At 36.4% G+C, this 288,358-nt stretch overlaps 7 protein-coding genes across 25 annotated transcripts; 4 read left to right on the forward strand and 3 right to left on the reverse strand.

Moving 5' to 3' along the window:
* The first annotated feature begins 20,184 nt into the window (after positions 1–20,184).
* On the forward strand, positions 20,185–27,423 carry nudt12 (nudix (nucleoside diphosphate linked moiety X)-type motif 12). Of its 3 annotated transcripts, none has more exons than XM_066711246.1 (7): positions 20,185–20,257; positions 23,227–23,452; positions 23,747–24,318; positions 24,878–25,045; positions 25,329–25,442; positions 25,607–25,806; positions 26,088–27,423. In XM_066711246.1, the coding sequence occupies exons 2-7, from the start codon at positions 23,247–23,249 to the stop codon at positions 26,196–26,198; spliced, it is 1,371 nt and encodes a 456-aa protein (XP_066567343.1). In that variant the 5' UTR covers positions 20,185–20,257; positions 23,227–23,246; the 3' UTR covers positions 26,199–27,423. The 3 variants fall into 3 exon arrangements, with proteins under 3 accessions (XP_066567343.1, XP_066567342.1, XP_066567344.1); XM_066711245.1 differs by lacking the exon at positions 20,185–20,257 and adding an exon at positions 22,451–22,493; XM_066711247.1 differs by lacking the exon at positions 20,185–20,257 and adding an exon at positions 22,451–22,493 and having other exon boundaries at positions 25,362–25,442.
* Positions 27,424–32,091: 4,668 nt separating this feature from the next.
* pdzph1 (PDZ and pleckstrin homology domains 1) lies at positions 32,092–45,055 on the forward strand. The gene is made up of 11 exons (XM_066711244.1): positions 32,092–34,037; positions 34,272–34,469; positions 35,205–35,369; positions 36,142–36,243; positions 37,053–37,163; positions 37,858–38,036; positions 39,786–39,943; positions 40,232–40,274; positions 43,117–43,303; positions 43,822–43,957; positions 44,271–45,055. The coding sequence occupies exons 1-11, from the start codon at positions 32,201–32,203 to the stop codon at positions 44,368–44,370; spliced, it is 3,216 nt and encodes a 1,071-aa protein (XP_066567341.1). The 5' UTR covers positions 32,092–32,200; the 3' UTR covers positions 44,371–45,055.
* A 5,707-nt stretch (positions 45,056–50,762) lies between these two features.
* macir (macrophage immunometabolism regulator) lies at positions 50,763–58,779 on the reverse strand. 2 transcript variants are annotated; one of them, XM_066711248.1, is made up of 2 exons: positions 58,692–58,779; positions 50,763–54,282 (listed from the first exon to the last, which is right to left on the reverse strand). In XM_066711248.1, the coding sequence occupies exon 2, from the start codon at positions 54,261–54,263 to the stop codon at positions 53,640–53,642; it is 624 nt and encodes a 207-aa protein (XP_066567345.1). In that variant the 5' UTR covers positions 54,264–54,282; positions 58,692–58,779; the 3' UTR covers positions 50,763–53,639. The 2 variants fall into 2 exon arrangements, with proteins under 2 accessions (XP_066567345.1, XP_066567346.1); XM_066711249.1 differs by having other exon boundaries at positions 50,763–54,278; positions 58,692–58,775.
* A 1,589-nt stretch (positions 58,780–60,368) lies between these two features.
* Positions 60,369–103,739, reverse strand: ppip5k2 (diphosphoinositol pentakisphosphate kinase 2). Of its 8 annotated transcripts, XM_066711250.1 has the most exons (31): positions 103,432–103,739; positions 95,177–95,643; positions 94,187–94,382; positions 93,000–93,090; positions 90,889–90,974; positions 89,180–89,334; positions 88,805–88,906; positions 88,303–88,464; positions 87,594–87,715; positions 84,922–85,023; positions 84,138–84,224; positions 83,467–83,542; positions 83,266–83,375; positions 83,101–83,186; positions 82,770–82,895; positions 82,129–82,250; positions 81,630–81,812; positions 81,253–81,394; positions 80,810–81,033; positions 80,254–80,381; positions 79,935–80,049; positions 79,466–79,573; positions 79,264–79,380; positions 78,691–78,861; positions 76,094–76,267; positions 72,152–72,221; positions 69,046–69,165; positions 67,877–67,939; positions 62,059–62,205; positions 61,677–61,805; positions 60,369–61,240 (listed from the first exon to the last, which is right to left on the reverse strand). In XM_066711250.1, the coding sequence occupies exons 2-31, from the start codon at positions 95,339–95,341 to the stop codon at positions 61,098–61,100; spliced, it is 3,822 nt and encodes a 1,273-aa protein (XP_066567347.1). In that variant the 5' UTR covers positions 95,342–95,643; positions 103,432–103,739; the 3' UTR covers positions 60,369–61,097. The 8 variants fall into 8 exon arrangements, with proteins under 8 accessions (XP_066567347.1, XP_066567351.1, XP_066567350.1 ...); XM_066711254.1 differs by lacking the exon at positions 76,094–76,267; XM_066711253.1 differs by lacking the exon at positions 69,046–69,165.
* Positions 103,740–110,831: 7,092 nt separating this feature from the next.
* On the reverse strand, positions 110,832–191,953 carry pam (peptidylglycine alpha-amidating monooxygenase). Of its 9 annotated transcripts, none has more exons than XM_066711263.1 (26): positions 191,819–191,953; positions 165,424–165,688; positions 162,626–162,746; positions 159,067–159,124; positions 156,182–156,269; positions 148,872–148,957; positions 148,554–148,637; positions 146,051–146,099; positions 145,225–145,292; positions 142,433–142,513; positions 142,097–142,173; positions 136,183–136,286; positions 134,473–134,666; positions 134,002–134,064; positions 125,348–125,653; positions 123,563–123,692; positions 120,279–120,395; positions 120,124–120,196; positions 119,730–119,940; positions 119,296–119,499; positions 118,829–118,947; positions 116,988–117,087; positions 115,058–115,111; positions 114,191–114,430; positions 112,868–112,924; positions 110,832–111,707 (listed from the first exon to the last, which is right to left on the reverse strand). In XM_066711263.1, the coding sequence occupies exons 2-26, from the start codon at positions 165,513–165,515 to the stop codon at positions 111,511–111,513; spliced, it is 2,973 nt and encodes a 990-aa protein (XP_066567360.1). In that variant the 5' UTR covers positions 165,516–165,688; positions 191,819–191,953; the 3' UTR covers positions 110,832–111,510. The 9 variants fall into 9 exon arrangements, with proteins under 9 accessions (XP_066567360.1, XP_066567356.1, XP_066567359.1 ...); XM_066711259.1 differs by having other exon boundaries at positions 112,868–112,927; XM_066711262.1 differs by lacking the exon at positions 191,819–191,953 and adding an exon at positions 186,184–186,255 and having other exon boundaries at positions 112,868–112,927.
* Positions 191,954–217,531: 25,578 nt separating this feature from the next.
* Positions 217,532–233,981, forward strand: LOC136754959 (solute carrier organic anion transporter family member 4C1). The gene is made up of 13 exons (XM_066711269.1): positions 217,532–218,009; positions 221,999–222,262; positions 222,421–222,615; positions 223,338–223,434; positions 223,653–223,774; positions 224,629–224,744; positions 225,227–225,371; positions 228,358–228,553; positions 228,875–229,028; positions 229,907–230,085; positions 230,679–230,743; positions 231,961–232,098; positions 232,723–233,981. The coding sequence occupies exons 1-13, from the start codon at positions 217,808–217,810 to the stop codon at positions 232,857–232,859; spliced, it is 2,010 nt and encodes a 669-aa protein (XP_066567366.1). The 5' UTR covers positions 217,532–217,807; the 3' UTR covers positions 232,860–233,981.
* A 41,932-nt stretch (positions 233,982–275,913) lies between these two features.
* LOC136755284 (solute carrier organic anion transporter family member 3A1-like) lies at positions 275,914–281,281 on the forward strand. Its single transcript, XM_066711753.1, has 3 exons — positions 275,914–276,142; positions 277,432–277,630; positions 281,125–281,281. The coding sequence occupies exons 1-3, from the start codon at positions 275,914–275,916 to the stop codon at positions 281,279–281,281; spliced, it is 585 nt and encodes a 194-aa protein (XP_066567850.1).
* The last annotated feature ends 7,077 nt before the right edge of the window (positions 281,282–288,358 follow it).

Here is a 288,358-nt window from a genome sequence, read left to right on the forward strand (position 1 = left end):
CCAGGCACACATTTTCAGTCTCAGATGTGGGCATTATTTAAATAGTGGACCTGTCAAGAGCAGTATCTTTAGTTTGATTAGAATGGTGGTGTTAGTAACTGCTCTTGCCCTAATGTCGTTGGTAATACATATTATATTAAATCTTCTAACAATAGACTGTAACAGTGGCAGTGTAATCTTATTACACACTTACTTGCTAACAACATTTCTATAGCACAGTTTTTTTCCTCATATATACACTACCGGTCAAAAGTTTTAGAACACCTCCATTTTTCCAGTTTTTTTTTTATGTATGCAGTTTAATGTCTCAATGTACTCTGAAATTAAAGCATAGAACAAATAAACAATTGGTGATAAAAAGCAATCATGCAATTGTTTTGTTTAATAAAATTTAACCCCTTAACCCTCAAAAGGGCACCAAATCTGTGCGCTTCTCTTTAACCCCATGTGTACTCTTCACTGTTGTGTTGTTTGCCAAGTGTTTGGTATCCCATTTGGTTTTGACACTAGAATTAAGATTCTACTTCCCATGTGAGACAATAATAAATAGAAATTCCTGAAAAGGTGTATTCAAATGGAGAATGGGCAGTGATTGATTCAAGTTCAGGTTTTGCTAATAGACTGATAAATCACCATGTGAATATAAGGAATGTGTCATCCTATTGTCTAATCAGTCAGCAAATTAGCTATCCCATCTCTATCCATTTTCAAGAAGCCTTTGGCAGAGAAACATATGTAGGTTATTAGCAGCTGACACAAGATGGCTGTAGTGTGTTTTTTGGTTTGTTTGTTTATTTGTTTGTTTTTTGCACAAGATAATCTTTCAAAAGAATGTGCTTGTTTTGTTCCTTGTGTAAGCATGTTGTTGTTAATTGTTCGTTTGTTTGTTGTTGTTGTTTTAATGTTTTTTTGCTGTATTACCAATAGGCTCGAACTTCCTATCAAAGGCTTATACACTGCATCCTTACTTTGTCAAAGGCATGTACAATAAAATACAATACAACATTATCTGCTATATGAACACTAATTTATTTGTCAAATTAAGGTTTTGTTGTTGCTTTCCTTAAAATCAGTAAATTACTTCATGCACTTAAATAGTCAGCATCAGCTTTGTATTTTCTTTTTTTATACTTTAAGAACATGAATGAAGGAGAAAAGCAAGTGACATTTAATACAGATTAACAATCTGTGAAAGACATCTGGTGTTAAACAAGAGAGCCAATTATCATTGTGAGGGACAGAAAGGTCTTGCATGAAACAAATAGCTTTAAGGAATAATTAGAAAAGTGATGTTATCTCCTTTAAATGAATAATGATTGCCAAGTTAGTGTCTATAAGACCAACAGGTCAATAAAGGTATTAGCAAAACACATCATCTTCCAAAGAAAAAAAATGTTGAAGCCCAATTGATAATCTGTTAGCTTATGTATTTGTTTTTGCTGCAGTTTATTTATTTTATACCTAAACAGTTTGCCTTAATATAGATATTTTGGTAACACTTTACAATAATGGGCATCCATTCCTCATGAATTCTGACAATACAACACAGGGTGCTTTTGTTCATATAACCAGTCCCAATGTGTACCATTTGTTGCAATGGAATTTTGTATGAATTCATGAGGTACATACTGGAGAAAAAAGATCTGTAATAACCATGAATCATAATGAAGTCATACCCTCTTACTTGCTCACCAGGGGGTTGTGGAAAATATGTGAAAACATGATTTATACATATGATTAACTTAATGTATTAAAAAGGAATTCCATATGAATAAAAAACATTCAATCATTATGAATTCACATGCTTGAATTACAAATTAATTTAATTGAGTTCACTAGAATTACATAATGTATACATATGCTTTTCCTGTGTTGTACTGTCAGACTTCATGAGGAATTAATGCCCATTATGAAGTGTTACCGATATGTTATATTTCAGCTGCAAAGTTGCTGTTGCCTTATATTAAATTGGCTTTAGATGTAAATGGTTTGTTTCCCAGTGAGGTAACATATTAAGTAACATTGAGTGTAAATGTTTAACAGAAAAAGGTGCTGTTGATATGGAATGTAAAGGATAAACCACCAAAAAGAAGAGTCTTGCAGAAATAATGCTGATCTTCAGAAGTACACAAATCAATTCAGCCATTAGCTTTTACATCTTCCTCTTCTTTGACAGTTAGATAATTGTTAAGGCATTTTTTATTTTTCTACTTTTTTCAAAGTCTGCTATAGCTGAGCTTATTCAAAAGGCACCTGGTGATCTATAGTATTGAACACCTTGAGCAGGTCAATAGTAATAGCACTGTTAAAGAGCCCTCTATCTAAGAAGCTTGTCAAGCCGCACAGCCCCTTTATGGCAGCTCCCGAGGATCCGTGAAAAGGGTGAATACCAGTTGCTTAGGCAACATTAACTGTCAGTCAGCTAAGAATTTTGTCAACTGATTTTACCGTTTCCTCCATGCTGTTTGACATGTGTTCTGTCACTGTCACTGTGCTTTAAAATCCATATATCAAGGTATCTGAATAGATTGCCCTTAACAAAACAGCAGGCAATGTGCAGTGATAGATAGATAGATAGATAGATATACAAAAACATATATTTCTTCATTTACATTATTATGTAAATTGAAAAAACAGCATCTTCACTTGTTTTGTCTTAAACAAATGTGACATTAAACTTATGTCAGGAGTTGACATTCAGACTGGGTAACCCTCAGATATGAAAAGGAGTCTGAGATATAATATGAGTGAAAGGATATAGGTACACTACTAAACCCACATGGAGCTCAGCATTCATTGCTCCTCTTAATACCCATCTCTATCAACTATCTGCTGTCACTCCCTATACTTTGATGGCACCTCTTTAAAAAGAAGAAAAGTGTTCTGTGTGACCTTGAACACATTGCAATCCTTTAGTTTACCAAAATGCATCTTTTTTTCTCCAGTGAATTTAGCTTTATTTTTTTTTATTTTTTTTACGATTTAATTATTTGCCTATAGTCATCTGGAAATCACAATACAATGGCGTACATTTTGTACCCAAGTCACATAATTTACTGTTAAACAGTATTAGATACCTCAGGATATATGTTAAACTAAGGAAGGAATACATAATTATGGCTAGTTTAATGTAGATTTAGATTAATTCAGTTACTTTAGTAATTACTGAACAGAGGACAGTTGTGTGAGATAAACAAACATGAAAAGCAGACATTTGTTTTAATATTGTTAATGCAGATTTGTTTAACACTTTGTAAGTAATTGATATGAAATTTAAAAAAATAAGTTATACAGAGTAACATACGTTTGTGACGAGACTTGTCAGAGTAGTTCTTGTATTGTGATCAAGGACATGAAGTTCAGAGCTCTAGCTCTCAGTTCTCCGCTGAAAGAGATTCAGGCCACACTCATAGCCCAACTTGAGGTGATTTATCCAAGTTGTGTTTTGACAGTGAAAGAGCATCTATACAATGCAGGAGTATTCTGTATTAAACATTACACTAAGTGGACTTACACATATTTTTCTAACCTTCATGTTATCTTGATGAGATATATTGTTCAGCTGCTGATTACTGAAGGATTCTGTTGCTACAAGCTTAAATAAAATATAAAAAAAACTTTGATGAAGTCTCATAACTGTAGCATTCCTTCTCACATTTGCTGAGAAAAGGCAGACTAAACCGAATTCACAAAACTACACCCTGTGTTACTGTAGTTGAAGGATTTTAAAACCATGCCTTTGCTTGTAGTATATTAGGTCCTATCAGTAAAGTTCCCTGAGCACTCAGTCAATTGTTCAGAAACAAGTTACCTCAGGGTGCTGAAGATATTATATTGTAAAGGGATTGTTTACAGGTGTTTAGAAAAATCTGTTTTACAGAGAGTATTAGACTTCTCTGCAAAAGCTGTGCAATGAAAATGTTAGAGATATCATGTGAAGCATTAAGTGGAATTATAGTTGATGATTATGCGACTTATGGATATCTCAGCACAATCACTGAAGTGGGTACTTCATGGTACAGGCTTATTGTTTAATTGCTTTCTGTAGTCAGAATCCTCTTACAAGAAGTTGGATACATATATTAAGTTCACTGTGACAGATTTATTTATATTCCCATTATTTATTGCAATTTTTAATGAACTTTGCACTAATGAATGTCTTTGCACGTTTAAAGATTGGAAAAAAATAATACTAAAAAACATAATAATAATGCAATATCTTAATGTATGCACTGAACCAAAAACCCTAACATGATTTTCTAATAGTGCCTTTTCAGATTTTATAACCAGGGTCATTCTTCAGAAAGTCAGTTACAATTTGTATTTCCCTACATGCATGTAAAATTAATAAAGCAGTTTAGTAGTGTAGCAGAAAACTATGGTAATTCATACTAGTTACAAAATACACTCCCCCAGATTAATAGACCAGGGAAAACCAAGCATTAATGTCAAGGAACAACAAAGTGTGTAATAATTTAATCTGTAATGATACAACTAAACAAAGAAATAAGTTTACCACCAATCATGTTTATAAATGAGTTACCCATGACTTTACCCATTTTGCGAAGTAAAGTATTTCACTGCTGAGACTTAAACACTTAATGTTAAGGACATATTGTATACAGTGAGGGAAAAAAGTATTTGATCCCCTGCTGATTTTGTGCGTTTGCCCACTGACAAAGAAATGATCAGTCTATAATTTTAATGGTAGGTGTATTTTAACAGTGAGACACAGAATAACAACACAAAAATCCAGAAAAACGCATTTCAAAAAAGTTATACATTGATTTGCATGTTAATGAGGGAAATAAGTATTTGATCCCTTCGACTTAGTACTTGGTGGCAAAACCCTTGTTGGCAATCACAGAGGTCAGACGTTTCTTGTAGTTGGCCACCAGGTTTGCACACATCTCAGGAGGGATTTTGTCCCACCCCTCTTTGCAGATCCTCTCCAAGTCATTAAGGTTTCTAGGCTGACGTTTGGCAACTCGAACCTTCAGCTCCCTCCACAGATTTTCTATGGGATTAAGGTCTGGAGACTGGTTAGGCCACTCCAGGAGCTTAATGTGCTTCTTCTTGAGCCACTCCTTTGTTGCCTTGGCTGTGTGTTTTGGGTCATTGTCATCCTGGAATACCCATCCACGACCCATTTTCAATGCCCTGGTTGAGGGAAGGAGGTTCTCACCCAAGATTTGATGGTACATGGCCCCGTCCATCGTCCCTTTGATGCGGTGCAGTTGTCCTGTCCCCTTAGCAGAAAAACACCCCCAAAGCATAATGTTTCCACCTCCATGTTTGACGGTGGGGATGGTGTTCTTGGGGTGATTCCTCCTCCTCCAAACACGGCGAGGTGAGTTGATGCCAAAGAGCTCGATTTTGGTCTCATCTGACCACAACACTTTCACCCAGTTCTCCTCTGAATCATTCAGATGTTCATTGGCAAACTTCAGACGGGCCTGTACATGTGCTTTCTTGAGCAGGGGACCTTGCGGGCGCTGCAGGATTTCAGTCCTTCACGGCGTAGTGTGTTACCAATTGTTTTCTTGGTGACTATGGTCCCAGCTGCCTTGAGATCATTAGCAAGATCCTCCCGTGTAGTTCTGGGCTGATTCCTCACCGTTCTCATGATCACTGAAACTCCACGAGGTGAGATCTTGCATGGAGCCCCAGACCAAGGGAGACTGACAGTTATTTTGTGTTTCTTCCATTTGCGAATAATCACACCAACTGTTGTCACCTTCTCACCAAGCTGCTTGGCGATGGTCTTGTAGCCCATTCCAGCCTTGTGTAGGTCTACAATCTTGTCCCTGACATCCTTGGACAGCTCTTTGGTCTTGGCCATGGTGGAGAGTTTGGAATCTGATTGATTGATTGCTTCTGTGGACAGGTGTCTTTATACAGGTAACGAGCTGAGATTAGGAGCACTCCCTTTAAGAGAGTGCTCCTAATCTCAGCTCGTTACCTGTATAAAAGACACCTGGGAGCCAGAAATCTTGCTGATTGATAGGGGATCAAATACTTATTTCCCTCATTAACATGCAAATCAAATTATAACTTTTTTGAAATGCGTTTTTCTGGATTCTTTTGTTGTTATTCTGTCTCTCACTGTTAAAATACACCTACCATTAAAATTATAGACTGATCATTTCTTTGTCAGTGGGCAAACGTACAAAATCAGCAGGGGATCAAATACTTTTTTCCCTCACTGTAGATGGGTATTTACCTTTAATGTTATACAGTGGGGGCATTTTCCTGGCATGGTTTGGGTCCACTTGTCCCCTTAGTGAAGGGTAACTGCAAATCAAAGTTATTCTGAGTGATCACCTTTATCCTATGGTGACACATTTCTCTCCTGATGGGAGTGGTCTCTTCCAGGATGACAATGCCCCCATCCACTGGGCACAAGGGGTCACTGAATGAAATTATGTGAATCATATGCTATGTCCTTCGCAGTCACCAGATCTCAACCCAATTGAACACCTATGGGAGATTGTGGACCGACGTGTTAGATATAGCTCTCCACCACCATCATCAAAACACCAAATGAGGGAAGATCTTTTGGAAGAATGGTGCTCCATCCCTTTCAGTAGAGTTCCAGAGACTTCTGTGCCAAGAGCGTTGAAGCTGTTCTGGCGGATCGTGGTGGCCAACACCTTATTGAGACACTTTATGTTGTTTTTATGTTGTCATCTGTCTGTATGTATATGTGTTCTATGACTCTACAATAATTACTGCACTCATGGTTACAAATGGAGAACGTATGTTGGGGGGCGAATTGTGACATGGACCAACTGATATGCTCTCTTTGGGGATATGGTAGCAAGGCTGTGGCTGCTTGTTATTATTATTTTATTATTTTTGTGATTTAGCTGACGCTCTTATCCAGGGCGACTTACATTTGTACCCATTTATACAGCTGGACATTTTACTGGAGCAATCTAAGTGAAGTATCTTGCTCAAGGGTACAACAGCACTGCCCCACCAAGGATTTGAACCCACAACCTTCCAGTCATGAGTCCAGACTTTCTGTTATGTTAATTCTGTAATATGTGAACAGAGGACACTCAGATCACCATTCATTGGACCTGTATTGTGAAGGAGTGATTTACTGAAAGCAATTTTCCCTTGCCCTCCCAATTCCATTTAGTATTTGAGGTATGTCTTGCCAAAAGGTGTCTGAAGACATCATCTCTCTCCTGAGTAACCAAGCTTCAGCAGAATATTTTGGAATCACAACAGGTGGAAGATTCATTCCATTCTTTTTTTTTGGCCAGGCAGTTTATATTTTGAAGCATTCATTTTCAATTAAATGAATAGCCTAAACTTTGTCTTGTAGTGTCCCCCTCTGTAATAAAATAAATAAAATACCAACATATTTGATGCCTCATGCTTTTTAATAAATTGTTTCAGAGGTGATGATAATATATTCTCAGTCTGCTCCTTTCTGATTTACACTGGCAGTGCTTGTGGATGTGTATTTGAGCACAAAGGACCGAAAATATGCGATTGCAAAGCCAGGAGTAATTGTGGTGCAACACCATGTAAACAGAAGATAGAAACATCTGGGAAAAGAAGATAAAAGAAAAATAACTATTACCCATCTCGTGGCTATGACACTCTAGGAACAATTCCACCATTCATCGCACAACTGAATTATTAACCCGTCTCAATAATAAGAAACATATAAGGATTACATTTGGATTTATTCTCATATGAAATATGTATTACCGGAGGAACTGATGTATGCATAAGTATGCAATCAAAATGGAAAAGGATTGCCAACACAACTAATGATTAACAGAGACATTCTAAGGGTATGTGAAGAGAATTTCTAAAATCATGGCTGCTTCAAGGTTAACTGTAGGCTAAGATAACAACTACCTGCATGTTTAGACTGTTGACTCCCTATTGCAAGAGCTCTCCATCACTGTATAGGAGGCATTTAGTACTGCTGGGTTTTTAAACATCACAGGTTTATCATTGACAGAATATCTAGGGCGCAACATCTACTGAACAAAAGGCAGTGAGTTTGGGCTACTGTTTAAATTCTGCTGGTTGGTTGGAAAGTCCAGACTCATTGTGGTCAAATAAGTTTAGCTAAACTGGACTTGCAATTTGGAACAGTTTATGAAACCATTGTTAAACGAGCCCTTTGTTGTCAGATGAAGTCAAGTCCATGCCCAAAGCTCATCGGAAAATGTCAATGTCTCCTAGTACACAACTCAATGTAATTTGTATGGCCGGGCTACAATGGACACATGACCGGAAGGAAGCCAACGTAAAGATGATCATGGCCTATGATCTTTACTTCATCCATGGAACAATGTGTCCTAGCCCTTTAATTCTTGCCCTTTTGACCTCATCTTAGCATTCTCTCCACGGTTCCTGTCGCTTGCCCACGATCCCCTGCCTGTTTGACCATTCTACTGCTCTCCGTACCTGGGTCCTCTTGTCCTGTAAACTCCTCGATGTTGCAGCAATATTCCTAATATTGTATATGAATGCTATGTTTATGTAAAAATCCTGTATATTCTAAATTTGTTCTGTGTGAGAAACGGAAAGTTCTAATGAAGTCTAGATTATGTTTTCTTTCTTTCTTTTAGGATTGATTTAGAAATGTTTTCTCTGTCTACATTAAGTGTTAGGGTAAAACTAAGGCACGTGCATGATTTCTGACATATTTATTTATTTTTGATTAATGAATATGGGCAGAAATAATCCTATTGTGTATTGGTCAAATCATCTGTTTTCAATGTGTACTGCAATAGCTCCATTAAACACAAAATGCACACAACATTGTTTAAAAAATATTTGTATTGATCTAACCTTAGACCTTGGCAAACATTCTGCACTGTATTTTGCTGAAAATACACATTGATCCCACTGTAGATCCTTTTATTTGACATAAAAACTGTCTATATGGAAATTATTCCAATGAATGGATGGATTTGGCCTTTTTGTGTTAAGAATGTTGATACCCCTACATTATGTTGCCATTTGATCTTTTGATCATTTATATATATTCCTAAATCACTATGTTATCAGTGTTATTATACTTTTTTATATTTATTTATATTTATTTATATATATATATATATATATATATACACTCACCTAAAGGATTATTAGGAACACCTGTTCAATTTCTCATTAATGCAATTATCTAACCAACCAATCACATGGCAGTTGCTTCAATGCATTTAGGGGTGTGGTCCTGGTCAAGACAATCTCCTGAACTCCAAACTGAATGTCTGAATGGGAAAGAAAGGTGATTTAAGCAATTTTGAGCGTGGCATGGTTGTTGGTGCCAGACGGGCCAGTCTGAGTATTTCACAATCTGCTCAGTTACTGGGATTTTCATGCACAACCATTTCTAGGGTTTACAAAGAATGGTGTGAAAAGGGAAACACATCCAGTATGCGGCAGTCCTGTGGGCGAAAATGCCTTGTTGATGCTAGAGGTCAGAGGAGAATGGGCCGACTGATTCAAGCTGATAGAAGAGCAACTTTGACTGAAATAACCACTCGTTACAACCGAGGTATGCAGCAAAGCATTTGTGAAGCCACAACACGTACAACCTTGAGGCGGATGGGCTACAACAGCAGAAGACCCCACCGGGTACCACTCATCTCAACTACAAATAGGAAAAAGAGGCTACAATTTGCACAAGCTCACCAAAATTGGACAGTTGAAGACTGGAAAAATGTTGCCTGGTCTGATGAGTCTCGATTTTTGTTGAGACATTCAGATGGTAGAGTCAGAATTTGGAGTAAACAGAATGAGAACATGGATCCATCATGCCTTGTTACCACTGCGCAGGCTGGTGGTGGTGGTGTAATGGTGTGGGGGATGTTTTCTTGGCACACTTTAGGCCCCTTAGTGCCAATTGGGCATCGTTTAAATGCCACGGCCTACCTGAGCATTGTTTCTGACCATGTCCATCCCTTTATGACCACCATGTACCCATCCTCTGATGGCTACTTCCAGCAGGATAATGCACCATGTCACAAAGGTCGAATCATTTCAAATTGGTTTCTTGAACATGACAATGAGTTCACTGTACTAAACTGGCCCCCACAGTCACCAGATCTCAACCCAATAGAGCATCTTTGGGATGTGGTGGAACGGGAGCATCGTGCCCTGGATGTGCATCTCACAAATCTCCATCAACTGCAAGATGCTATCCTATCAATATGGGCCAATATTTCTAAAGAATGCTTTCAGCACCTTGTTGAATCAATGCCACGTAGAATTAAGGCAGTTCTGAAGGCGAAAGGGGGTCAAACACAGTATTAGTATGGTGTTCCTAATAATCCTTTAGGTGAGTGTATATATATATATATATATAGCAGTGATGCCATTAATTAATTCCATTATAAAAGTTTGACCTAAAGGTTTTAAATAGATTTGACAGCAGGAAGTCCTAGCTTCAAAAAGCAGCTCAGCCAATTCTGCCAGAAAGATGCATATCTGCCTGTGGGCATCAGCCATATGAGTTCTAAAGGTTAAACCTGTTATAAAGTCTGTCTCTTGTAAGAGTCTATAGCTGTGACTCTAACTGATTTTTTTTCATTGACGCTATTAGCTTTTTGCCCTTTTTCATTTGTTTTCAACGTCAATCACAAGTTTCATCCTGGACTCTCTGAGGTCCTTTATTCTCTTAACTTGTCTTCAGTTTTCTTTTGTGTGAAAGAAAATGACCACACAGTCAGTGATAACTTTAAGTAATTGGTACTAAATTGTATTATGACCTTTGTTTGTAAGGTTAACACTGCAAATAATGTAACTCATTGATCAGGTTAGAAAAAGAAAACAAAATGTGCTCCATATGATGGAACTCAAATATATATCAGTTTCATAAATCCTTGCAGGAGTCCATCCCTTATGAAAGTAGGTGTATCATGTACAATCCTGCATTACATTGTGTCCCTTGTGTCCCATAATTGATCCTGTAGAACGCCTTAGTATAATGTATCCTATAAAATCCTGTTAGTGAGGTGTAGAAAACAAATCCCCAAGCTAATATTTCTCAACTATGATCTAGACAGAGGCCTGGTCAATCTGGCACCCTGGGCTCATGCTATACATTTTGAATAGGTAACAAAGGCCAATACCATGGCATAGGGTCAAGCCTATTATCATATGAGCCCCTCAAGTGAACCCAGTGTATGGCTTTATGTAGAGTTGTATGTAGGTATTTTTATTAATATACATTTTTTACGGAGGAAAAAAAATGCACAATGGAATTGCACCAAGAACACAGCATTTAAAGCTAATCTGTCATGACAATTATCAAAACCAAAACACCTAGATAAAAGCTAATATTGAACTCTGGTTTCACTCCTGCTTCAGGCATTTGTGATCAACTCACTTTTTTGCCCTTGTCACCTAGGTCAACAACTAACATCATTCTTGTTATAATTACTGCAATTAAGTAGACTTCAATGAGATGTTTTATGTAAAAGAGAAAATCCTCATTACCAAGGTAAAATCATAATTTGAACGGTGAGTTCTTGTGAACATACAGTTGCTTCATGCACCTAATATGTAAATGTGATCTTTTCATCTAGTGAATATACAGAATCACTTGGTAGATACATTATTTTACATTTGATTATACATTTAAGGACAGAGATATAATCAAGTGCTAAGAAATGCATTGTAATTCCTTGTGACAACTTGATTTCCATTATTGAAGAAAATTTAAATAATCATTAAGACAACACCAGGCCATTTTGAGAGCTGAGTGCTTTCATGTAGGCTATGATTAACAGTAAAAAAAAAAAAAAAAAAGTATTTCTAAGAAGCAAATTTGTATTCAGAGCAGCCAATGAGTACGTATTCATTTGAGAATCTCTTTCAAGAAGAAATGTCTTTTGGAATAATATTTCAACCCAGGTTAGCAATCCACTGGTTGGCCACTGAAAAGCTTTTCCCACTTTTTCATTGTAAAAACTATATATTTATAAGTGATACTGAAAATATCACCTATTAATATACTATAAATCTGTATTTAAATAAGTCTTTTCATTCTGGTAACATGAAAGAGTCCTGCATTCAAAAACAATTATTTACCATTATTTTAACCATCCAACCCTAACCCTAACCCTAAAACTGCAGACATGGTCACGGTACAAATCATTGTGTCTACTTTAATTTCTAAGAACTGTATATGTGTCTATTTTTTACCTAGCTCTAAATGCACTAACACATACAAGTGTTTAGAGTGTTTTGTGTCTACAACACTAACAAATTGTGTATTTTTATCAAACCAGAATTTTAACCAGATCATGCCTAACATACCTCAGCCTTTAAAATCATGTTGTGTGAAGAGAGTTTAAAACTACACTTCTGATGGAATGCCATTTGAAACAAGACAGATTGCTTTTCTGTCTATATTGGGATTTTAAAAGCATAATTGAGATGGTGGAAGTTATTTTATGTCTAAGTGCAAATAAAAAATAAAGGCTTAAGTAAAACAAGAAAAACATAATCATGTAAGTTTCCATTGCCTACTTTTACTATACAAAAGAGAATAAATAACATTGAGAAGCTTGTGATAACAAAATAAATCATACTTATTAGAGTTAATATCTCCAAGTGTGATTTTTGCTAACTGTATACATTTTCTGAGGAAAGGGACTACAGAGAAGTTTAACCTTTGGGAGAAATTATTTTTAATTTGTTCTTCCCTTGAAGAAAAACTGGATTTCAAATTTAATTGAGAGGCTCAAGTTTGTTTTATTACGTGTTCATTTTATGACCTTTACTTTGCAGCCAGAATGGAAAGCATTGCCTCATGCTTTCACTAAAATATTTGTGCTGCCATGCTTAACTTTCATGTTTTGAATCTTGCCTTCAGGGAAGTGGTTGCCAGAGATCACAGACTAAAAACAATGTTCTCAGGTTTGCTGAAAAAGTGTGTTTAGAAATATGGTTAAATAAGAAAGCAGGCAAGTGTGAAAGCTCTCTCTTCTAAGTTTCTTCTACAGAGAACACTTAAAATATTCTGCTGAGCTCAAGTTGCCAGTGATTCAAAAACATCTACAGACAAAAGAGATGTACAAACGTTTCTGTGTCTCAAGAACAAGAAGGTGGAATTCAAGGATAATAAGACCAAAGTGTCAGAAACTGAAAAAAAATGTGTTGTGTGCACATATCACAATGTATGCATGTTAAAATGCCAGTATAGTAAAGTACCTAAGAATGTGTTTTTTGTTGTTGTTGCTTGGTTGTTTTTTTTGGTTTTGTTTTGTTTTTTCTATGCTTATCATTGAGAATATAATAATCCCCAAAACCTAACTAATCAGTTATAAAATAGCATAACCTAGAACACATATAAAAATATAAGCAATTTTAAAGAAAACATTCTGGGGGGAAAAGGTTATTTTAATCTTTGTTGGGGTACATTCTATTCTATCCATCAATTGAAAAATATAACATATTAAATATTCATTTGTTTCTAAAAAAAATATTTCTATTTTACTGCAATCTTATATGGTATGGAACAGGGCCATTAGTACAATAAAGTCATAGGGATTTATCTATTAATCAGTGAAATTGGTTGAAATGTTTGCATTCTTCATCGCAGCTCATAAAAGACTGCAATTGAGCAAAGTGAGTTTCCTTTCTTCATTCCCTTAAGGACGGTTAGGCTGACTTGCTTGGTAGATTGACTGCTTTTCACTATGCAGTGAAAATGTTCTGTAATATTCAGCAGGGATGAACTGCTTCACTCAGTATTGGAAAGGTCAATGTTATAGCCTTCAATACTGTAACCCAGTGTACTTAAAACTACATTGAATCTGCTCTTTTAATATTTTCTTATCTAAGAAGGGTATTTAGAGAGGAGTCTGATATTATATTAGTAGCCCTCAGACTACTGAAATGATTAGATAACTGACCCTCTTTTTGGCCTTTATACTAAGTCTGAGCCTTTTAGGAAATTGTGATGGTGTGTCCTAAAACTCTGTCTACAGAAATGTGTTTTGAAATAATATTTAACATAGCGTATTGAGGCATTCAAAATGAGTCAGACGTTTCAGTTTTACAGTGCTTTGACGTATCTGCAACACATTAAGGTAGTGTTTTATTCAACTGCATTAAACATATATATCCAAGTTAAAGTTGGTTTCATATCAGTATCCACACACTACATATTTATATTGGTATATGTATTCAAATTAAAACAGGTCTTCAAATATAGTTTACAGGGAGGATAAAAGGAAACAAGAAAAAATTGGAAATGTAGACATTTTATTTCCATGAAAATTAAAGGTATTCAACCTTTAATGGATGAAGAATATAATTGAATGAAGCATATCATTGAAATCGTAGTGGTTTGTTGAATTAATTATATCTTTAAGCCTTTTCTAGTAGCATTTTCCTGAAGAAAACTCCCCTGTATTTCCCAAAATGTCTTTGTGATTGGTTATTTACTATATCTTTGTTGTTGATTTGAAAGACATGTGTATGTATGTGTTTTTTGGTTCAGAGCATGTGTCTACTGGCAACAGACCATTTTTGCACTGTTTAAAAATATATAGTGGACTAAAAACATCAGGATTCTTTAAGTATTGAATCTTTCAGATTTTAAAACATTTTACTTTAAATGGCCAAAGATTATAGTGTGGGTGACAGATGCTGTGGAAAAGTAATTGCCTCTATATGGTATTTTTATATAATTTAAAGGTACTGCAGCCTTTAGGTTTTTGGCATTTAGTTGACAATTACTATGTTATAAGTAAAAATGATTACATTCTTAAGAGCATTAGAGAAAAACACTCCTCGCAACTGGCCTATATTTATCAATAAAACGTCTATTCTGATTTAATTTGGCGCCTTTTTCTGAACTGAACATCTGAATCCCTTGTGAAAGTGAAATTGAAATGGATGGCCATAGTGCTGCTTCACAACTGTCAAGATGGTGTGGCCTAGGGGATTGCAGGAGCCCCGCGGGACACTTTAATTAGATTGCTGTAACAGGGGTGGGAGCTGCCTGGATTGTTTTCACTATTGACCTGATGATGTATTACAATGTCTTTAGCCTTACGTTTGTTTTCACTATGTTATTGTCCAGTCAAATGGCATGAATCACAATGAACACAAGCATGCTGTTTTCAAAATGGGACACTAATGCATGCCCCTTGTTCTACAAAAAATATTGTAATTGAATGAAAAATATTATCATTTGAAATGGTGTACAAAGTAATAATAATAAAAATAAAAATAAAAATAAAAATAATAATAATAATAATAATAATAATAATAATAATAATAATAATAATAATCACCTTCAGCTTCAAATTGAGTTACCTCCCCATGTATGAATGGAGAGGTCAAGCAAATCATATCCTATTAATTAAGCTGGGGGTTAAATCCTCTGATGCCTCTATTGCACATTGCATTATTTCTAAACCTTGTTCAGATAATTAAATTGTATAGGTAGAAGGGAAACATACTTAAAGATAGGGAGACACATCCGTGTTATAAGGGAAGGGGACATGGGGCAGATTTTGTCTTGTAAATGTACACACTGGAGGGCAAACTAACTCCAGTTACATGTCTCTGAATACATTATTTAGCCCTGTATAATTTGCTGCAAATCTGATCATCTTTGAGTTGGCCGTTACTACAGATAATGCAGGTTAGAAAATAAGAGGAGCGGTGTGTAACTACAGGAGACGTATAGTACGGACAAAGGGAAGCATGAATGATGCCTGAAAGTGGCTGTTTAGAAACCTGAGCACAGAACAAAACAGTACCCAGGCTTAAAACTTACTGAGGGTTCAGGCTTGCTTTCCAGAAATGAAGCTTATAATGAGTTGATTGTTAGCCATTTGGTTTACAAACAAAACAAAAATAATGTAAAGAAAATACTGCATAACAATGTAGTTCTCGAACAATCATGGTTTCACATATATGTCAGTGAGAATTCTTCAAATCTCTTCTGCCACAAAATCTTTAATACACAGAGTTCATCATACATAAGTAATTAATTAAATATAATAAGCCCAATGCTTTACAAGTTATATGATTTTAGGGGACAAATGTAATCCTTTCCATTGGATATTAAGTGCTAAAATAGTTCTAGTCAGTATCTGTTCTCTTTTGTAAATTAAGCTAATTAGATTCCTTAATTAGGCAAATTAATTGCATCACTTATAATCAATCTATCTGCTTGTAATAGCCTGACACAGTTTTAATCAACAAATGATCCACTGGCAGAAGTCAATGTGTAATCAGCAGTCATTATGTTAGCCCAGGTATGTTCATTCACTAAGCACTTGCCTCCAGAGTTAGTTCCATTATTCTAATGTAGCCCCATATCAACTTGAGGACAATAAGAATTTTTCACAAGACCACTTTCACAAACCGAAAATGTCAACATTTGCTTAATTTATAATCATTTGAAGTGGCCTTGAAAAAGTTAAATGTTAAGTTATTCATATGAAACTCGATATTATGCTTTCCATGCTCTTTCATATTTTTTTAATTTGTTATCACACACCTTGATGCACAATTACTCTTTGTTCATTCTGTCAGTAAAAATAGAATGAGAATCAAATAGAATTAAAAAAATAAAAATTGTTGTCATAAATGTGAATAAACATGAAGAAAATCTATTCTGTTAAAATGAAGTGCTTTTTCGATTTTGTTCATTTGGAAGTTGACTGATTATTTTTAAAATAAAAAATAAAAACTATTCACAATTGGAATAGTAGATTATAGTTGTATATATTATTTGCTTTCCACCCAATTAGAAAATACATTTGAATATCATAATAAACATTAATATCAAGTGTATCTAACAACTTTCCTTCAAGACTTTGATGATTAAAACACACATCCACACACATAAGAAATGTCCATTACTAAGTAACAATTCAAGGTACATTTTTGTGTAAAAACTTAATGGAACGGTTTGACTAGTTCAGTCCAAGGAATGCTATTGATTGGGTGTTGACTGAAGTTCTCAGACATACTGTATTGAAAAACATCTACCTAACACCTAGGTTTTTTGTCTTTTTTTCCCTCAGAACAAGTGTTCTATTGAAGCATTTCTTCACTACTTTCAAAAAGGGCAGATCTGAATTTACCTTGATATTTTGCATATCAACTTCGAAATCTATACTGTCAGTGCAAATGTTCAGAATTATCAAATTTCTTCAGTTTTACCTTCCAAACAGAAGACTTGGGGTTGACTACAAAAGTATGTAAACATGATCCTTTGCCAAAATCCCCCAAGGTGGATTTGCTCATGTTTCAAAAGTGTTAATGTAGAATTGCATTTAAGAAGCCTCAAAGCTATATTTTAAACATGTCTCAATCTGTGGGAGTTTAGAGTCAAACTCTTTAAGACAGAATTAATCGAATGTTTCTTTTTTAACCAGCACTATTCAAGCAGTTCGGTCTCAAGTAGCTCTGATTAGCTGTGAGTGTAATGTCCTTGCCAATGACATGAGAGTCATCTGGCAACATACATTCTAGCTTGTAAGACTGAAAAGAAGTGTCATTATGAAGACACCTGACCTTTGAAGACTGTGAACTGATCAAACGGGGTGCACGGATCTGTCAGTCATTTTGAGTTTGCTACAAGGAAGTACTAAATTAAGAGCCGTCTACTTCCTCAAAATGTCATGCATTTTCTGTTTACTTACGCACATCACAGATCTGACATCACTGAGTGCTACATGTGGGTACTAGTGCAAAACAAGCTACAGGAAAGGCATGAAAGTCAGGAACAAAGTTTTCCCAAATTTTCTCAGACCATAAGCTTTGCAAATAAAATATTCGAATAGCAGTGCAATATGGGCAATTGTAGTGTCAATAGTCCTAAGGTCGGATTAATTTAAAAATGTTTACATTAAATTAAAACAAGTGAATGTCCCAGTTCTGAATGTTTTATTGTATTAAATGGAACACCAGGTAGATACATGTTTTGTCAACAAGGCTTACAAAAAAATAAGATTTTGTATTTTGAATCAATTGCAGACATTATTTTAAAAATTAATACAAGGCCTGGAGTCTGAAAGAAGACTCTTATTAGAGGGGGAAGGTATATCTATTTATATACATCATTATATATATGGTAATTTAGTATTCTAAATTGTTATTTTAAGTCTTAATTATTGGAAGAGTAAATTAATCTAGCCACAAGAGGGTGCTAAAATACTGGGTTCTCTCTCTCATTTAGAAATCTGAAATAGTAAACAAAAGCTACCATTATCATTATTAAACTGCTTTTTAAAATAGTGATCAGAGTAATCAAGATATTTGGGTTATAATCCTCACTCCCTGTACCTCTGAAAACCATTTATGGCTTTCAATCTACTTATCTTTATGTGGACAAAGGATGGTGACCTTTAAAAGATGAGACCAATTGGGGTTATAAAGGCTGGATTGTTATTTGGGGTGGAGGGTTAATATATAACAAATGAATTGCTATATATTCTTTTAATTCTGTGAATTGTATTTATATGTTATAATTACAATATACAATTCTTCTTTGTCAGAATTAATACATGTTATCTGCAAGTATGTACAGAATATGTATGATACATTTGCATGTACTCAAATACATTAAATTCTTTTTTTTTAATTACAACCAGTATTGACCATTATAATTCAATATAAACAGCTACAGGAAAACTTCACCATGGACCTAAGTTAAGTGCAATGGGAAAAATCCACAGCAGCTGAAAATTGGATTAGAGATGGATAATTCTGACTTACTGGCGTAGCTTCTGGGGAAAACACTAAACCACTGAATGGTAAGGGTGACATTAACGGCTAGTGAAATGCCAGCTTTGGAAGGCCGGTTTCATCAGGTTTATTTTAAGAGTCAGCAAAAATGTCATTATTATTTTTATTTAGAATATTGTTTCGCCATATCTCTTAATGGAAACATATATGTTTTGGGGTACTTTGGAAAGGAGATCTCTGGAGTGGAGTTGGAAAAATAAAAGTTAGATTTATTATCTTTGAATAATATTATAATTTAAAAAAATGGCAAAGCAGTGGTGTTTTCATTGGTGTGGAAAATGTTATGAGTTTGGTTACAGCTATGTGTAGGTCATTGCATAAGCATGCATGTGCATGTTTTTGCATGTGAGAGGGCATTCAGTTTGCTAAGTGTGTTTTAAAATCTACAGTTGTTGATTTGAAAGAGAGTTATGAAGTGCCAGGATTCAAACAAGAGGAATGAAGAAGAGCTACAGGAATGCTGAATATTGGACTGTCAGGACATGATTAAAACCCAACTGTATGCCTGTTACGGTGCTTTATAATAACTGTGAGGACAAATACAGCACCAGGGACGTCTCTGCTGTGTGTCAGCCTCGTATTCCCATCCATTGACAAAACTGCAGTAACCCTCTGGTTGACTTTCCATTGATTCTCTAGACCTCATTTTCAGATTAAGCTCTTCTTCATTGGACTTCAATACTGTACAAAACAGGCCTTCTTTAGCAGAAAATCAGTATTTTTCTCGGACAGTGTCAGAGCATCCATAACTAATTACTTAATTTTTTTCTTGCCAGATATTAGTGAGAAAAGCGAATGCATTGGTGGCACCATTCTGAGTCAGCCATCCACCACATTATGTCCTAAAGATCCTTCCTGCACTCAAATTATCATGCAGACTCACACAATAATGTGTGTTGACATAACCACAAGGAAATAGACAGGTCACAAGCTTAGTCTTCACTTTGGGTTACAGTACTAAGAAATATTTAATGTATTACTTTTTAAATTCCCAGTAAGTGTTTGATATAATATAGATTGCATGTTTAACGTACAGACATTTTAATAATTGAAAAAAACATTCATAGCTGCATTCGTACAAATTATTAACATTAAGGCTATCCTGTTGGCTTAAATGTGAAACCCAAAAAGCAAGGACTGCTGACAGAACATGCCTTTCGTTTGACAGTATCATTTTGCCCCCTTGTGGAGGTTTCTATCTGAAATATAAAAGCTGTCTAAGAAGAAACATAATATCATACAAATGTCACAAAAATAATCAACAAAACCATGTTTTATGTTACAACATACAATTTAGTTTCATAGGATTCACATCAGAATGTTTAGTAGAATTTCATCTGAAGATACTGACATTTATGACAAATCGATAATCAATTCCTCTTCTACAACTTTTTAACTTTTCAGCAACCACTACGGAACAATTGCTGAAAGACTACATGATTTTCAGACAAAAACTGACTCGCATGCCACTTCTCTGCTGACTTCCCACCAGGTACTTTTTCTTTTTGCACAACAGTTGTAATAACAGTAGGTACAAATAACCAAAAGCAGACCTAGTGTGAATGGAATGGAGTAAGGAGAATCACAGATTATTATCGTACTTTTTAAGTCTTGAGAAATATATTTGAAACAAGTAAGAAATGGCTGTTATTTTTGTAGAAATGTCAATATATATAATTAACTCAAATTAACATAAAAAGGCATATCTTCAAAATTCCCTTGTGTATTATGCCACAATGCACTCAGTATGTGATTATATTCTACCATTTTAAAGAGAACAACCAGGGACAGTTTCTGCATTCTCCTGTACACATTCTGTAGACATCTTCTGTAAGATATTTGAATTTAAATTATTCCATGTTACACAAAACCTTTGTAGATGTGCATAATGACTGTTTTGATTGTTCAGTACCAGGGAAAATCTTGGGGTTAGTGTTTTCTTTTCCCTATTAATTTGCCCTTCCCTCAGATCTTAAGATGAAAATCATTCTTCTTTTTAGTTCAAATGCACATTTATACACTGGCACCACATATCTAAAACTCTGTATTACTAAATAATGGAAACTGATATGACTGTGAAAGGAAAGTTGCTCAAAACAAGCTGTTTATGTTTTTTATTATCATTATGAATATTTAAACTGACATGAAACATATGGGAACCGTCATGTTAAGTACATTTTGCATAGCCTGAGACTTAAATTCAGAGGACATCTCAAGGACTCATGTGACAGTTCACACGCTACATGCTCTACTAAAATATTCTGACGAACACATTACAAGGCTGTAGCGAACAATTAATCAATAATAAAGTAAGTAAATAAACAATGCTACCAGTTTAAAGTCTGTTTTTGTCTGTTTTTGTCGGTATTGCTACATTGCACTGATACAAAGTTCGGAAGTAAACCAAAGTTCAGTATACAGTTGTGTACACTCATCTGTAAACACAATATATGGGAAGGCATTGCTTGTCCTTTTTAAATCACTGTGCTGTCTGGTTACCCTATAGCCCAACCTCATTCCTTTGCCCCTTTACAGAATTCTGTTTGAGTATATGGTTGTGACCTACGGTGCACTCTGTTTCTGAAGTTTTTTTGTTTTGTTTTGTTTTGTTTTTTTCCTAATGAAGTCGTCACCTTTCCTTTCAAAAAGACAGACACTAAAGCACACTCATAACAGATTTGGACATTTTCAGAAATGCCAAAATGAAATATATACACTGATGAGCATCAATCAATTTTTGACATGGTGCACGTCGATATTTAATTTACACCTTTAATGCACTTCAAAAGACAGAGGAGAAAACACCTAGCTAAATTAGATCTGGGGGTCAATCTGGTCTAGTGTGACATCATTTGATCCGGAACTTGCCTGCGCTCTGTAAATTAGGTGCACAACCCTTGGTGCTGGAGTCATTCTCTACTGTCTTTCTTCAAATTCATGTAATTTCTCTTACATTTGGGATAACAGATTCTAAGCTACATTCTAAGCTCTCTCTTTGTCCTTTCCAACAATGTTTGTTGCTCAAATTAATACCAATGCATGGACAAAAGTATTCACATACTTCAACCGAATAAAATAAATATGCTGTTAAGTTGTAGTTTATTATTATTATTATTATTATTATTATTATTATTATTATTATTATTATTATTCTTTTTTATTATTATTCTTTTTTTTTTCACACAAATACTGACTACATGGCAGCAAGGTCTTGATTCCCTATTCCAGAAAAGCCATAATATGTTATATTGACCATAAACAGGCTTGTAACTTGGTATTATAACATTTAACATCTTTGTTTCTGTTGTTTGCTTATATAATTATTATTGGGTTAATGTAATTATATAATTATAATTGGGTATATAAGCTTAGTGTATTATGTGTGTGTATATATATATATATATATATGGATGAAACAGAACATTAATGCAAGTATTCTTGAAAAAAATATTATTTTCAAGTATAATTGCATTAATGTTCTGTTTCATCAATATATATTTGTACTAACATAAAGTACATTTAGAGCACGGATAAACTCAGTCAGGGAATTATTTAGTTACATGTAATTAATTACATCTATTAAGTATTTAAAAGATAACAAAAGTAGGTATTCCGCGTTGTTTTGTTGAGCTTTTTTATATCTATGCTGGTGTGTTTGTTTTAATGTGTGAAAACTACAATTCCCATCGTTCCCAGTTTTACAGCACAACAGTCTAAAGGACAGTCGGGTAAGTCCGGATACCGCTTTGCCTTTGTTAACTGAACACAATATTACAATATTGTTCCCTGAAACTAGATTACCAGTTTGCGATTATATTACCCCCCATCATAATTAGAAGAAAGACACTGAGGCATGTGGTTTGTTTCTTGTTTTGGGAGTTATGCATGCATTATCGAACTTAAATGTATTTCTACAACTCATTTAATATATATTACAGAAACGATTCATATACAATGTAAGTTCATAAAGTGTGATGTTAGCACGGTTGCAATATGACAATACAGAGGACTTACGTTTTACGTAACTGTTTACACTTATGAAATGATTTCTAATTTGGCTAAATGCATTTAACCCTGCGTTTATTAATTTATTTTTGCTGTTGTCGTTGCCGTTTTTCAAGTTTTCTTCAGCTGAATGAAGCTCTTACTTATTTCGTATGTATGTGGGGAAAGTATGCGTGTCTTAATCCTGAACATCTGTGTTAAAACTGCTACCCGATACGTCACAAAAAAGCGACAAATAATATTCTAAAGGAAAAAAGAAAAAAAACTTTATTGACAATAGTTCCTTTCTAATAGATTTGGGTCATCAATTGTAAATAATGACTAGCCCTATTAATGTTATTGCTCCTTTTGTGTGTGTGAGTGTGTGTGCAATTTTATTTTAAATAATACATTTCTTATGTTATTTAACAAAACATTATGGTGTGTTTTATGAAAGGTCCTCTTTTACAATTACAGATCTGACAATACATTGAACAATGGCTGGTGTTCAAGTGAGCCCAAAGGAGGAAATGGTTGCACAGCTGCTTGATTCAGCTGCAAGGGGAGATGTGACCAGGGTTTCTAAGATGATTTCTTACTCTAATGCCCTCATAAATGAAACTGGAGAGAGGGGCTGGACTGCATTAATGCAGGGTGCTCGGAATGGACATTTTGACGTGGTGAAGACACTGCTTCAAATTGGGTAAATTTGTCAACTTGCATAATTTATGTTAGATATTATTATATCTAAAAAAATGAAAGCTAAATGCATTGGAGGGTTTTACTACTGTGATCAGTTAAACAACTACAAATCTGTAGTAAATCTGTACTACAGCTCTGTACATCTGTAATAAAACAAATAAACAAATCCTGTGTTGGTAGGCAACTCTGGGGGAATTTAAACACTGGAATACCTAGCCAGCTAGTCTGTGATTGCCTTGGATTAGAATCAAATATCATAAACCAAGCTTTTTTTTTCTTGTTTTCCCTCCTTCAGGTGTGACAAGTCATTAGTGAATAAATCTGGCCAAACCGCACTTGACATTGCCAAATTCTGGGGACATAAGCATATCGCCAATTTACTCACTAACACTAAAAGTGGTGACAGACATCGGTTTCTTTCCAGCACTGCTGGGGAACATGAAAACTTCTTCAGCAGAGAATTCCTGAATAGAATGAGTGAGAAGAGGACAGATTTGAAGTGGCTAAAAGCCAAGCAGTCATGTCCACACACGGTGTACATCCTCTTCTCCAATTTAAGCCCACTGGTCACATCAGATGGAGAAGACATAGACTCTAGTGAGGCAAATGTTAAACTGTGTAGATTGGGAATAGAGACAATAGATGGACTAATGACTAAGCCAGGAGCAACGCTGATTTTTCTGGGAGTTGAGAAGCAAAAACAAAAACCTTCATTTTCTGCATTAAAAGACGAGGATGACCTGGTCGCTTGGTTTGCCCTAAACATAGACGACAATCCCATTGAACAAGTCAAGCTTCAGCATACCAACTGTTACTTTATTAGACCTCCTATGCCTGGAATGTTTAAGCTACGTGAAGATGAAGCTGGTGGGTATAATAGCTTTCATAGGTGACAAATCATTGATACATATCTTTCATGACGTGGGGTTTGTATACTTTTCTTAGCCTATATTTTTTAACTGCCTAGGATTTTTTGTATGATTGTATTGGATTTCAAACTTTCAATATGCTTAGTGCTTCATATTTTTGTTTCCAAGTATTAGACTTTTAAGGGGAAAACAATTATACATATATATTAAAATATACATAATACAATAGGAAACTGCCATTTTCAAAAAGGTTATTGCAACAGGCATTTTAATAGCTAGATAGATATCAAACAGAAAATGGATTGATAGACGGCCTCCAGACGGTTTTATTCTTATCTTTTAAAACGCAACGGCTTAAGACCTGAGAAAGGGGTCAAAATAAGTCCAGCTGGACAAATAATTCAATTGATTCAATTAAACCTCATGTGGAATTAAACAGTATGGCTAGGTTTATAAGGATCAGATTAAGGCTTAAGCAACTTTGTGCCAATTGTTTTGCATGTAAATAAAGGAATATTTAATGGTGCTATTTATATCTGCTTTCCCTGTTTTTTAAGGGGTCGTTGCACAGGCAAGGTCAGTCCTTGCTTGGCACAGCCGTTATGGCTTCTGCCCGACGTGTGGAAGTGAAACAGTGGTAGAGGAAGGAGGCTACAAGAGGACTTGTATAACAGAAGATTGCAAGAGTGTCAATGGCATCCACAATACATCTTATCCTCGAGTTGGTAAGAGGAAATCAGCTCCCTGATATGCACAGCATTCAAACCTGCTTTTCACGTTTCCCTAAAGATAGACCTTAGGCATACAATCATCAGGTTATTATTTTCTGGGAAGTTTATGAAGCCATCTCTCACCCTTGAGGAGGAAAAGTTCACCAGTTTGTTTTGTGAAAAGCACATTATTAGTAGTATTAGTATTTACATTAATCATGTTACTGAATTTTGTATAAGGAATTTGCCGGATAGTGTAAGATGAAGAATATGTTGATGATTCTCCCCTTGAATGTAGATCCTGTCGTAATCATGCTGGTCATTCATCCAGATGGAAACCAGTGTCTCTTGGGCAGAAAAAAAACATTTCCCCGAGGAATGTTCTCTTGTCTCGCAGGATTCGTTGAGCCAGGTATTTCTGCCTCTCGCCATTTTTAATTGCAGTTTTGTACCCTGTATGTTTGTTGTTTACAAAATATAAGAATCAGCTGCAGTCCCTTATAATGAAAAAGTAAATTTAATCGCCTATACATTATGATTTTGAATAGCTATTTTGAATTTCTGTATTGGCTACAGGGGAGACTATCGAAGATGCGGTGAGGAGAGAGGTAGAGGAGGAGAGCGGAGTCAAAGTGGGTCCAGTGCAGTATGTTTCTTGCCAGCCGTGGCCCATGCCATCTTCTCTGATGATTGGCTGCCTGTCTGTTGCTGTATCAACTGAAATTAAAGTAGATGAAAATGAAATAGAAGAGGCCCGCTGGTTCACAAGGCAACAGGTAAATAAAATGAATGAAGGCATTGCAAATATGGACAGTGCATGTGTGTGTTTCTAATTATCTACGTTACTGTCTTCTTTATGTTTCTTGAGTACAGTCCAGTTGAATATTTACAGGACATTTGATGTAGCACAGTTTTCTAGCACACTGCTGAACAGTTATTTTCATGTCTAACATTTATTGTCTCTTTAAAATAACTGCTTTGGTAATTTATTTATATATATATATATATATATATATATATATATATGAATGTGTTCTTGTTCTGTGTTCTTTTGCAGGTTGTAGATGTTCTTGTGAAAGGTAGCCAGCCGTCTTTCTCTGTGCCGCCAAGACAAGCTATTGCACATCAGCTGATAAAGCACTGGATCGGTGTGAATGCTAACCTCTAAACTCTACGAGGATTACCGCTTCTGGCTACAGATATGAGTGACAATAATTTCTCTCTTGGTGGGGGACTTGGTTCTGGGGAACCTTTATTTCCAGAAAAACAAAATTGAATATATATGTATGGATAGATACATAGATCGATGTTCTAAAGTGAACAGAGTATGCCAAATAAAAATAATCTGTTATGTCAATGTAAAAACAAAATTATTTACTTCATAAAGGTATTTCTGAGGCTGGTAGCCAAATTATAATATATAGTACATATATACATATATAATAAATGTTACAATACAAACTTAATTTTAATATATTTAAAATTTTAACAAAATCTTTAATTTATTTGTAACATGAAATTTGTTTTTAAAGCACTCTACAAATTGTACATCATTTAAAGTCTTTCAGATCTGAAATCACTTCATGGTGCCATTACAACATGTATTTACATTACTTTCAAAAGATGGAGGTGGGTCCAGTCTAAAGTCTCGTGTTTGAACATCCTCAACAATTGCCCCATTATTTAGCCTAGCATCTACTAGGTTTCATTCCTGAAAATAAATATTATAAGCCTGGTGAAAAGTCTTCCATAACTCTTGTTTTCTCCAGCTGTCGTGTTTGCTTTTGGTGTTCTTCTCTATTGATTTAATTGTGGTTAAAGTGCACATACATTAAGCTGTTTTAATCCCCCAATAATAATAACTGTATAAATATAAAGGCACCCATGCAATATATCTGCTGCATTCCTATAAATGAAGACGATATACTGTATTGAGTCAAAAAAAGTAGGCTACTTCCCATCAACTCATTTTGTTAATTTCCTACTATAAAATGTACTAAATGCATTATTTGTTTTGGAGGGGTTACAATTAGGAACATACGTAATTTCCTGTATACATCATCTACAAAATTACCTATATACTTAACTGTGACAGTATGTAGAGCACAGCTTTATCTTCATACAATAAATAGATGCTATTGGCTTTGTCTGATTTCATTTACTTTCTCGGATTACGTCTGGAATATCAGAATGGTTGGAATTGGAGAACTATAATATGTGCTGTTGAATGAATGATTTCTACAACATTATTTGTCATATTTTGTTTCAAATGCAGTGTATTTTTCCAATTTTAAACCCGTTGTGTATTTGTTGTAAGAGGTCAGAAGTGGGCAGCGTCTGGTCAACTGAGCCACAGAACAGATTCTGGTCTGAATAAAGCGAGAAGGAAAGACTTTCAAGGTTGCTTCACTTAATTGAACCAAATGTAACTACTAAGTTGGGAACTGTGGAGGCCAGGTGAAGATGGTTTGGATTGAGCAGTTTTCTCAAGGTCTGAATTGAGAACTGCTGCTAATGAGCTTTATCAGATGTAAAGGGCATTGCGACAGCAGCAGGTTGTGGTTAGAAAGCAAGGGATGCTAGATATGGATCATTTTTTAAATGTTCTTACTGCAAAATACTTCAAAAACTAATCTTAGAATAAAGCATAATAAGACTTTCACATCTGTCTTTGAACCATCAATTTGAAAAGAGCACTATAAAGCGTCTTAATTTACATTTTCTTATATACAATAAGGATGTCACAAAGGCAGGGTTATTGTCAAGATACTGATCTTCTAGACTAGAGTTCACATTTCTGGCCCTGTAATAATCTATACATGTATATCTTATCAATTTTTTATTTTACTTGTCTTAAACAATTATTTAAAAAAATTGAATTCAATATCAAGACAAGGAGATGGCCCGATATCGGTGTAACTAATTTGTTTCTTAATGACAGGTAGGACATCACGAGTGGTTCATAGGATTACATCTAATAATCAGCTTCAGGGCTTATGAATAAAAATAGCAACACTAAGAAGTAGAGCAGACCCAGAGCGATAAACAATGCTGTTTCTCCTTTGTAACAGATACTTCTGTGCAACTTATTTTCAATGTAGCGGTGAGGTTGTAGGTAACAAGCTCTGTACTAAAGGATTTTGATGGTAAGTTGGGATTTTTGTTACTTTTTATTAATGTTTGTTTTCTTCATGTTCATATAATGCAAATCTGACATGGCTTTTCCAAACTGCAGAACTATGTTTCATCTGTTTTCTGCACATAACTATATATATATATATATATATATATATATATATATATATATATATATACAGAATGCTTTGTAGTTTATCTTCAGTATATTTAAACATCAAATTTAATATGCTTCTGTTTGACACTGCACTTTGTAATGGTTAATCTAACAAAAGTTGAAAACATGTTATGCATTGCATCTCCCCAAGGTTGTGTCTGGCTGGTTGATTGGTTTTATACATAATTTTTAGAAATGGGTGAAAAGAACTTGAGGATACATTAATATTTTAACCTAATAGTAAATGTCACTTTAACCAGGAGAATACTTCTGATCACTATGCAGTTTTATGAATGTAAAAAATGTAAAGCATGCACAGCACTTTGTTCAGATATGTCAATTTTACAGACTATTTATATCAATTAATTTTTGTTTTTAATAAAACTTGTCTGTAATGATTTGATTTGATTTTTTTTCAATTTTACTTCATGTCAACTGAACATATATCCTAGACATTATGCATATGTGCTCTTCAATTACAAATATTTAGGTACTGTGTAATACAACACCATTTTTTTCACTTTTGAATGGCCTAAGCTGTTTCTGTTTCAGCATATTTTATATGAAAGTCTTTTTTTTCTTCTCTACAAGAAATCATGTGATCTTAGACACATCTTAGAATCGCATGCCTGTGGGATAAAGAGACAATATCTTGTTTCTGCCTTGACAGAAACACAAGAGTTTAGACAGATTTGTAATAATCAATGCTTCATTAATGCATTTTTCTGTGTATTTATTTGTTGCATTATTTTGTCCCAATTTAGCTGACTTCGGAATGCATCACAATGGACATATCTTACTAAACAGCAGCAATATTCTATTTGAAAAATCTGTATAAAAATATATTCTTATAGGATAATGAATATCTTTAATCTTGGACAGATGCAAGAAGTTTTGATTCAAGTATTTAAAATCCTCAAAGGTTATGGTAAAGTGAACCCCACAGTACAATGTATTAGAATGAAAAGAAAACCCAAGGTATTAAATTGAAATAAGAAAGAAGTGCATTTAGGGATGGCACTTGTATACATGCAGATTGGTAGGTGCATTCAGAGAGAATAGCCTCTGACCACCTAGTTAGATGTGCTACATATATTCCTCCATCATTTGAAACACTTTGACAACTAAACTGTTGTGATATTTTATATGCTATCATAAAACCTAGCTTTTAAATTATATTCTTAAAGTTCAAAATGTTTTGCTTGTTATAAAAGAGACTGTGGCAATCTTATGGAGTTATAAGTAAATGGAAAAGATAATTCAGAGTTATCACATCTAAGGTAATGTGGAAAAAGTATAAAATATCCTGCTAATGATTTCTTACAACAACATCATTAAATTAAACTGGCATCCAGAATAGAACTAGATTGTCAATTCAAATAATCCACTGTAGAACATTTTCTTTTGAACAAACACCTTGAGGGGTACTACCGTCCACATTGCTAGGTGTGTACAATCTGTTTGACATCTCACAAAGCACTGAATCCTGAGATTCTTTAACTATTACAATGGGTCAAAGGTTCCAGACAGTTGACGTTGAGTGTTATGGCATTAGCAGTGCAATATGGTCACCATTGATTCCTTCCTTTCGGATTAAAACAGCACTAAAAGTCCAATTGTGTTCTGTTGAGATTTAGTAATTCGTTTAGTGGCGTTGCTGGTAAGACATTGAAGTGATGTGCTCAGTTAAAGGCACAATGGATAAAAAAGGCCAGTACATTCAGAACAAATGCTTACAATACATCAATACATTTAAAACATTCTGCCCATTAATGGCATTTAATTGCTTCACAGTGTATCACATGAATGCCCAGGGTTTTTTCTGTGGCATTAAGGAGAATGTTTCACATCTTAAAGACTTTACTAAAGAACTATAGCCAAATGAGGTGAAAAGCATCGTTGCCAACAGCGTGTGCCAACAGAGCTGATTAATGCACAGAGTGGAATGCTACTTTCAAAACCACTTTTTATGCTTTGTGATTATTATTTTAAATATGGAAGCATTTAACTGAAACCAATTTCTTCCTTGAACAAAAATTCATAGTGTGAATTATTATTTATGTTTTTTTTTTCCCCAAAATTATCCAAGGGCCTGCGTCAATGCAATGGGTGCAGCCAGAAAATAATGCATGAGAGAGAGGCAGAAGCACTTTCCTAAACGTTAAGCAGGTTGGGAGGATACACAAAAGACAATTGGGGGGCAGTGGGGTCTGTTGCCCTTACCAGCTATACCTCACCATTGTGAAGTCCTGATTAGATATTGATTAATACATTTTCTTTACAACACCACTTCCTGAAACAAGGATTTAAAACTTTGCACCAGCTTTGGTGTCAATATGTCTGCTGCTCTTATTGCAGTGGTTCCTTTTCAAATCTGGAAAAAACACCTAATCTATCAGTGATACCAGCCTTCAGGAATGTTACTGAGCAAGGTGTTGGTAGGCATAGCTCACTCTTGCCATGTGTGTTGGACTCCCAAAAATGTATCACCAAAATGCCATTGTTTCATGAAACTGAATTTTGCACCCAATCATTATGAAACTTATTAGTTGAAAAGTAAAAAGGTATATGCAGGCATTTGCCCTTGTCGTTACAGTGTGCTAATCCCTGGGCTCTGAAGCATTAGCAAGAATGAGCAAGAGACGTAGGAGACACAGCAAGAGAAGGAAGAGCTCCAGCAGCACAAAATGTGAGTGCTCTCCATAAGAAGGCTCTTAGTAGCACACGAGGTTAAGCCCCCAGTGACTGTCTGAATCAGCATCCGGTTAATGGAAGGGCAGTGATCCGTGCACATGATGCCCACAGCAGCCAGTATTAAGCACAGAACAACATGTCTCGTGTTAAAACGAATCCTTTCAAAGTCAATTTACTTGGGATTGTGTAGGAGTGGTGTGGAGCACGTTTAGTTGTATATTTAGTTACAGTTTTAGTGGAAAGTGTTCCCAGTCTTCATAGGAAACAATGTTATGTAGTGGGTAATTTAGACAAATATTTTTTATTTAAACCATACTTATATGTCTATTCACAATTTGTTGAAGACTGATTTGGCCTACAAAATGTAATAAAATCAGAAACTACGTATACAGTTGTTGATCTTGCACATCTTCCATCATCAATTTGTGTAAATTAAAAAATCTTTGAATGTATTCATTTTTGCTAATAGCTACTACTAATATAGTATTTATTATTTTTCAGACAGCCATTCTCCTTTTCAATTTCAATGTCCAAGTAATGACCATATAAATACAACCCCTGCATATGGAAATGACACATCCGCAGAAAAAGGGGAAACGGATTCATCACATCGAGAAAACATTGTACAGGATTCTGATGCAGAGGAAGAAACTGAGCATCACTCCAGGTCTAAAAATAAAACACTTAGTCAAGATACCCTTGAAGACATTCTCCAAAATGAAAAGAATGACGAAGAACATGGAATTCCACCACCTGATGACAGGAACAAGAAAGGAGTCACAATAACAACATCGGTGACAATAGATGACCGAGAAGTTCTGAATTTAGGGAGAATCATCTTTAGGCAATCCCAGGCGCCCCCTGACAAAGCTAGAACTAGCAGGTCGATGACGGTCACCACCACCAAAGTAAAATGCACCGTTTCAAACATGGAGGTGGAAATAAAAGAGGTGCTACATTCTGATGACCCAGGTATAAAGGCAACATTAGTTGTTGAAAACAATGAAGGGAAGGAGACAAAAACATATGTACATAGTCACTGGGGTAAATGTCCATCTCCAAACAATGATGTCCACGCAGATCCAACTATATATAGCCAAGACAACAGAATAAAGGAGACGTGTAACTTTCAAACCGATGTGAAAAAAATTAACACAAACTTCATAGATGTTGCAAGTAATTCCATGCAGTGCAAAGAGGGCAGTGAGTGTTACAAAAGCTGCTGTGAAGATCAAAAGAATAACAAGAACACATTTTGCAACTACCCACTATGTAGCGGCTACAATGACACTGAGTACCCAGCCACAGATGGCTCTTGCAGTCTTTATACATTATCTGACTGCAGTCTTCAGTGGACAGAGCACTCATCAGCTGACACGATAGACACTGATCTAGTTTCGGATATTCCTCCGCCTTATGAGTTTGCAGACAGAGAATACTTGCTGGAGGACCTGACGGAAAACATTGCTGGATTCCAGATTAACCAGACAGCGGTTAATGGATCCAACTCTTCCCATGACATGAAGTACCTGTTTGACTCCCGATGCCAAAATTCCTTCGATGGCGAGCAGAGTCCAAATGCAGGAGGGACTTCAGAACATTTATCGGAGTCTGACAGTTATGACCCCTTCTTCATGGGTCCGAAAATGCCAATGAGTAGGTCCAGCTTTACAAAAAATTTCATCCACAATCATGAAGGGAAGACGTGGCTGAGAAATAACAGCATTGCCATTTTAGAATCCAAACCAATCCCATCTTGTTACCTGGAACAACAATCTAAGAGGAGAAAGACATTCCCAGAAATTGCATCCTATTCTAACAAAATGCAGGAAAGCTTGCCATCTTACAGAGAATCTATTTCCTCTGGCACAATGTCTTCCTTTTTCATGAAAACATGCAGTCCTCTGCAGTCAGGAAGATCAGGGAGATTTTGTTTGGAAGATGAAGGACCTTATCAGTTCTGTGCAGAGCGTCGGAAGTCTTCAAATTTCACCACCTGTCAGAAACCAAGCACAAGTGCATTTGGTAGCCATACATCATTTAACTTAGACCCACCTAGGTCATGTAAAAACAACAACCCCTTTTATCCATCCAAGTCTGAGGAGAGCACAGAAGAGGTTTTCACAAAATATGGCAAATATTTCCAAGATGAAAATCAAACAGACGAGGAGACTGTTATTTTAGGATTCAGTTCTGAGAATGATGAAGACTGTTGCCATATTGGACTCATGGAACAGGGTGAATTTGTAGAGAGCGGCTTTGAAGAAGAGCTGGTGGACATCGAGGAGCAGAATCTTGAGCTTTCTGGGGAAACTCCTAATACAATGAAAGATTTACTTATTCAAGTCACACCACCTTCACGAAGTTCCTCCTATGAACATATTAATTACGATGGGCTCACTTCCAATCCATTAAATGACTTTGATGATGTCACAGAAATACCTGAAACTGATCTGCTTGATAGAGGCAATCCTGGCCTTTGGACCAAGAAAAGAAGAGGTTCAGTAATGACAGTCATTATTGGGGACTCTGAGCAGAGATGTATTCAGTATGACAACAGACCTTTAGAAATATCAGTTCCAGAGAGACATCACAGAGATTTTTTCAGCAGTGTTTATGACATTCCATCTGTATCACCCATTTTAGATGTGGATGAGTTGGAGGCAGACAGCATCAATGATTCACATATTGAATTGAGCATGTCTCACCAAAACTCTCTTTCACTTGAAACAAGTATATCAATCCAGGCAAAGATCCTTGACAGGCCGGGCTCTACAGGACAGATTGAAGACAGCCAGATAGTAACTAAGAATGAGAACCCATCACAACAGAGCATTCGGGAGCTCAACGTGATTCTTACTGAGACAGAGAAAAAAGAAAATCAGAGTATCGAAAAAGACGAGACAACAGCCATGCCAGAGACAAGTGGTTCTGCCTGTGATTTGCAGAGAAAAATGAGTGAAGACAAAGCGTCCCTGCTACAGAAAACAGACTCAGCAGAGAAGCAAAGTCTTCCCAAATGTAAGTGATATATAAGCCTGTTGCATTAGAAAAACTCCCAAAATGTATTTATGTAATCACTTTCACTTACAGTGCATTTTACTGTTAAACATGTAGTCATTGTGCCATTAAAAATAGACTAATCTGTCTTGTTGTTTGCCTGTAATTCCACGTTTAATGAGGATTTTCATTTTTTTTAACTGTGTAATTTATTCGATCTGACTAATTACGCAACTGAATTCTGGTACATTGCAGCTCCCCAGGATAAAAAAATGGAGGTCAGAAAGCACCTGAAGCCACCAGCAGACCCAATTCTGAAAGACACGCAAGAGGCAGAGAGCGTCCAGGAAGATGAATCTGATCACTGGGCGAAGAGGCGCAAGCTGTTCAAGGAAACCAAGCAGTGGAGTTCTGCCGGAGGGAGCTCCATCACCAGCAACACCGAGGACTCAGGTTTGTACAGCAGCCAGACAGCCTGACAGGGGCTCCGCTGAGCAGACCACCCACGTCCTCCATTCAGTCGATTTAAGAGGGGCCAATCTAACTGTGAAGACATCTCTCTAAACACATAGCACCTATAGAGGAGGCTCAGGGGACAGGCAGGGATTCAGATCGACTGTTAAGACCAACAGCAAGAGAATCAATCACTACGACACTGAGGAAAGTTTTCTAATGTAGCTTTACAGCTTGATAACCACATGACTAAATAATTTGTTATTTCTCCAAGGCAGGGTGTACTTCCTCTGTTAAAAAAAAGGCATTTGTAGTCTGAAGCTCCTTGCGTCAGTACGGTATTTTGCATGCCTTGAGAAAGAACTGCGGAAAGGACACAGCTGTGAAGATACTCAAGGAAATACCTATCTCTTTAAGGGTCATGACACCAGTATCATTGAGTCCCAAGAGAATCCTTTAGGATGTTTTTTGTTTTGTTCTGGTATTTAAAAGCAAAGGAATTTGCCTGCAATTCAGAGGAAGTCTGAAAGAGGTTTCAAACTTGGGGAGTCTCTCTTTTAGAAACAGTGATACACAAAGTAACCGAAAGGCTGTTTTTTCATATGAGAACACATCTTAATCATAAATGAGAATTGTACTGATATAATACTTTTAATGACAAAACATCCCTGGTACACATATGAGCATGGCAGGTGTTCTTATTTGAATTGAAATCGAAGCTGTTCTTGGTTTCAGTGAACTCCGAGGACACTCGCTCGGTTGATCTGGGAGTGCGGGAGAATGAAGACAAGGGCTTTTACACCGAGACCTTCCACTCGGCCTCTTGGATCTACAGAGGAGATGACGTGAGCCCGAATGACAGCCCCAGATGCCTGAGCAAGAGGCCTCGGCCTGTAGCGAGTATGGACACATTTGACTTCTCCTGTAGAGACAGCACTGATAGTAAATTGTAGCCCTGCTCGCACTGATAAACTTCTTTAGTAACATATTCTGTAATATTTGCACTCTCGAATGGTTTTAATTATAACATTTATCTTATAGAATACATAAAATAAAGAAATGTTCCCCTATATAATAGTAAAATATGGAATACCTATAAAAGCACAGAGCACTCTTTCACTTATTTAATTGCTAACAATGTAATAGAATAGAAAGAATGATAAATTCGGCTCACATTCAATACAGTGGAAAGGTACTTTATGTAATGAAGCTCACAGGTCTTTTGTATTGCTACTATTTATGACCAATATTTTTGTATTTTATTTCTATCGATTCTGTACCATAATGGTCATAACTCATGGTATTCTAAATCTCCAGAATGATGCATAGACTGCAATAACCTTCAATTTTTATTTTTCAGTGGCACTTATGTTGAGAATTCAATACTCCATCCGTCTGTGTTCTTTGTGTGAAATACTGATACACATACTAACATCAGTCTTATTTATCATGTCATCCGTGGGTTAAATATCTTCTTCTTCTCTTTTTTTTTTTTTAACTTATCTCTTAAAATTCAAGAAATATGATTACTCATGTAACCTTCAATCAATCTTCTCCACGGCACAGTCCCACAATCCTATTAGCAATTCATTTTACACATCGTTATATCAGCGTAGCATCTCCACACTAAATCCCTGTGCCTAACAGATGTAATTTTACGTTCCACCTGCAGTTCGAGAGAGGACAGTAAAAATCACCAAAGGAATGGGGGACTATCCGTGGGGATTCAGAATCCAGTTCTCTAAGCCTATCTTGGTCACAGAAGTTGACACAAGTAAGTGGCACTACAATACATGAAATCAGTTTCAGCTTTGTAAGCAGAAAAGCACAAATGAAATACTGATGAATGATCACAGGCAAGGAATATTGATGGTGGCATATTCATTTAAGTAATTATTTATAGGATCACGAGAATTCTTGGATCCTCGTTAATTTTTTTCTTTCCTCTGTCTAACTTTCAGAACATTATGAGTTATTTCATTGCAAAGGAATTATGGATGGATTTTAAAAAGCATCCAAGCACAAAACCCCATTGATTTTCTATGGATTTCCTCCTGTATATAGCATTGAAAATGAAGTCCTCAATACTGCTGCCTTCATAATTGATGTTACAGAATATAGATACTGGTAGCATTCTTTTAAAACCTTCAATCAAAATTCTTCATGTAAAGAAAGAGCTTTTCAATAAATATGAAAAATTGCTTCAGAAGATGATTAGTTTAGTTTAGTTTTATATTCAAAATGGTATTACACCATATAGCAAAATGCTGGAGAACATGTCTCTGTGGATGTCATCATAAATGGTGCCACAGGGCAGAGTCCAGTATCCATTGTTTTAATCGTGTCAGAAATGCATTGCGTGTTTGTTTTGTCTGTTTAAACAGCGTATGGAAGGTTTCTACTTTCCACAGATCCATTCTGCGAACAATATATAGATACAGGATTTTGAGTCCTTTGACCCCCTCCAAGTCGGCTTAAAGGCCAAACCTCAAAGACTCCACACTTTTGGTTTGAAATCCAACCTGTCCAATTGAAATCCAATTCCTCTGCCAGTGTGATTGAGTGTGCCTGTGTTGTTTTCAGATGGAGCAGCAGAGGAGGCAGGCCTACTGGTGGGTGACATTGTGATGACAGTGAATGGCACAGATGTCACCAGCGTGCCACACTCCGAGGCAGCGGCACTGGCCCGGCAAGGTAACAGTCAGCTCAGAGCTTCAGGGATTTTTAACAGGGCTTCCTGTCTTCCTCTCCAGAGTGTCTGGACCTTTTGACAAAGCAGCAGTGTGCGTGGTTCAGGGTGTGGGAGATCAGGGTTCAATTCCCAGGGCTGATTGCAATCACCTCCAACAATTCAATGTATTTACATGTAGACACATATCTCCCAGAATGCCCTCAGACAGATTTTATGATACAATGTGTAAACTGAATGCAGCACCACAATGTATTAAGCTCAGGTGTATTATGCAGGAGTCAAATGTGGTTGCAGAAGAAGTAGATGTTATTTAAAACAAATCCAGTGTACATTTTCTTATCTCCAGCCATTAACGTCCTTGTGTTTATCAGTAACTCCAAGAATCTTTTAAAACAGTAAAAGCATTAAATGTGATTTAATATTAATTTCCATTTAAACATTGAGTTATAAAAATGTACCATTGTAAAATTCCATTAAATTGCATTATTCTTTTGTAGTGCTTTATACTCCCCTGACTTGGTTGTTTTGTTATTGCCCAGCAATCCTGGGAAATGTAGACCAGTTAACCTCACGTTTAATATTAAGGTAAAACTTCCTTGATTTTTGTAATTTATTTTTACTTATGCTTGTGCTTGAAACCCCTTTTCATTCAGTCTTTATCCTATGTGAAGTATTTCTGTCCAACACTCTTTGCAGGGCCAGACACTCTCACCTTAGTGATTGGCTCTGACATCAGTCGGTGCCCCAACACCCCCAGGCCGGCGTGTAGGGGGTACCTGCACAAGCGCACCCAGTCCGGCTTCCTGAAGGGCTGGAGAAAGAGGTGGTTTGTCTTAAAGCATGATGGATGTCTTTACTACTACAAAAACAAAAAGGTAACCAAGGCAACGTAGAAAGTAATAACTTGACATCTATAATCTGTCTATCAGATTGATGGTATAAAGAGTGACTACTGCTGTTAAAGTCTGAATTATTTGAAAATGACTAAAATATTAACCTAAAAGACAACTTTTGCAAATTTGGCATAATAACAGTACAATATACAGTACTGCAGGTGTGAAAAAATGTTGTAAAGTAAGATGCTGTCAAAAATATATTTATCAATTAACTAAATGCAAAATGAGTGAACAGAAGAAAAATCTAAATCAAATCCATATTTGGTGTGACCACCCTTTGCCTTCAAAACAGCATCAATTCTTCTAGGTACACTTGCACACAGTTTTTGAAGGAACTCGGCAGGTAGGTTGGCCCAAATATCTAAATATCTAATAGCACTAACCACAGTTCTTCTGTGGATTTAGGCAGCCTCAATTGCTTCTCTCTCCATGTAATCCCAGACAGACTCAATGATGTTGAGATTTCTGTTGAGGGCATACCATCACTTCCAGGACTCCTTGTTCTTCTTTACACTGAAGATAGTTCTTAATGATGTTCGCTGTATGTTTGGGGTTGTTGTCATGCTGCAGAATACATTTGGGGCCAATCAGATGCCTCCCTGATAAGTATCTGCCTGTACTTCTGAGCATTGAGGAGACCATTAATTCTGACCAAATCCCCAACTCCATTTACAGAAATGCAGCCCCAAACTTGCAAGGAACCTCCACCATGCTTCACTGTTGCCTGCAGAAACTCATTTGTGTACCGCTCTCCAGCCCTTCGGCGAACAAACTGCCTTCTGCTACAGCCAAATATTTAAAATTTTGACTCATCAGTCCAGAGCACCTGCTGCCATTTTTCTGCACCCCAGTTCCTGTGTTTCCCTGCATAGTTGAGTCGCTTGGCCTTGTTGCCATGTCGGAGGTATGGCTTTTTGGCCGCAAGTCTTCCATGAAGGCCACTTCTGACCAGTTTTCTCTGGACAGTAGAGGGGTATACCAGGGTCCCACTATTTTCTGCCAATTCTGAGCTGATGGCACTGCAGGACATCTTTGATTGCGAAGGGAAGTAAGCATGATGTGTCTTTCATCTGCTGCAGTAAGTTTCCTTGGCCGACCACTGCATCTACGGTCCTCAACGTTGCCCGTTTCTTTGTGCTTCTTCAAAAGAGCTTGGACAGCACATCTGGAAACCCCTGTCTGCCTTGAAATGTCTGCTGGGAGAGACCTTGCTGATGCAGTATAACTACCTTGTGTCTTGTTGCTGTGCTCAGTCTTGCCATGGTGTTTGACTTTTGACAGTAAACTGGCTTCAGCAACCTCACATTGTTAGCTGGGTTTGGCTGTTCCTCACCCAGTTTTATTCCTCCTACACAGCTGTTTCTGTTTCTGTTAATGATTGTGATTCAACCTACATATTGAATTGATGATCATTAGCACCTGTTTGGTATAATTGTTTAATCAGACACCTGACTATATGCCTACAAAATCCCTGACTTTGTGCAAGTGTACCTAGAAGAATTGATGCTCTTTTGAAGGCAAAGGGTGGATATGGATTTGATTTAGATTTTTCTTCTGTTCATTCACTCTGCATTCAGTTAATTGATAAATATAATCTAGTAACATGTCTATGTTCAAAAGTATTCTTACTTTACAGAATTTTTTCACACCTGCCTAAAACTTTTGCACAGTACTGTACCTTCAAGTGGTTTTAAAATAAAACTCAGTGAATGTGTTGCTCTTGCCCAGGATGAGGGGAAATGCCGACCTCTGGAGGCAATGAAGTTGGAAGGAGCAGATGTGGGGCCTGACACAAGCCTTGGCAAACCATTTGTTTTCAAATGCTGCCCTCTTTCCGGGTCCCGGATTTATTACTACTGTGCAACATCAAACCAGGAAATGAAAAGGTACTTTGAACAATGAATAAGTTAACATAGCAACCGGACACATGTGCGTGGCAATTTCAGTTTCTACTGTGGTGCATCAGTGATTTCATGTCTGCCATATAGCTGTTCAAGGAAATAGAAAATGAAATGGAGAGTGATCCATTTTGCAGATGCAATTTGAAAAAAAGGTGAAAGGCGGGATTGCAAAGTGTGGCTCAAGTTGCTGTTTCTGAATTGCTGAGGCTGAGGATGTTTGTGATTAAAAAAAAAAAAATCCCATCTTCATGTGTCTTTGTATTTATGTCACAGGTGGTTGGAGGCAATGGAGAGAGCAGTCCATCCTGTCACTCAGGTACATTGTATTCACAACAGTGCTATCACTGTTCATGTGTTTCCCATGTATAACATAGAGCACATGCCCACTACGTGCCCACACAATGAAGAAGAAAAACAAACAAGAAAGCAAGCATGCATGTTCTTTTTTTAAATATACATATGTTGTTCTAAATCCACGTGATAAATAATTCAGTTCAAATGCTATGTATGGAGCTCCTAGTCCCTCTAGTGTTCAGACAGTCAGACAGCATGCAGTACAGGGAATTGCAAATGCTTGTTTGTTTCATCTGAAAGAGGTGCTGCTCCTTTTTTATATAGGTTCTCTTTAAATTGTTTCCTAAATTAATGTTATTTTTCCTCTCTTTTATGTAATTTACAAACCATAATCCATAGACCGCATGATGAACCTGAGATAAGATGGGTAGAGAAATAAGAAGGGTGGAATATAGTATGATTTTTTTGTTTGTTTGTTTGTTTTTGTTAGTTTTTAATGTTGGACTATATTTGCTGTTAAGACCAGCACACCATCTTTATCTATACACAGTATTTTCTTAGATGCATTCTGCAGTTTTTAATCCAGACTGCAATGGACATCATCCTAAATTATGTCTGGAATTCAGTTCTGCTATACGTTTCTGTTTGTTTGTTTGTTTGTTGTCAGTAAAGGATATGTTGTTGTGGAGGACAAGGGAGTTCATGGAACAGCTGGTCTCGCAGTTTATCTCCGGCTACAGCTTAAAACTGCATCAGGATTGATGTATAAAAGAAAGAATATTCCTGTCTCTAAGCTGATTTTGTATATTTCCAAAGGATTTAAACTGAATGAGTGAGATTTCAGATGGCACTGCTGTCACCACAGTCTATTCATTAATTCTAGAAAAGAAAGTGTTGATCCATCCCCTGCTCTCCCACAGCCCATTTGTTAAATGTATATACAAGTACATTTCGCTTGAAGTAAAGTATCCAAAATATGTTTTAAAATATCTGAATTCTTTCAACATGCAGCTGTCTGGTGTTTGCAACAGCTGTGTGATTATTGATTGTGCTGTCGATTGCATTTATTCTAATAAACTAAGTTATATACTGGGTATTGTTTACATTATGCTTACCTCTAGGTTTTATACTGAAAACAGCATTATTAGTATTGACCTGCGCTGGTTAATGTATATACAAATCATTGTTTCTCTGTCCTGACTGTTCCACATCCCTTGCTTTACTGTCATTGGTAATCGCTTAATCAGTCCTGAATAATTGACTCACAGATGTAATACTTGTGTCTACCACATGGAGTCCCTATAAGCCTTTGCAGAGAAAGGCCTTATAAGGCTACTAAACTATATGATCAAGTGAAACACTTAAGATGTGACATCTGTTTCAAATTAGCAGAGGTCATAAAAATATATTAATTATTAATGATATACATCTAAAAATGTCATATTAATAACACACTGAAGAACACTGTTGTGAAGTCACTACTAAAATGTGTACATTCAGCAAATTAATTGAGCTGTGGAAATAGACTAAACATTGGGCCTAATTATTGACATTATGTGTCAGTGGCTGAATGAGTAGCTTTGTCCTTGGCATTGTACCCACCCCTAGAACCAGGATTGAATACCAAGTGCATAATATTTACGTTTTCTATGTTATTTTTTAGTTATAATTGTACCTGTAAACTCCCAACATTTAAATTCTCCTCAGTCATATCTCAATCATATCTACCCTCCTAGCCAACATTAGGAGGTTGAGAGAGTGGATTTGGCTTCTATGTGATCTTTCTATCAATAACTTTGTGTTTGGTGACCATTCCTTTGCTTAGCTACTTTCTGCCCTAACATTATATGTTATCTTGCCAGGGATAATAGTATTTCATGTAATGTACATTTATTCTTAATGCTACAACACCCAAACAATTCCCATGCTTCCCTCTGACACTTTAAACTTGTCTTCATTCCAAGCAGTTGGTGACACAACATTTCTATTACGTTAAAAAAAAAAAGGGAGTAAAATGAGCTTATAAAAAACACAGAAAACTGAATGGCCAGTTATAAAGGTTGTTGTTTTTGAAAGGGCCTGTTTATGCATGCCTTAACGCAACCCGGAAAGCTTCAGACATATTTGAATCTATGTAGGATTCTTGTCTGTTTCGAAGGATTGGCAAAATGAGCAGTATAGGCCAAAGAATTATGCTTAATTATTTCAGATATGTGCCATTGTGCTAAAATACGTATTAAATCCCCTCATTGCTTGAGCACTGCCAGACGTTTCAATGCATATTTGCTGTCATATTTCAATATGTTCTTTACTCTGTGGCTAAGCCTTGTGTTCACTACAAATGGTTTTCTTCCTACACAATTTTTGAAGTTTTGTATTCTAAGTTGACATCAGCTATAAAATAAACAATCAATATGTATGAGTGTTTGTGTGTTTTTGCGTATGTGTGTATATATGTACAGCTCTGGAAAAAATTAAGAGACCACTTAACATTGATTTCTGAACTTGGAGTGGTCTCTTTATTTTTTCCAGAGCTGTATATATAAATCTTACTATAATTCAGAATATTTTAACTAAAACCATATTCCAGTAAATGAAATCTTTTTTGCAAGTTACATCATGCATTTTCAGTAGATTGAAAGGTTAGGGTTTTCTCTTCTTACGACTTAAATACAGATTTTCAAACACAGTAATTATTTTGCTGTTAGTCACTATGAAAGGACAAGATTTTTTTCCCCTTTTGCCGGCTGTAGCTTAATGTTGTGTAATTCTACATAATGGCAGGTTTATAAATGAATGGTTAAATTAGGGCTGTTGTTGCCTAAGTGACACTGAAGATGTGCTAATGCTGTTTTTTGTTGCAGAATCATGTGTGGGTGGATGTCTCTCGACACAATGCCATCCTTCCCCCGCTGGCTATCAAAAACCCTGAATGCCTCGGCCTTCTTCATCAAATGGACAAGAACAAGGACGTGTGGGTGCAGCACTACTGCATATTAAAAGATGGATGTCTGTATTTCTACGCTGGCATTCGTTCAATTAATGCTTTAGGTTTGTATTTGAAGCACATAAGGCTTGTCCTGTTGAAACTACCAGCAGCTATAGCCTGATGTTATCTCAGAAGCTTAGCATGTCTGGGCCAGGTGTTGGATGGGAGGAAATAGTGTAAAATGCAGTTTTTGTGGTGAAAGTGGTGCTGGTATACCTGTAGATGGCACTCTTCCAACTGGACCACAATTGTGTAAAAAATAGTGTAGTTGGAGGAGACACAGCACTTTCTTCTCACATGACAGCTTTAAAAGCACAAGAACTACAGTCAGTTATAGGAAATATGCATTTGGCTGAAAAACATTAATTAAAATTAACAGTTGTTAGATGTTTCATGTTCAATATCTTCTCGAAGTGATCTGTTGACTAATTTCAAACATAGACATTCAGGGCAATTTCTGTGAGAAGCCACATCGGCATCAACTGTACAGAGGACTGATTGCTTTCATTCAGATCTTGTATTACTGCTGGACACCACTTGTTTCTTGGTTTACCCATGATGCACTAATCTCTGCCTCCAGGGGGAATCTACTTGCATGGGTACACAGTGAGTGAACAGCCTTTTGGATCCAGGCGATCTACAATCGTACTGAAGCCTCCTTCTGAAGAGTTTAAAACCTTTTACCTCTGTGCCGAGAATGCAGCTGAAAACAAACGGTAAATAAGTTCAAACTAACATTTACCCGTGATTGGATATATTTTATGCTTGACTTAATTAATTTCTTATGCCAAGAAGTATACAAAGCTATGCATTATGACCAAACCATCAGATGTGTTTGTAATTGTTGACTACATGTTGAGAATCCTCACTTGCTTGCAACATTGGCTAAGAATATTCACCTGCATCTTACTCCTGCATTGTGTATTCAGAAACTCTTCAATCTCAGAGGCTTCTTACACTTTCAGTATAAACATAAGTGCAGTATTTTTTCTTCCAGTGCAAATGCATTGCTTTTGTTGTTTCTTCCAGATGGATCTTAGCTCTAAGAGTCTCCATTAGCAAATGGCTGCCTTTACATCAAGCTATTCATGACTTCATGAACCGCCCACCAGAGGAGACCAGGATGTGAAAATCACCAAAAGATCAATTTGAATGGTGCATCACTTTACAAACCAGGCTTCCTTCAAATGTGCTCTTTCTACCAAATCCCGAGGCTTGATTAAATTTAAACACAATTCTGCAATCATAAATTCCAAATGTGTCTCTTAAGTACAGCTTTCTGTTTCTTGGTCCTTTTGTTAAACTTTGGCTGCACTGTCCCCTCCAGAGTGCAATGTGAACATCTGGGCCTTTTGTCTTCCAAATGGAAAGAAAGCATCAAGAACTGTTTTGAAGTTGTTGTTGATGTGTGGGTTGCAGTTCTGATTTAGTCAGGGCTCTATTGTTGTTACAGGCTTAATTTAAAGATATGTTATACACACATGATATATGTATTTATTCCTTGTCCAAACAAACCCCCATCTCCATCAATCACATATAAAAATAAATATGATTTGTACTTCAAATACATTGATTCACGTCACCAGCATAGATTTCAATGTTTTTGTATCTTTTTATATTTATAATATAACATTTGATTACACTTTGGTAGTGCATTGCTCTATATACCTGCAAAAAGAAAGTATAAAAAAGTATTAACATATATGTAGTTCATAAAATAGGAATGCCTTTTTCTTTAGCGGGATGTCTCCTAATATGACTAGTAAAACCTAGCAGTAGCATTGATGTTTTTGTAATAATTCATTTTACTCCCTGTAATTACTGACACTCCATTTTTTTGTATGTATGTAAATAAACGAATGCCAATATTACAATTCTAAGCATGTATTCTGTACACATCAATGTTAAGTATAACACGTTTGAAAGTAGTTTCCGATCTGAAAGAAAGGTTATCCGATTAAATGCTCATAATAGGTTATTGGTACAGTGCAGTTCCGTTGCTTTTTACTGCAACAAAAAAAACGTTTAATTGGCAATTACCTTATCACACAAACTCAGGTTAAGATGACAAGATAAGCACCATTTTTGGTTAAATTAAATAATGCATCTGCCAGTCACATCTGGTGGGGTATGGTATTAAACATATTTGCTTTCTGATAGGTTTCCTGTCTCCTTAACTACTGGAGTAAAACATCATGGCTGACATATGTTAGAATTCACCACAAGGTGATGTACAATTGGGTGGGCTCAAAGTCAGTTCCCTTGCCAACCCCTGTAGCATATTGTGTTCCTCTGAGCCTGCCGTGTGTTCAGTTGTAGCTGCATTAATCCCCTCTACAGTGCTATAAACCTACTGCGTGCACTATGGACTCAGAGGTTTTGGAGGATGCACATACACCATAATATTAGTATGAGTTTTGTGGCAGTGAGCTGCAACTATTAACAATTCTGAATTCCCTCTTGGGAATCTGTAAAATGAAAAATGATTAAAAAAAACTAAAAAACGGACCAATATAAGTTGAAAATACTTCTCTATAAAGCATTGCTTTGAGAGTGTGGATACAAACATTTAAACAATTGCAAGCAGCAGCTGGTATCCATTAGCAAACTGGCACTTCCATATACAATAATTGAGAGCATGCAAAGTTCAAAATCTGTAAAGTATATTAAAAACATAATCTGTTACTGTAGCTAAAGGGCTAAAATAAAAACAGCTATAAATGTAACATACATTCACTCAGTTATGAAATGTGCAGCTTTTATATATGATATTCAATTGCTTGAAGGCATATTTCGCTTTAATGTTGAAAACTGGATCAATTTTAAGCAAGCAGACAGTTAGTACTGTGTTATGGTTGCCCCTGCTCCCTCGAGGACGCACAGTTATTTACTGTCTGGTGATTCAGACATGTTCTTCTCTCAGTCACATGCATGTCTCACACTAAAGAAACCCTCTGAAAAGAAGACTTTTAATAGAACTGCCTGGGTGAAAGACAAAATGTTTTCATATTCAGAATATTGAAAGGCACCTCAGTGTGAAGAATAAGGAGGCAATAAGACCTGAAACAGTCAATTTAGTTGTTTTTATCTTAACCCAGTTTGTTCCATCCACAATGTTCTGAAGTAGATTTAAACGATGGACTGAACCAGTTAAAGGATTCTTGTTTTTTGTAAAGCTGCTTTCACTGCACTCCTGCTACAATAGTGGGGGTGAAAACAAGACACAATACAAATGAACAGGTAAGTTTCAGTAGAGTAAATCTCTAGTCTCTCAGGTGATGTGTAACAATTTCAAACAATGGGTTGGTCCCCCAGTATACATATATGAGTTTGCTATTATTGATCAATGTCACAGTTTATCATCCCTCAACTTGGCTTTCATACTATTTCCCCAGGTTAACAACAAAAGTAAAATAATTGAACCACTTTTTAGAAGCAATGTGTGTTTTCATATGTGATATAAGAATGTACAGTATAACAAAAACATGTGCAATGGTATCTTTACATTTATACCTCAGATTTTGCATACTGTGTTGTCCTATATAGAGACCTTCATCTGTTTTTTGATTTGCTCAAAGATTAAACTGTTTTTACTCTCAGATGGAAAGTATATCAAAGCATATCCAGGGTGGACAGTGCCTTGGCCTCAATTTTCTCTTTCCCCTGGTTCACTTTCTACGAATTTGTGAAATACTGCCCTTCAGCACCTGCCTAGCAAAATTCTTGGCAGAGATTTCAAGCCTTCTGTTAAAGAAAGTGCATTGAAGTATAATAACATACTCTTGGTGAAAACAGGTAAGTTAGGGGGCGTATATGCCCAACAAAATGAATGTTTGTTTTTTATGTTTGAATTTGTATTATTTCTTCAATTTCATTAAAACATTCATGACTCATAATTTACCTTAAAATGGTAGTCATATCATTTTTCTACAGTAGTTATGTACTCAATATTTGCTTCCTGAAGCTGGTTATGTTACTCTTATTTTAATGTTGTGAAATCATAGATAAAAACTGAATCAAAACCATGCCAAGGCCAGAGTACATGTAACAAACAGCAGGGATGGTGCATGTTCTGTTGCTTTACAATGAACCTCATCTAGTGACACATAAAGACCATCTGTGGCCAGGAGCCATTGGGAATTGGTGTCATCAGAGAGAGAGGCGTCCATTCCCTTGTCAGTATCAAACGTCTGCAGTTTGTGTTGTGCTGAAAAAAAAAAAGTGGACTGGTAGCTAACTATGTAACTAGGGAGAAGTGTGTGTAGATTTTGTTCTATAGAGGGTTGCACTGGTGACATGTACTAACAATAAATAGAGGAGCATATATTGTATGGTAGGTTATTCAAAGCAAGGAAGAACTTTGGTGATCTGTAACAGCTGCCCCTGGTTTATAAGATGGTGGTGATTTAAAAAGACTATCACCTGCAGAATAAAGAAATCGGAAGCCAACTGCAGGAACACTGAAGTGATTTAAAACAGTTAAGTCACTAAACAGATGGCTTATTGAAACAAACATATTTCAGTTCAGATAGACTGGTAAGTAGCCAAATGTAGCACAACATCCGACGCTGATTGAGAGTGCAGGGCCTGTTATTTAAATTCTATCATTCCTCCCACATTGCAGATTATCGGGAGACAAACAATAACAGAAGCTGCTCCAGTGCTGAAAGCGGCTTTTCGGTAAATGCTTTGCAGATCACTTTACTGGTAATCTGTTTTCATGTTCGTAGCATTGTACAGGAAATGGGGGGAAAAAGCTATAGTAACCAGGGGCTCTGACACAGATTCACACTCTAATGTTTCTCTTTGCTGTTTCTTGAAGCAGCACTGATGGAAATGCTTTACAGTTGAAAGGCTAATTTTGTTTATTCGGCCTTCTGTAGAGGGAAAAATTAATGGCATTTGATGACCAAACTCCAAACTCTTCTGTACAGCTGGTGTGTGAAATAACTCAATTAAGTTTTCATTTGTTGTACTTTAGAAGCAGAGTGAAAAGCAACACTGATGTTGCTGATGTCGGGCTCTATTAGACATACACAATATCTCATCTATAAATAGAAAATGGAAGAAATGTATTTTGAAACAGGTACCACTTTAACAGCTTTAAAGTTTCCATGACAAAAATGTTGCAGTGTGTAATATGTGTGTGGCTGCTGTATATATATATATATATATATATATATATATATATATATATATAATTTTAAATGTTAGCAATTTAAAACTGAGCCCTTCTTTGATGGAGATTACTGTGGTCAAAACTGTACTTTTTAAAGAGAAAATGAAAAGAGAATCCAGGGCATTAGCACAGCTGTTTACCTGAATTGATGACAAAATAAAATTACACATATACATATAGTACTATCATCGTCTTTCTGTTATTTAAAAGGAAATAAAAAAATAAGAAACAAAAGTGCTGAGACTGTAAAACAAGCATTTTCATCTCGTTCTTCAGACAGGTTAGAGACATGTTAAAACCATTTCTAATTTATTTCTAATTGACGAGACCAAAGATTGAATCATGCAGAATTAAAGCTTACCTTCACAGCCTGTTCCATCACAAAGCTTCTCCATCTAAATATAGAAAGTCGCCTAAAACTGGGGAGAGCCTTCTCATAAAAACTTAAAATGGACAAGCTTTTAATCTGCCAAATTATATAAGAGAAGCCAGATGACAAGTGAAAGCTGTGAAGCTTACGCAGGAAACAACCACGGCTGCTTCACCCACTGAACCAGGCTCACAGAGACCTCGGCGGTTAGGTCGCAATTCAGTGACTAAAGCACAGCAGTCTCAGCAATACGGCCGAAGCACATGAGAAGAACATATTTAACACCGTAAACATTGGATTGAATGGGTTTAAAGTGCTGAAAAATGGAAATGAGATTTGTAATATATGGCTTAATCTGAACTGTTTAAAAATGGATACGACTTGACCAATATGCCCTCACAATGCATCACAACTATTTGAATTCTAAAAGCTCTCAACAAAGTTTTGGGAAATCTTTTAAGGTGAAAATGTGGGTGCTGTTTATGGAAGTAGCAGATGTCCTATTATGTACCTGCTGATTATTATTAACCTGCTAATTATGAATGACACAGGAGAAGCACTTTGATAGTTTGTTTTTCATGTTTGCGGGCTTCCCCTTTGTACACAAAAAGATGAAACATCTCGAATTTGTATTCCATTTCATGTGTATAATGTAGTTGGCATGCCACAAGATCATACAAATATCAGTTTGTCCCCAATTATAAGAGGTGATGTGATAATAGCATGCACAATGTGTAGTATGAGGTGTTGAGGAGGTAAAATTGATATTATGGAGTGGAACAAAACCTGCACCTGAAATCTATGTTAGCAGTACAAGTTGACAATCCTCTTTGTAGGAGCATATACTTAATGTGTTAGGTTTACAATATCATTAATTATGGAGTTAGAAACAAGAATTCCAGACTATAATTAATCAGGTATACTAGTCCAGTTGCTGAAGAAATCAAATACAGCCATGTGAACGTTTGGCCTGGCTACAGACAGGGTGTGCAGAGAGGGGGGAATGAGAATCGCAAAGCTTCAACTGGACTTTAAACTCCACGACAAGAGCTAATACAGAGAAACACAGAAGAAAAATGGGAGTGGCACACGTTCCATTCCCGGAAAAACCTCCAGACTCCTGGAAAGTTATGCCTATAAAAACAAAAGGAAATTAATATCCATAAAATCAAAACATCAGTTTAAGTTCAACTTTATTAAATCTTTTTGCACTAATGTTTCCTTAAAAGGCAATTAATCTGACATTCAGAAACACTTAGAAGTGTTTAATCCAGTTATTTAAAAAAAACTAAGAGTATAATCCTCACTAGTCTTGGACTCTACCCAAAATTAATCTTGATCTGTGAAACCAGCCTTAAAAGTTAAAAGTATACAAGACTGAACTAAGCTGCCCAAAGTACTCCTGTATTTTCCTACTTGTTTAAGACTACTTTAACGGATTTCCCATGTTTATACTGGTGTCTTCAAACCAATTTGAATTGGAAGAGCAACATCATGGTTAATACATTTGTTAGCAATAAGTATTTTGATTTCTTATTATACTGGCCTCAACCATTAACATTAGATTCCTCAAATCAGCAACGTAGCCTTTAAAAACATTAAAAAAGCAGACTGGTTTCAGGGGGTAATGTTTTCCCCCACCAATTGGATATAGACACTTCACTCATTCGATCAGGATTATTACACCTACGAATCCTCTTCACTGTAAAGGTGCAGTCATTTTTTTTTATAATGGTTTCTACTACTTTGTATGTGTAAAGCATAACATGTTAGCATTTGCAAAAAAGGTGACAGTGTGCTGAATGACTAAGAATACTACATAATGAATCAATATCGATTTCCCCATTTTCAGTACTATAACGTGTTCCTTGCAAGTAGCTAGAAAGTAAATGTTCTGGTATACTTCAGCTTGACACATTGTCCTCCCCTGCTCATCATTAACACCCAACACATCACAGAAGCTCTCGACACATTCCACAGCTTAGTGTTTTAATAGGGATGTCTTGTAAGAACACAAAATGGTGATACAGTCATCCACACAGCAGAGCGCACAAAGACCCATTCAGTAGTAAGTGCAGAGATTATTTTTTTCCCCATCATAAGAAAAACAACTTATTTTGCTATACACATGATGATTGATGGCAAAATATTATTATCAAAACACAGGATTGAAATAAAAACTCAATTTCAATTTCATCGATAAATATAAAGGCATAAAAAGCACCAGGCAAGCCTCTGGAGGAATTAAAAAATAATTAAAAAGGCACTGCAAACTGCAGCTCATGTCATGTCCTAATGTCTTTAGCATTAATGACATGAAAAAAAAGTCTCAAACTTTTTTCCCCCAAAATGTCAACTCTTAAGTCTTTTGAGCAAGTATTTTTATTTTCCATTTTCTTTCTCTTGCAATTGCACAGCTTTTCAAATTTAGTTCACAAGTATATTCTTTTAAAGAGCCACAATTCATTTGAGTTTACAGATGCTTTAAAACCATTTGACAACAAAACAAAACAAACTCAAAACACATTAAGGAAAACAGTTCACTTTAGGAATTAAATGTTCGGATAAAAGGAAAACCAAATTACATTGAACACACTGCATGGGTCGAGACTGCAACTTTTTTTTTTCTTTTTTCTTTTTAAGACGGAGCCAAGTCTTACAAAATAAATCTTGTGGAGAGAAAGCAAGAACTGCTAAAAAAAAAAATGAAAAATCGATTAAATTCTAACAAAACTTACTTTATATTCCACCTAAATAGCTACCACAAACTCACAATTAAAGTCACACAAATTAGATTAAAAAAAAAAAAAAAATCATCAATACATGACATTTTCCATTCAAGTATTCCTCAGTGGATAGCAAAAATGCATTAACTCTTAATTTTTCTCGAACAACACTTCCTACTGTAGCAACTGCCTGAGCTTGCATTCAAATTGATTTAATCTATGGTTTACACTCCCAATGCTATAGACTAAAGGGTCTACAGATGTTACCACTGGGACCGAGGAGCTTCTCTAAAAAGTTTTATCATTATGCAAGATGTTTAAAGACCAATACCTTTTGCAATAGCATTTATAAAATTGTCAAAATGACAGCTGCTTTTCCTTTCCTGTATCTATCAAACTGAAGAGACATTCAAATAATTGGTTTTCCCCAAATATCTTGGAAGGAAACGAAACATAAAAATCAAGCCATCAGCTAAATGGAGAAAAACTGAAACAAGCACCATCTGACCAAAAATGACTTCTATTAGAATACCCCTCAACTTTTGATTATTGTAAAGCATACAATTTCAAACAAATAATATATTGTAATACTTAAGTATTCCTGCTGAACATAGTAATTTGTGTAATACATATACCATATATAGACTGAAACTTAACCAATGCCCTCTATAACCAGTTAGGTAATTTCAATAGACACCGTTTAGAAAATAACCCAAGATATTTAACAAAAATGTAAATCAAAATACCAGGCATTGCCATACTATCTTTCATACTATATAGCTTACAGAAAAAAATAAAGCTATATAAAATATACACAAACGTATATATATATATATATATATTATCAAGGGCTAGAAATATGGGATACCTTCTATCCTGAATTATCATCAATTTTTATTGTCATCTACGCATTAACTTTTATTTTTGGTTTTGACTGCCCATGTAAAAAGCAAAAAATGTTTTGCATTCAGATTTGATCCTTTGGTTTCAACAAGTATGCATTGAGGTTACACACCTGTATGAACAATGATTTAAATGACTTCAGGTCCTTATGGGCTACTTTAATTAAATGTGTGTGGTTTTTTGTTTATTATTAAATATTAAAAATAAACTTCTATATTTAATAAAGACTTGTTTCTAAAAGGAAAATATATAGTTTCCCCATGAACAGCCTGCACTACCTGACAAAGCATTTGGCTTTTTCACTCAGAGGAGTGGAGAGGAATTAAGCCTCATAATTGTGTATGAGGTAATCTTATCTTATGGTTTCTCTCCGTCAGCATATTGCGACAATCGACTCCTCCACAAATCCACTTAAAATAGAGATCTGGAGAATAAAATAAGATTGTGGATGCGTTACAGTGCGTTGACTGCCAAAATGCGTACACATGTGTTGCTTTTATGTATAATTTCATGGGTAGAGAAGAACGTTCATTGAAAATAAAAAGTAAACCGGTTTGAGGAGGAATTTCTACAGTTGGTACAGAATTTGTCACCTTGGATAAAGGCATATGCCAAATGAATACATATTTAAAGTCTACTGGGAAAAATACACCTTAAAAGGGATCTCATTGTTGTAAGAAAGTATTCACTTTTAGGAGAAACTGATGAGTGTCAAGTTGAGGAGTGCCATAATTACCCAGTGCAAATCCATCACTTACATGAAATATATGCAGGACGATGATAAAGAGTGCAATTACAGAAGCCAACAAAAATACAGTACAAAATTAAATAAAAATCTAAATGTGCAATCGGTGCATTTCACAATATTCCCATTACCAAGCTACAATTTCCAAAGTCACACTAAGTTACATTATCAAGCACATACATTATTGCTAATCTTGAAGGAATCCATCATCCTACTTAAAATAATTATATCCCTCTATTAATAGCTCATACTAATAAACGTTTCTTCTTTTCAAATAAAGTGGGTTGTGTAAACTCAATTTTGACCCAATGGTAAAGAACACACAATTCAACAGACGACGAGATCGAGGTTGTATCGTCATCTTCTCAAACAACTGTCAATGCGGTCTCGCTGATCTACACTCCCGGCCAAACAACCGGAAATGGCCGTGGAATCTTGTCAAGACTCAATGCAGCTGGAGGTTCTCTTCACTTCTTCAGGTCTTGTTTCTGGTGAACATCCGTTCCCCTCGCAGAGTGAGGTGCTGAAGCTGGTACTGCAGGACCTCAGTGTCTGCAGGCTCTTTGATGTTCATTTTGTCCAGGTTGAGGTAGTCCAGAGATTTGGAATGAGCCCTCTTGCCCTTCAGAAGACACAGAGGTAGAGGACCATGAAGAACCTTGCTGGGCTCCACAGACAGGGACTTGAGGCAGTTGTCACCTGAACTGGGCATACGCCTCCTCCTCCTCCCGTTTACGGCTGGGATGTCATAAGGCTGGTAGTATCGGCTCTTGGTTTTGTAAACCCGAGCGGCCCGATGCAGTCCCAGATCCAGTGGTTTTGTGCGTGGGCTAGGCAAGGCCTCCGCCGCAGTCTTCTCTGTGCTTGACCACTTGTGGGCTATCTTTAGCAGCTCCTCCCCAGTAGTGAAACCCACAAGGTAGTTGGAGTCCATGTGGAGGATCTGGTAGCCCGAGATGGTCCTTTTGATTGGTGAACATGGCGTACTCGAGCAGCGGGGCTTTTCCGGCTCCGATTTAGATGGAGAATTCATCTCACTGGCATGCGCAGGTAGAATGGACGTGGTTGTCCTGGGAACACCACTGACATCCACCTCCATCTTTCAAGAGTTGACCTGGCTAGCGAAGAAATACGAAAAAAGAAACCAAATTAGTACAGCACTGAGCAGAGTTCATGATATTCAAGTCCTAATAATACAGTAAAAAACAGAGTTCAGTTTAAGGTGTTTTTAACATGAATGGAATCTCTTCCCATTAGCTAAACAAATTAAACCTACTTAAAAACACAAAAGCCTAGGAGTCAAGGGGAAAAGGTCACATCTAGTGCTACACATAATGATTAATCGACTATCTGGAAAGACTGGCTACCAAGGCCTTCAAACCTCCTTGGAAAAGTATTTAAAAATATTGCAAGGGTTTGTCAAAGAAATATCTGAAGATCCAAGGAACACCATTCTAAAATAACCACAAATACTGCTTCACAGTCCTAATTGATACACAAACTAAACTATGATCCTCTGATTCATAATTTAACGGCCGTTACTTAATCTACCTGTATTCTGCATTCCCGAATGCATACGAAAAAAATTAACAAAATGCACCCAAGTATCATTGTTCTAAACAGGTCATTTAAATTAGCATAACAATTTTATTACATAAGATTTTACTGGATATTTACTAGATTTAAATGTTTAAAGGCAACATATGCAAGTTAAATACTGAATATTCCAGAAATTGCTGGACTTGGTAAAAAGACCTTGTTCCCATGGACAGCCAAATCATGTGTACTTAACTGTGCTTGAGGCAAATAAGTTATCTCCTGTCAATGAAGTTTGCATTTAAAGGACAATTATATTATTTTACAGATAGTATGCAGGAAATACAGGTTCGGAAACCTGTTTAGAAAACAAACTTTAATATTAACAAATGTATCTAGAATCCAATAACAAAAAAGTGAGGTTATAAATGGTAAAGCATCATTTCTGAATATGAGCAAAAAAATCTAATGTTTAGTCATTGATTAGTCTATCTATAGTTTTAATCTTTAGTCTATAGTTATCTGCCCTACAGTTTCCAGAAGCTGGTTTGCCTTACAACTCAGCCACTAAGTTGTAATTATGTTAATAATTATTTATATATGGTCATCACTTGTATAAACTAATTATATATATGTTTTAAAATGTGCAATTCGTATAAAATCTTCCCCCCCCACCCCTAAGAACTCTAAGTTGCATTCCAATTAACCCATCATGTAGATAAACAGACCAAACTCTCCAGCAAATGTAAAGTGGTTTTGTCAAGGGTCAGATAAAGACCATTTTAAAAAAATTAAGCAAAATGCCAAGGAAATATAGGTCAGGGCTTGTTGACAAATGTCTACACATAGCTTGCTGAAAAACATATTTGCCTGAGGGAAAAAAAGTAAAAATAAATCAGATTACTTTTAGATTGTAATACTGCTGGGATTTTCTGTTGATCTGTTTACACTGGAATCAGCAGCAAAAGCCCCAAAAGAATGAAGACGTGTGTTGTGTTCTTACTCAGATTTTGGATGCATATCCATTAGACAACACAAAGAATTAAGGATGTGCAAGTTGTGTGCACTATATGGCACATTTTTACATAGGTGAAACCAACAGTTTTATGATGTATAATTTATGGATTACGTAACATTTTACAACTTGGGTTATTTTGGCAGCACTTTGGGATCAACAGCAATGTCCTTTTTGACTTTACAACTGTCAATGGGGGGGGAGGGAACAAATAAATAAATAAAAGGAATCCTACCATACTGACACCAGCTCACATTATGTCCTTGAAGTAGAAGTCAAGAGTAATTTGGACAACTGCCACCCTTGTCATAACTCAAATTAATAAGCCAGCGTGACATATCAGGTGGAAGAATCAATTAACGCTATGCTATACTGTAATTACCGTAAAATCATATTTATAGAAAACCCCTTGTTCCCTGTAGGTCCACCAATTTTAATAAATATAACATAAAAGACAGATTCCATAGCCTACACCTATACCTCTACACCTTCACCCAAGAATAGGCCTGTGTTTGTTTAAACTGGCACTTTTCACACCTGCTCCATTGTCATGAAATTGAATACGAAGGCTTGGTACTTTTGGTAACTATGGCAGCTCAAAACACAGACCATATAACACACAAGAAATATACATACAAATGTACATATAGACTACACACACAAAAAAAATGCACACAAAACTTGGAAAGTGTCAGGTTCAAAAATACATTAATCAGTGTGTGTTTCAAAATACTTGCTAAACCTTACAATTAAATCATTGAAATCAAAATGATTTCAGGTTTCAAAAAACATAAGAAATAGAAAAGCTTGATTCATTATGCAGAAAGCGGATGTTTAAAAATTACCACAAGCATCCTTTTAATTGAATTTTGCTAATTGTACTTATAAAAGGAACAAAACAGTGCCACCAGCTATCTCTAAAACGTCCTAGTTGTATCACGTCCACCACCCAAGAGGGAAATGTGTAAAGCTGGAAGCTCACTGAATGTGCAATAACCCAGTCTCCTCCTGTTATTTCATATTAAAAATAAAAAGTAGGTCACTCATATTATTCCTAATCCACTTAAAATACATTTAAAAAAAATGAAACTGAATACTTGCAACACTACTTAAAAGGGGTTTTGATTGAATAATAAAACCTAACTCCTCCCATTCTGGTTATAAAAAGAAAAAAAAAGAAAAACAAAGACAATACTTCATACAATCCTTAGCCTTAAACCAAAGGGTAAGCAGAGTATCCACACAACATTCCCCAAATTAATTAAGTGGGAACATCAAGAACACGAATAAAAACATGTATTTCTTTAATAAAAGCATTTAAAAGAAACCTTTAACATATAGGTTGTGAGCTACAAATAGAATTATACAGCTTAAATACCGTCCCCCACTTTGAGTTTGCATTAGCCTATATTTACAGCTGAAGGCCTCAAGGCTCAACTCAATTTCAAAATGGATTCAAATCACTGAAGAGAACCAATGGGAACAGTAATTACCCACAAGGACCCCACAGACTCCTCACATCAGACAATAATTACAATGTATTTGTAAGGGAAGGCACCTTGAAAATTATCCAATGGCAAGAACACTTACTTAGTCTATAAGATGGACTAAATGTACATGCCAAAAAATTTGAATTGTGATCAAACAACTTATTGGGTGAGATTAGATTTATTTACACCACACCTGCAATTAGTGCAGATCATTTGAGCAGCTGGTCTGAGGGATCCCTGACGCCTATGGGATACGTGGGAGCAAACGGGATTAAGGCAAGAACTTGGCCCATCCACGGTGAACCAAAGGTGAACCTCATTCAGGTTCACTCTCCCAAGGTCAAGACAAACAGCAATCAGAGAAGAAATGAGTCCGCAATGCCTCCCAGGTATGGAATGGGTTGTCAAAATGAATAATCAAAAGATCTGAGAAACTGTACGTGCTATATTGATAGGAAAAGAACTGGGAAGTCAACTTATTCTAGGAATATGTGACAAACAGTGTCCTGGTCCTATGCCTATACTCTAGTGCACGATTTGCACTTTGCATTTGTTGGTTCTGTGTATGAGAGAAAGGAAGTATAGTATAGTAGTAGTAGTAGTAACTCATTACTTACAGAAACGAAAGAAAAAGTTACACAGTATGCAGATCATGTTTTCAGTGAACTACATTTAGGGAAATGCAGGTCTAATGTCGCTAGTTAAACAGATGCAGATGTTGGCCTACATTATATTTTTATACACCTCAAGCCCCATAGAAGGAAAATAAACATACATATATTAATGGTTTTTAGGGCGTTGCATTTTATTCAGGAAAACGGGTTTGCAGTGCTTTCCATTTTCAAGCACAAAGACGGATTGCAGATCATACCAAACTATAAGGTGCATTTTCATACACCTGTGCTTTTCACCTGCCATCAAGGATCGTCACGATGCGGAAGACGCCGGGCATCAAACACATCCTACATTCACATATTCATTCAATGACATGCACCACATAACAAAGAAAGCAGTGGCGATCTCGATCATTAAACGGGAACGTGGATGCACCTCCATTACATTCACAAATCGCGATCTATAGCTTTAAAAGTGAAGACCCATTGTATCAGCCGACCTAGTCCTAGCCTGGTGTTGTGGATACAGTGTAACCCCACCCGCAACGCTTTGATTTGCCCTCCACTAGAGCACATGAAAAGGATGTCGGTGCATTTGTGTTCCAGGGTTGCGTCCTCCTCATCCATAGTAACCGGGTATTATTTTGCTAATGCACTAAACGCATCCCATAGTTATGGAGTAACATGATTAGCTACATTGTATTCTACTTCCATTGAAAATAACAGTGTAAATAAATGGTATCACACATTTTACGAGCATTATCCGTGAACGTCGCATGTTAATTGTGTGTTGTTGTTTTTTTTTTTTTAAGGATTCAGGTTAGCAATATTTGGTAGGTTTAAAATAATCATCATACGGAATAAAAACAAACCTGTATACAGAGCGAAGATGCAGCACACTCACGCTTCCCCCGACGCACAGAATGAAATGCAATATGACCGATGGATGGGGGAGGAGAGAGAGAGAGAGAGAGAGAGAGAGAGAGGCTCTTCCGACAGTCACATGACCCAGTGTCATCATCTGGGCAGGACTTCGGCAGTGGTCGCGTCCTTATAGCGCAGATTTCCGCAGGTCTGCGCAGATCTGCAGGATTCTACCGATCCCATTGGTGGAGCGGCGCAGACTCGCCCAGAACTGCGGAAATCTGCGCTACAGGAATGGGGCAGCCGTTTATTACGTAAGAGGAAGTCACTAAATAAAAACAAATGACATATATTAGAACCTAATTTTGACATACAGTTTAGATATTTCTGTAAGTAATATAATTAAGTGATTAGAAAACAACAACAAAGAAGGGAATATATAAGGCTGAATTATAATGTGTATAATTTGGGAAGTTTTACACTATGATAGGAGCATCTTTAATTGGCTCTGATTTTCATTGTAGTTAGTAAAATAAACTGTGTGGTCATCGTGGTGCAGTCTGCTACATCATCTGTGTAGCTTCCAGAAATTCGACACACTCTGACGTAACTTGGTACTGGACACATGACAACCAGAAATGTGGTCATCAACTAATGAACATGTTATCTCTAAAGTGACAGCTGACATGTACATGTTCAAACGTTCCACATGCTTCCACTGACACTGACATAGACACCAGTGCTATCAGCCCATATCGATCCTGAAGGCCTCCCCAAGACGTTTCCACTTGCTTCAACCTACGGCTTCTCTTTTCCATGTCACTCCTGCAAAGTATATGATTTAATCTTCCCATCTTCTATGTGGTCATCTTCTAGGTCTTTCTTCATCTCTTGGGATCCATTCAATAGCTCCTTTGTCCATCTTTGATCTGTTCTTGGTGCAATGTGTCCAGTCCATTGCCATTTTAACATATATCTGTTAACGTATAGGATATATCCATCTTTCATATAGTAGTGGCCATTTCCATAGTTAAAAATCTAATCTCACTGCAGACAAAACAGATCCAGATGCCAGGGATAATGTAATATCAAGAACATGGGAATACAATATCACTTTAGCAAATCTCAATTAAAGAACATAATCTCTTTGTATTCAATGAAAACATAATTCAGTCTGCAGTTTGTACAATGGATGATGAATAGGTTTTTGTTTGTGTAGAATGACAGCACTTATCCATTATTATACCTGCTTACTAACTTTAAACATTGAAGCTGCATTATAGTTTTAATTAGAATTAGCAGTAATATTTCAATGTATTGTGAACTAATCGCTTTGCTCAACCAGAAATCATTTCCTACACCTGAATGATCACAAAACAATTGGTGGGAGTGGAATGGAGAAAGAGCACACATTCATAGCATGCCAGTTCTCATCATTTACTATTGTTCTATCTGTTGTTTAATATATGATTTTTTTTTTAATATGCAATTTTCCGCTTGACGTTATTGCTGCAAATGAAAACTTTAGATACCTTCACAGCTGACAAAGCTGTATTTTCACCCTGGAAACTGCCATTTCAAAGATGATGGTTTCTTTTATAATAGTGTCTTTTGATAATTTCACACAATATAACATTTCAGCGTGTAGATGTTATGCATACAACATTAAAACTAGAGGTTTTAAATACATTTTGCATTTTCTTTATTTTCTTTACAATGATATATCAATAGCACTTAATACATCATCTGTATGTATTGAATATCATTTTATTGGTGTTCTTTAAACAATGCCTATTTCCTTGTATGGCTTCTTTATATAGTATCCTGATAGGTTAAGAATCACACCAATAAACATGGCAATACATTAATGAGAATTTAAAATAATTCCTTGCTTTAACAAAATTGCTTGAATAAACTTCAATCAAAATATTTCATTTTTTTTTTTTGGAGGAGGAGGAGGAGAACCCAATTTTATGTTTGGATTTTAGCATTACATTTACCATAATTTCAACAACAAAAAAAGTATTTCATATACAAAAACAACCTTGTTGTTAATGCCTGTACACAGTTCTTATAAAAATAAAATAAAAGGACTCTGCAATTTGTTTTGAAACCTGTTAGTACACAATTTGTTTTGTTCTTAAAATCTGCACAGTTTATTAGTCATCCTACATTGTGTAACACCAATGTCATCATCTGGTGGAACATCTATACTGAAGATTGATAGGTTCAGTTTAAAATATATACATAACATGAGCTTAGGTGAGATTTAGACTTAATATATACAACACTACTGTTCAATGAAATGGAATAAAATAACTGATAATTGCTTCCATCAAAGCATGTGTAAGGCAAAGTATTCTGTTCAAGTCCAGTAAAATGGAAAGGAAGGGAGACGTAAGGCTTTTCTTTGTTTAAAGTGAGGGGACAGTCGGGGGTTCCTGTTCATCGCTGGTCTGATGCATGAGAGCTTTGTCTCCAGCTGTGCATTGTGGAGAGAGATCTGTAGGAGAGGGTGAGCCAGCACTTGATACGGCACTTGATGGTCCACTACTCACTGTAATGAAACGGGACACAACTTACATTTAATATGGAGTAACTGCATGGAAAAAACATTAACTAACAACAAGGAGCATTTTATTGTGATGGCTCAAAGGATCAGAAGAGCTCAGGGTAGATATTTCAGGTATTTGTTTCAATATTACAGTTATTTCTTCTTTAAGAAATGGTACTGGAATGGAAGTGGGTAAAAGTGTAAATATTTAAGAAACATTCAGTATCTCCAGCATCAAAACTATTCAATAGTAACTTAAGTGTAATAAAAGACAATCTACTTTCAAATCGCACGCATTAAAATGATATATCTTTTTAAGTAACATGCATACAAAAATACATACATACATTAAGACCACCAAAACACAATTAAAATCCATTAATATATTTGGAAATAATCAGTGTCAATAGAAATACCCTGGAAATGTCTGAATTCTCACCAATGGATGTCCTGTCTGAAGACTTCTTGCTTGATGAATGTGTAAATGGACAAGGTAGAATCTTTGCCGGAGTGTATGTATTCAAAGATGTTTTTCTGCTTGATGCTGCCCCATAACTTACAGAAGAGGCTAGAAAAATAGTTAAATATTTGTTAACAACATATTGCAATTACCAGCGATAAAATCTGTCTTCTTTATCAGTATTTCAAAAGATTATAGATTGCATACTAACAATGCCATTCAGATGGTCTTTATACAGCTTCAGAATACCACACTAAAAAGCATATGATCTCTGATGGAAGTTTATCCAAATAACTTTGGCGCTATAGTGTATATTGTATTGATACGTGTGCATACAATTAAATGCATATACATATATTACCTGGGGAAGAAGTTGGTGTTTCCATGAATGATTCATTGGATGAAGCAGCAACAGAAGCCAGGAAGTCATCCACTTGCTTAAGGGATAAGGAATTGTGAAGGGTCTCGAGGGGGCAAATAGAAGGCACCATGGAGTACAACTCAAAGCCTACAAAAAACCATATCAGCAGATTAACAACCTAGTTCATAGACAAGACGTCACAAACAAGCACATCATATAGCTGTAAGGTACTTCAACTTGCAGAAAATGAACCATTATGAAATGCAAATGTAAATATCAGATTGCACACTCTTCCTTAAAAAACAAAAAACATACACTACAGAAAGTCTAATTGTGTAGGTAAAATGGAAACACATGAATCACATCAAGCACATGATCAGTCAGCTGTATCCAAAGCTTCTCCAAGATATGATACAAGGTAGTATGAATTACAGGGTTAGAATTGAAAGAAATCTTTACTTACCTTGTTTAATAACTTTAAAATCTTGTTTTACTATTTGATAAAATATTTAACTGAGAGGTATGTGGAATTAAAATAAGTACATCTTTAAGCTACACACAACACAAGGTCTAATGAAATAAATATAAGCCAGCATGAATAAAGGTAAGAAAAGTAAATTTCACACTATGAAATTAGAACTGTTACATAACGTATTCAATGTATAAATGAATCATATATAATTCTGCAATGTACTAAAATAATATTACCTGAATGGATTTTTCATGGGTTAGCATATTCAAAGTTATCCCACATTTAAGAATGTGAAGAAGTACACAAGCATTTATTTAAGAGAGCTAATATTTAGCTATTGAAAAACAGGTATAACAAATTAACAAACCAAGATCTCTCAAATAAAGGTATAGTAAATATTTCAGAACAACACAAAGAAACGTTAGTTTATCTTCCTTTACCATAACAATATATAACAGTGAGATCTAGTAATATCACTGAGCTTTTTTAATATTAGTTTCTGTAACGCAAAGAATCTCTGAATGTATTTATTTTTTTCAGAAAGCAACCCCTAATATTACTGTGATGCACAATTTGGCCAACCTTTACCTAGTAATGTAGTATATCATGATTTTGTTTGATATATCATTAAATGGAATAGGTCAAGACAGAGGGAACTTATTACAGAGAACTGTATTACTGATAAGTTTAGTTTTATTTAACTGGGATCTTGAACAATTTGAAACATAATGCACTATAATTAGCACTTTGAGAATCTGTCTTCACTGTGAATTATAGGTGGGGCATATTAACATTCCTTTACTCATAATAAAGGTCTCCTCTTTTCCAACATCTTGGTTATGTAGCTTAAAGATGGTCCAAAATTCATACTTACGAGAAGAAATGTATATAAAAACCCAAATAAAAAAAAATTGAATTAAATCTTTGCGATGAACTTATACATCACTTATGTTGTAGGTAATTTAATGAGAAAGTCCCAGTTGAGTGGGTCTAAAAATCCTGGAAATTGTTCAAAAGCTTTGGCCTTGAAATTAATGAGTTTTCCATGAAGATGCAACATGTTCTATAGGGTTTTTTTTTCTCGGTTCAAAATTCAAGGCCAATAATATGTTTCAGCACTAGAATGCTTTCTGTTGAAGCAAAACTGCCACGTTCACAGACATACACTCTCCAGCTGTGCGGTCACATGCCACAAAGCCTTCTGTATTCTATAACGTTTGTTCTTTAAATGTACAGCAAATTGATCTTTTTGATCACCGAGTCTGTCAAACACAGGTTTGTAAATCAAGTGTCATGACAGCAACTAGATGCCATCTGTAGGAATTTAATTTTTCTCTGTATCTACATCCTTATTGTATTAAGAAAACAAAGCATAATGACACATTTTTAAATAAACTTGGCATGCCTCAAAGGGATAGGTTCATTTCACTTGCCTTTTAAACAGAACGTAAGTGTTTCTTAGCTGTAGATTTTAGCATTGTGGCTTGGGAACATGTGGTACTATAGCTACAGGCGACAAATACATGCAAGCAAACATACTTCTACCAAGAAACACAGATCAGTGTAAACCCATTAATTTCACTTTGATTACAAAGCAAAAGTTATATTTCAGGAAGGAAAGATAAAAGGAAGGAATACAGAAAACGTGAGGCTATTGTTATCTGTTGCTGTTTAAGGGAGGATTCATGTTTATTAAAAACACTTGGAAAAGTAAAATAAGTTCAACATAAAATAGATCATCTTCAAACATTTAGCAGCCCTACAATAGTAAGAAAAAAGCAATTTAATCTTGTAGCATGGTGATGGAGAGGGAAAAGATCAATACAAATAAAACTAAAGTGTCAAAGAAAGTGTGAGTAAATTCTTATTTGTATAACACAACATACATTACAGACTCATCTAATCAGATGAAAATAAACAGAATTCACATGTCCAACAAATATATTGAACACGTATCTGGGAAAATAATTGTATAGTTATTATGAATAAATCAATCAATTTGCTTAAATTCTGTAAAGACAATAAAATACGTTTGCAGTTAACTGATTAAAAGTTTAAACATTTTTTTTTACCCTCGAATTCAGCAAATTGTAAATGTAAATTCTGGCCGGTTATATCACCACTAGATAAAACTTTGTGTTTTTGAAGCACAGCAAGTCTTGAGCTGTCAATATGCCAATCCTCTTACAGTATTTACATGAGCATTTGATAATGCTGAAAGGGTTTACACAATAGATAAGCTGCCTGGCCTCAAGCACAAGGCCTTTAGCAACATACCACTGAGGTCTAAATATCCCAGGGATGTAACAGAGAAACACCTGCACAGGTGTGACTGCTCTGGTTCGAGGCCTGTAAAATATGGCAAGGCACTCTCACATGACACTTGTTTCACCACTGTCCTTATATCAAGGGTACGAGGGAGGGAAGAGAGGTCTGTGGAAGGGGTTAAGGAGAAGGTCAAGAAATGGAAGAAAGAAAAACCTGTAATTACAAATTTAAAAAGTAGTTTGTAAAGAATCTTGATGGATAAATTAAAGTGAATCAACACTTACCACAGAACATACTGGAAAACACTGAGGCATTTAGAAATGCAGATTTAAAAAAAAAATGAAAATAATGAAATTGTGATATCCAACAGTTGTGTTATATAACTACATGTACCACAAGGGTTTACTTTTCTACAACATTATAGGGTCAACTGGGAATCTTAAAGAAATTCTTCAGAGAAAGGAAGAATCAGCAAAAACTACTGACATTGAGATAGATTAAACCTCTCAAAAGAATAGTGGATGACATTTTGCTATCATTTATCAGGATTTTTTTCTAATTAATTTAATCTGTCTTGGTAAATTCTATGTTAATCATCTCTCTGAAGATATTTATGTTGGTTTCCACTATTTTTCTGCACTGTCCTTTTAAGGCCCACTCATAACATTTCAGTTAGGTAAAGTTTAGGTTATTGGGGAGGGCACTATATTATTATATTACAACTCCCTTTACCTGAGGGTGGTGTTTGATGTTTACGAATGGACTGATAGTGTCTTTACTATATCTACTTTTTGTTTAACAGCAAACTAAGCTTCTAGTATAATCCATCTCCAGACTTCATTGGAAATTATTAAGATTCCCAGCTGACCCCCATCATTTTGACTAGCAATGTGTGTTGAGCCGATCTGTATAGTATACCATGAATTATAAAGACTAAGGCAAGAAGGAGAGTGAAGGAAATGTCTAAACGTATTTGCTATTTTACTTACATTAAGCATTACTTCATTATAATTGTATTAAAATGCCTAGCATTAACCATTTGAGTATTAATATAATACATTATATATATATATATATACACACATATATATTATTTTAAACTTACTCCTGAATTAAAACCAAACCAAAACAAACTAAATGGGTCAACTCCACAGAACTCTGTCTTGGGGCCGGATTAAATCAAAACTTTGACCCATCCGCTAATAGCAAACTACAAAGCTGTACATTATAGCAGTTACATTTCTGATTAGAAGAAAGTGGCTTCTAACTAAAAATGATGCCGCAACTGAGTACAGATATGTAGTTTTCTATTAGCGGGTGGGTCAAATTTTTGATTTAATCCCAGCCTTAGTGCGGAGCTACATACTAAACAGCATACTATCTCTGAACAGTACTATGTCAAGATCATCCCAAGCTGCATGTGTATGTGTGTGTAGGTGTGTGTGTGTGTTTGAGAGCATTTCAGCAATATTAAGCTGTATTGTAGCTGTAAAGTCCAATATTGGACTTTCAAATGTGTACCACTGATCCACATAGTACGGTACTAAAATTATTATACTATAGAAAGAGTTAGACTATGTTAGTCCCATTCTTTAGTATCCTCTAGAGGGCAGCAGCTGTTACTTTGTGTTCATTGCCATTGCCATTGTGAACATTGTGAACATGTATTATGGAGCAGGGATTAATTTTAGCAGCTAAGTGAGTTGCAATTGGTACTTATCTAGCTATTGGTACTAGTTTAGTACAGAGCTCCATACTAACCACAGGATTATTCCCAGTTAGTTTGCTGCTTTCAGTTCATTACAATTGATCCAATAGCACTGAAATACATATTATATTGCTAACTGCCTTCCATACTTTTTAGAGTAATACAGAATTGGTATTCTGCAATCAGGATTTGAATTTACAAGGCTTCACACTTCTACAATTTCCTATTCTATGCAAAATGTAAGCAATACTCTCAAAGGTTTTAACCACATTCAAGTAGTTGTTGGAGAATTACTTGATATTCTCATCCACAACAAACATAAATGAATACACATCCAGATTTTAAAGAGCTTTGCCTTTAGAATCTAAGGAGCACTCGTGAAGTAAGAGTAGGATGAACACTTAGTACAGATAATGAGATATGCAGTCCTGCTCTGTGTGAGTGTCTCTCATCCCTGGCCCAGGAACTCTGTCATAGCGCTGCAGGGTGTGTGCAGGACTACTACTTGAGCTGTGACTGACTGACTATTTCCTTCTTTGTGTTTTACAGATTCTCCTCCGGGTGTCCGAGAAGGAAGTACAACTTCCAGTATGGACCTCAGAGTGTAACTGTACATGAGTGTGTTACTGCTCATCAGTTCAAACAGGCTGGCAATTTCATGTTGTGCACAGAGAAAAAAGTGAATATCCTGCTTTCCTCCGATCTCAAACTTACAGGAGCCGAGCTGACAGAAGCGCAGTAGCGAGGGCAACTTCTCAAGGAAAGAAAGTGAATCAAGTGCAGAAACTGGTGAAACTGGTTATCTATGGTAAGGCCTTCTTTTACCTAAATGCAACCCTTACAACATTAAAGAAAATATGAACAATTTCCACCCAACTAACAGCACGGACTGGTTAAGCGGTACAGTCACCTGAATTCTGTCTCACCTACATGAAGTACAGTCATCTTGTTTTTCCCCATCCTTTCCCACTTCAATCCCTACACCCTACCTCTACTTTCAGTCAGTGACCAGCTCCACTGCGTCCCCCAGCGTTAGTGCCAGTGCATAAATCGAACAACCACCAAAAAAACCCTCCACCTCTTCTCTGTCAAAAAAATGCAATCTGAGCTCTCCAAAAATACTTTCATTTTCTGATGTAAGAAAAAAGTTTTTGTTTTGTTTTACCACTAAAACAAAATAAGAAAAATGGCGTCTAAAAAAACAGAGTATGTGAATATCACAGCTGTCCCAATGGTCATGGTCACATTCCAGAAGTGTGCAGTGTATGGGATTAGGGGAGGGTTGATGGACGGTGCCTTTACACCCACAAAAAATAGGGGGGGAGGTGAAGCAAGGGAATATTATTTTTAAACAATAAAAGCAAACATACCATTGGTTGGGTGTCGAGCAAATGAGATAGAAAATCGTTTTACAGCAGAACCACGTGTGGCGTCTGAGAAAGAGAAAAACAGGTACCTGAAATTTAAAACAGCTACCAGAATAAAGGGATTAAAAAAAGACAGGAAAAAGTGTTAGATAGCATGCGGGGGGGGGGGGGGGGGGTAAATAAAGGTAAAGGACAGGAAAAGGTTCTAGTGAATGAAAAGTGTAAGGATTATGTCAGCCAGGGCCAGGAGCAAAGAATCAAAAAATAAAAACCACCATTGGTTAATGAGGACTGCTTAGTGAAATGTCAAAGGATGTATGGCCCAGGAATTACGAAGAAAGAACCACCTTTGTAATCCCTGCTGTCGGTATTGTTAGGTAAATATTCTGAAGACTGGTAGTCTGCCTCACAGATGTGTTTCTCAAGTGGCATGCAGAAATGGCTTCTGCCTTCCGTTGTTAAAGATTTCCCCTGCTACCATTCAAGTTTCCCATGAACAGTGGTGCTTTCAAAACCAAACGCCACATTTGTCTGAGTCCAGTATCTCATATTACATGGAAATGATTTGTCTACCTAAGATGAAAATGATCCAAAACTCAAGATGATAAAATCATTATGCAAAATAAAGAAGTGGTTCAGACAATGGCAAGGTACTGAAGGTTTAAGGAATCCTGGAGTTTTATGTTTCTATTGATTTATAATATTATTATGTATTTATTGGTTTCGTCGAGGGGTCAGGGAAGGTTATTTCATTCTAAATAGTAATAATAAGTAGTAGTAATAAGCATTAATATATTTTACTATCAGAGCAATCTAGTCTTCTAATCTAATGTTCTTTGTGCAAATACAACACTCATCTTCATGTCAACAGTATAATAAGTAAATATAATAAAAGGCTTTGAAGGAGTATATATGTTGTATTATTCACTATAGCCAGGAAAGCTGTTTCTGTCTGACGATTACAAACACTGCATCCTGACCAATTACTAATCACAGTAATCAAGTTAGCTATCAACAGAAATCACTGCACATAGTGAGGCACTCAACAAAATATACATATAGTGCATATTTGTGTTTTGTCAAGCTCTATACACAAGAAAAATTCCAGGATTCCTTTCCAAAAATGGCTACAGGTTCATCTTTTGAAGATGTGTGTGCGTGTTTGCACATACCATCTAAGAAGCCAGAAGAAGTCAGCTTTTTACGATGCGCACGAGCATAATCTTGAAGGTTAGGTGCACTTGAAGAACCCCCGAGCACCATCGTGCTAAACAGCCCAGCACAATGAGACCCTAATGGGGGTTAGAGAAAATACATACAACAACCACGAGTTCCAGGACGTTGACCAGGGAATGCATGCAGCATGCATTTACACGAGGTTCTTGCCACAGAGACATTGTGCAGCCAAATACAGGTTCACATAATACTTGTAATGTCTCTTGGTACAATGAAGCCATAAAAACAAATGTGCAATATACAGTTCTGGCACAAAGGAACACATTTCATCAAAAAGATTAATGCTGGCACCAAAAGCTCTTGATGCATAGGTTAGGTAGAATGTGGTGAAACTACCTTAAGTTCAAATTTATTTGTAATAAGGTTCATACTGTATATATAGTTTGACTGACTCTCTAGATAGTGACATTTTCCTAATATAAACCAATAATTTCAATGTATACATTTTTTATTATAGATAAAAGAGAATCACAATCTTATGTTATGCAAAAACTTATGTTGAAAGTGTGGTGAGAACCAAAATGTATACGAGCAAGAACGTCATTAATACAATTCAGTACAATTACGTTTTAAATGTCTGTTTTCTTTTAGTTAACCTTAAGCTGAAAGTGTATATTACACTTTTGTTATTTATGTACATCATAAGGTATGTGTTATGTTCAATATGTGCAGCAAAATGAACAGCATACAGTGAGGGAAAAAAGTATTTGATCCCCTGCTGATTTTGTACGTTTGCCCACTGACAAAGAAATGATCAGTCTATAATTTTAATGGTAGGTGTATTTTAACAGTGAGAGACAGAATAACAACAACAAAAATCCAGAAAAATGCATTTCAAAAAAGTTATAAATTGATTTGCATGTTAATGAGGGAAATAAGTATTTGATCCCCTATCAATCAGCAAGATTTCTGGCTCCCAGGTGTCTTTTATACAGGTAATGAGCTGAGATTAGGAGCACTCTCTTAAAGGGAGTGCTCCTAATCTCAGCTCGTTACCTGTATAAAGACACCTGTCCACAGAAGCAATCAATCAATCAGATTCCAAGCTCTCCACCATGGCCAAGACCAAAGAGCTGTCCAAGGATGTCAGGGACAAGATTGTAGACCTACACAAGGCTGGAATGGGCTACAAGACCATCGCCAAGCAGCTTGGTGAGAAGGTGACAACAGTTGGTGCGATTATTCGCAAATGGAAGAAACGCAAAATAACTGTCAGTCTCCCTCGGTCTGGGGCTCCATGCAAGATCTCACCTCGTGGAGTTTCAATGATCATGAGAACGGTGAGGAATCGGCCCAGAACTACACGGGAGGATCTTGTTAATGATCTCAAGGCAGCTGGGACCATAGTCACCAAGAAAACAATTGGTTACACACTACGCCGTGAAGGACTGAAATCCTGCAGCGCCCGCAAGGTCCCCCTGTTCAAGAAAGCACATGTACAGGCCCATCTGAAGTTTGCCAATGAACATCTGAATGATTCAGAGGAGAACTGGGTGAAAATGGTCAGATGAGACCAAAATCGAGCTCTTTGGCATCAACTCAACTCGCCGTGTTTGGAAGAGGAGGAATGACCCCAAGAACACCATCCCCACCGTCAAACATGGAGGTGGAAACATTATGCTTTGGGGGTGTTTTTCTGCTAAGGGGACAGGACAACTGCACCGCATCAAAGGGATGATGGACGGGGCCATGTACCATCAAATCTTGGGTGAGAACCTCCTTCCCTCAGCCAGGGCATTGAAAATGGGTCATGGATGGGTATTCCAGCATGACAATGACCCAAAACACACAGCCAAGGCAACAAAGGAGTGGCTCAAGAAGAAGCACATTAAGGTCCTGGAGTGGCCTAGCCAGTCTCCAGACCTTAATCTCATAGAAAATCTGTGGAGGGAGCTGAAGGTTCGAGTTGCCAAACGTCAGCCTCGAAACCTTAATGACTTGGAGAGGATCTGCAAAGAGGAGTGGGACAAAATCCCTCCTTAGATGTAGTTGGCCACCAGGTTTGCACACAAGAAACGTCTGACCTCTGTGATTGCCAACCAGGGTTTTGCCACCAAGTACTAAGTCGAAGGGGTCAAATACTTATTTCCCTCATTAACATGCAAATCAATTTATAACTTTTTTGAAATGCGTTTTTCTGGATTTGTGTTGTTGTTATTCTGTCTCTCACTGTTAAAATACACCTACCATTAAAATTATAGACTGATCATTTCTTTGTCAGTGGGCAAACGTACAAAATCAGCAGGGGATCAAATACTTTTTCCCCTCACTGTATTTAAAAAGCATTCCTCAGGGCCTTGCTCTCTAGCACCCAATTGTGCTTTACTAGAAAGCTGCACTTCTATTTATAACATAACAAAATGTAAATTAATGCAAAATTAACTATTAATAGAACCTAAAACAATAAAGATACCCCTTTTTCCTTCTCAATGTGAATATGTATTTAACATAACATTTGTTTTGTTTTCTTATACATTTCCCACTGTACAATGGACATTACCAGCATGTGTGAGAATTATAGTCAGAGCTGCAATGAGTTGTCTATTATGTGGCAAAAACCTTTTCTATAATGTTATACATTATTCTATAAACTCAATTGACATACTTTTAGTTTAATTTCACCAGGCATCATAACACATTCAGCAAATTATTCAAGTACAATTAAAAGCTGTAAAAAGCAGTTTTTGCTCAGAGAACTAATGTTACAAGGAAAAGTAGTATTGCAGATGGTGAGATACAAAATAAATACATTTTTTTAACAATAACTTGTTTGAAATTGCATTCCCTTATATTACGAAGTGCAAAACTCTCAACGCATTAATGCATGGAATTAATGAAGGCTTCAAGACTGAGCAACATCCTTTTCAAACCTGTGTGTGGCCATTGACTAGCATAGTAAAAATAGACTAGGAAATTACTTTAAAATATATTTATCAAGCTTGGTTTTATAGTGTTCTTGAGGAGTGAAAAGTACATGAAGTATATAGATACATGGTAATTATGCAATAAATACAAAGAAAGAGCAGGAACAACAATCCTTACCTATCCCAGTGTGTTTCTGATCAGCATGCAGTCTGCTAACCCGCGTGTGGCTGTTGTTCTCAGACAAGACCTATATTAGTGAAAACCAGAAAATATTACAGCATTTTAGTACTAATACAATACTGCTTTATGTCTAAAACTTTGATTAAACAGAGGCCTGTCCGGACAGACGAATGTTAATAAGCCAGAGCGACAATGTTAGTGAAGTGAAAATTGAAAAAAAAGAAGAGGAGATTTCATGCAACATCCCCAAGACTGAAGGGTGTCCATTCCATGTATGAGATCCTTGCAATTATAGAGGACAAGGCTGACATCAAGGATGAGAAGGATGCAGGTGGACGGAGAGACATGACAACAGTACGCATTTATGAGCCAGGTTTACAATCAAGAGTGAGTGGCTTTTACCAGATATTTACTGCACCTGTCATAAAGAAAGGAGAAAAAACAAAAACAAAAAACAAACAAAAAAAAATAATAGACATTTTTACAGAATGTGATTAGGGTTTCATGAAGATCCCAGTGCAAATTTTAAATAAACACACCCTGTTTTGTGCAAAACCTCATTCCTGATCCTATAACAGGTGGGTTTCATCTGTTGAATGTACATCATGGACTGATGAAACTGTACCCAACTTCCACACCTGATGATTGGATGCAGAGCTTACCTGTAAGCTTTGCTGTGAGTGCATAGGGTTTTCTTTGTGTTTATTTAAACTGTGCTACTTCCACAAGATGACTAAACAGGTGAAAATTCCACTAGTTGTACATACACAGGGAAAATCTGTAGCATTTTGAGCAAAATGTAACTGTACCAAATTTAGTTTGCTCTGTTTAAAGAAATAATGTATTACCTTCGTGAAATATTTGTGCAAGCAACATGTTAGCAAACTGGTCAAGCACAACTAATAATAACCATTGTGTGGAATCCAAAGCAGTCTGAAGTCAAATGTGCCCTTTTGTTAAAAAAAAAAATCTGCTTTCTTACTCCAATGACTAGGACAAATCCAAAGCATGCAATGCTTACAGAATGCTTCAAGAACACAGTCCTGAAATACACACCCAATAATTGACAAAGATTGTTCTTGATTCTATAACTCATTCAGAAACCAGAACATTGTTTTAGATCCACACCTCCTGAGCACTCCAGTGCCAGATGTGGTTGTATTCAGTGTATGGGCACCTTTGATTCATTCACATGTTATTACATCATCTGTAAGAACAATCTCCCAAAACTACTTTTTAATAATCTAAATAACCTCACTAGCAAAAACAAAGCACCCGCAGCTTTTGGATTGTAAAGTATTTTAAGGCCTCAATAATTCTGATACATGTAAGCACCAGGGTTGGATCGAATAATAACAACAACAACAACAACAACAACTAGAAGTTGCATGCAACCGTTCGGCTTGAATCGGCAGGTTACGGGATTTTAGAGTATATGCTTGTATTTTTCAAGGTGTGCATTTCAATTTGAATGGATTTAAGTATACATTTGTAGTTTGTATGCTTATTTCAAGGCATATATTTGTAGTTTGTATGCTTGTGTTATTCAAGATGTGGCAATCCATTTTTATTGGTGTACAATATTGAACAACCATAAAAGTATGACAAGAGACAATAATGTGCACAAAGTTTCACATGTGCCCTGCAAGTGGTTTAGATGTGTGTAAAAATGGGAACAGTATAAAAAAAACGCAATATGGCCAGCCAACCATGTGACCAGACCGTGAAGCTATGAAAGTGGTTTCAGCTCTTAGGTGAAGTTTCAAATAGTTGGTAAATTCAGTTTCATGAGTATAACATAATTCCACTGAGAAATTTTGCAACGTATGTATGCAATGCAACGCAATATTTTGATTGGCCACAAATGTGATGGAGTATCATACAAGTGTCATGCATGCAATATTTCAAAACAGTGGGCCTCACGGTTGCAGACATGAAATTGACTAAAGTTAATCATAAAATGCAATATGGCTGCCATACCGTGCAAGTGATAAGACTTTCCTTTAACAAGTTTAAAAGTAGGTCAAAAGGGAACAATCCACAATATGTTTCAGATTGGATAATATGGCCACCACATCACATGGACACTGGTGACAAAACTCACCACAAACAAACCATAGCACTAATATAAGAATTAAACACATTTTGGTGAGTTTTTGATTAAGGATGGAGTCAAATGCAAAATATGTAAATATGTATTTTACATTTATGAAATATAGCTTTACCAGTATCACATATGCAAAGTTCAGCACACTAGACCATAGAATAGCTTGATATGTGTACTGTATTAAAATGTGCAGAAAATGTATAACGTGTGACAGGTTGCATATGTTATTTTTCAGGAGCCACAGCAGCCAAGTGGAGCAACTCACCTTGAACAAACTTGGTAGTACTCCATACTAGTATCACACATGGCAAATTTTGGCAAAGTGGACCTTACAGTTCTAGAGGAGAAGTTGCAGGAAAGTTCATTGAATGACACAACATGGCCGCCAAACCGTGAGTCCAAGCAACTGCTTTTGAACAACCCGTAAGACTAGGACAATAATGTGCACAAAGTTTCACATGTGTCCTGGAAGTGGTTTATGAAAATATTTTTGTTTCAATGCTGTAAAATATCGCAGCTGCAGCATGTGACCAGCATTGTTAGTTTTCATTGGCATTGAAGGTATCAAAGTACTCTACAAAACTGCCATGTTTCGGGAGTTTTCATGCAACTTTGAGTGTGCAATTAATTTTTGCGTAATGGAGTTGATTTCCTTGGGGCAAAAAAGGTAGCCCACTCTACACAGTGATTTTCCCATTTTGATTAAATGAAGAGAATTGTCCATAAATTATGTGCTAATATGTGGAAATGTAAACAGACATAACAGAAAAGAAACAAAAGAAACAGCCTCAAAACAGGGAACTGAGAGAAAAGGGCACTTTAAAATTGTAAAGAAGAACTGTGATTGAGTTCTGGCAAAAGTAAGCACCAGGCCAGTGACAGTAACGAAGAACATCCCACCCCCTTTAATTATTTTAACTTCATTCAAAATTAAACATACCAATTACAGTTTCAATGTTATTAAAATTTGTACCCAGCATTAAAACTGAGCCAGTCTCAAAGGACAACTAATGCATTCTTGACAACAGATTAATGCAAGGAAAGGGGCTATAGTTGGTAAATCATTAAAATAATACAGCAAATGTATTACTTATAATCAACTGATATTCAGGTAAAGTCAGCAAATGTATTATTTGAGAGACTCAAAAATAGTTTAATTAAGACTACAGCAGAATAAAGTCATGTGCTTGACAGCCAAATACTTAAAAGAGGAATCCTAAACCATTCTGTGCTAATTTGCATGGATTTACAGTCTGAGGTAAAAAGGTAATATTTGGTTCATTTAAAAAAGTTAAAACACATATATATTTAAAAAAGGAACTTAAGAAGACAGGAATTATAATAATAATAGTTTTTGTTAAGTACCGGAATTAAGAACCAGGTCAGTTATATATGACACTAAATAAAAAAAAACAGACACTAAACTATAAAAGGAATGTTACTGGGAAAGGGTCAAATCTTATAAAAAAAATGCAGTTTAAAATTTAGCAGTGAGAGCCTTACTAAATCGCTCGATGAAAATTGAACCACACCTTCTGGTTAATAGCTTTCCACTTAACTTAGCGGCGCCTTTTCTGTGTATATTAAAACACCATCTCTACTGCAAGTTAACTGGAACACATTGGGTTAAAACCAGCTCCCTAGACTTTACTCATCTTCACAAAAGATAAAGAAAAAAGCATACAAAATTTGAAATACAAAAAATATTAAAATATCTAAAATATTGATCTTTTCAGTTATCTGCAGATTAGGTGTCCTTTTTGACTGCTGTAATGCATTTTATATGCGCAAAAATATGTATGTTGTTTAAAGAATGAATAAATATTAAAAACCTGTTGCCATGAGCCAAAAATAGTGGATGTGAAAGCCAGTGATTTGGGGGAGACAGGGGAGGAAGTTATTTGATCCCCTGATCTGCGTCTTCGACGCCCAGTACCCACACCACAGGTGTAATGAATCCAGGTACCAATAGACTCAGGGCTAGACACACTCAGGGGGCTCTCTTCCTGGAAGTGAGAAAGGGGGCAAAAACAGCAAAATCATGCAAAGTTAGAAACAATCCAGCTAAATGCTTCATCAACATCCTGCAGTATGTCCTTCCTGCTTTTCAAAAACTTTTAATCAAACGTGGCCAGCTGGTGTCTCATTATATTCCCTCTGAAACGGGGACTGAAAGCAAAGTAAAAATCAATATTTGGCTGGACTTTCACTTTGTAAATCTGTCCTAGGATGCCTAATTCTAACGGATTATGATATTGCTGTTTTAAATGTGTAACTATTCATATTGATCTAGGCTACTTCCAGGACTCACACAAATATATTTTTGACTACATAAATAATGGTCACACAATTATGGTCATTGAAACCATTTTGTTATTTGTGTTTCTGGATTTGATTTAGTCCTGAAATCATGGAGGTATAACTTTGAACATTCAAATTAAATGTTCAGTTGAATGTTTGCTTGAGAAGGAAATCAAATTTTCCATTACCATTTCCAAAAGAAAAATGGCACATGCGAGAATTTGGCATAATAAGCCAGACTGCTAAGTGCAGGTCCTTTCAGCTCTAAGTCAAGACTACAGGTAGCCCAAATAGGTGCAGCATGGAACAAGATGATGCTTTCTCTTTTGTCCCCCATTTGACTTATTTTTTTCACTTAACGTGGATAAATACAACAGGGTAAGTCCAGTCATCTTAACCTAGGGCCAACCAAAGGTGTGCTTATGTAGTTTTAAGTGAAAAATATAAACAAAACTGGACCTTTGCTTCAAGCATATGTACATATCTGCAACACATTTTTGTAAAATTGTGAACAGGCTTTAAAATGCTTTGCATCATATTGACAATAAATAAATATAAACCATTCTAAAAATGTATTGTGAAATGATTAACAAGACATGGTTACAGAATACATCAAAACTGGAGAAAAAAAAGCAATCTAGTTTTCATTCAAATTGTACTGGGTAAGTAAGATTATATTTAATCTCCCCAAATACATTATACTGCATTCCAAATGCTTCATTTTCTCTGAACCGAGTGGTTTGTACCTAGATACCTTCAAGTAATTTGGTTCTTTCACGTTAAATTAAATAATCAGAAATTGCACAAAAAGCACAAACAATAATGGTTATAAGAATTTCTTAATAACTGTGATGGGCCATGCAACCTACTTTCCTGGAACTGTAAAACAAAAACAACAAAAAAGAACAACAAAAAATTGCATACTTAAATTCATGCAAGGTACAATGGAATAATGTGGTTGTGCCTGATAAGAGTATTATTTGTGGTATGAAATGGCAAATTAGAAGGTCATGTGGGAGAAGTAGGGTTGCCAAAATTATGGATTTAAGGAAGGCACATAAATTGTGAACATGACTATGATGTTTCGTAAGAATGTGTATTATATTTTAAAGTATGTAAATACTGCTGGTTTCTTAGTTTTTCTCCACACCCCAGGCTGTCGCTATGACATTCTGAAAAACATGCAAGGTTTTATGCACTACTCATCAAATTTCACTTACATTTTCAGTACATTAAAGATTTTGGCCATTGCTTAACAATCGGAGTAATTAAAAAAAAAAAAAAAAAAAAAACTATAATGCTTTTTACCCCCTCCCTCTACTTCACTTATACAGAGGCCTGTCCTGTTAATACGAGTAGCCTGCAAAGAAGTATATTGTTGGATTTCTCCACTTCCACACCTATTGTATGAATGTGTTGTACATAACCAATGGGCCCCCCACATGGTGCAAAATGCCAAACTATGTGTCTCCTGCATGTGGTATTTCTCTGCAGTTGTATTTCCTCTGTCAGTGCTGCTCATTTTAATGACAGGGCTCTGTATCCGCACAAAACTACACATCCTCATTCAGAGAGGATTAGAACTTGTCTTGTATCTTTAAAACATTTTAAGTTAAAAAAATGGAGTGAACAATTGTACATCTGCAGTTGTGAAATAAGAAAAGCTACATGAATATATATTCATATATTTTCCATAAATAAAGCTGTAAGAAAATTGGAATAAAGCAGGGTTAAAAACATTTAAATTTACATTTACATTTTAAACTTGACAGAGAGAGAAACTGACTTAAAGAGAATATTAATTTAGCTAACCGTTTCCTTACTGCTTCATTTCAGACTACAGTTATAACTGAAACTGAATAAAACATTACAATCAAAACATACATATATGCACAATCCTGATTTATTTGTTTTTAAATTATAATAATACAAAAATAAAAACATACAATTTTATTTAAAAATGTAGGGCTGTAAAATACATTACTATATACTACAGTAGCAAACTGTGTGCAGCAAACAAGCAGTTTGAGATTGACTGGCACAGATTTACATTGACTACTCTATGCTTTGCTACATCATGCAAGCAGACTAAGCAAATGTTGTTCAGAAATGGTGCAGAAGTACTTACTTCAACTGAGCCAATTTTTTTGGAGCGGGGGAGAGGGGACTTTCTGTGGATGTAGATTGGATCAGAGACCATGGGTCTGAACATCATCAGGGCTCTGTCGGGCTCATCTCTTTTGGCCGCACCGGACTCCTCATCGCTGTCGTTCTGGGACTTTTTCTTTGAACCCTCGTTCTACAGGTGAAGAGAATTGGATCGACATCAAGCAACTTGAAGTATCTGTGCATTCATACTGAGTGAACAAATAACTGTAACTGCAACTGTGTCTCAGCCAACCTCACCCCCGGTCACCAGATCACTTCCGCTGACCCTGACGGTACTTTCACTACAGCCTCAGAAACAACATGCATAGATTTATATCTATAAATCAGTGAAAATCAGTCCTCCAGAATACATTTTTGGGGAAAATTATTGAAGTATATCAAATATTTCTGTATCAATTTGCAAAGGTATTGCATATGATAGTCATAGGTTTATATGAACCCTTCTACAGTAAATAAGCATGTCCACTGCACCATCAATTACTTCATTCCTTATCAAAGTACTAAGAACATGTATTGATGATATTGTCCCCACCTCACGTGAAGCTGGTCTGTATCCAAATCCTGAAGGCAGATTTTTATCTTCCTCACATCCCTTGGCTCCTGGGCTAAAATGCAGTTCAACATGAAATCGGTCCTCCGATGAAGGGTCCTAGACGTTTACGAAAAACACTGTCAGAATAAAAGTACGTTTTCTTTGCCGTTCACAGAACTTTTTGAAAATTTAAAAGTTATACCTTGTTTGGATCCTCATAGAGCATAATGACAATCTGGGTCATGTAGTTGAGCTCACTAACAACACTGAGATAATCCATGGCTCTCTTCCACTGATCGTCTTTCGTCTCCTACAAAGAAACATACCTGTCAGTTTAAATTTCCAGAAGCCAAATTCAATGTATTAAAATTGTAATGCATGATGTATATCATAGGTAAAACAAATGTGATTATCTAGTTTTTAAATAAATAAAAGTCATAAAGGGTATAACCACAGAAATAAGCTTAATATAGCATGTCAAAGTCATTATTTAGACAGACCTGGGCATGCTTTCATTTACTGTGCAAATTAATCCTAAAAAAACATTCCAACATTAAATGCATAGTCATTTAAACAAAACTATTCATACTCAAATGTTATGTTAGTATTATCAGGGGAAAACATAATTGATGAAGACATTAGTTTCATTTAATATGAGAACATGGACTTACATCACATAAAGCCCCGAAGCGCAGTATAGAAAGCAGGGAATGCACGTGACTCTCACTGGTGAAGTATAACCTCGTGCGAACATGGCGTTCTGGTGACATCACTCCTCTGGAATATCTGCAAGAGAAAGATAATATACAATAAATGTAAAAGGCTTGCATAAATGTTGCATTTCAACCTAGTATAAATGAAAGAAGTATACTGGAGAACTCTGAAGAGTGAAAAATACATTCTGTGACTACAAGAAGGACTTTCTTTGGTCTATCAGGGTATCAGGGTTGAGTTGATGGGATTGTGAGTTTTCCAAACGCCGAGCCTTACACTGGATGAAGCTTGTTGACCGTGTCGTCGTCCTGTGTTCTCTGCAGGTCTGAGCGAATTTTCCGTATCAGAGGAGTGCAGTAACCTTTGGCAATGTCCAGTTTTTCAGCTTGGGCTATACCATATTCCTACAAGAGAAAGTAAACCCAACTTGCTGAGCTATACAAAAATGGTGAAACCAATTCTAAACGAGCATACAAAAAAATAATATCCAAAAGCTTTTATGTACCCGTGACTACCGTACAATAATTTGAAACCGGTTAGAGGCCTAGATTTTGAGATACAGGACCTAGGCATATTGGTATCTTTTTAAATAATCTTCTCTCGCCGTCTCAGGGTTAAATTAACATAACTTACTTTTAGAAATTGCAATAATGTAGTACCTCAGAGCATTTAACTACCTTAGAGTTGAGATCATTATTGATTATATATAAACAATGATTCAAGGGTATGGTGTGACTATTTTAAGCTGATTCAGTGCACATATCACCCACACATATTTATAGTTTCGGTCAACCGCAATTTAATTAAAATATAGCAACTTTATGGAAATCACCTGAGGAATGACAATGTCTGCCAGCGCCTTTGAAAGTCGATATATCTCCATTGTGTTTTCCAGTTTTAAGGAGCTGTTGTGCTGTACATCGTATTTAATACAGTCATAAATGTCAGGAATTTTGCTGATGTCATATCTTCCGTTCTTCATTTTAAAGTCTTTCTCCAGCTTTGCCCACCTACGTAGCATGAGCTCCAGAGTCTCACTGTGGTAAAGTTGTATATCTAAACAGGACAAAGGATACAAAGGAACACAAGTGCATGAGCGATGCAGGAAATACAAGAGATTCATTCAATAAATGGCAAATGTCTTGGCTATCTAAAATAAAAACTTACCTGAAATAAACACCTTACCTAAACTAATGAACTTATGGATGTATTTTAAAACTACAGGTAAGATACTGAAAATGCATCTATTCTGGAAAACCGAAGTGTTGAATTTACCTGCTGACTTGGGGTCTTCCATTCTCTGTCGAATCTGAGATGTCAAGCTCTGGATCAGGGAGTAGACCTTATCGCACGTTTTGACGGGATTCTTAATCATCTGCATTGACTTGATCAGAGATGTGCTGGTAGTTGGTGCTAGCTGGAGGAGAAACAAACATTTAAAATCATATGAAACATACATTGCATAACAAAATAAACTGATGCTTGAAAAAAAATGTATAAATGTAGTCAAAATTATGGGACCACATGGAAAATCTTATTTGGAATTAAGCTGCATTGATGTGTCGCCAATGGAGACAGTGATGTAAGTTAATGTCTGGCACTGTAGCAGCACTCTGCCCAGTGACATCGGCAGATTCCTCGTCTTCACTAACCTTTTCATAGTCCTCGGTGGTGAAGTCCCGGTCTCTCTGCAGGATCTCATGTAGTCGGGCCTTGACACGCTGCTGGCAGCTGCTCAGAGAGTCACTGTCGCTGTCCAGCAGGCCATTCATGTTGGCACTTTTTACCATCTGGACCAAGATGGGAGTCAGCTCGCCTTCCAGGGCTAGAAGACCCTAGGGTCACACAAGTTTTTAGTCAAACATCAATCATACAGACACAGTATATATTGTTAAATTTCATCAAACTGCATTACATTACTTTTTTAATTTTCAATGTCACATTAGTTGTTCACATTTACATAAAGAACTTGCCTATGATTAACACAATGACTCCCACTCTCTTTCATTGCTCAAAAGCATGAAATGGAAAGTTTAACTCAAAAAAGTCTCCTACTTTGCTTTTGGTTTTCACCTGGGGAAAATAAAATGAGCGTTTAAAGAACAGGATTCCACATCGACACAAGTACATTATAAGGAATGCAGCTCTTACCTTGGCAAAAGCAGCAGCAGTCATTTGAACTCTGCCTTCATCCGAAGCGTAAATCTTCAGGTCATGGCGATAAGTACTATGCAAGCGGAGTAAACCACAGCCAGGGAATCCTGCATAGTCACCTGCAAATTAATCAACATTGGAATCCAGTGATGGTACATCCCACATTAAGGATTGTTTTGAGCTGTTCAGTTTGTCCAGCAGAGGGTGCCATAGGTGGACTGATGCCAGGTTTGCCTGTTCCACCCATCTCTCCTGGAGACTTGATAGGCAGGGCTTGGACTCATCCGACATCAACATCACAGTGCCTGATTAACTGATTAACTATGCAAAGATTGTGTGTACCTTCTGATTTAGTGAATTAATTTTCTTTTAGGGGATTTGTTTTAAAAATGCTTTTCTCTCTGCTGTTCAGATGTCCCTGGATTTATCCATGGTTTTATGGCCTTGACTGCAGATACTGTCTACAATGTGGAATTATTAATAAACATACACAAAAAAAATATCCATCACCTGATACAATATGTATGCATTCATTATAATTTTATTCTGAGATTTTAAACTCATCGTGACCTATCAACAGTGCATTTATTTCCCACATTATCGCTGGTGAGTGAGGGACTGGGGCCAGTCGAGTTTACCTTGTCCTCCGGGGTACATACACCTGAAGGCCCTGCCCAGCTCTTCTGCCTGCACCCTGCCAGCAGGCGTCAGCTCACCACCCCACTTCAGCACCAGCAGGAGGGACGGGTCATCTCGACGGTTGTCTGTGACGAAAAAAGGGTCACCTGAGGCTATCGAGTAAAACTGATCGCAACTGCTAATAGCATTCAACATACTAATATTAAGTTCTTTTGCCAGGGTTTGCCATTGATGATGCACAAGCACATCTTCATTGCACCTCAACAACAGCAACAAACAGAGACTTAGAAAGTGCATGTACCAGGCTTTGACCACAAGTATTATCCTTACCCTCTTCTTCGCTGGATGTCTTTGGGCACCCATGAGGAAGATATGTTAACTGGACTTTACGATTGATCCCAGAAAAGCGCCCATACCTGTGAAGAGAATTAACAGTCAGATTTTTATTGTAAACATTCATTGGCCTTGTTCATGCATCATTCTACTAATACTTACATCTCCAAAACGGTTTTAAGTTGTTCAAGTTTAGCTTTACTTTCTTCGATTTCAGAGTCATTATTCTGCCCTAGTTCTGCTAGAAGAAGCCTTGCTATATCCAAAACTTCCTAAAGTGGGGAAGAGAGGAGAACCACATCACCATCAATTAAACAATTCATACACACATACATATTAGTATTCTTAGAATTATATTATTACCTGCAATTGCTTTGGCTTTTTTAGTTTCAATTTTCCAGTTTTATATCCATCACATTTTTCAAACAGATCAAAAAACCTGCAAAAGTAATAAAACAAAAAAGCAGTTTTTATTATCCCATTAGGTTTCCAAATGCAGAGTTCATACACAATGTGTATACATTCATTATTCCCGACTCAAATATCTGAACCTGTATTTGTAATGTTTGTATTTGTAATGTTATCTGTTAAGCTCTGACTTAAGCCACAGATACCCTCTTTCAGTTTAAATATACCGCAGCCTTCAGCAAGGACATGTAGTTACTCATTGAAATGGCTTACTATGCATAGAGACTTGTGATAAATCAGTTAATCTCAACTCCATTTTATAGTTTATTTAGAAGTGCATTTTTAGAAGTAAGTCAGTCCCAGCTCACATAGTCTTTCTGAACACATTGGATAGTGTGGCTGTTTGATTCTGTTACTTCATCGGGCAATTATAATAGTGTATAATAATCTGTGTTACTGAAGGTAAAGTATAAACAGACAAAAGTGTGACAGGGCCAACACACAGAAGATAAGATAACATGTTTTACTTATTAATATTATTTCACTCACTTTTAATAGTTGAAGTACAGACCACTTTAATAAAAAATAATGTAGCGTAATTTAAATTCTGTTAATCAAAAAAATACCTTTGATGTCGAACCTCCATTTTCATTTTCTGTTTTGGAGTTCGATCTCCGTGGCGTATGACAGCAATCACACAACGCAACTCCATCCTAAATGATGACAAGAGTACAATTAACATGAACAAAACAAACAAACAAAAACAAAGTCCCACCAGAACACCTGACTAGAGATTACTGTTTCTTTGTATATTTTAGAGCCAATCAATTATTTTTTGTAATTTTGTAATTTGTAATTATTTTAAATGATTACTATTATTTATTATTATTTTTATTATTATTATGTATTTCTTAGCAGACGCCCTTGTCCAGGCTGACTTACAAAATTACCTAAATTTGCTTTCTTGCCTATGTAGTTATGAATGTTTTTACGGTGGTGTGTTAGTCTTCTGGATCTACCTTTATTTTCTTGGTTTAATAAATGCATAATTGCTTGTGATTATCCTCATGTACCCCAATGACCTTTTGATAAAGTTACGGTTTATATGCTGTAAAACACATCTTGCAGTCTGCAAGTTCTTCTGTCCTGCTTTTAAAACCAGATCCCAGGGTTTTACAGCAAATCAGATTAAAACGTTTTGCTAGAAGATCAAGGCCTATGTTACACAACATAGATGGACATTTCTGATTTGTTACACTAACAACCAAATTAGTGCATCTGTTTGAAAGAATAAACCAGGTATATGTATTTACAAATAAATCATTCATTAAACTCAGTTGAAAAGATGCATTGTTTCACAACATCATGTGAAGAAAATATACAAAAATAACAAAACCGTGGTATACCCACATGGTTCCGGAGGTTGTCGGTACTATAGGAATATCCTCGGCCTCCAGCGGTATTGACCAGGGGATCTGAAACTGTGGTGCGAGCTCTCTCATTATAATGTTCCTGGGGGGTTGAAATAAATACAACATTTTTAAATTATCAAAATAATAAAAATAAAAAACAGAACTGCATTAAACCATTTAAGATGACATATGATAATGATACCCACACAGATATATATATATATATTTATATATTTTTAACACATTTTTCTCATTAGTGAATCTGCACAGAAATGCTCATTGCCAGTTAAGATTAAACACTCTCTCTCATACACAGAGACCTGGAATAGTCATTTGCCATTACTGGAACATGCAGCAATCCTGTTGCCAGGAGACGCTTCAGAGGCAAAGAAAGAACCATGGAAACAAAAGGCACTTCAGAAAGCACAGAAATCTATTTTGTTAACAGATTGAAACTGAACATCGACTGTCTAAAGATGTTTTGTAAGGGTTTTAATTTTGTGTTTAATTGTTTTGTGAACTAAAATAAATTAAGAGATCAAATAAAACTATGAATTATTGATCATTAGGATCACGGAACATGGTGGCATGGTTCAAGCATCCCACAGTTACTCTGCAGTATCACCCAAGGGCTTTGCTGATAAACAATGCAGACGACAGGGGCATTTCAAGACCAAGTGAATATTTCCAAATGTTGGCATCCACGGGGTACTAAACTCGACCGAGTACATTATTCATATCTGGCAACTGACTAAGAAAAATTGCATGCAAATCTCATGCTGCTTCCACTGTGTGTGTAAAATGTGATGCAAGCCAGTGAAAAATCATCAAACCAATTAGTGTTATACAATGAAAGTAGGGATTAATCCATTAATTTGTAAAAACCTAATTTAACCACATCCTTAATGACCGAAACAAACCGAGCACCCCAGAGGAAATAAATATCAAAGAATCTCGGTCAATTGATTGACACAAATCAGATATAAGGTATTTAGTGTTTAATGTATGGTAGCCTTGGCAACTGCACGAGATGCCCTCAGGGACGCTCTTTTTGATCTATTGCAACACTCCGTTCCAGCAAGAAAATTGCCCCTTTCATGCAGAGAATGTTCAATAAGGTCTGAGCTACTGATAAAGCAAAAAAAAATCTAGTTCGCCCTCTGTTTCCAGGAAAGATACAGTTTAATATATCACACTCTGCTTCTATAGGTAGACACTGACATTTCTCTGTAAATACTTTTCTTTCAGACTTTTAATTCAGGAGCAATAAAGATTTAATGAAAGGTTTAACATATAAATATACTGCATTACTTGTATTTTGTCCCCAGACATAGAAAGAGTGACCTCTAGTGGAAGTAAAATTGTAAGTCTGCATTCTCATCAAATCAGAAAACTAGGTCAGAAATAATCCACAGATGATATATTTTTTTGGAGACCAAGTGAATAAATAAATAAAATACACTGCAGAATTACAAAAAGACTACAGACTACATTTATAAATGTAGCATTATATACATACAGCGAGACTACACCATATGTAAAAAGATTGCCAATTTGCAATTATTTTTTTATTCTGGCACCATAAACAGCATTGACATAATGGGAGTGGTGTAACTACTTTGTGGTGCCATCCTCTGCAAAGTAAGAAACGTGTCTGGACAAGAACAGCAATCATGGGCTGCAGCATTACACTCCAGTCCTAGCACAGCACAGAATCAAGCGTGAGGAAGGACTGAGAAGCGGGTTTAATGGGGCGTTTTGGCAGAGGTCAGTTAAGAACAGGCAACACATGCTCAATCCTGTTAGACACTGTCACTGCGACTCTTCATTTGACTGTGAAGCTATTGATCTGTGAGAATCTCACGCCAGTTGTTTGTCAATACACATGTAAGTGAAAATTAAATACACTGATTTGAAGACAATTCTCATATACCATGTGAGAGATGCAAAACAAGGACCAGAAAGAAAACTAAAAAAACTAAATAAACCAACAACAAAAAAAGGAAAACCTCAATGTCAAATCCTAAATCACATTTCTCTCAGTTTTGTACTTAATTTTAATCGTGATTAGAGGAACAGCACAAGCAGGGCTGTCAGAATGAGGAAGGTTACAAATACTCATATAAATTCATTTTTTTTCTTTAAATAACTGTGCAGATTTTCCTTACAGTGTAGATCTGCAAAATGTAAACTACCGACTAGCCTACTTGATGGAAGCAGTTCTCACAGGAATGACTCACTGACAATGTAGGACATGACAGCTTAAAAAAATGCATGAAATAAGTTTCACAATGTCTCGAAAAACAGGTTTTAAAGGTAGTTCAGGGGGCCACATTGCTGCATGTACTGTGTGTTCAAGGGGCCAACATGGGTAAACATAAGGAGGAATACATTATCAGGCACACACAACAGGAAACAACACCAAAGCATTCAAAAGGTTAGAGAGTATATCAAATTAGGAAAAGGGAAACTGAAATCAATGTGATCTCGGTCTAAGGACATGTTTTGACCCGTTTTCAAAGTAAAAAACAAAAAACATAAAAACCTACAATTTCTTCTAATAGTATACCTTTCCTATCGTTCATACAATCTGAGATGTATGTTCATATGGTACGTCTGTCACTGCAATGTGGAAGTGAATGCTGTCGATGCACTCGTCGAGACTCTTACCCTAATATTTTTGCGCAGTCATCATAGTACTTCATGGAGTTTTTCACAAAGCTGAAGCCATTGACATCACAGACATATGACTGACCATTAGCTCTCAATAAGTCAAAGCCACACACAGTTTGCTGTCAAAAACAGAAAAAGTAAGGAAATGAAAATGATGTACAACTCCATAAATTCCAAAAACTCAAAATCAAATCATGTCACTTCTAAAAGTGATCTAAAAATGTATGTCACTGCTGATGTGGGTAGAGTAGGCAAAATACACACCTAACCTACTCACGGATGAATCAGAAGATAAATAGTATATGGCTGGTGAAATTCTAATCTAGATGTTCAATTGTTTAAAGCTTAGGCAAGAAAGATCTCATGCCACAAGATCAGCATTTTACCTCTTGAAAAAAGGAAGAATGAATTCATCACACAGCTGATGAATTTACAGGTCAGACTCAACTACACAACACTTAACAATTAACATGACAAACACACTAAATGAAAGGGAGGAGTGAGATACTGTATTCACCATTACTCTTAAGTCGTCTTCTATGTTACAGTTTATTTCAAACCTTTTTTGGTCATGAACTATTTAAGTCTATAGAGATTGAAATAATGAAAAAGACAGCTACCTCTAAAGCCACATCATAACTTCAGAAAGCCTTAAACAAATCTGCAGACAGCTGCTCACAGGCCACAGGCTTTTGACCTCTATTACCTTAAATGCCAGACAGACTTTCCAGGCAATTAGCTTCTCCCTGGCATTGAGAATGACTGGGTATCGAACCTCTTTCCCCTCGCTGTCTCGCTCCACCTTGCCATCAAGAGCAGGGGACTTGCGTGCCTCAGCATGGGCATAGTCGGGGCCCACAGTGTAGACCTGGTTCAAAAATAAGACCACATCACAAGATAAATTAAAAAAACAAGCACCCACACTCTCCACTGAATCCACTGAAGCACAGCAGCTGCTTTGGAGAAGCCAGGCAGCAACTATGCAACTAGGTCAAAATAGATGTTTGCAAGGGCATCTTAGTTCTGTCAGTCAACCGGGAAAGCACTCTCTATTTATAAAACACTGTTCGGAAAGGAAATTACAAGTCCTGCATCAGCACATAACAATTAGCTGCAAAAGGAGTTATCTTTCACGAGAAATTTTTAAACTTAAAAAATCCGATGTATATTTTGAAACGATTTTAACCTTTGAAGTTGGATCTGCTTACCTTTACATCAGTCCCATCAGTTGGCATGAACTCTTCATAAATGTAAGATCCAGTTTTTCTGACGTTGCTTTCTGGTGAATAGACACTGCTTCTGCTGCCGATCTGGAAACAAAAAAGTCCCAGGATAAGAACACAGTCATTCTTTAACAAGATGTAGGGTTGAATATGTATTTTTGAAGGCTCTGGTGTCTTTCCTTGGCTTACAGGGGTCTAATGTAGGTATGGAGGGTAGAATATACACAAAACATTCACCTTCATTTTCACTGAAAATGTATATAGGTCTACATATACATATGGGTGAAATTCCAATCTATATGTTAAATATGAAAGCAATCAGGGTCAGAAAGGTCTCTTGAAGTGACATCAGTGTCTTACCTTGCGAAAAAGCCTTTGGCTACCACCCCCTGCTGATGTCGGGTAATAGATGTAGACATTGTGATCCTCTGCACTCACTGGCTTCTCCACAAACGGCTTCTGGAAAATCTCACCATTGACCTCCACGTGGTCCTCGCCTTCTACCAGGTTACACTCTGCAATAATGAGGGATATCTCTTTTGAGCACTTTAATTGAGACACTTCTTTCATAATCCATTTCAAAAAGACTGGTAGAAAGAAATGAATGACTGCTACACTGACAGATGTATTTGTTAGTACATTCATATTTCTTGGACACGGGGGCTATAACTAGTTGAGGCACCTGGGCCAATGCCATAGTGCATTAATCAAATGCATTTTCAAAGAATCAAAAGAATAAAAATAAACAATTGATTGCAAATAAAGCTCCCTGACCACTTCAGCAGTCTGTAGTAAATTTCTATTTAAAACTTTTTATTTTTATTTTAGGCAATTTCTACATTACATTTTTTCTTCTGGCTAACAAGAAGCGTCTGTCTTGCTCCACGCTATTTTGAGTGATGCAACATATGACCAATGTCATCCGCTGGAGGAACAGTCAGCCTAGCCTGAAATTCTTTGAATTGCCCACTTATAACGAGTAAGTGACTGATTGAGGGTGCAGATGAGAGTTGCCAGGTATATTTGGGTTTACTACTGTAAAGCAGCATGACAAATATTTCACAGGCAACAGGGACTGTAAAGAAGCACATTTAAACCAGTTTACATGAACTGGTCAGAAACAGGTCTTAAACTCTCGTGTCCTGAAGCAGGGTTCCCCCCAGAAATTAGCATAGGCATGTCGGTCTGTTTCAGATTTGTTGATGGAGGGGGGAGGTGTCGGAAGGTGGAGCAACAGCAAGAACACTTATTTCAAAAGTATTTTTTCCGACCTTCACGTATTGACCAGGTGGCATGGATTTGTGGCCTGAATATAGCTTGCGGGAAACCCTGCCTAACTTTTGATGTCACAGGGCACCATTCCTATTTCCTATTTTGGAAGAATCCATTGAACATACAACGCTGATTCTGCTTTTACTGTATGTATGATATAAGGGAATAATACCTTTATGAAATGAGAAAGAGAAGTTGACAGAAAGAGGATGAAACCACTTCGAGATATAAACTGACTTTAGAAGTCCAAGACTTTCCTAACCAATAGCTAGATTTTATTTCCACATCAGGTATTTTCCTAACAATAGAAACAGTAAAGAGGCACGTTAGAGAAGATGGTATCATGCAGAGAGTTGCAGCTATAAAAGATTGTTTCACACCAGCACAGGATAGACACTAATCCACGGAGATCAATCAGAGGAGCTTTTATCATCAAACCTGGGTGGCTTATATGAGAAAAGAAAAGCAGGTTTAAAAAGTGATGCACTGTTCATCATCTGACAAGTGTGTTTATCTGGTCATATATTAAGAGACTCGAACCATAATTTGGTGCTTGAATTTAAAACTATAGTGTCTCAGCAGGATAGATAACAAGGAGGACATTTTAAAAAGCAGCATTTACAGTAAAATGCTTAAAACATGTTCCCCCTTTCTGAGCTGTAAGCTTTTTAAGTAACCCATTCATTTAACCACCTATACATAAATTACATATACATATTTTACCAAATAAATAGATTTTTTGTTTTTATAAACTTTATAAAAATGTAACAAAAGTGTTAGTGGATCAATTTTATTACCTTCTGGTCTGGCAGGATCACGGTTGAGGACTGCATATCGAGGAAGCAAGATTCCTTCAGCTTTTAAAATGCGATACACCTCCCTCCTGAAACAAAAAAAAGCTTGTTTTGTTTACGTAGTGCCACAAAAACACTTCAAGAGACAGAATTCCCATATATGTTACACAAAACAAGACAGTTGTATTTTTCAAACAGTACAATTTATCAGTCAAAGTTTAAGTAAATACAGGACAGGAGTTTAACTTTGACTTCTGTGTCACGTTTCTCTTACAGGCACAAACATTCTAAGAATTCAGAAATGTTTAGCCAACACAATCTGTAACTAAACACTTAAAAACACACACAGATCTTCCTTATCTAAACTTTTCAGCATTTAACACTTGCCTACTTGCCCTGAAGCTTTAAATATCAAATTTTGTGACAGCTGTCCTGTTTATTGACTTCATTTATCAAATTAGATCCTTCAGTCAAGGATTTATCTTTTTCATGAGGCTCGGCTGTGAAAACATGACACAGACTGAAATATGGTCAACCCTGTGAAAGCTGGACTGTGTCATACAATTATAAAATTTTCATTTGCCTTCTAATTTTACAGTCTGGGCCTTTGGTGTGATACAAGACTGGCTTTGAGCTGCCTGTTAACCACACAGACTGGGTGGCTACAGACAGGGCTGTAAAGTACTCAGGAACAGGTATTTACACCACAGGTGAGAAGCAGCTACATGATGACCCGACTCTTACATACCAGCCTAGCATTTCAATAAACACTTTTAGAGTCATCATTTATGCTTGTAACACATGTGTGCCACTACAAAAGAAAATTATCAAGATCTGAGATCTCAGTTAACACAAATAGGAGCATGTGTGTGTTGTGAAGCATGCTGCAGTAATAAAAAGAACATAAAACTGCAAACAGTGATGCCTTCTTTCCATTTAACCTCGTTTGTTCTTGTTTGTAACATGCCTTGTCAACCAAATTCAAGAGCTTGATTGTTTTAAATGTTTACATTGAACCAGTTCTGTGTTGTCTATAAAATCAGTAAATTAGAGGTTTCCGTACACCCACTGAAAATTTAAGTTTAAACTTGTTCCTTCTGTATAAAAACCGTACCCTTTCATGTGAAATAAATTAATCAGCATACAATATACAATGATAAATAAATGTAAGCATGATAATTTATTAAATATGTACAGTATAGAAACAATACAACTAGCATTGTTTCCCGTAAATAAATATATATTTAAATACCTATAGATCTTTTCATTCTAACGTGACAAATAACTCGGCTATGTTTTGGTAAAATGTTTAACTAAGAGGACTTACTTATTAGGATATCTTAGCCAGCAGTACATCTTCATATAATGTTGACAACATAATCATGATAGATAGAATATTCTTCTACTTTACATACTTCAAAGTCATAGGTAGAAGAATGTGAAGATTATGCAAATGTTTTCATCCAGCAAAATATTTTTAATAGTCTGTAAAACTTAAATAGGCCAAATTAGACTTGCATGAAGAAAGGAATGCTCAGCTGATTTTGTTTTACAGAAATGTAATTATTTATAAATGGAAAAAACATTCACTTTTTATTTCAATCTTACTCTCCTATTTATGTTGCTGCAGTCATGACACTGACAAAGCTGTGCATAACATTTGCAGTACACGAGTACAGATCTTATTAATAGAAATAGAAAAGAAAACATAAGAGGAGAGTATTTGAATCTATGAAAATAAAAGGAGTTATGTTTATTTACGCATAACTAAACAAATTCAAGTTGTGGACAGCAGTGTGGAGTAGCGGTTAGGGCTCTGGACAAAAACCACTTACATTACTTATAGTAACATGATTTCCCTGCCCAAACTAAAATGTGAGTGTACATCTTATTCTGTGTTTCCCCCAGAAATTTGCATAGGCAGGGCGGTCAGTTACCAAACTGCTGACGGGAGGCTGTGCGCTTGTGTTTTTAATATATATTATATATATATATATATATATATTTTTTTTTTTTCAGTTGTTCAAGGGGGGCGGCTCATAAGCTTAATCGTAGTATAAATGGTAGTGGAAACACTGTTACTGACAGACAGTTTTCAATGCGTAACATCTCACCTGTCCTGAATATGATATTGCATATTCAAATCATTGATAACAAATGTGTTCCTGAGTTTTCCATAAGCCACCGCTTTGTCCAAAGGGAATCCTGTACGGAGAAAACAACAGCTTGGGCTTGGATGGAAGACAAAACAAACACAAATGACCTGGTGCTGTTCGAACTACAGCATTATTATTTGAACAACCTCTTAGCTAATTTAACACAAACACACTTTGGATGAGTTTTTCAGATGGTTAACAGGACACTTTTGAGTCACAAAATACTGAAGTTCAAATTACTGCAATTGATCAAAATAAGGTTTCTGAAAGGTTGCTCAGTATAAATGGATTGAAGTAAATTTCTAAACCCTAAAACCCTAGTCTAAATTAATTTGAATCTTAAATTACCCATCACTAGGTTTACGGTTTTATATTATACATATTATATTAATAATATTAATAAATACTTGACCTAGATAACATGTTGAACATGTTCCTGTTTGTTACTTTACCTTTTGTTACGGTTTAGTTTGATCTATTTGACAGATCTTAATTTTTCTAATAAAAAGCATCACAAATACACAATAATCATGGTAGTTCTTGGTTGACCTAGTTGCACAGGCAGAAGCTATCTTGGATTATGTTGCGTCGGCATTATAGGCCATGAATTCCCTGCCAGACTTCCAGAGTAGATCTGGATAAGTCGATTTGTGACTAGAAATGTGGCATTCACAGCCGGTTTAAAGGCTGACAAATCCACTGTGAATGTATTTTAGGAATGTAATTTTGGTTGCTGTCCTCGCCAAACAGAGTGCAGCTCATGGCTATGAAAATATATTAACCAGATACGTCATTTACATCATGCTGTTTATTCGTGGTATAAGATTTTTTTCCTCCAAACCTCTCTACTAATAAGATTTCTTAAATCCTCACCAGACACACTTTTGTATTTGCTATAGTACATACAACTCTTGGTATTCGTCAATGAATTGTACTTCAGAATCTGTTGACTATCTAACTATATCATTGTATCACTACTATATCATTGTTTACAGACATGAGTAGCAGCAGAAAACTATCTTTAAACATCATTTTTCTCAGGGCTAACCTTAATTATTCTATCCTGTAAGTCCATATTATTTTCCTTTTTTAATTTAAATCAGATGGTGTTATACCACCGGATAAGCACACACTTAATGCATTACCTTTGGAGTGAAAAGAAATAAGACAGTCACAAAGTGGCCAGTTTTCCACAGGCTCATTCAGTATCACATCTTCTTCAAAAATCACCACAGTGATGTATTTGAACAAACACAGGCGTTCCAGTATCTCTTTCATGGGTTTGGATTTGGATTTCTTTGACATGGCGCAGATCCCAACAACAATCTGACGTTCTGGGGGCTAAGAAACAAAACAGGGACTGGTTAATACTGTTGAGCTTATATAAAAAATAAAACTATATCGAAACAGTCCAGATTGACCATTGATTCATATTATTAAGTTCCAGTGTTAAAGAAAATGTTCTGAGGTTATATTGTGGAGTTGGACCTAAGATAAAATGTTCTTAATTTCACTCACATGAAGTGTTCATAAAATGATGTATACATTTAAAAAGTAGACTTATAACACAATTTTCCCAGCAAACTATTTCTCCAGCTCCTGTGTGCTGTAGTCTTCTAATTAAACATGTCATTATCTAAAGATTTATCCTGACCTATTAGATTCAAATCAGAGTCAAAATGTGGAATGTGGATATTCAGATTAATCCACTATTTGAAACTGTAAATATTGTGTAATTAGAAATAAAAAAACACTTTGATGGTGTGTGGTCTGCTTCTATGTAATCAAGTTGTTGTGAAATATATTAATCAAACACAATCCAGACAGTGTGTGCAAACATCAATTATTTCATATTTGACATTACAGGTGGCTTGTATGTTAATTAAATGTAAATACTTTCTATTTTTGTAGACAGCCTCATTTTCTGCTGGTGCTACAAAAGCTACAAATCCACAACAAAGCCTGCATATGCAAGGTACTGGATTCTGAATTTGCTGTTGTTCAATATTTGATATTCAACAGCAAAATATGCTTTTAATGGCTAAGCAAGGTCACATATGAATTAGAAATTAAAAGGCTTGGGTTATCTAAACTTAATGCAGGAAGCCGGATTACCGGTATCACACTGTACTTACAGAGTCATATTCTTCATCATCATCATCCTCCTCCTCCTCTTCCACATTTTCATACAGACAATCGTAGCCGATGACCCTTCCCGGGTCCAGCAGCTCGTCTCCTTCACCATCTTCACATCCAACGAAGAACCTGGGATGGTCTGCATCTGCCTCGCCCACAGACATGACCAATCGCTCACAGGACGTGCGGCAGGGCAGAGTGGCAGTCTGCCCTACTCAAAGGTGGCTCTGTCTCGGCCACCACCACCTCTTCCACCGCCGCTAGGCCAGCAGAACGACTCCTGGTCTGCTTCCTCCCTGTTGGCTGCTTGGACTAAAGTCAAATCAGCTGCCAACACTAGTTAGAGAGATGGTGGAGATATGCTTATCCCTGGTACATTTTTACAGGCCCACAGTGTTCAAGTCCCTGTGCGTCTGGGCCTGAGTGTTTTCCTCCAGTTCCTCAGTGGAAGGCATGTTGTATTCTTCTGAAAAGGCAAAAAGATTTTCAAAACTTTATTTTTATTTTTAAAGGTATCCACTCCAAAAACATGCACAAATAAAATGGTGATTATGAAAAACAAGAGCATTAAGAGTTGCTTATGGATTATTAATACTGTGCGGGAGGAATCTTGTCTGTCAGTTATCGCAATAACTTGGGTAAACACACTTCTTTTCATTAGTTGATTTTTAGACATAAAAAGGCCAAAGAGAAAGGTTTCTAATATTTAAAAATGTCAACCAACCTCAATTGATTTCTTACAAAAAAGTGCTTTTTCAAGGTCATACTTTAGCTGCAGTACAAACAGGAAATCATAAAACTAACAAAGCTTCTGTGTTTTATTGGAAGATTTGAGTGAGTGAATGAAAGCAATACTTTCAATTAGACTGAGGTATTTCAAATAAAAAATTTAATATTTACTTAACCAACATCAAAATGCAACTTAAGTGACTACCAGATTGTCAACTTAAAATTATTCTAAAACCATGAACCTGATCCCGAGCTATAGAAATATGAATATCAGTGGGTATTCTAGAGCTAAATCTATTACACTGTTCGTCACTGAACTGTTGATCTAATCAGGCTTACATTTTAAATTTGGAGCTTTAGCATTAAAAAAAAAAAAAAATGAGATGGGTGGTGGGATTTAAATTTATATTTATCTATCATGTTTTGTCTAAAGCTATTCCTACAGTAATCCTACACTGTGAACTGCTTCATACAGATGTCCCTCTCCCAGCATGCCTGTATTCTCTATGGTGAAAAGGCCTCTGAGTTCTTCCATTTGCCGAAATACATTGTTTTCATTCTGATGGGAACACTTGTATTAAACAATGGTAAAGAATACATATGTGTAGGATTTGACCTTGTGTACACATTAGAATTAGCCATAACCCTTCCTTTTTATTTTTTAATTTTATAAACCAAGTGGAAGTTGCTCCAGGTTGTCAATCACAATTTGTCACCAACCTCACACTAACCCTCAGTATCAAAGATGAACCATTTATTCTTTACTGCTTTTCCAGCAAGAGAAGAGTGGATCATAGGTGTCGACCAGTGGAAGAGACAGCTGCCACTGATACCACTCAGCCCCGCTGGCTCCTGGGCCCGTGCCCATTCACCCTGGGCCTGTCCGGACACTTCTGCTCTCTCGCTGCAGTGCTCATTTGATTTTCATTTTAGTTCCAAATATCAATATTTCTTTTCCAACCTTTTATCACTTTTGCAGCTCTGGGGTGGCAACCCCTTGCTATCCAGTCTTGGGTTTCTGGCAGTACTGTGTTTGGCAACAACCAAAAGACCTTGCATGTTTTTTTTATGAATTTACTATCCACCCAAAACATAATTTGATTTAATATACAGGGAAAAGTAAAGGGGGAAATGTATTACTCCTTAATTAGACAGGTTAAAGCTGTGGAAAATATTATTCTGCACTCACATAATAAGGTATAGGTGGAAAACCTTTGACCTAGATTTTGATCACAAACTTGAACAAAAAGAAAGTTCTATTCAGATGGATACTTAAACAAATACAGTTAACCACACAAGCACCCCAATTCAATTGAACAGCAGTACTTCACATTAACCACTTACAATGAAAACAGACTTTTGTTTTGTGGTGACAAAAGATATGAAAGATTAATGAGGAAGTGAAATACAACACAAAGGAAAAAAATAGAAAATAGAAGAGGGACACATGTATGGTTACCTTCTTGTTGTATTATGTATTATGTAAAGCATGGTTCCCCACTTTACTAAAGTGTTAGATATAATTGGTGACCTTTAACAGTATGACGGTAAACCAGTATTTTCACTGAGTCAAGATTGAGTGACGTGATCCTTTGTATCTCCTTTCCTGAAAGCAGAACTTTACAATGAACCTAAGAAACTGTATCCAAAATTATACACCAAAGGGAAAATTACTCACATTGTGCACTTTCATGATAATTACAGTCGACCACTTACCAAAAAATGGGAACAGTTAATGTTACACTGGCTAGAAAAAAAACAAACATGCAAAATTATAGGTCAAAACAACTGCATATTTAATTATTAAAACACTTTAAAATATCTGGAGGATCAACACAGCAGATGGCTAAAATGAAGTCAACAGAGGTCTATCAAGAATCAAATATTTTCATCCATTTCCTTTTAAACTTAATCTGACCTATGTGTTGTGTCAAAGAATCTGTTCCAAAATCACTATCAATAACAATCTGTTACATAAATATCAAGTTAATAGTGTGACAAAATACATCATGTTCTTTCTGTGTTTCTTTTTTTCTACAAAATACAGTCTACATCAGAAACAGGACCAATAGCCTTCGACTTCAGCTGATTTAGTTGCAATTTAAATATGCATTATAGAAATGGACACTTCTTTGTGTGATTTATTCATATTACACAGCAAACGAATCCTTGACTGAATGACGTGTTGGCAGATATTGGAAAAAATGAGAAGTATATGGCAAGCTATTAAAATAATCAGATACAACCGGCATATGACCATGACTGTACATATTTATAAGTATTTAAAACAATGTAAAAAAACAGTTCTGCTCAATCACAGGATGACACAGAATTTGACTCACGAATGCACAGGAATGAAACATTTCTGTCTGAGCCAGAAGTGTACAGCTGCACACAATGTGCAGTATGCAGAGAATGCAGAATTAAAGGATAAACACTCTAATTCAACAGCAGGTGAAAAGGTGACATGCTGCGGAACAAGAAGTCCAGCAATTATGGTGGGATTTGCTTATCATGCAGAATAACCACTCAGGTATATTCAGCTGCAGCTTATTCATGCTCTCTACAATGAAGAGCAAACACATTAATAGACTCGAAACTATGGACTTTATGAGCAGGCTATGAATAATAGCCAAATATCTGCTGGGAGCAGAGTGATAATTACTCTTATTAACAGTTTCTAAAGCAAAATGCATAACCTTGGCCTTTTGGGAACATTCAGGGTGTAAATGAAAACTAGCCAAGGCTCATAAACATTGCTTCTGTGTTCATGTTGATTTAATATAAACAGATTCAAAGAAGTGTCATGGGAGCATCTCTAATGGTAGGCTATAATTGTATTATCTGCCACTAACAGTGGAGTCTTTATATATTTATATACACGTACATATAATACAGTACGCTTTAATTTAAAGTTTATATTAAGGGGACAAAACATTGCATCAGTAAATATCAAGAACAAAATGTACTATCATTTGATCACACCAACTTTCACACCAACTTTCACAGTGACATTGCTGTCCTTTACATATTTGGATCACTGTCTTTTAAGTTGGCAATATAGCAGACAAGTGTGTCTTAGCATTTTGCAAAAGATACTGCAGTACTGTTGCAGTATACAGCATACTGGGAAACTAAAGGCCATTTGGATCACATGAGACATTTCTGACCAAATGTAAATAGAAATGTTCTGAAATATAAAAGCTGATAAACAAATGACAGGGTGTGGAACTATATAAAAACTACATATGTTTACCATCAACCTGTGGTGTTTTAAAGCAAATACCTAATGAGCCTTGACAAAATGAAGGCCTTTTTATGACTGTGATTGACTGGCAAACTTTGACAAATGCCCAAATATATTTTATTTTCTACATTTCTGCTAGTTAAAAGGCATCTAATATATTTAAATGCTAGTTTACATTTGTGTACATATTTTACTTTAAATATGTTTAAGCATAGAAGCATACAGGCACTATTGTATAGAATGTAAATGTACAGGATACAATGTTAGATATAATGTTAAACAATAAATCATCAGCAAGGGATCTAGTCAGATGGTCAGATATTTAGCCAATGAAATTAACTGTACATAACTGGAATGTATTACAAAGGGGTGAATAGATTTATGTGGGAGAAGACAAAACCCATCAAAGACTTGCTTTATATATACTCAGCGTAGGCTAGAGCATGCGTCAAGCAAAGAAAGGAGAACAGAATAATAGGAGATACCTCTATAAACATTCTGAATTAACAGCAAGGGAGACAAACATAAAACTATTGAATAAACTTCCAACACAATATTGACAAAACTGTATTCAGTGGTTCAGTTCTGAGGGCAGTACTATAATAATATGCACTAATTATTTTATTGAAAACATATTTTTTTTAAATCATTAAAACTATTTCCATACAGAAATACAGTACTGTGCAAAAGTTTAGGCAGGTGTGAAAAAATGCTGTAAAGTAAGAATGCTTTCAAAAATAGACATGTTAATAGATTATATTTATCAATTAACTAAATGCAAAGTGAGTGAACAGAAGAAAAATCTAAATCAAATCCATATTTCGGGTGACCACCCTTTGCCTTCAAAACAGCATCAATTCTTCTAGGTCAGGGGTTCCCAAAGTGCGGTCCGGGGGCCAAATGCAGCTATCAAGGATGTTTGGTGCAGCCCCCCAAAGCCAACCTTCAACCACCCCTTTTCAGAAGATTTACTATATTTTTACACTTCATTAGCCTTTTCTGTTACAAACTTGCGGGAAAATAATAAAACAACAATTAAAGTTAATAAATGTTCCCTAACAGAAATGTATAGGAAATAAAATCGGTGGTTAATTTTGTACTGCGGCCCCCCTGTCCCATGCAACCTCAGGAAATTGACTTCTCCGGACAGTAGATGGGTGTACCAGGGTCCCACTGTTTTCTGCCAATTCTGAGCTGATGGCACTGCTGGACATCTTCTGATTGCGAAGGGAAGTAAGCATGATGTGTCTTTCATCTGCTGCAGTAAGTTTCCTTGGCCGACCACTGTGTCTACGGTCCTCAACGTTGCCCGTTTCTTTGTGCTTCTTCAAAAGAGCTTGGACAGCACATCTGGAAACCCCTGTCTGCCTTGAAATGTCTGCCTGGGAGAGACCTTGCTGATGCAGTATAACTACCTTGTGTCTTGTTGCTGTGCTCAGTCTTGCCATGGTGTATGACTTTTGACAGTAAACTGTCTTCAGCAACCTCACCTTGTTAGCTGAGTTTGGCTGTTCCTCACCCAGTGTTATTCCTCCTACACAGCTGTTTCTGTTTCCGTTAATGATCGTGTTTCAACCTACATATTGAATTGATGATCATTAGCACTTGTTTGGTCTAATTGTTTAATCAGACACCTGACTATATGCCTACAAAATCCCTGACTTTGTGCAAGTGTACCTAGAAGAATTGATGCTGTTTTGAAGGCAAAGGGTGGTCACACCAAATATGGATTTGATTTAGATTTGTCTTCTGTTCACTCACTTTGCATTTAGTTAATTGATAAATATAATCTATTAACATGTCTATTTTTGAAAGCATTCATATTTTACAGAATTTTTCACACCTGCCTAAATCTTTTGCACAGTACAGTACATCACACATAACTAGAGCCTAATGAACAATCTGATTATCCTGGAACTAAAAAGACATTGAGAGCAACTGATTCAGGTAATACAAATCCTGAAAGGAACTGACTAAGGTAGACCAAACAAATACTTAAATCTCAACAAGAAACAACATGCCCATAGACACAAACTGGTCAGAAACAGAAGAGGAGGCCCTTCTTTTTAACCCATAGGGGAAGCACATTCACTGAGATTGTTAAGAGGTCCTTGAAACACTAAGCTAATGTTATCAATTGCTACTAGTTTCTTTCCAAATTGGACTACTGCTGCTTTCTCCTGATAGTTCCCATTGCATGAGTATCATGCCATACCAGCTCACTGTAAACTGTTGTTTGTTTCATTATCTATCTGCCTTTCTCCACGCTTACTTTCAACTAATCACTAGCAACCAGTTATTGCTTGCATCCAGTTTGAAGTTACGTGTCCTTGACTACTATCTCGGCTTCACCTTTCTCCCTTCAAAAGGCAGAACTCTTTCTAAAACCCCTCTTATCATAGTCTGTTCACTGCCTGCTTCTGAGACCACCCACAACTTTTTTTCTCTCCAATTTGGAATTTGTGAACTGTGAAGTACATAGACTATTTTGTAAAATGCAATATGGCCACCAGCCATGGGACCAATCCCCTTCTCTTGAACAAATTATGAAATAGGTCAAAAGTACTTAGTTTCAAATGTTTTCTAGAAGTGGTTTTGGAGAAGTTTTCAAACAAATACAAAAATGCAATATGGCTACCAAACACTGTGACCAAACAGTAAAAGCTATAAAAGGGGTTTCAGTTCTTAGTTACAGTTTCTACAGTTGGTAAATGAAGTTTAATTAGTGTAAAATATAATTCCACTGAGATATACAGCAATGAATGTACGCAACACAAAACTAAAATTTGATTGGGCCACAGCAGCCATGTTTTGATTGCAGCAACTTGCCTTGAACAAACATGATAGAACACTATACCATGCATGCAATAGTTCAGCACATTGGGCCTTACAGCTGGAAGGTCATAGTAAGACGTAATATGGCCGCCACTCCTTGTGACCAGTGGGCTTGTCGTGAACATGCCATAGATTGAACATACAAGTAGATTATAAGTGCATAGCATACACTAAGTTGCAGATGCATATTGTAAGTAGTTTAGGAGAAGAAGGCTATGGAAAACACAATATGTATTGTATCAATTTAAGTGTCTTTTTTGTGAAACGTTAAGAGTGTTTTACAATATTCTGCATAGAAAAAATGCAAATTTCCCAAATGTGTAATTTCATTGGCTCGTGGTGGCCAAGTTTTCTTATGCAGCCAGACAGATCTGATAAATACCCTGACTAGTACCATGTAGGTAAAATGTAAACAAAGTGGGAAGTAGATGTTTTAACATAACATATAAAAATATATCCAACATGACCAGTAGACCACATGACCCATCAACATCAATCTTCTACAGGTTCAAGCAGTGGACATTTACTTACACAAGAAGTCTCAATAGTCTCCTGCATTTCAGTGCACAGAATATGTATGATGTATGCAACGCAGCGGGTATAAAAAATACATTTAAAAATGTGACATATGCAGTATGACGGCCATACCATGTGACTTATATCAATCATCTTCAGCATAGCAAACGTTCCCATAGGTGTTTACAAGTCTGACACATTTTGTGACCTTTGGAGCACCCAGCGTGGGTTTTAGAAGCTTTGGAAATGTATGCAGAATAAAACATAAAAACAACAAAAGCAATAGAGCACACATCTTCATTGCTAGACCACCTGAACATAAAATGTATACAAATTGGAACATTGTTTCCACAGTACCAGTAACAAGAATTTGAAACGTGAGAAAAGTGGAAGAGCTGTGGAATATTTTCCTTCCACAGATAAAAAGCCCATATATTTGTCATTTACAAATATGTGTCACATGAACTCAGGTCGGTTTTCCATCAGCAACTTTTTGACATATTACACCCTGGCACTCCATGTGCTCTGTGGTTTGGCAGCATTTTATCATGTACATGTGAAATCTGGCATACAGGAGGAAATGTCCTACAGATAGATACACTATATTCACTGCACAACAGTGTATCAACAGTTTAATCAGTTGGCGACACACTGTACCCTAGAAGGCCTATCTTTTTCCATCTCCCTGATCACAACAACACTTGCACCATATGCAGAAAACCACTATTAAAAATGTGTAGGTAAATAAAGTACAAATACATTATGTGTTTGTATAGTGGTAGTGGGAAATGTGCTCTTTCTTGTGTGCATCCCTCGGCACGTCTGATGCTGCAGCACACTTCCTGCTCTCCGGCCACACATGGCTGTGATCGCCCGCCAGGCTCGATATACCAATACCGCCCGATGTGGCGTGTGTGTGGTTTTTACCTGCACTTCCAGACCATCCTCCCTCTCAGTGCCTGCGCTCCACGATGCTCATATATTCCGGTTAACCCCTAGTTAACCTCGGTGGGTGCATCTGACAGGGCTTTCTTCACAGCTGCGGATCACCTCCTTCTCTTCTCCTGTGCTTGAGTGTCACGGCCCTCGGGTTTCTGCAACTTATAGTTTCTGCCAGATATTGTCGATCTGGTGACTTCAGAAAAGCTCAAGCAGAGATTTGTTTTCGGGCTCCAGCGAGGTCCACGTCCTCCTCCCCGGCAGCAGCATCTAGGACCAGCAGCACCATCCCCGCCGCGTCACTCGGGATGTGTCGTCACGAAGGGGCGGGGCAGAGCCGTCTGGCCGAGCACAGAGCCACGCTGTTCTCCGGGCGCGTCCTTGTTGCGCAGGTTTCCGCAGTTCTGCGCAGATTTTCAGGATGGCGCCGATCCCATTGGTGGAGCAGCGCAGATGTGCGGAAATCTGCGATGCACGAACGTATCCTCTGTTTCAATTCAATTTTAAGGAATTGAGACATCAGTGTGTTTATGAAAGTACCTGTTAGAAAAGTATTGAACCTCATATTTACTTTTAATCTGACCGTCCAGTACCACCCAAAAAAAAAGATATATAGAGAAAACAACTACTTTTAGTGCTTTTGTAGCATAAAATAAGCCTTTATATTTTTATTGTGTACATATTTTATACTTTCCACACATTACATTATATACCACTTGTTAATGCTATGTACACTATGTTGTTTAAAGTATATACCATCTCTCATTTCACCAAAATACCATCACAAGACATAATGTACATTTACAGCCTACTAATACAAGAATTGGGTCACAGATCTAATTCCTGTGTAGATGAATGCATGACATCTTTTTTAATGGTTTTCCTAGCTGCCAAACAAGTATGACGGCCTCTCAATTGTGAACTTTCTTTTTTTTGCTTATTTTCATTCACAAGCCTTTTACATATACTTACACGCTTATTACTGCAAAGCTAGAGCTGGAGTATCTCCCAATAATATCCTCCATGAAATGAGCGAGGCCTGTAACATTACATGGACTCAAACACTCCTAACATCTTTGTGGAGGATATTGGAGGTACTGTCTATCATATCATATCGCGATTTTTCAAAACAGTTAATTGTATATGTTACTCTTTATGTGTAATACTAATTGTTGTTCAGAAAAGAATGAAAGAAAATAATTACAGTAGCCTAACAATTTCTGCAGTTATAACACCCCAACTCATAAAATCCAGTCTAGACAGTGATAACAACTGGCACACATAAGTGAGTGCCAACCAATTTGCATGGGTATCTGGGATTGTTTTCAGACCCTAATGTGTGCAAGAATTTCTGCAATGTTGTTTTGTTTCATGGAAGAAAGGCATTTTCCCATTGCCAACTTGGAATGGACAGAAGTATATTATGTAACATATACAAAGAATAATAATGACACAATCAAGATGTGCCAACAAATTAAAATAATTAAAATAATTACTGTTTATTAAAACTTGGAGAAGTTCAGCACAATAAACTTGTTTGTTGTTAATATAAAAATCTGTAGATCATGTTTCCAATATTGTACATTAACATATCTCTGGATCCAAAAGCATAACATTTGTAAAATGTTTAGATTTCTGTTATATTGTATTTGTATCCCCATTGTGAAATTTGAAATATTTTTAAAAGAAAGGAAAACTGACAAAAAGTGTATTTGATTAGGGCATGCTGCTTTTAAAATGGCAGACTACATAGTCTACATAGACTACAAGTTTAATAAAGGATAACCCCTGGGTGTGCAAAATGAGGGCTTTTTATGGGCTGTTGCAGGTTCTCTATTGTACAGAACACTTTACAGTATTTGATCATTACTGGTGCAAGCATGCATAATATACAACTTAAGAGAATCACAGAACATGATTTTTGTATGCATTACACATACATAACAAAACTAAGTCTGAATAATCGTGGGAAGAGGGACAAATCTGAATAAAGCATCATTAAACAATGTAGAGAATTTATGCAGCAATTAACTCTCCCTTTAAATGCTTCCGAAATATACTTTTGGCTGGGAAAATACAATGGAAATAATCCAAGCATTTCAAACCCTGCCAGAACTACAAACAGATTTGGATTAATAAGAGTGGAGAGGAGGTCAGGCTGTAAAGAAAGCCCCACATTAATAGAGCTGAATGTACATACCCCGCAATCCCACTACCTAAACACATGCACACGCACACATGGTCCTTCCTCAGCTGGACTGTATTACTAATGTATTCATTTCTCAGGGGAATTATGGTTAAAATAACTGGCTGCAGTTCCAAACATTGCACAACATTCTGGCAATGTGTATCTTGTTACGTGATAACTGGCAATTGGTGTATGAGGAGGTGTAAACCAAATAAAAATACTTCATATATATATATATATATATATATATATATATATATATATGAAGTATTTTTATATTCATTTATTATCTGTTGCAGGCAGCACACAGAGAATAACCATATTTACAAATATTTAAATTACTATATATATATATATATATATATATATATATATATATATATATATATTATCAGCTGGTGATTTAGTAATTATATGTGTTATGGTTATTTCCTACAATACATTAATTCAAATGGTTTAATAGAAACATGGTTTCTCTATTGGTAAGATTTAACGCTATGAAAAATATTATTTAAAGCTAAGTTTGTTTTTGCTCTGACATATGAAGAGCCTACAGAGATCTATAATATAAATTATATAACATTGCTCAGTTAGCCAGGTGTACAGAAATCTTTTTGGGTAAATCACATTGAACAGTTTAAATATAATATAATATATAATGTAATTAATGTGAAATTGATATGTAGCTGTGTTAGAGAAACAGGCAGTTTTTATTCTGCAAAACAAAGAAGCAAAGAAAAATCAAGAGTGGTTTGGACTGTGGAGGATCAGTGTCTAGTGTATGATAAAATATATGTCACAATTTGTTTACAGAACAGAATAAACTCCTTTAATTTCCTAATATGTATTATTTTCTATTTTAGTCTCTCATTTATAATTATTTTTCTCTCACCATTGTAAATACCCCTAAAATAAATGTGAAACAGAATTGCCAATAGGTCTGCTTTAGGAAAACAGTTATAATAATATTTATTTCATCCTGAATTTAAAACATATTAGGACAGAAATCAATGTGGTATATATCACATCCAACGGGATACAAGTAAAAATAACATTCTGCTTTATCCCACAAGTACATCTGCTAATTAGTCCAACTCTGCTGTTAATGTAAGCCTTTATTTCAAGAGGATGAACTACATGGTATGCAGATACAAGAATACAGCCATATATATACATTTTTGAAGACCTTCTGAAAAATAAATAATAAATAAAATAAACCAAACAAGCAATCAGAACCTCACAGTTGCTATGGCAATCTTTGCCGATTCACCCATAGGACACCAGTGTGACATATGTGACAATCATGTAACAGCCTGGTCTAAAATGTATTATGCCAATTTACTTGGGCGCTGTAACTGACATACACATCACACTGGGTTCCTCAGGGATAAGCTAATTTAGACTGACCATATAGAGACAGGCAATATAGAAAATATCATAATTAGTCATACAGGAAGGTTGTCTGTATTTAGGTCTAATCTATATCCATTCCAGTCAAATCTAAGAGTCTTTGAACACCGTCCTCCGGAGGGGTTGGACAGTCCACCACCACCGTACGGAAGCACACCTCTGGAGCCGGCGGTGGTGGAGGCTTGAGGAGGCGACGGCGGCCGGCCGGGTATCAGTGGAGGGTTCCCATGGCAACTACTGAGCTCAGTTGCCAAGTGATGTTCACTTCCATTGATATTCAGAAATGTTTGCAAGAGGTTATGGGGAGGCTGTTTCTAATCAATGCGACAAAGCAGGCAACTTTTCTCAAACGGTAAAACTGTCAGGTTCTGATGTGCAGGCAGACCCAATGTAAACCATGGAGTTCTCTCACTGCTGGAGCTTTGGTGAACTCTGGGCCAGTTAGGCTACATGTTTAATGGAAACTACAACCTGTTAACAGAGCTTTTCAGGTACAAAGTATGTGGGATGAACACATTTTTTCTTTAATCATCCGTATAATTGTGAAAGCTCAATATGTTAGGTATTCCCTGGATGCTCTTATGCTTTATAGATGATGGGCAATATAAACGTGCTCAGGCAGAAAGAAGATCTGTCCCTCAGGCAGTCTGCTATTTGGATCTGCTCCCTGTTCCACTGCCTCAGACCTGGAGGTAAATGAGGAAAAACCCATAACTGTGGGGGCTGCCTGGGGCTGTAGGATGCAGACCCTCACAACCGGTTAATCAGAACCCACTGTGCTTGATATGTGCAAGTTATTTAAATATTAATAATTAATGTACTTTATATAATATACTCCATATACTTTTCCTGAAAAGGTAATAGTAAAATGTCTATATATGTGTGTGCATATTTATGTATGTGTGTGTATATATATATACACTCACCTAAAGGATTATTAGGAACACCTGTTCAATTTCTCATTAATGCAATTATCTCACCAACCAATCACATGGCAGTTGCTTCAATGCATTTAGGGGTGTGGTCCTGGTCAAGACAATCTCCTGAACTCCAAACTGAATGTCTGAATGGGAAAGAAAGGTGATTTAAGCAATTTTGAGCGTGGCATGGTTGTTGGTGCCAGACGGGCCGGTCTGAGTATTTCACAATCTGCTCAGTTACTGGGATTTTCACGCACAACCATTTCTAGGGTTTACAAAGAATGGTGTGAAAAGGGAAAAACATCCAGTATGCGGCAGTCCTGTGGGCGAAAATGCCTTGTTGATGCTAGAGGTCAGAGGAGAATGGGCCGACTGATTCAAGCTGATAGAAGAGCAACTTTGACTGAAATAACCACTCGTTACAACCGAGGTATGCAGCAAAGCATACGTACAACCTTGAGGCGGATGGGCTACAACAGCAGAAGACTCCACCGGGTACCACTCATCTCCACTACAAATAGGAAAAAGAGGCTACAATTTGCACAAGCTCACCAAAATTGGACAGTTGAAGACTGGAAAAATGTTGCCTGGTCTGATGAGTCTCGATTTCTGTTGAGACATTCAGATGGTAGAGTCAGAATTTGGCGTAAACAGAATGAGAACATGGATCCATCATGCCTTGTTACCACTGTGCAGGCTGGTGGTGGTGGTGTAATGGTGTGGGGGATGTTTTCTGGGCACACTTTAGGCCCCTTAGTGCCAATTGGGCATCGTTTAAATGCCACGGCCTACCTGAGCATTGTTTCTGACCATGTCCATCCCTTTATGACCACCATGTACCCATCCTCTGATGGCTACTTCCAGCAGGATAATGCACCATGTCACAAAGGTCGACTCATTTCAAATTGGTTTCTTGAACATGACAATGAGTTCACTGTACTAAACTGGCCCCCACAGTCACCAGATGTCAACCCAATAGAGCATCTTTGGGATGTGGTGGAACGGGAGCTTCGTGCCCTGGATGTGCATCCCACAAATCTCCATCAACTGCAAGATGCTATCCTATCAATATGGGCCAACATTTCTAAAGAATGCTTTCAGCACCTTGTTGAATCGATGCCACGTAGAATTAAGGCAGTTCTGAAGGCGAAAGGGGGTCAAACACAGTATTAGTATGGTGTTCCTAATAATCCTTTAGGTGAGTGTATATATATATATATATATATATATATATATATATATATATATATATATATATATATATATAAACATGCACATGATTACACCACATATAAAGCTAGAATAGGGCAATTTTATTAATTTAAGTAACTCATATTTTCACATATCCCTCCTCCCCACCAAGAAAAAAGCTGGACTAAATTGGAATAGTAAATTAACAAAAACAAAATAATAATAATAAAAATAAAAATAAAAATAAAAATAAATCTGTAGTGTTGTAATATTACCAAACTGCCACATGATGTCACTCAAGCTACTCTTATGAAGAGCTCATATCAGATACACTGACAAATACTTACTCATTTATCTTCATTCACTTGTTTGCCTGTGTTGCTGTATTTCTTTTGAACTGTCCCTTTCTCAAAGGTTAACTTTCTGAGTATCAATTGAAAATAACATCAATTTGTAAAATTGTTAAAACAAAAAGGAAATGCATTCAAGTTCACAAACTAGTTATCCAATATTGCTGAATTCACGCAGCACCGTTCACCACTTGGTGGCCGATCCCACAGACGTGATGTAGAGCCAGACTTATCAGGTTTGTGAGGGAATTACTTTGCAGTTCATTGGACTGTAAAGTGCTTGACAGCAAGTCTGGGAGTTGTGTTGTTGGTGGGACAGCGGTGCCAAACGGCGGTCGGCCACAGGCACTAGGCAGCGGCAGACTAACAGTGCCCAAGTCATGGGCCCACTTCACAGCGCGGGAGGTCAGGGCCCTGCCTCAGTCAGGCATCTTTGTTAAAGCGCTGGGGGCTCCATCAGGCCTATCTTGCAGGGGTGTTGGCAGCTCTTGTCGTTTTTAGCCGGTCAGTGGGCAAATCTAATGAACTGCCAGCCTTTGAGGGGAAGGGCTGATGGGGGATTTCAATTTAGTTATTGAGAGATCTGTTACTGCTTACAGTCATGCGTTTTTTATATTGATATTTTGAGTTGCTTACTAGCGTGAGGCAGCTCCTCCAGTACCAAGCATTCAGTCAAGGCTGATATGGAAGGACGTTCATTGGGGGTTAACCATTTATTTTTATTCTAGGGTACTGGTGATATACTTTGCTTTGCATCTTTCAATTAGCAACCCTCCCTGACAGTAACTACTGTTGTTTTAATTGCATTATAAATACATCAAACACTTCAATCTAAAAGGAAGCATAAAATAAATAATCTAATGTACATTTGTATATGTACACAGGTGTGTATGCTGTAATGTGTACGGCTGTGAGGGCTCTTTAAAGTAGTGTCAATCCATGATTCTAGAATGCATTACATGAAGAATGAAGGTTTTCTGGCCTGTAGTTTGTTTTCTCCAGGTTACAGTTACAGGGTCTCAACTTCGACACAGTAACGACCTCTTCTGTTCAATTTACTTACACTGAATATGCTTAGAATTTTAAACGCTCATTTTTGTCAAGGCCTAAAAACTCTGCTGTCATTTGTAGAGCGTATTTTGTTTACCTAATAATATTGCTGAAGATCTAGAACATGGCACTATGTTGCTCATCAAGGTGTAAAAAATGCACAAACCGCTCATTTAATGGATAATGAAAGACGTCTTCATGCGATATAATTTTTCAGGGTTATATCATTTTTCATTTTGAGAACTGGATGTATTCCAAACACAAGACGATAGCCAGCGATGCTTTGCAGACACTTTATTACACAAATTACATTATTACTTAAAATAGTGTTCTGACCGTTAAAATTCAGTATTTCACAATAAATATCAGACATCTCAGCATCACATCAGATAGGAAAAATTGTAAATACAGTTTTAGATACAGAATAATTATATCTCTCTTTTTCCTTTCAATGAATGAGATAAAATTTAAATTAAAATACAAGAGACAAATTAGCAGCTCTCTTTTTCGTGTGGCACATTTTAGTTTTAGGTACTGCAGAAGGCTGAATACTTAATTGAAAAGGCACAAATGTACAGATAAATTTTGTCTACCAAAGTACTGTACTGAGAATTAAAACAAAAACTTTGTTTGGCTGATTAATGGTTGGAAGATATTTTTAGTTCAAGAGTAACAAAAATAAATGACCCCCCCACCCCCACCTCTTCTCTTTCTCCCACTAGTTAAGTTATCTATAGATTTATCCTTTGCTGCACCAGGTTTTAAAATCTGGTCCCATTTATATAAATTAATTAAAATGGCAGTCATACCTCTCTGGAAATATCTGTATATATCATTTTGCACCAGTAAATAAAAGAATGGCAGCCAATAAAGACAATTACAATTACTAGTAAAATACATCCTGAACACATGAGCAACAGGTCAGTCGGCACTCTTCGTGATCACTGAGTCAGGGGTCCTAGGATGACGAAGAGGCAGGGGGAGGAGGAGGAGGCGGCGGTGGAGCAGAGTACTCCTCTGTCTCTGAGTCTGTGGCGTCTTCGTCATCTTTCTCTTGGTCGCTGCCCTCCGTGCTCAGTCGGTCGAAGCCTTTCCTGCTGTAGCCTTTGTGACTGGCAAAGAAGTTCCCCAGATTGAGCCCACCACCCGTCTTTCCTAAAAAAGGGAGAATGGGCATCACTTTATGACTTAGAATTCTCAAACCTCCATTTCCATTTTATGTTAATTTTTATAAAGAATAAAGACGAAATCCTAACTGTCCATTTGGAAGGGATAGGCAACAGCAAACGTGACATTTCAAACACCTTTCCCTCTGTGACAACCCAGTTATCCTCGGTTAATACATTATCACTTGTGAATACCACCATCTGCTAGGTATCATGTCCCTGATTATATGAAAGTCAACGAGGACAAGTTCCCATTACTAAAGAGTGTGACAGAAGCTGGAGAGATATAAAATAAAGTTTATTACTCTTATCTATAATGTCTTTAAGTGCTCACTTAAGATTGCCTCCATGTCATGTGACACATTCCAGTTACTTAGAAACTGGATGTCTGCTCTGAACCTACACTGCAATCATCTTTAGACAGACAATAAACACCAGGCATGTTTCCCTCAAACATCACTGTGAATGTTCTCTTTTAATACAAAACAAACTCAATTAAAGGCACTAAAACATCTATACATTTCAGTATAATAGAGACAAAACATGCTGTGCTGGAGAACACGGCAAACAGATTCCCAATCCATGCTCCCATCAGTTACTATACTGATAAAATGCGAAAATTGTTATCAAAATATTCCAAGAGATAATACAGAGCCTGAAGCTAAAAATACTTCTTTCAGTTGCTGCAGAAAAGGAAACTTGGCACCAGTGACAATAAAGGAAGCAGAAAATACTCTTTACTGCCGAACGAAGGACAGAAGAGTGTCCTTCCATACTGAACAATCCTGCCCATAGGTTTGAATGATAATTTATGTTTTTGATATAGTACGCTGCAGTCATTCGGTCTAGTCATTGTTATTTGATATTGAGAACCCTGAGCACTGTCACATCCAGCCCTTTTAGAAGTGATGTTAGATTAAGCTGTTTCCCCCACACTGCCAGATATATGAAGGATCTGAAGGTGATCTTTTCAATGGTACATTAATGATAATGTATTCCATGTAGTGAAAAATTCACAACTGCTGCTTAATGATTAAAATGACATGCAGTGTCTGCTAGATTGCCATGTGCTGTGCTAGGTCAATTATTTTTATAATAGCCAAGGTGTTTTTTCAGGGATTGTGTGTTACTGTCATTTATCTCACTTACCTCTAAGTTTTCCCAAGATTCCTCCAGATGAGCTGGATTCCAGTTTACTTTCAGCATCTTCTAAGAAATAAAGCAGGTTAAACATTAACTGCATTGGAAGCACTGCTTTACAATAGTAAACACTTAAGAGTACACCGGAAATCCTTAAAAAGGTTAGAAATGCTGTCTTTGTATATTTAGCATTTTTTCATGCTTTCCTAATGACTCATTCAATATTTTAGGGGAATGTTTTCGGTTTCAGTTCAGTTCTTTTTTTTCAGTAATTAACACTAGAACCGCCATAGACGTTTTTTTTGTGTGCGAATTTTGCACTGCAAATGTAAATATCTCTGCGCGTGTGAATTACTCCCACATATCCATTCTTAAATATTACTAAATATTTGAATTAAATACATATACGGCATTTCAGCTATAAACTCCTCAAAATTAATAAGTTATAAACACTTTCTTCTCCAACAGATGGACCTGCAGTTTATGCAGTAGGCTATACTGAATATAATAGACGACAATCTGGGCATTGTAATAACATCAGTCATTGTGAAAGAGTGATAATTGTATTGATTGTTCAAACACGTGATTTTCTACACATCATATATTCATATATTATTATTATTTACATGATCAGATTTGCACCTGCTACAGCTCTCATCTGTCTGTCCTGACCGGCTCAGAAAGTTTGACTTTCCTTTGCAATTCAAACTTGATCACGTTGCAAACCCAGATCTCTGGATCAATGCTTGATCATGTCTGCTAATTCTTTTGTATTAGATGTAGGGCACCGTAGTGTTGAAAAGCTCATTTTCTGCATTGTAATAGGCAGACAGAGCCATTTCAAAGCGCTTTCACATTGCATAATAGTTCATATTTCAGCTTCATGTAATTTTTATGACTGGTTATTTATGTTTTAGAATTGTGTATGTCTGTTAAGATATGTGCATACCGATGTATACATAGCTTCTTGCGTAAAGTTTATTGTATTATTCGTTTTTTCATGTTTATGTATTTGCGCTTGTTTAGAAAAAAATTGAAAAACTTTTCAATGTAAATGTAGTGTTTCTGCACTGAAAATGTTATGTGATGTTCATATGTAAATCTATTACATTAAATCCAACTCTTTGTTTTTCATTTTCGTCACACAGTTGTTTCATAAAGGAGCTGCACATTATGCGGGTATGGCAGATTGTGTAGTACGAAAAGTCGGTGGTTCTAGTGTTAAAGGAGGCAGACACGTGCCTCCAAAAGCAGATGAATGAACGCATACGTTAACACCGATGGGCGATTTTGAACACTGTAGGGCAGTAATGAAAATTACAGGTTAAGTACCTCCATACATCCTTTTCTTTTTCCATTGTATGAAAACGGCAATGGATATTACAACCACGAGAGGAATGAGCAGCAAGGAGGTAATGATGGCGGGTGACACCCCCTCGGTGCTCTGCTTCAGTGCGGTCTTCGTCTTTTGCTCCGGCAGCGCCACCTGCTCTTGAGGCTTTGGTTTGGCAAGGCCTTGTGTCTGTGTTTTGAGGTGGGGTTGCAAATTTGTTTCTAAAAACGTCTCTGTTTCTGCAATAAATGAATAAATAAAACTCAGCTGATCCATGTACAAATTCTACAATGTGTTCTTATAACAAGTAAATATTTGAAGAACTCTCACGCCAATCCAATACGTGCTTTTCATCGCCAAAGTATCTGAAAGGTGTTATGGTTCACTAACAGAGCATGTAGCCTGAAACAGAGTAGGTAACGTCTACCAATAGGCTGCTTTGAAATCGAATGCCAACTAGAAGCTTAAAAGCGGGTTGACATTATTGTATGCCGACTATCAAGTTTTCACTCTATATAATTCAGTACTTTCTTCAGTAACACTATCTTTCCATCATGTACAAAATAAAATCACACGAATTGGAGGAAAATACTACCTAACTACTCTTCTGTATTTTGTGATCAACACAGAGCAAAAGTGCATCTGAGCCTAGTGTGCTTATTGTCAATACGTATCCCAATGTAAATCGTTAATGCAGAAAACTGCATGTAATAAAAGCTTGGCACCAGATTGAATTTCATTATTGTGAAAAGGAATTTCAGACGGTACATGCCACAACAAAAGCGTTTTTTTATCACACTGTACTGGAAGACTAGGATTATTGCCAAGAAAGCACAAAATGTCTGAAGAGTAAAGTAAGATCCTACCTTCGATTTCATGAACTTCAATTCCACCCTTTTTTACCGAGCGATGTTCGGCTTCTGAAATGCATTACAAAAAAATAGATATCTATATTGAAATGTTTGAGGTGCCTTTTCTGGTAAATGAAAAATGTATGTACCGTGTGCTTTGCTTGTGACACTGCAGGATGGGAACAACATAGCAGTACCACAATTTAATTCCCTTTAACAGATTTAATGTAGAACTACAGCATTTCTCATTTCAAAAGTTCTTCACCCGGTATATGTAAAATGCTCATTTTTGATGCATTTAGTTTTTTTAAAATATCTTAAATAAGAAGCATGGGGGTGTTCAGTTATTTTCCAGACAGTGCTGAATGAGACTATTAAACATAGATGTCTTTCAGTTAAGGATTAAATATTTGCTTACAATAAAAGTAATGAATTAAATAAATCAATATTAGCAAAGCTTGGCAGGAATCCTTTTGGGTTTGGTTTTTGGAAAACTGAATAGGAAAGCCACATTTGAACAACATCTGCCAATCTTTGTTATATCAAAGTGGAATGTCACCTAAAATCAGAATGCTTATATCAGATGTGATATGGGGGCCTGTGGCATTATTCTTCTGACATTTCGGTTCTTAACACTGCTCCTATTTTCACTGAATACATCACTCATGGGATGTACAATGCTGTCACATGTCACTTTATTGATGGCATAACATCCTTTTCTTCAATTTCAACACCAGGGCCGTATTACATAGAGGTTACATTCTTGATAGAGTGTACTAAATGTTTCTGGTTTCTGGTCACTTTGATATTACTTAGTGATTCTATAAAATAGTTCCAGACAGGAAGAAATTCTGCACCCAAAGCAGGAATCTTTATTGATGGTATCTAATTATAGTGAAAGAAGTTATCTTGCGAGGTAATGGGGAAACGCTTAACACTCTGGAAATGATCATCAATATGCGAGTCAGTTTACACCATTAACAAGGAAGATTAATTGAAAATGCAGAAAATCTTATTGGTTTCAGGTGAATAGTCTATATAACACTATATCATATGCCATATCTATAAAACAAAGTTCCTCAATAAACCATGGGATTTTATTACAGCTCCACAACAATTGAAATCTTACAACATTACAACACATATATGGCACATCAATGACTGATGAACAAAATAAAATAAAACCCACTATAAGAGTTATATTTTGATTACTGCTACTGACAATTAATCAATCCTAGCATGAATGTTCATATGATTACACATTTACCATGAGATTCAAAAAATGTTAAGGGGATTTTGAGCTGTGTGAATTCATAATGACAATATTTCATTATTATTATTACTTCCAGTACAAAAAGAAAATCAATGTGAATATTGTAGAACCAGAACCTAAATCGGTAAGAATGTATGCAGTTTGATGTTCTAATTAAAAGCTATCCTACAAAACACTGAAGGAAAAATAAACTAAATGTCCTAGCACTGGGTTGTGTTCAGTGAACACTGAGCATACAGCTGACTAACTAACCATCCTTCATGTTTATCAGATAATGTTATTCTGTCAGAATGCTTCAAATAATGTTGGGCCAGGCTTTTCTCTATTTACACCATCTGGAGTTTCTCCTGTTCATCTGAATTTCCCTACTTTCAAGCCGAGCAATATTTGTTTTTGGTTTTTAACTCTTCGTTTAACTTGTTTCGCATTCAAGCTGTGCCATATTTGCAGCCTCTGTCGAAATCGAATTGCAATCTGATCAAACACCTTATAGAAGCACATTCCCTTCTTAAAGAATCCTTTACTTCAGCGGCCTGTAAATTAGCTTGCTTTACTGTAAGATCGTAAGCAAAGTGAAATGAGAAGAGTCCCTGCTGTATAGTGTCCTACAAGGAAGGTAAAGGTATATACAGATGTGGATGACCTGGAAGATTATTTCAAAAACACACTTACGCTCTGAAGACACAAATTTAATCACTGTGTCTGTAGTTGCATCTCCAACAAAAACAGTTCCGTCTCTGGACACAACAATGTCGTGTGGCATTTTAAACTCCTGTGTAAAACAAAAAAATAATTTAATTATCCTCCATTGTTGCAGACAATCATAAGGAGCCGAGCAGACGAGATTAGATAAAAGAAAGCATTTGCCCTCCTCCTCGCCCTGTACCAAGCTGGAATATACAGTGCAATAGGTCAATAGCACATTCTTCCATTACATCCCAAGAAAAAGACAGCTGTATAGCTATAGATTATGCAGCACGTTCTCAAAAGTACACTTTACAAATGATCTATCTTTAGTGTATGAAAGTCTTCACACTCTTAAATTACTAGTAAATGTATCCTTTTGCTTCAAACCAAATTGTGGGAATGCTGCTGTATTTGGATGAGTTATTATTAATAATTACCCTGCACTGGGCAACTTACAGATTTCCAGAGAATCATTTTCAAAACATAACAGATGTAGTAAATACAATCAATACAAATCAAGAAACATCCTAGTACAAATGAGCTAACAAGTGCAAACATAACTGAGGTCGGTATGTGCTAAGGGTGGGGTAGGCATAGAAATGACAGTAAAAATATACAACATTGGATTCAAGTCACATGATTGTAAAGGCCAATCTAAACCTTTGTTCCCTTCCTTTTCTGTGTGTTGTTGACTTGGCTTTTATCTGTGCTTTAATATGTCCCATGAATCAAGACATCTAGGCGTCACTTCAGCCAGGAATATGTCATCATTTTCTGCATTGTGGTTTCCTGACCTATATTACAGTGCATACAGTATTCATTACTTTGCATAGTTAATGCAAGTATGCTATTGCCTGTAGTGGGCAGGAAGGTTTCTGTGTCTATGGCACACTATTTTTAAAGTTTTGTTTTTTTGTAAGTATTATGCACACATCAAAAAATACATGGATCAGCAAAGCCAGAAAAATTGCCTTAAGGATGAAGATGACTGAAAAACATTAAATTAAAAACAATTCTTGAAGTCGATGGACAAAAAACATGTTTCAGTAACCAGTAACTAGTCTTCTTGAGTGTATTTAAAAAATACTTTGAAAAACAGAAAGCAACATTCTTGCCAAATTGGAATAGGGAAACCATACATGCAATAGTACTGTTTAAGTTCTGTATTAAAGGAATATAGTATTGTAAGTCTTTTAACCCACACAAATAATTACATAAGTATTAACTGTGTGCACAGACAGCAGGTCTCATATAATGCCTTAATCAAATGGTTTGGTATAACACAGAGGTTATGGGAGAGTTTGGAGAGTATATATCAAGCTTAGATGGCACTGTCTCACTCCTTAGGAGAAATGTCCTCTATAACAGGGTTCCCCATCTCTGGTCCACAATAGCTGCAGTCCAACAACCTTCACGGCTCATCAGACCTAGTGTAATGGTTTTGATTGGTTCAATTAAACAAACACTTAGGTCAGTTTGGTACTTAAGAACACAGATAGAATAAAAACCACAGGTTGGTCCCAGTACCCATGAAGCACTGGAGCTGAAGACCCCTGCTCTGTTACATCCCTTGGTGAATGCTCCTCTGATTTGGCATTGAAACTGCTCTCATGGTTGGGAAGAAGGCTACGGAAACTTGGGCTTTCAACAGGGTTTAGCCAGAAAAGTAGCCAGCAAAGTTTGTACTAAGGTAAGTTAAAAGTCTAATGGCAATGAATAGGAACAGTACATTCTTACAATACCATTCTCAAAACTGAGATTAAAAACTATATATATATTGAAAATGAAATATATACATATATATATGAAATAAATATTTTACTTACTTGTGTTTCTGGGCTAAAGGTATCTAGAATTTCTCGAGTTGAATAATTAATCACAAAACCTTTCACTGGAGCAGATTTGCCAAAGGCCGACTCTCCATTGACTGCATATATTAAGCCACCTACAACAACACAAATTGACATGATATGATTTATGTGTGTGTGTATGGATTATATATATATATATATATATATATATATATATATATACATACATACATACATACATACACACACACTGAGTTTACATAGAAGTAAAAAAAATCTAAAAGGTTAAACTAAACTAAAATGTTTTAAGAAAGCTTGTTATTCACATTTCAATTTTATTTGTATTAATCCTGGTGCTGAACAGTGCACAGGGCTGGGCTATGAAGGCCTTACATTTTAAAAAGCCAGAGGCAATAATTAAATATTAAGAAAGGAGTACTTTTGAGCAAGCTAAGATAGGATAAAACATGACTTGTACACACCATTCTCGGGAGCATAGGAGACAGCAAACACCTCCCCTCCAAACTCGTCTTTCTTTATTTCCTTTACAAATTCTCCGGATTCTGCGAGAAAGCACTGTATCCGACCGTTCTCCCGGTCAGCCACGCAGAGCTCCCGCCGGTCGGGCACGAAGGCCAGGCTGTGAGGGATATTAAAGTGGACTGGCTTCCGTTTGTCTTGAGATCCTGAAGTGAAAGGAATAGGAACAGTTACTCCACGGTTAGAATGGCTGTTTTACAGATCACAATGGAGACGACCGTTTGTACTGCACTGTACAGTAATGGTTTCTGAGTTCTCCATAAGTGAGGGGAAATATTAACCCTGGACTACTGCACTTGTGAGATCTATTGTGGTGTTTAATTAGCGATGTGGACTGAGCTGATAAAAATAATAATGTATCAATAAAATTTTGCACCTGCTCCCCAGTGCATCAGGTATTTGCCCTCCGGTGAATATTTGATAATTCTGGAGTTGCAGTAGCCATCGGACACATAAACGTTTCCAGACACAGGGTCCACAGCCACATCAGTGGGCTGGCAGAAGTGGCGTGTGTCACTGCCTGGCTGGAACGCCTGTCCCAAGACCATCAATGGTTCATCGTCTCTACCGTTCCCCAGTTTGAATACCTGAAATGAGACAAAAGTCATGATGACGTACGTGATGGAAATTAATAAAACGTGTTAACAAAAAAGGTAATTAGTTCTGCAATGTTAAATCGAACATTAAAGCGTATTTCACTTCAGGTGACACTATAGCTGCCAGCCCATGAACAGTTGTTGTAGGAGGAAGTGAAACAAATATTCGTTTACCTGATGAAGTGCCACATCTGTGACCCAGTAGTTGTTGTTTTTGTCTGTCGATATACCATGTGGCAAATAGAAGCTGCAAAAAAAGAACATTTTTTAAGAATGCACACGGCAGTACTGGGAAACAGAAGCCCCTTCTAAAGAAGACAATCACTTACATATTCCTTCCTGAAGCCTTGAGTACTTGTCCCTTAACCGGATCCACCACAAGAATGGTAGACTGCTGAATAGGACCCAGCTCTTGTTGCTGGTAGATACGCTGGTTGTCAAAAGAACTAAAAAATTTAAAAAAATCACCATTAAAATTGGCAGAAATAATTAATCAGAAATTCAATATTTCTCATAAACTAAAATTACAATTCAGAAGAATAAGAGAACTGTAAAAACACCCGGGGAACATGAAAAACTGTGCACAGACAGACGCCTGGGACTGGAATTCAATTGTGGACCCTGGGGCTGTAGGGCAACAGCAAAACCTGCTACTCCATTATTCTGCCTGTACAGACTATGATAAAACCAAAAATATGTTAACCAATATTTACAATTTCACACAGAATCATGCGTACACTTGGTGGAAAACACTATCTGTTCTTGATCCATTAAAAAAAAAGATGCCCCGAGCCTGAAATATTATTTTCCATATTTATTTCTGTTCTGTGCAATAGAAGGTTCTGTATGATATCGTGAATGGATTTTGACATAGAAATAAATACATAAATACACTTAATTAAAACCAAATACATCTGTGGCCTTTGAAAGACTACAGCAAACACTGATTAGTAAAATGCCTACCAATGTGTCACTTCCCTGATCTTTTGTCTTCTGGTGAATTCAGAGTAACAAGACACAGAGTACAATTCCCATAAGAGGTGTAAATAAATTACATCCTGATTAATGGAAAGGTGTGCAGTCCTTCCTCACACCATGCCCTTAAGCATTAATTTTATCTCTGTTTTTGCTTTCAAAGCAGAGTGGGTCCTTCTTGAAGCACTGATCCAAGGACGACTCAAATTGAAGTAAGCCCCTCGATGCACAGCTCATCAAATTAATTGAAGGAACCCAATTTCTAACAATAATGTTTTTCTCTCTCCATTAAAATGAACCGGTAATACACATTTATATGAGACTCCATTGTGTTGAATTATTATTAATAAACTACGTGTGGTCAGCAGAATTGAAATTGTAACCAGAAAATATTGAATTGCTTATACATTTAAAAAGTACTATTCTCATAAGGCAAAACCCATTGCTTCAATATACATTGTTTTCCATTTCACTTTGTATTTTAACACATTTAAGAGTGCAGCAGTCTAAGTCTAAGTAACTGCAAGCCCCACATTTATTTATCAAATATATTTTGATAGCTCTTTTAACACGACCACAGACCTTCCAAATGTGACAGGAACTGTGCTTTAAGATATTGACTCCCATCTCACATTTCATCACTTGGCGCATGCATTTGCAGATAAAATATCTCATCAAAATGGGAACAAGCCCACACTGTCACATGTACAAGAGGAGACACAGGCCGAGACGAGAGTTGTGTGAGTGGAGCTCTCCGGTTAGTATTAGAGTTCAGAGGCTAATTTAGGGAGTTGTTGACAAGGTTACAAAAGTGGTTGCTGGAAAAGACACAACAAAGGGACACAGACATGCATTGTAGACTGCGCCAGGATCCTCCTCTCTTTAACAGGAATAATGCAGCTCCCTGGACATATGTTGGATGCTCTTGGTGGTGTTTTGTAGGTCATCAACAAACACCAGGACGCATTCCAGGATGATAGAGTAAGAAACCGACAACAACTGATAGCCTCATTAACTAAAAGGAGGCCTCCTTGCTGTCAGAGTGGCACTGGTGACCTTGGACAAACTTCTCACTGATAAGAGTATTCGATGTACTCCTGTAAAAGCCCAGAATGATCTCCAGTATTTCTATGGGTTATTTTAGCATACGTGTGCATAAAAATAAAAAATAAAATCCAAGCATCCTGTATACAATACAATTATACAATTTTGAGTTGCATTGCCACTATCATTTACCATCCATACAGCTTAACCCAGGGCTGTCAAATTGCTCAGAGCTCAGAAGACTCTTTATATTTTCATGATATTATTTCTTCTTTCTTTGATACACATACATTTTGGTCCCCACATGCCTTTTATGCCCTAAAGTGTTATTTCTGGGTTCTGATCTATAAAGGTTTTTGTTAAGCTGTCCACATGAAAGCAGTCATACGAGTTGTGTAGGTCTAATTTCAATTGTTGGTGCACACAACAATTTATTAGACAATTTTAACATAGCCTTCTGGACAGACACTCATTCATTTTCCGAAGGGACGCGCTTCTACTTTGACAAGGTACAATCAATGCCATATTTTTAGTGATAACTGGCACCATCTCTCAAATATTACGTTTCACAACAACAGTGCTAAGAATATCCAGCTTTTTATATCCCTCCACACATAAACAACCTGAAGCCATCTGACCTATTGTGCTATTCTCACCACTCTACCAATCTACAAACCCCATGTGGAGTTCTCTCTGGTAGCCTGGCTGGCAAATTTGAATACCTCTCACTCAACCCATGTCCTAAATAGAAGACATCAGGAATGGCTATACATATTTCTATTATTGGGGAAGCAAGGAGTAAATTGCATGGGAATATTATGCACATGGATAACAGCAGACCAATGCAAGATTTAAACTGGGTAATAGCCAAAGTAGAGTTCTGTAATGACGCCATACCTAGGTGCAGTCATGTACAGACCTATATATATATATATATATATATATATATATATATATATACATATATATATATACACACACACACACACACACACACATATAAAGCCCTCAACGCAGGACTGAAAATTATTTAACCGTCTCTCTCACACACACACTGATGTGTACATAAACATTTGCAATATATATTATCAGAGTAAGTGTTTTAGGTAACCAATAAAATACCAATGGTTCAATTCAGATCAAAGTAGCTTTAAGAATGACAGAAGGACATGCAGTATCCAGTGCAAAACAAAAACACACCAGAAAGAAGACTCATTTGCATAAAATATAGAGACTGCATCCTCCCCCAGGCATTGCTTAGAATGTTTAAATAAAAGCTAAATTGAGGAAGATGTGACTGAGTTTAGAAGTATAATTAAGGAAATTAGTTATCCCTATCTTCCTAGTTTAGAAAATGTCTAATATTCACTTATCGTGTGCAGACAGCACATACAAATAATGTTGTTTGTTTGTTATCTGACACAGAGTTAAAAATAAGGTTTTATGCATTTTCTTATACAGAGATAGAATCTAATACACGGAGGAAAACATTTATTTCAAACAGATCATCTTATTTCAAACTGTCATAAAGACTAAGAAAAGTGTTATGAGGTATGAAACATCTTAAGATTCCCAAACAAGCGATTTAACTCACTTTACACCCCATCTGTGATCTCCTCTGTGGAAGATGACTAGATTATCATCCGAGTCCAGAGCCAATCCAGAAACCTGTCCGAGCTGGAGCTGAACTTCGGGCCAGTCTACCATTTCCACCAAATGGTAACCTGCAAAATAGGAAGGTGAAATTGAACAGAAATGATCAACTGAATTGTAAATAAGAAATCTGGGGCATTCAGTGTCCCCTCTCTGCAACACATGTGGACATTTCAGCATGACATGTTATTTCGGTCTTAAATGCTTGAATGCATTGCAGAGTTCAGTAAAATGGATTTCAGATTTCCATCCTATCGTTAAAAGGCAGAATAATTTGGTTTGTTGGTTTGAATCCAGCCATCTACATGAACTAACAAAATGGTTGCACATAAACCTGTGACAGTAGCAATCACTTTCCTATATGTGATTCAAAATTAGTTACAGGTACAGACATAAAAACATGTTAATTTGCGGATGTCAATCCAGAGTGGTTTATCTGGTAAGAGGCTTTGTCCTGGGATCTCTAGATGTGCTGTTCTGAGACTGTGGTTAGGAGTTTTATATGAGAGATGCAAAGCTGGAACTCCCATGTTTGGGTTGGAGGATTGGACTTTCAGGCAATGGTGATTTCTGCCACTGTACTGGTTGGGACTGTAGGACTGGGTTTTCAACAGTTTGTTATGGAAAGTAATGCTTCTGGCATACTGGCTTTAGGATGCAAACAAAGTAATGGATTGGTAGGGCACATATACACATATAGTACATGTTCACAAACACACGCGGGCAAACACACCAATATATACAGCATGTATATAATTATACACATACACTTGTATATAAATACATGCACTTATATAAATATGGATGCATGTATGCGTTTTCCACCACAAACAGGGAGTTAGGCACCATTTTATAAATAAGCATTTCAGTTTTGCAAAGATTCTGTGGTGACCCATTTGCTCACTCAGATGTCTGAGACTTGAAGCAAGATTCCTTACATGGTTGTATTCGCTTCACACCTCAGTAGCATTCAATGGCATTACTGTTGCACTCTGACAGAAACAATTTCTGAAAGCTGCTTCATGAATTATTAATCAGTGGATGTGAAGATGTGTAAAGAATAATCAAGATCTGACAAGAAACACAAGCTAACATAGAGCTGAAAATAGAGGTAGTTGCCTGATAAAACTAATATTCACACGTTGTAATTGTAATAGGATTTCTGCATTAAAAGACTAAACCTAATCAATACCACAAGGTCCAGAATTCAATTGGTAATGTGTGTGATGTCACTTTGGCTGACTGTCATAGAAACCTGGAGAATGTGAGTCATAGCAGTCCCAATATATTAGCCAATCTAAATTCAGGACAAAAGGAAATGCAATAAATATCGACTGCACCAATAACCCTACAGAGGAAAATCAGCCGAGTTTCAATTTAGGTTACATTACATAACAAGAAGACATTATAAACTCATCACAGAAGCTTTTAACCTCGCTAAGCGATGACTCCAGGGAATTGGTCTGAGAAAGCATTTTAATCTATCAATCCACCTTAATGCCTAATCAGTAAATGAACTTCTAAGTAACTGAAGCTGCAACAAAACTATTGTTTAGCTTATTAACTCACTAATCCAGCAGCCACTTTTTTAGATATAAATGACACTTTTAGATTGTTTTAAACCAAATAATAATAATAGCTCATTTTCTGACTCCTTTATAAAAAAAAAAAAAAAAAAAAAATGAACACAGTTTTGAACATTATTCTGAGCAAGACCTAAACCCACCTTGTTTTTGGGCACTGGCCCCAATTGTGTTGGGCTGTTTAGCTGTAAATATGCCGTTCCCGGGGGGTCTTATAGTTGATTCTAATTTGTGAAATTTGTGAATTTTGTCTCTCACAAGAATTGCATCTGCTCTCTCATTAAAGTCTATTTCTCTTTGACCAGGCCAACCCAGATCCTTCTTTTGGACTATGTTATCAATTTCAGCCACCAGATCTGACTCTGCCTTCTCTGTGGGGTTATATTTATGCACATGGACAACATCCTCCCTCTCTCCCAGCAGTTTGGAAAGAAGGGAATAGAAGTCACCTGCACAGAAGACAGGAAAAGAAATAAGAATAAGATCGACCAAAAGAAAAAGCAGTATACCCTTTAGAGGAGAGAAAGCTGGAAAGTTAAAATGTTTGGTTTACTGTAAGCAGATTGAGAAATGAGAAATGAAGAAACAGGGTTACAGCAGAGAAGTTAGTAAAACAGAGGTCGAAGCAGCACAACAGATTTCTGGAGATTTAACTAGGATCTTTTAATAGACACTTAATATAGGGGTTATAATACCAGATTAGAAAAACAGTTAAATGTAGAACACATGCCTCGTAAATATGGAACAATACTGAATCAGTCTTACTTCTACTACACCCATTAGAAACAAAGTTAAATGTTTACTTTTGTGATATTTTTAACAGTGGTGTTGGTAGTTGTAGTGACTACATTAGTAACTGTGTACTGTGTGCAACAATAATACCAAACTTTTTTCAATTACCATGGTTGCAGCAACATTTTATACATTTACTACAGCAACTACAGCAAAGTATGTATTTTTAATCATTTTAAAGTATGAACAATTTGTAATCCTGCTGCTGACAATCTTCCACAGTCTCTGATTGAAATTGTTACATATATTTTAATAATATACTGTATTGTGTATGCCTCATTATTTGCTGTATATGTTGTGATAAACTAACCTATTTTAAAAACACTGCAACTCAATTTAAAGACATTTTTATAATAGTTTGTATAAATCAAGTTAAACTGTTTGGAATCAATCTCAGGCTGCCAAGACAAAATGGACTGTTAAGAGTCAAACAATTCCTCTACTTTTCCTGTTTTTTTTTTTTTTTTTTTTTTTTTAAAGGAGCTTTTCCTATATATCAAATAATTTGTATGTAATCCTCACTAAAACCCTGAAATCTCAAATAGTTTGTTCAACCTTCAAATTGTCTGTGCTGCATTAGTTGACTATTTTCAGAGTTTAATTAATAGAACAATAGTAAATATTTTTAAACCCAAATCTGCAGCATGACAGATCTGAATACAAAAACTGCTTATAACATAACTGCAATGAATGGTGTTTCCACATCAGTTCAAAGGTAAGATTAAAAAGTAATGTCAAGTTTATACCCCTTATACCTCAGAAGACATGGGGATTGTGTGGCCCATAATCCAAACAGAGAAAATAAAAGATAAGTAATATAAAATAATAAATAAAAGCTTAAGTAACTCTAAGCATGTATTTTATTCACATTGCTAAGCTGCTTTGTTCCTTGAAAACAAGTTGTAAAATATATAAAAGTTGGGTTGATTTAGGAATCAAAATGCAGTCCAAATGCAGTAAATTAATAAAAACATATACATTACTTAATTAATAATTAATTAAAAAACAGCTAAAAATCAAGAGCAAGTCTTTCAAGCCGGAGGAGCTTAGAAGCTGAGGGTCTACATGGAGGAGTGGTAAAGACATCCTGAGAAGAGCCTGGCTCCATTAAAACACTATACAAACACTACACAAAGCACTTCATTAATGTTATCAATCCCAATACATCCACAAACTGCTGTTTGCTGGGTTGTGAATGAAATGTGAATATTTTGTATTTAGAAATAACTAGGACTCTTACTGTCAGCTCTAATATTGATACACATACTGATAGCCACATTTTTGTATATACACACAAACTGACCGGCACTAATACATTGGTGCCTTTAAAATATTTATACAGCTTTTAGTGGACAAAAACAATTGTAAGTTTCACTTGATATATCGGTTATCTGCAGAGTTTAAGAACAAAATAAATTAATGAATGAACTCCATAAGTTCATTTCTGTATGATGTTACATTTTGTATGAACACACAAAGTAAACCCATACAAAATTAGTATTGTTCTAGTAGAAGCAAAAAAACAGAAACCCTATAAAAACAAAACAAAACCATTTTCAACCAATTATTTTCACTAGCTCCAGAAACTCTCTTGATAATAATTGAAAGGAGACTGTATGCATTGAGCTGTGTTTATGTCCTAGCCTAACGATCACTGCTGCTGCATCTGCAGCATAGTCTAATCAATCTTCCCGCACCAAAGGTCAATTCACACTGCAAAATCCCAAGACACAAAGGCGTATTGCAAATCAGAATTTGTTCCATGAAAACTCTCTCTGACCTCGAACGGTTGAAATCAAACCAAAGCATCAACTGGCACACGACACAGTTTAAAATAGCATTTAGGATTATCAAGATTTTTTTTTGATCAGAGGATGATGGCGGCATCATATATAAAGCCAACAGATAAGAATACAGAAGCCCCCCATTCACCCCCTTAGTAAACTATTATGTCCGCTCAAGACCTGTCAGTTGACCAAACGCTACTATTCAGGAGGAAGTGACATGCACCTCTCATGAGGTCTGACAAACATCACTGTCTGTTAATGCTAATCATAGAGCAACGCGGTCTCCGCTTTCCACATGGCAGTCCGGACTCTGTGCATACTATGATATACGAGCTGTATCCGGTCCTTATTTATTGAGCTCATCCATCAAAAACAGTGCTGAAAACACCAAGAGACAACAAAAAGTCTAGTGAATGACAGGCACAGAATTTGTTTCCTAATAATGGCAAAGGCAAATATAGAGAGTGATTTATCAGCGTGTCAGGGTGCAGGTTAGAGATCCATAGATTGTTAATGGCGCAGATGCTCTGCTTCTGATTGCAGAGCAGTTAAGTGTTCTGGATAGACTGATTCTGCTCCTAAATAAAGCCCTTTTTCTGTTTAAGAGTATCTAGCACAGAGGCTGACATGGTTTGTATATATTTTTAAATAACCTGTAGGAAGTTTGCTGAAAATTAATGGAGTTTGAGATGAAAGGCTTTGTATGGAGACTCCAGAAGGTGTCTCTGCCTTGAAACATACACACACACTTGACAAATGTGTTTTTAAGTACTTATATTCAAATACTATGCTGACTAGCCACTGCACCTCTCTCCTGCTTTGGTTAAAATGGGGATTGCAGATTTACATAACGCTTGATATTTACACATTCTGTTTCTTCCCTTAACCAAGAATTATGATGAGAATTATTTGCATAGTGCAAATTTAAACAACAAACAAGCACTGCAAAATAGTTTTTATAAGAATATGGAAACACACAGGAAACGGACTCAAATCCCCTGCTATGAACCGATTTTCACTTGTCACATATTTGGAAACAAATGCCCATGTAAAGTAAATTAAACATTATGTGAAGTGTGGTGATATTTCATATGTAGTATATCAAGGTCAAATATAGCTGTGACAAATTATATCAGCTCTTGAAAATCTATTTGAAATCTGCCATAGTTGCTCATTCTGTTATATTGATGTATTTATCTCTCCCATCTCCATAAGTGTATATAAGTTAACTAATAATTTGTTTTTCATAAAGAAAAACAGAACGCTTGTATCTTCTGTTATTTAATAACATTATAACAACTCCAGTCACTGCACCTACGAGTAGTCGGAGTGGCATGAATCTTGCGTAGGCTGATTAATAACAACAGGGGCTTAATGTTGTCCTGTCATCAGTTTTCTTCAAAATGTACTGTTGCATGTATACAGTATTCTGCATCAAATCCAGTACAGATCTCTAGTAATTTCTAGCATGTTTCCCTAAATGGGTTGCTAAATGCCAAAAACTTGATCTGCATCTAGCAAAGCTGACAGCTGCAGAATGAAGAAAGTCCACACAATCATGGTCAATTTCCTAACTGCATGTTGCATCTTGTGTTTATATCTGATATTGTGATTTACTTAGCTCTCTGTCAAATGTTATTGGGATAAATGCCATGGACAGCTTGCCATTAAGTTTTAATGACTGAAATATTTTTAGGATATTAAAGCATTGTACTCTCTGTGGTATCACAATGTTTTTTTCTTTTGATCTAGACTGAAAAACTTAAAAGAGCAAAAAGTTTCCTTGGTAATGTACACAAGGCTTCAGATTAATAGTTAATAACTTCCTTTCAACTCCCTTGTATTTTCCATCCTTTTTATTGGTACTACTAAGCAGCAAATATTTTCACAAACAATAACAAAGAGCAATAGATGCATATTGTGCACATTGCTAGATGCGCATTGCTAGATGTGTATAGAATTCTTAAACTATTAATCTGCATGGCACAAAATGTTTTATTGTTTTGTGCATGTTAAACATGAAAGAAATTAAAATATTTTACTTTTTCTTAAAACTACAGATTCCAGATACATGATTGAGAATTTATTTTAATTCTGGTGCCTTCAAAGCACATATAAAACAACAAAGCAGCATGGCACTTAATTACCGCATCACAGTTCAGTACATCAAAAATTATTATTATTATTATTATGTATTCCCTGTCGCAGTTCTGTTAACAAAGCCTAATGCAAATGTATAGGAGAAAAATGGAACAAAGTCCACTTAAAACACAATAGGCTATATGTATACAGTTAAGTCCATAAATATTTGGATAGTGACACAATTGTCATCATTTAGGCTCTGTACACCACCACAATGGATTTGAAACAATCAATATGTGCTTTAAGTGTAGACTTTCATCTTTAATTTGAGGGTAGTTGCATCCAAACTGAGTGAACGATGTAGGAATTACACCCATTTTTATATGTGGTCCCCCCCAATTTTAGGGGCTCATCTTGATTGTTTCCTTTCAAATCCATTGTGGTGGTGTACAGAGCCAAAATGATGACAATTGTGTCACTGTCCAAATATTTATGGACCTAACTGTATATGTTTTTAAATACACTGGAATAGAGATTTGTGAGATGGACAAAGCGTGAGATGGACCCTCAATGCGTTTTATTGCTTCTGATGAGGCAAAGTGACCATCACTCACATGTGGAAAATTAAGCCATACTCTCAACAGTAATTAAGAGTTGTCTGCTGTTTGTCTGGGTATTTGCTGAAGTCAGTGCAGTTGCGCAGAGAATGTCAGGTCAGTGGAACGTCATTCATAACAATGATAATGCAGCTAGTCCACTGCTATGAAAATATGGCAAGCCAAGCTATCATTTAGAGATATCTTCAATTGTATTTCAAGATATCTTCAAAATATTTAAAAGATATCTGTAAAATTTGAAAGAGATCTAAATGGATTGCAGATCTTATTTTAAAATGCATTGGAAGATATCTTCAAGACGTGTAAAGATATCTGAAATTAATTTAGAGATCTCTCTAATTAATTTAAATATAACTAAATATTTTTATATAAATGAAGTAGATCTGCCCATATCTTAAACATAATGTTTCAGGGTTTCCTGCTGCTGTATTAAATAATAATAATAATAATAATAATAATAATAATAATAATAATAATAATATAAAAATATGCTGCCTTGCCCAACAAATGCTTGAATGTCCCTGCTCTCATTATATAGGTAAATACATTATACGAAAATATCGGTATCAGTTTCGGTCGATCTTGTTATAGGGATATCGGATATCAGTATCGGCCCAGAATTTTCAAAATCGGTGCATCCCTAATCCATTCATTCATATTAATTTGGGAAAGTGAAATTAAAATATGCATACTTATACCTCTGTGTCTTCTAGTTAGAAAACTAAATTGGAAAGATACTGGGTTAAAAAATACTGGAAAAAAAAATGAAGTGCGGGACTTAGGACTGGCAGGATATGGGGGAAGGAATGCCATAACACTATACTGAAGATCACAGTGAAAATTGTGATTTCAGGTGCAAAGCGGAGGAGCACAGTGGAAAAAATAAATGATGTACGCTAATGAATACCAAGTCCCTACAGAAATTAAGTGCAATCTGGTTGCTTAAATACTTAACATACTGGCTTAGAGCCACATATTCACATTTAGTGAGAATTGATTTGATAACTGGTTCTGCCAACTTCCCTTCAATCCTCCAAAGAACTAGTTAAGCCATAACTAGCTCATTTAATGTTCACCTTATTGTGTATGTGCCAATGTTTACTTCATCTCTGGTATTTAGGCATCAATGAAACCCAAATGTTCAATCCTCAGAATTTAGAGCACACAATTCCAAGAAATATGCAAAGTTTGCAAGTAATTAGGGTCTATTTTGCTTTTATCACACTGGTGCTAAATGATCCGCCTTGAAATTTTGTATCTACAGTAAGTGCTTCAGTGAAACAAATGACATTTATTACTGGTTTCTCAGTAGAATTAATTTTAAATTATCTGCAAAATGTTGATAAAATCTCTTGTGTTGTGTGTTATTTCAGGATTATTAAATAGGATTGCTTTGGATGACTACATTAGCATCAGCATTTAACAGTTACTTATAATCTAGTTATACCTGATGACTATAGTATGTTTAACAGCAGCAGCAGAACTGTAAGTAATGCAACACACATACTGTATTTTTCAATTTTAGGGTTCACACTGAAGTTCTTTTGGTACAGATCAATTTAGTTTTTATGATATCAATTACAATAATTCTGCAATTCTGTAATTCTTCACTCACAGAAAACTATATTGTTTCTACATAGCCACATGTAACATTTAATTTCTGTCCAAATTAAAAAGATTAAGCTTTTAAATATTTAAAAATGACAAATTAGATAGATGTCATCATTGTTTTCAATACAGTTACCACTAGTGTACAAAACAGTATTATGAGTAATAGTTTTCGCAACATTCATTTTAAAACCTATAATTCAACTTAGTCAATCTCACAAATGCTTTAGGAGCTCCCCGTGGTGTTACAAGGCAGGTTTGAAAGGCTTGAGTTGAAATGTGGCACAGTGGGATTTGATGGACTGCTCTTCATTAAAACGGAAATGTTTTTAACAGGATTGGTGACAAACCATTAAAGATGGGCTTTTCAGAAACATAAACCCATGCAAGTGAAAAAGGTCAACAACTCATGTTATGACCTAGCTCTGACTCCAGAACCTTGTACCTGAGCAATGTCAGTCTTCGAACACTACTGCTATTTCACTTGTGTATTAATTCATTGCAATTACAGAATGAGATTGTGTTTTCAGGTTTTGTGGTAACTCCTATATGAATGTTGCACATCACAATACACACTGGTATCAGACTGATACTGAGCAGTATAAACACTAACATAACAGAATGTGGAATAAGAGAAAACAACTTAGGTTTCTTCCTGAAGAAAGGAATTCTTGGCTTTAAACAAAATAGCAGTCAAAATTTCATACAAAAGCACTGACTCGTCATTTGAAACAAATGTCTTATTAAACTATACTTATTTATAAATTATATATTCTCAATGTTTATTGAACTCTGATTCATCTTCCTAGCAATAGTAGCAAGGAATCAAGATGTGAGACTTAACACCAGTACAAACACTATAGCAATGAAACATAAATGAGAACTTGGAATAATAAGTTTTCACCCTGCTGTGAGATCACAGCATGTGAAGTCAGACCCTGTATACATTAATAAATACATAAAATAAAAACTGATTTGAATGTTTGTTTCATGACGTATACTGATAGCTCATCTCACTAAGATGAAGTTTGTCTTAAAAGGATAGAATACAATTGATTCCATCTATGCATGAAATAAATCATAGCACAGGTGTCCAGTCAAAAACATCTGAAGGCAGTAGGTTATGTTTTTTTTTTTCTCCAGCCAATCTATTCTAATTTCTCATTATCCCAATTCATCACTTAATTTATAATTTATGTGCTGTTGATATGTACCAAATCAAATGCATGAAAAACAGTAAATAATGTCAGTTAAGAGAACCATGGCAACTACTACTGCATATGCATTACTACACCCCCACATTGATAACTGATATACAAGAAATACAAAATGCCCACACAGCTCTTATTTCACACACATAAGGATGCTCCTTGTAGAGAATCTGATATCCATGAAAATGATGCAAAATGATTGCTGAAATGTATCCATGGAAACAGGAACTTCAAGAAGCCAACCCCTGTGACTGTGCCACAGTAACCTCCTTAGTCTCCAAGCATATGGGTTTGGTATACATTTACAGACAATTCAGTGGGGAAAAACAAACAATGCATTGAAATTTTATAAAACAAAGAATCAAATCTGATTATTTCCGGTGATCCAAAACAATCTTCAAACTAATTAAAATATAATGTTTTGGATTTTAACTTCTGTTATGATGCTAATACAGAATAATAGCAAACCCCATCTTCCATGGTCTACCTTTGTGAACATCCTTAACCACTGTGATAACATGGGGCCACGAGATTTAATTTATAACACAGTACGAAGCTTGATATGGTATAAAGCAGTGATACGTTTCATAGTGAGATTGATCCATGTCATTTTCTTAGTTTCTATGACACCATGTCAGTTCAATCCTTCTCATAATATTAACTGAATACATACTGTAGTCATTTTGCAGAATAAACTCACCCTGATCCAGAACCTCCTCCTCTTCCCGCTTGGGCTGCAGTAACACAGATTTCTCGTCCGAACCTTTGATGCACAGAATAAAACACCACGGATTAACACACTTTAGTCACGGAATCACTGATCTTTACAAGAATGTCTACGTGCAGAATTATTTTTCCAAATGTTGAACTGAGGCATGATTAAAACATACTTAAATGAAAAGAACAGAAAAATGCAATTAGTCTGCCAAACCATATCGCAAAACCCGTCAAACTTTTTTTTTTTTTTTTTTTTTTTTTCAAACTGCATGAAATCGTCTACACTCCATTAGTATACTAATGTAATGCATGGAACCAGAGTTAGTACTGAAAAAGGAAAATACACATGAACCATTTTCAACCGAAATAGATTGTTTACATAAGTAATGATGCTTGGTGGATATGTACAATAATTCCCTGTGTCTTGTAGGTGCCGGCAGAGCTGTTTTTTTACCTCTCTGATTCATGTGTCCGTGCATCATCATCATATTGCTAGGGCTCACAGGGATTGGGATGTTAGCTTCTTTAGGGATATTCTTAAACAGCTCACTTTTACCACTTTCTATGCAATCAATATAAGGACGAGCTTGTTTGGCATCCATGTAATACATAATATAGAAGTTACACATCTCATCATCTGAATTACCCCTGTGGATAAGAAACAAAAAAGATAATGGTATGTGAATACCATGTATTTGTATTAGATATTTTCACCAATTGGAGAAGTAAGTGTAAATAAAATATGCACAAAGCCAAGTTAAAGTTTTTTTTTTTAAAACAATTGTAAATATTTCTCCCACTGTATCCATCATAAGTTTGTTCCCACCCTCTCCACGCACAGGCAATTACACAGCATTTATAAGAACAGAAGCACTGTAGCCATTTTAATTAGTTATCCTTGTCAGCAAGCCGAGGTGCCCATGGAGGTGCGGGGGCGATGGCTGCCTGGTAAATACGTCAATGCAGACATTCCCCACTGGTGTCACGAAGCATTCAGTTATTCACCATGGCAACCATAATGACACGGCAGACACAATAATAATAATAAAAAAATAAAAAAATGTTCGAAACAGAAATCAGTCCCTCCATGCATGGAAAATGCAGGTTCTCTAGAGACCACAAATAACAGGTATTTCCTGTGCTTGACAACGCTTAAATTCTGGGAGTTCACATTATCCTAAATCTGTCCTCATACCTGCCACATCCACAGCAGAAAGAGACTGAAGGCAAAAAATCTTGGGACCTCAATGTACTGTTCCAGACACAAATCCAGTGATATATACTGTACTTCCCCTAAGATGTATTGATTTATAGGCTTCGTCATGCCCACCTTTAAAACTAATAACGTGCAGAAAAAAAGGTGAAGAGGTTCAGAAATAGCTAACAGCTCTGATGAGTAACAATGCTGTAAGCAAAGTACTTCATAGCATGATTTATTCCTTCTTCAAAATAACGTCACCTGAAAAATAACTAGCTGGCAAAGATTGCTACTAATTGACGTATTTATAGAAATTATAGCCTATCAGCAGAACTGCCCACAAATCTCTTTTAGACAATGATCAAATGGCTGTTAAGTTTACAGGTGCTGGCAGTGCTTAGACAATTAAAGTTTAGTAGTGAAATAAAGATGAGTACCAGACACATTTTATAATGTCATATGTTTATCCCCATATTGCCTGAGCAGAAGGTGGACATGTTGCAATGCAGAAGGGGAATGTGCTACATTAATTATATTTCTATTTGAAAGTAGAATTCAAATTAGGATAATTATAATTATTATAATTTAAAATTCAGCTCCATACAGTTTCCATTTGAGAATTATACAAAAGATTTCTGAATTTGAATAATCACGAAAGGCATGGATTGGCCATGAGATAATATAAATGTGAAAACCATTCATGAATATTTAAAATAGTGTAATGCTTTATTGTTTCCTTTTGCCAGAAACTGAGGTCAGCATATTGTGTTTCTGTGTTATGCTCTTGTATTGAATTCCTAAATTAGAAAACTGCCCCCCCCCAAAAAAAAGATATGATTTCATGTTAATTGAGATAACTATATTGGTACAAAAATGGCTGAAAATGTATAAATGAATGACAATATACCATTTCAACATTTCCTCAATAGAAATTACCAATTAACTTCAGACAAATTTCAGACTCACCCAATGTATGTGGTAGAACTCTTTCCCTCCCCTGTAAAAACACATCTGGCAGCCAATTTGTCCCCATATCTGATATCCACAGGATTGTTTACAGGATAAAATGCCTAAAACAAAATAAGATGGTAAACAGTAATCAGTTAGTGAAATAGTAACCCCTCTATAGCTTGCTAGACTATTTAAGTATTTTGTTATTATACTGGCCTTGTAAATGATGAAGTGTAATTGTAATGACACAGATATATTAATTAATTTCTAAATGACCCAAGTAAATCACCATGTAAAGTGCTAACCCTTCTTCAGATAAGATATAAATAAACAGAAAGGTTCATGTTCAAATCAACTTGCCATTTTTACACCAATCTTAAAAGGACACCAGGTGAAATTGTTTGACCAAAAAAGTGTAAAGTCCACATAAGAAACCTGTGATGTTTAAACCCCTAGAATCTGGTTGGTTAGGAATTAACCCTGGGGTGTTTCATGTTTCACTTTCTAATCTCTCAGCCTAAGAAACAGAAATCCCACCAGCTTCAGAGGTTCAGGGACAGGACCACCCACAAGCTAGTGTTTCAGATTGAACTGGAAACATCGGTTTATACATTCGCTCAGGCTGACTGGCTACACAAGCAATTCAGAGGCTGCAGGTGGAGTTAAAGCTGGATGCTCGACTCCAAACGGTGCATTATATGTGGAACAATCTCCGGTTGAACATATTTCTTTGTTAAAAAAAAAAAAAAAAAAAATGTAGATTTCACTTATACCCTTTCAAACTCATATGTTTATAAAATGTACCTTGTTCTTATCTTGTGCAATTTATGTCAGACCAAAACATCCAACAACATGCACATAACCATTTATCATGTATACATTATATAAAAAAAGGCTGCACACACTTGAACACTTACTATTTAATTCAAGTCTCAAATTCTCAATATTAAACACACACATTTAGATTCAAATTCATCTCTCCTTGCACAGCTGATCTAAATTACTAATCTCAGAACAATGAATAACCAGGATAATGAATTATCATCATTAGTTATAATTAACAGCAAACACAATTGATTATCTAAATCACCCATTATAAGGCCACTACAAAAATTGTTATGATGTAATATAGGTATTCAAGAGAAAAGGCATTAATGTATTTACCCAAAGTGTATGTTATAAATTATGTCATGCCATATCGATATTTTTGTAATTATATTTTTTATGTTCTCATTGAAATGCAATAAAGGGATACATGCTGATAGTCTGTTTCAACTAAATACTAGTTGACAAGAAATAAGGGCACAGTCGAGCGTGAACCTTCTTTTTTCAATGAATCTGTCCGAGTCAGTGCACCAGATAAAAACTAAGCCGGGATGAATTTCTCAAAGGTGTTGGCTATATTAGATGACCAACTTTATGAATGGAAATCAGGCCATTGTAAATCAATGCTGCCAACGTTTCCCTTCCAATGTAACTAAAATATGGTTTGACCATGTAAAAAGGCAGGGCAACAGGCTCAATCTTCGGTTTCCTTTCTCAAAACTGACCCATTTGTGAGATATTGCTGGTGCTGTGATGTGGACAAATGACCATTTGAATGTATTGTGAGAAAGTAATTTCACGTTTGACCAGAGACAAATTTAAGTCTCGGCCTCCAGAGGATACAGACTGGAAAGAATAATGTGTAACTCCACCAAGCTGCCTGTTCGAGGAGACAGTCGGCATCGTTTAATGCTTAAAGATTTTTTTCCCACTATTTCATTGCAAATTGCATAGTCATATAAAGCCATGGAAAGCTTACAGTGTATGACAAGATTAATTTCATAACCAGTCACATAATTATTCTGTCTCTCAAGACAGTGGGATTAGGAAATCTAAACAAACATTACATTCAATTAACCTGCGTAACAATAACATTTTTTAGTCTGTCATCCATAATACTATTATTGTACATCAGGATGATGACAATTGCTTTTCTTGAAATTGGGGGTGATAAAATTACTGTTTCATGGGAGCATGACTTAATTTAATGAAAGAATATCATATATGCACCGAGCAATGCCCTATATTATTACAGGTCCCATATGATTCCCTCAATGTCAGCTATCTTGCCTTCTTTCTGAAATACTGACACTGGAAATCCTGTCTCACATTGCTTTCTAATCAGCTCTCAATAGCTGAGCGTGTGAAATTAAGATCCCTTGCTCTGCTTTTGGCACCCACTCTCCAGGATGTAAGATGCATCTACCCAAGGAACGCACGTAATGAATGCTCAAGTGTTTGACAGTAAAGAAAAAATACACATCCTTCCTTGTCAGAACTTAATTTTAGTCAGCATTATCTATTGCATCTTCTGTTTCTCTGGAAGAGGACAGGCGAGGATAGTATTTTTTCTTGAAGGACCCAGGAAACAATATCCCTTATCTCTTACCAAGAATCAAATCGCTATGTCTGAACACCTCCAAGAGGTCAATGATGAAATGAGTTCAGGGGCCGCTTGCATAAAACTGTATTAGACTGGTCTAAACCATTAGTTAGACTATTATACACAAGTTAGTCATAAAAATTAAGACTGACTAAGACTTAGCCTGAAAAGTAGGCCTCCTCACCCCCAGGCTAACTTGGAACTTGAGTCTACTGCAACAGTCACTGATGCGGACAGGCAGGTGGAACCTCCCGCTGGCTCACACACCCCACTGTCCCGCACACAGCAATCCCCACAAACATAAAGACTGCTCCCCACAGACTTCAATAACCAACTCAATATTTTGCCTGCACTTCTGTCATTTCGAAACTTTAATTTGTATTATGTCTGATTAGTAATTTTTCTGCTGTATTTGGCACTTTTGTTTTGCTATGGTATCCTATAGCATAAGTCACCCTGGATAAGGGCGTCTGGCAAAGGAATAAATAATGATAATAAAAATAATAATAATAATAATAAATCTGCGCTGAGTTTAGTACGCGGATGTTTCATCTTAAATTAGCATATTATTTAATCGTTTCTCCCGTCTTTTACGCACCACGCGATTGACTAGTAAGACCAGTCTTAGACCAGTATAAGGAAAGACTGTTTTATGCAAAGGTCTTAACCGAGTGTCTATCGTTAGTAGGACGTATACTAAGACAAAGACTTAGTCTACATTTATGCAACTGGCCCCAGGAACCAACCCCATTTCAGCTGTGGGCAATAATTAGTCATTTAAAAGTTTGGTTCTGCAGCTGTATTGCTTTTCTCTTACGCACAAATGAAAACCAGCATTTCATCTTGCAGGGAATTCCAGAGAAATGTAATTCTGAGCAAAAATACTCAAAAATAAAGGCAGTTCAGGGCATACATTCCGCAAGACGGAAGGTAAGGTCATTAATGCATGTAAACTTGACATAGCAATGACAGTCTCGCAAAATCTCATTTTCAGAGTGAATGTCCACCGCAGGGCATGAAATAGCTATTTTAAATGGGTATTGCATCACCATGCTCTCCCTCACTTCCACATCTTGGCCCATTTTATTTGATTTGCTGTTTAATTAGATTATGGTCCTGTAAACCCTTTTTTGCTACAGTCACTTGTATGGAAAATGCACAAGTCAGTGAATTTGAAATCAAGAAGCAGAAAGAACTCCATGTGCTGTGGTTTTAATGGTCAACAGTGCAACTAATTTATCTATGTATATAATTTATTTAGACCCTGAAGAGCGGGGGGGGGGATATAATCATATACTTTCTGAATATAGACCTTCATTTTTTTATTTGGCTTCATGTTTGACTGTTTTATGGCTTCAAATAAACTGGGATAAAGCTTCAGGCAAATTAAAAAAGCCTTGATGATCCAGCAATATTAATGCAAAAATCAACACAAAACAAAAAAATATTTGGGATTTTCTTTGCTGTCATTTCCTTCAATGTCCTATCAATGAAGATCAGTTGGGTAACATCTGAGTTACATAAATTACTTTCTACTATGGATTTCATACAGAGGTTACAGAGAAGAGGCAGCAAAATCAGAGTAGCGGTCAGACGTTAGAAGAATGTGTGAAGCGGAACTGAATTCTGAATCAGAGGTTGCACTTGGCTCCTGCTAGAAATCTAGTTTGTCGCACCTTGTTGTAACGGTGGATATGTCAAAATGTGCAAGAACCAGGAGGCCCATCTCTCGAGAGGTCCTAATGAACCTCTAAGTAGCAGGATCAAGGCCAGTGAGGCATCAATTCCAGAGGGACCTAGATCTGCATTCTTTTATCGGAGGCTTTCAGTTCTGTTTACCATTAGTGGTAGCGCTATCCCGGTGAAAACGATCCATGTATGAAAGAAAACACTTTTTGGAACTAAACACATAAACAGCCTTTGCCAAACACAAACAGGAAAGATGTGCCTGCCTGCCTACCTACCCCAAGAACTTTAGATTAAAGAGATGAGCGTACAATGATATCAAATGAATGTGTTTGACTGAATATCCGCAGTGCCCAGGCTGCAGCTGTGGGAGATTCACCTCATGGCACAGAATTAACAGCCAGTGCCTGAGGCAGGGGGAAGGCAGCAGCCCTCAGTTTGTCGAATGTATGCACAGGATTAAGTGAATACACATGCCATGGACAGAAAAGCTCACCCATATTTTCTGAGAGGGAGAACAGAATGCAGGTTCAGCTATATCACAATAGAGATAAAATGATATCATGACCAAATCTGTGAAGTCTGACTGACATGCTTAAAAAATATGAAGAAACCATTTTAGAACCAAGACAGGTGTGGTTTTGCTATGATAGCAATGGTAATAAGTGAAATACAAGGATATATCACACAAAGACTTTGAAATATTGAATTCCCCTATGAAACCCACACTCAATTTCCAGCATAGCTAGCTACCATTTACAGTAAGGCTGGACAAGTGGAAAACCAGTAAAGGTATGCCAGCAGCTGACCAAATCATTCATATTTATTGATTTAACATCTTACTTTCAGAGGTTACTGCCTGCTATGTGTTACACTACATAAAATTTACTTGACAGTATATTGACTTCAGTTGGCTTTCATTTAGATGATTCATGGTTTGCATGGTTCAGACTGCCACATGCATGCATCTTTGAATTAGCAGCTTCACCTGAACAGTTTAAGAGATGTCTTTATGTTTAAATCAGTCATGCTTATATGAACCACTGGATTTGTTTGCATGCACACAATTTAGAATTGTGGACGTGTAATTAAAGCCTAATTTATTAATCTTGCCTAAGGTATTTGTACTCATTTTTCCAAGCACGATATGAATCAAAACCATGTGTACTAGTTTTGTTTGCATGTGGAAATAAGCATTCAAATAACCCTCCAATATAGCCATTATGTAATCACTCTGTGGAAGACTACTGTCGAAAGCTGACATTCTCATTCTTAAACTGGGAACTTCACCCATGTGAAGAATGATTTATTTCTGACATCACTCAGCTTACCCCTAAGCGCTATGACTTTTGCTACGACATTTTTGGAAAACAAAGGCATCCATATTACAGGTAAGATAACCTACTGTGTCATTCTGATGTCTGGCTGGGTCAAATGTTAAAGTCTGCATTAGTCACAGCAGACAAATCATACCTCATTTTAATCTGGTTAAATAACGTTCATAAATTAAAGCACTACATAAGAGGAAAATCAATTCCTGCATGAAACTCTAACCGTGACCACACACTTACTCATATTAATACATAAAGGTATAACTACTGAAAAACATACTTCAAAACGACTAACCAGATGTATTCGGATCAGTCTGTTATATATGGAGACTTAAATTATCTGTACACATTACATCTAAGTGGTACACCACTTAGTCAAACCACCGAATAACATTTGTTTGAAACATTTTGTTGAAAAGCATTAGTGGATTAGGGGAGAAAGGTTAAAATGTAAACTTGTGTATTTAAAGCAGGTCAAACTTACTTGGGGTAACTGGGGAGACTGTCGACCAATTAAAGTCCACTTTCCATCTCTCACTCTGTATCCACTAACTACTTTACCTGTAAAAGTCACATATAACAACAACTCAAAAAATGATAAAAAATGAAATGGATCATGGCCATTAGTAAATGAATTATTTTTTTATGTTAAAATATCTTTATCTGTTGCATAGCAAAAAAATATGGGAAAACAAACTTGTAGTCTACACATCAATTAAATCAATCCCCTTTTAAGGCTGTGCTAAAATGTACATTTGAAATTAATAGATTAACAACTCTACATTGATCGATAATGAATCAAATCGATAATGATTCTTACCCAAGTGATGGGTGTGGGTCCTAAAAGCAAAAGGGTACATCGGGTATGACTTGTATGTGCAGGCAATGTCAGCATTCGTAACTGTGAATAAAATAATCAAATCCATCAATAATGACAAGTAAAACAGCTTAACAATAATACATATTTCATTACACAGTGAGGGAAAAAAGTATTTGATCCCCTGCTGATTTTGTACGTTTGCCCACTGACAAAGAAATGATCAGTCTATAATTTTAATGGTAGGTGTATTTTAACAGTGAGAGACAGAATAACAACAAACAAATCCAGAAAAACGCATTTCAAAAAAGTTAAAAATTGATTTGCATGTTAATGAGGGAAATAAGTATTTGACCCCTTCGACTTAGTACTTGGTGGCAAAACCCTTGTTGGCAATCACAGAGGTCAGACGTTTCTTGTAGTTGGCCACCAGGTTTGCACACATCTCAGGAGGGATTTTGTCCCACTCCTCTTTGCAGATCCTCTCCAAGTCATTAAGGTATCGAGGCTGACGTTTGGCAACTCGAACCTTCAGCTCCCTCCACAGATTTTCTATGGGATTAAGGTCTGGAGACTGGCTAGGCCACTCCAGGACCTTAATGTGCTTCTTCTTGAGGCACTCCTTTGTTGCCTTGGCTGTGTGTTTTGGGTCATTGTCATGCTGGAATACCCATCCACGACCCATTTTCAATGCCCTGGCTGAGGGAAGGAGGTTCTCACCCAAGATTTGACAGTATATGGCCCCGTCCATCGTCCCTTTGATGCGGTGCAGTTGTCCTGTTCCCTTAGCAGAAAAACACCCCCAAAGCATAATGTTTCCACCTCCATGTTTGACGGTGGGGATGGTGTTCTTGGGGTCATTCCTCCTCCTCAAAACACGACAAGTTGAGTTGATGCCAAAGAGCTCGATTTTGGTCTCATCTGACCACAACACTTTCACCCAGTTCTCCTCTGAATCATTCAGATGTTGGCAAACTTCAGGCGGACCTGTACATGTGCTTTCTTGAGCAGGGGGACCTTGCGGGCGCTGCAGGATTTCAGTCCTTCACGGCGTAGTGTGTTACCAATTGTTTTCTTGGTGACTATGGTCCCAGCTGCCTTGAGATCATTAACAAGATCCTCCCGTGTAGTTCTGGGCTGATTCCTCACCGTTCTCATGATCATTGAAACTCCATGAGGTGAGATCTTGCATGGAGCCCCAGACCGAGGGAGACTGACAGTTATTTTGTGTTTCTTCCATTTGCGAATAATCGCATCAACTGTTGTCACCTTCTCACCAAGCTGCTTGGCGATGGTCTTGTAGCCCATTCCAGCCTTGTGTAGGTCTACAATCTTGTCCCTGACATCCTTGGACAGCTCTTTGGTCTTGGCCATGGTGGAGAGTTTGGAATCTGATTGATTGATTGCTTCTGTGGACAGGTGTCTTTTATACAGGTAACGAGCTGAGATTAGGAGCACTCCCTAATCTCAGCTCGTTACCTGTATAAAAGACACCTGGGAGCCAGAAATCTTGCTGATTGATAAGGGGATCAAATACTTATTTCCCTCATTAACATGCAAATCAATTTATAACTTTTTTGAAATGCGTTTTTCTGGATTTTTCTGTTGTTATTCTGTCCCTTACTGTTAAAATACACCTACCATTAAAATGATAGACTGATCATTTCTTTGTCAGTGGGCAAACGTACAAAATCAGCAGGGGATCAAATACTTTTTTCCCTCACTGTACATATTTCCATAAAAACTGACGAGTGTTGAAACCCTGGTCTGGACTTTTTCAATATTAAAAAAAATGTTTTGGTTGTTTGTCTTTCTGTAGGACAGCCGGAGTGCTAGGTATACATCTCAGCTAATTCTAAACTACCTGCTTGGACTTCCAAGCAAACAACCCGGCATGTTATCTCATATCAATATTGATATTTCTGAGGAAACAGACTAACACTTCAGGGTTTAAAAGGTTATACCTCTGTGGTAAAGCCCTAAGAAACAACACTGACAAATTCACACTATACACTGTACTCAAGGCTGAGAAAATTTGGAGGAAAAAATGATCATAAACGAGCAATAGTAATACAACCTTTATATTCTCCTGCTTTCAAAACCTCCAAAGCATTGTCTTAAGATCACAAAACCTGTTACGGCTGTGGCTGAAGCTTTCAAATGCTTTACTCCCTTTCTGTCAAACTCAAGTTTCAACATGGACTGTCTCAAATTCCAGATTCATTGAAAGTCTAAACTGAAAACCAATATATATTAATGTGCTTTTATATAACTTTTATAACTTGCGTGTATCGTACTCACGAGTGCTCATCTCTGTTCTTGTACAGAGGAACTGAGAAATGTTAATTGTTAAATAATAATAAAAAAAAAAATCTATACAAGAAACAACATTTCAGCAAATATTTATGTAAAAGAAAATGTTTTAAAAATGCAATGCTTGTGCCCAACAAACTAGTGTTTCATGGAATCCACTCAAGGATCATTTCCAACAATGTGGACACAGGCTGAAAATACTTTTCAGACAACTTAAAAAAAAAAAGTTGGTGGTTTTAGATGAGAAAAAAAAAGAAAAAAAATCTGATATGCTGATGGCATCATTAATACAACATATCATAATTGCATTAAGGGCCCCACAAAGACCAGGATTTGCATTTAGAAATAAATAAGTGCACAATAAGAGAATTATATTTTGTCACTCAGTATCTTGCTGTGAGATGAAACTTCAAAAGAACACGAATACGGCGCAGCTACAATGAAAGAAAGGAATGATAATGAGCTCTGTGGCTTCCACTTACCCTTTTTCCCCGGTGGTATAACAGTATCCATAGACATGAGAAGATACACGCCGGCAATCAAAGGCTGTCTGCAGAGAGAGGCAGATACATTTCTTTCAAAACCTAATATACAATGTGCGTTTCTGTGAGAATACCACCCTCTGTGACAGATCCTTTACCAAAGCTAATCTTGATAGCACGAGATGCGTTTGAAATATTATTATGGTTTTACCAGTGCTCAAGTGTGGCTAATCCTGTACCCAGTAGCTGTATATATATTAAAATCTACAGCAGAGTACATTACAGATTTAATTTGTATATCCCAGTGTTACATAGCTGAAGTAACAGAACATTCACTGTTAGAAACTACAATGCTGAAATACTAGAATATTCAAATGCAGTACTGGAAAACTGCCAACAGAAAATACACTATTTTAGGACTAACATATAACATCCCCATATTTGTGCTTTATCCTCCAGCATTTATGTTACTGTGCACGCCTGTCACTACACAGCTGAGTGCCACAAGGCAGATTCATTCTGCAGCAGAAGGGTCATATTTGGGTGATAAATATATGCTGCTCAACTCTATATAAATTGGGCACGAGATCTTCTGGATACATTTAGGTAATACTTTCCATCAAAGAATTTGTACTTCAGGAACAGGCGCACAGAATTTTGTTCCTAACTGATATTCTGCTTTGGAGATTTTGCACAGTGCTTATATACAGGTGCTGTAAATATCAGTTACAACCTTTCCTCCCATATTTAAGAATATCAATACATGTTTACGTATATGTTATAAGCATTTAAGATGATAGGAATTAGATCAAAATTAGATACTTACGGCTTGGATGTCAATGTTAGAGTAAGTCCTGAGCAGTCTCGGTGGTTATCTGATTTCAAAAACAGATTACTTCAGAGGTTTCCAATGTAAGTGAACTTCAAATGTATTCACAGTAATCTAAGCATGCCGATGTTAATCTGAGAATTGTGACGTTGATAGGGCTTCCCTCTTCACATCTGCCTTTTTAAGCCAGTGGCATGCTTGCCTTGTAATGTACAGGTATTGATGACAGAGAGCAGATTTTCTCTTACTGTCATTAAATTAAGGATTACTGTAATAAATGCACTTCTTAGGGTGCTAGTACACTATTTTTTTTGGGGGGGAAGCTAAGTCTAAGACTACTACATTCCCACAGTCTCTTTTCTAAGGGTTTATTAATGGGATATTCTGGACATGTCAGCCAGCTGTATAGTTCATATGCCACAGAAAATGAATGCAAATTAACATGGGCACCCGCAGGATTGTTAAAGGACCAGGATCGGCTAACAGAGAATACCAAACCAACCAGTTTACCTTAAAGGCTACCCTCACACCTCCAGGGCATTTATGTGACTTATTGTTGCAGATGCCAGTAATATACCTGCACTGTAAAAAAACACAAGGGCTTCATCCCCCAGTGCTGTCAATTAAAAACACAAAACAACTAATTTGCATGCATAATATGTCTTGTCATAGCCAGAGGCCTCCCAGCAAAAGCCCTCCTTTGCCATACTATCTCTGCTCTACTAATGGAGCTTTGCCATGGGTCTCTAAGGGGGAGAATAATAAACAAATAAACAAACAACAAACAACAACAAAATCCTATTGCATTCTATTACAGTACTCATGGGGCACATGACAAGTTCATATTAGAAGGACCTCTCTGGTATTAAAAGGGTCAAGAGCATGTTTAAACACTCTTTGTCCAATATTAGTGCAGTCTATCTCCTGAGTAATGCCATCAGTATTTGCCATTAATCAAAATGTTATGATATTTGAAGGGTTATCCACCCAGTGTCTGTTATTATGCAGGACACCACTTGTCAGGGGTCTGATTTCAGAAGCTTTTCCAACACAGAATATGCTCTTTAGAACACCAGTTGTCACCGTCACATGATGCTGTGACAGCCCAGCCAACCCCCAGGAAAGCATACAAGTTTTTCTTGATTTGGTCTGTCCATCGATTTACTGTGTTGTGTACGTGCAAGTCTATGTCTGTGCTCTGAACAAATAGATATGCATTATGTCGCAGTCTGATTTAGCAAATCAATAGTCGCATTTGCAAGAAACCAGGTAGAATTTATTAGGAGGCAAAACAAATTTTTGGGGCAACCTTTTAATATTACAAACTGTGTGCATTTTCCCTTAAGGTCTCAATACTCTGCTCTCAGTACAGTTGCACATCATACAGAATTGACAGCAATCTCAGTACTGGATATCTTCTGTTAGAAGCCATGAAACCAATACATTTTTCTTCAGCTTATTTAAAGATCATACCAATGTGATGAACGCCCTGCTGTCATTGTGACTATGGTGTGGCTTCTGGCCTGCATCTTGAAAGCAGCATACAAATTCAGTAACATCTTACTGATATTTGCTTAGTTCAGCAGATATCAACAAAAATATTTCATACAGCAAAATCTATCCATGTATTTCACAAAGGCATTTTAATGAAAAAAAATTATAAAATACGGCAAAGGTGAAGAAGCAATTTCAGGGTAAAATGTAATGTATTCCTCGCATGATAGAAAACCTGCCTGCTGTTTATGTTTGGATCAATAGAAGAAAAAACTCCCATACTGCAACAGAGACAGTAATACATTTCAGCATAAAACACACATTACATTAGATGGGAAATGCAAATAAAGTATCTTAAAGTATCCCTTTGATTCTCAAAGGTCCTGTGTACATACTAATAAAATCAATCATCTTTAATGTCCAACTCCCTTAAAGCCTTAGGATTTATCTGCTTAAAGTTGTTTTATATTTTTATTCCATTTGCACCCCTTAGAGTAAGCTCCTTACACTTTTAAAATAAATTTACTCCATATCTCACACACAGGAGCCTTGACAAGGCACCAGCCTTGCTGGTTAAGGAAAAAGTTCCCTCCATAACACGATAATTCAGAAGCAGGGGGATCTCAATTACCTTGAGCATACATTCAGTGACATCATAAGAAAAATTCAATATGCAGCCTCCACACTTGACATGATAATTAAAACATCTTTCCTAGCACAGACTAGCAAGACAAGGCTATTACTGTTAAGTCAACCACTTTAAGAGTTGATTGAGCTGGGAAAACAAATGTCCACTCTTGCCGATTTCCAGACTAAAGTGTACTCTTGTTGAATGCACAATTGGCTGCAGTATCTCATATTTATTCAGAATTTTAAAGAAAATGAAGAAAAATCGCTTCTGTGACTACAGATTATAGCCATGACATGAGGCTGATTCAATTAATATTTATTTATTTCCAAACCCTTGCAATTCAATCTGGATACTTTAATTTACTTTCAGACTTACCTCTAAAAGCATTTATATCACCATAGTGAATCTGAAGTACAAAGTAGTTAATTCCACTATCTCCACCGACTTTAAATCCAACATCTAAAAATGAGAAAAAGAAAAATTCAGAAGATGTCTAAAAGTATGGAATGCACCTCATAGATACTTATTGAATATTTAATTTGCATAGACAATACTATAAAGCAGAAAAGGTGAACTAAAGTAAACATTTCAATTGTTACGGTTTTATGAAAGTAAACAAAAGTCAAGGATAGTATAAATAATAAGAAAGTATAAATAAAAGTAGAAGTATGAAATCTGAATATAAAGTGATACCTCTGGGTAGTTTTTTAGGTGGAGCATTTCGTGCCCAGGCATACATAATATTAGCTTTATCTTTACATGTCCCACCACCACAGTTCCTATAAGAGAAAAAAAAAATAGGTTATAAGTATTAAAGAGTGTTTGTGATGCACAGTTCTGTGGTATTAAAATCAAATGATTCTTGAGTAGCTTGAAATAAGTTTCATGCAGCTCTTGCTTTGCACAATACAGTGGGAACGGTATACATATTTTCATCTTCTCGATTTAGGAAAATGTGAAGTTTATTTAATTTTATCCAGCCCCTTGCATTCAATATGGTATGCATTGCAAACAGAGCCCCAATTTTGCAATTAAGGTATTTCTGAAAACATCAGAAACCTACAAAGAAGCACACAAGGCCAATTAATGAAGCACCTCAATTCAGAAGCAAAGTCAATAATGAGGTCCTCCTGGACTCAAAAGTTTTCTGTTAACATAAAATAAGTCATAGGAAGAATATAAACATAGCACATTAAATAAACAATGCAATTAAAGGCGGACTCTGCTTTATTACTTAATTGTCTTACCGGTTTAGTTCAAAAGCTTTATTTTAAAAAACACTAATTTGTGTATTGTATTACTTAAAGAAAATACACAATCAAGAAACAAAATTAAAATAACCAGGTTGGTCTTTCTCCTTTGCTGTAATGAACACACATATCAGCAGAGAGTTGATACACCCAGCAACTTCACTCCAGTCTGCATCAGTCATGTAATCACTTACATGTACTAAACCCCTGGAACACGATTTCATGTTTTCAAACAATTATAATAAGGTTTTGTTTTTTATGTCTGGAGCTACATCACTATTTTTGCAAGCCTGACATTTAAGTTGCCATCAGAGGAGGACTATGGCAGAGTCTTTGGGTAACACTGTATGAAAATTTGATGTCAGCATGCATGTGTACTAAGTGAATATACAACAGAGGTGTAAACCTATTAGACAGCTGCTAATAGTACTGTACATTGTATATATTGTGCTAGGCACTTTGGTGTGACAGCAAAACACAGACACCTACCTTCCAGTTTATTTCATGCCTATCCTTTACATTACCAATGCACCAAGTGTATGTGTAATTATGCATAGCACCACTACATTTTGACAGAGTTTAACTGTTACTTACAAGCTACATTTCCTCCATGATTCACTATAACATATTGTAGCACTTGATCCACAAGCCATATGGGCCTCTGATTACCTTACTGCTGTTGAGAAATGCTAATTTTCAAATCGTATCTTATTGAATACTTCTCTAACTCTCCTAACAGTTGTTGTCTATGTGCTTACTAATCATTCACATCTTTCTGGAAAGAAGGTTAAGACTAAACTACATCAGACCACCTGCTGTAGCGCTAGCCCAGCCAACTAAAAGTGTCCTGCCTGCCAAAAGTAGGGTGATTTGTGCCAGGAAATATACTATTGCATGATCGCATCTACAATACATTCAAGTGTTAACTTTTTGGAAGCCTACAGAACGAAGGTCATGTAAACTATGCCCTGATGTCGTTTTGATTGTGAAGCTTGAAATGTATATAATGGAATAAAGAGAAGCAGGGGAAATAATAAATGAATCGGTAAATAAATAAAAAAACGAATTGAAGTGAAATGCTTTTTGAAGTTCATAAAGAAGTGCAACACATTCATATTTCAATTTCAAATATGTAATTTAGGTTCTGTTCTAAAATTTAAAAAATATACACAAGCTGACCAATATACAAGTACAGTATAAATCAGTATATTCAGACTTACTGGTAGTTTTAGTACCATACTGCTATTGTGGTATGACTGGTTTTGATGCCCCCCACTGATATATTGATGCCCATTGGCTGGAGCAGCTGCTTATAATTCCCCGCAAGCTTTTTGTACTGCTAATTCCCAAAGGATGTTAAAGACACATTTTCATGAAAAACAGGGAGGATTAATAAGGGCTGATGCAGCAATATCCTAAATGTGTGAGAAAGTGCTGGGAGGCAATAAATTCAGGCTTTGATAAGAGGTTATTAGAGGGGGTGGGGGACGATGGCGAGGACTCAGTAGTACAATAAAAGAGTGAAATGCACACTAAAAATCTAGAATAAAATTATTTATAAACATTTTTTCCTGATTCAGATTGATTGTCATTATCTATGTTGTAAAACTGTTCTTCATATAACTGCAGCTTATTTTAAACAAATGAGAAAGCATTACAGTTGTATGATGCTGAGACCATTTGTGAGGGACTGTCAAATATACAGCATTCGCAGTCACAAAGCAGCACATGCCCTTGTCAAAATAAACACATGCAACAGAACTACATGGATTTTACTAAATAAATACAAAACTGACTCCATAAAGCTGCTCTCTGAAAAACTATAATCATCACATAAAATAAAAAAATTGTAGGGGTTAAAGGAATTCAATTGTATCCATGAGAAGAACAGCGGAAAAATTCTTCTATATTTCTATCAACTCTGAAATTTGTGCCATAAGCATGTATTGATTTTTGTCCCCTAGGTATAGTGCTTTCAGTGTGGTGAAATGTTTGAATATATATGAAACTGGAAGCTGAATCCTGAAGAATATCGCTAGCCGCATATTCCCATAATAGGCAGTGACTTTGCCGCATACTGTTTATTTGTATAATAATCTCTTTGTCTCTTCATCACAAAGCCTTGGTGGAGAATGATACAAAAAAATCTCCCTGGGGTCAGCTCAGGGAGTTCCTGCTCTTTAAAGAGATTGTTGGGGTTGCTATGGTAATGTGCAAGTTTATTACTGCTAGCTCGCTGGTGGATGTCCACAGTGAAGCATAACAATAATGAACCGGCACACATTACCTACCTGTTTGCAATAAAATACTGGGATAAATACAACAGACATTAAAGTAATTTATTTTAACTGCAGAATATCACAAGACAGAACAGATTCATTTCTTATCTGTGGATTCCCTTTCTGCTCATGGCACTAGTTTATCAGCATTCTATATTTAGAGTATAATGAGATTCAGTCCATCCACAGACATTTGCTCCGTTTAGTTTTTCTGAGGCTTATGGACTAGTTGATTTAAGAAGGAACAATTAAAACAACCCATAGAAAATACATAATTAGATATATTTAGTGCTGTGAAATAATGTGAAAAATGTAGTGAATGCACAGAATACAGAAATTCTGAATCAAATGTTTATCAAAATCAGACGTACATATTCTACATTAATGCTGTTGATTTATTATGGATCATCCTATTTAAGGTATTAATAAAACTGTAATCCATTTGACAATAAATTTATCCTATATAAATAAATGATTAATAATTATTGTTCTCTTAAAAAAAAAAAAAAAAAAAAAAAACGTACTGAATATTATTATTTATATTTATTTATTTATTGGCAGACGCCCTTATAAAGGGTGACTTACACAATATAAAAGCAATATTGTTACTTGTGGAACATAATGATGATGAACTATTATAAATTAAAGATGAAATGTTGGTTTCAATATATGACCATATTAGAGATATAGAAACCATACTTCAATAGGAGCAAATTACTGTGATAATCTCTTTATCAAAAAAAAAAAAAAAAAAAAACAGCCAAAAGAAGTTGCCCATGCACACATTAGCACAATAAGGCTGCAAATCTCAGAGGGCCCCAGAAAGCGGTTTGTACACCTGGGGATCAGCAGGTCAGAGCTAAGAGCTGGAACACAGCCCCGGCCTATGAAAGCTAAGAAGTGATGACACTCGCAGTGGCTCACGTTCCTCCGCATTCCCCATTAGGAAAATATCACGGGGCAAGTCATGCTGCAATCTATTATTATATATTATATCTATAAATTAGCAGGGGAATGGTGGACGAATTGACTAGGGTTGATTCATCTCAATAATACATAGCCAAGACCCATAATCCTTGGTTCAGATTCAGATGCTCATGAATGTCTGTCTTCATGTGAAAAGACTGTATTACCATCACCCATCCTTGCTCAATTTTAATATTACTTAAATTTGAAACTCAATTAGTCCAATTACCCAAATCCATGTATATACAGTTAGGTCCATAAATATTTGTACAGTGACACAATTGTCATAATGTTGGTAATCAAGATGTGCTTTAAATGTAGACTTTCATCTTTAATTTGAGCGTAGTTACATCCAAATTGGGTGAACGGTGTAGGAATTACACACATTTTTATATGTGGTACCCCCAACTTTAGGGGCTCAAAAGTATTTGGACACACTAACAATCATGAATTAAATTGTGAGTTTCAATACCTGGTTGCAAATCCTTTGCAGATAATGACTGCCTGAAGTCTGGAACCCATAGACATCACATCACTATCACTATCACCAATCACAAATCAGCTACCTTGGTACATTCTTAAAAAGAAAGAAAACACTGGTGACCATGGAAAACAACTGTGATGGTTGACAGAAGAATTATTTCCCTGGTGAAGAAAAAGCCCTTCACAACAGTTGGCCAGATCAAGAACACCCTCCAGGAGGTAGGCGTATCTGTGTCAAAGTCAATAATTAAGAGAACACTTCACCAGAGTAAATACAGAGGGTTAACCACAAGATGTAAACAGGAAACAGGAAGACCAGATTAGAGTTTGCCAAAAAACATCGAAAGAACCCTCTACAGTTCTAGAACAATATCCTATGGACAGAGAGACAAAGATCAACTTGTACCAGAATGATGGGAAGAGAAGAGTATGAAGAAGGGAAGGAACTGCTCTGGATCCGAAGCATACCACCTCATCTGTGAAGCATGTTATGGCATGGGCATGTATGGCTGCCATGGGAACTGGTTCCCTTGAATTAATTGATGTGACTGCTGCAAAAGCAACCCAAGACTTCAAGATGAAGAAGTGGAATATTCTGCAATGGCCAAGTCAGTCACCTGACCTGAATACAGTTGAGCATCCATTTCACTTGCTGAAGGTAAAACTGAAGGCAAAACACCCCAAGAACAAGCAGGAACTAAAGACAGCTGCAGTGCAGGCCTGGCAGAGCATCACCAGGGAAGAAACCCAGCATCTGGTGATGTCTATGGGTTCCAGATTTCAGGCAGTCATTGACTGCAAAGGAATGTCCAACCAAGTAATGAAACTCACAATTTAATTCATGATTATGTTAGTTTATCCCGATACTTTTGAGCCCCTAAAATTGCGGGGACCACATATAAAAATGGGTGTAATTCCTACACTGTTCACCCAATTTGGACATAACTACCCTCAAATTAAAGATGAAAGTCAACACTTAAAACGCATCTTGTTTTATTGTTTCCTTTCAAATCCATTGTGGTGGTGTACAGAGCCAGAAATCCATAATATAAATAATTATATTTCTGTTAATAAAAGTCAAAACAAAATAATTTGGCTTCCTCTAAGTAGCAATTTTAATCGCTATGTTTACTCTGTGCCTTTATCCTTTCAAAGCTTCGCTCATGGGTAAAAATGGAACAGCAGTTTGTATTCCTTTGCAGAGTGCCTCACACAAACTACTGAATTGGTCCTCTTCCAAAAACATAATGCAAAAAATACTATCCAAACCCAATTAATGTACATTTCAGCACAGAAAGCAACACTGTCTAGAAGAGAATATAAGCAGTGTGCAACCTTACAACAAACAGTCGTAAATAAAGCAGGCGGATGAGATTAGATCATGTCTACACACAATGCTATTTTGAATCCTGAACAGATTGTGCAAGACAGCAAATACTGAAGGAGTTGAAATGTAAAGAATATAGCCTATAAATTGATTCATAATTCACACACACTGTAATCTAATCATCATATATTGTATTCATGAATCATCACAATGTCTCAGAAAAGTAAAGAATTCTACCTATAAACATATTTAAGAGAGTTCAACGTTTAAACACATGGTTTAATTGTTAAACACAAAAAGTACCGGATGCTAGCCTATTCCCAAAAAGTACATGAATATACTAAAAGAAACCCGGGGGGGGGGGGGCTTTTTAATACTTTGGGTGCAGCACAAACCAATAGTTGTATTATTCATGGAACAAAAAAAACAATCTGGTGAAATATGGCCCAAGGAAACACTATTTGTATGGTTTTGATTTAAAAACAGTGTGTACATATATGACACACATCATTTTTATATCAGAATAAAATCTGCAATATATTCAGATTTAAATTTGATTTAGCCCACATGAGTACATTTTTGGAGTTGTATTCCTCTGCAACAATTTTAATATGAAGTATATACATTTTAATTCTTATTATTAAATTAAAATAGCCTTTTGCAATTCAATTTTTTTTTTCTTCTTTTAGTATAATATATGGATAGCAGTGTAAAGGAAATCCAACAAGGATTAATGATCACCAAGAGATGATAAGGTCATAATGTCACAACAAATTGGTAATAATCAATAATGAATGACACTATCTGCACATGTTCACGATAAAGAAACCAAACTATTTATTTTTAAAGAAGCTTTATACTGAGGATAAAGCTATTATCATTGTTAATTGATAACAAGATATGCTTAAAGGCATTACAACACAGACCTTGCGAAAACATAATGCTAGATTAAATTGTTCATCTTGTTCCGGAGGATTTGGCAGGACTGAAAGTAATTAAACTAGCCTTATTGAAGCAAAGAAAGGAAATAATTCATCTTCATAAAAACAGACGTTTACTTTCAGCAGGACAGATAAGCAATTTCAATCAAATGTAAGTCTGCCAGGCACTTTGTAGGTTTTATCAATACAGAATATATGATTTTATGCTGTGGAGAATAATAAGGGAAAAAGGCATTGTATTCCACATAAAAGTAATACATGCATGACCAATTGTGCACAATTAATTAGATTGCCATTAAAATAAGTGGACTTTACATAGATCTAAACAGAGCCTATATAGTTCATAAAGTGTTTGCCACAGTAATAGAGGTCGATAGGATGTTTAATACATTAATTTACATGCATAGTGCATCAAATGCAGATTAGCTGATGGGATTAAACGATGGCTTAAATTTCAGTACGTTATCAACTCAGGAGCAGAAAGGGACCTAGTCTTTTAGACACTGATATCTAGACGTAAAGGGCCTTTTAATAACTGCAGTTATACATCATTTAGACACAGCTTTGGCCTTGTATTAAAACACCCTTAATTAAATTATACTTAAACTACTTTAAAGTCATTACATTTAAATCTAATAACGAAGGTGTTTTATTATCCAAAAGTGAAAGTTAAATGTAACATTAAAGGTTTGTTCTATATGGCAAATAATTATTTAAACGAAAGAAAAAAAAAAAAAGGCATTTTAAGAATCCTTACCAGTAATCATCAGTGGAAAATGGAGACCTGCAGCCAAAGAGAATCATGTGATGAGCAGTTTCCATGCTGGCATGAGGTGTGAAGTCAACTACAGGAGACAAAGCAATACATTTACATTAGAATGAGATAAATCATGTAATATACCAAATACATGCTTGCTTAAGAACATTCTTGAGTTTAAAACCAAAAACCCAAGAATGTTCTTAAGTAAACAAAAAAAAAAAACATTGGCAGGATCACTTCAGATTATGATGAACAAAACATTAACAAAACTATTAAAATGCTGCATGCCTGGAGCATGAATGGTTCTTTTTGGTAAGAAGCACCTGTATCAAATCTTGAGTGAATTACTAACAATTAAGCATCTCAGCTGTTATTTAGAAAATAAAATAAAAAATAAAAGTTGAAATACCGTTTAATTTGCTGTATCAAGTGCTGCAATATTTTAATAAGCCAAACTTCTCTATAAGTTGTTTAATCATAAGGTAAACAAGTGCAGATTCAAGTCATAATTGTTCACAACATGTCATTAATGTCACCAAATGGGGTTTAAATAACATCCTAATGTAGATTTTCTGAGGGTTTAATTATATATCAACAGGTGTTTATAAATATCTTGTAATGTAATTCCCAGTGTTTTCAGTACACAAAATCAACTGTGCCATTCCATAAAACATGACATCTGATTGCTTTTTAATAGTTTTTTTGTTTTTTTAAAAGAAGAGTTATTATATTTAAAATGTAGTTCACTTGCTTAAAATCTGTGTCTCAGATTATTATTAACCTTTAATTAGACTAGTAAATCAACTCAGATCTGGGGATTTATAAATAAGGATCCCTGGCTGTACTATATCAGAGTAGTACCACAGGTACCACTCGTGCTTTTTGTCAATTCCTCCAACTGCTCCAGCCTTGAAAAGTCTCAAAGCTTTTCCATGCATTTCCATCAATGCTCTTCAAAAATCACACAGGAGAACCAATCTTTCCTTCAGGAGATTAATTCTTATTGCTTATGCCATGATAACACAACACAGTCTGAGTGAACCGAGCCTCACAGTGTATTCCTCAGCCGTCTGTTATAATAAATCAATAAGGGCCTTGGCATTAATCACTAGTAAACAGAAGAGTTTATTTACTGATAAGTCACGTGAATTAAAAACGAGGTGCAGACATCATATTTAGTGGCCGACTGAATTGAGTCAATCCACAGATTTTCTCCAAGTCTTTGGGAACACCCTTCAGCTATCGATACAGCTCAGCTGCCATGACCAGACAGTACTTTCACTACCTCAGTAGGTCAAATACATCTTAGGGTAAATTATTCATCTGTGTTAAAATCAAACACAGCCACAAGCATTATTAAAATGGTCCCCTGTAAGTAATTTGCAGAATTTAATGAAAATATGCCTTATGCCTGCAAGTTACATTACCCTTCAACATTCTCCTTAGCAGTCTCTGTGTGCATGAACAACTTTTAATTGCCTTGTAGATGCACAAGCAAGTCTTTGATCATGATAAACAAATAAAACAAATGTTAAGGAATTATCAAATAATTATTACTAGATTAACAAAAGTCTTCATATCAGTGGTGTTGAACGTGCACTAGTAGTTAGTTGCATCTCCTGAAGTAACTGTGAAGGTGGCTCTGTTTTCCATCACTGCAATTAATAGAGACGGCGTTTTATACGCTTCTTATTCTGTAATCAAACGCACAAAACAAACACAAAAAAAACACTGTCATGTCTTGGTAAGAGAGGCACAGAAGGAGGTAGTTAATGGTACCTACGCATCGCATGTCACACAGCTGATTTAAGCAGATGGTGCTTACATTTACGGCGTACAAGGAATTGGTATTGTTCCAAAGCAGAAGCAGACTGTCATTTACCTGTCATCTTTAAAAAAACATCCGCATCCACATATATACTGTTCCTCACAAAAGGGTCACCATGGTATGCAAATTACAAACAACTTTATTACTCATCTTTTTTTTTTTTTTTTTTTTTTTTTTTTTACATTTTGTATAAACATCAAATGAAGAATAATAATAAGTATTTATAGTTTCATCAATAAATATTTGTACACCACAAAAAATTCTCAGTGTGTGACATCCTATTTTATTATATTTTTCTAAGAAAGGAACCCATAAAAACTTATAAATATGTACTGGTACTTCTACAAATTTACTTTAAACATTTATTTTTACATCTGCAAAAACGCCATGAGTTTATTAAAGTGTCAGAAGAGTATTACTGAAATTGTTAGATAATTAAAGGTTAGAAAAAAACACCTTTAGGGAGCCAATATTGCTGCTAAAAGGATTACTGCTGCTGACACTACAGCAAAATGCAAATTAAAGCACAATAGTAGCTGGTAAGAGCTGTACCTGGAAAAAAAAAACAGTACAAAAAGATCTATTCTGCACTTAATCAAGTTAATTTAAAAGCAAGTGTTCAAGAGCAAAGATTTACCATCTCAAATGAATTTATTGTGTTGAAGGAAGCACGTCATGCTTGAAATGGCTTCCTATGTTACTAAACTCCTCAGAAAATCACAGTACCTAGGCCCTTAATACAGTGAAGGCTTCTATAATATATTGAGAACAGTAGCACCTATAACAATGTCTAGACAAAGAATAAAAGAACAAACATGTTGGACATTAGTCATTCCTGGGCTGTGATTAAATCAAAACCTCGATTCACCCACTAATTGCAAGATATAACTCAGTGCTTGTTAACTGGATTTTTATGTATAGAATTCTCTGCAAAACAAATCAAAAGCCATCACTGACAACAGGCATGTAAAATGATGTTTATATCAGGATTTAAACCATAAATGAGTGAAAGCCACTTATTAAGTAATTAAATCTGGTGCTTTTTAATACTCACCTACATAGGAGTCTCTCTCCCTTGGCACTCGAACTGCAATGCACATGTAGGAATCAGACTATAAAAAATAAATTTAACTTCAGTTAAAGTTACAAAGTTATTTTTTTAATTGTACATCTTTTTAATATTTTAAAAAAACTGCAATATCTGCATTTACATTCAACATTTAAAACACGGTGGAAGACAAAACCAATATTTAAATAGAAAAAAACCTGGAACTCAATTTGACTGAAGATTGATTTGTCAGCCACGCATATCTGTATTAAAATCTGTATTCCCAGCATATAAAAGGTCTGTTTAAATCACAAACAATGAAGGGGAATTACACTCTTCAATCTTTATCCATCACTATATGTAACAGTGAAAAGATGACACTCAGTCAGCATTTGGGTGTATTGATTTGTCACTTTTTAATAGGCTGTGCTGCTGCAGCCACCAAATAACTGCATTTGTGTGGCTACCATATGTCACACAAAGCAAATATCACTTCTTAGCTACCAATACAAATATCAATGAGAAATAATGCAGGTGGGCAGGAGGCCTCTGCTCGGCAGATATATAATAGCTGTCCAGTCTCTATTTTGTCAGGATAATACATGACTAAGCAACCTCAGTAAATCATGGAGTCTGACCTTAAACCACAGTGAGATATATGATCTTGTTTGAAACGACTAAAGAAATTAGATGAAATCCAATAATGTAGAGAAAATAAGTGTCTTTCTAACCCTGTCTTTTACCCTGTAATCTGCAACAGTATTAATCACTGGCCCACCATGACTCCTGACTTTGTTTACTATGTTTACCAATACGGGTCACAAGAACTATATTAATCATTCCTCAGCAAAAAATATCCTTCCAATGCAAGATCAAATGCATTTGCCAACAAACATTTACAATTCAAACAGCTGAAATCAAAATAAAACTGTATATAATAAAAAACTTGAATTAAAACGGAACATGGTTACTAATATGTTCTAACATTTAGCTCATCTGTAATAATACCAATCTAATATTACTTCTATAAATGATTACACTAAGGTTTCTCCGTTCATATTTAACCCGCAAATGCGTGTACAAAAAATCATGAATACATAAATCAGGAACCAATGCATTATACAAATACAAAGAGGCTAAAGAATGAACTTACACTAATATATTGTTCAATTGAGTAAGGATAATATAATAAACATGACGCCATAAGAAATTAAAGCTCCTTATGAAATCATCTAGCCCAGGTTGTGAAATGTTGCTCAAAATGCAAAAAAGATTAACTTGAAAATGTAGTGCAAATCCCATTACCTAACTGCTTGCACAATGTGCAATAGGTGTTGCTTCTAAAAGGAATCGGTAACACAGATGTTTTGTAATCATCCCATGAGAATTACATCTCGGTTTTAAGTGATGTCGCCAACATAATGGTCTTTCAACACAGTTATGGTCTGAAAACCAATTGTGCAACTAGTCAGCAATTAATCATTTAAAGCCGACTCTTAAGGCTACACCCACAAAAACATCTTAAGACCCTGCCTTGTTTGACTGTATGTGATAACTAATGCAAACACAGAAACATTTTAGATTTTAGATTTTGCATTTCTCTGTTATTTCATTATCAAAACAAACAGATTTATTATTTAATTTCAATTTCATGTCATGTAGTCAGTTGCATCTTCACATTTAAAATTTCCATCACAGTGGACTAATTTTCAGACGGCTTTAAAACATTTCAAAATAATGCATCACCTAGCCCTAGAATAACAATCAGCCCTATCCGCAATAGTGACTCATCTCTGACTAATGAAACAAAATACTGCAGCCACACTTAGCTGAATATATATATATATATATATATATATATATATATATATATATATATATATATATATATATATTATATTATATATATACATACATATATATATATATATATATATATATACATACATATATATATATATATATATATATATATATATATATATATATATACACACTCACCTAAAGGATTATTAGGAACACCATACTAATACTGTGTTTGACCCCCTTTCGCCTTCAGAACTGCCTTAATTCTACATGGCATTGATTCAACAAGGTGCTGAAAGCATTCTTTAGAAATGTTGGCCCATATTGAGAGGATAGCATCTTGCAGTTGATGGAGATTTGTGGGATGCACATCCAGGGCACGAAGCTCCCGTTCCACCACATCCCAAAGATGCTCTATTGGGTTGAGATCTGGTGACTGTGGGGGCCAGTTTAGTACAGTGAACTCATTGTCACGTTCAAGAAACCAATTTGAAATGATTCGACCTTTGTGACATGGTGCATTATCCTGCTGGAAGTAGCCATCAGAGGATGGGTACATGGTGGTCATAAAGGGATGGACATGGTCAGAAACAATGCTCAGGTAGGCCGTGGCATTTAAACGATGCCCAATTGGCACTAAGGGGCCTAAAGTGTGCCAAGAAAACATCCCCCACACCATTACACCACCACCACCAGCCTGCACAGTGGTAACAAGGCATGATGGATCCATGTTCTCATTCTGTTTACGCCAAATTCTGACTCTACCATCTGAATGTCTCAACAGAAATCGAGACTCATCAGACCAGGCAACATTTTTCCAGTCTTCAACTGTCCAATTTTGGTGAGCTTGTGCAAATTGTAGCCTCTTTTTCCTATTTGTAGTGGAGATGAGTGGTACCCGGTGGGGTCTTCTGCTGTTGTAGCCCATCCGCCTCAAGGTTGTACGTGTTGTAGCTTCACAAATGCTTTGCTGCATACCTCGGTTGTAACGAGTGGTTATTTCAGTCAAAGTTGCTCTTCTATCAGCTTGAATCAGTCGGCCCATTCTCCTCTGACCTCTAGCATCAACTGCCGCATACTGGATGTTTTTCCCTTTTCACACCATTCTTTGTAAACCCTAGAAATGGTTGTGCGTGAAAATCCCAGTAACTGAGCAGACTGTGAAATACTCAGACCGGCCCGTCTGGCACCAACAACCATGCCACGCTCAAAATTGCTTAAATCACCTTTCTTTCCCATTCAGACATTCAGTTTGGAGTTCAGGAGATTGTCTTGACCAGGACCACACCCCTAAATGCATTGAAGCAACTGCCATGTGATTGGTTGGTTAGATAATTGCATTAATGAGAAATTGAACAGGTGTTCCTAATAATCCTTTAGGTGAGTGTGTATATATATATATATATATATATATATATATATATATATATATATATATATATATATATATTTGTAATGTATGTATCCTTACATAATAAATAATGATATGTATACATTACAGGATCATTTCTCCTTTCTTAAGATATTTAAAGCAATGATCAATGGCTGATTTTTAAAGTATAACATTTTCAGCACATACAGTACCTTGAAGGTTTAGTTTATATGCAAAAACACTTCGAGGGGAAAAACAATAGTGAGTGTGTTTCAATGGTTTATGTATTATTAGTTTATTTAAACATGATATGTACATTTTTTATCTTTCATATGCAGATTAATCACAGATATAGAGTATCTTTTGTGATGTCCCTTTTCAACTTACCGCAGTGGGTGTCACACCTGGCATGCGAATATCAAGAGAGAAATTCTGGGCATTAGGTGGAATAACGGGCTGTCTGGATCGAGTGCATTCACCAGGAGTGGACAATACACTTTCCTGATACCTGTCCCAGACAAAGAAAAATAGTTACAATTAAAATGTTTCTCATTGTGGGTTTATTTGTTTCTTTACAATAAAAGTCCATTTAATAAGTAGACTTCATGAGCTACTGTCTGTCTACTACTAGATGGAGGAATCATAAGAGGAAAAACCTCAATGAAATTTATAGTAAGTGAACCTAGGACTTTGTTGTTATAGTACTAAGGGCAAATCAACTGATCTGCAACCATATTCTCAACAGCACACTTGGCCAATGCGTTGTCACTTCCCTAACTGACAGGAAGACCTTCAACCCGCAGTGAACTGAATTGGTTGGAGAGGATATAGGCTATACTGTATCATCATCATCTACACTAAAATTCACCATAAGTTTGCAGTGCTGGCATCACAGTGAAGGAGACAGTTTGTACTGCAGAATTCTTTACAAGTCCCTTTAACATTATATTCTATGCTTTAACCATTGGTTATTTCACCCCATTCGCACAGAAACAACTGCTGGCAATTTGGCGGCATTTTGTTGCTGGCAAAGTCCGTGTGAATGGGTTATTGCCGGCAAATCGTTGCCGGCAATTTTCCGGCTAGGTTCCTAGTCTAATTGCCAGCAATTTGCCGGCAATGGGTCTGTGTGAATGGAGCAGGAAAATTATTGGCAGCAAATGATGCGCAATGTCCTTGTTAACTGATGTATCCAATCAAAACAGGGGCGCATTTTAACAAGGTTAAGGCACATTTAACAAGAACTTGTGACAAGAAATGGACCGGGTCATTAGAAATGGAGTTATTGATGAGAGTTATTATTAGAGTTATTGATGAACCAACAGGTTGCCGTATGTAATGCTAACTATTGTCACACATATGTCAGATATTATATTTTGCATGATTTATTGGTATATAACATCTATATACAGGCAAACGTGTTACCACCTCACACTGGGTTCGCTTTAAAAGAAACCGGTTCGGATCGTTGCTGTGAAACAATGTATCAGTGTGCTCGCTGTTCACACTTGTCTCACGTACTAACATGCTCGGTTCGTTTGGAAACTAACTCGGGTTCATTGTCGTGGTTCACTTCCTTGTTTTCTCAGGAATCAGATCACTTGTGTTCATATTGCAATAATCAAGTGAGCTGGGTTCATTTTGTATTAATAAAACATTTACAATTTACATGATTAGTGATTAGGCAGCATAACGCGTACAATAACAAATACACATGACATCAAAAAAGCAACTACATGCAGTAGTCTACTTCTGATACAACCGAATAATACACGGGTGTGTTCACATGTAGAATGTGCGCAGATCTGACCAGCAAAGCAATTCATTTTCAGAATCTGTGATGATTGTCTGTATCATGAACGCATCCAATATTTAACACACTGTATGCAATTACTGAACACAACAATATGCTGCTATATTTATATTATGATCAGTGTTGCACTTGGTGATTGTTTTGCCTATATACAAATATACAATAACACTATTTTACTGCTACTGCCATACCAAACATAGTGTTACTTTACATAATACATTAAACAAAGGGTTTTTATAGCAATTAATTACTTCTGACAGTTATTTTCTCACACAAACAAAAGTACAAATAAGCCACAAAATTATTGAAAAATGACTGGCTCATGCGCAGCATCTTTATATAAAATGGTATGCTCCGATGTATACATGTTAACTTTAATTTGCATTATATTCCATTTAGAAAAAAAATAAAAATAGCTTTTGTAACACCCTTTATGAATATTGCCCAATATCCAATTGTTGTCAGATTACTGATGTTACTGTTAATAATAAGTAAATGAATAAATACATAAATGGGCATGTTATCATAACTGGTACTGTAAAGTCAAAACTACACGTTATTGGGTGAAATGTGGAGTTTGTTTTCTTTTTGATAAAGAATTGAGACCTCCCAGTATCACATTCAAAATTTCCAAGCGAACCGAACTCAGTTATTTTCCAATCGAAATTCGTTGTTCACATTCTTCTCCAAAAGAACCGAACCGCACTGATTACAAAATAAACCTCTAGTGTGAATGAGCCTTTAGACTGCATTACAGTGACACTGATGGTAGTTTGTTTTGAGTTATTTAATTTGATTGCAATACATTTTTTTGTTTTGAGCAATCAGTCAACCGCAGATCTAGAACAGAATATCGGTCCATGTCTCCTCTATCGAATCCACATGCTATGCATGAATGCTGTAGAATCACAAAACAGATTCACTTGAAATAAGTACTTCATAACATCCTAAGGTATGAAAAATGTCTACAATTTTCATGTGGGAATCTTAGATGCATCATGTTTCATCTCCTTTGAATTTTAGTTTAGCTGCATAAGATACATCTATAAACTCTGAACATATAACTGAAAGATCGCTAACAATCTGGAAAGAACATTAGCATATGAAGAAAAACAGGATTCATAAATGTATCCGAGGGGGGGGGGGAGATTTTTCAGAGGTTTTATAACGCACTTAATTAATGTCAAATTTAAAGAAAACTTAATTGCAATTAAAGAGAGCTACTAATTTCTGAGTTTCCAACCCCATTTACAATTTCTAAACAATACTCAAAGCTTATAAATTAAATCGTGCAACATTACTACTACTTTTCTCTTAATAGGTCATATATGTTGAATACAGGTAGGAGAAAAAAAATATCACAATTACCCACCTTTTAAAAATGGACAGTGGGCTTTTTAATCCCAAACTGTGGCTTTGAAAAACAAGAGAGAGTAAAACCACAGCGCAAACGAGGACACCCATATCCACCCTGCTGTTGCTGGCCTGATTAGTGTGAGAAGAAAGGGCAGTGCAGCTCTTATCAGCTGTGGACCTCACAATTAGGGAGCCGGAGCAGCAGGAGTGGCATCAATTCAACACTGGGTCTTCACCGGCTCTGCAGTCGCTCAGCGTGTCTCTCTCACAAGCCCATCGACCTAGGAAAAAGGGGATGTGCTGTCAGACCAAGGCAGAAGATGTGCTCTTTTGTTTTTTTCTTTTGAAGTGAACACCAGATCCAGGCTGCCTCCCTCCCAACACAAGCGCACGTACAGACACTCCACTCTCTAATCCTGATGTCCGGTAAAGGAAATCACAAAATGCAAAGTGACAGTCCGGCCAGTGCTTCCCTCCCAGAGGTTCTGCCTCGCTCCCAGCTTAAAAAAAAAAAAAAAAAAAAAAAAAAGAAATCTGCAGGTTATCACTCCTTCAACATGCTGGATGGCATCTCACAGCACAGCATCAGTCTTCATTCACAACCTGCAAAAATAGAAGCAGATAATGGATGACTAACACATTACAGCATTAGCCCTCAGCAAATCCCTGTTGGGCTCTTTATTACATTAGTATTTTCATAAGCTGTAGCCCAGCCCATGTGGTAAGAATTAGCCTGCTCTGTGGTACGAGGGTCTGGCAGTAGGTTTTATTTCTTCCTGCTTTCTTTCATTAAAAATACATAGAAACACTCTGCAGTACTATGCGATGCATGTCACCAGAGTTATTCAAATGAATACTGAATCAGTGACAAATAAAAGGCAGGGGAGAAAGGATATCTGAGACAAGCACAATAATCCAATAAGAGCTTTTCACAGCAAAGAGGATTCCCACACAAGTGTATTCAGTCGTTCACCATCAGGAGAGCTGCAAATGTGCCCAAATGATTTACCTACACTTCACTGCAGTTCTAAAGCAGTCCTGGGTACACAAATAGGGGGTGTGAAAGGCTGGGCGCATACAGTACCATTCACTCAATCACAGTTTACAGTATTGCTAATGCTGAGATCACACTGTGGAAATATACGATTAGAATATTTTAAAATCATACAAATGTGTAACAATGCAAATAGAACAAAGTATGTAAATCTATATATGATGTCTATTAGGATCTATGAACCACAATGAGGAGGCAGCAATGTATCTGAAAAGAATACTTTTCTGAATATAATCTCTTATGAAACTAGTACCTCTCAAAACATTAGTTTAAAATTACTAACTGGGCTCTTGTCACGCTTTAACAATTGACATGATACGCAGACCGTGAAGTTATTTTAAAAGACAATGGATGAAATCATACTACATGAAAATTTGGTGTTTTCTTTAGTTAACAGTTGAAGGGTCCTCATCATTTTTGGAAACCCTAAAGCATTATAAAATGCTCCACCCATAAGAAAAAACAAGTCCAGCCATAAAATACATTACCAACATACTTCAGTGAAGTTTTACTATTTAGATGTATTGGGTTTTCAATACTAAATGTCAATACATTTATATAGTTCACACTGAAAGGACAAAAATGGGGAATAGTTTTCCATTCCATTGTTTCCAAAAAACATAAAATAATACGGATTCTTTATAATATAATATTTAATAAAAAGTGGAAGACACAGGCATGTTCAATATTAACTGTAAGACACAATGTACAGGCACCAATCACACTGATCTAGAAGACCTTTCTTTGATGTCTTCACCTGAAACTTCACAGAGCACTGTACTTCAGAAACTCATGAAATTAATTGACAAGTATCATGTGTCTGGAGAGCAGGCTTGGACACATGTAGTACCAGGTGTTTCCAGCCACTGTAGAATAATATACATAATTTAACTGCATTCTGTAGATATGAGCTCTAAGAAATAGAGGGGACAGTTCATAACTGAAAGGAAAAAAAAAAAAACAAGTCAAAAAGAATTAGGGTTTGTTTTCCACACTTTAAACTATCTTTAAATCTGTTTGAAAGATTTCCAGGTTTGGATTTGTTTTCAAGTTGAAAACACATACAAATGAATGGCCTACATATCAAGCCAACAGAAGTATAATTTACAAACCTGTTTCTCTTAAGATCACAGTACATATACACTCACCTAAAGGATTATTAGGAACACCATACTAATACGGTGTTTGACCCCCTTTCGCCTTCAGAACTGCCTTAATTCTATGTGGCATTGATTCAACAAGGTGCTGAAAGCATTCTTTAGAAATGTTGGCCCATATTGATAGGATAGCATCTTGCAGTTGATGGAGATTTGTGGGATGCACATCCAGGGCACGAAGCTCCCGTTCCACCACATCCCAAAGATGCTCTATTGGGTTGAGATCTGGTGACTGTGGGGGCCAGTTTAGTACAGTGAACTCATTGTCATGTTCAAGAAACCTATTTGAAATGATTCGACCTTTGTGACATGGTGCATTATCCTGCTGGAAGTAGCCATCAGAGGATGGGTACATGGTGGTCATAAAGGGATGGACATGGTCAGAAACAATGCTCAGGTAGGCCGTGGCATTTAAACGATGCCCAATTGGCACTAAGGGGCCTAAAGTGTGCCAAGAAAACATCCCCCACACCATTACACCACCACCACCAGCCTGCACAGTGGTAACAAGGCATGATGGATCCATGTTCTCATTCTGTTTACGCCAAATTCTGACTCTACCATCTGAATGTCTCAACAGAAATCGAGACTCATCAGACCAGGCAACATTTTTCCAGTCTTCAACTGTCCAATTTTGGTGAGCTTGTGCAAATTGTAGCCTCTTTTTCCTATTTGTAGTGGAGATGAGTGGTACCCGGTGGGGTCTTCTGCTGTTGTAGCCCATCCGCCTCAAGGTTGTACGTGTTGTGGCTTCACAACTGCTTTGCTGCATACCTCGGTTGTAACGAGTGGTTATTTCAGTCAAAGTTGCTCTTCTATCAGCTTGAATCAGTCGGGCCATTCTCCTCTGACCTCTAGCATCAACAAGGAATTTTCACCCACAGGACTGCCGCATACTGGATGTTTTTCCCTTTTCACACCATTCTTTGTAAACCCTAGAAATGGTTGTGCGTGAAAATCCCAGTAACTGAGCAGATTGTGAAATACTCAGACCGGCCCGTCTGGCACCAACAACCATGCCACGCTCAAAATTGCTTAAATCACCTTTCTTTCCCATTCAGACATTCAGTTTGGAGTTCAGGAGATTGTCTTGACCAGGACCACACCCCTAAATGCATTTAAGCAACTGCCATGTGATTGGTTGGTTAGATAATTGCATTAAAGAGAAATTGAACAGGTGTTCCTAATAATCCTGGAAATTACTGGAAAAAGCACCACAACATTCTCAATGTCAAGGCCGATTGCTTTACTTTGGAAAATACCGAAGACAGACAATGGTTTATAGTGAAAGGTACAGTAGAGCTCTACCCAGTTTATCAGCTACTAATTTGGCTAACATTTGTTTCAAGTAAGAGACTATTTTATTTTAAAATAGCTACTGATAGATATGATTGGGTATTGTACAGATTACTCCACTGTTGTCACACACTGATCACTAAATCTTTTTAAGGGAATTGTAATTGCTAATGTGAGTCTAGGAATATTATTTACATGAAATATTAACTCTCATGTTCACTTAAAGTGGTCAATATATCGGCTACCCCTTTTGTAATGTAATTTAATAATGTTACACAGATTTAAATGGTGCCCCCTACTCTATTCTGTAAACCAGAACCAATGTGCAAAACACCATTTTGATCTGAATGTTACAGCCCTTTCAGTATTTGAGTGACAAGACAAAATAACAAACAAAAATAGCCCTTGATGTACAAATCCCCCTACCCCCTCCCCCCAAAAAAGTGTTTGTAACACACTGGAGATGCTAAACAATGATGACTTTTGTATTCTCCTTTTATCTTCAGCTCCGCATCTGTTCACAAGAGGAATCCTATCTATCTTGTCTTGATTTGCACTGAGGAGCTTCTGTTTCAGTCCACAGAGAATTAATAAAAGTTGAGAAAGAGCAGATGAAGGGACTCTGCTGTCACTAATGATGTAGTGGCCATGTGCATAAAAGAGCACAATACCTTAGCTTTCGTTACTAATTCCACTACATTATTTGATACTTATGCAGAAAGACTGACTGGTGCAAAAGACTGAGGTTTACACTATAATCCACAGAACAGCAAACTCTGTAAAGATTCGACAAGTTAAGGGCTACTTATGAGAGTGAGGAAAGCAACCATGACACAGTGTATTATTATTGCTTTCATTGTGTTCACTGGTTAAGCAATTCTACTTTTAAAGTGCCATTGATACTGCTATGCATCTCATAGTCAGATATGCAAAACAGGCCAAAATAACCTGATCAAATAAGGAAGGTATGTCTCTGATATCAATATAATTTGAGGTCTGACTGCATACATTTATCATCGCCAGACGTAAGACCACTCATTGTTTATTAATAAGCAAGACACAACAGAATGTGCACACTCGCAGAAATACATAATGAAGAATATTCACTAATTAACCATTATTAAGAGTTCAAAACTCTGACTAGAATGGCATTTTGAATTAAACTATAGCATGATTTGTCCAGAAGTAATCCTTGCAGAGAATTTTAATTACATCGATCAGTTTAATAAGACCAAATGTATTCTGTATTGCTTTGTTATGGCTGTAAGTAGGAGTTTAATAATTTGCTTTTAAACTTGATCTAAAGAAATGTGTCTAAAGACATAATGGCTTATTGAAATCTTGGAGGTTTCACCATTGTTTTTTTAAGTCTTCATTAATGTTTTCGCAAAATTACTCTTCCCTTCCATCCATTTTCCTTTATTCATTAATTATTATATTTCTAGAACAGACTTGCAATGCTCAATGGTTGAAATTTAAAAATAGATTCAACAATATTAAACTAATAAATGAAAAAAAAATCATTTTTTTTAATCATATTCTTATTGATTTTACAAAAACAGTACCTTGTCCCACACTGGATAATCTCCACTCTGACCTCATCTGCATAGAACGTGCTTATCCTATACATATTTTAAACATACTTGTGCAGAACAAATATAACCCATAAACAAAAATAACATTGAGAGCAAGTCATTAAACAAATCATGTGTAGCTACATATTGTGCCTAGTGGTTCTAATAGACTTGAGTAATCATAAAAGATTGTATCTAACTACCCCAAGTGTTAAATTAATGAAGAACAGATAACACCCACTCTTCTGCCAAACTGGAAAATGCTTTCTTTCTGGAGGGAGACAGATTGCTAATCACAAGGTTGCATGCCCAGTTTTATTTCCTTCAAAAAGCACTTGTGGAAAAAAAAAATACTTTTGAAGAATGCCTTACTTTTGTTTAAAGTAAACAAGATCATCAGAACAGTTCTGAAGTCACACCTGGTAACATTAGCTACCTGTATAATGTTCCTAAAAATACAGATGTATAAGTATAGAGTCAATCTGAAATTAATGCCAGCTGAAATCCAAGGGACTACAGTCATTATCTGTTCAATTACAGATGCATAAGTGTCTGATTTTCCCACTGAACATGTACTGTGACTTCAGAAGCTCTGTACTGGTACTGGTAGCAGGTGTACAAATAGTTACTGCACTGGGGGTTCTTTAAAAATCACTTAAACAGGATGAAAAACCTTAACACTTCATGACAAAGACATCAGACATATCAATGCTCCTAGTGTTTGACTTAAATGGTTTATTTTATATGTGTATATGTGTGTAATCAGCATTTCTCAGAAGCAGCACACTACAGAAACACTAAGCAAAAAAAAAAAAAAAAAAAAAGACGAGAAAGGTAATTATGAAGTCAATCATGTCAGTACTGTCACCATACTGATGGCATATCACAATAACCCATTGTATGAAGAATGGCATTTTATGAAAGATGCAAGAAAATGTGGATTATACAATGCACAGAGCTTAATTTGTTCCTACATTTTGGAGAACATAAATCTTGCAAGGCTCCCTTCAAAAAACATGTTTTTGCTTGACATCTCTTTAACATTTGGACATTGCACTTAATAATCAGATAATGCTTAATTAAAGAATTCCCCCAATTCCTATTATTAACCAAAATAACCGACTTCTCCAGGGAAAATGCTACGGTACATGCAACAATTAGCCTTGTAACCATGACAAATGAGAGATCATTAAAAATACTTTAGTTCCCTTACACAGTCCACAAGGAACTTGCATTGCCAGTGAACAAAAACACAAATGATTTTCCTCAGTAACTCATATTACCCTAAAAGCTTTTAATCTGGCTCTGCGGTCATAATATTCATACTGTAGAAATTGCTGTTCTTTTCATAATGTCCATCATCACTGCTTCAGAGAGATGAAGTTAAATTAGTCTTATCTGAGAGCAAGTCTTAGAGCAAAGTCCATGGATATTAATTCCAAACCCCATTATTTATAAAGCCTAAAACCACATCCTCAAAATGAATTAACTAACAAGATCAACAAGGAAAATGCAAAAGGAAACAAAAAAAAACAAAAAAATATATATATATAAGAAACGATAATGGTGAATGAATGCATATTTATATCAGGGTGCATACAGTTAGGTCAATAAATATTTGGACATGGACACAATTTTCATCATTTTGGCTCTGTATGCCACCACAATGGATTTGAAAGGAACAATATGTGCTTTAAGTGTTGACTTTCATCTTTAATTTGAGGGTAGTTGCATCCAAATTGGGTTAACGGTGTAGGAATTACACCCATTTTTATATGTTGTCCCCCCAATTTTAGGGGCTCAAAAGTATTTGGATAAACTAACAATCATTCATTAAATTGTGAGTTTCAATACTTGGTATCAAATCCTTTGCAGTCAATGACTGCCTGAAGTCAGGAACCCATAGACATCAACAGATGCTGGGTTTCTTCCCTGGTGATGCTCTGCCAGGCCTGTACTGCAGCGGTCTTTAGTTCCTGCTTGTTCTTGGGGCGTTTTGCTGTAATTCCTACACCCTTCACCCAATTTGGATGCAACTACCCTTAAATTAAAGATGAAAGTCTACACTTAAAGAACATCATAATTGTTTCCTTTCAAATCCATTGTGGTGGTGTACAGAGCCAAAATGATGAAAATTGTGTGCTTGTCCAAATATTTATGGACCTTACTGTATAATGTTGTTAGAGTCCTTGGGTTACATGTATGTATTCTGAAAGTTAAAAACAAAAACAAACAAAAAATCAAGTAAACTACAGCTCACTACAGAATTAAAATCATTTGAGTCAATGGGATAGCTGACATTGGTCTCATTATTTCGAGCAAGAACAGCACCGGTCTTTAGTCTGTCCTCAGAGACTGGTTTGTTCCTCTGAAACAGCCAGGGATAACAGTCCATCAACTGAGTTAATGCGCCACTGATTTCAGGAGCTTTACACAACCCCATGATGTTGAGTGCTGGGTGGATTGGCAATAAGAATAACATTCTGGCATTTCCTGGCTTGGCTGAGAGGACAAGAGCCTGGCCTGAGGATGAAGCTATCAACCCCCCCTTCTACTTAGTGGAATGAGCCAAGAAGCTGCAACAGGGGTGTTAATTGAGAAGAAGCAGGTGATATAAAGTGAGGGGAAGGGGAGTTTGCTTCCCATATTGACACTTAAAAGGCAGTCCGGCGAGAGAATGGGAGTTGTGTGGATTTTATTTGCTACTTGTATTAATTGAGAACAATTCCAACATTGAATTTAAACAAACTGAAAATAACCTGCAAATGAAAAACACAAATACAATAATTGCATCTTAAAGACCTAAAGATTTTTTATTTATTTTTACACAACAGACCTTATCCAACGTACATTTAATTCTCTTGTACTTTTGCTGTAACTGCAGATGCCATTACAGCATGTGTAATATTACAGTGTCTGCTCTTTAGTGAATGTACAAGTCAAGAAACAGACTTCAATTTGTTAAACATGTCACCCATTATTGGTGTTTTGTGCCTGCCATTAAAGCAAGTCAAGCATGTAATGACAGTTTATACAAAGTAAGCCCATCATGACTGCAGGTGCTTTTAAAAATTAGGGCTCTGCTTCAGCAGGAAGGTCACATTCATTTTCCATAAAAATAAGATCGATAGGCCTCCCTGTCCAGAGCTTGGTGTTTGCTGATGCATTAACAATATAATACTTCAGAAGTTTGCCTATTCTAGGTGTCTGAAAAGTAAACAACATTGTTCAGTCATAAAACTCTTTAAATCAATAAAGATGTTTCCTTGTGTTTGTTAATTAATGGTTTCTGTGGAGTCTTCATAATCTTGTATACTTTTTCCTCCACAAGACAAATAAAAAAACACATGAAAAAAGGTTTTTGAACAAATTCACCACAACTAAAGTAAATACATTTCCCTCATTTGCACCATATTCACAATGTCAGAGTAGAAAAGCAAGAGGAAGAGGAAAGACTCAATATAAAATACCTTGGAATTGCTCTATCTATGCAATGCGGCTTCCTAACTCTCAATTGTTTTTTCTTCTTTTCAGCATTATTGATTATGGTGTTGCATCTATATTCCAAAGACCGTTGCCAATTACATTACTTTTATATTTATTTAAGGACAAAGAGACATCGATATATAACAGCACTTAATGACACAGCCATTACAGTCGATACAAGACTTCTACAATATCTAAGGAAACTCCTAAGAGAATCTGAAAAGTGGATAATCCCATAGTCAGTGTAGTTCTCCACACTTAGATGCACTCTTACCTTGCATCCAGTGATGGGCAGATCCACAAGACAAAGAATTTCCCCTGAATGATGTAGGTCTATATATTTCAGAAAATGAAACTGATATTTTTTTATAAAATTGATTGACTTAGAGGAGTCTGTTCATGAGAGAATTGTGAAATGTAATTATGAGCATTCGGCACATTTGTACGTTATTTTATTATATGTTAGTTTTTTATTGACATCTCCAATCTTTTCCACCCAAGGGATTGTAAAGCATTGTTCTTCAACACTATTAAGTAGACTTTATTGCAAGGACATTTCATGAAAAGGAAGGGAATAAACATGCATAATACAGCTTCTTTTAAAATTGCAAGGATAGACCAATTCATACGTTGTAAGATATTAGAACGCAGTGTTTGGTGATACAAGGCCATGCCAAAAGGAAGTACTCCCCCGCACATGACAAACAATGGGAAAGGTCAGATATGACGCAAACTGGAAGCTCGCTCAATCTGCAAACATGTCTTTGCCTTCAAACCAGACATTAATTTAATTCAAAGCTACTATGATCTACAAGTAAATCAAAGTTTCAATTATAATATTAAAAATTAGGCTAAATTGTATCTTAACCGTCTGAAACAGCTAATATAATGGCATTGCATACTAGGTTATTATTCCCCCCTTTTAGTCTTTTTGCAATGCAAATTTTAATTAAAAAAATTACTGCTTTGGTACAATTTCCAATGTGTAACCACTGCCTAACCAACTGCCATATTCTAATAAGCAATTATATTTTTCTACATACTAAGGCATCCTAACTACCGTCTACTGCAACAACTGTTAGGGATGTTTAGCCACTACAGTGTAAATACATAAAGCCTAAAGTGCTTTCCTTTGATACCTTTACCAATATTTTTTCAAGCTAGCACTGTATTCTGGGAACCTTAATTATTTTGTGTGCTATTCTTATGACTTTGTGCTATTCTATGTTAATGTACATCTTCCGTCCCTATTGATACATGACTCATTATTATGATGTCTGAGATGGTGCTCACTATGAAAAGACAGGAAAAAAATCTAATAAAAATCATATGCAGTTATCATGTAGAAAATGTAAAATTAGGGAGTAGAGAACAGCGGAATGATAGACCATAATTATTTTCAGCGTGTCTTATTCTTTCTCCAAAGGCCTATTAAAGCTGTGTTCCTGCAATACCAAATACAGCTGCAGTAGTCCTTCAGTGCCCTTCTTCACAAAGCAGGGTATTGTATATGTAATATAATGGTTGTGAACTGTAAAAGGGGAGATTTTCCTAAGTCTTCATTTCTAGGCAAACCAGTTATCCAAAACATTTAGAAAAAGAAGATGTCAAACGTAAAACCACATATCCCGTGGCAGAGTTCTAAAACTGCATTGTAAAGTAAAACTCAATCTTCATTGCTCCTTGGAGTTGAACCAACAGCAATAAACCATGTCTCTTACAGTTCATAAATAAAGGTGAGCTGTGCTGCTGTGCAGTCACTAGTCTTCATGTGCTGACAGATGTGGTTGAGAAGTCCCCCTTGAGTAATATAGACAAGGATATCTTAATGCGCTTACACAATTTTATTACACTTCCAACTTCGAATTGTTAATTAAAGAATATCAAACACAAAACAAGAACTCTGCTCAGTGGGCCATTTCATAGGCATATGCCACCTCATTTGCTGGGCCATTTATTTAAGACTCAATGACCTTAAACAGCTACCCCTCAACACACACACACACACTTTTCAAACCACTTAAGAATGCATGTCATGGAAACAGAAAAACAAGAACTAGCAGCTGGCGGCTTACAGTCGAATCACAAATCACTCGAGAAATGTACAGTTCTTCTCTACAATGTACACTGCATTTTCAACCTGTGCAACACTCTCAGCAAGGAGGTTTCCAAACCGGAAGAGAGTAATTTATCATACTATATATATATTCAAGTGCATCTCCTTATAAAGTAACAGGAGCTCCTGACACCGCAAATCAGGAATAAATAATGTAAGGATATGAAGACACTGTCAGAAGTTTCTGACTCCATGTCATTTGTCACTTCAGGTTCACTGTACGGGTGTCTGCTGGGAACTCCGTTTCATGACATTCTTATTTGGCACCAGTCACCAAAACACAAAATGCATTTTGCTTCATGAACCTTGACTAATAAATAGATACAAGTACAGAGAACTGCAGTTTTTCAGTCCTTCATCTCTATTTCTCAAAGCTATATCCACGTACAGAGATGGGTCCTTTTACACTTATTCCTTTGAAGGTCAGAGAAAGGTCACACACTATAACTGTGAGATTTGAACTTGATCTAGACATGATCTAGACTCCGACCCTATAGGGTTAATAAATCTGAACAATAATGAGACCATGCTTGTTACTTTGGTGGTGTGTTGCCTCTCAAAGGACTAGATGGAGTAGAATTTATAAGGGTCATGTACACTACTGCTGGTGTGCGATCTCATTTCAGTTGCCCCTAAGGGGACAATTCTGTAATATATCATTATAAATAACGTCAATCACACATATATACTTGTCTGTAACTTGTGAAGAGAGAATACTTTATAGATTAAACCAAGGCCAGGGTGATGGTCTGAGGTCCAGAGGCATGTGGAATGAGCTGGACGTTGCAGGGCGTCAGACTACGTGCCAGGAAACAATGTGTTCTTCTCCGTTACTGTTGAACAAATCAATGAGAGAAGAGGTAGTCCTTGGTTCAGTGGTTATCCCACTGTGTTGAGATTTTCCGTATCCTCAGACAGATGCAACATAAATTAGTAAGCCTCGTCTGAAACTGTCTGCATACACAAAACATGTTAAATCACAGAGGTTGGTTTTATTTCAGAAACAGTGCAATCTGAATAATTCCCCATGAAATAGTCATCAATATGGACAAATGAGGGCCTCTATTTATAACAACAATACATTAGAAGGAATGTAAATAACCAATTTGCTCATTATAGTGAATGATGTAAACTTTTAATTCAATATATAATAAGTGTATTTTTAATCCTGAACATTAACTGAACTGTATTATCATGGATATGTGAAAGCAATTACAGTGATCGTTACAGTTTTTTTTCTTTAATTAAAGACATTATGCAGAAATCGTGGCAGGGGCTCCCTGTAGTGATGTAGTATTAGGTGAGTTGTTTATCCACACTTTTCTCTTTCAACAGAATAGGCTTCTCTTCCTTAATCATATTGGTCTCTGTAGAACAATGTACCACTGAGGCAATGTTTAACTTTGAAAATGTAATTAAACAATGTTTTAAACAATTATTCTACCCTTCTGTTCAAAGTGTATCTGATGAAGTAATTAACCAACTGCAACACTCCATGAAATAGGATAACTTTAGCATGACTTAAGCCATCAAAGCAACTGTAGGCCGAAATTCAATGTTGGGCCACACATAAATGTTTGAAATAAAGCATTTGTCAAACATGCCATCCAGCTGCCCACACATCACAAAATGAATGTATAGCCTACACTGTTCCTTGTTTTCAGGTTGATTTCTGAAACCCTGGCATGGATTCTTGACACTCTTCATTAAAGCAATCAAGGGCTTCCACACTGTCACAACGATTCCTTTGTTATGCATTTTGTGATATACAGAGGTCATTTCTGAATAGTTTGGGTTCTATGTAACACTGACCTAGTCAATGCTCTTTCAGCCCACTTACAGCATCAGCAACGCAAAAGAATAGATTGAGCAACATCAACATTTCAGTAAACTGCACTTTTTATTTTTATCTGCTGCCAAGGGAGTAAGCCAATGCATGTAAACCCCTGGAGGTTTAAACATATTGTTAGTTTAATCATGAGTGACATGACGTTTCTACACAAGGCAAGCAGACTACGAGCAGGTTACTGCACAAGGACAAACAATCCTGCTACACGGCAATCAAACTGAAGTGTAGTTTTAAAAAAATGTATTGTTTGGTGTTTTGGCAGAGTGTCAAAGATGAGCTAACTTCCATTTGGAAAAAGACTGATCAGTTTCAGATTTTCAACAAGGAAATTCCATGGAAGCCTGTTCAAGTTTCCAATCTTAGGAGTACAATGTGGAAGACAAAATGTAAAGTTTGTTATTTATTTCTTTATTCTAGATTTTGCAACACAGGAAATAAGCTATAAGGCTTTCCATCAACATTGTCTTTAACCCTACACATGATGCATATCACAATATAAGGAAGCAGCTATAATGGAAAATGTCAGATTTCCATTTGAATGAATTGAAACCAGATTTTTTTTTAGTATTAAAGGAGAAGATCTACACATGCATTACTTTAAAAAAAGACAAGGAGAGAAACTAAAAGCAATACAATTGCCTCATGTATTTTAGCGTCAGTATCCACTGTGGTACGGAAATAACATCTGCACTGAGCCAACTTGCCTGATCACTCTCCAAAGTCATTTTCACATCTTGAGTGAACATCACAGCCCATCATAATAAAGCAGCAAGAGCGAGAAGGGGAAAAACATTTACAACATTTGCTGGAGAGAACAGCAATAAGTTGAAGCTTGCACGGGAAGAGGTGCAATACAGTTCCAAAGTAGTGTTTTCCCATTTTTAATTAAATGTATTAATACAGTTTTACAAATTGAAGTTTAGAGAACACCTACTTGACTAAGTCTATACATTACATTTTTATACAAAAGGATTACCTTTTCAAAGAGTGAATCCTAATTTAGATTTCTAAAATTATGGAAGCTTTACAGTAATTGTATTAAGTCTAAATATTTAACATCAAGGGTTTGTGATTGGCTTTGGCTGCAAAAACAAAATGTCTCAGTGAATTAAACACTGAAATCATACTGAGCTCTAAAGCTAAAGCAAATAAGCTCTGTATTGCATTGTTTCTTCCTCATATAGTTAATGGCAGATTCAGCAGATTCACATGCAATGCTACAAACACTGAAGAATCAAGAGTTTAATGGATTAAAATGGACCTGTGATTTCTTATGGTAGGCCACAACTGCAAGGAAGTACTTAATGCTTGTTGACAGATCTATCTGAATAGCACATTGAAAGGCTAAAGGCAGAGCACCGTACTGAATAAATGTGGTACAGAAGAAGTTAATCAGTAGGTTATTGTAGATGTTACAATAGATGCAACAATGGCTTTTCACCCAAGCCCAAAATCTGAACACTTTCCTCACGCTGTTGCTTGTGATGACACATTTTCTCCAGGTGCTACACAGATCCTCCTGTCACTCACAGCAGCAACCTAGCAACAAATTCACCCAACCCGCTGACATCAGAAACCATTATTGGGCCATCACCGTCTCCTTGGCCTGGTCTCATACAGACACACAGGCAGTGTTCATTCGATTGTAGCCCAGAGGCAGAAGCCAGAAAAGTTACTTTTCACTCCATTTCGTTTAACGACGGTTTTCAAAAAGACACCGAGAGGATGATTTACGTAATTTCCACTTCTTCCCAGGAAGGTGTACTTAAATAGATCTGCCTGATCCTCTGCTGTATTTTCACAGCGTGCAGCCAAGTAATCAGTAAAGGATTTAAAAGACTATTAATGAAGTAACAATGTGAAGGAAATATAATATTTTATTGCTTTGGTACTAAGCCTTGGTTGATCCCAGTTGCCCTTGTTTTTAGAATTATATTCCTACATGAACACGTACACGATACATCATCCTTTGCAAAGCAGAGGCTTCTCAGAATGTACTTTGAAATATTAAATTATTGATCAGAACTGCTTTGCTGGGAGAAAATAAATATAAAAAGTGTGGAATTCGAATCATTATGTTGCTCTGTAAATGTTTGTGGACTTAGTTCAGATAACTAAGCAGCCAAGGTATTTTAAGCGATTTTCTGTGATTGGATGGGTGCCTCCCACCTGCCACCTGAAGGGCCTCACACTCCCCTTTAATTGGGGAACTGCTGAAACACTGGCTTCAGATAAGGTACTGATGTAGTTCTGGCAATACACAATTTTTCATGCAGGAACCAACTGACAAAGGAGAAAAGAAACTGGGTCTTGTGGTAAACTGTTGCGAAGCATACATTTGACTGATCATTTAGACAAGAGAAGCAGGGAGTGTCTTCTAGAAGAACTAGTGCTGTCTGCCAGGGCTTCTCCTATCAATCACTCGTTAGGCCTTAAAACAGGATTTACAGATGCTGCACACATACTTCATCAAATGTCAGTAAATGGCTCATGTGTGAAGCCATCTAATTCTGTAAAATTAAGTTGTATCTATTTATTCTGGTACCAAAAGCCTATTGGTAGTTTGCATGCACATGCTTGATATGGTTCATACTCCATGTCTATTCAATAGAGATAGGCTTACTCTCTACTTCAACCTCTGTTGAGAACAAATGCTGCCAACATAATGAAATGGGAGACTGCCAAAAAGTTTAAACCATGAGCAATCTTTATGAAAAAAAAAATACCAGAGCAGAATTTTAAAGACTTTAAAACAAAAAAAAACTATGCAGAGATTAAAGTCATAGAGAAGATAAAGAAACATCTATTAAAAGTGAAAGAATAAAGAAAGGTTTATTGATAATTGTTTCAAGTATATTATAAGCCTATATCGATCCACTGCGGGATGAAGGCCTCCCTTCAATCTACACTCACCTAAAGGATTATTAGGAACACCTGTTCAATTTCTCATTAATGCAATTATCTAACCAACCAATCACATGGCAGTTGCTTCAATGCATTTAGGGGTGTGGTCCTGGTCAAGACAATCTCCTGAACTCCAAACTGAATGTCTGAATGGGAAAGAAAGGTGATTTAAGCAATTTTGAGTGTGGCATGGTTGTTGGTGCCAGACGGGCCGGTCTGAGTATTTCACAATCTGCTCAGTTACTGGGATTTTCACGCACAACCATTTCTAGGGTTTACAAAGAATGGTGTGAAAAGGGAAAAACATCCAGTATGCGGCAGTCCTGTGGGCGAAAATGCCTTGTTGATGCTAGAGGTCAGAGGAGAATGGGCCGACTGATTCAAGCTGATAGAAGAGCAACTTTGACTGAAATAACCACTCGTTACAACCGAGGTATGCAGCAAAGCATTTGTGAAGCCACAACACATTCAACCTTGAGGCGGATGGGCTACAACAGCAGAAGACCCCACCGGGTACTACTCATCTCCACTACAAATAGGAAAAAGAGGCTACAATTTGCACAAGCTCACCAAAATTGGACAGTTGAAGACTGGAAAAATGTTGCCTGGTCTGATGAGTCTCGATTTCTGTTGAGACATTCAGATGGTAGAGTCAGAATTTGGCGTAAACAGAATGAGAACATGGATCCATCATGCCTTGTTACCACTGTGCAGGCTGGTGGTGGTGGTGTAATGGTGTGGGGGATGTTTTCTTGGCACACTTTAGGCCCCTTAGTGCCAACTGGGCATCGTTTAAATGCCACGGCCTACCTGAGCATTGTTTCTGACCATGTCCATCCCTTTATGACCACCATGTACCCATCCTCTGATGGCTACTTCCAGCAGGATAATGCACCATGTCACAAAGGTCGAATCATTTCAAATTGGTTTCTTGAACATGACAATGAGTTCACTGTACTAAACTGGCCCCCACAGTCACCAGATCTCAACCCAATAGAGCATCTTTGGGATGTGGTGGAACAGGAGCTTCGTGCCCTGGATGTGCATCCCACAAAACTCCATCAACTGCAAGATGCTATCCTATCAATATGGGCCAACATTTCTAAAGAATGCTTTCAGCACCTTGTTGAATCAATGCCACGTAGAATTAAGGCAGATCTGAAGGCGAAAGGGGGTCAAACACAGTATTAGTATGGTGTTCCTAATAATCCTTTAGGTGAGTGTATAGCTTTCCCCTTTTCCAGGTCACGCCTGCCAAGTTTATTATTTTATCTGCTCATCTTTTATGCAGTCATCTTCTAGGTTTTCTTATTTCTTGTGATCCATTTGAAAGCTTCCTTTGTTCATATTTGATCTGTTTTTCTTGTAACGTTTCCAGCCATTTTAACATTTCCACTCTTTAAATAGCACATATTTTGTTTGTTCACTGATCCATTTAATTTCTCTCTCTTCTTGTTGTTCTAACAATACAACTTTCCATGCTTCTTTGTGTCATCTTCAGTGTCTAACATTTTTGCATTTAGTGTCCAGGTTTCACAGCCTTAAGTGAGCACTGGTAGTATGCATTGATCATATACTCTTCTCTACAGGTAAGAAAGTACATTTCCTTAAAACATCATGCAGTTTCTTCCAAATGGACTCCATCAAATTTTTACTCATCTTTTGATATCCCAAGCTGCACGGAGTTGTTGTCAAGTCAAAAGTTGTCTGCACCTGTCCTTGGATGAGTATCCGTTGATATACTTACATTTTCTTAAACTTAACAAAGCTGTTAAACATGACTTTGGTTTTAAAGAGGTACATTTTTAGTCCAGTTGTCTTGCTTGCATCTCAGAGTTCTTGAATTTTAAAAACCTATGATGTTGAAAAAAAGGAAAAAAATTGATAGATAGATAGATAGATAGACAGATAGTTAGATAGATAGATATACAAGTCAAGCCTTGTAATCATGTGCCTGGTGACATGATGTTTACACTTATACAAAGGCAGACACAATGCCTGGTCACACACGGGAAATGTGAGCAAACACCAGCTGTCAAAAGAAATACAGACAACATAAAACTGTAAAATAAATACAATTTGCAACAATTTACTTTCCTTACTCCTGAGATTATTTGTATCCCATTTTAGATATGGATCACAAACAAAAAGATCTATCAAACTATCTAATTCTCCAAATGTCATCTACAGTAAACAAAGAGCAGCTGTGCCAGTTAAAATAAAGCCTGTTTATTTGCATGATGGTTAACAACATACTTTCCTTCTCTAACTTAATGTAAACCAAACATTGCTAATGTGACAGACTATGCTCCCATACTAAGCTACTTATCGGTTTTCTGGTAGATCACGGCTGTATGTTGTGTGTGCATTTCCTAACATGACATTTAAGAGGTTTCCGTCTACACTACATGCAGAAATATAATTAAATTAATTCTAAGCCATTTACTATTTCCTCCCTTACTAGCATCCCTTTGTGATATGTCCCAATGCCCTTTCTACTTTGTGCCATGAAGGAGAGCACAAACCCACCCCCCACACACCAAACCAACCATTTCAAAGATGCTGAATCCTGAATGACCAACGTGCTCAAATAATGGCCGAGCTCTCAAGGTAAGAGGTTAGCTTTACAGCTGCAACGATATGGAAAAACCCAACATCTTTCCCACCCACACATAATCCATAGAGCAGACAGAAGCTTTTGTCTCCTCTCACTTTAATTGCCTGCTCTCACATGGAGACTGAATAGAACATTCAACATATTTAATGATGTCTTTGACAGAGCATACAGCTTTTGCATTTTAAACCCCTGATGACCGCAGGGTTGGATATTAAATATGGTGTGAAGTAAAACCATATTTTTTTCCCCTTATTCTAGTTGCAAAGATTGGAAAATTAAGGCACAGGATATTCCACTCCACTCTTATTTCCATTTGGCTTGATTTCCGTCTGGTGACCTTATAATGGTTCAGGTTAAGTTAAAATAGATCTTAAGATGAAATATCCACTCTGGTCTTTAGAGTTTCTTCTTTGATTTCATCTTCCCACTAAAATGCAGTTATGTTATTCACTTTTGTAAACCATACACATGAATACATATGATAGATACTGCATAGCTGTGAACTTTAAAAACATTCACCGAAATAAAAATAAATAAAAACATAAAAAAACGTAAAAGATTCTGTATAAAGGGATGCTTAGTGTTCAGTTGGCATATTCTTTTTTTTTTTTTTTTTTTCCTGGTGTAAGTGCTTTCCAACATTATTCTAAGCTGTAGCTCTCACCGGGGGTTTGACTGCTCAGCGTGTGCACTGCGTGATGCTTAATATTGCGTGGCCACATAGCATGTCCTGCTGCATGATGGAACCATCACGGAAGAGAAAAGCTATTTATTATTACTTATTCCTCAGATGCTGTGCAATGCTTCAACATGCCTCACAAAACAAATTGCGTCACAGCAGCACAATGGCTCTTGGGAACAGCAATAGAATCATAATTTTGAGGGAGAGATCTAAATTTGTTTCCACAATTTGTTGACAAAGAACCCCTACCCACAGCACACTGACACTTCACTTTCTGAAAACCCTAAGCAAATGTTATATGCCAAATCAGAAATAACACTAGTGATACCAATAGGAAAAGCAACTTCAAAAAAGGTACAGGACCAAAACAAACAGAACTTTACCTTAGTAATAACTGACAGTTGTGCACAGCTTTTTTTTCTGGCTTGCATTCACTGGAATGTGCAACTTCAGTACTTAACACTGCAGTAATCTATCAAATTAACTCATTAGCCTCCCCTTGCTCGTCTCCTTGCTAATCTACACTGAATCATCCATACTCCAAGTCAGCACTTACAATTACAAAGACATTTTAAATATGACCAAAAACATCAGCTTTCTTTGGTTTAAGATTCTGTGTTACCATTGCTGCACCATATACTGCATACCTTTATGCAAAATGGAAATCCAAGCCAGACATTAAACTGTGTTTGAATATTAGGTCTTTGTAGTTTACCCTGCTAGACTTTAAACATTAACTGGAATTGCATCATTATAATAGAGCCTTCAGCCAGGAACTTAATGTAACATTTGTTTGAGTAGCTTATTAGTTTGTATAACATATTCAAATGCTTTAAGGTACATCTAACTGATCTACAAATACAGAACCAATATTATAAGACAGATCTCTATTGAAGTAAAAACATATGTATTATCCTTAATGAATGAGATCTACATTGTGAATCGGTCTATGCTAGAACTTATAAATATGAACATATACATTATTTATAATACATGTATGACATAATTTTAAGGATAGGCTATGATACGGGGGGGGGGGGGGGGGACATTGTTTTGGGAACAACAACAACTGAATTAAGAATTCATGCCTGCTGTTTGCTTTAGGTTTTTCATTACTGAATATTTATGATGCATTCTTTGGTTCAAATGTGCAGTCACTCACTGTAATGAAATGCAAAATAACTGACAGCTCATTATGGTGTGTGTTTGGCTGCTCCGTAATTCTTCAGAAAGAAAATCTTGATCATTAAACTTTCATTATAATTCAGAGCAGGTAATTTAACATATACATTTCGTGGATGGTTACAAAATAAATGATAATAAAACACACAGAGAAATCAGACCATTTAAGCCTACATGTACATCTTAATACTGATTCTAAATGTAACAAAAACAGCCAGTAAACAGTGGGCTATATCACAATCCTAGCCACCGATCTAGAAAACAAAGTTTCATAAATAATGTATTGAGATTTCATTTCATAAAAGCATGAAGAATGAAATAAAGAGGAGCAACGTATTGCTTTCTATCGATTTTCAGTACCTCTCACATACAAACCTGGGAAAAGCAAACCAATCAATTGCACAATTAAATCCTCACAGTAAGCCTCCCAGTTGAATCAGATGCTATTGACGCTCCACACACGGGCATTTAATGCATCAATTTAGAAGCCTGCCACATCAGTCTTTAATGTAGAAACCACAGAACAGGCACCTGCTGCCCCTAAGAAACTAATCACATCTGGTTTTGGTTTCATACCCGAAGCGTATGAACTCTTCAATGTGACAGACCTTTACAGCATTGTACACTATAAATGGATAGCTTATTTGACTTACCATTACAAATACGTATGCAGTGTTTATGCTACATTCACAGACACACAGCATTAAAAAAAAACTTTGTACAAGCAAAGTAAATTGCTACCGTAGTACACGCTAAAAACACAAACATGCAAATAAATCTCTTTCAAAACAGACACGCAGACTAAATGACCTTTGAGCAGTAAACCCATATAAAAATAATTCCATCATAAGCAGCTTACCTGGCAGACACATTCTGCTCCGGACCACAGTGAATGACTACAATGAACCGCGAGCGGAGACTTCTGATCTTCTGCTAGGAGTGACTCATTGGCGTAGAGAGATGCTTAGAATTAGCCCAGCATGCTCACTGACATCATCACTAAAGACTGGGATGCAGAGGATACTATGGTAACCGTTCTGTGCACTAACAGTCAAGAGCCTTTAATTGTTTTAACAACTTCCTGGGGCTTCAGCTGCTGGACTTTGACATCCCATGCAGAAAACAAGGACTGCTGTGGGGCTTCATATGTGACACAAAACCAGAAAGGCTCATCTTTGGGTCTAATTAATACAGGATAACGTGGAACTGAGCAAAATGCCTTCTCCTGATTCCAATAGTAAATTGATAGAGGTTTTTTGTTTTTTACAAAGTGAAAAATAACAGCTTTTTTGCAATTTCCATGGTATAAAAACAAATATCACATGAAATACAGGAAAGCATGCACCTTAAGGAAAATGTGTGTAATCCATACCAGGCTGCATTAAATTGAAATTCACATTAGAGAATATAGCATGCCTATAGCTGAATAGAGCACAGAGACAGAAACATAAAACTGGGTCATTATTTAAGTACTATTTTTGCTTTTGTTTTTTTAATGCCAAACAACTTGGAAAGAGCTACTATACGTAATGTTTTTACACACAGTTTGTTTTGTTAAGGTTTGGTTGCTATTCTAAATTAAGAGATTTTCAGGAAATGTGGAAACTTCCATTAGCTGCCAGTCTCTAGTTATGGCAAAGTCAGATTTCTTGCACTGTTCACGCAAGTGCTAACATCAGGAAACATGGAACACCCATGCCATCAGGACAAAAATGTACTTTTGACTATTAGTAAGATTAACTCTCTCAAAACCAAATGCAATAAGGAATGTTTGCTATAATCTCACTGAACTAAGTTTCTAGTAGTTATAGTATTTCTTATGCGCCCTGTCTATTGGAGATCAACACCTGACCTCCATGAAAAATAAACTTCTCCTATGAAAACTAGGGAGAAAGTCTAAACAAGATGGGTGAGCTGCAGTAAGAACTTGAAAAAATGAGGCACTTGACACAGAACTGGTATTCTATGTAATAATAACTATTATTCAACCAAATTGTAATCTTTCGACAAAAAACTTCATTTCAAGTAATGAGAAATTCTGATGACACCTTTTTCTCTTCTTGCACAAAATGGTGAGATTTTACAGAATCCTTTACATATTCATCCACAATTCTGTTGCTTTGCTTTTCAGTAACTACTGGACCGAACACAAGCATTACATTACAACCCACACAGCAGTGTAATGGAGTCTGTCCTCATATAACCAATTTTCTCTTCATCTCACCTGTGTGGCATGGCTTCATCCAAGTCATTTAGAATTCTTCAAATCCGTTTTGCTATAATAATCTGACTAAACTGCTATTCTGGATAAAAAATATTGCCATCTCTGACAGGTAGACAAACCATTTTAACCTAGATGTCTACTACCACACTCAATAGACAGACTTAAATAATGTAAGGCACTGACACATGGAAATGTGAAATGGCTCTTTTTTTAAATGTCATTATTCATGTACTATTAATTTTGAATACTGTGTTAAAAACTGGTGCAAATATAATATTTCTTACTTACAAATGTACCAGGGACACACAATACTTAGCTTTACAAAGCATCCTGGAAGTGTAACTCATTATTCTTGATGTTATCAAATCGGGAAAACGGACATGGTTGCTCAATGTAAAACCTTCTCAGGTTTAAAAAAAAGGCAGATAATCTTCTTATAAAACAAGAACAAAATGCAGCTTTGTAGCACTTGCTTTAATTATAGTTTCTACAGAGCTAAGACTATTAAAGTCATAATGACATAATAAATACGTAAATGACAGTAATTCATCAGTGGGAACCGTGTGCCACACAAAACAACAATCCTTAATAGAGAAAATCTGAACTTACTTTGAAAAACCTTAGTGTTGTATTCCTGAAGACATTCAGTGCTGGCTTTCTAAAAGGTCTCCCCTGTTTAGGGGGTTGCAGACCTGAAGAGAGAGAATGCATTGCTAGGGTTCTGGCATTCCAAAATAATACTTTATGCCTCACTAGGGAAGCATCCTTTACACAATCTGTTCCAAGTGCTGTATAATTTAATAAAAACATCGAAGAATGGCATTTGAAAGGAATAGGCTACTAAATTATTCAGTTATAAAAAATGTAGTGTAAAATCATGACTAGAAATTCAATTTTAGTAACAACCATCCTCGAATATTGTTGAGTTGAACAAAAGCAAACAAAAGCAAGAACGGCACAATACTGATGTCCATCAACGATATGCAAAGTTGTGATAGAGGTTTCCTAACAACACTTAGTCTATATGTGCTCTTTTTTTTAGATTACTATGCTGCACCAACGGCATATGAATGTGAAAAAAACATGTCTTAGCTACATTCTTCCATCATAATGAAATATGACTTTGCCTATATAGTAAACCACTAAATAGGATACTGTACTAGATACTACTGTACCCATTTATGATTTTAAATCACACTCCTTTAAACTGTATGGTTTAAATAATATAGTTTTAAATCTAGGTTGTGAAAAAAAACACCTACACATGACTATATATTGATAAATATAAAGTAGGAGCCTCAAATAATTATTTGAAATAATGTGAACCACAGAGAGAAAGAAATCTGCCCATTAATTTCCCCTGTGACTAACACCATGAGCAAAAGCAAACAGTAGAAATGAAAAGAATGTGCTGTATACCATGTGGGTGTAAGACAGCTTTGATACCAAACATTTTTCTTTATGAAGCATCCATTAGAAGTAAAAATACAGGCTAGGCTACACCAAATGTCAGTCTCACTCATTACAGCAGGCCTCTCTTTTTCAGTGTTTTGACTTACGCTGACAGATATTGTTAATAAATATTCAATTTTTAATATTAAAACCGCTATTAAAGAATAAACAGTGATACTGATTCCTGGTGTGAACTACCACCTTACACCATTTGTAGCAATACACACAAAGGAAAATAGGTTGGATACTCTAAAAGGGCTTATTTCTTATTGATATTCTCCAGTCCAATGTTTTTGACAACGAGGTCAGAAAACAGCATGAATCAGACATAGACGTCTTAAGAGAAGATAAATTATGCACCACTCAGAGAGGTTCAAGGAATTAAAAACATAAAATCAATGTGACAAGCTTCACCGTACTGTACATGCAGTTGTGTTTTTCCCTGGCTAGATCAGTGTTTCTCTACTTCAGTAACTGGCGAATAAACAATCAGAATTTTATATTTACCCAGTTAAAAACATAAAGGCCTATAACTAATTAAATTCATAAATACATAAAAAAAATGATTAAAATTTGATTTAGGCATCACATTTCATGTTATTCAATGGTTACCAATGCAGATTTAAAATACAAACATTTGGTGAAAACAAAAACCAGGGCTAGTTGTGATCTTCAGGGAATGAAGGTGAACAGCTGACTAAAAACCTTAATGTCCCATGAAGCTGTAATCCTAGATGAAAGAAATCAGAAACATTAACTGCCCATAAAATATTATTTCCTATTCCCTGCACAACAAAAACAAAGCACAGTAAATCATTTTTTATTATTACAACTGTATCAGGTTGTCTTTCCTACAATACTAGATGCAACACATTTCTGTATTGCTTATTTTTTTCTCTACTTTATTTCATTACCCATCCATCTTAGCTCATGTGGATTTTTTTATAATCAAGTCCTGTAACAACAGAGAATTTGTATTTTAGTTTAAACTTTAACCTTTGACAAGGAGAGTCAGAAGAAAACTACCTTTTTTAACACAAAATAAAAGAAAGTACAAAGCTTTGATGGACTTCATCAGAGTGACCAGATTTTGCAGAAATGCTAGAGTTGATATGGTTTTACACAAGAGAGGGAATTGCAGGTTACAGTAATATTTGAAACCTAGGTAAATTTGCCTTTTTCTTAAAATGTAAATATAGAGCACAAGACAAAGATAATCACCAAAGTAATGCAAAGTATGTCACCATTTGTCCTACCAAGTCAAAGTAGCCTCATGGTGTCAGCTGTGTATGTCATTGTGAAAGTTGGCACACAGTAAATACAAATCATGCTCTGTCCGTTTAAAAAAGAAACGTAGGCTCATTTGCATAAAAACTATTAGGACGGACACCTCGGGCACTATATCATGTATATTAATTATTTAAAAAGGGAAATGAACCGAGATTTGATTTTCACTTTGAAAGTGAAATTAAGTAAATCCGCGACCTCTTAACAATTAAGGAAAAACTCTAATTTAGCTTTAATATATTCAGACATAAGGAAACTTTTCATTGGTATTCATCGTGCATAAGGCACAGGAAAGGTATTTTGAATTGCAGCACACAACCGAAGAAAAGGCACATTTCACACCTCAACACCTGCAGCCGCTTCTTCTGGGACGCCTGGTGCACAACAGCAAGGGCTTGGCATTGCAAAACAGCCGTCGTTATCTGCCAATATCAGAGGCCAACTTTGAGTGTTTGCATGCGTTAAATATGTCGTTTTGTACAGCTGCTAAACGATGCAACAAAGTGCTCATCTGAATGCAATATCTTAAATGCACCTGCACAAACATTTCAAATCAGACGCAACATACGTCTGCAATTATTATTTTACAGTTTCAGCAAGTTGGAACAGGGAAGAAGAAACAAGGTGCAAACGCAAGAAAACTTTAACCCCATTGCTAAAAATAATCACAAAAGTGGGAGTCGGGCTATAAGACAAGACAGGCAGTGTGGCGTAGGAGGTATAGTCGTCTTGAGCTGGCAGACTAAACTAAACTTCAGTTTGAAACCAGGGCTGGGGGGAGACGTCTGTCTACAGGGCAGGGAGCACCCGAAATCCACAGGCCCTGTCAACTAATGGTACATTTCTCCATCACAACTGTTCATGTCATATAGGTATGTTGTTCTTGTGTTGACAATTGTTTGGAAAACCGACCACAGCATTACTAATCGTGTGCAATCGATGTGTAGAGGCGAAAACAGAAACTACCATTCATCTGAACAGGCTGACCGTCTTAGTTGAGACCACTGACCCATCTATTATTATTGTCCTCGCTTTCCCAAGTCAGACCGTTACAACTCTAATAAAAAAAGACAATCCCCATGCACTTTGGTTCACAGACTGGACTGTACACTTGCATTAAAGGATGTCAATATCATACTATGTCACACATGTGCTTATTTAGTAACAAGGTGCGAGTAATAATCGTAGCCTAAACTGTCCAACTCGATTTGGGCACTAAGCGGTTAAATTCAACTTCAGTCCACTGTTTACAGCCCAGCAGAAACTACAATGTCCAGCTCACACAGTGGCTCCTCTCTGATGTGTCTCTGCTGTCAGCCAACCCGATCCGCGTCACGTTCAAACTTGCTGAAGTTGAGCTGTCTTTCTCCGGCAACTTTTCTTTCCATCCCCACACAAGCCAACGCTTTAAACTTAAAACTCACTGCTAAACTTGATTCCCTGGAGTGGGTTTCTGGTCACACATTGCAAGCAAGACAACGAGTAACTGTGTACTTGTCTTTTAACACAAAACTAACCGAAAAGGCCTTACTATGTTTGTCGGGCTCGGTCCGGTTCAGATGCTGGTCCTCACAGATCCCGACCCCTGTCTTTCCGTCCTGTCCCGTCCTGTCCTGCGCTCGTCTCCGCCGAAACAGACCCCGCTAGTCGCTGCCAGATCGCGTCGATTTGAAGGCGTTGAGCACCGAGACGTCGATTGGCTGGAGCAGCGAGACTGGAGGCACGTCGTGCTCACGCAATCGTGCAGCAGTGATCGACATATAGTCAGTGGCCCCCGGCAGGCGACAGGCAGTAGATTAGTAAGAGCTGTGTGTCTGTGTTGTGTGGTTTCTATGCTGTGATCTTATAGATGGTGCCTGTTTAGCTTACAGTTTTTTTCTGGATTGCTGGAGCACATTTGTCCCAACAGAATGCACTTTTTTAAAACAGCCCCAAACTGAAACACGTTGGCCATAATTACACATTCCATTTGCAAAAAGTACTAATACTCCTAAAGCAACACATACACGTCACAAAATCAAATAAGTCTATCAAAGCTGTGTAGTTTGTCATCTAATGAAAAGTTCTTTCCATCAGCCATTTATTTCACAATGGCACAATAAACACTAATTATGACCATCAATAGTACTAGGTCAACCGTGAGTACATGCTCTTTCTTTTTGTTCAGAAAATAAAGAGTAAATGGTCAGTAAACATTTCACCCCAGCATGAGCTGTACTCGTGTTCTCTGAGAGACTCTTATCAAAAAGACCAAAGGAGAAACAAAAAAAGACAAAAGATTTTACTTTATTCAGTTACAGTAGTGCTCCAGATACATTGAATGATGCCGGAAATACAACAAGAAACTCAATGTAAATGTTCATTTACTGTTCCATTCTTTGCTGTCTGTCAGGTGACATATTCTCATCCATATCACATTGCATATTTTCCCTAGCAATACGGCAAGGGAAGAACCTGCTGGCATGTTGGAGCTATCCCATCATGCATTCATGTCATAGAGAAGTTACACTTCATCATACGCCAGGCTGAACAGAACATCTCGATGGGGTTAAGAAAGAGTGAATATGGAGGGAGCACTTGCACAGACATACATGGATGGGCTTCAGATAACTCTCTTACTAGACAAGATTGGTGGAATGCTACGTTGTCCGTATAACCAGAAAGTTTGGTATATCAGGCCTCACCAGCTCTCTCTCTTCAGGGGTTACAATTACATTGTACAAGAGGTCAAGGAAAGCAGTTAGGTGTGCTGTATTGTATGGGCCAGCAGTGGGGATGTGGGAAACAACACCTTTTCTTGAGATGGCTGCACTTGTGGTAATATTACCACCTCTTTGGCCTGACATAATGACTGTGACTCTGTGTTTTCTGTTTTGCACAAACATGCTCAGCATTTGCATTTTGTGTGAAAGCAACCATACGTGACATACTGTTTTGCAAAAATGTATACTGTCCTGCTCATTTGGCTTATGGTGTTGGTCATGTGGACCACAGTTTCATTCACATTAAATTAGCAATCGAGAAAAACCTTAATGGTATTTTGACAAGGGTTTCATTAATTTATTTATTTTGCTCCTGTGGGAGAAAAATATAGAAATCCTATCCTGCCTTTGTCATTTGTGTGCTGTAACCGTCTGGGTTATCAGCAACTTACATTCCTTTCTTGCAACATATTGACTGCAAATGACCTTCCAATGCAGCTGGCAATTTAGAGGTTAATGATTATTATTAATGAGTGATGATAATAATAATATTGATGAGATGGGAAGGCTTAGTTTAGAATGCCAATGAAATCACTGCTATAGTTATTAGAAATTACCAATCAGACACTGTTTGTAAAATGTTAAGCCCCTTGAGGGTATGTCCCAGAATGGAATATAAGCTTTGTTCTTCCTTGAGAAGTTTGAAAAACAGTATTATACTTAATATTTTTGATTTTGGGTTTTGCTGTTTTTCCCATGCACATAATAAAGTCTGATCAGAACTACCAACTCCAAATCTTTCTTCCAGGACACTCCAGTGTGATATTTTATGATATACCTTCTGAATAACAGTTCTTCACTTGACTTCACAATTAAACCAAAGAGAATGATATTTACAATTTTTCAGAACAAGCTAAACAGTTCTGGCTCCATGATTCCAGTGAGTTTAATTTATGTCCTACTACAAATCAATCATGCCACAGGGGGGTGATTTTATAGTGAGAAGTATGACATAAAGCAACTGATACAGTTCATCCTAAAGAAACGGAAAACCTGTCCCCTATTCCCCATTTTCATATATATATATATATATATATATATTGATAGTTGTATTGGTTCTATATGACTAAGTGTAATATTACAATACAGAAAAGCACACTGAATTGACCTTATTTTTATTTTTTATTTTTTTAAATATGTGGTTATAAGACCAAGAGTTCTATGAAGTATTTATAATTTAAACTATGCTACCAAATGGCATTTATATTTTCCCTTGAAATTGAAAACATGATTATCTGTGTTGATCACATTCAAGTTTTAGTTATTTATTTATCTTTTATTTCAAAATGTTGTAACTTTTTTCTCTACAGGAACACATATAGAATATTTAGGAAATAATCTTTAACTTATGCCTATTGCTGAAATGTGAAGTTTCCACACAGCAAGTTATATGAATTTATAACTATTATACATTTCTATTCCTTCTGAATATTTTGTTACTTCTTTCATAAGCTGTAGATAATATCGGTAGTAATACTTTTTATATATAAATAGAGACATATCACTGCAAAAATAAAAAAAAGGCTTTCACACAATTACCTTGGATTTTAAAATGGGATTCTTGACCATTCTTATGATAATTATGACCTCTTAATGGGAAAAGTATTAACATATAAAAACAGAAGAGCTCTTCTGTATAATTAAGCCATTAATAAGAAACCTTTTCGTTCTCCTACTATATCATAATAAGGTTGAACTAAAATAAGGCTGAGGCAAGTGGGAATACATTTTAAAATGATATCAACACTATCTTTTAACACTCTAACTGTTTTAAAGTGAATAATACTCTACCATTGATATAGATGTAACTATATTGTGTAGTCTAAAATAGAATAATCTTCTATTATCTTTTTTGATAAAACAAACATACAAAACAGTGTATATTTAATGATATCTACTTGCAGCAGAGTTCTGATCTCTTTTTAAAAGATTTTTGTTTTACCATTCTTACATTTAAATGTAGGCCTACAGTAACTACTATACTACTACCAGAAAATCAGTGTATAATGAAAATAACAACAGCAAAACATATTCAAAATCATACATAAGTGGCCCTGCAATATATTTAATGTATCCATGGATACCTAATTTATTCAGCTACAGCGCAGCTCAGAGGTCATTGGGTTATGCTATCTATTGAATTATAAACAATTCGCCAATAATCCCCAACACACACACACACACACACACACACACACAACAAACATTCATAGTAGAAAACACATATAAAACATACATAATCCTGACATACATCTTTTGTGATTTGATATTTTCTCTTTTAATATAAATATTTTCTTCTTTTACTTTATATTCAACATTTCAAATCTAACACTGATTGCAAAAAATCACAGTTTTTTTTTTTTAATTGTTAAAACTTGGCAAAGTTACATTTTACTTAGCGATATACAGGTAGTGGACAATAAATGGAAATCAAATAATAGGCCGTTGGCCCACCATATGTGGTCATTATGGCCTGTATGTGCCATGGCATATCTACCAGACCAGAGTCTACCAGCGTCTGAAATTCTGCAGGATCTTCCACAATCTGTTCATATCTGTTTGATGTAGGCATCATTCCAGAACATCCCATAAAATCTTGATTGGGTTCAGATAAGATGACTGAGAAGGCCAGGACATATGGATAACATCAGTGTCTTGCTCATCAAACCATTGGATGACCACACATGCCCTGTGGATGGGAGTATTGTCATCCTGGAAGACACCCATCCCGGCAAGAAAGAAATGCTGCAACATGAGGCAAAGATGATCACTCAGTATCAATTAAGTACATAGCCTTCGAAGGGAATGAATGCACACAAACCATGCCAGGAAAATGAACCCACAACACCAGAGCCCTTCACTGTTGGAACCAAGCACTCAGGGAAGTAGAGTTCTCTCAGTTGGCGCCATGTGTGCACTTGTCCGTTTCTTTAAAGATTGGGATATTAAAGGGAAAAAATACTGTTTTCATACTTAATTTTAAACCAAGATTTTAGCATTAATAAATTCAAACATATACAGAGTATGACTTAAAAATTGCATTCAGTTTGAATAATCTAATCTATGCTGTATAATTTGTATGTGGAATAACCTGTATGTGGAATGTGGAATAATAATAATAATAATAATAATAATAATAATAATAAATTATGATAGATAGAATTGTTAATATATATACAATTCTATCTTTCATCTTTACCCATTGTAAAGAGCATTACTGGCCATCAGATCAATAGCTCAAAGGCATGAAGTTATGAATCAGAGTACAGACATTACACATCCTACCTGTCTGAACCTTATAAGGTGAAATTCTGATGTCTCAATCGGTCACACACAGGTCAAGCACTCCACTGAAAGGAGGTTATCTACAGGATACTGATCTACAGTGTCTTTGGTTACATTGCAGTTATAAAACCTGTCTATAGAATTGTTCTCAGCCTGTCTATAAAATAATTCCTTGGGAACAAGAAAATACAATGTTGATCATTAAGTATGTGCTCGTGTATTTTAAAACACAAACATCCTGAAATAATGTATTAGAGCTGAACATTTTGAAAGAATACAACATATTAGGTACTTTGAGTATAAATTAGTATTCACTATAACTGGGGCCCCTGGACCAACCTATTGTAATCCTACACATACAGACATACAGAAGAACTGGTTAGACTGTTACTGACAAAGTGCATATGCCTGAAACACAAGCATGTGGGGGTGTGTTTTTTGTATACATTAAATATATATATAAAGTCAAAAACACATTTCAAAAAAGTTATAAATTGATTTGCATGTTAATGAGTGAAATAAGTATTTGATCCCCTACCAATCAGCAAGATTTCTGGCTCCCAGGTGTCTTTTATACAGGTAACGAGCTGAGATTAGGAGCACTCTCTTAAAGGGAGTGCTCCTAATCTCAGCTCGGTACCTGTATAAAAGACACCTGTCCACAGAAGCAATCAATCAATCAGATTCCAAACTCTCCACCATGGCCAAGACCAAAGAGCTGTCCAAGGATGTCAGGGACAAGACTGTAGACCTACACAAGGCTGGAATGGGCTACACGACCATCACCAAGCAGCTTGGTGAGAAGGTGACAACAGTTGGTGCGATTATTCGCAAATGGAAGAAAGACAAAATAACTGTCAGTCTCCCTCGGTCTGGGGCTCCATGCAAGATCTCACCTCGTGGAGTTTCAATGATCATGAGAACGGTGAGGAATCAGCCCAGAACTACACGGGAGGATCTTGTTAATGATCTCAAGGCAGCTGGGACCATAGTCACCAAGAAAACAATTGGTAACACACTACGCCGTGAAGGACTGAAATCCTGCAGCGCCCGCAAGGTCCCCCTGCTCAAGAAAGCACATGTACAGGCCCGTCTGAAGTTTGCCAATGAACATCTGAATGATTCAGAGGAGAACTGGGTGAAAGTGTTGTGGTCAGATGAGACCAAAATCGAGCTCTTTGGCATTAACTCAACTCGCTGTGTTTGGAGGAGGAGGAATGACCCCAAGAACACCATCCCCATCGTCAAACACGGAGGTGGAAACATTATGCTTTGGGGGTGTTTTTCTGCTAAGGGGACAGGACAACTGCACCGCATCAAAGGGACGATGGACAGGGCCATGTACCGTCAAATCTTGGGTGAGAACCTCCTTCCCTCAGCCAGGGCATTGAAAATGGGTCGTGGATGGGTATTCCAGCATGACAATGACCCAAAACACACAGCCAAGGCAACAAAGGAGTGGCTCAAGAAGAAGCACATTAACGTCCTGGAGTGGCCTAGCCAGTCTCCAGACCTTAATCTCATAGAAAATCTGTGGAGGGAGCTGAAGGTTCGAGTTGCCAAACGTCAGCCTCGAAACCTTAATGACTTGGAGAGGATCTGCAAAGAGGAGTGGGACAAAATCCCTCCTGAGATGTGTGCAAACCTGGTGGCCAACTACAAGAAACGTCTGACCTCTGTGATTGCCAACAAGGGTTTTGCCACCAAGTACTAAGTCGAAGGGGTCAAATACTTATTTCACTCATTAACATGCAAATCAATTGGTAACTTTTTTGAAATGTGTTTTTCTGGATTTTTTTGTTGTTATTCTGTCTCTCACTGTTAAAATACACCTACCATTAAAATTATAGACTGATCATTTCTTTGTCAGTGGGCAAACGTACAAAATCAGCAGGGGATCAAATACTTTTTTCCCTCACTGTATATATATATATATATATATATATATATATATATATATATATATTATGGGTTAAGAGATATTACCAGGTTGAATAATAAACCATTCACCCACATTGGCCTTCTTCAGACAATTTCATGACACTGAACAATTAAATAATATTGTTTCCTTACAAATGTACCTTGTATGTTTATTATATCTCCTGTGTTTGCGCTGACAAAATAGCCCCAGACCTTTACATTACCACATCAACATTTGACTTTATATATATATATTTAATGTATACAAAAAACACACCCCCACATGCTTGTGTTTCAGGCATATGCACTTTGTCAGTAACAGTCTAACCAGTTCTTCTGTATGTCTGTATGTGTAGGATTACAATAGGTTGGTCCAGGGGCCCCAGTTATAGTGAATACTAATTTATACTCAAAGTACCTAATATGTTGTATTCTTTCAAAATGTTCAGCTCTAATACATTATTTCAGGATGTTTGTGTTTTAAAATACACGAGCACATACTTAATGATCAACATTGTATTTTCTTGTTCCCAAGGAATTATTTTATAGACAGGCTGAGAACAATTCTATAGACAGGTTTTATAACTGCAATGTAACCAAAGACACTGTAGATCAGTATCCTGTAGATAACCTCCTTTCAGTGGAGTGCTTGACCTGTGTGTGACCGATTGAGACATCAGAATTTCACCTTATAAGGTTCAGACAGGTAGGATGTGTAATGTCTGTACTCTGATTCATAACTTCATGCCTTTGAGCTATTGATCTGATGGCCAGTAATGCTCTTTACAATGGGTAATAAAATAAAATAAGATATATATGTTTGTATCCATATTATGTTTCATAGATTTCTTTTTACAGTTAATAACCTCGTATTGATTTTCGATTTAGATTTTTTTTTAACAAGCACACAATAATATGGATTGACAGGGACGTGATTTAGAGTTACTGTCTAATGACAAATAATTTTCAACACGTTTGTTACAGTTCATTAAAGAACAAGATGCTCCCGGAAATATAATGTGTTTAACAGTAAAATCCTAATCCCACTTGGCCAAAACTTGTCTCTTAGTCTTTAGAGCGGTTATTGCACACAATGCAAAAATAACTACAGATTAAGTAAGATTTTGTTTTTTATTGCAGTGCTCTTACACTGAAGTGTTAAGAAGTGATGAATCAATCAACTGATTTGTTGCAGGAGTTATTCAAATGAAAGACTCAGAGTTTGATGTGTGTTTAATAGGGATTTATTCAAAATTGGAATGTAAAGGAACATATGATTTCAGACTTTCATGTTGAGATCAGTATGAAACTAAGTGTTTGATCATGTATAATTAATTCCTTGAAAGAAAATGGTTTATCTCATTGTTTTAATTATGATAGCATTGAGAGCCTGATAAGGCTTAGTACTGTGGGGGTAGTGCATTGTGTAAATGTAGAGGTGCTTTGAAGATATTTTCCAAGGATGGGTTTATATTTTATTTAACTATCTGACCAGGACCACTGGCAATGAAACTCTGCAATGTTTTCATAGATCTCTTTCAGAACAGTAGGGTGATTCTCAGGAGGGCAGATTCACCAGCTTGCAATTACACAAAATAAACATTTTCCATTTTCATTTTCACTGTTATTTTTTCTTAATGATGTTTAATAGTACCTTATTTGTAAGTGGTACTGGTACGTAGGCCATGTCTGCGACACTTGATACATTCAATAGTTTTTCAATTGAATTCTCTATTTTTGATAATTAACATTAATACTGAAATAGGTACAGACTGGTAAATATGTTTAGAATCAATTTAAAGACATGACTTTGATGAGCTTCCTTTTATAACAGTTTTATAACAGCTGTGATAATTGATTTTACTTTGCAATAATTCAAAATAAATAATTGTAAGAAAATCTGTGTAAGTTCTGAGTGAATGAATCAATGAAAAGATTACTGAGTACATTTCTAGAAAACTTATTAGTGAAATGGTGCTTTTTAGCTTTGGGGAGAGCATATGGTATCCCCTCTGGGAGCGGGGATCATAGTGAGATTTAATGAGGCCTGTTTTTACAGCAGAGCTCATCTGTCCTGTGGAAGAACATCAGTTGGACTGGAATGGGAAACCAGTCTGTGATTTCCAGACGTGTCCTTCTTAGAAATATTCCATAAATAATTAATAAACACAATATATAATACACACAACTTTGTTTCTCTTTTTAAATCTGAAGATGATGTGAAAATTAGCTCAAGAAGTGAAACGCACCTTGCATCAGCGTTTAGAATGAATCAGTGGCAATTGCCTTCTCTTCTGTTTAAAATGTGGGTTACCATACCAGCAAATATGTTTTCTTTGTTATGGTAATTATGAACCTTTTAAGTAAAAACTGTCTAATTGTGTCTGCTAGTGCTGCTTTGTTGATTAACCTTCTGTGCTCTAACATTCAAGTCAATAAAAACATGAATTTATTAAATTAGCCTGCTATTTACCTTCTTATATTAGATCCTAATCCCACCCACAGCATGTATTAATTGCATTCGTTGCTTCGCATCTCTCCATCCTCTGCAAACACAGCCTTTGCGAAAAATGCCCTGCCTATTCCACACCATGGTAGGGAAGGAGTTACCAAAGCCTTGTCCACATGGCCAGGTCATCGTTCCCTACACCAAGCGAGTTCATGCCAAATCTGAACACCTTATTACACTCCATCCATCAAAGTCTTATTAGGATTTGGCCAAAGCTCCTGAAATATAATGCCAAGATGTACTATTAGAACCTCTTCAAGCACTTGAAGCATACCTCAGTGTTGTAAACATGTCCAACTGTGTTTGTGTGCTGACACAGGTAATTTAAAAAAGAAATAATCTTCAGACACTTTAAAATTGCATCCAATATGAACTAGTGAGCTTATTTGAGGGATTTTGTGTCATTTATATCATTAAATGGAATATACTGCACATAATCAATGATAGAAGTGAAGTGTGAGTATAGTAGATAGAGGCATAATATGCTATAATTTATGATCATTATCATTATCATTTACAAATTGCAGGAACATCTAATTAACACTTTGGCTTTTGAATAGAAGAGATGTGGTATATTTTTCTTTAGGAAGACATGAACTTCAGCTAATTGAAAAACATCAATAAAGGAAAGATTTGCATGGCAATCCATAAAGCAGTGAGTTGGTGTGCGATTCCTCTGGCACTCCCACAATATCTTTCTCCTGCCCCAGAGGGATCAATCTACAGGGCTGCTACTGTAGCTGCAGCTCACATCTCTCCTCCACCCAACACCTGACCTTTCAGCATTGCTGCCACCAGAAACACTCATTAACACAGACTGAGGTGTTTTTCCGTGGGCACCTGCCTTCATTTTATCCAACAGAACCGCGCTCATTCCAGCACTGCAGACATTAGATGGCAAGAAATCCCGTCAATCAAACAGAAGAGTTTGAAATTTACACAAGATAAAATGTAATATTCTTAGGCTGCATTCCAATTTCAATTGTAACCGTATTCAGAAGCCTTCTTGTGTTGCAGGCATCATGTATGTTTTGTAGTGTGGTATCATTTTCAAAGGAATAGAACAGATATTTTTTTTAAAGTACATTTTCCTTCCTTCCCACCCTCCTTCCCTCCTTTTGTCTTTTGCTTTTCTTTTCTCTCCCGTCTAGAAGACATTGACAATCAGTCCTGGTTTTACAAACAGCTTAAAACACTCCACAGTTAAACACTTGGAAACAGTGTTAATTCAGACTAATCAAGACCACTCTGGTAATTGATTCAATGAATTAAATGCTGAAGTGAAATGAAAACTGAGATAATATCCAAACCAAACTTCAGAACAGCGTTGTGATGATTTTAATATAATTATGAGAATGATCAGGCCAGTCATTAAACACTTGCATATGCCAAAGGAAGACAAGCATTTCTTCTATTTCAACTTCCACAATAACAAATAAGTATGCACTGTAATACCTGTAATAAGGCTTGGGATCCCAAACCCAGTCCTTCATACTCCAGAGTCTTGTTGGTATTCTAGCTGAGTTCTAAGATACTTAATTGAACCTAATTGAACTAATTAGCTTAATAAGGTGTCTTTAATTGTGTTCAACTCCTAAGAATTGCAGATATTACCAGCCGCAGATGTTGCCATTTTTAGAAACAGAAAACAATGTGAATGGTGTTATTATATAATCTGTATAATAGTGTAGTATCTCTCTCTATATATATATCTATATATAGATATAGATATATATATATAGGAAGCCCTACTGTAATAAGCATGTTTTATTTATATACTCATAACAAGTAAGATTGTGATTGAATTGTTATTATTGTATGCTGGTGTTTCTAAGCTCATCATAATTGATATCAGGTGGATGTATGGCTGCTTACAGCAAAGCTGAGAAACGTTTCCTGTAAAAGCCAATACAAAATGTAAAACAATTACATTATATTATTTATTAAAAAAACATGTTGATCCTGTCTGTAAAACATATTGGGGGACAAGATCAAACTTGTCACTGGGGTCTCATTGAGTAAAAGGTTGGGAAACCATGCTGTTGTAATAATGATGTTTTAGTATTTTTCATTCCCGCAGTTGTCACCAGTCACTGGCACAGGGAATTGCCTTTTTCTGGTATTTTCTCAGGTGACCTTCAGCACTGACGTCATCCTGTCACTGCAAATCCAAATGGTTAACTTTGGGAATAATCTGAATGCAGAAAGAGCAGAACCATGAGCTTGTTACCATGGCTCCAGAACCATCTCTTTCAAACAGACACTCAAGTCACACCAGGGAGATACGAATCTTCAAAACTCAAAAAGGCTTAACAAAAAGAGGCAACCATTTTCGCCTTTGGTTTTGGTTTTGTGTTTTGTGCTTCGGGAATACTAATTTTGTATGGTTGATAAATAGTAGCTTGATAAATCTTTTTTTTTTCTGTGATTTTTATAGTATATTTTAATATTATATATTATTAACAGCACATTATTTATATGAATCAAGGTTAATGAAAAATAAAAGAGATTCACTAAAACCTGTCAGTTAATGAGGGAGAAGGAATGGCAATGTAATTAATCTTCGCCTGTCTGTTTCAGGGTCTGACTTTTCACCTTCACCATGCAGTCCGATCTCAGAGCTGAAGGCTCTGTAAAACACGTATTGGAATAAAGATGAGGCACACATTATCAGGAGGATATATTTATTTATTAACTGGGTTTTATCTTTTTTGCACAACCACATTTGTATCATGAATGTTGTGTTGGCTGAATAGTGCCATTGCAAAAACTATTCATGTTTGTGAATGTAGCAGAAGAAAAGGCTTGCAGCACTGCATTAGTCTTCATGCAAAATATACAATACATATATTAAATGTATAGTTTTGTTTCTTAATCAACTTGAAATTGAATTATTTATTGTGTACATCCAAAATGTAATGTAAATTCCCTATTACCTTTGGTATTTTCATACCACTAAGCAATATACCTTTAGGAAATGAAATAAAAAAATAAACATGCACTGCTTTTGAAATGACTGAAACTTCAAAATACAATTATTCATAGCCTGGCTGGTGTACATTATGCCTCATAGTGCTTTAGCCGTAATTAGAGCAGATGGAAGTCAAACAGCACATTCAAATTAAATCTGCTCTTTAAAGGAAATAAATACATGCCTAAACACATTTTCGATGATTTCAATCAAAATGATTACCCGGCATACGAAATATCTGCCCCAAACTTTGGGTGACAAGATTATTTAGTGTATAGGTTTTCCATTACTCTAACTTAATGAAACAACATGCATACTTAGGAACCCAATTAAAATGTAAATCGAATGTCATTTTATGAGAACTCTTATCCAAACCCTCATGCCAACCCTAAACCTAATGTAACATTTGCCTTAAACTCTGAATGTTTTAAATCCTGTTACCTTGTAGGTGTCCAGGCTTAAAACAATTAATCGTCCCCAATTGGTTTTTAGTGATGGCAAAACTCAAAGAAAGGTAGTATTCTGGTTTCAAGAAATGTCAACCCATATGGCCTGCACAGTTTCAGCAGATCAGAAACACACACCGCCAGCAGCCAAGACCAAGCGGCTCAGTAGGGCTGCAACTTCACAAATCCCCAAACAATAATCCTGTGCTGCCCAGGGGGCAACACACAATGTACTGGCAGAGCCTGACACATTGTCCACGAGAAACATACATAGGACAGATGTCATAAAAACAATACCTATCATTTGCATAACAAAAGTAGCCTTCTGCAGCTGAATGGATGGGGGCCAAAAATGCCCTGGGACACAGCCCTTGGCACAGTCTGCTGTTTCAGCCTTTAGATCAGCATGCTAGTTTCCCTGGCTCAAAAGTTCTGTTACACCACCTATTTCTACTTCTTTGTTTACCTGAAATATAGCAATGTATTTTTGGATGACATGTGTTTCTGACCTGGCAACCATTTTAAAAACATGATAAACAATGTCCTTGGTGTTCAGACATACCCCTGCCAAAACAATGTATAAACAATTGTCAATTGTTTATTTGAAAAACTTGTTTGCTATACCACCCTAAAATATATAACTGTAGCAGCTGTGTCACTGTTTCACATTTTTCTGTGGAATGTAAAATCACCTTAGACAAAGGTTTTAGTTTAATAGAAGAACAACAAGAAGAACAACAACAACATATTTTGACATTTTACATTTAGAAAATTAAAGCCATTTCACTTATGATGGAAGACTTAATTAGGCTTTTCACACCAATCATCTATTACATTTAAAACTATTATATTAAAACTACTATAATTAATCAAACACATAAAAATGATCATGAATGTTTCACATACAGAGACTTCACCCATTTTAGCAGCATTTTGGAACCTTGTCTTTTTTTCTTTTGCCCAACTTATATTCATGACTCTAGGATAATGATTCTATGATAATGAGACGGGAGCACTGTTCTTGTCAGGCAGCAGAGATGTCAATTGTGTTAGAAAAATGGAGCAGTGAGAAAGGAAAATAAGTATCTTGTTTTTCACTGCAGGCCTCACGCTGTGATGGGCTTCATTCTACTGCAATACATTTGTAACTGAGTTATACATTAAAGAACAGAACAATACATTCCAGTTTATATAAAACCTCCATTTAATGTTTTTATCCCCTGTGCTGCAGTTACCTATTTAATATTTTATGGAGCTTTATTGGCTCCATCTTGTGACGGATTTAAGTAGTGCAGGTAGTTAAAAAAACATTAATTTAATTTAGTATTTAAACTAATGTATTGTCTTTACATTATCTTTACTCCAGATTACATAGTTATAGTTTGTAATTATAATCTTGTTCTGAAACTGTTCATTTGCAATGTCTTTGTATGTATCTATTTATCATAAGCTCACTGCCAAGATGAACAAGTTGGCTGCCTCTTCTGCTTGACATCAACTAAAACCTTTAAGAATTATACAATTTGAAGATGGAAAAACATGTTAAACCCCTGTACTTCAAGCATACCCCTGAACATAATATAGAACATTTATTTATTTATAAACAATTGAAAGCAGATTTGTGCAGTAAAAAGTGAGAAAAATAGATGTTATTTGCAGATAAACCTTTCACCACAGTAAATACATTCTAACAAGTGGTATTACAAAACAATAAAGCAACTGCTCAGAGCAACTGATATTCAAGGCATTGCCAAAATGAGAAGAATAAAAAGTATTACAGATTGTCAGTGCTGATATATTACTTACCTTTTGTAAAGATATAAAACATAAATGAATATTATAGGTCCTCACACAACTGAGGCTTGCACTAAGCTGTGATCAGTACTCCTTTCCACTAGAGGGTAGTGTTTCAATTTTAGAAGAATCATGGCTTTGTAATATAAAGGCATGGCATGCAGATATAAATCACATTGTCCTATCCAGCCTATAAACCACAGCAAGGAAGGCATTTCAAAGGTAAGGTTTGAAACCCAAGGATGCGGTGTCCATATTTGGATTGGAATAAGCAATCAAAAGATGAAGTATGTATCATTTAGAATTGAATGTTTTGCAACTTCCTGTAAACAGAATAGTGTGTTAATTCTTTGAGCTGATAAGATGTTGATAGCTGCGCAAACCAAATTATGAATTTATCAAGTTGAATAGGTATTTGAAGGGATTTCGGGGATGTTGATTTGTTTGCATACAAATAGTAGCATCTTGAATGGATTTATAATGGATAGTTTAAAATCATGTCCGTATAATAATGATCAGTGATGTACTTCCGCTGCTATACGATACCAATGATAAAAACTCACAAGTTAGTTCATATCAGATATGCATACAAGTCTTGTGGCTGTGCAGCAAAACTTGATATTGGGAGAATCAAAACAGGGACAGAAGGACCACTGGAGAGGCCCTGTGCATGATGTCCCTCTCAGACAGCCCCGGTCTAGAGTCCTCAGGCCCAGGACAAACCTCTCAGATATGACTGACCATGAAATTCTTCGAAACCTTTGTCCTGACATGGCAGCCATTCTGGAACTGCGTGAGATTTGAAAGGGGGATCTAGAGAATCACACTCACCAGGGTCAGGCTGTCCCTAACCGTAGACCTTGTCCTTTTACACCAGTGCATCTTTTCAAAGAGTCAGTGGTAACCGACTGGGTCTCAGCCGGTTTACCATCTCTCGGGCTGTCTGTCAGTTTACAGACACATTGGTCAAGAGAATGAAGGACTCCATCCATGTTCCCCTGACAGTTAAGGAGCAACATGCAATACAGAGTGAGTTCTGTGTTATTGCCAGTTTTCCCAAAGTACTGGGGACCATTGCACACACTTGGCCATCAGGACACCATCACAAGATGTTGATGTCTCTCTCAACTGCCAAAGGTCCCACTTGTCGAAAATGTAGGTGGTCTTTGATGCTACCTGTAACATCTGGAATGAGATTGGAAATTCCCTGGCTCCTTGGAAGAATCCTACATCAGTCAGTGTTCAATGTACAATATCTTGGAAGAACCCGAGGCCCAGATGGTATTTTAATTGGTAACACTATCAAATCTGTCTGATTTTGTTCAGATTAAGCTAGGGAGGCAATGCAACCATAGACCCGCCTGCCAGTATAAAATTAGCAGGCCAATAAACACCACCTTTGCAATGTCTTAAACATACACATTTTCACTTTCTTGATTGATCCAAAGGTGTTCTATAGCATAAACCACAGATGGTAAGCAGGATATTTGTGGCCTGTTGTATTCTTCACATCATAACAGTCCGTAGGCAGCTCGTAAACCATCAGGGTGAAAGAACAATGGATCAGAGGAAGAGGAAGAGGGAGGGAGTGAGTGAATCCCTGGGGGAGCGTCCTGGCTGCTGTCCCTCTCGAGCACTGTACTGAGGAGGATGAGAAAGAGCTAATTGCTGGATATTTTTCATAGCTGAAATCTGGACAAAAAAATGAATAAGCAACAAGAATGATGTAGATTGCCTCACACATAAATGCTACCCAGACATGCTCATTTGTACCCTATATAATGGTTTTATATGCCACACAAGGAGCAATATGTCTGTCATGAGTCTCAGGGTATGATGGGATATTCAACCTGTTGTTACCTTTGAAATTATCATAATGTTCATGGAAGTAAATGTTCTCTTTGTTATTTACATATTTACTATATTATGAAATCAAGTTATATAATATATACCTACACCCTACACTGGTCAGCACACACCTCTTGGGTAGATTATTAGTTTAGTTGTGTAATCAGTTACCAAATGCATTACTAAATAACAAATGTTTTGTGAATTTTAAACAAAAAGGACAATTTATTTTCAAATGTGCAGTATACGCTGTGAAGAGCAGTTCCAGTTTCACAGTTCAGAATAATCAGATACAGCATAGAAGGATTAAATACAACCATGCACTGTATTCTTTGAAAGGACACATCGTCAGATTTTCAATCACCAGTGAGACCCAGATGATGACGTAAATGATTCACTTGTGCATTTAGTTATCTCTTTGACTTCTGAGCACATTGACATTTACCTGACAGCCACTCTCCTTGCTCAGAGACATAAACAACTGTTCTTTGAGTAATTGCTGACGGACAAATCTCTTGATAGATGCTGGGATATCAGAGTTCCAGTTCAATCTGTATTCATTACAAATTGGCAGAAAGAAAAATGGTTTAATTTAAATTCCTCTGGACTTTAATCATGTATGTATAATTTATATACAACATAAAGGGACCCTTCCCTACGTTAGATGAAAAACTATCAAACATATTTGATTATCAGTTGTCTAAAAGAAAATATGTTTTCCGTGGTGTGTGTATTCTTATGTTTCAACATAAATCACCACTAAAGCTGCAGAAATTGTTCTGTATATTTGACCTAATATGCCTTGTCACTTCCTTAAGGGTTTCTCACTTGGAGTGGAATTAAAAAAAAAAGAAATCAATAGAACCGTGAGTTAAGGAAAGCTGATAGTGAGACTGTTGGAGTTCTGACTGAAGTGGTTTGGGTCGCATTAGGCTCTTGAGGGAAATGAAACACCTTAAAATGTAAGAAGATATTGTTATTATCTGCAGAGTTGTCCTGGGATGTGGACAGCCGGACTGTGATAATGAAGTCGGTTCCTGTGGCACAATGGCAGTTTGGAGACTGAGGGCCTTCAGATACATTTTCAGAGTAGTTATTAAAAAAAAAAAAAAAAAAAAGAAGACAGAAAAATAAACTTTCACCTAATCCTCTTTGCAGCCTCAAATTGCAGATTGAAGTACCTTTTTAAGTAGCATAGAGAAAGCTGTTTTTGCTATTGCAGGGCTGCGTCCAATTATCTGATAATGCATTAAATCATTTTCCTTCTCTTCACTTTATAATTAAATGGTTTTGGATTTAGACACTTCTCTAAAGTAATCCACATCACATAAACCGAGTGTACCTTTTACACTAGTTTATTCCACATGCAGTTTGTCTACTGTCAAAAAACACATTTATAATAGTTTCACATATCTTTTCCCCAATTCTCTTCATGCACGATAACTAACAATAAACATCATTTAAAAGTATTCATTAGAAGGGTTTTACTATTGTGGTACCAGATACAGATACACACATAACGATTAAGTAAATGCTGTAATATTAATTCACTTGTTTATATGTTGATTTGAATCTTTCAAGAGCAACAAGAGATCTCTAGTACGCATTTGTTTTCACTTCCTCTCTCAATCTGAGCAACAGGACATTAACAGCAATCTGATGAACCAGCTACTGCATGTGAAAAACGTATTAATGGACTACACTGCTTTCAAACTATTATTTGTAATGCACTATGCATTCTCTGAATGTGTGACAAACTCTTGAAAAAGGAAAACAGGAAAAACAAATACACAAGAAATCATTGATAGGCCTAATTGGAAAACAATTATCAATGGATCATATTCTCTTTCTTAAAATCAAAGATAGAAGATTAAAGCTCCTTTTAAGAGAGGGTGAAAAGGGGGGTTTCAGCTTCAACTCATTGGTAAAAAGGTGGTGTTAGAAACTTTTTTATGAAAGGTAAGAATAGAAAGGTATTATCATTACATGAAAAGCTCCCTGTCAGAGCAGTTTTAAGCAAGCTTTGATGTGTTCTGAACTTTTATCTTGCTATCCAGATGATCTCTTTTCTCTGATTATGTTCTCATTACTTATTCTGACCTTACTTGGTTCTTCCGTGACTAGTTATATTCTCCCTTACTCCCTTACGTTATAAAAAGGAATTAAAGTATTTCTCTGCTAACCATCTGGTAAAACATCGAGACAGAACATAAAGCAATGTGGTATTAAGTGAAACAAATGATCTTTTTTTAACCTCATTGGAGAGAGAAGAAAAAGTCTCAGAGGCAAACTAATCTTCATTTCACATCACCTCACCAAACCAGTACATTTATCAGCAGTGCTATAAAGCTCTAATGATCTGAAAGTTTTTATTTGGCTGAAGCAACTTACCTTTTTTACCCAACAGATGTGAGCCATTTCAATGGACAGACCCTTTCAGGAGATGGATTATTCTTTAATTTTTCATCAGTTTAAATATGCAAATAATACAAAAGTCTGCTGCTATTTAGGAATTTCCCTAGTAAAGAGCTGGAGTTCCTCTAGTAAGATTCAATGTAGATTAAATGTCTTTGCTTATTACTGGCTCTTAATAAGCTCTTAATAAGCTTAATAACATTGTCTTTCTATAGGTTTGAAATAAGGTTAGATCTGTCTTACTGTTTTGGGGTTCAGAGTTGATCCTCAGTGAACAAGTACATAGAACCTTTGAACTGAAACCAAAAAACAATTGGTTAATAAAACAGATACAAAATAAAATACTATTCTGATATGGCTTAACAGATATGCAATGCAACCTCAGGAAGGTTATTTCTTGTAAGAAGTTTCTATTTCGCAAACAGATTTTGCAAGAGGCTTTTAATTTTTTCTATTAAAACAGTCACCTCTTTTATCATTTATCATTCAGTAAAACTGAGTCATCAGGTATCATTGAATAATGTTTTGAAAAGGTATCTGTAAAAGGGAGAAATATTTCATTAATTTGTAAAAATTTAACACAACCGTATAATTCTGCACATGATCAAGGCTTTCTTGGACTGTTATTACTGTTACCTAACTTCCCACTTCCCTGTGACAGGGTTTTAACAAGGAAGGATATCTGATCTCTTTGCAGAATTACATGTGTCCTGTTTAGCAACTTTTTTCTAATGTCTACTTCTGTATTTTATGTTTTAGATATTTTTTAGGAACTTTTCAGACAGCACCCTAATTGCTATCATTTTTCTTTACCTGTTTGTAATTGCTTTTGAGGATCAGGTTCAAATAGCTTTTACATCACAATACAGGTTATGTTATTACTTATCCAGTAAATGGTTAAAACATACTACGTAAATAAAATAAATATATATAGATGGATGTGTTTAGGAAATAACAAATTAGGCAAAACTTTAAATGTTTATCTAACATAAAATGTAAGGTTGCCTAGGAACAATCAGATCCAGGTCATGCCGAATTAAATGTTTGAAACTAATTGTGATGCACATCAGGGCCAACAGAGGGCTTTAGCAAGAACAGACAGAAAACACTCATCAGCAGCAGCTCTGAAAGCTTTTCAGATCCTTTATCATCCCTGTCTTATATTTTACCGCATTTTTCACATACTGTAAACGTTCTTTAGAAGGCAAAGATAAACGACTGTGGTTCACAGCAGTCTATCTTTCAAGTCGGTGCCAGAAGACTGATAGCCCCATAGAAATTCAAGTGCACCCAGATAGTATTGTAGATCAAAAGCAATCTAGAACTTGCAGAGGTGTCTATTGAATTTAAATCCCACAAAACAGTTTTCTGAGGAATATTGCAATGTCCAGGTTTTAGGTATCCATTGATAGGAATATTACCATGGTAATGGAAAACCCGTAGTGTATCTATACCTTTCTGATCTTAAAGTAAAGAATGAACTGCAAATCCATGCCTTAATACATATATTGATATGAAATCAGATACAGGTGTGAAATTTGTCTTCACATTTAACTCAACTTTGGGTGCACAATAAACATTTTGAACAGTACGTCGTCTAGACTGTTTAAAGCAGAAAGCACTTCTTACAAGTATCTACTGATCTTTGTGGCCTGTAAACCAGAATTTGTGGAGTGTATAATACACATAAAGAAAATGTCTTACAAATTCTTGCTGGTTTGCAAAGATAATACAAGATAGAATAATGCAATTTATAATGACAGAGAAATTATATACAAATCCTGGGAAAACATATATATAACCATATAACTGGGAAATTTGGGAGCATTCAAAAGACTGGATAGGATCCTTGGATCACTTAGTTATTAAGTGCACGAGCATGATGGGGCGAATGGCCTCCTCTCGTTTATAAACTTTCTTATGTTCTTAACTGATGTATGTACAAGGCTGATCTGGCCTGAAGTCAGACACATCAGAGTTTTGACAAAAGTGATTCAGCAGTTTCCGCTTTGACAGTTAAAAGAGGAACCAAACATCAGAGCAAAGTGTCAGCGTATGAATGTCATTCTGGTCTGATGAGGACTGCCGCCTAGTAGGGAGATAAGGTAGGGGAAGTGTTACAGCATATTGGACAAGACCCAGCGTCTTTATGGTGTGTTACAGACAGGCCACATGGATATTTTCCCCACAAATATGAAGCAGTTTTTCTGATGTTATCTCTTACACCTTCCGATATGAAAATGCATGACTGACAATGTCAGGATGTCTTAGTGCAGCCTGTCCCAACAAAGCACCAATAGCAGCCTAAGAAAGGTTAGGGGGCCATTCTGACTGTCTTTGGTGAGTTGGTTCCTAGTATGTGACTGATCCATGGGCCTTATTGACATTATTTATGTCTGTGACATACATGCCTCCTATATTCTGTGCTATAATCTGTTTTCTTTGAAGGTGTTGAAAATGAACATGATGAACATCTGGGAGAAAGGCTTAGGAAAATGAGTCTTCACCTCTTCACTGTTAATCCTTCTTTACACATCAGTTTCAGAGGAAATCTCAAAATGAACACAGTTGATTTCTGTTGACATGACCTTGCACTAACATCTCTCTCCTCTGCTGGTTCAGTTTACATTCACAGAAATATAAACAAGCTGAGAATGTTTATTTGCTGCTATAACCCACAGAAAATAAAATGAATGTTAGAATTAAGGAATTCCAGCTAAGCTTTTAAAGAAGATATAACCCAAAAATGACACAAGTGCAAACAACTTGGTTTTATTTCAAAGTATATAGATTGTCAATATATTTTTAGAATATCGTTAAACCCTGAGTATTTCAAAGTACAGTATTGAGTCATGTCAATTTAGATTTTTTGACACTTTCTCAGAATGCACTGTGAAATATTTAATGAACACAAATTCTTAATAATTTAGTATTTTATAGTGCAAACAAGTTATACTAATATTTTGACTATGTTATTAGATACTGATATATACAAATTATGATTATTATTTTTGTGATTGGAAAGTTAAGTTCAATAGAGACCATTTTCGTGAAGATCTCTTGGGGCTGTCTTACTGTTACAGTCTGGTTCTTCTTCATAATTAAGAGTTTGCAGAGCAATTTGCATTACTGCAGGTATTAAAAAAAGAAAATACAAAAATATTCTTATTAGTTTAATTAATCTGCACTAAGTAAGTTATTTTAAGAGCTGAGGTGCTTAAGGGGAGTACGGCAAGGAATAAAAATGAACATAAGTTAATTTTTAAATTACATTTTACTTCAAGTTGTGTGTAGATGAAATATTGAAGTTTTGTACTGGTCTTTCTGCAAATTATAATCCTGTGCTTTCATCCAAATAGTTTAATTTGTTTAGAAGAGCTCTGGGGGTTACATTGTGACTATGACATATGACAGGCTATTACACTGTAACAACTAAAAACCTACAAAAGGAAAGGAGTAGATGCATAACTGTGTATGTGTCACAATCCCTGTCTAAATGCACCTCCACATGTCTCTATTAGATGTCGCCGTTGCCCTTCCTTGCCAGTCCCTTCTCCCAGCTCCCCTCATTCAGTCAATCAATCAATCAACATTCCTGAATACCATGTGCACTTGTTCAATCACCCTCTGCTCCTATTCGCCCTGTACCTCCCAACTTGGTTTCTTGCTTCCCTTTGCTCCACATATAAACCCCTCACTGTCTCTCACACTTCACAAAGTTTTGTCAGTAGTACACTACAACTCTGAGCAGTATCTACATGTGCCTTGTTTAAACCATTGAAGTCTTGACCCCTTGCTTTGCCCCTCGACCTTGATCTCGGGCATCCTCTGACTCTGTTTGGCTGATCTCCCCAAATATGAAATAAAATACAGATTTCCTAATGACCTCTGTGGTGAACCTCAGTATAGGATTGCACTCTAGAAGTCCAAGATATGTGTTATTTTGAGCCAGTGTTTAACACATACTGTGAAAAATCAATCAGGGATTTCTTTTGTACCAGAGAACCAGAGTTTTTTTGTTTCCTCAGCCCTGAGTGTAACCCATTACTGTCTTTGTTGGGTAGTTCAGGTAGATTTGAAATCAAATGAGTAGACCTGGTTAAGTGTTTCAGATGCCAAAATAATACATTTTGTAAGTTAATTATGTTGCCTTTAATTCTTTAATAGTTGCCGTTTTCTTTGAATTTCTTTGGCTAATAATGTATAATATTCTGGAGTGGATTGAGTAATTAGACACATTAGCAGCACTATAGTTTTCAAAGCTGGAAGCAGCAGGAATCAACTCGGGGAACATTCATGTTCAGGAAATACAGAGAGCTTCTTGTCATTAAGTTCCATCACTTTGAAACCTCACTTCCATCTGAACAAATCCTACTGTAGCATAAAACTTTAAGCATTTGCCGAAATCATAAAAAATCAACAACAACAAAAGACATGCTCATCTCACTGGGCCATCTGATTTCAGAATCATAATGTAACTGCTTAATTATAATGAATTAGTATTTTATAGTTGTTAAGTTTAATTGAGGAAATTAATCATTGGTGACTACAAAATCTATCTCCAACTGTTTAAAGTCAAAGGTGAAAGACTACTTCTTTGTGGGAAGAAACCTCACTGATGTTAATTAAAAATCCCAATTGTAAGATATTTAATCTTGGTGGAATGTGGACCTTGACTGTGTTTTGTAATTGATAGGGAAGACTGGTAAGTTTAATTTAATTTGCCCTAGGTTAAAGAAAAATATCCATTAAACAAAGAAAATAACTATAACATTATGCTACTGTAATTATAATATTGTTTTCTCACTTTTTTCTCCCAGTTTTTATTTTGAAACATTATGAAAAACACAACAATATAATTAGTACACACATAACATGCTCACAATGTAAAAAATTTAGTAATAATGTAATATATCAGCAAATTTAAGGATATGTAAAATATGAAACTATGAGGTGTTTTTTTCCTCTCATTTGCTTTAAATATAATTCTATATGTAAATCATATATAATACAATTTCAAACTGTTTGCAGTCATTGAGTTCAAATATATGAAGTTATTGCAAAGCAGAAACTTTCTCTGAACACAGCAGGTGGAAAATACAGTGATTCATATCCAATTGCAACAGTGCATGGTGAGTAATTACATTTTCAACAGTGACTGACATCAGACACATTCTGCTGAAGACTGATTTAGAATTGGAGAGCTACAATGATTAGAATGGGATTATGTATCTGGAAGGATTGAGTGAGTGCAATTTGAAGGTAGCTGACAAATAGGTTTGATATGGGAATTGAATGAGTAACAAGAAGCAAAGGGACATTTTCCTGAAGGGCTATTCATAGATGACTATACACTAAAATACACATTTTAGACACCTGCAATGCACATCTCATGTGGGGAACAATTAATCAGTTCATACTCCCTTTCTGGCACATGCTAACAGCAGAAAATTTACAACGTTCATGCACAGGACAAGTCAGACAGTTTGAAGGAGAAGGTGATAGACGAAGCATGGGGCATGATCATGGGGAAACCAAAAAATGCAAAACTTGTTGGAGAGAACATGCCAAAGTAATATAACAATGTTAAAGACTGTTGGGAGATTTAGACATATAAATGAGATACATATAAGGCGATGATGAAAACATTAAGGGATGTAAGGGGAATTCACTTCAAAACTTCCCCATGGGCTACCAGCATAGAAGAAAAAATATAATACTACATCAGCATGCTCTTGGGAGGGTGAGAAGTTCATATTCTTCTCAGTTGTGGGAAAGTGGGAAAATCTCTTGGGATTTTGATTTTGGAGCTGGTTATCATACAGCAATAAATGTTTCTGATGAACATGACTGTGACATAAATAAATAAATATATTCTAACTCAAATATATCTTGTGTCCAGTTTTGTCCAGATTGGATTAAAATACTTAATAACTGAATAGAAAGGCAGGTATTTTCTTTAGTGATTTTACTTATCTTGGTTTACTTTTATGCAATATTGCATTGATGGAGTGGAATTATTAGTGCAACCCAGTTTAGTTTATTGTACTAATACAATAACACATAATAAGTCAGTCTGATGTATAATGTATGTGTAATTTATGTTTTTAAGTGGAAATCAGGTGCTGCCTAAAATACACTTTCATATATTAAATTTGGAACATTAAACTGTATCATTGTCTGTAATGACACAGATACACCAACAAGAATAAACAAGCTGAAAATTGTTGTTTTGTAAAGCATATCTTGGCTACTGCTATGATAGTTGATAAAACTTGCAAAATATGTTTTAATGCAAACCACTTCTCTGACTGTTTAAGCATGGAACATGTAGCAGTACATCTTTTAAATTTACTGACATTTCTGCTTTCTGTCTTTATGTTCTTCAAATCAAATCATCCCATACATATCGTTTTGTTAAAAAATAAAAATAAAATAAAAAGTCAGTTGCAATTTGGATTCTTGTCTGTGGACACACTTCCTATTTATCCTGCCATCCGGTTTTTAAAAATGCAATATCATGGGCTGAAAATAGAGCAGCGCTCTATACATGTGACATGATTGTTGATTGTCTTGATGTAATTAAGTGGAAATTTGTTGTCATTGTGAATTGGAAAGAAAAAAATGCTTAATTCATTGTTGGTGTACCTACATCCTTATAAGGAGCTCAAACTAATCATGTTTAGTCTAATAAAAAGAAACATAGCATAATTCCACTACAACAACAATATCCCAAATCATATCTTCTCACAGCAGGAAATTACACTTCAGTATCCAAATCCTCAAACGAGCTTTGCTAAATATACTGTTTAATTTAAAAACAAGTAAATTGGATGGTTGGACAATTACTGGGTCAAGACGGAGCCTTGTCATACAGTACATGTGTTAGACATTTAATAAGTATAGCAATCAGTTAAGCATTGGCAGATAAACTGGTCATGTTAATTGGGCATCATGAAACTAGCCATACAGAGAGTAAGAGATGTGTATAACTTCCACATAAAAGCCAGTTTAACTGGTATAGCCTTTATACTAATTTGTTTTCTTGTTTCACAATGGGTCTTTGTGGTGGTTTGAAATCTGATAATCCAATTATACAATGTTACCTTGGCAACTAAAATGAGTGTGTTGCCTTTAGGGAATGTCCATAGTAAAGAAGGTGTGGGTGTTTAATAACACACAACTGTGTCCTCTTTAATAAAGCACCATTTAGGCCCCAGAACCCTTTTTACTTGCTCTAATTGTACTTTAACACCTCGTGGTTGCTGCATAGAGTGTGTTAAAGCTAAAGTAAAGATGAATATGATATGGACCCTGCAAGATGATACTGCAAAGTATTGTAAAAGCAGTATGAGCATGCCATGAAGATTGCGTTAGAGGAGGGGCTTAGCTCAAAATGGTCAAGAGGAAGGAAAGTTAAATGCAAAACAGTGGTTTGCAGAAGTGCTGTAACAAATTACACCTATTTTAAAAAGATCAACATTGCATTAATACACTTCTGCAAGAACTAAGCACTAGTGTGTTTTTGAACACCTAAAACTGTTTTTTTAACTAATAGTTTGTAATAAACATGAAAGAAGGCATTGCAAACCCAGTGTTTATCAGTAGTGAAGACCTGCAACTACACACACCAGGAAATGTAAAGAAGGACTTGGAGGAAGAGTTTGTTGAAGGTCCTTGTGCGTGGGGTGGTTATTCCCCACGTTGTGTACAATGCTGCAACACTCCCAAAGGATTCCTAGCCTTTTATTGCCTTTTGGCAATAGTTCAAGGTAAGAATACACCATTAACAAGAAATCTGTATAAACTTTACCTTAAGCTACATTTGAGAGGAAGTCAGCTACTGTGTATACTATTGCTTACCTTTCAAATTTTAGTAAAGCTGCTGCTTCCATGACACAATTTGCATTTTTGTATAGGTATTTGTCAAGAGGTCCATTGAAAAGGTGTCTTAATCACTGCAATGTTTGCTATATAGTGTATTGTATATTATTATTTAAAAAAAGTATAATAATCACTTAATTGTTGAGCTTCTTTAAAAGCAGAATATGTATAGATGGGTTATCAGGCCTTATCAGTAGATTTTCTAAAATAAAAACTGCAGGTTAGCAACTTCTATAGGTGTATTGCTGTCTTCTTGGTGTAAAAACAGAATTCTACCAATTTCATGACCTGGAAATTGAGCTGCAAACACTGACATCTGGTCAGCACCGTGAAATCCACTGTTCATAGTATAATTACAGTGCATCAGAAGCTAACTGCCCTTTATCTCTGCCACAATTTTGGCAAAGATTACAACACCTAATGAACTGTTACTGAACACAGCAAATGCCATAACAGCGAAATGAAGTGATGCATATCAGAACAGTTACAGGATATCGTATGCTTAACCTCATGGTTTTGGTTTGGCATTTAAATTTTGAACTAGAATAAAACAGAACTTTGACTCACCTTCTAATAGAAACCTTAAACTACTCTGTATGCAGTGGCGGCAATGTGAAATTAAGTCACAAGAAACTTAGAAGTTTGAATTTATGTGTCTGGTCAGAGTTTATATATTTTTTTAAAGTGATACTATAATAATCATCATCAATCATCATCATCATCATCATCATCATCATCATCAGAGAGGTGCTGAATGTAATTTGCCATTTGTAACCCTTTTTACATAATTGGGAGGATACACATTCTTGGATAGCTATAATTTTCTCCCCTGTGTTAATGGGACCAGGTTGAAGTGGACTGAAATAATAATTTCCATTAATCCATGAGTCATGTGATAAAGCTTTCATTTAAGACCCCGGTAGTAGTATCAAATCTATTTTGGCACCAGAGAAGAGAGATAAATATCATTTTTTTATTGTACTTTACCTCTTTGAGTACATGTGGGAGGTTTGGGGATGGGTGTGCTTTGTAACAGCTACAAACCTCTGGGAATTTACACCTTTGGCCTACATTTTTGTTCCTTGACCAAAGTTGGGTTACAGAATATTTAGGATCTATTGTAGGTAAACCATTTTTTTAAACATGTAATCTGAGTTACCTTCAGAACCTGTAACATGCACTAAAGCAATACAATATTCTGCATTGGTTCTCTTTTTGATTCTATTTGACTTTGAAAACCTAACTTTTTAAAAACCAAATGTTATAGCTTGCTTAAAAAAGTCAAAGAAAATAGAAAAAAGATTGGTTACAAAAGAAAATCTGAAATGCATAAATTAAAATGTCTTCTTACACTAATATTCCTCCTACTCATGCTTCTAAAAATACCAATTACCAAACATACAGTGTACACATCCTATTCAAATGCTGTCACCTCTATGAAGATTATCCCTAATACAGAAATGTATTGCAATCCTCAAAGAATTATAAATATCTAACAATGACTAGATGACTCCTTTAGTTACTCTATATTCATTACAAATGAAAAATTGAATGTTTCTTAAAAGGAAATATACAGCAAAATATATTTTTTCAAACATGCAGAATCTGACTTGCCTCCCAGGTATTTTCAGCTAATTCGAATGACAGAATGGTTGATATTTTCCTGATTATAGGCTGAGTTTGAATATTATTACAATCATTTCATTCAAACTATGTATACAAAATGCTAAACTGGTGAAGATCTGGACAGAGCCTTGTGGTACACCTGTTAGGAGAGCAGTCTAAGAGATTGCAAGGTGGGCAAAGGAGGAGAGAAGGATGTAGTGATTGGTCGTGTTGAAGGCAGCAGATCAAGGAGAATCAGGACAGAGGAGAGGGAGGCCACCTGAGCAAAGCAGAGGTTTCTGAGAGGAAGGGGAGAAGGGAGACAGGTTGGAAGTTAGGGTTGAGGGTGGATTTGTGCTAATTTGAGCTCTTATTAGGAATTCTGTGGCTTAAAACATCTCAGCAAATCTGAGGAATCTTAGCCCATTCTTCATGAGCAATGGCCTCCAGTTCAGTAATATTCTTGGGTTTGCGTGCTACAACCACCTTCTTCAAATCCCACCAAAGATTTTCTATGTAGTTCAAGTCAGGTGACTGTGATGGCCACTGTTGAATCTTCCAGGACTTCTGCAACCAAGCCTTGGTGGAATTTGAGGTATGCTTGGGATCATTGTGCTGTTGTAAGGTCCAATGACGCCCAAGCTTCGGCTTCCTCACAGACGGCATGACGTTTTCTCCTGGGATTTTCTGATACTTCAATGAATCCATCTTGCCTTCCACACACTGCAGGTTTCCAGTGCCAGAGGATGCAAAGCAGCCCCAGAGCATCACCGAGTCACCACCATGCTTAACTGTGGGCAGAGTGTTCTTTTTAGTGTATGCTTCATTCTTCTTCCTCCAGACATACCGCTGATCCATCGTGCTGAAAAGTTCCAGTTTTGTTTCATTGCTCCACAGAACAGAATCCCAAAACTTCTGTGGCTTATTTATATGATTTAGAGCATATTGGAGCCGACCTTTCTTGTGCTTTTGGGTCAGTGGTGGTGTACGTCTTGGAGTTCTGGCATAGAAACCTTCTGCGTTTAGTACGCGCCTTTCTGTGCTCATTGAAACCTCAGTGCCTGTTGCCACCAAGTCTTGCTGCAGGTCTTTTGCAGTCACTTAAGTGTTTTTCACAACCTGCCTTCTCAGCCTTCTGGTTGCAGCAGTTGTTAGCTTCCTTTTTCTGCCCAGTCCAGGTAGTGTAACCACTGTTCCTTTCACTTTGAACTTGCGAATTATGCTTCCAACGGTGTCTCTAGGAACATTCAGTGCCTTCGCTATCTTTTTGTATCCTGTTCCTTGTTTGTGACGGGCGATGATCTATTCTCTTAACTTTTTGGACCATTCTTTTGACTTATATTTCTAACATGCAGTCAAACGTGACACTCAACAAACTCCTAGCCAGTTCAGGTATTTCATGTGCTCTAGCTCAAGCACACCTGGTGCAACTAATGAAGCCCTTGATTAGTTGCATCAGGAGTGCTTGAGACAACACCTGTTTTGCATATTTGTGCTGTTGAGAGGGATTCTATTCAGGGGGTTGAATAATTTTGAGACTGGAGAAGTCATTATAATTTGCATTTTCAGTTGAATTTGCTTTTGTTTGCAAATTGCTTTTGTTTGATTTGTTCATTGCAAACAGCTGACAGTCTGTACATTTTGTCAATAAACCTGATTTGCAATGGGGGTTGAATAATTTTGCTCAGAACTGTATTTGATTTTAAGGCTGGTTGGGTAATACCTGTACTTCACAATGGATGTTGAATTGAAATACCATTGTAATTTAATCCAGAATTGGATAAACCACTAATATAATATAAAGCCATTATTATAATTATTTGGCAAAGCACAGCATGTCTTGCTTAGAGTTATCAATACGAATGGCTAAGCTTTACAGGGAAGGACGTTTGCTGCTTTCGTATGCATTTATTAATGATAAAAATGCTGATAGACTCAAGGGCACTCTATGTTTCTAACATTATAGTGACTCTTGAAAATGAAAAAATGTAAGTTATTAATTATGTGCACCACTGATAAAGAACAGTTTCTTCACTCGTTGTAAGCTTGGCTCAGTACATTTTATGAGAATTGGTATTGAAGGTAAGGTGATAGAAAAAATTCTCTAGTAATGGTGGAGACTAAAAATAAAGGATATGAAGATGCATCCATGTTCTACCTTGTTACATAAAATTCCACATATATCGTACTTGGGTCCAAACAGATGATGACGTGATCTACATTTTTCAGTTTGTATGATGGAATATAAAAACAGACTGCTTTGATTCGACAGGTTGCTTGGTTAACGGCTTGGTAAACGTCAGCATTTCTACAATCGAAAAGCGCTACGAGTTGAACAGCTCGTTGACCGGACTCATCTCCTCCAGCTATGACATTGGATTCTGTGTTTTATCACTGTTTGTGTCGTTCTATGGAGAACGAGGTCACAAACCACGATGGATGGCTTTCTCTGCCTTCATGATTGGACTTGGAGCCTTTGTATTCTCCACCCCACACTACAACACCGGTATATATAAATATGGTTCTGAAATAAAAGGTAAGATTTTCCCTGAACACCAAATTTGTTTACAATAGACAAATCAAGTCTTAGTGTTGCTCGTGACCTCAACATCCTAAATTCTTCATATAAACAGAAAGAGAAATATCAGAAGGAAATTTTCCACCAATAACGGATGTTTTGTTTTATCTTCCAAGATACATGTGCTTTTCCCGTGAGTAACAGCAGTGAGAAGAGCTGTGATTCCTCCAGGCTGACCACAGTCTCCAGCTACCTCTATGTCTTTATATTGGGTCAGCTGCTGATGGGAGTAGGAGGAACCGCTTTATATACATTGGGAACTGCTTACATCGATGACAGTGTGCCTTCTGAAAAGTCTTCACTTTATATTGGTAGCTACTTTATCTTTGGCTGAAAGAATAATAATAAAAATACACTTTAGTTAGTTTTCAAAATGCCTGCATAAGGGACAAAAACTAACAAAAACTTTGATAGCTTTTATTTGTTTATTTCTAACTCTTTGAACTCTTCTTTTGAAAAGTTATGTTTGTGCATTGAGTGCTCATGATAAGAAAAATCATAATTTTGTCTGGAGTGACAGCAAGACCACGATATCATTCGTTCGTAAAGAACTGTGGCTTTCCTCTTCTGACCTAAAGTTATTCAGGCATGGGTCTCTGTCAAGGCAAACTGATGAATTATGCAATGTTTTTGAGGTCTACTAATGTCCCCTGAGGACAAATGACATGTGCCAGTTTTAAAAGGCCAAGAAATAAATTCACACCATCCCCAAAATACAAACATAAACTAAATGCAAATCACTTCCTAATAATTTCATTTCTTATTATTTTTATTTTTTTTATCATAGTAATAGATATATTCCTAAAATATGTCGTCCAAATATGTAAAAGCAGTTTATGTCCATTCAAATTCATGAAGTTAATAGATTAACACAATGCAATTAATGCCATTTTGCAACTCAGTATCAGGAAAACCAAAAAGATTCCTTTTTGTGATTCATGAATGGAGAAACCAAACCTTAGTTTTAAAGTGTCCTAAGATGCATGACTCTTATCAGTCGCTTGATAATGAATTACTTTGATTCCTATTTTAGGCATTGGCAATGGTACTGCGGTCCTTGGTCCTGCCATTGGGTACGTTGCAGGAGGGTACATTCTGAATATCTACATTGATATCAATAAAGGGACAACGTAAGTTTTAGTGTAAGGTGTTGCGCTGTTGGCATCACTTTTCATTTATAGCACTGCGACTTACTTTTATATTGAATTTGTTATATTCACATTATAGGTATGTTCTTTATGTATGTGGGACTGATATAGATTGAAATGTATAATTTAATGTATATACAAAAAAGAAGGAAACAAATGAGTAAAACCCTTACTTATTTCTTGATTTATCTATTTTACAGTGTTGACCTGACTCCAGAAGACCCCCGCTGGCTTGGAGCATGGTGGATTGCGTTTCTGATATCCTGGCCCATTGCTTGGCTCCTAGTTATTCCTTTTTGCGGTTTTCCCAAACATCTACAGGGTAATAATATATTACTATTATTTTGTGCCATGTAAATGAGTCCATAACCGGAATCTATAGTATACAGCAAAGCAATAGAAAGAAACCACTGTGAACACAATGTTTCAGTTATTGAGCTGCATGCAAATATATCTGCAGGAAACACAGACAGTAACATACTCTGTTTGCAAGTCAAAAGCAAATTGGATGGTGATACACAGACATTCCAAATATGCCTGAAGAAAACAAAAGCTTTTTCTTTTTAAGTAAAGGTGTTTTCTTCCCATTACCTCTAACTACAGTTTTCTTAAAAAAAGGGCCAAGTCTAATTGTGTTAGTATGTTCTCCCCCTGAGAAATTGCTCTTTTCCAAGATTAACCAGCAGGACCTCAGTACTCCTCCTATTTTCTATAATGTGCCAAAAATAATGAATGCTAAATGGATACCAGGGGATTTATGCCTAAGCATTTTGAATTAGTAATGGAAACTGTGACTAAAGTTGAAGCCTGTTAAATACTTTATTCATGAATGTGCCATAATGTTTATTATGTCCTTTCTAGATTATTTTACAGCAGCGTAAAATATTCACAACAGTTGTATTTGGTTAGTGAAACTGTTTTTTATTTAACTCCCCATCAGGACACTCTCCTGCAGTACAAACACCCCCTAAGCCCTTTGTCGTTTGACCTTCTCCTATGAACTCACTTAAAGTGGTAAACTTGAATATCCCACAAGTAGAATCTGCTTTAGTTAATTTGGGTTGGTAGAAGATGTACATATATATTTTTTGCTTTGCCATTACAAAGCTCTATGTACTGACCATGCCATGCACCATTACAGGTGATATCATATCAACAGTTGCCTTGTTTTCCTAGGAACTGCAGCGATTGAGCAACAGAAAGTCTCACAAGCACATCAGGATGGGAGTGAGAAAGTAGTTTTAACACTGAATGTTGGCAAAACTTTTCATGATTTTCCTTTGGCTTTGAAGGTAAGTCTCCTAGCACAATAAACTATTAATTACCCAGCAGTCCATATAAACTATATTTTTTGAATTATGCAAATTAGCAGATAATCAGTAGTTAAGGCCATTGCACACTGGATCCGATACATCATTTGTAGTCCGTCATCCGAACTCATTTTGATTCCAAAACTGACGCATTAATGTCACTGACAATTACAGACTCGGTGTGCAAGCTGAGATAAGGATGCACACACTAGTTTTGTTCTCTTTTTACGCACGTAAAAATCAGATGCATCATCGGATCCAGTGAGCAAAGCCCTTTACTTTCTATCACTGCATGTAGTATTACTGTCCTTACACTCATGCAATTATGTTTGGGAATCTATTTAAGTAATCCCTTGCAAAATTGGTGTCATGCCCCTTGTTTTTACTTTAATTTTACTTGCAAATGAATCACATTTACAATACTTCTTTACTGAATTTTAATAATATTGCCCCTTCTGCCGCAGCTCCTGGTGAAGAACCCCGTGTTCGTGTGTTTAAGTATAGCTGCCAGTATGGAGGGCTTCCTCATAGGAGGATTAGCAACCTTTATTCCTAAATATATCGAAAATCAGTTTGGGACAACATCTAGCTATGCTGCTTTACTTGGAGGTAAGGGCCACAAACAAAACAGTACAGATCTATATAACTATTATCTAATATGTGGTAATTGCACTTGAGAGTTTCTGGATAGAAGGGAGAGTGGTCATTGCCTAGTGGCTTTCATAGGGTACATATAGAAACACACCGTCCTACTTGCAAATTGCAAATCACAAACTTTCACCCTGTCCCATTTTGATTTACTGTATTAGTTTGTGATAGCATACAGGTTTGTGCCTAGTCATTAGAGGGTAGGTGACAGTTTTGATATGGTCTAGCTCCTTGGCTTCTCAGGATTTACCACCACAGAAGATTAATTTTGCCCTACTGTGCGGTGTGCTTTATGCCCACCTGGGTCTTGGTTAAAACTATCTAATGATTTTTCATTGGTACTAAGCTCACTCTGAACCCAAGCCCGGATCTCTAAATGGCTTGCTGCGCCTGCTTACACTTGCTCCAGATATTTGCAATCAATGGGCAGAGAATCAAAGTTGCAAGAAAAACAAACAAAATAAAAATTTCACAACTTGAGATTACATTAATCCACAATTATTTTGTTACAGTCTGCTTGTCAATGATGTGAAGTCACAGATGTTTTAGCATTCTTTGAGAAGGCACAATGTGACAGTAATAGACTGGAATGCTCCAGATATGGTTCGCTGAGCACTTCTGTACAAAATATCAACTTTTCAAGTTCAATCTTCCATCCATTTTGACACCTAACATGCTGAAACACTTTATGTAACATTTATATGTTAATATGATCTCACTGGTAAGCCGCAGTCATCTCAGTGGAATTATCCATGGCCAAAAAGGAGAAGTCAACTAGAGAATTAGTTTTGCTGTGTGTGAGCTATCATTCTTGATTTATTGAGGTCATATCATAATTAGATGAATTAACATCATCCTATGTGTCTGGAAGTAAAATATACCTGTTCCTGTTTTTACATTTTCAGATTTGTTTTATGCACAAGCAATTTTAGATTGTGAATATATTGAGATTTACAAAGAATATACATAAGACTTAATGCCATTGTACAAAGACAGTACATTATGTCAGAACATTGCAAGCAACTTAATTTGTTCCATAATATTATACATTGATCAAATATATACAGAATAACAAAGTGGGAACAATTCTGTTTATTTATGTATACCAGATGTAACATTTAAATTACACAAAACAGTGGAACTCAGGTTTGAATCCTGTAAAAATACTTTTACCATCCTTATTCCTCACAAAGACACACATTACTCTGGGCTGCAAAGATACTCCATACATTTGAGGGAAAGATGACAAAGTCTGATGCAAGACTGATTTGTTTATGGCTTACTCACTAACTAAAAACGCTGAAGAATACTAATAAAACAATATCTAATCCGTGTTTATTGCATTTAAAGTGCAGATTGAAGGAAACACTGCAGCTAGGTGACTTTTTTCTTCAGGTCATGTAAACATAACATTTGTTAAGCCCACACATTCTGGCAGTGGAATTGGACCTGTAAATAGAGAGCCTAACCTTGTGCCAAAGCTCACATTTTAAGGTCACTGCCCTCAATCACAGAAATAATTGTTTTGTGAAGGTACAGTGAAAAAGGGTAGCACCCAAATCTTTGTTGATAGCCTCTCACCTTGAATTTAAGGGCTGGAACAGCATACTAAGTTGATAAAAAAAAAGACATCTGATTCAATACCACCTGTATGAAAATATGATAATTTAGAGAAAACTAAAAACAAATATTCTATGGAGGAAAACAAAGACAAAAAGGAAATCCATATTAAAAAAAAAGACTTCAAACATTGGAAATCTCAGGCTGGCAGCACATGTAGTGAATGTTCTAGGTTCACCCTTAAATAACATTTTTTAACATTTCTAGCAAATTTCATAATTTCAACAACGTAATGATGTAGTAATACTAATTCAGTTTTGTAAGATCCTGTTTATTTCTTCAAGATAGCAAAGTCTTGTTTATATGTCAGTCATACCTCTGAATAACAACAAGCAAACCAGGCATAGTTACCTTTGCAGAACAAGACTCACTCAAAAGGTTGCATCAGTGTGTTGGAAAGCTAAATCCTACTCCTCTTTACTGTGTACTTTGGTTCTTTGAGGGATTTTTTTCTCTCTCGGAAGGAATTCAACAAGAGAAGGAACTTTAATACGAAGTTAAAGTCTCTGTGCATTTGCAAGTGGTGGCTTCAGAAACATAGCGATGGTATCCTGCAAAAGTGCAGCACATCAGGAGGCTCGATCTGATTTCCATAACAGAAAATATGCTTGTCCCTGCAGTGTAATTACTTATGTAAGCTCTGGAACACCATCTCTTTCATCCTGATACTAAACAGACAGCTCATGGGGGAAAAGACTTTGAAGGCTTCATCGCTTTTATTCTAGTTTCAAGTAATTCGAAAATTGTAGGGGGGAGGCAATGGGAATACCCCTTTTACAGACTTTTTCTTTGGTACGTGCTGGCTGAGAAGGTCCAGCTGGTGTGGAGGATAGATGTCCACCTTGTATTTTACACTGAGTTGCTACATTGTAGAGTTTGAAAACAAAAGACAGACATTGTCAATGCATGTTGTTTCTTTGCTAACCACTGCAAATCTTCTATTACATCCACAGTTCCACACATACTCAGTACATTTTCAATTTTTAAAATAAAATTAAGACCTAACATTATGAGACCTGGCTGATTTACTTTGTACTGTATCCGTACACATCAGATGTTCCTTTCATAGCATTGCAAGTGTGTCTCCAACAAGATGTCAAAAAACAATAACATACAAATCAGTAGATGGTCATCCTATCATTTGGGTTGAGGCTTTTATCCAATCAACTTTGACATCATATGTTTAAGTATTTCTTGTGCTGGGTTATCTAAAATGGGATGAGTAACAGATTGAGCCCTGCTTCAGTTTTTCACTCTTTGTTGAAAACATGTTGCCTCTAATTACTCTGTAAAGTTATTAATGTATTTATTTTGTTCATTTTGGCAGGATTTGTGTTAATTCCTGGAGCTGCACTTGGTCAACTCATTGGAGGCCTGGTGGTTTCTAAATTCAAGTTGAAATGCAAACAAATTATCTACTTTGCAATCGGCACGTGCATTGCTTCATTCTTGATGTCAATGATTTTTGTTGTCACTAAATGTAAAGACATTCCCTTTGCGGGGATTTCAGTTGATTATAATCGGTAAGAAATTAGTCAGAAAGAAAGATTGTAATGGAAAGTGTATTTGGTGTGTCAAGGTGTTATATGCAAAACAAAATGGATATAATACAAATACTGGGGATAATACAAATAAAAAGCTATGGTTATTATGTTCCAAAAAATGTGTAGGCATCACTTTGTAACTTAAAAAGGGACACCATAGTAAGGGTCTAAATACTTTTGCAAGCCACTATATGTATACACATATGCAAACACACACACATATCTATAAAAATAAATAAATAATGTATGTATTTATTAACTTATTATGTATTTATTTATTTTACTTTACCCCACTTTTAGGACTGGAACAGCAACAAACCTCATAGCCCCTTGTAATGCACAGTGTGGCTGTGATAATACTTACTACAATCCTGTCTGTGGAGATGATGGGATTCAATATTTATCTGCTTGCAATGCAGGATGTCGAAATATAAGTCTCCAAAGAAATTCTATGGTAAAAGTCTACAAAAATAAAACAAAAAATGAATTTAAACACAAATTATTACCAATCATACCAACTGAGGTGTCGGAGGAATACAATAGGAAACTCGATATATTCACAAAGAGAACAAGCTCTGAACTCAAAAAAACTAATTTAACAAGACATCTACTAGTCTTTAAGGATCCTACAGTACTTGATTCAACTGAATAATTGGGTTAACAAGTGTAAGACAGGCCTAAGGCTAAATCTGTAAAGGCTAAAAAAAAATCATAATAATTCATGCCTTTCAGAAAAGTCTATTTGCCATTCTTTTAACCTTCTCCAAGGCATCTGTAGCCTTTTTATGATGTGGTTCTCAGAATGGAATCTGGAAATCACAGATGTGGTCTAATTAGATCATTGTACAAATTCAGTTACTTCTGTGAAGCTGTTTTCGGCTTTCTAAGATGTACACCCCAGCATCCTATTTGTCTTCTTATTTGCTTCACCATGGAACCTAGGTGATGCAAACAATGTATCCACTTCACTTCACTTTTCCCCCCAAAGGGCACTATCCAATTTTCTGTTAAGTAGTTATTTACTATGTGTGACTAACGACTGTATTATAAGAATGCCACACTTTGTATTTGCAAGCACATGATTCACTTTCTTGTGTATCTGGCCATGCTGGTATCTCATGTTGACAGCATCAGCTTTCTCGCATCAAGAGGTTGGCAGTAATATATGAACAGAAAACAAAAACAAAATTCTCCGCATGAAATTAATGAGCTACATTCTGTACGAGATTCAGAAATTCATAATTAATGACAAAATAATTTCCTTCCCATGTTCAGCAGCTACTTACCATAAATAATTCAACAATATTGTGATTATTTCCCCCTCCACCTCAGGTTTTTCACAACTGTTCTTGCGTTTCATTTAAACACGCTCTCAGTTCGGAGAATAATCGGGCGTTTGGAGGGAAGTGTGACACAGAGTGCAACATGAAGGCCGCGTTTACTGGGTTAAGCCTGCTTTTTGCTATTTTCACCTTCATGGCAGCCACTCCCAACACTACAGCCACTCTGAGGTACATATAATCGTCTTCATAATGTCTGTCAAATTAACAACATGATTTTTTGTTTTCATTTAGGTTAGATATGATCGAAGTGCAATGCATAACACAGAATCTATTCATTTTAATACTTTGCAAAAGTGCTTGCAGAAATATTGACTCATAGAAGCCAACAGTGTAAAAGCTCTCTGCCCTGCTGTACCCAACACAATACAGTGCGTGTGTAGAATAGGACACAGAATACATCTGTGAATTGATATCTTCTTGTTCCATTTTTACATAAATGTACACTCCTTAAGTGTAAAGTTAAGGAGAGAGAGGCGGGGCTATACCATGAGTGACAATTGAAATTTTGCACAATTGGTTTACTCTACTTTATTTTTAATAATTATTTTTAAACCTTCCATTTGGGTGACACTTTCATTGGTTGCACTCCTCAGCATTCAGTTTCTAATTACTGAAAAACCAGCTTTACATAAAATTGTACCCCTTACAGTAAATACGACATTTTGTTTACGATTTTCTTTCTTTGGCTGAATTGTATGTGGTTTTTAACTACACAATTCAAGTAACAATAAAAGTACTGAGTTCTGTTTTTTCCAATTTAGATGTGTGCCTCTGACACAGCGGTCCTTTGCCCTGGGAGTCCAGTGGGTCTTCATACGACTATTAGGTAAGATTTGCGTTGTGTCCATAGGAGTGAAGAAATCAATCAAGCCCTTGAAATGTGCATTTAAATGTCAGTTATATATTTAAAAATAGTTTTAAATGGGTGTTCTTCCCATAAAATGTTGTATTGAAAAGAAGCAGCATTCAGAAAATCTCTGCATTTGCATGTCCCTTTAAAACTCTTTAAATAGTTTTCTTTGGCTGGGAATATGTTTGCTGAAGTTGAGGTCTCACTCTCTGGTCTCTTTATTACTTTCCATTAATCCTAATCATGAATCTTAGAGCAGGGATGCAGCAGATCTGTTTTTCCCTGATACCGGCAATAGTTGATCAGTCTCCCTAACACTTGCATAGCTGGAGGCTTTCTGTCTCCTGCATCCTTGTGTCATTAATACATGTGGCTTCTCTTCTCTCATTTCTCTAATACTTGGTCTCCCAGCTGCCAGGATAGCCATCCCAGCGTTGTTACTGTCTACTGATTTTGTCACAATAGCTACTTCTCATGCTGAGGCCCAGAACATTGAAAATCTGCTGTTAGTTCAAAGCTTAGTTCAGTCTGTTTCAAATTGATACAAATACTTATTCTATTGTGATATTACCAATACAACTGAAACTAAATACTCGGGAGGCTCGTTGGTTCAGTGATTAAAGAAAATAGCTAGTCAAAATGTAAGGCCTAGCTCCATGAATCACTAAGGAAGAATTATTATATAGACATACAATCAAGGACCTTTTTAAATGGATTGTGCAATACCTGGTTTTTTTTACTCTTTGCACCATATTTCCTGAAAATTGCATTGCATTAAAAAGTCTCTAGTATAAAATATGCTTTTTACGCTTATACTATTTGAACCAATCAGCTATGTTAACAAAAACAGAATTGCTGACTTTGGGCAAAAGGAAATCTATTAGAATCATTTATGAAAAGTTTATAGTTTAACCTACATTACATGTTACACTTGTATATTAAATGGGTAAGATGTATCTGGCACTTCTGCTCTCGCTATAATGGGATGAGGAAAGGGGTACGCTGTTGGGAAGTGTTAGACTAATTTCCATATTTATAACTCATATGGGACATGGAAACAAATGAGGAGATTCATATAATTTATGGTTATTAGACAGTTAATAATTAATGATTTTAAGTAAACGTGTATGAACACAAACTAAACAATGTATTGAGCTTGATGTGTTTTTCTTACCAACATTTTCACTTCATAGGCACAATACCTGGACCTATGATATTGGGTGCTGCCATTGACCATACCTGTATTTTATGGAATATAAACTCATGTGGAGATAAAGGTGCATGCTGGTCATACAACAACACCAGGATGGCTTACTCTCTTGCAATAATGTGTAAGTAATTCCTATTTTAAATCCCAAATGAATAATACTATATCCCTACCCTGTGCCCACCACAACAATAAAAACAATCCGAAGCCAAATCTGAACCACAGATTTTGACCAGCAATTAAATAAAGATAATAGTCAGGATTATAAAATCAATCAACATTTGTAAATTACATTGACGTAGATCACAAACTTAAACGGTGCAATGTGTAATGTTACAATATTGTTTGATTTGTTTAAGTTGTGGGGGGGACGATATAAAACATTACATTTGTATTGAAGACTGTGAGTAGATATTGAACCTAAATGGTTAAGCGACGTGCTCTGTTTGCAAAAGTCCCAAGAAATGTTAAATTATTAACGTGATAGGGAATCATGCACAAACCACCCTCATGAAGAAATTCTCAGGCATCTTGAATGTGCAAAGTCAGTTGTTTCAGGGCCAGAGAGTTGCATGATTGAGATTGTGCTTTTCTAATCTGTAAAAACAGCTAAAATGTACATCATAGATATTAATTCTAATATATTGAATACGTAACTATGATGATGAAATGCTTTCCGTTAATAGTTATTTTTGGAGTGTAAAAAACAGAGTATAGATCTCATAGATTTTGTTTTATTGTCTTTTAGGTGCTGTATGCAAGTTTCTATCTACTGTTTTCCATTTTGTGGCCAGCCTCATCTACAATCCTCCAGCAGAAACAGTTAGTTTTAAGGAAATAAAGGAGGCTGATTTGTCTTCATGTACTAATCTGACCAGTGCCTGAAAAAGGAGTCATCTCATCTCAGCTTGCAATGTTAGAGCATGAGCGCTCTTGCACGTGGAGAGAACTTTACAGGTTTCTTAAGAAGGTGCTACATTATTGATAGTTTTGACACGACATTCCTTTCATACCACTCAGTTTCTAAATACTGCTGGATGTAACCACATTTAACTTGCTAATTCAAGATTTAAATTTAATTGGACATGGCATAATATGTTTTTACATATATCACTTCATCTTAAATCCAATAGCTAACATATGGAAAATATAACTGTCATTTTGCACATCTGATTACATTCATAATTTGGTCTATATCCCTTATGCAAAATATAAAATAAAATAGATATATTAAACAATATTAAACACAGCTTTCTTGAGCACCACAATCATCAACAACACAACAGAATTATAGCTCTGGTGTTTTTGTAGACATGTACATTGTCTTCCTCTGTTCTTGGCTTGTGCTGAGGTTGTAGCATTGGACTGAAAAGAAAATAACTGAGTATGAAAAAATGAATGGGTTTTTAAAACATAGAACAAGTAAAACAAACAAAGAAACAATCAAAACAAACTGAAGGACTGCAGCAGACAGTTTTGATTGAATGTTTCTGTATAGTCTATATTTAACACAGGTATACAGTATAACTTTGGAAGAGATATATTACTGTGATTTAATAATAAAAATCACTGTGTAAGTGTGTAACACCTGATTCAATGACATGTAAATGTTAGCATGTTTATAGATTGTATTTCTCGAAAATGATGTAACAGATTATATAAATTATGTTATGCAGTTATGAATCATAACACTTTACATATATTTAATATAATTCCAAGTGAATGTGACTAGCATAGAGACAGTATATTTGTTGGGTACATATCATATCATATCATTAAATTGGAATTTACAATATTAAAAAGAAGAACTTGGGATTCAGCCAATACAAGGACTGCTCCAGTAATGATGTGACATCTTTTATGCTTTTCCTTATTGCTTTTAGATTGTTTCACAGAATCAAGATTCATTTATTCCCTCTAGTCACTGAATACAAAACAGCAGGTAAACCTGAAAAGACATCTAGCAGAACATAAACTGTGCCTTCAAATGTGCACAATACACGCTTACTGTTCCTGTCTTTTCAATGTATTGCTTTTAATTTGCATCTACCTTTTTGATTATTTCTATCAAGTGTTTCATTGGAAATTCCTCTTGCCATCTTGTTATCTACAGCAATGAAACAGTATGTGTTGATTGTGGATTGAATCAGGAAAGCGAGTTTAATTGAATGGTCTGCAGTCAGCGCATGTAGAAAATAGACCTCTCTCACTGCATTTGAGTTTTGTGTGCTACTTCAGTAGTAGTAATCCACCCTTTCAACCCAAGGAAATGGCTCTCTGCTGAGTAGAGGGTGGAGTACAATATTATTGAAAGACTTTAACCTATTACTTTGTCTTTCCCAGTACCTACAAATCTCCAGCAGTGTTACAAATGCGTGGTACTGAATAGGATTAAATTAAATTAAAATGCTTGCTGGGATAAAATGAACATTTTGTGGTTATCTTTCAAGTTAGAAACACTGCCCAGGGGGTCAAATCAAATGTCTATCAAAGCTGCCATTGGCCCCTGTGCCCGTCCACATCCTGTTTGTATAAAAGGTAAGGTCTGCATAGAGACTTCCCTTTTGCCCTTTGCCTTGGTTTGTCAAGACACATAAGAGCATAGGTGGACTGGCCATCAGGCAATTCTGGCAGAAGGTTTGGACCATTTTTTAGTTTGGTGGGCCGCTTGACTCCTGTGTGGGCCGGTCGTCCTGTGTGGATTTCTGGAACACAATTCGCCGACTCCCCCTCCCCCCGGACCGTACTTAGCCAGCTGCCCCCCATGTCAGGATTGATGGCGAGCCTCCGGGCTCTCATTTTTTGGTGGCACAGTTTCTGAAAGGTGCACGCAGGCTGCAGCCTACCTGTATGGCGCCTTGATGTAGTGCTAGACACACTTTCCAAGGCCCCGTTTGAGGCCTTGCAATCAGTTGACCTCAGATTAGCGTCACTGAAGACGGCATTTTTGTTGGCAATCACGTCTGCAAAATGTGAGTGAGTTACACGCCCTGTCCGTTCACCCTTGTTTTGCTGGAGATGGTTCCAGGGTTACACCTTGGCCTAATCCTGCATTCCCGAAAGAGCTGTCTCCTTTCCATATCAACAGGCCTATTGAGTTGATGGCCTCTCGCACTGGATTGTGGACACCATTACCACGGCCTACGAGTCGGCTGAAGACCCGTTGCCTGAATACCTCGACTCGAGGTGTAGCCATGTCGTGGGCCTTATTTCAAGGTGCATCACTGGCAGACATCTGTGCGGCCGCAAGTTGGGTCTCGCTGCACACCTGTTCAGTTCTACAGGCTGGATGTGACGAGTCCAGTTCCTTCTATTGGGAATCTGATGTTGGCTTCAGCTGAGCCTCAGCAGCCTATCAGGCATTGGCTCCTGACTTTTCTGTCCCTGTCTGCCCCTGTTGAGCATGCTTGGAGAAGCAATGCAGAACCGTTTCCCTTCCTACCGGACTGTGACTTATATATAGTTCATTCTGTAGGGGGGAATGCATGTGTTTTTACACCTGTACCCTGCCATTGTACATAGTTCCTTTCTCAGCAGGCCTGTAGCCCTGCCCTAGCTATGCTAGCTGTGCTGAGGGCCACTGCTGCTGTGTCCAGTGGGAGGCTTTGAGTTTACTCTTGTGCCCCACTGTGTATATAGTTCATTTATTGACATCAGTAGAGCATCTGTTGCTGCTAGCTGCTGGTCAGCATTGTGTAACTTGCTCCTGTGTCCTGCGTGTGGTGCATGAGCTGCACCCCGCAGTGTATATAGTTCATTGGAATAGACAGTTGAGCTTGTCCGCTCCTTATTTAAGTTGAGTGTGGACACCTGGCTCCTGTTTTTAGCGAAGGCACATTGTGCCCCACTATGTATATAGTTCCTTTGCCAGCAGGTTTATGGCCCCGCCCTAGCTATGTTAGCTGTGCTGGGGGCCGCTGCTGCGGTGTCTAGTAGAAGGCACTTGAGTTGGCTCTTGTTGCCCCGCTGTGTATATAGTTCCATTATTATTAATTGAATTATCCAGCAGTGGCTATCCAGTCTGGTTAGCCGCTGTGTGTTGAGTTATATGGTGTGGTCTTGGTATTGGGCCCCGCTCCTAGCCCTGCTATTACTAGGCTTCATGGATGGCACAAGGATTCTTGTTGCCCCGTGGATACACCATTCTTTATTTCTTCACAGAGCAGCGTGATTGCGGTCTTCGTGTCTGGGCAGACCGGATGTGCCCCCAAGGAGCCCCTGTGGCTTCTATCATAGAGTTGGTACAGCTTCTAGTAGGTTCGCCTCGGGGCAGGCTCTCTTACCAGCTCGCTGCCTCCTCCCTTGCAACGGTTTGGTTATACTGTAACCCCTCTCCCTTGGGCAGTGCTTCTAACTCGAAAGATGACGATAGGTTGCAACCGTGGTTATCTGAGAAAAGAAGCACTGCCCAAGGGTTGCAAGGTCATGTGGGAGTTCAAGCTCCAGGCAAAAACAGGAAGTCTCTGCACAGACGTCACCTTTTATACAAACAGGAAGTTGAAGGTTGTTTGAATGACGGGCACAAGGGCCAATGGCAGCTTTGATAGACAAATGTCTTCGATACGTTCCAGCGGATGTGCACTGAAAACCCCTCCCCCTTGGGCAGTGCTTCTTCTCAGATTACCGCGGTTGCCTTCGTATCTTATCGTTTTAAGATCCATGACTGCTTAGAATTAAAACAGAGTTAGAATTATTAACAGTTTCCAAAGCAGATTTGCTTTAAGTTTCCTAAAATCATGCTTCCAGATTAGTCAATCTGTCATAACTCTTTAAACCAATTTCCAGTGCTGCTATAGGTATGCAGTTTTTGCAGTGATCTGCTCTATAAGGATTATTATGTATGCTTGCAGTATTTTAGGGAGGAGCATGATTTCATATTTTCGAGGAGTAAAGCCTACATCTGTGGATCCCAACCCCTGATTCTAGAGAGGCCCTTTCATTCCAGCCACTTAGTGTTTGAATGATCTCCACCTTTTATAAGAGCTGGAAACCACAGACATGGTTCAGAAGAAAAAACATCAGATCCTCCAGGACCAGCTTTGGCCAAAAACAGGTTTATTTCATTCTTAATACAGAGCTGTTAACAATCTATATAAGATTTCCCGGAAATTGGAGAGCTGTTGGTATACTCTGTGAGGAACAACACTATTAGAAGATGATAACACATTGAACTACACAGCCTTCCTGACACAACCAGACCTAAACTCACTGGCATGCACTCCCTGGACCACTGGATTTGAGTTGCAGAAAGGTACAGGTTGCCAAGAGTTTAAATGCATTAGGTATTTTCAGGAGGCATGGTGTAATATAAAATGCTATGTCAGGAATGTGTGGCTGCATATAAAAAAAATGTTAATGTTTGTTAAACGTGATACAACATTAAAAAGAGGTGGGCTAACACTCTTCTACACATTTCCTATGACAAAGTTGTAAGGGTTGCACAGGTGCTACCAACTATGTAAGTATTAGTGATCATCCAAGACCCGATCATCATCAACTTAATGTCAAGACCTGAAAACAGGATTGCGAGATTCAGAGAGACCAAGTAAGGGAACACTTCTCTACAGCAACATCTACAGCCCCTATCACAACTGGGCATCGTGGAAGACCCATCATTTTAATTAAAGGTCACTGACAATTCAAGGCTACCTGTATGAGCTAATACAGGGTCTGAGTGTACTATATATAGTACCATGAAAAAGTATTTGCCCCATGGCTGACTTTCTAAATGTATGCATGTTTTTGACAACTAATATTAGATAAAAGACAAACAAATGAACAAGTGAACAAATAACACAAACATTGGATGCTTACTTCATTATTAATTAAATAAAGTTATGCAGCATCCAATGCCCCCTTGTGAAAAAGTAATCACCCCCTTAGACTCAAGGTTACGCCAGACACGTCCTGTACTTATTGATTAGTCTCTCAGCTGAAGATTGCATGCTTGATTACCATGCACACTTAACAATTGAAAGAAGCACCAAACTTGGGTGTACAGTAATTTATGCTTTCAGCCTCCCTCTATAAACTACTACAACCTACAACAATCTGACTGAATTCAATGTGAACATTTTGCAGAAATGCAGAAAATAAGACTGTATATGTATACAGCAGTTAAATTATTTCATTGCTCAGGTCTAAGAGATGAGTGCATGAGAGCTCCATTGCATATTTGTCTGTATTTGACAATGGAGCCCTTTGGATGCAGATATACACCCTTCTTGAAAATAGCTTTTGCATGGCTAATATAATTTATACTTAATTATTCTGTACTAATTATTGAATGTATGATTAATACACAGTGAGACATGATGTGGGCTTACATGAAGCCTACATTGTTTTTCTTTTACTGTATTTTAAAAAGACAGACTATTTGGTAACTGATTTTCTTTAACTGTTACCCTGACTGTAGTTGTTTCTTGCATAGGTTAAAAAAAAATATATATCAACACCTTTTAAATTTAAATTAAATTCAAAGCAGATATTATTAGTTATTAAAAGGGGTGTTTTAATATTTTCTGACCTACTCTTTGAGCTTTATGTACTGCATAAAATTAATTAGGATTGGGATAACTAGTTTAAACTCTTTGTGTCTTTACTTTTAAAAGCCAATATAGGTGAAATATATCCCTGGTCTGTTAATCACAGTGGCTGATCGATATATTCCTTTTAAGTTCAATTAAATTAATACCTTTTAGGGTAACTTTTGTTACACTGTAATGTGTGACCAACAATATTGGCACAACAAGCAAAAGTAAAGAGGATCATTTTGCCATCTATGGATCCAACATGCAAAATGCTCCAGGTTAAGCTTTTACAGCAATCAAAGCACATTCTGGCCACTATAATATGATAGATGTCAGGTGCAATATAACTCCACACATCCTCCAGGTCCTTTACAAGTTCAGCAAAGGATATTGTTGTGATTTATTGTCTTGAGGTGATGTGTCACAACGTGCAAAGGGATTTTGAAAGGTTTTCTGAGTGACCACTGAATGGCTATATAGATGCTTTTTCTTTAGGCTTTATCGAACGTGACTGACGTTCAAAAAGACCATAACTTTCAACTGAAGTTAAACTTCCTTGCCTGTCTGGGCTTTGAGTAATTTCAGTGAATGTTTTTTCCTTTCTGCTGAAATATGACCTGTAAAACGATGGAATAACTATTCTGACCCAGGTTTTCCAGATGCTTTACACAGGTAAGAGTAAGCTTGTAGACTTCAGCCCACAATGATCTTCTCTGGCAGATTTGAACTCCAATCCGCGGCAACTGATACTGCCTAAGGTGGTTTGCCTGCAGTGAAACAAATCCAGCACCTCTCCTAAATAGTTTACTTCTACAAAATGTGTTTATCTTATTTCAACAGATGGAAAAATAAATGCCGTTTTATAACCAACGCACGTTTAGCTTCCATGACTACTGGAGAGGTTATTGAGCTAAGGATATAGACTTTGATTATTTAACAGTATTCCGAATAAAATACAAGAAGCTTTTATTAAGGTAAACTTAATAAACTTAATACACTTTTAATAAAGTTGCTGAGTATTAATTAATTAATTACTCAATCCATTAATTGAGTTATTAATAATAATATCGTTATACGTTTACATTTTAGCGTTGTAGAAGAAAACTGCATAGATTAGCTGGAAGCAGTATCTAATTGCACCATTATGAATTATTAACAAGTCCACGAATGATAAACTATGAGGTCATTAGCTACACTGGATACTGTTACAAGGTGTTCCCTGACTACACAGTTGCTTATATACTGTAAAAGTAACACTGTGCAGCCATTACACGTGCAAGGGATAAATGGTATACTGCTTTTTTATGGTATACTCTTTTTTTAGTGACGTACTTTGTTAGCTGTGTATTGCGTTGGGGAGGTAATTGACACTTTTCGCAGGACTATCTGCAGCTATCTTGTGCACTTTGCGTTTCACTCTCGCCACAAGATGGCGCTGTCATATATGTCAACATGAGCGCGTATAGTTTACCCCCCCAGAACATATCACTATCACTTCAGCACACAGTAGCATCATACAGGCTTCAATTTCAACAGCAGCGGGGGCCAATCTGTTTCCTTCATGGCACACTACAGAAATTCACCTGCTTTTTTTTCATGTTTTAATTGCACACACACACACACACACACACACACACACACACAAGATACACTAACCCTGGAGACGCTGCAAAGGTGTAGCTACAGCAGTCATGAAACCGCACGCAAATTGACACTGTCTGTAGTGTTTCTTCTTCTTTCTTTCTTTTTACTCCAAGTACCTGGACCTCTGCGAAGTTCCTCTCTTCAGAAAGGTTGGTGCACCTTTTTCCATGATGCATTGTTGTCATGACACACATATGTATAGTTCATTTGAGCGTGTTTTCCTCACTTTCACTATTTATGCACACGTTTTCTGTTGGTTGTGAAGACACTGCTGTGTTACTGTTAGTTACTAACAGAAGACACAATGCCAACATCAGTGGTGTGTTATACATCAATTACATTACTGTACATCTATTAAAGTTCAATATTAGATGGTTTATTTCATTAGGCTACATACACACAGGGACACAAATAAACGGTACTTGTGAGATTACTGAAATTATATAGTATTTTAAGAGGTTTCATATATGACCGTTTTGAATTGGTTACATTCCTGTGTGTGAAGCACGTTTCTATATATACCTGAGCGCAAAGTTGCCTGCACTGAGTTCATGGGATACACATGAAGTGCGTGCCAGTGCAGCTGTGCTGTGCTGTGCTGTGCTCTGTGCCCCCGCTGTCCCAGGCTGTGACGGAGCGGAGGATGCGCTGGCATGCACCACAGTGACGGGCATCGCCGCTGAACGCACGGGCTCTCGCTATGGCAAACCACCCGGCGGACACCCAGACGGCCGTGGCACCGACACCAGGCAGATCCTGCTTCGGGGATATCCGAGCTTTTGTCGCCACGCTTTGTTTGATTCTCAGTGCTAACAGTATTGGCAATGCATATCTGGTGAGTGTTGGAATAGTAATTTATTATACATTATTGATGAGATGCTTGCTTACATACATATACAGACCATATTATGTCTAGGAAATGTTTCTTTCTTTCTTTCTTTCTTTCTTTCTTTCTTTCTTTCAGTTGGCAGTTTTTAATATCCATTATTAAGAGTTATTAAGAGTCTTTTCCACAGATATTTTTTTCAAACATATTCATATTTGGTTCATAGTGAGCACAGTGAACATGGTGTGATGTGTTGAACATGAGCACTGTATGTATTTGTTAAGGTTGCTATTTTGCTGGAGTTTACTGTGAAACAAAGGATGGCTATAAGGATGTTTTGTAGTCAAGTTGCTGAACTCTTTAATCAGATGTCAATTTAAGCAAATAAAGCTGCACAGAAATTAGAAGACTCATTAGCAATTGAATACACTGTATGATGTAGGACATATGCAGTTTGAATTGAATATGCTAATTAAGTTCTAAGTATAAAGTAATTGGCCTACTACATTATTCTAGCAATAACAAATTAACAAATTCTGGATAAGGCATTTTAACACTATACATGCTTCCCAAACAGAATATCATATAACAGAAGCCATTCACTGGATTAAAATCCCAATAAAGGTAGCAGAAACAGACCCTTTCTCTTCTCATTGGTTTAGTCTTTGTGCTGCACACTGAAAGAAACCAGTATCATGGGAAAATATATATTCCATCTTTTGAATTACGTTCAAGTAGTTGGCTGATAAAGAGCAGATATATGTACTTAACTTTTCATCTTAAAGGCTTCACAGTGCCTATGTAGGTATACATGCATTCTGCCATCTAATTGAATGCTTATTTTTATTTCATGTCTTTGACAGATCAGCATGCTAAGTACCCTTGAAAAAAGATTTAGTCTGAGAACAACAGAGCTTGGCTTAATTGCAAGTGGGTTTGAAATTGGCAACCTTTTGGTGGTCCTGGTAGTGAGCTACTTTGGAGGAAAGGGTCACAGACCAAGACTTATTGGCTGTGGTGGGATTATAATGGCTCTGGGCTCACTGCTTTGTGCACTACCTGAGTTTGTGAGCCATCAGTATGACTACCAAAAAGTGAAAATATCCACCTCAAGAGACACCTGCTCCTTGGACAAGGCACCTGAGGAAAAAGATACTGAACCTGAAAATTGTGTGGAAACCCAGTCAACAAATACAATGTACTTGCTGGTGGTTGTAGCTCAAGTCCTAATAGGCATCGGGGCATCTTCAGTTCAGCCTCTGGGGGTTTCCTATATGGATGACCACGTGAAAAGGAAAGATTCTTCACTGTACATAGGTAAGTTTGCAATCAATTCTGTGCAAGAATGATGACGTTTGTATAACTCACTGTCTCTGGCAAATCCACGAACCTGGTTTAATTTTGCTAAATGTTTCTTAGTTCAATGGAAAGGTTATTTTTTTTTCAGTCTTACTTTAGGCATGCCTGTGAATCTCTGATGTGTAAAATGCATGATAAAGGCATAACTTAATGTTTCTTACAAGTACCTAATACAAATGTCTGATTTACGGTATTCTGGATATCGTCCCAGTTCTACAGGATATCTAACACTGCAAATTCTGTATGTCAGCTAAGACTTGGAAAAGAAAAACTGTGATGAATAATTTAGTCCAAATTTAGATCTATGAAGTAAGTTAAAGGTTGGGTGGAATTAAATTCAGTAGTCCCTATAGGAATGGGTTGATAAGACCTGTATTACTGAAGGTGATGTGAGCTGATGGAGTAATGATGCAGGGTATGTCTTTGCTGCAGGTTAGTCACTTGAATGGCATATGGTAACTATTACATTTCCCAAAGGATAGTGCACAGAAGATTCAGCATGGGAAATGAAAATGAAGCACATGTATGCAGCACTGTTTTTTTTATTTTAAGCAATAGTTCATAGTACATTTGGTGTTTTATACATTTCCATTTGTCTTTGGATATGTTAGATACTTAAATACAAGCTATTAATGTACAGAGGCTTAAGGCATGTTCGAAATACTGCCGTTACACTGAAATATGGAGCGACAAGTGGGTCAACATGTTTTCAAGAAAATTGTGACGAAAGGATTTTGACTGATAGATGCAAAATGCTATCTTATTAGACAGGAGCTTGCCTTTAGAGAAAGATAGTGACATTTCTCACCCTTACATCTGCAACCACTGTTGGGTCTTTCTGGACCGTCTAGACAAATTCACAAGGATTTAATTCATTCAGTTGCAGATGTAGGAAATAATATAAGATAAGTATATTTGTTACCATAAAACTTTAAAAGACAACAGACATTTCAAACCTAGCTCAGTTTGAGGCTTGTACTAAATAGTGAAATCAAAGGAATGCTCCTAGATTTTGATGTTGTGTGTTGTGACAGAAGAGCAGCAGTCCTGGAGTCGTTCACTTGTCATGGAAGAGATGCTCTCACTGTACTACAGTTAACCAATGGTGCCTGTATTCTGGTATATATTCACAACACTAGCTTTAGATTACATACATAGACATGGTGGATTCTGTCATTTCAGTCTGAGGCTGTGTGCCATGCTGTGGACCTGGAGAGTATTTCAGAAACCTAATTTAATTGTAGCCTATTTGTGGGTTTTGCTAAATTATATTTCTCTGCTTTACTATTTTTTTTAATCAACTGTAGAAATGAGTCCTGGGAGTGCCTTGTATTCCCATAGTTTCATTATCTTCGCATTTTACACCACTTCTGTGTTTTGTGGAGGGACAACTGGTCTAAGTTTTGCACTTTCTTGCTTTCCAAGGGAGACTGCCTCAAGCCTAACCTAGAGGAAATGGGCTCTGATTTATTGAGGAAACTGAAACATTTGATTATCTATTGTACTAAAAAAACAGGACTCTGTTCTCTATGGTGTATTATGGCCCAGATTCACATCACAGATTGCACTAGTAAAGTCCTTGACATTACTGGCTCATAATAGTAGTGCACACTTATGTAATTTTGGGCAATGTAGATTGACTCTGTTCCCAGGTGGAATGAATATGTTTTGGCAAAATGTTCTCTAGCTGTAAATGCTGTAAATGCTTTACCAATACATAGCCAGGTTTAAAGAACCCCTTATTATGTGAATTAGTTGAATGTATCATGTAAATCTATGGGTAAACATCTGCAATTATATGTGGTTGTAGCCTCCGACAGTATTGTGTATTGAATTGAAAGTGAAACACAGTAAACAGTAAAACAGTGAACTGAACAAGCTGACATTCCTCCTTTAATTATAGAAGTATGTTATTTTTTTTAACCATGCATAAGATCTAAGTGTGTATAAGACAATCTAATTTACTTGTACAAATCCTGTAATGAAGTTCCAGATTTTAAGAACACAGGCACAGGCTAAATAGTTAATTTCAAGGAAAATCTGTGAGGAAAACAAACAAGAAAAAACATGTGTAACTACCCTTGTAGTGTAAATTGTACCCACGTTAAGGCGATATTACTCATGTGGTTCTCAAGTGCTAATATATCCCCCACACTTGGGGTAAATTATCTTTTGGCATTGCAGGTTTTTTGTTTGTTTGAAATTGTTTTCTTAAGTATAAGCTTTCTTGGCTGCCCTGCCTAAGAAGGCATTATATAGCAAGAGAAAGCAGGAGACAAATTCCTGAGGTGGTCAGGTCACAGTCTTGCTGGAGGATCACCCATTCACAGTAATCCACCATCATCATTATTATCACAGGCATCCACAGGGCAATGCTGGTAGATTTGCCACCTGATTGGAAGTCACCCAAGTGTTTTTCTGCCACTTCAGAAAAACTGCCAAAGACATACTTTCTCTGTCAGATGCTAAAAAGCTAAAGTATGATTTGTATGGTGTTGATATACTCGATATAATGCATGAGGTCTAGGTTTGATTACTGAAATGTTCTCTTATGCTGTGGGTCTAGACATGTTAGGTCCCATCCAGCTGCAGCTTGTGGAAAAAGCTCCTACTGGAGTCTTAGAAAGAACCCAAAAGCATGTTCTCCACACTCCTCTGTTAACTTATGCTTCCTTTTGAACTAACACACGATCAGCTTAGGAACCCTCAGCTTTCATTGAGAATTATTGTTCTGATTATAGTGTCAATATGATGAAAGGGTATCAAGAAAAAAAAAGCTTTTGTAAGCCCCTTTGTAGCTGGTTCTCTCCTGAAAAGCAGGTCACAAGAATCTCAGAAACATGGATGTAGAAAAGAGTGTCTGTTTGTGGTACTCTCTACACCCCACTTCATCTGCTGCGCCTTGTTAACCTGCACCTCAATGATTGTAGTAAACTGAGAGCTTACCTAATGATAAGGTGTTTTTGGTATTGATAATTTCTGAACAGTGACAGTGGGGTTGAGGGACCCTTGGCCTCTAGTGGTACCTGTCCAGCAATTACAGAATACAATAAACCATTGCCACAATGCAAGAACTGCAATCACGGCCCATATATTAGAGAAAAATAATGGCTCCCGTTGGAACTGTAAGGAGATAGAAGAAGGGGGAGAGGAAGTCAGAGGAGCTAATCATTGTTAACCTCTTAGCTCAAGGGTGGCAATGTGAGTTAATTAGGCTTGAAATGGTCTACTGTGAGCTTTAAGCTGTTAGTATTTTCTTGTTAAAATACCTGTAGATACATCTATTGCATTACACAGTCTAACAGATGGCACATATGCTGTATAGGAACAAAGAGACAGGTGGCAGTAGACATTGAAGAAAATTAGTAAAGGATGGAAAGAGATAGATGGGTACCATTAAGATTTGCCTGAAGGTTTTTTTTGTTAATAGGCCCTGGCGTCGAGCGAATTGTCATATGCCCTTAGTAATTTGTAATATAGGAAAAGTACTATAACCTTGTGTGACCATTGTAGGCCTTAATTGAGCAATACGTTTTATAATTGCTTAAAGGCAAGTAATTTTATTTTCATTTGCCAGTTTTTGCACTTGCTGTGAATGTGCTCATTCTTGCAAGAGACAGACTTTTCCCAGAGGAATTCAACAGATAACTGAGTGAATTTCTATATTTTCTGCCAGACAAGAGTACACAGGACTGGTTATTGCAATATTGGAGTAAAAATGCAATCATTTTATAACCCCTTTCGCTCTCCGTGATCACATCTACTCTGATAACAGGGTCCCTGAGCAAATTCATCACTTGATATGAAATGATGTCACTTTTTATTTTAGATTTTTTTTTAACCCCAACTTCAGTTGGAAGAATCTAATTATATGTTTTTATATACTGTAAAACTTCCAATACTCGCTGGGTCTCAAATAACAGCCGGTCTCCAATAATCGCCGGGTTGATTTGCATAATCATGTAAACAATAGCTGGTCTCTAATAAACACCGGGTTACAAAACAGACTTGACAATGCTTTATAAATAAAGAAAATCAATACAGTTCTATAGATGCATTAACACATTTGAAAGAACCTTCCACAACATATTTACGTAATATTGGGTGGCAGTGTGGACTAGTGGTTAGGGCTCTGGACTCTGGAGTGGAGGTGGGGGACACTGCTGTTGTACCCTTGAGCAAGGTACTTTACCTAGATTGCTCCAGTAAATGCCCAGCTGTATAAATTGGTACAAATGTAAAAATAATGTGAAATGTTGTAACAATTGTAAGTCACCGTGTATCAGGGTGTCTGCTAAGAAATCGGGTAATAATAATAATATCATCACGTTTCTATTAATTCCTCACTTTAACTATATATTTATAGCTGTATATTTGTATTGCTATTAATTGTAGTGATTGAACTAACTGTCAACTGTGACATAAACAATACATGAATGATGTATAATGTTGATGGTTTGGTTTAAAGTGTATTTCCACAGTTTTGTTGAAGTGCTTTTTGTGTATTTAGTGAGAGATCACAGTATATCAAATCTTAGACTGCTAATACAATAACCAGCATCTTGTTTTCAATCCAGTGTATAGTTCACTACAGTGGCTCGTTGAGGACATGAAAACAAAAAAATAGCCCCTATGGTTATCATGTGATCACGACATAAATTATCCCCGTTAACTCGTGATCACAATATAACGGCCCATTATGTCGTGATCATGAGATAACGAGAGGGGCTATTTTAATTTTTTTCATGTACACTCACAGTGGTATATATAAATAAAAGTTATTTCTAAGAACACCAAACATCTGTTTATATCTTGATTTGCATCTGAATTCTAACTTGGGATTTAACCTGTCTGTTTCATGTTGAATACTTAATCTGCTCTATGTAATAACAAATAAACAGCAGGACATTTTTAAACCCGAAAACAGCAGCATTAAATAATAAACAGGCAGTGGGAAGAAATGTTTCTGCATACAGGAAAAAAAGTTTAACAATATCAAGGTTAGTCTGTGATATATAAAAAAAAACATTGTTCCCCTCCAGCTAAAACAGTGACACACTTAATTTTTTAAATTAATTAAATGCATAGAATATTAATAAAGCACTGCTTGTATAGCTTCCTCTTGGAAATTAAAAGGTTTGGTGTATTTAAAACAAATGACTGGTGCAGTAACTTCAAAGCTGTGTGGTGTTCTTAGAGGTTTCCTACAGAGAAGGGCTGCTTTCTGTGATTGGGAATTCTGCATGATCAGCACTGAAGATACACAAACTAAACTCTTTCTGGAGACAAAGGAGCACTGTTCAAAATGGTGTTTTAATCAGCAAATTGTAGTCTACAACTGTTGTTCCCCTATGTGTAAGCGACACCCACACACACATACACACCACCTAAAGATGCCTTGGGCGATTATTGCATCACTTGCCACATTACCTCAGAATAAGAATATGGTGACAGTAGCTTTGTAATTGGGTGAGCAGCTGTTAAGCAGAGCATTGTTACTTCAACTCATCGGATGCAATCTTCTCTGGGTTGAAAGTTTTAGAATAAAATTGTGTTTAGATGGTATTTTTAATAGAAGAGAATATAATAGAATCTTATTCAGTCATTGGGGGATACTGATGAGTAAGGGAAGCTTTTTTATTTAAAATGGAGAGGTTTGCATGAACTCTTCAAAGAGAACTATAAAGTCGATCATTTCTTTTGAAAAGCGAATCTTTGGCACCTCTGTGTTTTGTATAATGTGAAACATTGCTTTTTCTTTTTGACCACCTGTGGTGTTTACCCAGTCCTCGGAGGCAACTTTGTGTTACGCATCAGTTCAGAGAGAAGTTTTAAACACCTAATTCTGTTCCACAATAACATAACGTGTAGTTTAATATTTAAAATGCCTTTTGAAGGTTGTTTCCCTGTTCACTGATATTTGATCAAGACAGGCCTTTTTATCATAATTTTGATTTATAATTGCCTTTGCCTGTAAAGCCCTTTTCACATGATACTTTCTGCAGTTTGCCATTTATCAGCAAAGAACATAAAAGGGTTACAAGTGAGCAGATGCCATTTGGCCTATTTTGTTAATCTGGTTGCTACTGATTCCTCTAAGGGCTGGATGAACCTGCTCTTACAGATTCATTCACGACGAATAGCTTCTACTGCATAGATAAGGACTGCAAACAACAGCACTTTGAATAAAGAAATGCCTGTTAGTAACACATACATTAATTTAAATTTAATGTATGGCCTCTGGTCCAATTTGGTTCATTCAGAAGTAACTATTTGTGTTAATAATCTAAATTCCTTTCAGGACTTTGAATATCTGAATCACATTGTGCCAGGCAATGGAGATTGAGTCATTTTAATGTCCTGGTTGATGTGTAACATATTATTTCAGTTTTGCAACAAAATACTTCATCATCGTGTAATATACACCTGTTTTGTGTATAAACGTGAATACCACTCAGTATGTTGTTGCTTTTTCATTAGAAGTGAATGTAAGAATGATGGGGCACCAACACATTGTGTTTATTATTTTATTATCTGTTAACTATTATCTGAGCGCTTAATATGTGAAGATAATTAAATTATTACTGAAAGGTTATCACCTATTTTAAATTGACTGATGCTTTTGAAGTAGTAACTTAGGTACTACAGTTTGTAATTTTTACAGATGTGTCTGTCTATCACATTAAAGAGTTTCTGTGTAGAAGGCTTGATGTTTGATGCCTGGTGAATTCAAGAGTTTCAGCACATTGTTCTTTTTGTTTTCTTTGAAGTAGTTCACCATTGGGAATACACTGGGCTTAAACTATGCCCATGGCATTCCTCTCTCCAGCAATCTGTCAGTATTGTAGTTTGCTTAAAAGCATTAATGATGCATCCAGAAGGTCAAATATCGGTTTGAGTGTTTATTTTGTATTTGTATCCTTCTCAGAATTTCAGTAAGATTGTTTTGCTACAATGTTGGCTTTTTATTTGTCTACTGTCTCATCTATCTTTTTGTGTAAAACTGATCTGACAAACGGGATTTATGTACCAACACATACAATTCACAGTTGGGTGCATTACAACAGTTTTATTTTCTGTTTTAAACAGTATTAAACCAAGCTTCCTTAGAGACTTCATACTGAATACTACAGTTCATACCTGAAATATCCATTAATATTACCTTCTCTTGTTTACACCAAACTATGTCTAAATCTGTGCTGAAGAGGAACATTTAATGCCACCAGACAAGACCAGGTTTAATTGCTATTAATAGACAGGGCATGTCACTCATGCTTATGGGGCGCCCCTGTCAGCTTGCCTTATTGTTTTCTTCTGCTAAAAGGCAGCCACTGTCCCCCTCACCAGTTATATCTAGAAGCACAATCTTAGAAATATGTCAAATACCTCTGGGCAGAGAAAAGGCAGAGGTGTACACAGCTAGTGGTGCTGAGAGGTGACCTACCATTAAAAAGGACATTTAAAATCATTAGGCTAATCCCAATTCCTTGGCTGAGCACACATTTCTTTTTTTACAAGCAAAACTTCAGCTAAGCTATGGCACTCCATCACTTGAAAAAATATATTTTGCTAATAAGCAGAAATTATTGTCACTTAATCATTTCAATAGTAGATTGAAAAATGCAATACATAACTAATTCAAGAATACTAATATGATACTTGTCTGAAGACTGCAATGTCTTATGTAAAACCTCTGTGATATAAATAAATAATTTGCCATAATCTTCATAAATCATATGCTATCATAGCAAACTGAAGTAAAAGTGTATATACTTGCCCCACTCTTCCAGTTTTAAAAATATTCAGTTTATAGCAAAAAAGTATGCCAAGCCTTCATAAAAAAATGCTTGAACAAATCTGACAGGTCGCTTATTCAACAAAACTTTAGTAAGGCTTTAGGTTATCCAGGTTATCTATAATACGGTTTTGTGGATCTTATTTAGTGTCTTGTTAAAATATCGTGTCATAGCTTTTAAGAACTTTGAGGCAACAATATCTTGTCAGCCATTCCTTGATAAAAGACAACAGACTTTTATAGACAGAATTCAGACATCACTAGCTGGGAGTTAAAAATAAATAAATTACAGCACCTACCACTGAGTTTAAATAGACAAAAAAATAACAACACAAGTACCACATAAGTGTTTTTGGTGTAGTACAATCCACTTTTCTCTGTAAAGCCTGTGGAGTTTTGTTTACTTTTTGTTTATCACCTTGCTTATCATATTTCTGGTGATGTAGGCACTGATTAACAGGGAAAGCACATGCATTTTTTATAATTTCTCTTGTTATTCTCACTCCGCTACTAAGGGTAGACCTGTATTTTTTGCCTTCCCACTCCCAAGTCAGATATTAAATGTTGTTTTTAGAAACCTTCAAAATAATAAAGGAGTTACCATGCATTTGTGGTGCTACTATATTTCAAACATGGAGTTATACAAAAAAAAATATATATAGGAGAAACTACCCCAAGCTTCATTTGAAATTAATCGCAACTGCATACACAGAAAATGTTAAATGAAAAACAAAGACATATCCAGTTGAGACTAATTTACTCACTCAGACTTAGTGAAGCATCTTCATGTCACCGTGTCTCTGAGTAAAGGCATGCCATTGTACTCATGTTAATTTTCCATTGAATTAATCCACTTACTGTCTGGTGTGATTCTTTATGGGCGGCTGAGACCCAGGAGACAAACAGGGGCTGGGAGAATATGGAATTATTTTAGTCTTTGGATCCGAGACATCTTCATTTCAGAAAAAATCAATTTCATGCATATGTATTGCACTTGTTCTGTTTCTTTCTAGTGAAACTTCCCCAGAGAGTAGACTGGGATAGGGACCTCATCAGAAGGATTAAACGTATTATCTGAGAGATAAGCAGAAAAAAATCATACTCAGTGCATTGTAATAATTATTTAGGTGAGAACTGCAGCCTCCAAATTCCAAATCCTTGGTTATATTATAAAGTCATATTTCATAGTGATTACAGTCACAAATATTGTCACTCACTTAACAGTTAAGTCAAGTCTTAATATAAAAATGTTGAATCCCTAAACTTGCTTCTGATATTGAATTGCTTTCATTTGCTTATTTTTAATCTTAGTGGATTCCAAGTATAGCACTAACAATAATAGAATGTGGTTTTTGATTGGTTACAACTGCTGAAAGTGTCAAATAGTGAAAGCAAGAACTGGTTACTTTTATATTAATGTTGCCCAAATGGAATAGGTAATTTGAATTATTTTCCCCACTTATAGAAAACATTGTGTACAAGTTCTGTTGCCTGGAGTTAATGCAGTTCTTAAAGCAAAGCGTTTAAAAGCAGTTCAGAGTGCCTGTGCCAGTGAACACAAATACAGGCCTCACGCTTTCCATGTGACAGAAAACATGTATTTAAATTAGATGCAAACATCTCAAAGAACCTGCAATTGTTCTTAAGAGTCAGGAGTTAATCCTCTCTCTTGTGCCGGTTCTACGCCCACATAGTATTTCTGATGAGAGAGAAGTATTTTCACGGATGCACATCCTGCATATTACGCGCATAATAAATGCCGTTTGATTTCAGTGGTGAATACTGTACATACACTGCAGTGTGATTGTAACAGTTGTACTAGTATGTTTTTATGGAGCTGCTGTAGTATTCAGTATGACTAGAATTGCTTATAACTAACATGAACCCATGTGAAAATTTAGGAAACGACTACATTTATAGGATCTTCTCTAAACTACAGGGATCACCTAATAGAAATCTGTTCTCTGTATCTGTTCTCTGCCTTTAACAGTTGTAGTGGTATTGTACAATTAACAATTTATTTGAGTAATGTAGCTACATTTTGCTTTCAAATGAGGTTATGTGAGCAAATTAGGATAATATTTTGGTCTAAATGAGGGTTATGGTTAGAGCCCCTATTAAACTTAGAGTTCTATTAGGGTTGGGACTGTGTTTCTACTCAGTTAACTGGATTGTGTGTAGATTGGTATGGGTCTAGCTTCCAGTTTTAGTGTTGTCAGCATCTTACTGATGAATACAATGGGTTACCACAACACATCTCTCCTACCTGCACTGCAGTACAGTATCACAGTTTGGAAAGATTATTATTATTATTATTATTATTATTATTATTATTATTATTATTATTATTATTATTATTATTATTTAGGTGTTAATTCATTGCCATATATGTCTTATCTGAAGATTTAACAACAACAAAACATGCAGAATCCAAAATTAAATGTAATTAATTCAAGTTTCACCTATCTATCTTAAGATATGAATGTTTAAGAAACATTTCACTGCAGCAAAATTAAAAGTAAATCCCACAAAATCATAATTTCACCAAGGTAGGTTTTAGCTGAAGGTAGGAATGGTCTAACAATTTCATTTAGGTTGTTCAGAGAAGCATTATTTTGAGGTGTAGGTATGTAGTTGTGTGATCCTTTGCATAGAGACAGAAAACTAGTTAAAAGATTTCATGACTGTGAAGGTAGACAGGAACCAAATTAGAAATTAATGATATTTTAGATACAAATACTTTGCCTTCTTATTGGTTCACTGGCTCCTCCATTATTAGAAGTTTCCTGAAAACAGTCACTGTAGCTTTAAACATCAGGATAAACTCAGACACTGCCAGAGATGTTAATAATCTGCTAACTACTCATTCTGCTGCAAGGGATTTTTACAGATAAGCAGAAGTCCAGCATCAGTGAAATGATTATCCTGTCACAGAAGGGCATCGCAGATTTACTGAACTCTCTCTTCGTGACAAAGTTGCCTTTAACTTTAGTGGCAGGGAGAACATTCTTGTAAATATGTATCATTAAACGCAGAACTGTAGAATGCAATAAAGCAAACAAAGGGTATGCATTCTTAATACTGACAAGGAAACTGACTTTTGTTATGTTTTCTTTAAAAAAAAAATCAGTTGACCTTCAGGTGACATTGCAAAATAAGACCTCAGGCATACAAATTATACTGGAATGTCTGTCTGCAATAAAATAAACTTTTGGAAAATGTATTGATCAAACTTAAAGGTCCTCATTTTCCCTTTGGAGAATATATGACCTATTCTTAAGTACACAATATATACTCTCTGAATGGAGATACTGGTCAGTATGTTTTACCATCTTTAAACAAATTAAACTTCAATACTTGATGTTGAATTTAAACAAATTATGAATGGAATATATTTTTCCCCTGTTGGTTTCATCCATAAGCTCATTTTATTAGTTTTTCAATGAATGAGGCATTGAAACCATATGGTTAGTCAGTTACACTATTTTAATGCCTTTTGTAACCTGAAGACGCATTACTTTATATATATATATATATATATATATATATATATATATATATATATATATATATATATATGTGTGTGTTTGGTTGGCTCAACATACATGAATGTACATGGTAACAATGTTACTGTTTTTAAACATGGCAGAAAAATCCTGCCCCGCTTCACAACACAGGGTTTAGGAATAATTCACAAGGTTCAGAGGCGTCGCTTGTTATCTTGGTACGTTTCTTCACTTGACTGAATAAAATTAAATTTGAAGGCAAAAGCATCAGATTAAACACAGAGGATGGGATGTTTGCCTTGCCTTTCTATTAAGAAACTAACATTGAAGTTCCTTATCATCTCTGGCTGTTGCCCTATTTTGCATTCAAAATTATGTTTTCAGCTGTACAGTGCTATATGTTCAGTTCAGATTATATTGTTACCATATTGTAATTTATAAACTTTCCTAAGAGTATAGATTCCTGCTTTTTTAATGACTTCTCTGAAAACTAGAACAGAAAGATTTTTAATATGTTGAAATAAATATGGTAGAAATTAAATTCAACATGTATTTTGAACATACAAACTAAATATATGGATAACAGATTAAAATATATCCCATATATTGTACGTAGCCAAAAGTTTTTTTAAATATTCCAAAAGATTGTTGGTATGTAAATAATATAAAGATCACATATTTATGTAAAATATATGTGTCAAATGGGAGGGTCAGAATTTCCAAAAACAAAAAGTTAAATTCGATAAAAATAAAAATGAATGTACCAAAGTGAAGTAAGATAAGCAGCCTTCACTATTTAAATAAATCTAAGGTGGATCATCTTGAAGAATTTAATACTTAATTATCCCTCTAAGCAATTAACTATGTTGAAACAATTAAAGGTTTAAATGGAGTCTGCAATATTACAAAGAACCTCAGAGTAGGAGAAACTGTATCCAGTTATTTATAGATTATTGTGCAGGTATCTGCCTATGAGGAGATTTATGGCTCTTAACTGCTCAATATCATATTGAGATTTGACCTCAATCGAAGACAAGGCAGCTGTCTTGTTCTTGAAGCACCAGAGAGCTTCATACAAAGAAAAGGTGATTGGACACACTATATATGCCTATTGTCCTAATGAAGCTTTTAGCAATGGTGTATGTATTCAATCCCAAGTTTTTATAGTGTTGCAGTTGGAGTTTCCACTGGGTGACCACACACATACGCATACGCACACGCACACGCAAGAGATAAATAACTCTTTAGAAAACAGTAATGCTTTGTGCTGAGCTAAGACAAAACTGCAGGATATTCCAGGCTATAATATTGCAAAATAAAGCTTACTTTTGAGATTTCTGAGAGGCAGTGAAAATGTCTGTAAGTAGAAGATAATGAAGTCGAGTGTCACAGTGTTGGTGGCGTACAAGAAAAAAAAGAGGTAAATCCAATAACGCATAATGGTGGCAGACATCAATATCTTCACTTACCATGTACTTAATCCCTGTCATTTTCAGGGAAGCAATAAGAAAATGTCAAAGTACTCTACAGAATCAATCATCTTATTGTAGAAGATTCACATTTCTCGTCTCTATCTGGGATCTCAGAGTTTTGCTAAAGTCTGTTTTCCCTATGGTATAAATAGAATATGCCCAGAAGTCAACTCTCAGAGGTTACGATATAATGTCAGCTCAGACGTCGATTTCCAAAGCCTTCAGTTGTTACATTTGCTGTTTTAGCTTTTATATCACATACCTTCTATTGGCCTAAGTGTCATGACGAGTGTCTCGTGTATCAAGTCATTAGTATGACATCTGACCTTTCCCAGTGAACATAGAGAAACACTATGATGGCTAAACACTCTTGTGCTGACTTAAGCATGTCAGGATGCTGTATATTCTTCTCCTGGAAAAGAACATCTCTCCAGGCTCTCATCCCATCACTTCAGTAGATATCTTTCTGTGTACTGTATATACATTACATTTCGAATCTCGGGGAAGATTATACCTTTGTTCTGATCTTCTGAGATAGCCTGATCAAACAATGTATCATCTGTGAAGGTTAATTTAGTTTTATTTATACAGGATCTACACTTATATTTAGTGTCTAAACTACATCAACCGGCATACAGAGGAGAAAAGATATCCTTTCAGAAAATAGCTGCAGCAGCACTCACATTCCTTTTTATTTTTTTAAGAATATGAATGAATTACATATTGCAAAAGCCCACTGATGTCAACAGAACACATTGATAAGTTGTGGTGAAGCCTGGTTAGGGCCTCTGTGAATAACTGAGCTCACATATTTTTGCACAAAGCTTGTCCTGAGTTGAGAGTATTTGCTAATGTATTAGAACAGATTAAACTACAAAATGTACAAGAGGGAAGAGCGGATAAGTATTGCAGTTGGGAATGATTACATGTAATGATGAATTACTTTTTTATAGGCTGCTAAGCTTTCTGTTGTCTTGAGGGATCCATATGGATCACAGCACATTTTATGTATAATAGATTAGTCCTCATATAATGTATAATTTAAAATGTGTACATAAGCAGATGTCACAGTTACGTCATTCCCTTGGACCTGAAGAGTTATACTGAAGAGTTTTCCCTTTGGCAGTGGTTTGAATATGTGGTCTTACAACATATGCTATATGCATGCCTGTCTATTATTATTATTTATTTTTATTATTATTACATTAACTAGAAATAAAACCATAAGGGTTTTTAAGAAGATTTTTATATCTATAAGAAACCTGGTATCTACCACATCGCAGCTTGGGCAATGTCATAGAAAAGTGCCTCATTGCAGTTAGTCCGTTAAGCTGCTGATTTTGGCTGCAAATTGAAATGGAGGGCTTTACTAAGCCACAAGCGCCAGTGCACTGTGGATTAGAGACAATAAAAAGAGAGAGCCAGGAGAGAAATGGCCGAGAGTGGCTAAGTTCGGCCGCCTGCTGCCTCTAGATCTAATGTTAATTTTAACTGGTAGAACATCAAGTCTGTTGTAATGATAATGATATAATTTCAAACTGGAGCACAATGGATACAGATTCAGTTGAAAATGGATGGTTATATTTTAAGAATATACTACTTGAGGCTCAGGAGAAATTTGTACCAAAAATTGAGGACGAAAAAAGTTTGGCCAAAATGGTTTAATAGAGGTATGCAAAAAAATATAAAGAGAAAGAAAATGTTTGTATTGCAGATACAAAATGGACAGAGACTAAACAAAATACAAGGAATATGTTGAACTGCAAAAAGATGTTAAGAAAGGGATCAGGAAAGCAAAGAGGGAAATAGAAAGAAACATAGCTCTTGGAGCTAAAACTAATGCAAAGAGTTATTTTCAGTACTACAACAGAAAGAGGTCAATAAAGGTGGAAGTGAAACAGATAAAGGGCAAAAATTTTAGTATCTTGGAAAACTAACAAAATGTGGCAAATGTTCTAAATGAGTATTTCAAAGAGGTTTTCACAAAAGAAAAAACAGATAACATGCCACAGGTTAACAATCAGTCCAGTCAAACCCTAAGAGAGATCAGGATAAATGAGGAGGAGGTACTAAAGGGATTAGCAGAATTAAAAACAAACAAATCACCTGGGCCAGATGGGATATTTCCAACAGTACTTAAAGAAATGAGGGAAATTACTTATAGGCCGCTAACTCAAATATTCCAAATGACACTTAGAACAGGGGATGTGCCAACTGACTGGAAGACAGCAAATGTCATACCAATCCATATTCTTGGAGATAGTCAGCATGGGTTTAGATGAGGCAGATCATGTCTTATTAATTTATTAGAATTTTTTTGAACATGCAACTGCAGCTGTAGATCATGTGAAAGCATATGATATGATATACTTCGATTTCCAAAAAGCTTTTGATAAGGTTCCACACCAAAGACTGATCCTCAAATTGGAAGCTGTAGGCATTCAGGGTAATGTAAGTAGATGGATTATTAACTGGTTGATGTATAGGAAGCAGAGGGTGTCGATTAGAGGAGTCGCTTCTAACTGGAGTGAGGTTGTTAGTGAGTTCCACAGGGATCAGTACTAGGGCCTTTGCTTTTTCTAATCTATATTAATGATCTGGACTCTGGGATAGTTAGCAAACTGCAGATGATACTAAAATAGGTGCCTAAGCAGATACAATCTCGACAGCACAAGCTATTCAGAGGGACTTAGATAATATTCAGTTGTGGGCCGACACCTGGCAGATGTGGACAAGTGTAAGGTAATACATGCAGATAACAAAAATGTCCACTATAATTACACTATGGGAGGAATAGAACTAGATGAAGTAACGCATGAGAAAGACTTAGGAGTCTACGTGGACTCCCCACTTTCTCCATACAAGCAATGTGGGGAAGCAATAAAAAAGGCAAACAGAATATTAGGGTATATTGTCAAAAGTGTAGAATTGAGAACAAGGGCAGTGATGTTAAGACACTAGTTAGAGCTCATCTGGATACTGTGTACAGTTCTGGGCTCCACACTTCAACAAAGATATCGCTGCTATAGAGGCAGTTCAGAGGAGAGCAACCAGACTTATTCCAGGTCTGAAGGGAATGTCCTACTGAGAGACTGAGGAACTGAACCTTTTCACCCTGGAACAGAGGAGACTACGTGGGGACTTGATCCAAGTCTTCAAAATCACAAAAGGCATCGACCACATCAAACCAGAGGAGCTTTTCCAGATCAGCAGGGACACACGCACCCGGGGACACAAATGGAAATTGGGCTTCAAGGCATTCAAGATAATAAGATAATAATTCAAAATAAGAGACGCTTCTTCACACAGAGAGTTGTCACAATCTGAACAAACTCCCCAGCGATGTGGCTGAAGCTGAAAATTTGGGAACATTTAAAAATAGACTGGATAGGATCCTTGGATCACTTACTTATTAATGGACACCAAATGAGCACGATGGGTCGAATGACCTCCTCTCGTTTTTGTAAACTTTCTAATGTTCTTATGTTCTCATATTATGAAGACAATGCCATTGATTTTCTATCCTTAGCTTGTGGATTCACTAGCCTACTATTTACAACGCTTGTAAAAAATAAGCTAATAATGATGGCTATGGTAAGATGGGAGGGTTTGAGAATAAAATAGTACCATGGGAAAAAAATTATGCACATTTGTTAAAATAATACACATGGAACTGAATATCTTTTTAAAATAAACACTCTGTTGTACTGTTATTTGAAAAGGAGATCTATTGCTGGTCTAATAAACTTGTTTCTTCTAGTATGTGGTGTATCATAGAAGTGCACTAGACACATTGTAATGCATTAAAAGCTCTTTACATTTATTCAAGTATTGTTTTCAGGACTACTGTCTCAAACATATACAAACATTTATATCATCCATCTGTGTTGTTTTGTTACACCATTGACTCATTGATATGCCATAATTTCATTTTGGTTTACAGTTTTCTATCATTTGGGGTTTCAACAACAGACTACAGCAAACATGACTGAGAAACAAGCAGAATTTCAATAGTACGCTTGCAGATAATTGTTATCCTATTTTATTTGTTACCTTTTTATCACATTAATATGGTCAGAAGGTTTGCAGTGCAGACTTATTTGCATTGATCTTCTTGTACTTGTCACCAAACTGGGACATTTACAAATTGGTCCATGAATTAAAACTTTTCCTAAATAAATGATTTAAGTGATTGATATTTTCCTACCAAGCAATAATTTGCTGATTCTTAAACTCAATTTATATTCTGCATGCTTAAATAATGAAGAATACTGCACATATATCCCTTGCCCGTGGTCCTCTCAGCAAGCCACGTTACCATACAGGAGAGTTTGTGAATCATACTCTTGTGGGTGTCATTCCTCTCCTACAGCCACAGTCTCTTTGATTTATGCTTATTGTGAATTACAATGGGCTTCATCAGAAGAGATAGCCATGTCTGTACGTGATGAATGAGTAGCTGTGCCTTCATGTTTGTTAGTCTTTAAGCAGGCTGGTTATGATATACACTAAATCAGTTTTGCAAGCAAAGCTGGGCTTCTGAATTCCCTGTTCCCTTATTAAATTACATTAGTCTTTAAATAAAGCTTTAAATGTTATCTGTTGAGTCATAATGAATATTTGAAAATTGGGAATCATTTGCATGATTTCTTGTTTTTTGATCCTTAAAATGATGCTTGCAGTTCTTAGCTTAAAAAAAGTAATTTAAATTTGCATCAAGATCTGAAGCTGCCTCCATTGATGCATGTAAAAACGAGTCTTGAGAAAATAGCATTGAGCTAATTGCCTTTTCATCTAATTCCTCATTGCCAATACATCAAATGTGTTTACAGGGAACTCAATTATTATATCAAATTGATGATTTCATGAAAAGTATACACAGATCTGATTTGGAAGTTAAAATGAAAATGACAAAATAGTAACAACTATCAGTGCTTCATATTAAATTTGTACAGTTAAGTAGCTTAAAATTAACCAAATGTAAAAATGGAGACTGTTACACAACCACTGTTGCCATGCTGGTTCAGACAGTTTACAATGATTTAACATCTGTGAAATAAGGAGCACGGATGTACAGCCCTATGTTAATTTCAATTGATAATGTTCAGCGTTTTAGTGTGAATTGAATAATTTAAGTAACACTAAAATAAACTTCTGCGTTTTTCTTGTGGTTTTTTATTTATATATTTAAAAACATCCAGACAATCAATAGAATAGATAGCAGTTTCGTCAATTGTTTAATTTGCATTTTGTTTGATTCAGCACAAGAAATATGCAAATCTTATTTAATCCGTCCCTATGTGTATTTCAACGCTTTTATAAACGTGGCTGGAAGAGTTGATTAAAAACTGCTCCCATTCCACAACTTTAATGATTTTTTTTTTTTAACTTCATCTTTATGAACTTGGTCTTGCCACCAAACGCTTTATTCTGCATATTTTTAAAATATATGTATATCACAGTTATAAACAAGAAACACTAATTTGATGATAGTCTCTTCTGCCCTTATTTATTCTGTACACTTTTTACTTTAAGTTATTCAGTGGGTGCAGAGACAATCATTTTTTCATATTCTCTTTTTTATAAACTATGAAACATAACTTTTATTTCACCTTATTATGACAGACATTGATAGTAACACACTGTTGATGGCAATTATATCGACATACACAAATAATAATAAATAATTAGCATTTAGCGATTTCCTGTGATGACTAACATAATGTAGGTGCTATATTGCTCAAAGCTGTATCTAATAAAGAAAGAAAAGTTAACCAAGTAATAATCACGCTCAACCTTCCTAGGTGTCTAAAAGTAGTGAAGGTCAGACTTCAAGGCAATATTTGTTCATGCAGTCTGTGCTCTCGGTACTGCCTTTTCACAGCGCTAGTCTTTTTGATCTGTGTATATCTGTTCATTTCATAGTCGGTACTGACACACAGTTGTTACATATTTTCCAGAACAGTCGTGTGTTAATTTTCTAAGACGAATTGAGTTATGCTGCGTTCGTGGTTTTGCAGATCAAACTTAAATTCAGGTATATCAAAAGGATAAGTTTGAAAAATTAAAAAAACAAATCTCTAATGTTTAGGTTATTGTGTGCCAAGGGTTCACTGTGGTCATAACGGATGGAGTGGGAATAGATAAGAACACCCTCATTATATGCTGCTGTGCTGAAAACAATAAAGCCAGTTCATAAAGTTCAGATGACTCTGTGCTTTTTAGACAATATAAAGCAGAATAGAGCTGGTGAATGACAGACAGGAATGAGTCAAAGAGCCATCAGATCTTGCTTTTAGGAATATAGAGCAGATCTGTGGGACTAGGGCAGCTCCTGTAGCTTTAATTAGTTCACCGGCTGGAGCGCTGTGTCTGTGGAGCTATCTGAGGGTGTGGCAAGAGAGGACAGGAATTTTTCATTGTCAGTAGACAGGCTAGTGGACAGCTGGTGACCAGTCTGGTATCACAGCTTTTGGTCATGGGTTTGTGCCTTGGCAGCTATGGGGCACTTTCCCACCTGACACGATATGCGACAATATGGATTGTGTAGGGTCAGAGAGATTGAAACACCGAAGGACAGCTAAGGCTTAACAGCAATAAATAAACATGGACATACATTCTTTGCCTGGTCTTATGGATGGAGGTGCCCACCTTATACGTATGATTGGCTAATGGCCCATGTAATGAGAATGAGAAATCCCACTGCCATTTATCAGACAACAGACACTATCTCCCAAACTGAACAGCTTTCCTGGTATAACAAAGACAAAAAGGGCTACCAACACACATATACGGCTGCTCCCTCAGTGGCTGTAGTATATTGTAGTATATTCCTGAGTGGCTGTAGTATATTGTCAGAGAGGAAACAGTTAAGTGTTCAGTGATGACAACATCAAGGGATCAAAGTGAAGGAAAATTATCAGTATTGTCCTCATCTCTGGTGATTTTATTTAAAAGGCTTTAATTTAACACCCTATGACTTTATCATAAAACACCTATTACCCATTGATAAAACATCAGTAGCAGCCTCTTAATGTAAAGCTCTTGCATATTTCCCTCGTGACAGTTAGAAATTATTTGCTCAGTAAATACAAACACATTTTGCAAAGATAAGTCAGTTTGTTTTTTTTCCGAAGGCTTAGGATAATTTCATGCCATTTCACCCCTGACATACAGTATATGTATACCATTTTGATGTTCTTTTTTTATAAGATATACTTTATTCAGTGAAATATGTTTTCTTTGCTTTTTAAATTTGATGGGAAATATAGGCTGCTCCACTTAATTTGCACTGTGTTACATACACTCTAGTAGACCTGGATTTCTTTCTGCAAGTCCTCACAGCTTGAAGTCCAAACTCACACTGATACTGTCTCTCTACAAAGCTTTCTCATATCATTCTGGAGTACATGGACACTAAAGGAAGGGGTGGGGGGTGGGGGTTGCATACTGATTTTCAAAAGCTTTCAACTCATTCCAAGTATTAGGAGGTAACAAGACACAACACTGAAAAGAGGACACGACAAGCAGACACAGTATTAAAGTGAGCAAAGAGACTCAGAATTGATAGAAGAAACCTCACTATAAAATCAAAGCAGATAGCAAGTCAGGAATATTGATGATAAGTTGTGATACTGAGATTTAAAAAGTACTTCTAATAACACTTTCTTGAAAGAATTTGTAATTTGTCATAGTATTATCCATTACCTTTCTTATGCTCAGATATGAGATGTGTAATTAAGGAACATACATAAAGTGGTATTTAAACTGAAGTAAACTGAAGCGTGGATGTGTTGGCTTGATATTCATGTCACTGTTGGTAGTTACCATGAGATTTCTACGAGAACACGGGGTATAACCTCTGATAATGTATACAAATATTTCTCAGTCAGGATTTTTACAAAATTATTCATGACACACAGAACAGATTTTCACAAAAACAGGCTGTGGGCGAGCCTCCGAAATCCGAATAACTCGAACTTTGAACAAGAAATCTGAGGTCCCGGTCCATTGCTTTCTTAACTGAAGGAATACACTGATGGTGTGGACAGCAGAGATTGAGGAACGGCAGGCTGCCCTGGCATTAATTGCACCACTTATCAGTTTGCTACAGCTGTATGCCTAATGAACCTTTGTGTGCTTTTGTAGCTTTTGTAGGTAGTGTTTTGATACTATCAGTCGGGAGTTAAAGCCCAGCATACCCATTACTTTTTACCCACTGGGACTAGAATTTACAGTCAACACCACAACAGTGTAGATAATAAAATGAGCTGGTTACAATCCATTTGGATTAAGAGTGCACAGTGATGCTCTGTATTTTTCCAATCATAACATTGGCATCCAGCCTAGGACTGGAAGAAACTGAAAAAATAAATGCTGAAATTGAACTTCTAATCAACTGTTTCTTGTAAATCAACTGATGGTGGTAGATCCACTGTGGTACAGGAGCAGACCTGCCAACCCTGGACATGTTTTTTGAGTAGCACAAGCTAAAGACACTTATAATTGTTCAGCGTATGTGCAACATTCCTCAACCTGTCAACCAGAAAACAATACATTATGCATACAGTGAGGGAAAAAAGTATTTGATCCCCTGCTGATTTTGTACGTTTGCCCACTGACAAATAAATGATCAGGCTATAATTTTAATGGTAGGTGTATTTTAACAGTGAGAGACAGAATAACAACAAAAAAATCCAGAAAGATGCATTTCAAAAAAGTTATAAATTGATTTGCATGTTAATGAGGGAAATAAGTATTTGATCCCTTCGACTTAGTACTTGGTGGCAAAACCCTTGTTGGCAATCACAGAGGTCAGACGTTTCTTGTAGTTGGCCACCAGGTTTGCACACATCTCAGGAGGGATTTTGTCCCACTCCTCTTTGCAGATCCTCTCCAAGTCATTAAGGTTTCGAGGCTGACGTTTGGCAACTCAAACCTTCAGCTCCCTCCACAGATTTTCTATGGGATTAAGGTCTGGAGACTGGCTAGGCCACTCCAGGACCTTAATGTGCTTCTTCTTGAGCCACTCCTTTGTTGCCTTGGCTGTGTGTTTTGGGTCATTGTCATCCTGGAATACCCATCCACGACCCATTTTCAATGCCCTGGCTGAGGGAAGGAGGTTCTCACCCAAGATTTGACGGTACATGGCCCCGTCCATCGTCCCTTTGATGCGGTGCAGTTGTCCTGTCCCCTTAGCAGAAAAACACCACCAAAGCATAATGTTTCCACCTCCATGTTTGACAGTGGGGATGGTGTTCTTGGGGTCATTCCTCCTCCTCCAAACACGACGAGTTGAGTTGAAGCCAAAGAGCTTGATTTTGGTCTCATCTGACCACAACACTTTCACCCAGTTCTCCTCTGAATCATTCAGATGTTGGCAAACTTCATACGGGCCTGTACATGTGCTTTCTTGAGCAGGGGGACCTTGCGGGCGCTGCAGGATTTCAGTCCTTCACGGCGTAGTGTGTTACCAATTGTTTTCTTGGTGACTATGGTACCAGCTGCCTTGAGATCATTAACAAGATCCTCCCGTGTAGTTCTGGGCTGATTCCTCACCGTTCTCATGATCATTGAAACTCCACGAGGTGAGATCTTGCATGGAGCCCCAGACCGAGGGAGACTGACAGTTATTTTGTGTTTCTTCCATTTGCGAATAATCGCACCAACTGTTGTCACCTTCTCACCAAGCTGCTTGGCGATGGTCTTGTAGCCCATTCCAGCCTTGTGTAGGTCTACAATCTTGTCCCTGACATCCTTGGACAGCTCTTTGGTCTTGGCCATGGTGGAGAGTTTGGAATGTGATTGATTGATTGCTTCTGTGGACAGGTGTCTTTTATACAGGTAACGAGCTGAGATTAGGCTCGTTACCTGTATAAAAGACACCTGGGAGCCAGAAATCTTGCTGATTGATAGGGGATCAAATACTTATTTACCTCATTAACATGCAAATCAATGTATAACTTTTTTGAAATGCGTTTTTCTGGATTTTTTTGTTGTTATTCTGTCTCTCACTGTTAAAATACACCTACCATTAAAATTATAGACTGATCATTTCTTTGTCAGTGGGCAAACGTACAAAATCAGCAGGGGATCAAATACTTTTTTCCCTCACTGTATACTTCGAATAACGACTGCTTTATTATTTTGTTTTTATGTTAACCTGGTGTCCTGGTATTGGGCTAGTACTCCCTGATAGGCTTTTTCTCAATGTAAAGTTCAAGTACAATATTAATAAATAGAAACAGAGCCTATGTAGCTGTCTGAAAACATAAGTATATGTAGCTCATTGCTGTTTACTTTAGCTCTCAATACAAAAAGACAAGATGGAATGAATAAATAAAGTGAACAGCAGCACAGTCAATGAATAATACCTAAAATAATAGTGCACATTTGTTCTAGCTGACCTTGCTATGCCGTGCATGGTTGCAAGAAGGCATCACACACATTAGGTTTGTTTCCAACACTCATGCATGAGAGTGGAAAGTCAGAAGGTCTGAAGAGGAGCACCAAAGGCGCTACAACCTAGGGCAGGGGTATGAGGGGACCCTTTGGGGAAGCCCTGGTGGGGGTTCCAAAGGGGCTGTGCCAGGCATTTCTGGCTATTTCATGAATGTATCTGGCACTAGAATCATATAAAATAAGCAGTGATCCTAATCAAAAATTAGCCCCAGAGCTTAATTCTCTGGTTGGTGCTTTTATGTTCAGTATTTGTAATACTCCATGTATACTTGTAATTAAGGTAGATTCGGTTTCCTAGGATGTTGCGCAATATTGTTTTGAGGGAGAGACAAAGCAGTTACTGTGTTGAGAACGAGTAATATGTAGTGAAAATAAATTGTGTTGAACTATAGTGATCTCTTGTTGATTTAACAGGTGCTTGTAATTAAATCATCTCTCAGCTCTCTAATAACTTGTTTACAGTTAATATAAATGTTTGGGGTTTACTCGAATTGTCACAATGGTTTTGAGTAGATATGCTTCTGCTTCAACACGTCTCGACTTACTTGCTATCGACTCATGTCGTCGGCCTCCGAACCAAGTAGGACGTAACTTCGGGGGAGGACTGTGCATGAAATCCACCCTCTGTATCGTTGTGACTGTACCTACAGTGCTCTTCATGTACTGGTATACATACAGATACACATGAGATATTCTCAGTCCTCATCAACCCCCCATTCCAATTTTTTTAATCAACTGCCAAATTTACTGCAGGTGATTAAGTACTGCATAATGCATACAAATGTATATGTTTTATTTCACGTGTAACGAACATACATTCAGCCAAGACTGTTAGTGCTCGACTCGGACGTCCTGGGCCTGGGAGAGTGGCGGTGTGATGTTGTCGATCTTCCATATTTCAAGCCTGGATTGGCTCTGCTCAATGTTTTAATCAATTGGGTTAAGAACGGATAGTGTGCACAACTTCAGCCCTATTTTTGCGTATTTTGGTGTTACAATGCATACCAGCATCCCTTGATGTCAAAATGCATACATGCTACGCAAAATGCATTATAAGTTGGCAGGTCTGCAGGAGATATAATATAGAACTCAGTTATGCAGCAGAAGTATTTTAATCAGATTGTGGTTTTATAATGACATGCGATATAACTCTCTAAAACTAAAGACACAGCTGCCAACATATCAAGGATTTCTAATGTTGTGTAGCCTATTATAACTTTAATTATTAAGAATCTGTATAAATGCTTCTAAAATAACTATATAGTAAATGTAGTAGGTTCTGTTATTTAGCTGATTTAGAACACATATACTCACCATGGACCTATTTTTAAGCAGGTCAAAGTTTCATGATTATAATAATCATGATGATTATCATAAAATTATGCTTTACAATTAGGTTATGTTCCCCAAATGTGTGTGTATCATGTTCTATTTTTGATTCTCTCTTTGATTCAACTCTTTTGCCTCCAGCTCTATTATAAATAGCAACCTGCTTACCGCATATCCTTTTGGCTTGTACCACTCAAAGGAGTACTTTCTCAAAGGAAATGCATAAAAGTTATAATTTAGCTGATATTTTACTACAGGGTTTCCTCTCAAAGTACTATACCTTGGCATTTGAATGGGGTGAAGGTTGAGCAACTGAAAATACCAGTTTTGAGGCTAGACCACATCGCGCATGTTCAAGGATTACTCTATATGTTGCGTCCATTATTCTACAGACACACATTCTCCCAATCGTTATCATGTTTTGTGCATCCCATAATAATAATAATACAGATTACAGACAAGTGGTTGTTCTTTTTAACATAATAATGTATACCTACATTATAACATATATTCAACATAGTCTGATTTTCTTCAGAGATCGTACTGCATGTCTGATTAATCATTGCACTGCCACATTTTCTCAACTGAACCAGAAAACAAGCCAATAAGGAAAGTCCTGTGTTTTGCTCTTCACTTTGTAGTGAGTCTGAAAATGTACGACAGTTTGGAAATGAGAGGCCCATCATGCTTTTCCGGTTTTTAGTTGCTTATCGATCCAACAACCTCATCAAGCCGTTCCTTAAAGGATGCGAGTGAATTGGCATCCTGAACACAGCCTGGCAGATTTCCCCTTTTGCTAACAACTCTTTGTGTAAGAAGTGCCTGCTATTCCCATGGGTTTGAAGGTCTGGAATGCATGTTCCAATTCATTCCCAATCCTGTTTGAAAAAAAGACAGTTGGTCTTGTAGAAAGGGGGTTTATTGAGGCTTTATAGTTTCAAATATGATGTAAAGGAATTATTTATACAGACTCCACTAGTGGGGGGGAAAACAAAACATAAAAAAGGTCAAGGTCATTTTCCTTACACTTCAAATGCAATGCATTTAGGTTCATGATTACTGTGACATTATACACACACACATACTGCTTGCCCCTGTAACATTATCTTTAGCACAACTGTGAAAGTATGGCACATTTGTTTTTTCTAGCATCTCATCTGGGATAGTCTGGGAAAATAATGCATTTGTTTTATATGGGTCAATCAACTGGCTCATAAAAGATTATGTGATTTTCTACAAAGGTTAGGGTGTCTGAGTGCTTGATTTGTTAAACTTGTTGAGCATTCAAATGTTGTTCTTTGATTTTGACCAGAAATGATTTAAAAGCACATTAATAATGGTGAAAATAAAAACATTCCTCAAAAGCATATCCCAAATACAATCTATCCCCCTGAATCATATTATGGAAATGACTGTGGTTTCTAGGGACTGATGGTGCTAAATGTTATATTTTTTAATCTTCTTTTATCTTCTTTTCATTACATTGCAAGGCAAATCTATCAATATACTCTTTTAGATTGTGATTTACAGACTGTAACTATTCATAGTTTTAGCACAGTTCCCCACCTTTCTTCTTATTAAATATGGGTAAAATGTGTCCCATCAGATTATTTTTAAATAATTTCAAAAAATAATGTTGGGTCTAGGTCAAACAGTTCTGGAGAAGGGAACTCATAATTGGAATCTTTAGGGAAATGTCAGTTTATACAAATCTTCGATTTGGAATGTAAGTGAGGGGCAGGAGATTTCTAAATGTATGTTTTACTTGGTGAGTGAAGATGGTTTTTGCAATATAACTTTTTCAATCTGTTTTTTTCTTCCCAATAAACTGGATTATGAGATGCCACCTGGTTTAACCCAATTTTCTGAATTTCAAAGGAAACAGTCACATTTTTAGCATCCCTCTTAGAATACAGAAGATACCTTTAATTATAAATTACAAATGACAAACCAGCCAATCACAGAGCAGCATTTACAAACATTCCTATGTCTCTTATCTTTGTATAAATGTCATCCTGTGCCGAGAATAATCAAGATTTAAAAGTTCTTCAGTCAGTTACCAATGGTGTTTCAGAACACTTAAATGGTTGTGGTGCAAGTTTCACCGGATGTATACAGTTTTTTAATACATAGTTTCCTTATGTTTCACCAGCATGAAAACAACACAGATCGGATACTGTAGGTCAGTGAACCAAAACATTTTTGGACAGGGAGAAGGGATGCTAATTGTAATATTTAACAAAAATAAATGTAAAGATATGGGTGTCTAATTCTTACTTGTGTAATAAATAATGTTAAACTTCTCATTTTGTGATGCTCTCACAAAACTGCATGAAATGACATCTCTTATACAATAAGAGACACCTTAACACGATTAAATTGATTACCTGTGCTTCGGAATCAGGTTAGTAGCCTTGCACTACATGTAATGTCAGTAGTTAATGTGAACAATGTTCATGACCTTCTTTTTTCTTTGTCTTCTTTTAGCATGGTTGTCAGTTACTTAAACAGCCTTTCCCTTTTCTTACAGGTATAATTCTCACCACCACGCTGTTTGGTCCCCTTCTGGGGTTCCTGATGGGTGCAGTGTTTACAAAGGTTTATGTTGATGCTATTTTTATTGATACAGGTTTGTATGTTACACCTTAATTCTCAAAACTCATAGTTTATCATTGTTCCTATGCACACTGTCATGACAGCAACTAGATAGAGCCACTGTACATTGAGCTAATAGTTCACCCTCTCTGATCCAGATTGTGGGAATAAGCATTTAGGGTACGTTGACTGATTGGAATCAGTACAGAAATCATCACTGAAAGCATATTTTTCATCAGTTTCATCAATTACTTTAAACCACAGACCATACATTTTGGCCTTCAGAAACAATTAATGTATGGGGTAGTAAGGAAGTAGCTCCTGTTCCGAAGTGAGAAAATTACAAGGTTATTTGGGGTTAATAATATAGCACAAAATGGTTGTTTAATGGTACTTTACATCACATGGATGTGTCTATGATTGTTTGAATAAAGGCATTGTTAATATATATATATACAGTGAGGGAAAAAAGTATTTGATCCCCTGCTGATTTTGTATGTTTGCCCACTGACAAATAAATGATCAGTCTATAATTTTAATGGTAGGTGTATTTTAACAGTGAGAGACAGAATAACAACAAAAAAATCCAGAAAAACGCATTTCAAAAAAGTTATAAATTGATTTGCATGTTAATGAGGGAAATAAGTATTTGACCCCTTCGACTTAGTACTTGGTGGCAAAACCCTTGTTGGCAATCACAGAGGTCAGACGTTTCTTGTAGTTGGCCACCAGGTTTGCACACATCTCAGGAGGGATTTTGTCCCACTCCTCTTTGCAGATCCTCTCCAAGTCATTAAGGTTTCGAGGCTGACGTTTGGCAACTCGAACCTTCAGCTCCCTCCACAGAGTTTCTATGGGATTAAGGTCTGGAGACTGGCTAGGCCACTCCAGGACCTTAATGTGCTTCTTCTTGAGCCACTCCTTTGTTGCCTTGGCTGTGTGTTGTGGGTCATTGTCATGCTGGAATACCCATCCAAGACCCATTTTCAATGCCCTGGCTGAGGGAAGGAGGTTCTCACCCAAGATTTGACGGTACATGGCCCCGTCCATCATCCCTTTGATGCGGTGCAGTTGTCCTGTCCCCTTAGCAGAAAAACACCCCCAAAGCATAATGTTTCCACCTCCATGTTTGACGGTGGGGATGGTGTTCTTGGGGTGATTCCTCCTCCTCCAAACACGAGTTGAGTTGATGCCAAAGAGCTTGATTTTGGTCTCATCTGACCACAACACTTTCACCCAGTTCTCCTCTGAACCATTCAGATGTTCATTGGCAAACTTCAGACGGGCCTGTACATGTGCTTTCTTGAGCAGGGGGACCTTGCGGGGGCTGCAGGATTTCAGTCCTTCACGGCGTAGTGTGTTACCAATTGTTTTCTTGGTGACTATGGTCCCAGCTGCCTTGAGATCATTAGCAAGATCCTCCCGTGTAGTTCTGGGCTGATTCCTCACCGTTCTCATGATCATTGAAACTCCACGAGGTGAGATCTTGCATGGAGCCCCAGACCGAGGGAGACTGACAGTTATTTTGTGTTTCTTCCATTTGCGAATAATCGCACCAACTGTTGTCACCTTCTCACCAAGCTGCTTGGCGATGGTCTTGTAGCCCATTCCAGCCTTGTGTAGGTCTACAATCTTGTCCCTGACATCCTTGGACAGCTCTTTGGTCTTGGCCATGGTGGAGAGTTTGGAATGTGATTGATTGATTGCTTCTGTGGACAGGTGTCTTTTATACAGGTAACGAGCTGAGATTAGGAGCACTCCCTTTAAGAGAGTGCTCCTAATCTCAGCTCGTTACCTGTATAAAAGACACCTGGGAGCCAGAAATCTTGCTGATTGATAGGGGATCAAATACTTATTTACCTCATTAACATGCAAATCAATGTATAACTTTTTTGAAATGCGTTTTTCTGGATGTTTTTGTTGTTATTCTGTCTCTCACTGTTAAAATACACCTACCATTAAAATTATAGACTGATCATTTCTTTGTCAGTGGGCAAACGTACAAAATCAGCAGGGGATCACATACTTTTTCCCCTCACTGTATATACACACTCACATAAAGGATTATTAGGAACACCTGTTCAATTTCTCATTAATGCAATTATCTAACCAACCAATCACATGGCAGTTGCTTCAATGCATTTAGGGGTGTGGTCCTGGTCAAGACAATCTCCTGAACTCCAAACTGAATGTCTGAATGGGAAAGAAAGGTGATTTAAGCAATTTTGAGCGTGGCATGGTTGTTGGTGCCAGACGGGCCGGTCTGAGTATTTCACAATCTGCTCAGTTACTGGGATTTTCACGCACAACCATTTCTAGGGTTTACAAAGAATGGTGTGAAAAGGGAAAAACATCCAGTACGCGGCAGTCCTGTGGGCGAAAATGCCTTGTTGATGCTAGAGGTCAGAGGAGAATGGGCCGACTGATTCAAGCTGATAGAAGAGCAACTTTGACTGAAATAACCACTCGTTACAACCGAGGTATGCAGCAAAGCATTTGTGAAGCCACAACACGTACAACCTTGAGGCGGATGGGCTACAACAGCAGAAGACCCCACCGGGTACCACTCATCTCCACTACAAATAGGAAAAAGAGGCTACAATTTGCACAAGCTCACCAAAATTGGACAGTTGAAGACTGGAAAAATGTTGCCTGGTCTGATGAGTCTCGATTTCTGTTTACACATTCAGATGGTAGAGTCAGAATTTGGCATAAACAGAATGAGAATATGGATCCATCATGCCTTGTTACCACTGTGCAGGCTGGTGGTGGTGGTGTAATGGTGTGGGGGATGTTTTCTGGGCACACTTTAGGCCCCTTAGTGCCAATTGGGCATCGTTTAAATGCCACGGCCTACCTGAGCATTGTTTCTGACCATGTCCATCCCTTTATGACCACCATGTACCCATCCTCTGATGGCTACTTCCAGCAGGATAATGCACCATGTCACAAAGGTTGAATCATTTCAAATTGGTTTCTTGAACATGACAATGAGTTCACTGTACTAAACTGGCCCCCACAGTCACCAGATCTCAACCCAATAGAGCATCTTTGGGATGTGGTGGAACGGGAGCTTCGTGCCCTGGATGTGCATCCCACAAATCTCCATCAACTGCAAGATGCTATCCTATCAATATGGGCCAACATTTCTAAAGAATGCTTTCAGCACCTTGTTGAATCAATGCCACGGAGAATTAAGGCAGTTCTGAAGGCGAAAGGGGGTAAAACACAGTATTAGTATGGTGTTCCTAATAATCCTTTAGGTGAGTGTATATATATATATATATATATATATATATATATATATATATGAACTTCTTGTCATGTAATTATCATTAGCTACATTTGTATGTTCCAGTTTTCCCCTTTTGTTGAGGATTCATATCTACCACTATGTTAACCCTATAAGTTTCATTGTAGACTTGAAACTCAGATCAATAAAATAAACAGAAGGAAAGCAAATCATTGTAGAAAAGAAGCAGTCAATTTTATCCTACTTTTTTAATCCTATGACTACAAATGATGGCAAGGCTTCATTACATCAAAGATGGTGTTATCTGGAATATATCTGTACTACTATCTATGTGTGGAAAATGCTTAGAAATACAAGCACTACAGATCCGTTGGAGGTTGCTTTCAAGATTAATATTCTCTATGAAATGCACATACAGCTTATGGTGTCTTAGTAAAGTGTTTTTCAAGGTTTGAAAGTCTCAGCAGCACACCAAACTCCAGTCTACCCACATCATTATAAATGTTAAGACTAAAATTAAGTTCAGTGGCAGACCTGAGCTTGTCCTGATATACATAGCTGTGTAACTCTGCTAGGATTTATTTTTGATTTAATATATTCAATTTTGTTTTTTCAAATTTCAGCATGGTAAGTTTAAATTAGAGGCAGATAACCTCTATATGTAATACGATGGTCTATAGTGGAAGATCTCTCCTCTTGATACTGAAGTCACTAGTTATCTGCCATATCTATATTCACTGTAGATTTGGATGTTTGAGAAACAAAAATCACAATAAAAAATATTAAATAAATAAATGACCAGGCTAATCTTAAATTAGGGATAGAGATGAAGGTAGGAATTGTCTTTTACATTGATTAACTTCAAAGTAATTAATTAAATGTTCTTCTCTTTATACAGTAATTCTGCTATTTCATACCAATCTACCATTTGTGAATGATATACAGACTGTTTAGTACAATCAAACTGAAGCACAAGGGGGTAGATACATAGAGTAGGTGTTTTGGTGGTATCTGTGCCATTCTTGATGTATGCCTTATTCCTGTCTGATATCTAGAGAAGCTCGACATCACCACAGATGATCCCCGATGGATAGGCGCCTGGTGGGCCGGCTTCCTAGTGTGTGCTGTTCTGCTGTTTTTCTCCTCTTTGCTCATGTTTGGGTTTCCTCGAGCCATGCCGTTAAAGCACTGCCCAGACACAAAACTCTCCGTGCTCCTCCTGCCAAGCAAGGGACCCAAGCCTCCAGGCAAACCAGTTAATGAGAATCACGGGCAAAAGGAGAATAGGGACAAGCAAGCCTGCTGTCACCACTTCATAGGTACAACTCAAGTTTTTTTTTCTTTTGTTCCCCAAGCAGATAACATATTACGGAGAACATTTAATTTCTTGGTCATTTACTTTTGGAATTTCAATTGATAAAATCAGATGCAGTAAGCTGGAAACATTATATATATATATATTACATATAAATCTATTGAAGTGTCCTTATATATTTTTAAAATGTACATGAATGTTATGGAAAGAGTAAAACAGCTCACTAGGTGTAAGACAAACTAAGCCATGGGAGTTTTATTTTAAATCACAAGCCATCAAACAATTCTCATGAGGTTTTCTGTGAAGCACTTTCCACATGCATTTTCTCTCAGGGTATGTTGCATCATATGTGTCTTGACAGTAACCCCTTTGATACCAGGGTTGTTTTTACAAACCATGGGAATTTTAAGTGAAACAACCACCACATATATTTCTTATATATTAAGATCTGTTATATACCAATAATGTAGACCATTTTGGCTTAATTTCTGCTTTAAAAAACAAATGATCTGATAATAAATATCCCTGTTTTGCAAATACACACATTTAGCATATCATGTTTTAAATTACAAAGTAGTATGTTGTATAATTGTGAAGCTATGGGTTATAATTTACTTATGTATTCTGTTTATAGAAATTACTCAAGAAACAATCAAAATTATTGTAGGCATTCAAGAAATACTGCAAATGGAGTTATCCTGTAGAATAATAATTTAAAATATATAATAACTTTAACTAGTTTTTTTTAACATATATGTGGCAGTTTTCTAAAATGAGTCGTGAGGTGATATAATACATAGATACAGCCACATTTACTGTGTAGCTGGCACTTTAGACATATTTGGACATATTGCAGATGTACATTTCCTTGAATTTTGATACATATGTAGCTTTATGTTGTTTTATTTTTATCTATAGGGTACATTTCTATTACTTTAAGTCATACTACTTTATTTAAGCCACAGTGCCATCTTCTGGTCCAAAGCAAGAATTAATTTCACCTGGTATATTATATATTCACAACCAGATTATGCTCCAGTTCAATTCCAATTGCTAAATTTGGTATCAATGAAATGTAATTTATGTTTAAAAACAAATTTACATTCAAGACTTTGTTACATTTCTTAAAAAAAAAAAAATCATCATCATCATCATCTAGCCTGCAAAAATCTAAAAAAACAGCATACAGTTTGTGATAAAAATACAGTTTATTATGTCACAAATATTTACAAAAAAAACCTCTTCTCTGTTTAAAGTTGAAATGAGCTTGTAAATTGTGCATGATACTGTATTTATTCAATTAAATCCCTGTAGAATACAGTGTGACTGCTTTCATTTGATTTTGAAATTCTACTTACAACTCTGAAACTAGAGACATGCCATCATGAATAAACATGTCTGAGACCATGTAACAACACTCAGTTACCACATTACTTTCCCAATGGTAACCATCCGTCCTTGGTTGTAATTGATTGCATTTAAACATATACGACACTGTATCCCAACTAATGTTAAAACTAAGCCATTCAAAACAAACAATACATACTGTGCATCAAGGGCCATAACTGTGCATTCCAGCAAACGACTGTGTGTAATGTAGCAATAGTGCTATGGGAATAGCTACACAAACGTTGGAAGAAAGTGGGTGCTCTTTTATGTCCATTTACTTCCTCTGAAAACTGTTTTCTGTCACTCATTCCTGAGACGTAAGTAAGACTGGTATGAAGTTCATAAAGTGTAACAGTTTCGGCGCTTCAACAAAGTCAGTGGCAGTAAACATATCTATACTTAAATATGGATGTAATAACCTGGCAGCTTTATGATGAAATCCCGTCGTGCTGAAATAACTCAGACATGCGGGTATCCACAAAGATGCACCAGCACTGCCACGTGACACATTGTGCCTCTCTCTCCACAGCCATACTGAATGTCACAAAACAGCTGTTCCAGAACCCGGTGTTCACATACATAGTATTGGCTGCCTGTATGGGTCTCGCTGCCATAGGTGGGATGTCAGCCTTTTTGGGAAAGTACCTGGAGTCCCAGTTTGGATTACATACTTCATATGCCAATCAGCTCATAGGTATGTGCATGCTAAATATTTGCTCTAGGTTCAGACAAATTCACATTTTTGCCAAATTATAATTGGTGGAATTAGAGAGATGCAGGAGTGAGGATCATCAGGGATCTGAATGCACAATGCCCCCCTGTTGTGAGCTGTATCCACTAGACCCCATAGCCTGCTTGATGAATATTTAGTTTTTTGACGCTTTGTGGAATTATACTGTTATTTAAGGAGAGAAAGTGTTGCCAACTGAAATAATATTTATACGTTTAAAAATACAATCTCGAAAAGCCAGCATGATGTCACTTTGCTGCCTGATGTCAACAGCACAGCTAATTTATTACACATGTGAAAATGTCAGCGGGATAGGTAACAGATAGAGTCTAAACGTACTGGGGATTACAAAACAAAAAGTCACTTCACAAGAAACAGAGCATCAATAAAACTTGGATTTATTGCCACCTACAAATGTCAGTGACTATCCCCAAAGTATCGTGAAAACCCTTAAGTACAACATATTGAGGTATCTATATCTACAGATACCACAAGGCACACAGTTTATGCCATCAGCTCAGTTTTAAAGGTCAGTGGAAACTATATTTGAACGTGTGTAAATTGTGTACATTTAAAGCTGAACAACTCACGTGCTACACATATAAAATACACAAAATGTGTTGTTTTTTTATAAATGGAAAAGCTGACTTCTTATTGTTTACAGAATTAATACTATGTATTGTTTTGACCATGAGCACAATGCATTTAAACAGTAGTTAGCATGCGATTTGTGCAATGATTCGTTTTCAGTCCACTAGCATATTAATCAGTTGAGGGTGCCGTACAGCACGTCTAGCATGCATCACATTTGACAACAGCAACACATCAATGTTCTGTAGAAATTATCTTCTCTTACACTGATGTGTTAAAATGTGAAACTTTGTAAAAATGACTTGGTGTGAAAAACAAACTTTTTTTTTAACTACATTGCTGAACTTCGATTCTGAAGTGTACATCCTATACAATTGTCTTTCACACACAAACACAACAATTATATATGAAATCTGTATGTATATGCATGTTTAGATTACACCTATAGACCATTCTAATCTTCCTTTATACCTTAATTTGAATCCCATGTAAGTTACCTGGGATAAAGAAATCTGCCAAATACCTCAATAATATTAACATATAATCCTGAATTAGTAAGAAAAGTTTCCCACTAGCATAGAAAATGTAATGTTAAATGAATATGTTCCAGTATAATCATGTTGTGACTGATTTGTTAGTCTTTTTTATCTTTCTCTATCAAGGAATTGCAGCCATTCCCTGTGTGTGCCTGGGGATGCTCCTTGGTGGTTACTTGGTGAAGAAATGCAACCTTACTCCTGTGGGGATTGTTAAACTGGGAATGACTGCCAACGTGCTGTGCTCTGCTGCCTTTGTGTTCCTGCTCTTTCTTGGCTGTGAAACGGGACCTGTGGCAGGAGTGACTGCTGGCTACATCAATAGGTAAATAACTTGTTTAATGCATGTGACATCTATAGCGTAACAAATGTCAGATGCATGAATTTTCTTTTTAATGATTATGCTTCATTTATTCATTTTTTTGAAGTCAACTGGAGAGAAGACAACCCTCATCTCGCCCTGAGCTGCACACCCACCTAAGCATGAATACTAATAACAAACTTTCCTTTCCAGCATGCATTGCTATGCATCCCTCCTCCTCACCAGTCACCTTCTTTGCAGTTACATGGTTCCTTCCTCCTAGAGGAGGCATTCAGACTCACCCTCATGGCCTGGCTGTCAACTGGGTCAAGGCCAAAATATTTCTACTCAAACACTATGAGGTCATGTAAAGCTCCCGAACTGTCACTTTGAATATAAGAATATAAGACACATCTTTGTGGTTTAGTGTCAAAGGTAACTTTTCTTAACATGAAATCAAAAAGATGCCTACAATCTTTTACATTGTGTTACATATTCCTCTATCTTTATGGTATTAGGACTTAGGAAAACTAATCTGCTATGTATTTTATATATAAATGTATGTCCACAACCTACAGTTTTCAAATTACTTAAAAGGTATTGTGTACATATAGTTTAGGAACCTACTCTAATACACTTACTCTGCTTAACCAATTTACCTATGCAAAAAAACAGTTCAGTAGGCAAAATGCATGTTCTTATGTCAGTCTTCCATTCCTCCATTACATTTGAATTATAAAATCCTTTTTTGAACATATAAGCTCTGCAGCAATAAGGCCAACATTAAATGTACTATAGATCTTCTAAGTTCTTTATGGCACAGTCTCCTTGGCTCCCCAAAAGTAACACAAAGCAATAATCTGGAGTGGGAATTACTTCTCAGTCAGTGCTGGGGGATTCTGTGTGAGGATATGACCTCTCTCTGGGGTAAGATTGTTTTGTTCAATATGAATTGGGAAAGTGTGGACCCACCGAGTTCCTTCTTCAAATCTCAGCACTGTTCTTGGGGTAGATCAAAACTTGTTTTTGACCAGCTGTCCTTTTATACTTGTATGTTCTTTCAGTACACCTATTACCCACAAACATGCCTGGAGCGCCTTTTCAGTGGAACACAGAGGAACCCCATGTGCCAACTCCCAGCATGAAAGACAGAATAGGGTGAAGGATAAAGTGCTTTCATACAGTACTGTATCTTGATGCATTTGGCTCAGTACTCCATTTATGGCTCCTTTCACTCCTGAACACAGCACAATCCATCCATCTTCTACAATGAATATACAGTGGTGTTAGGATGTATTTGGGGATTTTTTTGAGTAACTATCTGCCATCAGTATTTTAAACCTTATGGAAAAGAAGGGTATCACTATAGGACAGAGTCATCGGTCAAACAAATCATATTTCAATAATCATTTCACATTTACTAGGGGCAAAGATTTGATTTGATCCATGAATGGATTCTGTTCTAGCCTATATAGAAGAAAAAAACAAAAAACAAAAAACATCACAACGGACTCCACTTACTGAGATTGTGGATTGACAGAATTTTGTTGGTTAAAAGAAAACCAGATCTGCTTTTCATAAACTCTTAAAAATATCTTTCAAAGAAAATAATGACATGAAGTAATTAAATGCTGTGTACTTTACTTCTAGTTATTAATCTCTCTCCTTAATTAGAAAAAATGTCAGGTTTTTCTGTGCTTTAAATTATTTTTGCTTTAGGCATTACAAGTGGATGTGAATGGATTTATTGATGAGATGTTTACAGTAATCCCAATTCAAAGGCCATGCCGTACCTAGTCATTAACACCTTGGGAGTAGACATAAGAGAAGATAATTCTTGCAACCTCAAAATGATCAAAACAAAATTACATGTTACCCTGTGAATTAAAAAATGGAGGATTTTAAAATTGTAGCTTTTCCATCTCTGATCAGATTCTGAGGCAGTTTTGAATATTGTCTGGTCCCAGGTAATTTAGCAAGTCATCTCCATCGGTCACATAGTATAATCACACTGCTGATGAATGGAGAGTATCCTTTTGTTAGATGCTCCATTTACTGGAATACAGATATTACATTTTGCAACTTTATTCACAATAAAGTGTGGTACTGTGTATTTCTAGAAAGGAAATTAGATTTTGTGAGAGAATGTACTTTTCCAGCAACAGAAAGTCTTGAGCTAATATTTAATTTTAAATGCATCAGTTGTAGAAAGGTCATAATTGTCAGCCATTCTTAATGGATGTTTTATCATCCTCCTGTTGCTGTGGTGTTGATGTCGTAATTACTCTTTAGATCAGTCCAATTGAAGAGGTTCAAAAGACATCTTAAGGTTTCTGAGTGAAAAGGTTAGTCAGGTTGTTCTTCTATGTGATGAATCCATTAACGAAACTGAGTGTCTTTATGTGTGGATATGTAACATTCCAGAACATACAGAAGCATTTAAAAAAATGTAGGCGGTCTCACAATGGATCCAGATTGCATGTGGCGGATGTTAGTGCCCTAATTATTATTAATTATTAATCTATGAATTATTCATTTAAGAATATCTTTACTCTATAGCACTTTCACAACACGACTCTTTCCCCCATAATCTATAATAAGATGATAATCTTTTTAAAATATTAGATTTGAAGATTTCAGCCATGAAAAATGGTGAAGCAGCATTTCACTCATGTTTTTACTCATGTTTTGGGCTGTAGATTTAAGAAGGACCTTGCAGGTGTTCACTCAATTCACAGAGTATACAAATAATAAATAATTTCAAATATATATTCAAATAGGATTTGCTACTCGATGATATTCATCGTAGTCCTTACGTGCAATTTAGCTTAGCTACCCATGAATTAATAGTATGCTTTCTTGCGAATTTTGCTGTCAGTGTAATTTCATCACATTTTAGTCATGAAATGCCAATTAGTCTCTACAGCATTCAGTCTAATGTGAATAGACAGATATATTTTTAAGGCATTAGGTGATTTTCCATGGCTTAATGTCACAAAGTGTCAAATGTATTATAAAGAGTTTCTTATTTGCTGTTGATAAGAGTTGCTCCACTGAATTGTGAAACAATGAAAACATACCCTACATTATGTGTAACAATGCAACACTGGTTAAGGCTTGGAAAAACAAACACAAAAATGACATGCCTTACAGACACATTTAATCAGAAAAGACAGAGCATCAGAAAGATGTTTAGTCTTTAGGGAACCCATCAGGCGCCATACGTAATGCCCTTAACACTTTAATACATTACAGACACAGCCAAGTGCTTTGTGATGAACTCTATCAGGTTTTAAATTGGAAAATCTGCCTTAGAATGAGAAAAAAGTTTCAAACATAAATTTTAAAAATAAACAACAGCCTAGCCTAACAATTTCTGACCTGTGTGAAATGTGCAATTTGTTTTGGAAAGTTATCAAATCATGATGAAAAAAAAAATGTTTAGCAATATAACTGATTTCGGAATGACAACAACATTACTACACTTTCTAATCATAATGCAATGTTTTTCTCTTCAGTACTGAGTGGAAATTTCCCAGGAATCTCACTGCACGGTGCAATGAAGGCTGTCGGTGTTCCTTTGAAACTCTGAACCCCATTTGTGGCTCCGACGGCACTACCTATCTGTCCCCCTGTCTCGCCGGATGTACCGATGCAGTAAGAAATGTGCTTTAACACATTAACATGTTCGACTAAGTTTATTTTAATACTTCCTGTATCATCATTTGTACTGTATTTGCCGGTCAGATCAATAGTAAAACTGATTAAAAAAATATTTTAAACAAAACTTGTATAGCTTGAGAGTGAACATTTTGTCTCAAGTATGAAATTATTAAACACAATAATTAGAAAGCAGGATATTTAGATGCACTAGAAAAGATAATACTTAATTTAACCACCTTACACCTATCAGCAGAACCAGTAGGACAAACCCTCTTGCCCAACTAATGGAGTGTACCGGAGATATGTAACGGCTGGTCTTCTGAAGGGCACAGTGAACATCAAGCACAGTGTAATGGCCAATTTGAGACACGTTAAGTTAAATATGAAAGCTATGGTAATTATAAATGTAGTTATTCAGACATATAAAATGACCAAGGATTTATTTCTCTAATAAAATATTTATAATACAGACATTAATGACCGCAATTATGGAAATGTAGATGACTCTGCTTTGATCCTTTTGTTGTTGTTTTTATACCTGTTACCATCTCATTTGTTGCCATGGTTGCATTAGGCAGTTTTGGGGGCGAGCTACTCAAGGTGAAGTGACCCATCTCCATGGTTATTCACATTTAAGCGAAGGTCTAAAGTTCAACTTATGTAGCCTATATTTGTTTACCGCATTAATAATGGTGGCCAACCACAATTCCATGACAGACAAAAACATCCTCGATATAATACGAGAAAATAAAAAGCAATTATATCATTACCTTTTAACTTTAAAGTGATGTAAGTCTCCTGGGACCCTTACTTCAAATGACAAAAAAGTGTTAAAATCATCTTTTACGAAGGCTGACAAGCATTAAAGATGAAAAGCCTTGTTGGTAGCTAGGATTATGCCTCCGACAAATGCGTTCCTTCTTTTTATGCCTTACAGAATCTCACATCCTGTACCTGCATACATTCTGGAGTTGCTTTACCCTCGGCAGCCATCCCGGGTCAATGTCCGAGCTCTGGCTGTCAAAGTACCTTTCATGTGTTTTTTGCTGTATTTTGTGCCGGATGCTTCATTGGAGCCGTGGGCCATACTCCAACAGTAGTTATACTCATTAGGTATGAATACATTTTTTGCAATGAGAAAAAGTAAATTATTATTTTCTTTAAATAATAATAATTTTCATTATCATATTTGGGCAAATCCTAGTAAATACGCAATTTGTAGTGGAATTTCACATCAATTTATTTACTTTACTGTAAATCAAATCCAAGTGTTAATACAGTGATACAAAGGTTCGAAAATGTCAGCTTTGGAAATTATATTTAATCTGCTTAGGTAATGTGCAATTAATTATAATGTGCCTTTAAACTCTCTGATATGGTTATAAACAGAACTGATGAACTGAAAGATATAACACTATACACATGAGACTATCATGTTTTGCATCCCGAGTGAACCTCAGACTGAATATTTTAAATTAAATTAATAAATAAATTAACATGTTTTTTGCTCTCTCTTGCCTACTCAGTGATGCCCTCACATGCTTTTAACTGTCACAAGACCTGAACAGAATCGAATTGACAAAACTGTCTTTACAGTGCCAATTCAAAACGGTCTCCTTTTTTATTTTTCAGTATTGATTTTAACTTTCAATATACACTCACCTAAAGGATTATTAGGAACACCATACTAATACTGTGTTTGACCCCCTTTCGCCTTCAGAACTGCCTTAATTCTACGTGGCATTGATTCAACAAGGTGCTGAAAGCATTCTTTAGAAATGTTGGCCCATATTGATAGGATAGCATCTTGCAGTTGATGGAGATTTGTGGGATGCACATCCAGGGCACGAAGCTCCCGTTCCACCACATCCCAAAGATGCTCTATTGGGTTGACATCTGGTGACTGTGGGGGACAGTTTAGTACAGTGAACTCATGGTCATGTTCAAGAAACCAATTTGAAATGATTCGACCTTTGTGACATGGTGCATTATCCTGCTGGAAGTAGCCATCAGAGGATGGGTACATGGTGGTCATAAAGGGATGGACATGGTCAGAAACAATGCTCAGGGAGGCCGTGGCATTTAAACGATGCCCAATTGGCACTAAGGGGCCTAAAGTGTGCCAAGAAAACATCCCCCACACCATTATACCACCACCACCAGCCTGCACAGTGGTAACAAGGCATGATGGATCCATGTTCTCATTCTGTTTACGCCAAATTCTGACTCTACCATCTGAATGTCTCAACAGAAATCGAGACTCATCAGACCAGGCAACATTTGTCCAGTCTTCAACTGTCCAATTTTGGTGAGCTTGTGCAAATTGTAGCCTCTTTTTCCTATTTGTAGTGGAGATGAGTGGTACCCGGTGGGGTCTTCTGCTGTTGTAGCCCATCCGCCTCAAGGTTGTACGTGTTGTGGCTTCACAAATGCTTTGCTGCATACCTCGGTTGTAACGAGTGGTTATTTCAGTCAAAGTTGCTCTTCTATCAGTTTGAATCAGTCGGCCCATTCTCCTCTGACCTCTAGCATCAACAAGGCATTTTCGCCCACAGGACTGCCGCATACTGGATGTTTTTCCCTTTTCACACCATTCTTTGTAAACCCTAGAAATGGTTGTGCGTGAAAATCCCAGTAACTGAGCAGATTGTGAAATACTCAGACCGGCCCGTCTGGCACCAACAACCATGCCACGCTCAGAATTGCTTAAATCACCTTTCTTTCCCATTCAGACATTCAGTTTGGAGTTCAGGAGATTGTCTTGACCAGGACCACACCCCTAAATGCATTGAAGCAACTGCCATGTGATTGGTTGGTTAGATAATTGCATTAATGAGAAATTGAACAGGTGTTCCTAATAATCCTTTAGGTGAGTGTATGTATCACCTTAACCCCCTCAACACATCTAGCTCCCAATAAAAGGAATGAGTAGAAGTATTTTCAATGCACACAATATACATCCAAACCAACACTTTCTTTTTGGTGTGTATTTAATGAGTCTGTGAACACTTTTCAAAAACGCTTTTCTTCATATTTTAGAGCTGTCCGTCCCCTTTTTAAGTCTTATGCACTTGGAATTCAATTTCTGCTGCTCAGGGTTCTCGGTAAGATGGCTTTTTACTGTTTTTATAAAATGATGTTATTTTATCGACCTTATATTGGCGACAAAGGTCACAAAGAGACATTTAAAACAGTTGTGGCAAGAAAATCCAGATGCAATTTTAAGTAAAATGTCCAATGGCAAAAAATTAAATAAAAAAAATTGAGTGATGATTAAGTAATATTCTAAATATATGTATATCCATTGCTTCCTGAATATTTGAGAGGATTCCATCACAGATTAATGACTGATATTTAAAAAGTGATATTATTACAAATTTCACATTTAGCAATGTCAATTAATAATAGAACAGGCGTTATTAAATGTGGATGAAGTCAATTTGTACAAATTCTATATAGATTTTACATAATGAAATTAAGTCTGTTGAATGGATATGCATAGACGACTATTTTGTCATATCTTAATGCTACCCTGCCCTTATTTCCCTCAGCCTTCATCCCGATGCCTCTGGTGTTCGGTGCAGCAATCGACTCCACCTGCCTGGTGTGGTCCGAGTCCTGTGGGAAGCGCAGAACTTGCTCTGTGTACAACAATGAAACCTACAGATATCTGTACTTCAGCATCTCGGTGGGACTGAAGACGGGAGCGTTCATTCTGATGACAATGGCTGGGCAATGCATTAAAAGCAATCCCAAGAAATATCTTCAGGGAGATGAGGACACCACTGAAAAATTGACTCCCACAGAATTATTTGCATCTACCTTGACATTAGAAACAACAGGGGCCACAAAATCAGCCACTGCAAGGACTACATTTATTTACCACCTAGGAGATAATGAAATGTGCGAGAACATTGAGTCAGTCCTCTGAACTTCAGAAACAATATTTTGAACTATACCAAATCTTAACAACACAGGAGCATCATGAAGATTGATGATGGGGTTCTCAAAGTTAAATAAATGTCTCTAGGGACTGGAGTTGGTCCAAAGATTTTCTTGGGAGATTTTTTTTTTTGTAATACAAAATGCACAGAACACTCACCATATATGCATATAACTGTATGTGTCGAACAAGAAAACAATTACTTTGCTATATAAAAATATTAAATAATCAATGCCATTAAAACCTTAAGTACATGCCAATATACTGTAGGTTTCTACAAATTAAACCCTTTCAGTTTTATTTACATTGCGTTTACAATATGTATGTTTGAAGAACAATGCACATATACACAAACACAAATACATATATATATACACAAATAAACATCGATATGTGTCTGCGTGTAATGGATACATTCATAAAATGTTTACAGTTTAAGTAAATAAACAACAAATATTTACAGACACTTAAAGCCAAAATTACCTTAAGGTGCTGCATATTTTATGTACAACAACAGCTTTATGTTCCAACAAAAACAGATCACTAGTTTCTCAATAGTGACGTATGCTGAACATGGCATGTTAATATTATGGTTTTCACTCTAGAAATAAGTCCCATTTACAGAAATAACATTTTGCCGACTGAATACTGTAACAACGTAGTTTTTGAAACACACTAATTATATATCTTGGGATTTTAGAGGTACAGCTCTACGCTATTAATTTAAGGGGAAACATTATACATGCTCTGTTTGCAGGGACTGAAGGGATGGAGATATAGTCCAAACAGGCATCTATACCAGTGCATGCTGAGATATGAAGACCACAGCCTAGTTTTCAGAGACCTTTAGGTGTTTGTTCTTGAAGTAAATGTGGTTTGCACTTTTCCTAAATAACTACCAACACTTTTTATCATTGAACAAAACCTAAACGCTCTTAAGAACCATATGTATTCAAGCCTAAAACATAATCTGCATTTTGAACATATAAGTATTGTGCAGTGTGTTCCAGCATTAACTGCTCAAACCACAAATTGCTTTCTTTTCATTTTCTGGGTTCCAATGGGTTCTGCACAAATCATGTAAATTGAATTCTTAGCCAGGCAATTAAGTATGAGATAAGCAAATAGTGGTTATTTATGTACTTCTTAATTACATGATTAGTATAATCATGTAGCCTAGCATATCGCTGGCAAAAAGTTATAACACGAACGCTTCTAATTTATTAATAATTGGCAATCAGAAATAGGTTGCTGGGAAAAGGGGGGAAAAAACTAATGTGTGGTTTTTTTTTTTTTTAAGAGCATTAGAAATCTAAGCTGCTTTTCAAATGCATGACTCCCCATGACTTTTATCCTAACTGATCCTTCATTGAGATATTCCAATGAAATAGTTCAGTTTCTGCTTCATTTCAGTGCAAAGCTTGGCTGAGTGGGAATCCACACATTGCAATAGTATGACAACCGTGTTACACTTTTAATTATCTCGTGAACAAAGCCAGTGACTTTTGTTATTGTGTTTGTGAAAATGAAACCAGGTATTGAAAAGTCATGCAGTACATGGAAATGTTTTAAATGACATGTGTAGCAATATGGTGGATAAAGCATTTACACTCATCTTTGGCAGCTAAAGAATATTGGTTTACAATTACACTACAATTGTTTCCTTTTCCTGTGAAAATACAGTGCATTTACAATACTGTATAGGAGAATATACTGTATTGTAAAATGTAAATGCCTTAATACTGGCATTACCATCCGTTTACATTTTATTCTGTTATATTTTTATGGGCCATTTTATATACTGTATTCACGTGTTTTCAAATAAATGGAGAAAGGCTTTTATACAGCCCTGCTATAGTTTGTATTATCATATTATGTATGTGATCTGTAACTTTGTATTAAATTAAACATGACTATTTGTTGTTTCAAATATATACAGCAACATGCCTTGGGATCGTGTTTGTACCTCTGTGTTAATGGAGATATTTATGTGAGTATCAGCAGACTTACTATGAAAGCAAATTCAAAAAAATGCAGACCATATGGTCAGTGACAATTGAAATCTGTTTTTGCCTCTACAATAAAATGTGGAAATTTCTATTATTTTTGGTATGAATGACAGTATGAACCATTGTGATAATAGCACATCAGGGGGTGGGGGAATAAAGAGGTATTATAGCACCCTGTTCAGGATCTGTCAAGATCAGTTTACTTCAGAAAAAGCTTAATTTGAATGAAAATTACAATACATTAAAATTGATGATGATGATTAATAATAATAATAATAATAATAAACAGGTTACCTTATTAAATTTGAACAGCTTGGAACAGGGAAAGATTTCATCATTCATTATTCAATTATACAATCAGGACCTTAGAAAAGCTTTTACTAATTTATTTTGTTTTCCCCACCACACTTGAACAACAGCATGCACATCAATTGACAGTTTATAAATTACCATGCTCTCCCCACACACCTCTGTATTCTGTTTAATAATAAAACAAAGTTGTTGTTTTTTTCTGTTGTGGTAAGCACCATTTAACCATGCATATATAACTACATAACCACCTACTCACATGAACCCTTGCTGAAATCAGTTCCTCCAGAAAAAAACACTGTCTTTACGCCTGCATCTCACATTTCATATTCAGTTCAGCCCTTTATACATTTGATGAGCAATTTTATGAGTAAAACATTGAAAAAACAAAAACCAATAGCAGTAATAATCTACCATTGGTATTGACACCACTAATTGACAGTCACTCTTGTCTACTGTTTTCAATCCTTTTACAGAACAGTGTCATTAAGGGTTATGCTGATTGCAAACCCTCCCTCCTGGATGCATCTGCATTCTTGAGAAGTTTATTTTGTATTCCTCTGGCAGCCATCAGTTTTAAAGTAAGTGCAAAAAATAAACACATTTGGAGGTTGTAGGTGGGTGTGGGATGGAAAGTCTTCACAGCACTTTCAACTTTCAGATAGCTCTATTGTGTTAACTATGAATGTAATATGAAGTGAGAGCTGAATTTCAAAATAAATAAAAACAGTATCTGAACATAACTTTTTGTATTTACTTTTGAACACACTTTCCTTAATAACTTCAGATTTTAATATTACAGTCAACATTTCTCAGCATAATCTAAAT

This window comes from Amia ocellicauda, chromosome 8 (genome assembly GCF_036373705.1).
Source record: "Amia ocellicauda isolate fAmiCal2 chromosome 8, fAmiCal2.hap1, whole genome shotgun sequence".
NCBI classification, from domain to species: Eukaryota; Metazoa; Chordata; class Actinopteri; order Amiiformes; family Amiidae; genus Amia; species Amia ocellicauda.

What these genes read in the sequence shown, in the direction of transcription:
- nudt12 (XM_066711246.1), top strand. Translation starts at nt 23,247, where the DNA reads ATGGCTGGTGTTCAAGTGAGCCCAAAGGAGGAAATGGTTGCACAGCTG. An exon ending in AAGACACTGCTTCAAATTGG is followed by an intron (nt 23,453 to 23,746) that starts GTAAATTTGTCA and finishes TCCCTCCTTCAG; the next exon opens with GTGTGACAAGTCATTAGTGA. An exon ending in GCTGGTTCACAAGGCAACAG is followed by an intron (nt 25,807 to 26,087) that starts GTAAATAAAATG and finishes GTTCTTTTGCAG; the next exon opens with GTTGTAGATGTTCTTGTGAA.
- pdzph1 (XM_066711244.1), top strand. Translation starts at nt 32,201, where the DNA reads ATGCAGTGCAAAGAGGGCAGTGAGTGTTACAAAAGCTGCTGTGAAGAT. An exon ending in GAGGCCTCGGCCTGTAGCGA is followed by an intron (nt 35,370 to 36,141) that starts GTATGGACACAT and finishes TTCCACCTGCAG; the next exon opens with TTCGAGAGAGGACAGTAAAA. An exon ending in CAGTCCATCCTGTCACTCAG is followed by an intron (nt 40,275 to 43,116) that starts GTACATTGTATT and finishes TTTTTGTTGCAG; the next exon opens with AATCATGTGTGGGTGGATGT.
- macir (XM_066711248.1), bottom strand. Translation starts at nt 54,263, where the DNA reads ATGGAGGTGGATGTCAGTGGTGTTCCCAGGACAACCACGTCCATTCTA.
- ppip5k2 (XM_066711250.1), bottom strand. Translation starts at nt 95,341, where the DNA reads ATGTCTGTGGGCGAGGCAGATGCAGACCATCCCAGGTTCTTCGTTGGA. An exon ending in AAGTCTGTCTGGCATTTAAG is followed by an intron (nt 87,716 to 88,302) that starts GTAATAGAGGTC and finishes TGTTTTTGACAG; the next exon opens with CAAACTGTGTGTGGCTTTGA. An exon ending in CTTAAAACCGTTTTGGAGAT is followed by an intron (nt 83,187 to 83,265) that starts GTAAGTATTAGT and finishes TTCTCTTCACAG; the next exon opens with GTATGGGCGCTTTTCTGGGA.
- pam (XM_066711259.1), bottom strand. Translation starts at nt 165,515, where the DNA reads ATGGGTGTCCTCGTTTGCGCTGTGGTTTTACTCTCTCTTGTTTTTCAA. An exon ending in GGCCAGTGCCCAAAAACAAG is followed by an intron (nt 123,693 to 125,347) that starts GTGGGTTTAGGT and finishes CCTATTTTGCAG; the next exon opens with GTTACCATTTGGTGGAAATG. An exon ending in AAAGAAAAGGATGTATGGAG is followed by an intron (nt 112,928 to 114,190) that starts GTACTTAACCTG and finishes TTTATTTCTTAG; the next exon opens with AAGATGCTGAAAGTAAACTG.
- LOC136754959 (XM_066711269.1), top strand. Translation starts at nt 217,808, where the DNA reads ATGAAAGAAGGCATTGCAAACCCAGTGTTTATCAGTAGTGAAGACCTG. An exon ending in GTCTCCAAAGAAATTCTATG is followed by an intron (nt 229,029 to 229,906) that starts GTAAAAGTCTAC and finishes CCTCCACCTCAG; the next exon opens with GTTTTTCACAACTGTTCTTG. An exon ending in AACACTACAGCCACTCTGAG is followed by an intron (nt 230,086 to 230,678) that starts GTACATATAATC and finishes TTTCCAATTTAG; the next exon opens with ATGTGTGCCTCTGACACAGC.
- LOC136755284 (XM_066711753.1), top strand. Translation starts at nt 275,914, where the DNA reads ATGCGGGTATCCACAAAGATGCACCAGCACTGCCACGTGACACATTGT. An exon ending in ATATGCCAATCAGCTCATAG is followed by an intron (nt 276,143 to 277,431) that starts GTATGTGCATGC and finishes TTCTCTATCAAG; the next exon opens with GAATTGCAGCCATTCCCTGT. An exon ending in ACTGCTGGCTACATCAATAG is followed by an intron (nt 277,631 to 281,124) that starts GTAAATAACTTG and finishes TTTTCTCTTCAG; the next exon opens with TACTGAGTGGAAATTTCCCA.